The 220898-nt window shown below is 28.8% G+C and overlaps 7 protein-coding genes, 5 non-coding genes and 2 pseudogenes across 12 annotated transcripts; 8 read left to right on the top strand and 6 right to left on the bottom strand.

Moving 5' to 3' along the window:
• Positions 1 to 14697: 14697 nt before the first annotated feature.
• LOC113386315 lies at positions 14698 to 14982 on the bottom strand (annotated as a pseudogene).
• A 4586-nt stretch (positions 14983 to 19568) lies between these two features.
• LOC113375977 (tyrosine-protein phosphatase non-receptor type 4-like) lies at positions 19569 to 37907 on the top strand. The gene is given in 17 exon segments (XM_026615918.1): positions 19569 to 19853; positions 20030 to 20192; positions 20474 to 20578; positions 20642 to 20734; positions 21201 to 21342; positions 21414 to 21622; positions 21917 to 21997; positions 21999 to 22070; positions 22148 to 22328; positions 22573 to 22789; positions 22867 to 22999; positions 26744 to 27026; positions 27287 to 27574; positions 27733 to 28085; positions 28839 to 29462; positions 30391 to 30604; positions 37804 to 37907. Coding segments are annotated over 15 exon segments (3000 nt in total). The 5' UTR covers positions 19569 to 19853; positions 20030 to 20045; the 3' UTR covers positions 30463 to 30604; positions 37804 to 37907.
• Positions 34290 to 40822, bottom strand: LOC113376026 (serine-enriched protein-like). The gene is made up of 7 exons (XM_026615959.1): positions 40653 to 40822; positions 38460 to 38595; positions 37836 to 37874; positions 35602 to 35719; positions 35133 to 35290; positions 34749 to 35063; positions 34290 to 34472 (listed from the first exon to the last, which is right to left on the bottom strand). Exons 1-7 carry the CDS (start codon positions 40817 to 40819, stop codon positions 34290 to 34292), a joined length of 1116 nt encoding a protein of 371 aa, XP_026471744.1. The 5' UTR covers positions 40820 to 40822.
• Positions 40823 to 46965: 6143 nt separating this feature from the next.
• Positions 46966 to 56794, bottom strand: LOC113386304 (putative uncharacterized protein DDB_G0282499). The gene is made up of 4 exons (XM_026624096.1): positions 56583 to 56794; positions 56064 to 56221; positions 48519 to 48600; positions 46966 to 48448 (listed from the first exon to the last, which is right to left on the bottom strand). The coding sequence occupies exons 2-4, from the start codon at positions 56186 to 56188 to the stop codon at positions 47009 to 47011; spliced, it is 1647 nt and encodes a 548-aa protein (XP_026479881.1). The 5' UTR covers positions 56189 to 56221; positions 56583 to 56794; the 3' UTR covers positions 46966 to 47008.
• Positions 56795 to 71740: 14946 nt separating this feature from the next.
• Positions 71741 to 77329, top strand: LOC113386293 (dipeptidase 1-like). The gene is made up of 4 exons (XM_026624085.1): positions 71741 to 71827; positions 72531 to 72828; positions 73510 to 73753; positions 76421 to 77329. Exons 1-4 carry the CDS (start codon positions 71741 to 71743, stop codon positions 77238 to 77240), a joined length of 1449 nt encoding a protein of 482 aa, XP_026479870.1. The 3' UTR covers positions 77241 to 77329.
• Positions 77330 to 77804: 475 nt separating this feature from the next.
• Positions 77805 to 79086, bottom strand: LOC113375995 (annotated as a pseudogene).
• A 1509-nt stretch (positions 79087 to 80595) lies between these two features.
• LOC113376005 (vitamin K epoxide reductase complex subunit 1-like) lies at positions 80596 to 83143 on the bottom strand. The gene is made up of 3 exons (XM_026615940.1): positions 82954 to 83143; positions 80960 to 81069; positions 80596 to 80881 (listed from the first exon to the last, which is right to left on the bottom strand). Exons 1-3 carry the CDS (start codon positions 83124 to 83126, stop codon positions 80658 to 80660), a joined length of 507 nt encoding a protein of 168 aa, XP_026471725.1. The 5' UTR covers positions 83127 to 83143; the 3' UTR covers positions 80596 to 80657.
• Positions 83144 to 92995: 9852 nt separating this feature from the next.
• LOC113386282 (autism susceptibility gene 2 protein-like) lies at positions 92996 to 190035 on the top strand. The gene is made up of 16 exons (XM_026624074.1): positions 92996 to 93583; positions 118839 to 118979; positions 140855 to 140974; positions 144438 to 144473; positions 147168 to 147194; positions 183827 to 184096; positions 184232 to 184580; positions 184655 to 184828; positions 184943 to 185120; positions 185282 to 185449; positions 185529 to 186001; positions 186119 to 186300; positions 186444 to 186611; positions 187976 to 188294; positions 188384 to 188531; positions 188942 to 190035. The coding sequence occupies exons 1-16, from the start codon at positions 93344 to 93346 to the stop codon at positions 189831 to 189833; spliced, it is 3885 nt and encodes a 1294-aa protein (XP_026479859.1). The 5' UTR covers positions 92996 to 93343; the 3' UTR covers positions 189834 to 190035.
• Positions 190036 to 190777: 742 nt separating this feature from the next.
• Positions 190778 to 218409, bottom strand: LOC113386270 (cilia- and flagella-associated protein 61-like). Its single transcript, XM_026624064.1, has 27 exons — positions 218298 to 218409; positions 218077 to 218224; positions 217389 to 217523; positions 217100 to 217260; positions 216837 to 216978; positions 216042 to 216177; positions 214537 to 214736; positions 213858 to 213966; positions 213695 to 213786; positions 213276 to 213421; positions 211801 to 212021; positions 211653 to 211723; positions 209872 to 210093; positions 207628 to 207832; positions 207074 to 207250; positions 206671 to 206857; positions 205502 to 205586; positions 204232 to 204415; positions 200470 to 200652; positions 196427 to 196628; positions 196180 to 196349; positions 191812 to 192018; positions 191635 to 191745; positions 191323 to 191517; positions 191107 to 191172; positions 190896 to 191046; positions 190778 to 190836 (listed from the first exon to the last, which is right to left on the bottom strand). Exons 1-27 carry the CDS (start codon positions 218407 to 218409, stop codon positions 190778 to 190780), a joined length of 4077 nt encoding a protein of 1358 aa, XP_026479849.1.
• On the top strand, positions 193222 to 193345 carry LOC113364345. Its single transcript, XR_003366050.1, has one exon. It is a non-coding gene; the product is annotated as a U5 spliceosomal RNA (small nuclear RNA).
• On the top strand, positions 201888 to 202011 carry LOC113364343. Its single transcript, XR_003366048.1, has one exon. It is a non-coding gene; the product is annotated as a U5 spliceosomal RNA (small nuclear RNA).
• On the top strand, positions 202146 to 202267 carry LOC113364363. The gene has a single exon (XR_003366067.1). It is a non-coding gene; the product is annotated as a U5 spliceosomal RNA (small nuclear RNA).
• LOC113364361 lies at positions 202405 to 202526 on the top strand. Its single transcript, XR_003366065.1, has one exon. It is a non-coding gene; the product is annotated as a U5 spliceosomal RNA (small nuclear RNA).
• Positions 202664 to 202787, top strand: LOC113364349. Its single transcript, XR_003366054.1, has one exon. It is a non-coding gene; the product is annotated as a U5 spliceosomal RNA (small nuclear RNA).
• Positions 218410 to 220898: the final 2489 nt, after the last annotated feature.

Raw genomic sequence — 220898 nt, 5'->3', positions numbered from 1 at the left:
TAATTAATATTTTGAATCAAACATCCGAATATTTTAGTAAGAAAATATTGAATAAAATTCTGCAAATTACTTATTGGTAGTACTAACTCGGTTAAGTTTTAGAGTAAAATATAATAAAATATTCTGAAGTAGACAAGATTCTTTTTTATGAACTTTTTATGAACCGCTTATTGGCATTAGTCAAGAAAATTAGAAAACGTGTTTTTAAGATTCATTATTTTTTTAATAAAAATTATGATAAAAAAATTTAATTTAATATCTAGCAAGTAAGAAATGAATTGCAAATGTTTCTTTTTATTATGAATTATAAATCTTAGAAAATTATAAGTCCCATATCATTGTTCCTGATGTTTGTATAAGGTTTTAGGCGTTTTAAGCAACAATGAAAGTTGCAACAAAATGAAATAAATGATTTTAGATAAATTTATCTTTGAAAATCATCTGATCATTTGACCATATCGTAGAAAAAATGTATGCATTTTTGCAATAATATGTAAGTATTGAGCATATTAATAATTCTGTGGTTTAAAAAAAAACTTTGGATTTCTATTACGCAGTTCCAATTGCTTTCTGTTACACGCCAAATAAGTGAAAATGCTGTTAGTTTCTTAATTAAATTCTAATAAAGATGTCCCAAAAAGAATTGTATGTATTAGACATATAAAACCCAAATAATCCATCCATACAATATCCATTAATCCATCCAATAATTATTCAAATTATCCATCAATTTAATCAATCAATCTTAAAATATATTCAAATTAATTATCTAAACACTTCTGGTTTTTTTTTCTAATAATTGGATCAGAAAATATTAAAATTAGCGATTGATCAGCAAATATATAAAGCAATATATAGTTATAAATATATATATATATATATATATACTATATATATAAACTATATACTATATATATACTATATATATTTATATATATGTATATATATATATATATATATATATATATATATATTAATTTCAATATATATATATATATATATATATATTAATAATTATTTTAATTAATATATTAATTTTTATATATCGTATATAATAATTTCAATATTCGTACACACACAAAATGTGTTTCGACTTTAAACTAATCTAATATTTTAGATGCACGTTCAATTATTTATAAAATTTTACATCGGATTACATTAATCTTTTCCGCAGATTATGAAGACCTACATGTTATATGAAATCTGCTATAATTACTTTCTACTGCATAATTTATGAGCATAATAAATACATAGTTGCTTTAAAGATAAAAAACCTGGGACAATCCGTGACAAAAGATCTAAATACGGGACAAATATTGCTTTTAGAAAAACCCGAGAGACAAGGCAAAAATAAATCCTGAAAATTATGTTTAAAAAATGTTTCAGAATGAAATGTCATGGTTTGTCGAGAAAAAAAGTTTTTATATATGTGTAATTTAAAAAATATTGTTTTCCAGAAATTTTGTCAAAAAAAATATTTTATACATTAATTGATGCAACTAAATTGTCTAATAATGTAATAATGTTATCATGGCCCATATGAAAAAGCATTCTGATATTATCGTGAAAATTAACGTTTTAAAATTTGCATATGTAAAGTGCGCATGTACGATTGAGTTATATATTTCCAGTATTTGTTTACTTAAGAATTTGACAAATCATACCGTGTATCAAAGTTAGACATACAATGGTTTACCGAAAATTTAATTATTGATAATCAGACCTTTCAGAAGGTTGCCAATCTCTGATCTTTATACGATCATTACCACGGTTTCGGCGTAGTATCCGATCTTTTGTTACAAAAGTGAAAATTGCTGATTCCGATTCGCTAAACTGATGACAGCGTTAATTTTAATATGTTGACATCTCCATCGATGTAGTAACTATATTGTCCCATTATTTCCTGTCGATGACACATTACAATATACTCGTAAAGGTGAACAAACTCTCATTCAGATTTAGAGACATTAGCATTTGTGTGCAATGGAAATTGCATAACTTATCCGATGAAATACCTATGCACTACCATACAATTATTATATCGAAATCCTAAACCGTATTTCATTTCATCGACTAACGGATGTTGAGACCATGTGTTATCTATAATTCATAGAAAGCAGACATACAACAAAACTGGATTTTTTTATGATAAAAAAACCAGTGGTGCGCAATCAGGGAAACGGAATCGTATTGGAATCGATGCAATACACGAGGGTCTAGTAAGATTCTCGTAGTAATGTAAAATTGAAATTTCATTAATTTTTCAATAAGTTATAATCTATTATGTATATGGAATTAGCTTCTTGATAATATCAAAATTTTAAATTTCTTTTTTTCTAATTATAATATTTATTACAACTGTTAAGTAATTAACATCTAGCAATAATGATAAATAATAACATAAATTCAAATATAATAGATATAAAATAATAAATAATAATAATATTGTTGGAAAATATTAAGGGGGCGTCCATTAATCACGTGAGGTTTTTAGGGGGAGAGGAGGTTAGACAAAAAATCACGAAATATCACGTGGGGGAGGAATTTATTAAAAAAATTCAAACATTTTCAAAAAAAAAACAAAAATTTTACAGTGTTTTCACGTAATTAAATATGCACGTAATGTTTGGTGGGGTGGTAACTTTGAATATCACCACGTATCACCAAGGGGGAGGGAAGGGTCCAAAAATCCTCAAAAACTTGCTCAGGTAATTAAGTGACACTAAAACTTAAATAAAATCATAATGGAATAAGCGCAAATATTTAAAAAAAATGAATAAAATCTTGTGGCAATAAATAAGAATGATACAGATTTCAGATAAATTTAATTCTGCATTTCTGAGGAATACAGACTCCGGCTTTGACTCGGATGCGTCAAATAAGTCTTTTCTCAAAAAAAAATTGATAAAAATCATTACAAGTACAATTAATAAGTTTATAATAATTGTAATTGTAGTTCATTAATAGGATTAATAAGTATTAATCCATAATTACTGGCTGTTTTAGTATTATTTACTAGTGCCAATCATACACATTTGTTATAATTAGTGTATTCTATAATGCTTATAGAATAATTTGTTCATATCAACTCATAATGACAAAAAAATATATTTCGATATTTATCCATAAATAAAAATTATATTTTATTACCATGAAGGTATGAAAAGTTCTTAGAAATAACTTTAATATGCGAATTCTTGCCTTTATTTATCCAGAGGTTTTACGGCAATAATTTGTATTTTTCCAGAGAAATGTTCGGTCAATAAAATTTAATTGATTAGGCATAGTATTGTTTTATACTTTTCACAGTTTGTCTTTTATTTTATGTAATATCTTTACATTTCATTTTATTAATAAAAAAATAAATATTGTGACAGTGTGCAAATACAGCTGAATTTACTTTGTATAGTTTGCTATGAAATACAAACCACAAAAAAGTGTTTTCCATTCAAAAGTTGGGAAAGGAATTATCCAGATATAAGATGATAAGATTTATAGATAAGATATGAAATTTTTAATTTTAGAGTTAGTAGCAGAACAAGTATTAATTGCAAGTTGCAAATTGTTATAATGTTAAAAAGTCTATTGTGGCAAAAGATACCATCTTTCTGGATAAAATCAAGCATTATTATTATTATATTGTTTAGGGAATATTGAAATGACATACGTTTTCGTATGTCATGACCAATTATTTTAAATTTAATTAATTTTTTTATAATGATGTACGTATAACAAATTATCCTCCATACTTAGGTGGAATATTATTAGTAGTACTTATTTGAAATTATTAAAATCGTAAGTTTTACGTGAGTATAACAAAATAAACCACAATACTAATTAGTGATAAAACTGTAAAATTCAATAGAAAAAAATAATTTTTGTACTTCATTATTTCGAAAATAGTCAATCATTTTGAAAAGCATATAAAATCATTATCAATCATAACATACAAAAATCATAATTACAAAAAAAGCTGATCAACAAACTGATTAAAAATAATATCAAATAACAGAAAGTGAGTTATATAAGCAACATGATTACAAAAATTTCACATATGTGTGATAAAAGTTAATTGATGGCAAATAATAATGAGACGCCGAAATGAGAATTATTTTTAAAAGTTAAAAAAGCAGGGGGTTATATGTATATCAAAATCTTATATTTGATTTAAGACTAAATACCGGAATATGGCTAATGTACTGGTTTATATGAGCTAATAATAAAAAAACGTGTTTTTGACTTTTTATTTAAATCATTATTATACCATATATATTTAAAATATAAAAATATTTACTTCATAAACATTGACGACAAAAAGACAAGAAGAAAATAATTATATAGTATCTCCCATTAACAATTGATCAAATAAGATAAGATTTGGTTGAGTACATATGACGAACAATTGAGTAAATATTATATAATTGACAATAATGAACTCATCAATAAGTTTTAACTGACGCAAATTATATAAAATATTAATTACAAATGAGATATTTGAATACTACGTCAACATCCCTTTTGTAAAATGGTCATACGATTTGATGTGTAAAAGTTAAGAAAAAAGGAGGTATCTCATTGCAGTTATATTAAAGAAATAATATTTATTTTAATTGACTATATAAATATGTATACCAGAAAAACGTTCCTTTTGTAGTCGATACACACATTTTTACGATGAAGGTAAGAAAAGTTTTTAAAAATAACTTTAATATGCGAATTCTTGCCTTTATTTATCCAGTTGTTACGGCAATAATTTGTATTTTTTCCAGAGATTTGTTCGGTCAATAAAATTTAATTGATTAGGCATAGTATTGTTTTTTACTTTTCATAGTTTGTCTTGTATTTTATGTAATATCTTTACTATTTTATTAATGAAAAAATAAATATTGTGGCAGTGTTTTTCATTCAAAAGCTCGGAAGGGATTTGTCTAGATATAAGATGATAAAATTGAGAGATAAGATATGAAATTTTTAGCGTAAGAGTAAGTAGTAGAATAAGTAATTGTTGCAAGTTGCAAATTGTTATAATCTTAAAAAGTCTACTGTGCAAACAGATACCATCTTTCTGGATGAAATAAAGCATTATTATTATATTGTCAAGGAAATAAAGATGACCCTTCGTATTTCATAACAAATTAATTTAAATTTAATTAATTTTTTTTAATAATGAAGTACATATAAAAAATATCCTTCATAATTAGATCCTTATATGTACTTATTTTTGAAATGATTAAAATCGCAAGTTTAACAAAATAAACCACAACACTAATTAATGATACAACTGTAAAATTCAATATAAAAAAAAATTGTACTTCATCATTTTGAAAATACTCAAGCATTTTGAGAAGCTTAATACACAAAATCATTCCTCAATTATAACATACAAAAATCATAATTACAAAATGAGCTGATCAGACAACTGATTAAAAATAATATCAAATAACAGAAAGTGAGCAACATGGTTACAAAAATTTCACATATGTGTGATAAAAGTTAATTGATGACAAATAAAAATTAGATTCCGAAATGAGAATTATTTTTAAAATTGAAAAAACGAAAAAACCTGTACGTTCTCTGTACTTTATAATATCAATCAACATAGATTTATAAATTCAACAAGGTTATGTATAGAAATTTTGTATTTGATTTAAGTCTAAATACCGGATTATGGCTAATGTACTAGTTTATAAAACCAAATAAAAAACGTGTTTTAGACTTTGCATCTAAATCATTATTATGTCATATGTATATATTTGATATATAAAAATATTTCCTTCATAAACATTGGCGACAAAAAGACAAGAAGGAAATAATTATAGTATCTCCCATTAACAATTGATCAAATAAGATAAGATTTGGTTAAGTACATATGACGAGCAATTGAGTAAATATTATATAAATGACAATTATGAACGCATCAATAAGTTTTAAACATGGTGAAAATAGCATATGCATAAAAAATATAGATTAATATTAAAAATTAATATTAAAATTTAATTAAAAAAATAAAAATTATTAATTAATTAATAGTATAGGGCATTCGAGCGATAAATGAATTTAACAGGGCATTAGATTTAGGAATCTCCTATTTCTGGAGAAATATCTGAGGAATATCTGATCATTGTAATGCAACAAAAATACACAAATAAAAGATAAACTACTGGGTTTTAAAAAGTCACTGTTAATTATCAATCTAATTACTCAATGTCTATCTATAGGTAGATTGTAATTTATACGAAAATAATAATAAAAATTATAATTATATAAATAATATAATTATATAGATAATTATAATTAATATACATATTATCGATTACATAATATACAGTGACAATCTTATCGCACAAAACACTTAAGAATGTTTACATTAACAAGTGAAGGCAAATGAGGATATATTTCTTAGAATAACGCATTTAAAATGTATACATTTTTAAAATGAATTGTAAATTTGAAATTTTATGTAAGGATTAAAACTTTGTAAATTTTGAAAAATTTCTGAAAATTTTGAAATTTATTTGGGCAGTCGGGGCTAGTGACCATGGTGGCAAATTTTCTAGGCGCCAAAATTTGGAAAGTGAAAAAAAAATTCTATTCAATATAATTAACACATTCTTCTTAATGATATTTGTATTTCAAGAAATAGAATTTATGCATTATGTATTAAATTCATACTTTGTATAAAATAATTTTGCAAATTTAAATGAAAATTGAAAACTATCAACATAGTTCAATTAATTTATTTTTATTAAAATTTAGAAAAATATTTGATTCTTTTATTTTTGGGATTTTTTAAATTTATGTAATTTTCCTGAATAATAATAATTCTTTTAATATATAAAATCAAAATAGTTCAATTAATTCATTTTTATTAAGATTTAGAAAAATATTTGATTCTTTTATTTTTGGGATATTTTAAATTTATGTAATTTTCCTGAAAAATAAAAATTCTTTTAATATTATTCAAGTCTTTTTCAAAACAGAGTTCATTCTAATTCAATTGATAGGGCGGTAATTTTATCATTGCCATGAGGTGGCATAAATTTAAACCCGGCATAAATTCTGTAATGTAAAAAAATTGTATCACATAGTCAATTGCATATTAGAGCAATTGCTACCATTTATTAAGCTTTTATTCTTTATTCATTTATTGTTCTTTCTTTGTTATTCCTACTTAATTGTGTATGTTTTTTTTTAATTTTTGTCAATTAATTTTTTTATGTTGTTTCTCTCTTCATCCCCTTCTTTGACTATTGTGTAAGTTTAAGTTAGCCTTATAACTTAGAGTTCTGTCAATAACTCAGAATGTTGTGTGATTTCGAATGATTTAGAAAACTTAAATGCTAAGCAAATATTATGAAAATAATCCTACCTGATAAGATAATGTTATAAAGAAAAAAGGAAGTATCTCATTGGAGTTATATTAAAGAAATAATATTTATTCTGATTGACCATATAAATATGTATACCAGAAAAACTTTCCTTTTGTAGTCGATAGGTAAAGTATTGTAAACATCATGCAAAAATGTATTATCATTCTAATGCCTGCCTATATCTACTTAATGCAAAAAATTGTACTGCATTAAGGTACCGCAATAAGAATTGTATTAGTCAATTCTTATTGGAGCAATTACCACCATTTGTTCTTTTTTTATTTTTTATTTGTTATTCATTTTATTTTGTGTTTTTTATTCAAATTTTAATTATTTTTTCTATGTTTTCTCTTTCTTTATCTTCTTCTTTGCTTATGCATTTTTCATGTGTAATTTAGACCTATAACTTATTGAGTTCTATTTCTATCAATAACTATGACGTACAATATTGTATGAATGATAATAAGAATAATTAAATAACAAATAAATATTATAAATACTATAAATCCTACCTGATAAGATAATGTTATAAATAATATTCCTAGCTTTATCACCCAGAATTTATGGCACAAAAATATTTTTCAAACTTAATCAACACACAATCACTAAAACGTTAACAACCAAAAATATATAATTCACACTTGACACATTGACATTTCTTAATTTATGCACACAAGAATATTTTTTTTAAATTTTATTTTAAAAATCAAGAACCACACATGGAGCAATTTATAATTTAGATATAACACGTTCCGGATTCATCGGCAGTATATGATAATGATGCACAAGAAGCCGGTTTTGGCTTGACACAAAGCAGGTATTCTCGTAATATTATAAGACAACACACTACGCGACGTAACGTAAAGAGCACGCGTTCGACACCTGGTTCGTACGTGGGAGCGCACTGCGTCCGCTTGCGACTCCGAAGAGGTACTGACGAGGCTGGCACTCGACGGCGGGCTTGGACTCGCCAGTCGGGAGATACCAGAATCATACGTACACATCGAAACTTGTAGCTAGGGCTTCCAATGCGGGGATGCCGAGGTGCCGAATACAGGGATACCTGGCGATTTTTCTCCGATATTCAATACTGGTATTAATATAATTATACCGGTATTTCGGTATTACCATTGTTTTCATTACTCCTGGCATTCTTTAAAACTATTATATATGAAAGATTTATATTGGCAGAGGAATCTGCGAGTTTTATTTTGCATTAAGCTTTATATGAAAATATACAGTACTGCCCCATCATTGTTTTTTCAATACTATTTATATATTCTATTTAATTCATTTTTTCATTTAATTGATTTTTAACTACCCGTAGGGCAAGTTATAGTAATCGCAAAAAAATCAAAAATGAAAATTTTTATATATCTTTACGTTTCAGAGGTTTCTGAACATTTTGGCATACCTTAGAAAAAATGGATGTATGTGTGTGTGTATGTGTGTGTGTGTGTGTGTGTGTGTGCGTGTATGTATGTAAGTGCGGATACAAATTTTCGTCGACGATTTCGGGAACTCGGATCAACCGATTTGAATAATTCAAAAAACATTCGATTCGTATTGATAAGGAGACGTGCTGATTAGTTTTTGGCAGAGGCAGGTCTAGCCGTTCCTAAGATACGGGGCAAAAAGTGCCGAAAACGGTAACACAGTTTTTAAGAGAACGGAAGATCCGATTTCATTAATTCAAAAAACATTTTATTTGTATTGACTAAATGAAAACCTGTTCAAATTTGGAAAGGCAGGTGCAACGACTTTGGAGATATGGAGAAAAAAGTAAAAAATGAGCCATTTGGCGGTCAAAAATGATCATTAGACATATGCACATCAAATTATCAGATATTTTATAGCGATTTCAACAATAAGTATAAATTTTGTTTGCATTCCTATGGGTTCCGTACCAATGCTTATCCATTAGATGGCGACCCAACGGTTAAAGCAGTACGATTGCTTTGAAAAAAAGTTCAGAATTTCCAAAATATATCTAAATAAAGAAAACATTTTTTTTCCAAAAAAGTAATTTTTTGACAAATTCCTAGTTTGTCAAAAATCTAATTTTTTCGAAGTAACATTTTTTCAAAAATGTTAATCGTTTTTGAAAAAATAATAATATTTGGTACGAGAAGTTCCAGCAATTTGTCTTAAGGCACAATGCCTTAATTGCCTTAAGATAGAATTCCACTTACAGCTAGTTTTAATTACTACTGACATTCTTTAAATCTATTATATATGAAAGATTTATAAATCTGCGAATTTTATTTTGTATTAAGCTTTATATGATAATATATAGTATTGCCCCATCATAATTTTTTCAATACTATTTCTATATTCTATTTTAAACCATTTTTTTATTTAATTGATTTTTAATTTATTGTTTTTTATGCTTACAATATACAATTTTCAGAAACCATTTCTTTCGAAACTAGTGGTGCATTGCACCTTGCCTTAAAGCAAATTGCTGGAACTTTCTGTACCAGAATAAAATATTGGAGGTAAAATATTCGAGGAAAAATATCAATGATCAATAAATATTGATTCATGATTTATGACAATTGTTTTTAATGTTTTTAAATAGATTATTATAATTACTATACATATTATCGTTCATATTATATCTGTGTATTAACAGTGACGATCTTATTGCACAAAACACTCAAGAATGTTTACATCAGTGATTCCCAACATGGGGCGCACGTCCTACCGGTGGGCAATTTGTAAATACAGGGGGGCAATTTGAAAATTTTGGTGATTTGAATATAATTTAGTATAGCATCAGTAAAACATTTAACAAAAAATGCTAGATTGAACTAAGGTCCTAGTTCTTAACCTTGCTTGCCTAGTGCCGGAGTTATATTTTTTCTCCCGGGCTGACCTGACATTTTGAAAAGTTTAGTAATAAAATTAGTTTGAAATTTTCGTTTTTTTGGCTTATTCGAAAATTTGACTTATAATGACTAATCAGAATTTAATAGTGATTTTATCTTAAAAGTTATCATTCGCATTTTTTTCAGGAACAAAAAAAATTGTAAGGGGGTAGCATAACGTTTTTAGAAACTTTATGGTGGGGCGGGACCCAAAAAAGGTTGGGAATCACTGGTTTAATTGACAAGTGATCCAAATTAATCCATTTGAGGATATATATCTTAAAATAACGCATATAAAATATATACATTTTTTAATTGAATTGTAAATTTAATTTTTTTATTTAAAGTACAAAACTTTATATATTTTTAAAAATATTGAAAAAAAAATTCTGAAAATTATGAAATTTGTTTGAACCGTATAAGTAAACTTTAAAAATTAAAAATCTTAAAACGACTATCAAACCTTAATTTCGTCAATACAAGTAATTCATTGAAATTGAAGCATTCAAATCGGGCGCTCCGTTACCTCAAAAACTGAATTACCATTCTTGGCACTTTTTGCCCCGTATCTTTGCCAAAAACTAATCAAGCACGTCTAATAGTCAATACGAATCGAATGTTTTCGAATCATACAATAGTCAAAAACGACTATCAATCCTTCATTTTGTCAATACAAGTAATTCATTGAAATTGAAGCATTCAAATCGGGCGCTCCAAAACCTCAAAAACTAAATTACCATTCTTGGCACTTTTTGCCCCGTATCTTTGCCAGAAACTAATTAGCACGTCTAATAATCAATACGAATCGAATGTTTTCGAATCATACAATAGTCAAAAACGACTATCAATTCTTCATTTCGTCAATACAAGTAATTCATTAAAATTGAAGCATTCAAATCGGGCGCTCCGTTACATAGCAAACTGAATTACCATTCTTGGCACTTTTTGCCCCGTATCTTTGTCAGAAATTAATTAGCACGTCCAATAATCAATACGAATCGAATGTTTTCGATTCACACAATAGTCAAAAACGACTATCAATTCTTCATTTTGTCAATACAAGTAATTCATTGAAATTGAAGCATTCAAATCGGACGCTCCGTTACCTAGCAAACTGAATTACCATTCTTGGCACTTTTTGCCCCGTATCTTTGCTAAAAACTAATTAGCACGTCTAATAGTCAATACGAATCGAAAGTTTTCGAATCATCCAAAAGTAAAAAACGACTATTTACGCTATTAACGAACTAAAATAACCTATAAATAATTTATAAAATTTAACGCAAATCTGAATATTGAACTCAAATGTACTAAATTAATAATTGTTTTTATAATTGTTAGTTTAAGGTAAAAAAGCAGTATAAATATGTCTTTTTTTAAAATAAGAGAAGATTTTTAAAATAAGATGTAAGAATATATATAAGATTTAAAGACTGTTTTGAATTAAGGTGAGATGCAAGCACAAAAATCAACTAAATATTATATACTTATTAAGTTTTTTTTTTAAATTGCGTGCGGACGAAATCAGGTACAGCTAGAAGAGTTAGTGTAAGATAGGATAAGATAATATATGATGAAATAAAATGAATTTTATTTTCTAAAATAAAAGTAATGCAAAAATAAAGTGTATATGGACATCCACAAATGGCTTCATACTTTCCTAAAAACGACGCATAAACTACATTATAAAAAGAAATGCGAATTTCTTTCGCGTCTCATGATGTCTAATCAAGTGTGTATGAACAGCCTAAATAGTTAACAACAATTAATGTCAATAAAAATGAAATAATATTTTTTCATTATTATCGGAATTCCGATATTTAGTTTTTCAAATGTCTAAATAGTTAATTACAATTAATATTAATACAAATAAAACCAGTATTTTTTTATCAATATCGATATTCCGGTATTTAGTTTTTCCTAATGTCGAACATCGATATTCAGTTTTATTCAGGTATTGAAAGCCCTACTTGTAGCCCGCGGCGATCGAACTACGAACGACGGCTACGCGCACCCATGGGCCATGGGGCACCAGTGCGCAGGGTCTGCCGATGTGACGACGACGAACGCTCTGGCCGCGGGTTAAGTCATTCACCACCGGTAATGAATGCTAAGACAACCTGTGCACTTTTATTATACAGAGGCGACTATAACTAATATTCCTGTAACTAATTCACTACGATTATACCAAACCAAAAGACATTAAAACGTTTTCGCCGGACTGTGAAGTTGAAAAAATATTGCTACTAATGGCAATGTGTGGTATTATAATAGTGCCAGATCGTAAATATCGACTTTCGATACTGATTGTGAGTATTTTGGATTTCGATACTTACGCTCGATTCTTTTGGCGGTACCGATTCTAATCAAAAAGTATCGATGGCGTAAGGTAAATTTTACTCATCGCTTCGATTACATAGGCAAGCAATTATTACAAAGAAGCAGGGGCGTAACTACCGCCGTATCAGCCGTATCAAAAATACTTTTGCTTACAATTTTCCCGAAGTAATTTTTGCATACAACTTACCCAGTTGCAACCGTAAATTCTGAAACAGTTTTTCAAAAATAAAACTGGGACCAGCAGTGGCGATATCGGTTAGAGCAAGGATGAGCAACCCGCGGCCCGCCGGGTGTTTTTCTGCGGCCCGTCAAGCATTTCTCAACAACAGATTATTTTTCTAGATATTTTATCAAATACGGCTGTAAAAGCTAATTTTGTCGTCAGTCAAATTCGAAGTTCGAAGAAATAGCACTAGCAGTTTAAAAAGCTTTAAAATTGCAAGAAAAATTGAGAACTTGTCCGAGAACATAGCAACAACGCATTTCTAAATTTAAAATAATTAAATAAGTAAATCTTATAAATTCGCGAGGGTTCGACTCAAATCGCGAATTATTCTTGTTTTTGGATATGAAATAATAATTATAGTACTTTCGTTATTTTGGTAATAAAGAATAATATCTTTTGCAGAATCTTGTGTTTCACTTTTCATATTCAAAAAAAAAGTGAACAAATTTTTATTGTGATTCCAAATGTTCAAAGCTTACAAGACAGCCGTTTTCATGTAACAGTTTTCTTCGCCATTTAACATGCAAAATAATACTGATTTACAAAATGCATTTTTTCAGTAAACATTGAAATTTTTTATAAATCTCATGTCAGACCTGAGAAATTTTTGCTTTTGAAAAAATAACGCAAATCAAATTATTATAAATTCTTTTATTGGAAGTACATATGTGCGCGAACAATTGCACAGGTCCACAAAAGAAAAGTCGCTGGATAATAATTCATCCATTCAGAAAAAAATCTAGATTGAATTTTAGGCCAGTTTTTAAATGTTTTTCAATATTTTGTGCCCCAATTTTGACTATAGATTTATCTTCGATGGTAAAAGGTACATTGGAAAACATAAGTCAGACACCCAGTCAAGACAACTTTTTTCTGTTTATCTGTGTTAATTTCAACCATAAAATTCATAAAAAATTACCACCTATCAAAACTGAGGAAAACATGCTTCTTGCTTCTTTCCGCATTAAAAAAATTAAAATAAAAAACAAAATTAAAAAATAAACGGCTGATATGATCAGCTTATATATAAAAAAGCAGTACTAATTTTTTTATTAAAGTTTTCAAGTAAATTTGTTTTTCTTTTAAATATTATTTGTTTTCATTTTGTATTAGTATTTATAAACAATTATAATAGTCACTCGTAATTATATAAAATATATACTTTGTTCAATTTTATATTTTTGTTCTTTTCTTGTTGTAATTTTGTTGCAATTACATTATTCCCGCGCTCAGTCAATAAATCTTTTGACTTAATTTTAGATCAGACTTTTGAGTTTATGAAAAAGCTTCAATTTTATTAAAAAAAAAAAAACAATTTATTTTTTTGTTCTTTATTTATTATATTTTTGTTCTTTATTTTAAATTTTTTAATGCGGAATGGTAAACTACACACAACTCCAAATTTTCATTATTTTATAATAGTCATTTTGGTAGTCCAATCATTTTTTGTGAACGTTTTAATTGAAATTCGATCAAGATTTTTCTGAGCTTATGAAAAAGCTTAAATTTATCCGCTCTATCCGCTGCAACATTTTAAAAATGGTATAAAACTAACCGATTTGTAGGCTTATTCTATTGTACAAATATGTTTCGATGTGCATTAGATGTACATAGTTTTTGAATGTCTACCAGAAGGAGCTATTTCAGCAAAAAAATCAAACATTTAATTTTAAAATCAGAAGAAAATGTTTTTGAGAGAAAACTCACTCAAATATTGATGATAAATGAATATTTATAAAAAAAGAGAAAATATTTTGCCTGCTATAGGGGCCCCCCGAATGATTTGATATGGGGCTCCGCCAATGCACGCTACGCCCCTGCAAATATGTGTTGCTATAATTTCATTATATTTCAATACAATGACCAAATAATTCTTAAAGAAATATACATTCTATTCATCAATTATCATTGGAGGTGATACAACTATAACACAATCTCCACGCACAAATAACATCGGAATACTTCTTTTAGTGGTCTGGTAGACTTCTTCATAAGTTTCTTCATCAATTTTAAGAGTTGTGACAGTTTCTTCCGCCTCTCCCAGTACCATATTGAGATGTTGATCAAAGGCATGAAGTCTTCCACGTAATTCTCTTTCATTCCGCATTTTAATGTAAATTCTTTCGTCTAAACTTAGTCTGATTAAATCCAGAGGCTCTTTTACAGTCATCGCCATAGCCTATTAAAATAATAAATTCATTACTTATTGCAAAACGGTCATTTATTTATTGACATACCTCAGAAAAAGTGGATGAATGTGTGTACATTTATGTATGTTAGGATACAATTTCTCCTCTACGATTACGGGCGCACGGATCAACCGATTTGAATAATTCAAAAAGCATTCAACTTCTATTGACTAGAAAGACGTGTTAATTAGTTTTTGTTTGGTTTTGAAGATATGGGGCAAAAAATGCAAAAATGACAATTTAGTTTATGAGAAAACGGAGCGACCGATTAGAGTGATTCAAAAAAGGATATTGCTTGTGTCGACAATGTTTGCTCATTTTGTTTTTGTAGAAAAACATATATAAAGTCGTAGACCAGATACAAGCACTTATATTATAAATTTCAAAATATTTAAAACAATTGCCATTACTATTATAGCCCACAGTATAGCTCTTGTCCAAAAGGACTTAAAAACATATAATAAGTTGTTTTAGTGATGTACTCGTATTGTAAATAACCTTTATTGATTGAGTTACAATTACAGGATATTGGATGGTGAATTTAATAGATCATTAGACTTATATAGAACACTTGAAAAATATTTGAGTTTATGAATAGAATCTAAGAAAGTTGAAAGAGAGTGGGTTAAGAACATTGAAAGGCTTGACAATGTTCTTTTCAAGACTGCCATAGTATTTCTGAATACTAACGATAAGAAACAATGTAATAGTTGTAAAATAGTGATATCCTAACATAAAAAAGATGTGTACTGCACATAATTAGCCGGAATATGCAAGATCGAACTTTACAAAAATGTTGCCAAATGTTGATAATTAAACATTTACTTTTCGCTTATTTTATTTTTTTATTGTTATTTTAAAATTATTAATAAATGTATACAAGTAACATGTATTTTTAGTTTAAATATTTATTAATAAACTTTAGTACAGTATGAATTTTATTAAAAAACGATATCGTTCTTCCGGTACTTCCTTTTTGAACAGGAATAGAACGCGTTCCGGAACTAAAGACTTCATATAAGAAAATTTAGCTGACGTATTGAAAAAAAAATTAAAAATGCTGATTTTTTTCTAATTTTTGATGAATTTTTATATGTATTATTATTGGGTTTGTGAAATCCCAAACAGGAACAAACAACTTGTTTTTCCAAACCGTAAACCGGAGTCCAGAGCCTTCTTTCCGATACAAATACGAAAACTGGTTTTTGAACCGGTCTTTCGATTTTAAAGTTCCAGTAAAAAAATATTAGCACAACACTAATATCGAGTAAATAGACGGTTCATGACAACACCGACACAAAAACAGTTTGGGAAACTATGGCTTGAAACATGTGTATCTAAATAAGATCTCGACCCGAAGTTTTTTCAAAACCACTGTTGAAGAAACACAAAATTTTATGTTGCAAATAGGTGAAATTGAAATTGTTGCTCAACAATAACTTGCATAAACTAACATACTTATTTGATTTAGTTAATGTTGAAGCTTAAAAGTTATTTTATTTCGTAGTACATTACTATTTATTGAATATCATATAACTTGTGAAATAACACTAGATAAATCAATAGTAATATTAATTAAAATTAATAGCACTATTTGAATAACAACGTATAAATAACAATGTAAAGCAAGATATTTACTTGAAATTAACTAACTTTAACATTAATTCGCTTTTTCGAATAAGTAATAGTAATACTGATATTAATTAACATATTTCAATTTTTATAATAAAGGAAAATATAGATATAATTAATGGAGAAATAGATACGAGTAAATACTAACATCCTTATCAGGCCTAATTAATATTTATGTCATGTATCTTAACAAACAAAGCATATTTTGAAACCCATAATAAATACAATCGAATACCCAATTCTTTAAGTTTATATAAATAATAAGCGTTTAATATCAAAATAATTTTAACTCATTCAATATCAGATACAATTATAATCAGATGTTATTAGGTCAACTCTGAAAAATAAAACCAGAAAAAATAATTCACTTAATATCAGATATAGCAGAATCAGACTTCTTCAGAAAGAATTGGAAATAGATTTCTTTAGAAATTAGGCCTGAGCCTGTTTTTAAAAATTAAATATTCTGGCATAGTCATATGTATAAAATTAATTTGGCTGAACATTTTAATTGCTTAGTTAGGAGGTTATTAGATGAACTTCAAAAAACAAAAACAAAAAAATTTAGTCACTCAATATATAGCACAATCAGGCTTATTCAGAAAGAGTTGGAAATGGATTTCTTTAGAAATTAAATACTCTGGCATAGTCATATGTATAAATTTAATCTGACTGAACATTTTATTGACCTAGCCAAGATGTTATTAGATTAACTCTAAAAAACAGAACCAAAAAAACCCTAATGATCTTTTTTTTTAACTAATTTTAAGCTTCTCAAAAATTTAAGCTACTCTTTTTGTTCTATCTATTTCGTCAAAAGCTGAATCACATAACAACTTTTTTATATAACTTTATCAATCATGAAATATCAAAGTAATAAATACAAAATTCTACAAAATTCCTACTACAAATTAGGATAACTTTCTAACTTATCCAGAGACATTTTTAAGGCTAATTGTAAAGACTTTTCGTGCTGATCGTCAGATGCAAATTTACTAAATAAATATAGGTGTGTTGAATATAATCATGCTAATGAGTATATAATACTTTGCAGAACCTCATTTAAATGCGTGTAAGTAATGGATTTTGCCAATTTTGTAATTATTATAAATAATAAATTGGATAGAACAGATGATAAAATCCTTATTTAATTATTTTCAATTTTGAAAATTATCTATTTAAGTTGAAAATTGATTCTGCAATTTGTCAATTGGCTGATACTTATGATTGTTATGCCTTTTGTAAAAATCTAATGGCTTATCATCGGATATAGCATTAATACTGTTTGTTTATTAATTACTAATTAATTGATTGATTTTTATTATTAATTTTATTCTGCAATCTGTTTATTTATAAACAATAAGCAGAGACTGCTAATAATAAATATTTTACAATATTAACTAAAAAATAGGTATTTTCTAGGTATTATATAACGCATAATAAGAAAAATAGCAAAGCAAATGAAAAAAGCTAGTGGTGTATCAGACATCGTACCTTAAGGCAAATTGCTGGAACTTCCCGTAACCTAATAAAATGAATATTCAAGGAATATTAAATGCTTTCAAATAGATTATTATAATTACTGTAAGTTCCATCATTCGTATTTTATAGACAAATTATTAGAGATTATAAATTATACAACAGCGTTTATATATGTTTGCATAAAAAGTAAAAAATAAACAAAACTTGATCAAGCGAAGGTAGAAATGAACTTACCTCATACTTCTGAGAATTATATAAACTGAATTGCAAAGTTAAAATCATTCATTTGAAGTATATATGTGAGCTTTAGAATTTGAGCTAGATTAAAATTAAAATCCAAATCACTTTCGATATTTATAAAATATCAATTTTTTTGGAAATTAAAAAAAGCAATAGTTTGAATTTTTTATTTTTGCCAAAACTAATAGTATCTTTAGAAGCTAATTTGAATTTTTAATCATTCCTATCGGATTCTTTGTTCTATCAAAAACTGCCATTTTTACACTTTTAGCTACTTATCTCTGAAACGGCTGGGCCTGCCTTTGTCAAAAACTAATCACTAATGTCTTCTCGTCATTACGGATTAAATGTTTTTGAATCTTCAAATCGGGTACACTGTTCTGTCAAAAACTATTATTTTATTCATTTTTTGCTTCGTATCTTGGAATCGGCTGGACCGACATTTTCCAAAAACTAAACTCTATTATTAATCACCATAAGTAAAAGTCGAATGCTTTTTGAGTCATTTAAATCGGTTGATCCGTGTTCCCAAAAACGTTGACAAAAAATTGTATCCACGCATACATACATGCAAAAACACATAATTTTTTTCTTAGTTATGCCAAAATGTTCAAAAACCTTTGAAGCGTAAAAATAGGCAAAAATTTTCAATTTCAATATTTGAACGATCACAATAACTTACCCTACAAGAAGTTAAAAATTTGCAACACAAATATTATGGTTTCACTCGAAATTAAAACACCATTCATTAAACTTGTAGAAAAAGAAGTTACCTTTAGTTTTTTTTAAATATAGGTATTTATTATAAACTTTTTTAATGAATTATTGCAAAATCAACACTGAAACTGACAGTTTCAAAATTATTCTGTTGTAATACTTTCGAAGTACCATGAACATAACAATAATTTCTTTTATTGTCCACGGTACCAACCATACATTGATAAAAGAAAATTTTTATATTTTAGAGGTACCAACTGTTTCTATTAACTTTAATAAATTATTCTATAAAATTCTTGACCAAATAGCACTAAAACATTCTAATTATTTATTACTCGGGCATTTTATTTGATACTTTTAAATATTATTAATATTTGTTGAGACAATATAAGTGCTGACATCAGTGAGTGCGCCTCTGTTTAAAAATATAAGCGACGTCAGCGCCTTTTGACATTAGCCGGCTGACGTCGGAACTACAATTACAATGTCGGAAAGTGGCATCTATGCGTGGTCGCTGTAGCACTTTTGTATAATTCTTATTTTTATATTCTAATTTATGACAGTTTTTGCAAGTTTAAACAAAAAATAATGAAACTAAAACATTGCGGCTATTATGTAATATTGCAAAGCTTTCGTAAGGAAAATATTATATAAGTTAGATTTGATCAAACAAGTAGTGGTTATAAGGTGAAACATAAATTGCAGCTATAATATTAATTTACATTGTAGTTTGAGTAACATGTAGATGTGCCATAACAGAATATTATAGAAATACGTTATATTGCAAGTGAGTGTTGATTTTAATTATTCATCAGATATAATATAACATTTTGTGTGCTCTTGCTTTTGCTTAGAATATTTGTCATAATTTTTATTTATAATGTTATAATCATGAAGAAACATCATAGACACTTTGTTGCTTTGATAATATAATACTGTAATATATATTTTATTATTTCTTAGATGGCTAGTCCTTACTATGCTTGAAAGTGTGCGTTCCGTCCAAGGTGCTACTTATTCTGTAAGAGGTGCAGAGCTGGCTCAGAGTGGAAAAACGAATTCCAGACGTACCACAAATCTAACTGTGGTACTTTTGGACGAGACGCAAAAATGTTTTACTGTAGAGGTGAAATAAAAATTGATTTCGTATTATGTATATTCATAATATATCATGCATAGCAATAAATAAAACATGTCTTACTTACTCCTAGTAATAAGTTCTTCAATGTAGCTTATTTAATTGCTTTAACTTATTAAAAAATTATAATGTAAAATTGTACGTTGACATTTTTATTGAGAAAGCACGTTTCTTGTATGCAAGAACTTTGTTTCATCTATCTATATTGATTTTTCATGATGGAGTATATGTATTAAATTATTTCTAAAAATGTTTGTTATCATTTTTAGAAAAAATGCAAAGGTTCAGTCTTATTGGAAAAGGTTTACACACATTTGGAATTGACAGAAAAAGAATATTTTGGCTTACAGTTTATAGATCAAAAAGAAATAGTGGTTAGTACAAATGTCTAATATATTTTGTTTTAATTGAATTGTGTTAATAAATATATTTTTTAGAGATGGGTTGATCATCACAAGTCAATCAAAAAGCAATTATTTGAACATACTGATAGAGCTTCTACACCACCTGTTTTATATTTCAAAGTTAAGGTAGGCAAAAGTATCTATTGTTAATATTTGTATGGTTTTTGATGTTATTGGCTGTGAAATAAATTTAAATTAATTAAGTTTATAATATATTTTTAAATTTTTATTAATTTAAATTATTTTAAAATATTTAAATAAAGTATTCTATATTGTAAATAAAGTTAATCATTTCATACATCATTTCATATTTTAGACCATTAGTTGAGAGGAGTGTATATTTCAGGTGAACAGATAGATAACAATAGGTATTTCTTATGATTTATCTGGCAATTCTGTAATAATTTGAATAATATAAAAGTGCATAGTTAAGTTCATACCAATTATTCAGTACTACTGCTTTTTATTTAGCTGTTGTAGAAAATTATGATTTAATTTTAATCATATTTGATTAGAATTTTCAATTCATTTGTATAACTAAAATAATGTTTTGTTAACAAAACATTCTAAGTTTATTTATAATGTTTTTCAGTTTTATGTAACGGATCCCAGTCAATTATTGGACGAATTCACAAGATATCAACTATATCTACAAGTACGAAAAGATATTCTTTCCCAAAAATTACCTGTTTCACATAATATGGCTTGTTTATTAGCCAGTTACACAGTTCAAGGTATATTAATAAAATTAAATTTAAAAAAAAGTTAAGAAATCATATAAATTAATAATTATTTTATATTTCAGCTGAATTAGGAGACTACAATCCGTCGGAACATCAAACAGGTTATTTATCAACATTTCATTTGTTAACGAATCAAACCACAGAGGATGAGAGAAAAATTTGTGAATTACATAAATTACATAGAGGACAACTGCCAATGGAAGCTGAACTTAATTATCTAGAACATGCTAAAAGACTGGATTTGTATGGTGTTGAACTTCATAAGGCAGTGGTAATTTGATTTAATTCTAAATAATTATTTCAGAATATGCATATACAACATTTTTCTGCATAATTAATCCAAAAATATTTCAATTGATTGATCATTATTTACTCAAATGCAACCAATTCATTTCTTAAGCAATTTTTTAATCTTTAAAACATGCATTAGTAAAATTGTTACATTGTCAATGTTTTTATTACTATTTAATTGCTTTTCATTTGTTAATGAAAAATATGTTTAATTTTAGACATGATATAATTCTATGAATTTTTTTTTTATGCATATTTTTTTTTTTTTGCAAAGGATTCATCTGGCAAAGACATAGTTTTAGGAGTGACTGCAATAGGTCTTGTTGTGATACAAAATAATATTAGAGTAAACACATTTTTCATGGTCGAAAATAATGAAAGTCTCATTCAAGAGAAAAAACTTTTTTTTACAACTTCGGAGAGAAGTGGTAAGTTATAATTATCTATACTAATAAACTTGCAACTTGTCTTCCATACACATGTTTATATTATTTTCAATTTTCAGTCGGAGTCTTACGATACTCTGTTGGGTTTCACACTACCGTGTTATAGAAGATCCAAAATATTATGGAAGAGCTGTGTTGAACATCACACTTTCTTCAGACTGCACACACCACAGCACAGGGGGCGGCTTAACTTTGGTTTTGGACTTTCCTTGAGATTTGGAAGTAAATATAACTACTCAGGTGAAATACTAGTTTTATTTTATAATAAAATTTGATAACATTTGAATTGAAACTTTGTGTCAGATAGCAATATTAGATATAAAGCCCAATTTTAATATTTTTTATTTGATTTTATCATTGGTAATGTAATTCTATATTCTAAAGTTATTTATTACTAACAAGCATTATGAATGTGGAGTTCATATAATTTATTCATATAGTAATATACCTTCTATAATTAGTTCAATATTAATTCTTTTTATAGGATGTACTCATCAGAAGCCTGCCCTTGAATCTAAACCTAGTAGGGTCTTTGTGCGCTCTCCAAGTCGAAGAATAATTGCAGAAAAACCCGGTCACATTCTGGATTTGACTACTGCTCCTCCACTTTCTGTGAAGTCACCTAGATCTCACGATAACAAAGTTACGGCAACCACAAAGGCCCAACAGCCGAGAAAGGCTTGGGAAAATTATAGTGATGAGTAAGTATATAACAAGAGAAGAAACTCTTATTTTTTTTAAATATATTCAAAATTGACATTGAATTTTTCTGTTTCAGTGAAGGGGGATTTGTGCCAAAGACTTTAGTGCCCATAGGATATGTAGATGAAGATGTGGACAGTAAAATAAATAGTGATAGTGCAGTTTATGATACTCCGCCTTACAGTGATACTCATTCGCCAATACCTCAGGTACTTAGAAAAGAGTTTTTATTTTTTGTGTACTGTAATGTTTTCTTTATGATCGAAAAAATTGCATTGCTAGAAAACGAGTTGTTCACCAAATAAACTAAAATATTCTTTTTATATATTTTTTTAATTTTATGTTTTATAGATTTTTCAAATGATTCTGAATTGTTTGCCACCAAATTTTACAAAAAGTATGTGTTTGTGTGTGTGTATGTAAGTCAAAATTGAACATTTTGTATAGATTTTATCAAAAATGGTTGAAGTGATTTCAAACATTTAAAAACCATTTGATGAAACTCAATAGGACCCCATGTAACTGCTTTTTATAATATGCAAGTATGTAATATGTAATCCGCGTTTTTGCCCAAAATGCTGAACCGAGTTGGAGAATTCAAAATTTTTAGCCTAAGAGGGTGGTGTATTGTTTCAAAATCTAATAAATCTCTATAATTAAACCGCTTTTTGTAGCCCTATAATATTGTAGGATGTGTGTTAAAACTACAAACTCCATTATCATACAGATTCAGCACAATTTACAACTGATATCTTTGCAACAGTTTCTGGATTCTTCAACTTGATTCAGTATTTTGGCCCAGACTGTGTATGCTCTAAGAGTCTGGGCTCGGTGTTCTTGCAAAATAATGAATACAATAACTGATATTACAAGTCTATTCGTGAGATATCAATGTGAATCGGATTAATTAGATTTCAGTTAAATGCATGAGCTTTATCTTTGAAATAACCTGTTATTTATTTTTTTCATGTTAAAGGTTGCTGAGTCTCAAATCTTACATGATTCAAAAATGATAGGATTAAATAGATTATTCACACATATCGGAAATTTTTTAATATCATTACAAATACATATTGTATAAAATATTTATACTCATTATTTTATTACACATATTACGCATATATTACAAAAATGGATCTATCTGAAAGTAATTTGTAAGTGTTTGTGTGAGTATGTAGTATGTTTGGTTACAGTTTTTCGTCTATGATTTCGAAAGCACAGATCAACTGATTTGAATGATTCATAAAGAATTTGATTCGTATTGACATGGAGACCTGCTTATTAGTTTTTGGCGAAGGCAATTTCAGCCGTTTCGAAGCTATAGGGCAAACGTACCAAAAATGGCAATACAATTAAAAAAATATAATTTGTATTGATAGACTGAAGAATTGATTGAATTTTTGTGAAAGGAGGTCCAGCGGTTTTAGTTTTTATTCAATAAAAGAAAGTTTGAAAAAAGTGCCATTGGCATGATCATTAGACATATGCACATCAAATTATCAGATATTTTATAGAGATTTTAATAATAAGTACACTTTTTGCTTACATTTCTATGGGTTCCATACCAAGATTTATAATGTTTAACCGTTAGACTGTAACGCGGCGCTTATGTGCTATACTATATTTCGTCTCTAAAACAGTTACGAAGCGCTTCGCTTTGAAATAAATTTTTAAAAAAATCTCAAAATTAAATCGCGAAATAAAATAGCCACTAGTTTCGTAATATAATTTATAAAAAAATTGTAAGAAAAAATTAAGGGCATTATGCATCTGCTAAGCGCCGACTATACTAACTATACTAACTAATATGGATTAGAATAAACTATAAATAACTATTACAAATTATCAAAAAAAAACCTTCAGTGCACGAGGCCAGATTCGATCCGATTGTCTTCAGTTGCGTTCAATCGATCGATTAAAAATATTCAAACGATTGCTACATATCGCATTTGAATAGTTGCGTTGTTTTGGCAGTCGTATCACGCGCTGCGTAACAATACTTTTATGGTAGTCGAAAATACAATGTTACAAACTTTGCATATGGACTTTCTTCGAAGCAATGCGATGGACCTGACTAACGAAATTAGAATTGATTGTTATTGAGGTGTTATTCATTTGATAGGTTTCTCATTTGTCTTACCTTATTTAAAGTTAATAATAATTTACAAAAAAAAGCATTAAATATATTTTGTGTGTGAGTCTTGTGCTTTTTTTTAAAATAGTTTCTGTGTTTACTCACTAGGCAAGAGTCAAACTGGGTCTTGAATATTTTTTTAAACATGACTTAGTTTTTCTATTTAATAACATATTTTTGCAAAGGGAATTTTAAAACATGTCAATATACATTTTATTCACAATTAATATTAATTACAATTTTAAACTTATTTCCATTATGTAAGTTAATAAAGCGTGGTTTAAATGAATATATAATCCAAAAAATACTTAAATCAATCATATTTAATAATATATATTATGAAGTTATTAATATTACGATATTAAAAACAAAAAATGCACACAAGAACAGCGAGTTCTGATGCAGGTAAAGGTATTTTGGTGAACAAAAGTCAAAACAACACAAATTTACAAAACCTAAAAAATTACAACTTATTATTCTCAGCATAATTATTCGTATATAATAACTGTGTAGATAAATAGAAATTGGACAAGTGCTCGAAACTTTGAAAGACTCGTTGAAAATTGAATATGGACTCTTAATATATGGAACTTGTTAATTTTTTTATTCCTAACTTCTATAGTTTTTGTTTCAAATCACTAGACACATGTTTTTACTTTTACCTGTTTACGATTTTATTTTTCTGAACTTTAATGAACGTAAATCTATATATAAAATTGTAGAAGTTAGATGAAAAGTGTCCTTATAAAACACACATTATACCCGAAATAAATCTTCATTATTTCTTCTCTACAATTTTACAGACATTATCAATCTTAGTAAAGATAATTATCTTTATAATCACACATAAGATTCATATAACTTCCTTAACACAATAACAACGCATTAACACACAATCTATACACTTTGGTAATCACTTCAGAATTATTAGTCTTTCAATATAAACGTATATCTTTTCAGTGAATATATTACTTTTTAATTAGTGGTTGTTTTTATTTCAAACGTGTTAACATTAAACTGTCTAAGATTAAAAATTGATTCTTTCAACATTTAAGTAATTATTAATTTATAATTGTGTATAAAACAACCATTTTTTAATCATCTATTTTAACAGTTCCTGAAAAAGGTAATATCCCAAAACTCCGAAACGTTCATATAATTACATGTGAAAAATTAAGTTAAAAAACGAGCAATTAATTCATAAACATAAAATCATTAATAATATTAGTTAACTAGATAAACAAACTATTATATATGTATATATACATAATGTAACAGTGTAAATGTAATAGTGTAATACGTGTTGTGTTAACATTTTTGAAATGAGTGGAAAACGTTATAAAATATCTTAGCATACTTTAAATTTAACTGATAAGATAACAAAATAATTTCTAATGTAAAGTGATCCATATACCGTATCAAAATAAACCGTCCGTGACTCATTGGTAAGCGCTTTTGTCTTCCAGCCATATGTTTCAGATTTTTTTCCTTCTCGTTCAGCATGACGATTAATACCAGTTTTCACTTGAAAATATATATCTAAATGTTATTTATGTAAATATAGATCTAAATGTTTTTTATTTATGTAACTGATAACGGTTTGATTTTATATAGAGCTTTGATATATTCGGATTTTTTTTTAACGACGTTTATTTAAACACTAACTTTGTTTTAATTTCTGATTAAAAATATCTGATATAATAAACCTTATAGACCAAATCAAATATGTAGTCTTGTAAATTTTTGTAAAATCTTATAAAAAAATTAAGACTAAAACTGAAGACAGAATTTTATTATTTAAATTATCGTTTTTTTTTAGTCGGATGAAGGAACTGTGTCGATACATTTAACTGCTGACGACCAAGGACGTTTCGGTTTCAATGTAAAAGGTGGATCAGATTTGGGACTGCCAATATTAGTATCTCGAGTTGCTCCAAATACACCAGCTTATAGATGTACACCCAAATTGAACGAAGGTGATCAGGTAATCAAAATTAACGGCCGGGACGTCAGTAAAATCCCTCATGAAGAAGTCGTTAGTCTTATCAGATCTTCCAGAGAATCCAAGACTGGAGAATTGGTTTTAACTGTTAAGCCTAATAGTAAGTTGATAATACTATATTAATTTACCAACACCAATACCATTATTAATTTTTAATTAACTCATTCTGATCTTGAATAAATTGCTAGTACTTTTTTCTTTTTCAAGAAACTTAATGTACAATTCATAATTTAAAATTTTAATTTTTTAAACCAAGTAACCTTAAAATTCCTTTGTTCTACTTTTCAATGACAAATAATTTAATTTAAAATTTAATAATCCTGAGTTTGATGATTAAATGTTGTGCATTTTATCATTTAGTTTTAGTTAATGTTTATGAAGAGGAACCACTGTATCAATATGTGCCAGATAGAATGGCCACGGATATGGATTCTAGTAATCTCACACTGCCATGTGATAATTTGTACGATCCTGATTTTAATGTCAGCCCTCTATGCCAGTCTATGATGCTTTTGTGTGATGGTTTAGCATCAGGAGCGCTTATTTCTCAATATGAACAGTTATATAGAAAGAATCCAGATTTATCTATGGCTGAAGCTAAGAAGGTACAAAATGTTTCGAAGAACAGATACAGGGACATAGCACCATGTAAGTTTAAATATATAATTTCTTATAATGTATTATATCAAGTTTATCGTATTCATAATAATGGTATTACAATTATTTTTTCTATCTATGAAATGTAAATTAAAAATTTGATTTACTATTACTATTGATTTTAACCCAAATGTATATCCCTCTTTTAGATGATTGCACAAGAGTAATTTTAAATAATTATGAAGGTGGAAATTACATAAATGCAAATTATGTAAATATGGAAATATCAGGAACTGGTATTATAAATAGGTATATCGCAACACAAGGGCCACTATCAAATACCGTTGCTGACTTTTGGCATATGGTTTTGCAATCAGAAAGCAGATTGATTGTTATGTTAACAACAGTTACCGAGAGGGGTAGAGTTAAATGTCATCAATATTGGCCAACAAAAGGAGATACTTTAAATGTTTCTGCTAATCTAACCGTTCTATGTGAAAAAGAAAAGGCTGATAATACTGGAAGTTTTGTATTTAGGGAATTATTGCTGATTAATAATAAGGTGAGGTCAATTAAAGTATATGGTGTAGCAGTTCATTATTGCTTCATTATATAAAGTATTTTTAAAAAACTAGCATATAATTGTTTTTGTGCAAATTTTCTATAATTATTATGGTACAAATTGCCACACAAAATAATGTATAACACCTTATTAACTATTAACATAAAGTTGGGTTTGGGTTTATATTTTCAAGTTTTTGTTCTATATTTATTTAAATATATTTATTCAAACAATGAGACCATATGAACATAATGCTCTTGTTAAATAATTTATAATAAATAAATAAAATTTATTTCCTGCTTAATGGAGCCTGTTAGAATATAATGGATAAGATCACAAACTAGTTTCGGGTTCCATCCCAAACCTGGTCAAATCTATATATAATATAAAATAAATATCTCATAATATCAATTTATAAAATAAAGATCTCATATAATCAAGTCCTACCAAAATCACCTTTCCTGAGGATTGTTCCAATTCTTGCAAGTCAATCTACTATATATTGTCTACACAAAAAAAGACTGGTTCACTGCTGGTTTTCCCTCTTGAGAAAAATATTAGGTTTGAATGTCGATAGCAAACCCGGCTCATAAAGACTATGTAATTCTGATCACTGTAATAAAATGTTTCTTAATATATTTCAATGTTGTTGAAATGAAATATTATATTTAAAGTTTAATTATAATATTGATGTAATTTATTTTAATTAAACTTAAAAGATTAATCCATTAACTCTTGGAATATATTTTGCAGACTGGCATTCGACGTGTGATTCAACATTTACAATATTTAGCATGGCCTGATCATGGGGTCCCTTCTGACCCTAACATGTTCCTATGTTTTACCGAACGAGTGCGCTTAGCACGAAGTCTGCACACAGACATCGCGGACGATCTTCCGCTTCGTCCTCGATCTATGATTAGTACTCCTTTCGGATCGAAAGTCAATTCTCCTGCCAAAAGTAACAAGAGCATTTCAAGCAACAAATCTACCATATCCAATGGATCTGTAAGCAAAACGGAAGCTTCAAAAACATTGTTCTCGCCAAAAAGGGCATCTGCCCCACCAACGATGACTGATTGCCCTCAAATTGACCAAGTGATACCAGCGCCCATAGCTAACTTAAGTGAAATTTCTTTAGGCGATACCACTGAAGTGTCATCTGATGAATCTCTTAAACAATCAGATCTAGAAAAAATTATGTCAGGTGAGGACCAGAATCCGATTATTGTGCACTGTTCAGCAGGAATAGGTCGGACTGGTGTGTTGATATTGATGGATACAGCTTTGTGCCTGATGCAAAACGATGAACCTATATATCCTCTGGATATTGTGCAGGCCATGCGTGATCAAAGAGCTATGATGATTCAAAATGCTGTAAGTGTAAAAATTTGCATCAAAAAAGCATTAAACATCTACAAATTATATGTTTCAGTTCAACATATTTTTATAAATTTAATCAATAGATTCTCATATAATAGTAATCATATATTTTACAATTAGATACTTTTTTTAATGTAATTTTAAGTAAATCCTTGAATATTTAGATGTAATTGATTAAAACATCAATTTAAATGATCCATCGTTCATTAAATATTCTGAGCGGCTCGAAATATAATATATAATTAAAAATATATCATTTTATAAAAAAAATTTTTGCTCGAATAATTCGAACCATAAATTTTACCAGAATATTTTGAGTTATTAAAAGTAGTTTTTAACTGAAATTATTCACTATTCAATTTTATTGCTAATAATTTTTCATGCAATTTAGTAAAACAAAAAATAATCGACCAGAATTAAATAACTTTAAAAACAATTAATTATTTGCTGATAATACCTAATTTTTACATATAAGGGTGTAAATACACCTCTAATAATCAAATGAAGGCTATCGATTTGTAAGTGTTTTTATCAGTCTGGTACCTTTAGCTACATTTGTTTTCTTCAATTTTTATGTGTTATTTATACACATAACTACAAAAACGGTTTCTGAATCATATAATTTTCTCCTAAAAAAACAGTTTTTGAAAAAAATAAACCCTATTATCTGTATAAAATATTATTCCCTAAAATTTCTTAAAATTTGTGCCATATAACATGAACAGTTACAAAATATACAAAAAATATATAACCAATATTATCTTTAACATTTTTCAAATATTCTAAGTAGCTCAAAATATGTAGAAAAAATAACTGTTTGATACATAACTTCTTGTTTCCAAAAATTATTCAAAATTTGCCCAATATAACATTTTACAAGATATATGAAATATATATATAATCCTTATCATTTTATTTACAGAGTCAATATCACTTTGTTTGTGAAAGCATTTACACTGCATATCGACAAAGAGTGGCGAGCATAACAAAATAGTTTATAACTTTTATATAAGTTATAATGACTGGCTGAACTATTATGCAATTTTAGGATGGTTCCATCATACATAATGAAATGTAATTAGAATCACACATTCATGTTAATTTGCAGATCAATAAAGTCAGCAATATTTATAAGAGTAAGTATTAGTATTTCTATACTTATTGTAGCATACATTTATATTATAGTGAGCTTGTAGGAAATTAGTACAAAGCTACAATATGATTGGCTGATTTATATAATGTTTTCGATCTGAGATTATCTATAATGATGTTAGATAATGAATTTATCTAATTCGAAACTTGGAACGTTTTTATTAGTATTATGGTTTTAGATTTGTGTATTAAGTTTTCACAATCTAGTAACAATAACGTTATTTTGAATTGTTACTTAGTATGTAATATTCTGATAGTAATACTAACATTGTAACTGGCTTAAACATAAAAACAAGTAGCATTTCATAATATTTTCTATGAAATATTTATTATAATATATACATGTATTATAATAAATTAAGTTTATTATCATAGACGTAGAATACAGTTGCTATCACAGGATTTTTGGTTCTATAGAATATAAAATACGCCGAAACTAGGGACATTTTCACCTTTCAGCAGGATTTTTTTTATTAATAATATCAAGAGTTGCTTACGATGTCAAATATTGGGTGAAAAATATCTATATTTAATTAAATAAACGGTCTGATTATAATAATGCATTTTCATGCTTTTTGTGAATCAATTTTACATCATAATCTAGAATAGCAATTAAATATAACGATTTGTGAATGTCTTAAGTGATTATTACTGTCTACTTCTAATTTGAAGTAGAAATATTTCATACCATTTTAAAGTCTTTCAAACTTTAAAACAAAGTTGCCATGTTCATATATAGTTTATAAAATAGAATGAAAATAGATACTTGAACTGGTACAAAGCATGTTGAGGTAGTCGTTCACTCTATGAATATTTTATTGTAACAAATATCTGGCCATATGTAGCTAAATGTTCAAAAGCGTTTCTAAATGAATTATATAAAGATTGATTGATTCAATGACTGTAATGCCAGTCAATCGCGATTATAATACCTGCATTTTTTTAAGAAGTCTCATTATGATCTTACATTATTAATATAACGATTAGATGATCACAAATATGGTAGTATATTCTCAAAACAATTTCTCCGAGCCTATTTAAATAAATCATGAGATTTATGAAAATGTTAACCCAACCGACCACTAAATGTGCCTGTATTATAAATGAAAGTGGTTTTAAATATATGACGTAAATTTATTAAAAAATTTATACCGTTATATATTTGCTTAATTAGAATAATTTCGCAATTAATTAAAAATTGAATGTTAGATATACATTTCAATTAAAGGCAACTGTTATAATTATTTTGATGTAATTGTAATGATCAACTCTCTTGATCTGCATATACTAAAACCACTGATTTAATTATCTAGTCTTATTTACTTAAAACACTCAGTGTTAAATATTTTATAAAAGTAATTATTAATGAAGATGTTTTATAAAATTATATGAAATCTTTGTAAATGTTTGTATCACAATATAATTGATGTAAATGAGAACTGATATGTTTTATTATTTTCAGTTACTATAACAGCCTCAGCGATTTCCAAAAAATCCAATTTGCTAATTTTATGCATCAATGTTTCAAGTCAAGCCGAACCGTTTCTTTATAATTCGAAAATTAGTGATAAAATCCTGACGGATTTTGTAAGTTTTTATAAATTTTGAAAGATATCAGTTGCTAATCATGCTGACTTGGTAACGATCTGCCGGGTCGTTTAGCTAGTTAAACTTAGCTATTCTATCTAAATAGAGATTAATTAACATTGTAAAATATTATAGACCTATAAAAAATGTTTTTATTATAGAAATTAATTAAACATAATGTTCCGTACTGATCACCGTTGACGTGGACGTTAAATAAAATAGATTTTTAGAACACGAATTAGAATGAAATGTGTTATATAAATTATAAAAATTTATGATTAAATTTATATAGAACAGTTATATAGAACATTGATATAACTAACTAATTAATACATGTGGGTAGGTTTTGATAACAATGTTATATTTCAAGAAAATGATCATACAATTGGAGATTCAATCACACATGTACAATATCAACTGTTGACACAAAGTGCTTTCGGAGATTATTGTGTAAGGCTGGTCATGTAACATTTATTGATTCACAATTACACATCAAAGAGATTGAGTTTAATATTTGCTCAATATTTGTTATCCTATAATTCTTTCTTCTATTATTGCAAAGTTTCTTTGCACACGATACATTTATACATAAATATCAAACAGTTATCACATGCAAGGAAAATCACTTTATACAATCGAGGTTAACAGTAACACATGGTCGGTTTTTATTCATGATATGGAATTCTACAAATATTTAATACTTAGGTGGTGACACTTAATGATTTCAAAAGGCAAGCTACAAGGTACTTTTTTAAAGTAGAGATATAGTAACAGATAAGGGTCAGAGGAAAATACAATATCCATTTTTTACGGCGATATTAAGTCAAATTACAAAATAATTCTTATAAAATTATGTTACTTTTATCAAAAAATAAAAGTTTCATAAAGGAATGCTGGTGACATTTGGATATCATTTATTAGCCCATTTTTGTTTGATGTTACTATATTCTTAATATTTTGATGGCAGTTCTCTTCTTTTTTTGCTCAAAATTATTTCTATACTGATTTTCCAAATCTAAGACTTTTTTTTCTTTTAGTTTTTTTACTTCTCTGTATCTCAGGATTGCTCTCCACTTTTTTAAGCACTATTTTAAAAGTAAACGTGTGCTTCGGCGATGCAGAGGCGGCTCGCCTTCGTTCTGGTGTAAGGTTATCCACATCATCTGAACACCTTCTTAATTTATCAGCCATTATACTCCCAGAACGTAAATTGCTTATAGTTGGAGTAAGAGGTCTATGCTCATATACAGAACTATCGCATTCTTCAGATGATCTACGTGGACGCCAAATATTGGAACCAAGCCTTGGAGTTATCGGTCTGGGTTCAGGTGTCAATGGTTCTACGTCTTCGGAACATCTCCGAGAACTTCCAGTGTATGAACTAGCACGAGATGAGGTCATGTATCTTGGCTCAGGAGTTAGAAGCGCAACTTCATCAGACCCTCTACGCGAATGGCTTATTGTATCCGTTGAAAATTTCCGGAGACTTGACGTAGGTCGTGATTGCACTATGTGTCTCGGCTCTGGCGTCAATAGATCGACGTCTGAATCTCTTCTGCTATGTCCAATAGCTTCGGAGCATTGTTTACCCAATACCGCTTGCCGTCCTGCATCGGAACCAGTCCGCGGCGGGGCGGATGCCAACGTTGATTGCCGTACCAGTGGCGAACACGCAGCAGGTGTAGATCGCGTAAACGCATCAGCAAATTTATCCGTCAACTCTTTACTACTTTCTTCTATGGGCGAATGTCTTGGGGTGTGTCTAGGCGAATGTCGCGGAGAATGCCTGGGTGAATGCCTAGGTGAATGCAAAGATGATCGTCTGCTGGGGACAGTAGTGTCTTCATTAGTGTCTACGGGAAAAGGCAATAAACGCTGAGAACTCGCAGTCGGTATATTACCGTCCGTAGGAGACTTTAATCTTACGAATGGAAACAAAGGCTCAGTAGGTGTGCGTTCGGCAGCGAGCGAGTTCTGCCTGGATTTCATATTGACAAATGGAAAAAGATTCTCGCTGGGACTTTGGTCAATCGGTTGTTGGTTAAGCGGGTGAGGAGATGAGGAAGGGGGGTTAAGCGAATGTTAGTTGGACGAATGCTTTCCGTCGCTGGATGGCAGTTCGCTGGAACCGCTTGAGCTGATGGTGGTGTTGGAACCCAAGGGATCCACGCTGCTCTGCACAGACATGGAGCGGCCTTGAGCTGCACGCTTTATTCGGATGGCGTTCGGGGACAACTTCGCGGGGTCGACACTTGCTGGGTCTGCCTGCAACAATACCAGCGTGCGGTACCACTGTCATCTTATGATACATACATATTTATATTTACAAGCTCACATTGCTCCAAAATTATCGTAAAATCAAGATAAGACAAAAAGAATATTTAAATATTAAAAAAATCAACTGTTTTAAAGTGAGACTTGAAGTGATACTTGTGTGATAGCAAACTTTTTAAATTATAAACAGAGAGGCCATGTCAAAAGTGTAATAAGTATAAAAACTAAAGCAAAATTGAAAGTCGTATAGATCTTTCTGCCACGCACCTGATAAGCCAACGCATTCATGATTATTGAGTAGGGCACCAATCCTAATGGATACACTTCGCGCATCAACACATTAGCCGGAATTTTGTGAAATTGAATATACTCCAAGAAATTACCAATGACATCTTTCAGAGGTGTACTTTGATTAGTATCACAATACTTCTTGCCCCACATCAACGCTGCTTGGAATTTGGTAAACTCATCTGCAGTGTTTTCTTCTCTTGCCAGGATTAGGCGGACCACGTGTTGGGGAAGAAGTGTAAAAGAGCCAAGATTGAGTACATCATTTCCATGTTCATCCACAAACTCTAAAACCTAGTAGAAAACGAATATTGAATAGATAATATGATAAAGTATTAATTAAATCCTATGATATATTAGTACCTTCTGAACAAGTGACTTAGTACATTTATATTGAATGTATCGCTCAGCTGATGCTAAAAGAGCGCAAACAGTGTCTACATTTATACAACATTGCACGAATCCAGCACAGGCCTTGCGCAATTCTTCTAGTCCATAATAATCAGCAGCATTCATTACTCCTATTATAGAAATTATAAATCATGAATCTTTAAATTGTAAATAGTCCATTGTATTAGATAATTGATAAAGTGTTGATAACAAATAATGTGAAGATTTAGAGGAAAAAATCAAAAATTTAAATATTTATTTTACACTTCTGAATATATTCTATATTTCTATTATAGAAATAATTCAGTTTTTGGTTACTACTAAATACTTTTAGAAAATTATTTTTATTTATTGCAAAGTTTGGTATTGGCGTTCAAGCGATGGAGTTTGACTGACTTAATTTATAATAAGTTTTTTTTAATGGACCAAGAGAAGTTTTTACCTAACAATGTCCTGGGCTGCAAGGTGACACACCCTGTATGTATGTACTCAATAAGCTGACGAAACACATCAGGTTCAAATTCTTCGATAATAAGAGTCTGATGCTGTTGGGAAGATGGCTGCAAAAACAAAATCATTTTTGCTATTTCAAGTTCTTATTTCAAATTAAATAGATTTGAAAAGGTGCTTCAAAATAACAAGTTAGTGGTGGTATGATTTTCTGTGGTATCATGCAATTGCATGCGGTGTAGATGGTTACAGAAAGGCTAACAACAATTTCAAGCAAAAGAAAACAAATTTTAATACAAAGACGTCTAATATGTTTAGATTGCAAGAATGTAATACAAACAACGAAAGACGAGACATGTCAACGACATAACTCACAATATCAAACAAATCCAAATTCGATATCATTTTCTAGCATAAACAATTGGAATGGAAACAAAAATATGAACCGAATACGAATCTTTATATCTATTACAGTTGATATTCATTGTATTGGTTTGATTGTTATCGTTTAATTAATTATATCGGATTTTGCTTTAAATTCCACAGTATTAGTAATTGCATATATTTATAAAATATAGATAGAGTGTGGGTAACTGTTAAATCAGACAACAACTAATATAACTACAGTAGAACCTCGTTAATACGATCATTTTTATCACAATTTTGTGCATAATAAGCCAATTTAGGACTCTCCCTGCACATTGGAACATATTGCCTCTATCCCGCATAATACGATCTACCGATTGCGATAAGCTTTTGGTGATTGCACGAATTGTATAGTATTTGCTGTTACAATGTAGTAGATGTAGAATAAGATCACCAGAACTGAGAGTAGACTCCGAAAATTGAATTTTTACCTTTTTTTTGTATAAAGTACGTTTTCGTGTATGCATATTAGAGATGGGCTTATCATATCCGAAGCCGGATCGGATAGGTTTTGACTCCGCTTCAGAGAGGAGTTATATCCACTTAACAACTCCACAACTCCGACAACTTTGAAACATAATATTTGACACAAATGTTTTCTCTAGTGTGTTGTTAACATATCTAAGGATTTATTAAGATTTTCCAAATAGTTTACAAATAGTTCAAACATTTTTGTTCATTTTATTATAATAATTACTATTTTATGCATTTCAATATGCATACAAATTTCAAATTGTCAAAAAACTTGGGAATCAAAATCAATTTTAGAATTCTTTGAATATGTTTATTTTTATATGAAAATAATGCAGTGAACTTTATAATAAAATAAGAACAAATCTATATATTCCAGGTATATAACCTGGAAAGTCCTAAAACTGGCTGTGAGACGAGAAAAAGACCACTTCTTTCGGCCCAAATTTTTGTATTAGTAAAAAAACTTAAGCAAACATCTGAACATGTTAACAGATTTAGTAACAGTTTAGGGAAGTCGGATATGACAAATCCTGTGAGACAACTCCATTCGGATTCACTCCGAGAGAAGAGTTGTATCGGAGTGATAACTCCGCAGCGAGTTACCCATCTCTATTGCATATATATGGCAATTCAACGGTGCCAAAATTTTAAAATCATTTTAAAACAATTTTTTTATATTTCATGTCATGTGAAGCTAACAACTAAAAACAATTTTATATTACATTTAGTTTATAAATATAATTTTTGTTATGTTTTATAAATTAAAGCAACTGCAGCCCACATCTCTTCAATACTATTTTTTTTTTTTTTTTTTGAAAAATTTTGTTTCTAGACAAGCCACTATCAAATTGACGATTTATGCATAGGTACTTTACAATCTCAAATTCTATGCTGCTACCTTTTCAAAGTAAGATTATTTCTACAGATGAACATATGGAAAACATGGTTGTCCATAGTAAATGTTCTACAGTTTTTATGCAAACACTAAAAATACATAAAATAGAGAAGATAACAAAAAAAGGTGTAACGAAAGTTCTGGATTAATTTGATATTAAAATTAAAAATAATAAATGAAATTGTTTTAACGAATTTGCTAAAGAAAGGAAATACATAGATGCCACCTCATTCCAGTTATATGAAAAATTCCAGCATAAAAGTCATTGAATAATCGAAGTATCTCAACCAAATTCATAGCAAAATTAAATTTTCCAATGTTGGTTTTTCCTTTTGTTGGTTCAACTTCGATTGTCCAATTCAAGCGCAATTTGGTGATTGATTAAGCTGTGTTTTTAAGTTTTTGTAGGAGTGAATATCAGGGTGTCTTACCTCGGGTATGGGGGCCAATTGTTGGGTGTACGGTGTGCGCTGCGGACCAGTTACATATAATTACGACAAAAGGATTGCAACAATTACATATCAACATAGCATTAGGGCAAGTACATTGATATTTTAAACATCATTTGTACACAAAGATATTTAAAATATAAATTTATTATTTTTTTATTTTCTGGCTAAATTTTATGAAGTAAGTTACATATAGCTGGAACAAAATCTTATTAAAACAATCAGCAATGTATTGACTATGAGCGAAATTTAAAAAAAGGAATTCATATAATTTTTTTGTAAATTTCCTTGTCTGTTTTATAAAATCACATGTATACCCGCAAGTATACTATATTATGTAGTTATTATCCTGCATTCACTTTTTAAGCTCGAGCACTTTTTAATCACTATAAAATCATTTTATCTATTATGGTTAGCAACTACTTAAGCATATCCATTCTTAAATTGTTCAGGGGCATTTATATACAAAGCAAGCAGGATTTGGAATTTATTTACAAAACAAAGCATTTTTTCATTTCTATATAATTATTATTATTATATATTATCAGTTTATTATATTTTTGTAGGTTTGAATGTTATGCATTTTTTTAACTATTTTGAACTTACTTGTTGTGCAGCATTTTGGAGATTCAACAATGGCTCAGAAGATCTTTTGAGGAACAACCTTAGCTTGTTTTCTTTGGGAGCAGGTTCCTTCTTTCTTTGTGGACTAGGTGCTTGGTATAATAGTTTGTGGAAAACTCTAGTGAAAGAATATGTAGGAAATAATAACAGGCAAGTAATAATATAATTTAGAAGCAATTATCTTAGTTTTTATCTACGTCTCAATATTTGAAATATTGACCGCAATAATTATTGATCTCTGGCGCAATTTGCTAATATTAAAATTAAATAAAATATTAAAACTAATCTAATTTTTTATGGCTTCTCAATCCGGATATTGTATTGTCTAACAAAATTAATTTATTTTAGCATTTATTGCTAAAAGTAGTGCCTAAGTTATGGACGGTTCAACTACGTATTTATCACATTTGAGTAACTTTAAAGCTAAAATCAATCAATAGCCATACTTTTGTGACGATTGGGATGAATAACACAGGCCTACAAAACATTTTGTTTTGTTTGGTGCATCAAATGTTAGAGCTGATTCTTATAGTATTTTTTGCGCTGATTTCAAATCTGCAAACCATTTTTTTGTATCAACTCTAGTCTGGAACTTGGAAAAAAGTTGCCGAAACCAGGTCCATTCTAGGTCGTCACGGAAAAGAACTTTTCACAGTGTCAACTAATGTCCCAACTAAGGCCGAATGGATCTTGTAAGTTTGTATGTACGAGATATCTCATTAAAATAACATTGTGAATTGTATTACTATTTTGTACTTTCATTCCTTATATATCATACATATCATATCTTGAAAACTAAAGCTCATAGAAAAAAACCAATGTCATTTTTGAAATCAGCGCCCCAAATATATTTAAAAACAGCATTAAACTCGTTTGCACCATTTTCTTTGTTGGCCTGTGTTAAACATAAACATAATTTAAACATAACAATTATAATCTTTATGTTTAACTTATGTTTAACACGTTGAAGACCGCGTGTCCACAACGTAACTACATTACAGGACACCACATGGGCCGATTATACAATGATGGACAAGGTTTACACTAAAATTCATCAGTTCATTCGACAATCATCAGACACATTAAATTTGGCACAGCCTTATTTTAAATTAGCATATCACCGATATGTATTAACTGGACCGATTATACAATGATGGACATGGTTTACACTAAAATTCATCAGTTCATTCGACAATCATCAGACACATTAAATTTGGTACAGCCTTATTTTAAATTAGCATAATCTTTCTTTTTTTAACCCATGCAAAATTGACGATTTTTTATGCGGTCCCCATGTGTGAAATGCGATTTGCAATGAAGTCTTTAACGTAATATTAGAAATGTTTCTGGAATTAGAAAAACAAAGTGAATAGCCACTATATTTTGCTTATTATCTTGTTATCTTGATTTATATTTGAGATTTGCCAAGTACGAAAATGGACTGATGAACGTTGCATTACGTTAATAACAATTAGTATTAGTAACAATCAGCAATTATTCATTAATGTTTTGCGTTACTGATCATAGGTTATTAATGCCAAAGTCTCAATCTTGGATTAAATACTCTTTTGTACAAAATATACATTATAGTCTAAAGTCATTTAAGCTAAATTAGGTAAGAATCTCAGAATTCTAGGTACCCAGCTGTAAGTCTGTAAATACTTGTATATTGACATTTAAAAGTTGTCTCAAAACCTACATATGGTACGTACACCATATATCATATTATACTTGTTTATCTATGTATCATATGTTGTTTTTTAGCCAACTTTGAAATGTCAATATACAAGTATTACAGACTTACAGCTGGGCATCTCAAATTCCGAGGTGAACTTACTATAATGACTGAACTATTAATACAAACTTTAAAAGACTATAATTTTATATAGACTTTAGAAAACTATTCTTAGCCGAACACACTTCTATAGTGAATCTACTCAGGATTAACGTTATGTTAGTAAACAATTCAATATATCAATAGCCAAAAATAGATCTGGTTCTTTGTGAGCAACATATTTCGCGATCAAGTGAAAGAAAATCCCGACACATTACAGAGCCCTCAATATTAGGAACCAATCGTTGAAACAAATTTATGCAAATGCCGTCAAAGTCAGTTAATTGCCTGATGGAGTTCCAAAATCGTGTATAAGCTCGAATATATTTCTGCTATCTCACCTGCTTCTGGCAGCTAGTACTGCCTTAACCGCGCACACTGGTTCCCTGGTCTCTCCCACCAGGAAGGTGACGTCGCAAAGTTCGGGCATGGATGCTAGGAACTTCATGTCTTCGGCGAGGCCGCTCTTGTTCTCGAAGGTGCTGAGGTCGGGCTCCGCGTCGGCCATCGTGGCGCCGTGGCCGAGCGCGGGGACGGGTAGGAGCGGGGCGGGGAAGTGCGTCGGGGCCTCTGGCATATGGGCCGCTGAGATAAGCTGATCTCGAGATTTAAATCAGCCGGGTTTCCTTCTTCTGATACTGTAAAAAAATTAAGATGATAAGAACTATGTGCTCTTTGAGCTGTGATTGCTGACTTACATTTCTAATTTATTATTTTTCTATGACAGAGCAACACAGTGCTTCAACACCCTACTTAGCAGAACTATGTACTATATATTCGAGGCATATCGAATAGTGTGCTCTTGTCTGTGATAGTCCAATGCCCAGAAAAGGCGATTTTCATTCGAGATTATATTTGATATCTATAATCTCAAATGGAAATTTAATATCATATGCAGCATGATATCGAGCGAACTTGGAAACCTGGGAGTAGTTTGTGCTGGTCCAGGTCCTTACCGATTACGCCACGACTGGCTCTCTCGCAAATTATAGGATGTGTCAATAAATATCAATGAAAAATCACAAACTTTTCTTTTAAAGACTTAACGAGATGTGAAGATAAAATTCAAGAACGTGTCACTTATATTATTATAATGTTCTTATGTTATAAATTCTGATAGAATATTAGGGGTATGATAAAAACAATCTGTAATTCTAGTAGGAATCCAATCCAAGTTCTTTTGTGAATCCAATTAGATCATCGATCATAACTTATAATCAATGATCTAATTGGCTTTTTAATAGAACTTGGATTGGATTCCTATTAGAATTACAGATTGTTTTTATCATACCCCTAATATTTTATCAGAATAGTGAAAAATATTGAATACAAGCACCGATCGATGAAAGTAGATTTTTGCAAAAAGATGTTTTGAGAACGTGTCAATAATTTTCTTCCAAATGAGAGAACGATCGTTCTAACTGGATTTCTAATAGAACTCATTTCAACCTAATATTCCATCGATAACGATAACAATATTTTTTTCAAAAAATGTATTAATTATAAATAACCACCAATTACTTAAAATAATGCCCAACATAATTTACAAGCTTTTATATATTTTTGAGATCAATTCACAGTTTTTCTCGCTCTCCAAGTTTAGAATAAGAGAAAACACAAACAGATTGAAATTTCCTGCAATTTAAGTTTTAGGCACATTGAATAAATAATTATCTTACGAAATTCAAAAATGCTGGATTAATATCCAGTTTACGTCAACCCTAAATACTATAATAGATTAATAGCGACTAATTATATAAAACGTCTAGTTGACTATAGACATCTTAATATATTAATAATAATAATATTGTTATCTTGATATAATTATCTTAATATATTCTTAATATTTATATATATTTTTGAAAAAAATGTATTAAACCTGTAGGTTGGATATTCATGGATGGTATTAAATTTCCAAAAATGTGTCTGAAATTTTAATTATAAAATTTATCTATCATGATCATTTTTTTCTTAATCTGCGATCATAAGTAAGTAATATAATATTTATAATTTAAAACATTTTGAGAATTAATATATTTTATAAAATACATTTTTTGCTCAAAAAATACTCTCATTATATATACATATATATATGTATATATAAGTATACTTATGATCGCCAATTAAGAAATAATTATCATGATAAATAAATTTTAAAATAATAAAAATCAGAAAGCATGAAATTTTATAATTGAATTTTTAGACACATTAAATAAATTATTATCTTCGGAAAGTTACAAATATAGTAGAAAATATTCAAAAATATTCAGATTCTATTAATTTTATTAAATAGTGTTTCATTATCTACAACGTTGAATTAATTGAAATTTATTGGTGGCGTAATAGGTTCGGACGTGGGCCGGCACCAATTAGTTCGGGGTTTGATGGTTTGACCAAATCCGATATCAGGCAGCATGATTTTAATGATAAATGATAAATACAATTTCTAGTAGAAATCGCCTTTCGAGGCTATAGCTGCATATAAGAAATATATGCGATAAAAATATTAGATATACATAACAATAACATAAATTAACACAAAGAATAAGAGTGGTTGACCACTGGGTTGCACTTTTGAGTGCAATATATCTAGATTAAAATGTACGTCAGAACAACAACTTATAGAACACTTAGTTTAGATTGCTGTTGAAATATAATAAACGAAAAAACTGAAATCCATAGGTTATTATGATAGTTATAACTATATTCAATAGATAATAGTGTAAGGTGACCAATGGTCATTGATCATACGTTTGCCGGATTTGCACCTTGTGTCCCGAGTTTTTTCTAAAAGCAATATTTGGCCCGGATTTAGATCTTTTGTCTCGAATTGTCCCGGATTTTCGACAAGTATAGGTCTAAATTGAATCTTTGCTCTTACTTGATAATAAAATTACAGCTAGCCATTAAATATTTGAAAATGTTATTTACAACTAATATGCTTATATGATAATTTTGATCTATTATTTTCAATATTACGAAAATTAACAAAAATTATGAAAATGAACTTCTTGACTGCCTGGAATAATTGCTAAGTAATTTTATTTCTATATAGTTATGAAGAAAATTGAATAAATTTTTATAATTTCAGTGAAAGTTGAAAAACCATACAGATACAAAAATATAAGATAAAATATAACTTATAATAGAATAATGAAGATCTTATAAGATCTTTTACACCTATAAGATCTATCTATAAGATAGTCAGTAATTCTGATTTAAAAAAAATACTCATTTAAAAAGACAGATTTTTATTGCATTTTTAAATAGTATTTGTTAATTTAAAATCATTTTAATTTTTTTTTGCATTCATGCCCCCCCCCCTCGATTTCAACTTAAAAAAATATGGTCACCTTATAATAGTGCCAACAAGCAAAATAAAGCAATACAATTCATTTCACTGAACTTTTATCGATTGCTGGCAGAGAAATTATTGCAATGCAAAAACATCAACCCTTTGAAATTAATGGTGCAGAAATCCAATAACTTAACACCTAGTGAGCAATGTTTGCTGAGGCATTAAACAAAAACACCCCGAAGGGTGAAAAGCACTCGAATGATAATAAGTTGTGTAACACTAACTTTACAATTGTTTGCCTGAATTATAATTGAAAATATTTAAATAAAAGTAATAAACATTAACATTATAAAATATAAGAAAGTACGATTAGTATATCTTTAATACATACCTTGTTAAAATTATATTACTTAATTTCAATAAATTTTATATACTTTATTTCAAACAGTTTATATGTCTTTAAAATTACACAAATATATTGCGCTGAACACCCTTCAAACTATTGAAGCAACAGATGTCCGCGCACCACCTCAGACAATATTGTAAACAAATTTTTAGCAAATAATGCGTGTCGTTATTTTAGTATAAAAATAAAGCACTTGTGTTATTTTTCAAAATTTCAATACTTTGAAAAGCCAGAATTTCTGTTATGTAAATTTTAGTGTTATAATGATCTAGTTCAGAAATTGCACTACCTCCCGCAGCCATCTTGCGTTTTGTTTTGACCCTTCGGCGGACAACGCCTGCGCATTTATTTAATATGTTAAAATAAATCGATAATATTTCTTGTGTATATTATGCAAATGGCAAATTTTATTTATAGTGGTTGCATTCTGAAATGAACTTGCATCAAATGCATGTTTTTTTCATCCATGCTTTTCTTAAATGCATTTTGTAAACCTCATGCATAACGCTTTTGATGAAAACCTATTCGTGTTAAAAAATAAATTAGTCATTTCCTTATCTATAAAAATAGTATAATAAAGCTGAAAACATTATGATTCATGATGTTTGTTTAATTTTTGAAAATCGCGATCGATCGATTAACTCGAGTTAATGCAATATCGGCAACAATAATTTGCTATCAACGTATTATAATTATAATTATAGTGTATATTTTTAATATAAACATATGAATCTATATAATTATTGCACAAATACGTAACTTACGATTGCAAAATTTCATTTGTGAATTATTTATAAACGCGAACCTTGATTACGATGCCTAAATTTTATGAAATAATACAATTTTTTTTGGATTGGTTATATAAAATATATAAAATATTGCAATTTTCCGTTCAAAATTACTATGCGCTAATGGGCTAACACAATTTCGATTAATTAATTGAAATCATTCGAATGATTTTTTATTTTTATAAAAGTCGGTTCAAAAGTTTTTAAAAAAGCGAAATTCACATCTTGTTTTGAATTTATCTTTGTGATTTAAATTACTTTTAAAATTTAATGTATATAATATAATGTATTATGTAATTAATGTATATAAATTAATTTTTGAGAATTTATTTTGATATCCGTACGTTTCGGCGATACAAAGAAACGGCTGGGCAGATCGCCGCACAAAACTGACATCGAGTTACATCAAATGGCTTTGAAATTTCTGAAATCGGTTCAGACGTTTTTGAGAAAACGTCGATCAAAGGAATAATTTTGGCAAATGCCAAAAAAAGATACAAAATTTTGCAAACTTTAATGAATTGTTAAAGTTAAACGAGAGGTCGTAACATTTCAGCATGATCTATAAGACTATGGTATCTAGCGTTAAAAAAAAATCATCAAAATCGTTGAAAAAAAAATTTTAACTCTTTATTACAAGAAAATGGCCCGGCCGATCTCTACCAAAAACTAATCAGCACGATTCCTAATCAATATCTACCGAACGGTTTTTGAATTTTCAAAATCGATTCAGAATTGCGGGCTAAAACGTAGACAAAAAATTTTTCACTTTTCTGCTATTTACAAAGAAACGGTTCGGCCGATCGTAGCGCAAAAGTCATAAACGAGATATGTCGAATGGGAAAACGTCGATTTACGGCAAAAAATCTGTTCACGCACACACACATACTTTTTCTAAATTTGGTCTCAATCGATTCAGAATGGCTTGAAACACAATTTTAAATTGTGAAAAACACATTTTTTCCAAGAAAATATATGTAACTGGAATATTTTAAAAAAAAAACAAAAGTATCTATATTTTCACAACTCTAGAAATTGTATAAAATGAGTTGAAATGATTAAATATACAAAATTTAAGATTTTCCTGCATAACTTTTTTATAACAATTATATTTTGTTTAAAAATTTAGCTTGTTCCTTACTTATCGCCTTATATTTAATAATCAATAAAACATTTTTAAGGAAATTTTAAGTAAAAAGTACTTAAAAACCTATAAAAAATAAAATATCTTGTTCCGACTAGTTGAAATTTAAATTTAAATTAATATTCAAATATTTTAATATTTCTGGTTCAAGTTTGTGAAAATTCTAAACTAACAGTATTACAATTTAATTAAAAGATATGTGGACTAACTAGATACTTAAGGTTTTTAAAATTTAATAAACATATTTTTTTAAAACACTAGAACATTTCAGAAATTGAAAAAATAGAAAAATGATGAAAAATGTTTGAAGATCAAAGTTCTCACAAAATAAATTTTCTATAATTCTATTTTTGTTAAAAATTTAGCTTGTTCGTTACTTTTCAATCTATATTTAATAATTAACAAATCGTTATATGGGATTTATTGATCTGATTATTTGAAATTTAAATTCAGATTGGGATTCGAATATTTTAAAAATAACTATATTTATAAATGCTTGACAAGAGCCCGAAGTAATATTTATTATTATTTTTTACCGCTTGCTTATGAATAAATGAATAAAATAATATTATAAAACTGTTATAACATTTTGTGGTTTAGGTTTCTGAAAATTATGAACTAAACTCTTTTTTTTTATTTTACATATCCTAATTTAAAAATAATCTTATTTCTCGAAAACAATTTTCAAACACTTATGAAAATTTATTAATTCGCTGTTGTCTTCTTCCAATAAATTAAAAATCGTTGATAAAGATTTCAAAGGCATAGGAACATATCATTCAGTTTTGATAACTAAAAATTCAAATATTTTATACCTAAGTATTTTATTATAACTTGTTTTACAATATATTAGTATAAGAAATATATTTATTTTTTCTTTTAGATCTAGATATCACATGCTTCAACTTCATCATGTTGCATGATTTGCAAATGTATAAACTCTATATTAATAACAAAGACTATAATTACATAAAAGATATAATAAATCTAAATATAGAATATATAAGGCTTTTAGCCTATAACAAAATATCTCTTCATATAAATATCTATTAAAATTATGGTCAATTATTAGTAGAAATTTTAGAACTCTTCGCTGCTACCTCAGCTAATGTAGAAAGGTCCGATAGATAAGTTCTTTCTTGGAAGGCCATATTTTTGTATTTCATATCATAAGAGCTAGGATCACTAAATTCTAAATGTGTTATTCTTTGTTTGACTGCTTTACGTTTTCTACTTCCAACAGCAATCTCCGTCTTGTTGATCTGTGATGTGTCATTAAAAGTATCCCTTGGTATAACATTCGAATTAATAATTTTATTATCACCTTCATCTAATTTTTGTTTAACAATATGCTTCTTTATTTGTTTCCTTGTGTTTTTATTCTCTTTTTTCTTAATTAAAAATTCATCCAAATTCAATAAAGGTAAGGCATTGATCTTGCCATCTAAATCAAAATCAGAAGGGTGAAAAAATTTACCCTTAGATAGTAATGCATTATCTTCTTCGATATAGGCACACATTTTATCATCATCACAATATTTTAATATATCATTTTGGTCATTCGATTTCGATTCATTTCGATCGTTATCTGCATCAACTACTTCATTACTATCGACAAAACTTTTAGCATCATAATATAATTTATCAGCCTCTTCAAAAGTATTCGATAGTGAAATACTGGTTTTGTTCATTGTTGTAGGTTTTGATTTCGTATTAATAAGTCCCTTATTCTTAAATTCTTCATACCTCTTTCCTTTGCATGATCTAGATGACTTTTTGGGAAAATATAAATCACAAGTTTCGTAGCTCAGGTTTCTTTGACTATTTGGAAAAGAATCAAATTTTTGCTTTGGTTTGTAATCTCGTCCTATATTTAAATCTTTCTTTAGTTTAGTTTTATGACTTGGTTCGGAAGCTTTGACACTTATTTCGTTAAAACTAATCTTTGGTCCATTGTATATATAAGAATGATTATTATCCAAAACTTTTTGTTCTTCAAAAACATTCATTATGAATGTGTTTGCTTCTTGTAAAGCGTGTTCTAATTCCTTAACATTATTTTTATGTAAATCACTCTTTTCAGTAAAACTATTATTATTGTTCTGAAATTCTGCATAATCACCCCCAGTTCTTTCCAACACATATTGATTATCATTTTCATTATTGTTATTGCAACTGGTATCAAATAATTTTCTCAAGTTTCCTAACTGGTTTTCATCAGCTAATTTTCCTGGAGAAAATATATTGTTTATGCGGTGTGGATCTTCTAATTTAATGCCGTGAGAAAAATTTTGATCCCATTTATTTTGATCCTGTCTACCCAATGATGGTGTTTCTGATGTAATGGTATTTGATGCATTGTTAATAGTATCCGATGCTTTATTAACAAATAATTCTTCATTCTTCACATTTTCTGGTTGAATTGATATTAAACGAAGTGATGGAGCTGGTAATTTATACCACTTAAAATCTGGATTTGCATTGAAAAAGGCATCTTTATACTGAAACAATTATGACAATTAATATTTAACATTTGTAATCATAATCTGTTAATTCAAAATTGTTAATTACCTGTTTTGCAAGATTTGTGTAAGCAAATTTTTCATTGCTTTCTAATCCAGCCCACCATTCTCCAAGAATTTTAGTGATGCATCTGTAGAGATAAACAAATATCTATATAATATTATATATATATATACATATATATATATATTTTGTAGAGTTTCGAACAAGAATCCAAAAATAATACAAAATAAAAAACAAGAAAAGTTTTTTAAAAAAAAACAATTTCTTTATTTAATTATTTGTTTATTGTCGACGTTTCGGAACTAGGTACGTTCCATCTTCAGGACATCTGTCAAGAAACATGATCTTGATGAGATTTTTGCAAACAATATGTTTAGGAAAAGAAAATAGATTTTTCTTAAATAATGAATTGAATTGTAAAAAATATAATAATGTACAGAAATATGATAATATGTTCAAAATAAAAATGATAAAAATAAATGAGTGGATTATCAAAACAGGATATTAAACATAATAGAAATTTTTTTTTTTTTTTTTTTTTTTTTTTTTTTTTTTTTTTTTTTTTTTTTTTTTTTTTTTTTTTTTTTTTTTTTTTTTTTTTTTTTTTTTTTTTTTTTTTTTGAAAGTTATGGAAATTTTTTAAGAAAAGGTTAATGACAAAGTTGAATTAATTACCTGTATGTTTGAATATTTGTTAGCACTTTTTCACTAAACAAGCTTTTTTAACAAAAATGATTTTGTGAGTTAATTTTCCGCCGAATAATTAGATTTTGTAAATCAAAATTACTAAAAAACTTTGTCTTTTTTAAAATTATTATTTGAAAACACAAATAATATTGTTCTCTGGATGTTGTTCGATTGGTTTACGAAAATTAACTAAATGAAACTGGTGTGCCCTTTGTAACACGTGTAAACACTTGAACGAGAGATGTGAGATTGTATGTGTGTGTTTTTATATGTCAGGGTGTGAATACTTAAATTGTTGGTCTTAAAAGGAAGTCGATATTAATTGTTTGTCAAAAAGTGTAAAAAGTTTAAATATGAATCATGTAATAGGTTGTGATCTGATCTAATGTTGACACTGTTAGAAACGTTTATGAGGATGAGACAACTCTCCGCGAATAACCTTCTAAAGATGCAACTTTCGTGATATAAAATCTTTGGAGTGAAATTAAATGAATGGGCGTTTTCTATAGAGTGTTGTACTAGGGTACTTTTGAAATTTTTTTGTTTATGGTGGACCACACTTAGTTCATGTTGTCTCATTCTCTTGTGTACATATTGGGAGGTTTGTCCAATATATTGAAAAGCACAGTCATTACAAGAAACAGAATATACTACATTAGTATTGAGATTGGATGGGGTGGGGGATTTAATGTTCGTAAAGAATTGGTTGAAGGAGTGTAAGGATGAGCCTGATACTAAAATGTTTTCTTCTAACAAAATTTTGGCAAAATAATAATATAAATCTTCAACGTATGGTATGCTGCAGTAAATAAGATTGGTGTTTTTGATGTTAGTACTGGTATTGGGAGAATTAATTTGTGTTTTTAAGAAAGTTCGTCTTTTTTGAATAACTGAATGAATGAGATTTTTTGGGTAACCATTTTCAATTAGAGTTATTTTTACTAGGGATAAATTTTGTGGATGGAAAGTTTGGTGAGACAACAAAATAGCATGGTCTGTAAGGGAAATAATAGTGTTTATCTTATAGTTTCTGGGACAGTATGAGGAATAGTGTAAGTATCTACCCGACCATGTCGTTTTTCTATACCAATTTGTTCGAATAAAGTTATTAGTGTTGTAAACGGATACATCCAAGAAATTAAGTCTGTTGTTATTTTGTAGTTCATGTGTGAAAATTATATTATTGTTAAAATTATTGAAGAGATCTAGTACTGTGTTTATATGATTTTTGTTAATGATAAAAAAAGTGTCATCTACATATCTAATATAAAAGTTAATTTGAAATTTTAAAGTTGAGAAAACGGAAATTTCTAGTGTTTGTAAAACTAAGTCGATGATTCCGGGAGATAAGGGACATCCCATAGCTGCGCCTTTAATTTGAGAATAAAAGTTGTCTTGCCAATGGAAATAGGAGTAATTTAAAATAGTGTTGATAATATGAGTGAAGACTGTTTTCGGAAAGTCAGTAAAGTTACAAATTGTGTGCCAACGTTTATCGATTGAGTTTAGGATTAATTCATGTGGGACACATGTAAAAAGGTTGACCACATCTAAGCTTAGAAATAAGTGATTTTCAGGGATGTTGCGGTTATTAATTAAATTCACAAATTGGTACGAATTCTTAACATAATAGGGAGAATTGATTGTAACATTTTTTAGGACATCAGAAATGAGTTTCGAAATATTGTAAAAAGGAGAGCCAATGTAGGAGACAATCGGTCTGAAAGAGCATTCAGGTTTGTGTATTTTTGGAAGACAGTACATTTTAGGGGAGATAGGGTGTTGTATTTTTAGGTTAAAAGCAAAATTCTCAGAAATTAGTTTTTTGTTTTTCAGATCATTGATTAATTTAAAAGCTATTCTAGAAAAACGTTGTGTGGGATCTTCTGTTAAAATATTATATGTTGTATCATCTTTAAGTAGGTTAAGGACGGAATTGTTGTAAAATTCTTTGTCAAGAATGACTGTGATATTACCCTTATCGGCTGGGCAAACTATAATATTATTAGATTTAATGAAAGCTTTAGTTTCTAAAATGTCTTTGTGGAGTTTCTTTAAATGAAAGTTTTGAAATTTATTATTACTTTCTTTATATGTTTTACCAGTCTGTCACATAGTTTTGATCTAATGTTATTCTGTTTGTTTGTTTCAATGTTTCTAATGTTGTATTCAATATTACTTAGAATTTTTATGAAATCTGTTTTACTGTATTTCTGAGGAGAGTATGCAAATTTTGGACCTAATGCTAGAATATATTTAATATTTTCTGGAATGTAATATCAGTTTTATTAACTAACCACTTATCTGTACAAGATTTAGAGATTTTGAAGGGATAGTTGTCATCTCTTTTTTGAATTAAAGTTTTAGTTTTTTTAATATGTTTTTCTTTAGTAGTATTAAAATGTTTGTTAAATTTATAGTTTTCAAAAGCTAAAATTGATTTAAGAGGTCTTTGTTCAAAGTATTGGAAAGTGTATTGATTATGTTATCCAGTTGTGATTTCAAGTAATTTATGTAGATAAAAGTATTTTTTATTTCTAGATTCAAAACAGACATTTTCAGGTAATTAATTTGTCGTTCAATTTTATAGATGTTGAAAGTGTTGTATAAGAATTGTTTGTTTATAATATTAGAAATAAAATTCGGTATAATCCATTCATTTTTACATCGAATTAGAAATATTTTTTTGTTAATAACATTAGCATATTTAGAGTTAAGTTTTGAATATTTTTTCATTAAACATATTTGTTTGTAATCTACAGTTCTTGATAAGTTTTGAAAGAAATTTCGTTCCATAATGTTCTTGGAATATATTGAATGGTAGAGTCTTGGATTTGTGTATATTTTGTAGAGTTTCGAACAAGAATCCAAAAATAATACAAAATAAAAAACAAGAAAAGTTTTTTAAAAAAAAAAACAATTTCTTTATTTAATTATTTGTTTATTGTCGACGTTTAACGTCGACAATAAACAAATAATTAAATAAAGAAATTGTTTTTTTTTTAAAAACTTTTCTTGTTTTTTATTTTGTATTATTTTGGATTCTTGTTCGAAACTCTACAAATATACACAAATCCAAGACTCTACCATTCAATATATTCCAAGAACATTATGGAACGAAATTTCTTTCAAAACTTATCAAGAACTGTAGATTACAAACAAATATGTTTAATGAAAAAATATTCAAAACTTAACTCTAAATATGCTAATGTTATTAACAAAAAAATATTTCTAATTCGATGTAAAAATGAATGGATTATACCGAATTTTATTTCTAATATTATAAACAAACAATTCTTATACAACACTTTCAACATCTATAAAATTGAACGACAAATTAATTACCTGAAAATGTCTGTTTTGAATCTAGAAATAAAAAATACTTTTATCTACATAAATTACTTGAAATCACAACTGGATAACATAATCAATACACTTTCCAATACTTTGAACAAAGACCTCTTAAATCAATTTTTAGCTTTTGAAAACTATAAATTTAACAAACATTTTATACTACTAAAGAAAAACATATTAAAAAAACTAAAACTTTAATTCAAAAAAGAGATGACAACTATCCCTTCAAAATCTCTAAATCTTGTACAGATAAGTGGTTAGTTAATAAAACTGATATTTACATTCCAGAAAATATAAATATATTCTAGCATTAGGTCCAAAATTTGCATACTCTCCTCAGAAATACAGTAAAACAGATTTCATAAAAATTCTAAGTAATATTGAATACAACATTAGAAACATTGAAACAAACAAACAGAATAACATTAGATCAAAACTATGTGACAGACTGGTAAAACATATAAAGAAAGTAAATAATAAATTTCAAAACTTTCATTTAAAGAAACTCCACAAAGACATTTTAGAAACTAAAGCTTTCATTAAATCTAATAATATTATAGTTTGCCCAGCCGATAAGGGTAATATCACAGTCATTCTTGACAAAGAATTTTACAACAATTCCGTCCTTAACCTACTTAAAGATGATACAACATATAATATTTTAACAGAAGATCCCACACAACGTTTTTCTAGAATAGCTTTTAAATTAATCAATGATCTGAAAAACAAAAAACTAATTTCTGAGAATTTTGCTTTTAACCTAAAAATACAACACCCTATCTCCCCTAAAATGTACTGTCTTCCAAAAATACACAAACCTGAATGCTCTTTCAGACCGATTGTCTCCTACATTGGCTCTCCTTTTTACAATATTTCGAAACTCATTTCTGATGTCCTAAAAAATGTTACAATCAATTCTCCCTATTATGTTAAGAATTCGTACCAATTTGTGAATTTAATTAATAACCGCAACATCCCTGAAAATCACTTATTTCTAAGCTTAGATGTGGTCAACCTTTTTACATGTGTCCCACATGAATTAATCCTAAACTCAATCGATAAACGTTGGCACACAATTTGTAACTTTACTGACTTTCCGAAAACAGTCTTCACTCATATTATCAACACTATTTTAAATTACTCCTATTTCCATTGCAAGACAACTTTTATTCTCAAATTAAAGGCGCAGCTATGGGATGTCCCTTATCTCCCGGAATCATCGACTTAGTTTTACAAACACTAGAAATTTCCGTTTTCTCAACTTTAAAATTTCAAATTAACTTTTATATTAGATATGTAGATGACACTTTTTTTATCATTAACAAAAATCATATAAACACAGTACTAGATCTCTTCAATAATTTTAACAATAATATAATTTTCACACATGAACTACAAAATAACAACAGACTTAATTTCTTGGATGTATCCGTTTACAACACTAATAACTTTATTCGAACAAATTGGTATAGAAAAACGACATGGTCGGGTAGATACTTACACTATTCCTCATACTGTCCCAGAAACTATAAGATAAACACTATTATTTCCCTTACAGACCATGCTATTTTGTTGTCTCACCAAACTTTCCATCCACAAAATTTATCCCTAGTAAAAATAACTCTAATTGAAAATGGTTACCCAAAAAATCTCATTCATTCAGTTATTCAAAAAAGACGAACTTTCTTAAAAACACAAATTAATTCTCCCAATACCAGTACTAACATCAAAAACACCAATCTTATTTACTGCAGCATACCATACGTTGAAGATTTATATTATTATTTTGCCAAAATTTTGTTAGAAGAAAACATTTTAGTATCAGGCTCATCCTTACACTCCTTCAACCAATTCTTTACGAACATTAAATCCCCCACCCCATCCAATCTCAATACTAATGTAGTATATTCTGTTTCTTGTAATGACTGTGCTTTTCAATATATTGGACAAACCTCCCAATATGTACACAAGAGAATGAGACAACATGAACTAAGTGTGGTCCACCATAAACAAAAAAATTTCAAAAGTACCCTAGTACAACACTCTATAGAAAACGCCCATTCATTTAATTTCACTCCAAAGATTTTATATCACGAAAGTTGCATCTTTAGAAGGTTATTCGCGGAGAGTTGTCTCATCCTCATAAACGTTTCTAACAGTGTCAACATTAGATCAGATCACAACCTATTACATGATTCATATTTAAATTTTTTACACTTTTTGACAAACAATTAATATCGACTTCCTTTTAAGACCAACAATTTAAGTATTCACACCCTGACATATAAAACACACACATACAATCTCACATCTCTCGTTCAAGTGTTTACACGTGTTACAAAGGGCACACCAGTTTCATTTAGTTAATTTTCGTAAACCAATCGAACAACATCCAGAGAACAATATTATTTGTGTTTTCAAATAATAATTTTAAAAAAGACAAAGTTTTTTAGTAATTTTGATTTACAAAATCTAATTATTCGGCGGAAAATTAACTCACAAAATCATTTTTGTTAAAAAAGCTTGTTTAGTGAAAAAGTGCTAACAAATATTCAAACATACAGGTAATTAATTCAACTTTGTCATTAACCTTTTCAAAAAAAAAAAAAAAAAAAAAAAAAAAAAAAAAAAAAAAAAAAAAAAAAAAAAAAAAAAAAAAAATTTTCTATTATGTTTAATATCCTGTTTTGATAATCCACTCATTTATTTTTATCATTTTTATTTTGAACATATTATCATATTTCTGTACATTATTATATTTTTTACAATTCAATTCATTATTTAAGAAAAATCTATTTTCTTTTCCTAAACATATTGTTTGCAAAAATCTCATCAAGATCATGTTTCTTGACAGATGTCCTGAAGATGGAACGTACCTAGTTCCGAAACGTCGACAATAAACAAATAATTAAATAAAGAAATTGTTTTTTTTTTTAAAAACTTTTCTTGTTTTTTATTTTGTATTATTTTGGATTCTTGTTCGAAACTCTACAAAATATACACAAATCCAAGACTCTACCATTCAATATATATATATATATATATATATATATATATATATATATAATACAGATAGTTCTAAATATATAAATATGTAAACATAATTATATACACTTATTAGTTAAATTAAAACAATTATCAGTCATATTCTTAGCATAATTCTAATCTCAGAGACACAATGAAATGTTAAGTTTACTAAAATTTATTAGATTAATAAATATTTGATGATTATGGCCTCGCACATATTTATATATGTCATAAAAGGAATATTTATGCCATTAACAAATACTATATTTTAATTAAGTTTTTCACCTGGTCTAACAAATCAATAAGTCCTGACACTGGCATTACTGACTCTACATTTAACTTATTAATTTATTTACGACAAATGCCAAATGATAAACAACTAAACGAATATTATATTTAACATTATAAGTAATGTTTTATAAAAATATTAAGATAGTGGGGAATATACCTATCTCATTTAGTATGTTATTATATGAAATAATCAAATTAAGTTAAAATTGATTAAGAATTAATTGTTTATACCTGTTTTCCAAATTTGGGTATCGTTCCTTAACAACATTTCTATGCCGTTTGCAAAATATTAAAAAAGCATTCATGGGCCTGCGGGCATGATGAGAAGGAATTGCTGCTTGAGTTTCTGTAGCCATCACATCTTATATTTACAATTGGTTTTAAGAAATCTATATTACAAAAAAAAGTAATTAGTATGACATATGGAAACAGTATCAAATAAAAAGTTGTTAAAAAGCATAAAAAATAAATAATATTGTTAAAGAAAGCTTTAAACACTTTCATTCAATTCAAAATGAATTACTAATTAACTTGCACTAATTATACAACACATGCATTAAAGTTTTATCTCAATTGCACAATGATTAATCACTTTATGATTTAATGTATTTGCATCAAATCACACAACTGAATAACTGTTGACATTTACACATTATTTGTGTGCAAATCCAATATGTATTATATTTTTTTCAACAAGTAATAATTTACTAAACTAAATATTAATTGAAAATGCTAGTGTAAATGACGCACCTCCTTTTTCGCTATAAACTGAATAAAATTCAAGGACATTTGGCAATAACATAACGAATACACCAAGAACGATTACATACAAAACCGCAACACGTAATTATGTAAACATGAATTGTAACTTTGAAAATTGACACTTATTATAAATGGACAGGTAAGCTCTAAAGGTATTTAGTGACTGCGACGATTGTTCTACGATTGTCGCTATTGAAATAATTCAGTTTATGAAAGTTCTTCATGGTTTTGTTTGCTTTTGACATATATCCAGAAGCAATGTTATCAAATCGTAAATATCAATTTACAAACATATGAGACGAACACATGCAAGAATTCGCACGTATGCGTGCATTCGGCATGTAGAAACAGTGCCGAAAAGGAACGAATGTCATCGGCGAACGCCGATGTTTTCAATCATGTTGTGTATACTTGTCAAAAAGCAGGGTTGCCAGGTGAGAAAATACTGATCACAACAGTATGGTGTTGCCGTAATCAAAATGGTTGCCTCGTCGGCGAATACGATGACAATTCAAATGCAAAATGTCGGTTGATAATGTGTAGTGTAGTGTGAATGAATTGATCGCGTACATTCGAATGTGATATTTTTTTAGTGTATTTGAAGTTGCTACAACTAAAGATTTAAGAGATGTATGGGGAAGCAATTAATTGATCAAATTTGAGCAAGCTGAATATTTCTACTTGAATAACTGTAAGTACCTTATGTAAGGCTAGCTGTGTATGACATTTTGTTTATATAAATTCTTAAAATTGATGTTGATGCCTTTATTTTCCGAGTTCCTATATTTTTTATATACAGGTTTATTTAAAATTTTTAATTAAATACTTATTTATCGTTTATATTTATAGTTTATTCACAACAATTGTATATATTTTATGTTTTTTAAATAATTTTTATACTTTAAACAATAATTTCATCTTTTGAATATTATTTTTTTCTTTTTCTTCTCACTATAAATATTTATTTGTTACATAATTATGTGATATTGCAATCCTAAATTAATTCAAGAATTTTATTTATAATTTTAATTGTGCCACCATACTTTACATTTGAAATTCAAAATATTACTTATTGTTGCTGCAATATTAATATCATGGCAAAAATAACCAATAAATTCATTTTTATATCCTTTTAATTTTTGTCAAATTTACCAAAACTGAGCAAAAATAAGCTTAGAATTTTTGTTAAATCTTCATACTATGCAAAATTGCAGATTATTCAAATAATTTAATTTATCATAAATAGTAAAAACTTCAATTAAATTAAATTCGATTTAATTATTAATTCAACTTAACCATCTCATGTTTTGTTATTGAATGCGTTGTTCTATCAATTTTTATTATTGGATTAATTTTTATTATAGATCAATTTTCATTATTATATTTGCATAATATTACAATGTTGTGTGATATTGTGCACGAATTTCAAATTATAAAATATTCAAAAGTATCATTTTTTTTCAACTTACTAGAAACACTTTAAGTTAAGTTTATTGGCGTTGGCCCTTCTTTTAAGTTTCTTCAAATATTGTCTTGCTTTACTTATAATGCCCTATTTTTAGTTTAAACTAGAATTTAAACTGATGTATATAATTTATAAATCAAAAATTGTCCAATTTGCAGTTTAATTCTTAGTTCGATATTTAACTAGACTTGTTTTGAAGATTAAGTTAAATACTTGAAAACTATTTTTTACATTATTCATTCAGCCGAGTAAAGAAATATGTAATGCTAATACTAAACACATCTATTACATATATGATATACAAACATAATATAATATTTAAGAGACACACTAACACTACTGTTCACAACAAAAAAATATATATTTATATTATTCTCTTTATCATATATATCACAATATTAAAGGGACAAACTACCATTATTATTTATAATAAAAGAAAATATAATAACATTCTATTTTGGGTAATATAGGGTAGGGCGGGGCACAAAGGTCCATTTTTGACTTTGCAATTATATTGTGAAAACCAAACCAACTAAATCACAACAAATAACACATATCAAACAAACAACTATCTGACTATGTTGAGTACAACGCTAATTTATCATTGTAGAAATGTATTTTATTGCTGTTTTTCACAAAATTGTCGCCTGGTTCCTTTTACTCCATAGGTAGAGTGAAATAGGACGGCCAGGAGGAAACAGGTCCAATGTCCTATTTTTAACTTTAAAGGTATTTTACTAAATAATAGCTACATTATTCAACCTGAAAAATTTCATGGGTACATTTTTTACAGAGATAACACTGAATATAATATATTCTTGTATCTGGTATTTGGCCACAAATATTTATCAACAGAGTGGGAATAACTATTTCTGACATAATTTATTATTTTTGATTGTTTACACCTGTGCCAGGACTGAGATTTAGTTGGTCTTTTTTACCCACCCACGTGTAAGTTTATATAGAGATTATATAAGCAAAATTGTTGAAACTAGCTAAAAACTAACTATACATCATATGAAACAAATAAATAACTTATATTTAAAAATTATATTAAGGTCTCGTAAACTAAACAATAGTACTCACAACCAAAAAAACTAACAACGAGAAATACTTTTGTTATGGATTTTCAGACATTGCCGTTTATCTCCTGATAGTAACGTCCTACGCATCCAGGTGATGGCTAGTTATACATCTTTTTTTCTCTACTTTTAAATATTGCTGTTAAAAAATTACTTGTTTTTCGGTAGTGCCTTTTTGCTGCGGACCTTTGAGCCCCGCCTAAAGCTGTTTAGGTGTCATGATCCTTGTTATAATATTTTTAATTGATGGTTTGACAATGCTTGACTTGAATACATTACTAAAAAAATAGTGGTGCATGGCATCGTTCTTTAAGGCACATTGCACATTGATGGCTTGACAATGCTTGACTTGAATACATTACTAAAATATAGTGGTTTGCTTAAATTTTCGTACCGTGATTTGGAATGTTTGAAGAACATTTTTTTATAATTATTGATTTTTTGAAAATATGTAATTGTTTTATTTTTTTTATGATCGCGCTACGTGGCTGTTTTAAAGACGAAATATCGATCGAAGCACCGCGTTCTAGTCTTACGGTTAAAGATTATAAATCCAGGTACGGAACCCATAGAAATGAAAACAAAGTTTGTACTTATTATTAAAATTTCTATAAATTATCTGATAATTTGATGTCCAATGATGATTTTTGCCCGAAAATGGCAGCTTTTATTGAATTGTAATTAGATTTATTGGATCTCCAAAACCGCTGGACTTAAGTTCCCAAAAATTTAATCAATTTTTCAGTCTGTCAATACAAGTAAAAAATTTTGAATCATTCAAATCGGACGCTCCGTTCTCTCAAAAACTGAATTGACTTTGATCGATTTTTCGATAGATTTTTTTGCGATTATTATAACTTACACTACGGGAAGTTAATAAACCCTTTATAATACATTCAAAAGCCATCCAGAGGGCTAATCAATGAAATTTCTATTATACTCGTGTCGTGTTGTTTTCGCTCTATCAGAAACATTGACCACATCGTCCACATCAACCCTAATGAAGCCCGCATATCACGAATACGTCGAAAGGACATTTCATGGGTATCATGTTCCGGACATGGGATATCATCGTAATATCTCATATTGCATGAAAAATGTCCCATATGCAACCCCATGTCAGTAATAAGAACGATAGCGCTCGTTAAAGTATATTATGTGTGTAAGATGTGCTTTCGAACACCCCGTGAATAAACAACCGTCGGCGACCCGTAAAAAACGTCATATTTCAATAATAATAATATTACAGACAGTAATGTCTGACATAATTAGAATATGCTAATGCATACAGTTTCAAGTAAATTTAATTTTATTTTCTAATTATCAATGAAATGTTTATTAACTTCCCGTAGGGTAGTTATAGTAATGGGCCGAAAATCGAAAATGAAAATTTTTGCATTTCTCGACATTTTGAAGGTTTCTGAACATTTTGGCATACCTCAGAAAAAATGTATGTGTGTGTGTGTGTGTACGTTAATTTTTTTTTTCTAAATAATATTTGGTACGGAAAGTTCCAGCAATTTGCCTTTGGTACGATGCTGTGTGCCCCACTAGTTAACATTTTGATTGATCATTTTTCCCTTCTATAAAATTATAAATATAAATTATAAAGACTTTGTACATTTTTTCAATAATAAAGATTTTACTAGTTTAAGTTCAGTAATGTATACTTGGCTAACATAATTAGAATATGCTAAAATCGAAAATGAAAATTTTTGCATATCTTTACGATTCAAAGGTTTACGATTCCTTAGAAAAAATAAGGTATTTTGTTTTTTAAAGTGAAGGAATTGCATTTATACATCCCAGACTGGTCTTTTGCCTGGTTATGTCGTATGTATAATACCGACAAAAACTTCCGCTTTTTTCTTGCCTCTGATCTCCCCGGAAACCGCCGTTAGTCATTACTTTGTAGGGGGAGGATCAAGAACTCTATAATGATATGTGTGTAGGTACAAATTTTCGTCGATGTTTTCGGTAGCACCGCTCAACCGATTTTCATTACTCAAACACATTCGATTCCTATCGATGGGAGACGTGCTGATTAGCTTTTGGTTAAGGCAGGTCCAGCCGTTTCGAAAATACAGAGCTAAAAGTGCAAAAAATGGCATTTTAGTTTTTGAGAGAACGGAGCGTTCGATTCAAAAAACATTTCACTTGTATTAACGAAATGACCAATTGATAAAATTTTTGGAAAGGCAAGTTCAGCGGTTTCAAAAAGTTAGAAACAAAAGACATTTGGCAATCAAAACTGATCGTTAGACATATGTATATCATATCAGATATTTCGTAGAGAATTTCATAATGAATATAATATTTGTTTCTATTGTTTTGGGTTCCGTACCAAATTTTTAATGTTTAAATTTCTCATCAGAGATCGAACAAATGTGCTCTACATTTTCGACAGTAATGATCAACCGGCATTAATGCATAGCGAAATTTTCAAGAAATTTTGAAATTATGAAATGAAATTTCGAATGTTTCAAAGATTTAAATAATCTTGAATTACGGTTCAGGAAGTTCTGGCAATTTTCTTCAAGGGGCGATGCCATGCACCCCCATTTAACTTTTTGGTAAGTCAGAATGATTTTTAATAATGATCATATTACTGATAAGATCATTAATGCTAATATATATAAAATTTTCCATGTTTTTAATGTTTTTTATGTTCGTTTGTAAATAATTGATCATAGCATACGTTTCTAGTTTTAACATTCATTCGGTAATTTATATTTTGTAATGTTTTAAAACTTTATTTTGTTATTTTTTATATTTATTTTCTATGTCGCACTGAATATAAGACAATTTAGGTCATGAAACATTTGCTAAACTTATTAAAAGTTAATTAATTAATTAATTAAAGTCATCACTAAATTACCTAATTACATAGTAAATTTTATTATGTTTTTCTTATATCATATTATCTGCCTCATCCTTATCTTATTATGTTCAGTAATAGTAAAGCAACCACTTTCTTAGCAACATTGATCCAAATCAGTTTTCTTTTCATTAGAAATATTCTCATTTTATGCAGTGCTTTTATTATTATATTATATTATTAATGACTTTTCATGTCACTGTAATAAACTGAATTTTGAGAATAGCTGCTTCACTACCCACATACCAAAAGGATATAAAGAAAAACATATTTTTGTTAGCCGTTTATAATAGATATTTCGCTTCCTAATTACGAAAGGTCAGCAAACCAATGTATAACATATGTTTGTGATTTCAACATAAGTATATGAAAAGATTATACAGATCATAGATTATAGATATAACCTTTTGGATATTCATTATATATAACCTTTTTGAAAACTTTGAAAAAAATGAGATTTTTGAGAATTTTTGAAAAAATTAACTTTTTTGAAAAATTTGAATTTTGTTTTGAATTACGATTTTTTTTATATTTCTGATTTTTTTTATACTTTGAATTTTTCTGAAAATTTTTGGCACTTTTTGCCCCGTATCTTCAAAACGGCTAGACCCGCCTTTGCCAAAAACTAATCAGAACGTGTCCTTATCAATATGAATCTAATATTTCTTAAATTATTCGAATCGGTTGATTCGTGTTCCCAAAATCGTCGACGAAAATTTGTATCCGCACACACACATACATACACACATACACACAAACACACATACTACATTTTTTCTAAAAAATGCCAAAATGTTTAGAAACCTCTGAAACGCAACATAAAAAGTCATTTTCGATTTTTTGCGATTGCTATAACTTACCCTAAGGGGGAGTTAATAATATGCAATTCAAAATATAATTGTATAATAAAAACCGAAACGAACGGCTTTAATTGATTAATAGTTATTCGACCTTCGAAAATTTCTTTCAAAATACCAGATCAAGGTTATATACAATGAAATCATTTTAAAAAATGTTTTTATAAAATTTGTATTTCATATTGGTTAAATAATGCAGCTATCATTTCGTATTTTTAAATCTCTTTTAAAATCTAATACGAAAATTTAAAGTGTTGGACACCCTGGCTGTCTCCTCTTGGGACATCTCGATTATGGAGCAAAAAAGGACAAATAACGAATGATAAAGAAACAAATGATGACTTGAAAAAAATTGAAAAGAAAAGTATTTTTATAATTAGGAGTCAACTGTAAATGTAGTTCAGTTAGTTTAAACAGTAGATTACTGAGTGTCAAAATGGACCTTTGTGCCCAGCCCTACACTAAAGTAAAAACCATTTTTTCCTATATAAACAAAATACAAAAGGGCATATCTATTTTTTTAAGTTTTGGGATTGTGTACTTTTCTGTAGTACCATATCCCTATCATCTAATTCTAAACCGTTCCTTCAACGCAAATTATTATTATTACTATGTATGGCTTCTAATTAATAGATGTTGGCTCGGCATGTTGGCATCCCCTTATTCAATACCTAATTAGTCCTTATTGAGTTCATTAATTTGAGTCATTTATGAACTTAGTGCCGTTTCTAAGAAGGGGCTTTATATTTAAGCATTTTGATTAAAAATATTCTGTTTAGATAGAAAATGTTAAAACTCAATATTATGCAAAATAGATGGAACGCCCGACTAAAAACACGAACGCAAACAACATCAATGCATCTCATTTTGACGCTCAAAGGCCCCCCGCCGGCGCCAATGAAAACAAATTCGTTCAATGGAGTATTAATTGGCTTGAGTGTTTCGTGACATTTGGGGATGACTGGGCAGCGAAAGCCTCTACAAAATCGATTGGAAACCCTGCAAAGCCTTATAAATTACTTTCTATCTCTAGTTTAATAATGGTAGTACGGAACCCTCACAGGAGACAGAAATTGTTTCGTTTTATATACTTTATACGTTTTCAGATAGGTTTGAAAAGCACCCTGTTGTTGTCATTTATTCGATTACGTGTCTATCATCTGTCACAGTGTCAACATTATGTTTTGAAATTTTCATGGCATGAAATCGTATGTGAAATTTTGTCGAAAATATTACTGAAAGAACAAATTGTGTAATTTATTCGAATTGGTAATGTAGTTATTTGCGTTTAGGGTAAGCGATTCACGTCCTTCCAAAAATCGGTAAAGTGTTTATTTGTTTTTATTAAGTCACCTAATGGTAATATGGCAATAAAACTCTACATGATGGTGTGAAGGTGCTATATATCAAGGACTTCATAAAAACAAAATTGACTAACGATCGTCAAAAATTAGAAAATCACCCCAATTCACTCGATGCTCCGCTGCTTCATACACCAGAATCGAGAAGACCAAAAAAATTATGGCCAGTTAACATACCCACATGGGTAACTACTATATATAATAATATTTTTTTGTTCGCTGATGACACTTGTCTAACCATCAAAGCTAGAACATACGATGACCTCGTAACGAAATTGAACAGTGTCATGGATTCCGTTTCGAAATGGTTCAATATAAATAATCTTCTTTTAAACAACGACAAAACCCAAATTATTTCTTTCTGTACAGCAACGCGCGTAGCGAATGATATTTCCTCATTTACAATTAATAACTATTCATTTGACTCCTCTTCAGTATCTAAATTTCTTGGAGTTTATATCAATAAGAATCTTAACTGGTCTGAACACGTTTCCAACCATTTATGCTTCAAATTAACGCGTACATGCTTTATCCTGCGAACCCTTAAATCAAAAATTGGAATATCCAGTTTACTTTCTATTTATTACGCAAACTTTTATTCACACATTGCTTACGGTATCCAATTTTGGGGTTTCTCTAATGAACTAATTAAAGTTTTTAAACTTCAAAAGAGAGCAATTCGAATAATTTTTTCACTATCCTCCAAGACATCATGCCGTAATATCTTCAATGAACATAAAATTTTAACAGTACCGAGTATATTTGTTCTAGTCACACTTAATTTCATAAAAAATAATCCAGACTCTTTTAATTTGTCTTCGATGTCAAATACCAAGCACAATACGAGACATAAAATAATTAAAGGTAAGACTTATAAACTACACAGTTCCTTTAATACTATCTGCGGTATGGGTATACAATTTATGAATAAACTGCCGTTACGTGTTCGTACCCTTGATAACAAGAAATTTCATAAAGTACTAAGTAATGCGTTAAAGGATTTAACTTTTTATAGCCCTCTGGAGTTTTTAAATTTCGATTTTTCAAATTACTTTCCCGAAAATCTCAACTAATCATTAACGCGACTTTTCCCGCTCGAAGAAATTTCTCTATTACAGGCAGCAGCAAGATCGATGGATCGACGATGGCAAAAATCCCTACGAACCTACGGCCCAAACTAACTGATGTCACCTACCAGCCATGTCTATGTCTACTATGCTCGTGACAATATAATTCGTTCGTTAAACTAAATACTTCTAAATTACTATTATTATTATTATTTCTTTCTTTGTTTATTTTTTCTTTTTATTTGTTTTATATAACTGTTATTGTTATATTGTTAAATACTTAATAATTAGTTAATTAAACACTTACAATTTAAAAAAACAAAAAATTTGAGAAACATTTTTTTTTTTTTTTTTTTTTTTTTTCTAATTATTATTTTCATAAGACTGTTATTTTTAAAATACTTAATAATTAGTTAACTAAAAACTTATAATTCAAAACACTTTAAAATTGTGAAACAAAATTTTAATTTTTTTATTTCGACTGTTATTGTTAAAATACTTAATAATTAGTTAACCAAAAACTTATATTTAAAAACACTTAAAAATTGTGAAACAAAATATTTCCTTTATCAAAATACCTAAAAATTTGTAAAAGAAAAAAATTGTAAAAATATTTAACAATAATAATAAAAATGATAATGATAATATTAATAATAATAATAATTATAATAATATAAGATACTCAAATTTGTTAAAATATCATAAAATAACCTAAAATTTGTTAATATTGTAAAAGTATGTATTGTAAAGCTTATTAAAATTACTTATTAAATTTTTAAAAAAACACTTGTAACAAACAAACTAGTTATATTAAAAAAAAAAAAAATTATGATTAAGTAAATATAAATAGGTTTATAGTAAATAAATTAAATAATTAAATAGCGAATAATTAATTAAATTATATTAAACCTATAAAATATTGACTTAAGCCTTATTATAATATTAAATATTATACCGACGGCTTGTAAAATTAATAAATAAATAAATAAATAAATTTTATTAATGTCAAACTAAATAGCTCATAGAATACTCACTAATGTTCTGATTGTTATTAAAAAAAAAGAAATAGAACTAGTGGTGTATGGCATCGTGTCTTAAGGGTAAGTACTGGAACTTCCCGTACTGTAATAGAATATTCGAAGAATATTAAATGTTTTCAAATATATAATTACAAATTACTTTCATTATTCGTATTTTATAAACAAAATATAAAAGCTTATATATTATATGATGATGTTCATATAAGTTTACATGGAAAGTAAATAAACTAACTTACTGATCCCCTTCGAAGGGGAGTTAGAATGAAGAATCTTGTCTCTTTATTCTAAGAATTATATAAACTGAATTAGAAAGTTAAAATTATTTATGTCAAGTGTTTTAGCTAAAATTAAAAATAAAATCCGAATTATTTTTGATATTCAAATTAAATTATTTTTTGTAAATGAAAAATATTTTTATATTTTTTTTCAAAAAAACCTTTCTCAAAAACAATTGTTTCATCAACTTAAGCAAAAAGTTTTTTGAATCATTCAAATCGGATGCTTCACACACACACATCCATTTTTTCTGAGGTAGGCCAGAATGTTCAGAAACCTCTGAAACGTGATGATATGCAAAAATTTTTATTTTCGATTTTTGATCAATTACTATAACTCAACCTACGGGGGAAGTTAAAAAAATTGATATGCTGGGTTGTCAAATGTATTTGTGCTGCTATCAATAGAATTTATATAATAATTATCTCTAATCTTGATCTAATTTAAAAGACAAAACAAATTTAATTTTAAAGAACTATCCTTCATACTACGTACCAGTGATAACTTTTTAACTTTTTGAAGGAGAAACCCGATTATCTAATGTTATGTGCTATCGACGGTTCGTGTCGTTCTGAATCGTCTGACACCAATCTAATACGTCTGCACCGATTTTGGAAATTACGAAGCCATTTGATCTTAATTACACTGTTCACATTGAAAATTGAAAACATCGAACAATTTTTATCTAAAAATTGCCAACAATTTTTATCTAGAAATTGCGATTTCTCTGATCTTTGTTAAAAGTTCTTGTCTTGCATTAATGTAATTTTGTTAATTGTTATGATGTCGTCATAATTTATAATATTTATAGATTTGTGTGTTTTTTTTTAATATTAAAAATGTGATAAATTTGTATTGGGACAGTCTGGGTACGGTTGTGCCAGGTCATAACAGCTAAAGTAGATATACTGATTTGGGATAGGGTCCAAAGGGAGAAAGATGAAGTATGTTTGTTTGAAAAAGTTTACATTATTGCTTTCAGTCAGCGCTCTACAATAATATGAGACTGAATTGCTTTTCAAACGAAAGTTTTTTTCTTCGATTGCTTTTAATAATATCTAGTACTTGTATACTTTGTTAGTTATTTTGCTATAAGTGGAACCTTAGAAGTTAATTACCAGGAATTAGTTTTGTTTTATGTGACATGTATATGTTGGGAAATGTATTTTTTGTCCTTTTCGGGTGAAACTTGAGCAGATAAAAAAAATTTAACATAACTAGAACAAAATACGAAATAGAAAGGGAAAGGAAAATTCAGTACGAGGAAACAAAAAATTTCACAATGATTTCTGGTTCAAACAATTATATTTTATTATATATTGTTAGATTATATTTATAAGCATAGTATAAATGATTATGTTGTAAATAATATTTTTCTTCTATAATTTGAGGTACTAAAAATTATTGGTTATTCTAGTGTATAAAGTTGATATTGATTCAATGACCTCAATAAATGTAAATGGGGCGTATTATATATAATATTATAACTTCAAAATTCAAATTATTATAATTTAAAATGCATATATAATGCGCAATGCGAAGAAAATGGAGTTTACACATTGTAGTTTTTACTTGTATTGGCACACCAATGGTTGTAATTTTATAATAAATTAACTATTGTTGATTTATTCTATGAGCATTTTCTTGAAAACTATTATTGATTGAACTTTTTGTTCTTTTTTGCAATTTATTTTATATTGTAATATCAATAAACATCTAGTCCATTTTCTATAAAATAAATAAATTTCTGATTCAAATGAAAAAATATTTTTCTAAGAAACATCCATTAATTTTAAGCTTTAGTCATGCTTTTAATTTTTAACGTTGTTTTTAAGTGTTTAAGCTTGAAGCTCTGATGTTCATTTCTTCTACTCGTTATAAAAGTAATAAAAGTTATATGCTTGGAATTATTCAAATATAAAATGTTCATAATAAATAGAATTTATAATACCGTAATAATCGTGTCAAAGTATGCGGAAAATAATATTAAACACGCCTCAACGTATTTTTTAGAAGGGCGGTGTTTTTAAATGCAGAATGTAGATCGTCGGCATAATAAATTATATTTTAATACACGTAGAGGAACAACAAAAGTTTTATAAATAGAAATGAATCCTTATAATTTGGAGAGAAATGAAAGACTTCTCTTGCAATTATTCAGATATAAAATGAATTATAAAGTATTTGTGCTCACTTTAAGTCATTGTATCCTGTTGTATTCGTTGTAAAATAGGTATCAAAGTAGAATTTGGTACTTTGCACAGTTTTTTATGTTGTTTCATTAAAATTAAGGTGAGAATCAATGATTATAAGTTAATAGAAGTATAGCAATCAAATACATTTCAGAATACATAAAAGTTAACACATGTCTTCCATGAAAAATTTAACAAATTTCCTTCTATTTGATTTTCAATACCCAAAAAAATTTGAAAAACCCTAATGCAAAAGTGAATCGAAAATGGAATTGCAGTGCCTCTGCATTATTTTTATCAATTCATCAATTCAATTAAAAATGTTTAGGAATGGTTTTTATGTTAAAAATTACAAGTATTTTGTTTTCTTTGAATAAAAAACCAAATAAAATAATTATACGTTGATTATTTTAACTTATAGATGTAAATTGTAATGTGATTGTTGAAACAAGCTGTGAACTATAAAAAAAATATTTCAAGATTTTCAAATAATTGCATCATATCACAGATTTTTCTGTTCGCACGAAATACAAGTATTTTCATAAATATATAGAGTAGAGCGGGGCTTAAAGGTTCACGGGTAAAAAGGTTCTCCACTGATATCTCTAAAACAAGTAAAGTTACATTTTTTTAACAACAATATCAGAAAGTAGAGGAAAAAGATATATAACCACCCATCCCCTTGATTCTTGCACGATGCCATACTTATTTTGCATTTGTTAAATAATGTAGCAATTATTTTGTAAACTCCCCTTAAAACTAAAAATAAGGCCCCTAGCCTGTTCTAATTTATACCGCCTATGGGATAAAAAGAATCAGGTGGCAAATTTTTGAAATTCAGTAAAAAAACACGTTTCTACGACGATGAAAGTTTTACTGAACATAATCAGATAAATATTTGTTGTGATATAATTAATTTGGTTTTCACAATATAATTGCTCAAAATAAATTGGGTCTTTGTGTCCCGCCCTATTCTATAGGTAACATATCTTCTTATGATTTCAGTTTTCTAAACTAAAACCCTCCTCTTTCTCAAAAAATTATTTAATTATGTTTACATTTATACATTTGTTTTTTATACATAATTTTTTTTTTATTACAAAGTTACAAGTACTCATAATAGTGAAGAAAACATCTATAACTCGTGATATTTTCAATTATAGTTTTTAGTAGATGTAATAACTTGATTTTTAGTGAGTATTTAATTAAGAAATTTAATGTTCAAAAATAATTAATAAAAGGTTTCTGAAGAAGGAGACATCTGATATCCCCAAAATATAGAAAATATTTATAAATAAAAATTTAAAATAAATATCTGAAAAAGGGAGGCTAATAGTATATAGCTTATATATTTCAGCATAATCAAATCATAAATAATAATAGCTATCCATATTTAAATAATAGTCTATTTATATCAAAATAAGTTAATAAACTATTAAAAGTATTCAGTATAAGTTTGTTGTAATTTAATTTCTAATTAATTACTAATTAATGTATAAACGATTGACTTCTAAAGTTCAATTTGGTTGATCATTTATTTAAACTTTTTTTCTATTTTCTACGGATTATTTTAACAATTAAAAATTATAAAAATCCATCAATCAACTTTATCGTACAAAATATGGGTAATAACTTGGATTTTATAAAAATAAAGCACTTGAAATGGCAACGCCCCCAGACTCTTGGCGCCCCGAATGAATACTAAGTATCTTGTACCATTTCCCAGGGCGCTGAACTTGTTTTTAATATTAATGATTATTTAAATATTTAAAAATATAAAATGAAATGGCATATTTCAAGCTGTATTTGTGCGATAAGAAGTTTTGGAAAACGTTATTTCTTTTCAAAGTTGGTCAAGTTTTGTCATAGTCTTTCTTCGATATGGAACCATAATAGAATGCTAAGGAACATAGGCCAATTTTAATTTGTAATAGTAAAAGTTAATCATAGTCTTTCTTTCATATGAAACCATTAAAGAATGTTTTGAATTTTGAAAATAAACAAAATTTTACTTTCTGATAGTAAAAGTTTGTCATAGTATTTCTTCCATATGGAATCCTAAAAGAATGCCAACAAAATATGCCATAAAAATTATTTTGTGGTAGTAAAAGTTTTTTAAGGCAGGGCTATGCCTTTAATTAATGTTCAAAGGATTAATGCAAATAATGGAACTATTATCTAAATACTATATGCGAATTGAGAACACAAATAAAATAGAAACGCAAAGAAAAACAACTTTTTAATTTACTTGTTTGCGAACCATTCAATTGGGAAACTCGACATGCTCATAGGAGTAGAAGCCTCTAGGATAGAAACACAGTATCCACTGGTGTCATCCTTGTTTCACAAATAGAATTTGTCAATATTTAGAAAAGGACACGAGATACCCGGAAAAGCCACGTTTGCAAGGTTTCAGCGTGAAATACGCAGACGCCAAATAATCGATAATGTAAGTTATTTTGTACACGTCTTTCACAATTACTTGATGTTAATCCATCAATGAACGACCACAATTACTGCGATAACATGAAAAATAAATTTAAATTGAAATAATACTGAAAAAATAAAAATCGTGAAATGTAGAACATTGCTGGGTCGAACGTTGTCGCGTCATGTAGAAGAGTAACAGAACAGTGTCCAAAATAACATCTAAAATAAACTAAATTCATAAACACTTTTTTTAATTTACTACATTTTCAAACTTTATTTAACAAAACTAACTAAAATGTGTGAAAGCAAGTGAATTACCATGATTTTCAGATGTAGCAAGGTAAGCATATGTTTGATCATCCACAACTTGGTTCCAAATATTCTAAGTATTATCCTAAAGATTACAGATTCAAGCAAAGGTCTAAGAAGAAACACATATCATGAACATTGAGAAAATCTACAGAAAATTCGATGGATCAAAAATCCAGAGCTTGGAGCATGGAGTTGGAGGTGATCGAGCATTTACAACAGTGCTCATGCAACTGCAACCATATGGGATACGGAAATGTTATAGATTATCAACAGGTATTTATTTGAATCATTATATTAGCATGTGTGTAATGTACTTATATATTATTGAGTCCCAAACAGCTGAAATTTGATGGTTGATTATTATGTAAATGACTTCTAAAAATGGGTTTGCTTGTTGCTACATGCTTACGTGTCAAAACCTCCAACGTGTGCGCACTCTCTAACTTGTTTTCAATGTACTTTTCCATAATAGATTTTGCATTCGTGGTGAAAGCTCGTCCTCTGAAAGCTCCTCCGAAAATAAATAAAAGTATAAAAAATTTAAATAAATTTTAAATGTTGATAATTATTATTGGAAATAAAAGCTTGTTGTGATTATTAAATATTTTTTGAATTTTTTGGTGATTTTATCCAGTTTTTGTGATACCATATGGTTGATTGGTATCTTGGAGATTACACAATGAAACACTGATAGATACGAGGGTGGTTATCAGTTGTAATATATTAAATTTCAAGTGTTAAATATTATTAACAAATTGAATTTATTAAAAAAAAATTTTTTAATATTTTCTTATTTGCTTCATTTGTGTTTATAGTCAAGGCATTGGAGTTAAATTATAATACTCATGATTTGATTATTTATTTTTAACATTTATGTTATTTTTCATTTTTTTCTTAAAATTGCAAGGAGGTTTAATTATAAACTGGTGTGCATTTTTTTAATTTATTGTTTGGATATTAAATTTGTATATTTCAGACCGTTCTCCAGGACTTACCGGACTTAACTGAAATCCACTGCAATGGCATTCCGGATCGAAATAATCCTGCTGACGTCACCAGGTTATCACCAGATGCCACCGAAGTCCACAGGCCAAAGAAAACCGAAGGCAATTCCAAAAGACGATACATTTGTATCGTCTTTTGTGTCTTAACCGTCCTGGTTGCATCCGGAGTCGGCGTTCCATTTTCCTTAGGCATCGTGCCAGGGCTAAGGAGCAGCTCGCAGAATAGGCTAGAGATTATCTATAAGCTGCTCAAGGATAACCCACTAATTGGTATTTAATGATTTGACTAATTATTTTGATAATATTGTATAACATATGTAGTTGTAGATGATTGCAGCACTATCAAAGCTTTAAGACGCTTTGAATCACTCTTTGAAACACTGCGATGAATATTAATCCAGTCAGAGCGCCTTTTACGTTTTAGAGCACTTATAGCTATTATTGCTTACAATGATAAAAGCCAGTCGGAAGCCTTTTAACACTGTAAGCTCTGATAGCTGTTAGCGCTGACAACGCTGAAAGCTGACATCCTGCATCTTTAGTCTAGTATATGTCTATGATGTTATGTTTTTATCTCCTTTTTATACTTAATAGTTGTTGTTAGAATTAGTACTAGGATTAATTTTGTACTATATTTCATAGATTAATTTGTAGAACCTATATTAGTAGTATTTAAGTCACTTATATACCTGATTTGTATATGTATTTTTGCATTCTCTTACACTTGTATTGCATATTTTCTATATTTGTATTTATATTTGTATCTTACATTTATACCAAAATGTGTTGAAATAAATAAATAAATCTATAACAATAAAATTAGGCAAATATTTAAGCCTAATCTCAACTCTATTTGAATGAGCATACTATATCTGATATCACTTTTCGAAGTATTTTTTTCATAAAATATCTTTGTTTATGAAAAAGTGCAAATAAAATTTCTTTTAACAGATGGTCACAACGATCTTCCATGGAATCTACGTCGGTTCGGACACGGTAGTATTGCAGGGGTCAATTTAAGCTCATCGGTAGCTACAATTGACCCTTGGGCCACGTCACCCTGGTCCCAGACCGATATCCCGCGACTGAGGAAGGGGCAGCTGGGTGCCCAGTTTTGGTCAGCGTATGTTCCTTGTGGGGCGCAAGGTCTGGATGCAGTGCAGATTGTTCTAGAACAAATAGATTTGATTCGCAGGTAATATCATACGATAAAATTTAATATCACTATTAAAACGTAAAATACGAATCGCGAATTGAAGATTTTTCATAAAATGGATTTTTTTATTTCTATGCTTTTTTACTAATAACTGAACATGATGGTTAGTGATTAAACATTTAGTTTTTAACTAACAATTTCTCAGCATCGAGCAATTTCAAAATTGTTTTTGTAATTAACAATAAAGTTCAAATTCATCATGATTTTCCCAAAAATTATGAACTGATTTTCGAAATTCAAAACTTAGTTTCTTTATGTGGGAGTCTATGAGGTTTTTCTATACCAAAAACGGATGTAAATATTTTATAAAATAAAAGCTAATAAAAATATTTAATCATGGAAATGATATTGGATGATTTATTATATTAGATGAGTGCGTGACTACCATTAAGATTGCATAAAATACAATAATTTCAAAATATAGCGGAAATTAATTCATAAATCTGAAAAAACGAAAATGTATCAAACTCACAAAAGTTATTTATTATTGTTAATATTTAATGGAATTGTCTAGGAAAGAAATGAGTATTCGACAAATTTTAAATTTTTACAAACAAAATTATATATAATTCTTTTATTTTGTTGTTACTTAAAGATTTGTTGTTACTTGTATTTTTCTACATAAAAATCAATCCAAAACATTTCTAATTAAATTTAATGATTTGTTAAAAATAATGCAGAGTCTTATCATTTTGTTTCATTCTTAATTATTAACTTTCACATTACGTTTTCTGCAATTCTTTGTATCTTTAATGTAAATTATTACAAAATTAATAAACATTTAATAAAATTAAAAATATCCAAAAGCAAAAAAAGCATTAATGTGTTTATTAATGTTTTTTAAGCTTATACTTTGATAAAATTTTGAAAATTGCAGCTGAAATATATTTATGAATTTAAATGATATTCTGCGTTATAAGTTATAATTATATATAGAATGATCGATTTCTAACTTTAATTTATTATGTGATCGAACCAAAATTTATCAAAAAATTAATTTCTTCTCTAACCTTTCATAATTTCAAAAAATTTACTAAAAAAATTTTTAACTTGCTAATTTACCTTTATTTACTAATAGATTCTAATCATATAAGTAAGCTAGTAATTTCAAGTATGCCATTTCTTAAATATTACAACAAATAAGTAAACATACCACAATTCGAAAAATAGTTCTCATAATACTTATGATAAAATTAATAATAAAGTTAATATATGTTCAACAGAAGTAGCTATATATAGCTTTCGTTGAGATGTAATTTCAAAAAATTTATATTTTTTACATTTGTATGTTTTACATAAATAAACGTTTGCACGAAACCATTAGACAAAGAGAAAAAAAATTCTCTTACATCTTCATATAAAATTTTGTTGGTTTTGATAACATTGTTTTACTGGCCATTTGTCAGAAAATACTCCTTTTCTTCAATATATATCATTATAAACAACTATATGGATCAAGTTTAGTTCATTAATTTTGTTTTATTTAAAAAAATGTCCTTCTATTCTATGAGTACATTATTTCGCGAATCGGTAATTATATATTACAATTGTAATATATAATAATGTTAACATTATTGTACAAATATTATATTTTACAAAATATGCATAGTGTATAAATGTACAAGAAAACATTTTCCTGCTTATTATGAGATATCACCAACTATTTATGCATTAAACATATGATTAATTTATCGTTTTAATATAATATTCAACGAATTAAAGAATTTTATGCTACACTACATATTTTTTCCATCTCGTAAGCTGACTAGCTATTAGTATGGCGAAAAAGCACAAATAAGTAGTTTACTTTTATCTTTTCCACATTTAAAAATGTGTTTTTAATAAATATATATATTCATAAGTTATTAAATAAATATTTTTTGCAAAATCTGCACTGGATTTGTCACAACATATAAATTTATTAACTTTCCGTAGGGTAAGTTATAGTAATCGCAAAAAAATCGAAAATGAAAATTTTTATATTTCTTTACGTTTTAATGGTCTGTAAACATTTTGGCATACGATCGATGAATGTATGTGTGTGTGTTCGGAGGCAAATTGCTTCCCGTATCGAAAATTAAATTTTTAAAAAGCTTTAATTTTTTTTTAAAAAACTTTGAAAAAAAATAGATTTTTATATAAAATAGATTATGGGAAGTTGAAAAACATTTTATTTGTATTGACGAAACGAAAAACTGATTAATTTTTAGGGAAAGCAGGTCCAGCGGTTTCGGAGATCCATTTAAAAAAGTAAAAAATATGCCATTTGGCGATCAACAATGATATGCACATCAAATTATCAGTTATTTTATATAGATTTTATTAATAAGAACAATTTTTATTTATATTTCTATGAGTTCCGCACCAATGTTTAACCGTTGGACAGCGAGGCGGCGCTTACGCGCATCGATATTTCGTCTCTAAAACAACTACCCAGCGCCATTGCATTGAAAAAAAGTTCAACATATAAAAAAATCAAGTTTTATCAAAAATTTTAAAAATTTTCCAAAGTTTTTTCTTTTTTTTAATAGTTCTCGATAAGGGATGTTCCACAAATTTGCCTCAATGCACGATGCCATGCACTACTGGTTAAATTGCCAATACTGTGTTTAACACTCGTTATAATTTTACTATACCATTTTTCAGACTATCTGAGCTACATCCGAGGCACTTGTCACTGGTCACCTCAACCAAAGGCATTTTGGAAGCTTACAAAGCCGGTAAAATAGCTTCCTTAATAGGAGTAGAAGGTGGACATGCCATCGACGGATCTCTCTCCGTTCTAAGAGCCTTGCATATGCTGGGGGCACGATATTTGACAGTAACCCACTCTTGTGACACCAGCTGGGCTGGTGCAGAAGATTCGGAAAGAGGGCTAAGTGATTTTGGCAGAGAAGTGATACGCGAAATGAATCGTCTAGGAATTATGGTAGATTTATCCCATGCCTCGTTGACTACAGTTAGAGATGTATTAAATGTAACCAGGGCTCCAGTAATTTTTTCACATTCTTCTGCCAAAGCTTTGTGTAACGCAACACGTAATGTTCCTGATGATATTTTGACTTTACTTAAAGATAATGGAGGATTGGTAATGATTAGCTTTTATTCTTTTCACATTGCTTGTGGTCGTACAGCAAGCATCGCTGATGTTGTAGAACATATAAAGCATATAAGAAAAATAGCAGGAATAAATCATATTGGTTTAGGTGCAGGATATGATGGCATTGATGTGACCCCAAGAGGTCTTGAAGACGTTTCTCGATACCCACATCTGCTTGCTGAGTTGTTAGAAGATCCTACTTGGACGGAGGAAGATGTTGCTTTGATAGCTGGAGGTAATTTGTTGCGAGTTTTATCACAAAATGAAAAATTAACGGAACAGTGGCGATTAGCGGCGGTTCCGCCAACGGAATATATTGATAACACTATAATTTCACAGTGTTCGAGATCGATGACAAAGTCATGACGATCGAGTCTAACTACTATCGTGAATTGCTAAAATCATTTCAGATAAATCAATTCTTGTTACGATAACTACTATAATATAAAAAATAAAAAATATTAAAATAAACCACCTATTGGAAAAATGTAATATGCATTTTATTACGTAGTGTTTGTGCTATCAGTTTTTAAATTTGCAATTTTTTTTGAGAAAAAATCTAATTCCATTCCAGCAAATTATCAATAAGATATTTTGGCGTGTTTGCTTTCACAGACTTCAGTTTTTCAAAATCTAAATACTATTCTAAAATACAGAAAATCTTTGTAATCATTTTCACAAAACGTTAATCATAATAACTAAATTGATTGTGCTAATGGGCATACAAAAATTAAGCTTATTATAATTGGGTATAATAAGACTTATGATATTTTAATTATATCTTTTGAGAAAAACACTTCTATAATAATAAATATATTTATTAATATTGAATTTAAATATCGTAACATAATAAAAACATATTGACATGTACAATGAGGTCTTTATAAATGTGTTATTACACAAATTTTACATTAGTAACAATTAAATATTTCATTCAAACCAAAATGATACTGAAAAACTAATTGTTCTTGAAGTAACATGGTGCCACCATTTAGGCGGAATATATAACATATCACCAGAGCGCAATGTGCATGTCATTCGTTTAGCTTTCATAAATAATGGAAATCTGTTTAGATCTAAATTATCAAGATCAATTTGTGATGTATTATTTAGCATTTTGGCTTCATGTGGATAAAGATATTCATTATCGTCAGGTGAAAATAATACAACTTGTTTAACACCAACTACTTGTGCCAAAAAGTTATGCTTTGGGTCCGTGTGTAAAGGTGATATTGTGCCTTGAGGGCCAAACCAGGCATTAATTTCAGGCGGTGAGTCTATATCAGAAACACAACAATAATCCGGTACATGTATATCGTTAAGAAGTTCTGGAATTTGGTCGAATAGTCTATATTGAGCTAAATATCCTTTGGTTGTGTTTGGGGCATCCTTGAATATATGCTCAATGATAAATTCACGTAAGGTCATTAATTGTTGACTCCACGACTCATCTGTGTATTTTGATCCTAGTTCTATTGGCACTGTTCTGTTATTTGCAATTTGTTGTATATAGTTCAAATCTCGCCATTTCTCAAGGGCCGGCCAATGGTTTATGCAGCCTTTAAGAAGTAACGGTACACCTTTATCAAAAAATGAATTCTTAAATAATTCTATGCTAGGGCAAGATAATATCTTTATTTTTTTAGTGGTATCTGGTATACTATTTTCATCTTCTCTGCTGATTACAAATGACTTATTTGTTGATGGAAAACATTTATTATATATGTTTACAACAAAAGTGATTGCTTCGTTCATGATGTTTGGGTAATTATCTAGAGGAACCCCTAACATTATAGCCATATCTCCTAATCTAATTATGTCTTGTAAACTAGTGGACAAATCATCAGATTTTTTATCTAATTTTACAGTAAGCAGCAACATATACTGCATTTTGATAAAACAGCTATAGAAATACAATTTTCGTAGATGAATTCGAATTTCGCTCCAATGGCCAGTGTGTAAGGATTCATGTGTCTTATCGATAACCGAATCAATTAAAGTCAAATTATTTTCAATTTCAGATTCAGTTAAAGATTTATACTCTGACAAGTCTGTGGTGCACTTGACTAATAGAAACATTACGCATTTTGAATTTTCTGCTAATTCCTCGAGAATCGTCTGATCCTGTAATACTGGTATTGATTTCTGTACAAATTGGTATATATCATTTGAATCCATAATTATAAATAATATGTATTTATACTTATTTATATTTTAGGTGAGTTGTATATAAAATTTTAGGTTATGTTTATCTGACATTTGCTTAGACACTTTAATGTTTTTTGGTGGTACCATCTATTGAGAAAATTCTATAATAAAAACGCGGGAAGTTTAACATTTGAAATTCTTAAATACATATATTTAATTTAAAATGAAAGAAGTGTATGGCATCGTGCTTTAAGGCAAATTGCTGGAACTTCCCGTACCGTAACGAAATGTTCGAGGAATATTAAACGTAAAACATATAGATTATTATAAATACTGTAACTTTCTTTATTCTTATTAAGAAATATAATGTCTTATTTATTAAACTAAATATTTTTTATAAATTAAAAAAGTTGAAAAAAAATTCTTTCACCAAAAGCAATCGTTTCGTCAACACAAGCAGAAAATTTTCTGAATTATTCAAATCATATGCTTAGTTCTCCTAAAAACTACCATTTTTTGCTTGGTATCTCCAAAACGATTAGACCTGCTTCATCATCATTACAAATGTTTTTTGGATCATTCAAATCGGGTGTTCCGTTCTATCAAAATCTCGAATTCTATTTTCTGCACACTTTGCTTCGATTCTCCGTAACGACTGGACTTGCCTTTGCCAAAAGCTAATAAGCACATTTCCCTATCAATAGAAATCGAATGTTTTTTTTAACTGTTCAAATCGGTTAATCCGTGCGCCTGAAAACGTGGACAAAAAATGCGGACGTACAAAATACACACACACACATCCATTTTTTCTGAGGCATGCCAAAATGTTCAGAAACCTTCAAAACGTGAAGAAATGCAAAAAAAATATTTTTGATTTTCGGTCTATTACTATAACTTACCTTACGGGAAGGTAATGATGCCAATTGAATTGCAAATCCAATAATTAAGGAATCCATTTTATAAATCTATTATTACACTTATGCATGTTGCTAATCCAATTCATTTATTAAAGTTTTTATTTATTAAAGATTTAGAATGATTTGTAAAATTGGTAAATCGGATTTTCTGACAAAAATCTATAACCGAATAACTTCTCGTTTCTATATAAATTATTCCTTCGGGAAGTTGATAAAAATATGACTTAATTTAAATTAAATAAAAGTTTGTACCAGTGGTTTCGAACCTATTCGTATCGCGCTCTCTCTCCAGTTTTTATAAAAAAAAATGTATCTCCTCAGCTTAACTTTCTTACAATCTGTATGAGATATATTATTTAACTGAATATTTATCTATTCATTATTTTATATTTTATATCATTTCAACATTGTTGGTTTATTTTGGAGAATAGTTTCCCTCCCTCCTCGAACAGCCCCATAGTTTGTAAACCGCGGTTTTATATCATTTAAAAGATTTTAAATATTATTATTTACAAAATTTTAAATAATAAAATTAAAATATTATCAATATATTTTATTTTCATATATATACATATATATTAATTAAAAGCAAATTTGTTTGTTATAAACAACAAAAATATGTTCTTAATAGAATATTTGTTGTCAGTCATTTGAATTATAAAATTAAATTTTTGTTATATTTTTACAAAATCTGCATAAAATAAATAATTATGTATATCTACTTTCGTTTCTTCTTGATTTCGTGAGTAGCAGGAGCTAACAAACTGTGTCTTTTATAGGAAAGTATGAAATTAATTAAATTTAAAAAGTAAATGGTAACGCAAACTACACACAAATCGTGAAGAACAAAATATAGAATACATGCCAAATAAATTGAGAGAAGAATCGATATGAAACTTAAAGCTAATTGAATTTTTGCTGTCCAACGTTTCTCTATGAGAGCTGAAACAAATAAATTTCATTAGTAATAATTACAATTTACATATTTTGGTAATAAAATTTCAATTATAATATACCAACCTAAAGTAGAAATGAAGGAGTAGAAGATAATGCCAGTAAATCCGTTGGGTTGGTTGAATTTTGAATTTTCTCCTAATATTAGACCAACAATTCCAAAGCCTTTGCCATACCTGTAAATGATAGAGACTGTGTATTACGAAAGTAATTTATTGCATTTTAATGATGTTTAAAATTATCTATTAAACAACTACATTGTAATTATCTTTAATTACGAAATATATGGCATTTAAGCAATTAATCGTAAAGAGCTAATTATAGATATTATGTAAAAATCTATAGTATATATATGTATATATATATATATACATATATTAACAAAGTCTAATAATCGGGCTTAACATCAATAAAAAACTTTTATTGAAATTTTTATTGATGTTATGCCCGATTATTAGACTTTGTTAATACATATGTCAACATCAAATTCAGAATCACACAATATATATATATATATATATATATATATATATAGATAATATTTTTAGGGACACTTATTACATAGATTGAGAGGCTCATTTGAACCTCAATGCATAAAGGTTGTTAATTTTTTAAAATTATTACTCTAGGTGTACGAATAGTTTTCATAATCTTTTTATTCGTTTCTTTATGTTTGCTAATTTATTAACATTTAACTTTTCCTCTTATGAATAACCTATTTTTTTGGCATCCAGACGATAAATCATATACATTTTTTATTAGACGTAATTTTTCTATTTGTCATGAATTAAAGATATATTTTGAATACATTTGCGGATCTGATACAGATTTGTTTGTTTCATATTCGTGTAGCACATTTTTGTGATTAAAATTCTTTCTTTTAATATCTTTTATTACCCAGACGTCCAATTACTAAATTGGCATTCATTCGTTTTATACATTCTAAGTACATACTACCATAAATTTGCTGATTTTTCATATGGAATAGGTGCAGATATTAAAAAAATATATTATAACTTTTAACAGGATTTTATCCTCAATACATTTTTTCTGCGTTATATATAATAGATATTCGATATACTAAAACCCGATTACCTAAATGTACTCATTTAAAAATTGTCGAGAAGTAGAACTATTTTAACAAATCCAACTATGCAAATCATTTTTGCGTAGAAATTTAACTCAGTACTGATTTTCGTCATCGATTTGTTCGATTTGTCAATATCAATGCCTAAGCCAAAAAATCTTTCCAATTCAATGATCTTGTACTACATCATCTTTTACTAATCTGGTTTAGCCTTACACAATACTACAATGTAATAAATTATTACATTGTAATCGATTAATTGAACCTTACGGGCCGATTCTGCCACACAACAGACTAATGTTATGGCAAGGCCATGTTACGCTCCAACTTCCTTACATTATGCTACTGAATCATAATGAATACTGTCAAAATGTCATATATTTGCTGTGCATTCAGACGTTTTACACATAAACAGCAACGTCACTCGTATGTTATGAAGCTAGGTCAGAAACACCATGTTATCTAAGATCGTTTTTTGACATTTGTGCGGTTTATATGTTAGGTTTTCTATCTTACAATCTGAAAGAACGCCTGACTGCACAACAACCACATGGCTTATATATTGATAAAATATATATTGACAAATGTATTGACAAATGACAATAGTCTTGCCATAGTGTTGTGCGGCAGAGTTGGTTCATTAATCCATCAATCTTTAAAAACTTTCTTGACTAGAGAGTTCATATATAAATTAAATATTATAGACAACATATAATTTTCTTCCTTTAATTGTTTTCCAATTTTTTCATCTTTGGTGTCTCCTTTATCTAGTTTTAACGGGTTTTTTTTAAATACAAATTTAAAAAGTCTCTAATTAGTTGTAGTCATTTTGATCGTATGATACATAGACATAAAGCAATTAAGAACAATGTTAAGAATTGATTGCTAATATCTACTGAAAACTGAGAAACGGGAAGATAATATTTGATCGCTAATTGACTATTACATTAATATTCCACAAATATAATTTTACCTGGATGTCAACACTCTACTGCAACTCATATGTTCACCAATATCGCACATGGCTGGTTGATCAGGATGAAGTTCAGCCGAAAGTTCCACAAGAAGTGCGTACGCCGACAAAATCGAAGCAAACATACAAGTTACACCCAAACATATCGAATAAGTTCTTGCATCAGCAGCCATAGTTGTAAAACTTAGATTTGATCCTAAAAATTAATAAATATAGTTAGTTTTGTGTTGAATATCCTGGTTTAAAGCAGTCGTAATATTAGTTTTGATTTGAAAATATAGACTTGAAATTTGTTATTTCAAGTGAAAGTAGACCTTTGGATTATTGCTGCATAAAAATAAAAATATTATAAGTATTAGAGACATTCTAATAATAAAATGATACCTAAAGAAGGTACAGGGTAGTCTAAAAGGTGATGATTTTAAAAAGCTCAGCTAATTCAAGTTGTTACGCGTATATTGTCATTATTTTGTTTAACTAAATTTATAGTAATTTAAATAATTAACTTCCCGTAGGGCAAGTTATAGTAATCGCAAAAAAATCGAAAATGAAAATTTTTACATATCTTTACGTTTCAAAGGTTTCTGAACATTTTGGCATACCTTAGAAAAAATGGATGTATGTGTGTGTGTGTGTGTGTATGTATGTACGTGTGTGTATGTATGTGCGGATACAAATTTTCGCCGACGATTTCGGGAACACGAATCAACCGATTTGGATAATTCAAAAAACATTCGATTTGTATTGATAAGGAGACGTGCTGATTAGTTTTTGGCAAAGGCAGGTCTAGCCGTTCCGAAGATACGGGGCAAAAAGTGCCGAAAACGGTAACTCAGTTTTTAAAAGAACGGAGCGTCCGATTTGAATAATTCAAAAAACATTTCACTTGTATTGATAAGATGAAGAATCGATAAAATTTTCATGAATCTAGGTCTAGCGGTTTCGGAGATATGGAGGAAAAAGTAAAAAAATGAGCCATTTGGCGGTCAAAAATGATCATTAGACATATGCACGTCAAATTATCAGATATTTTATAGAGATTTTAACAATAAGTATACATTTTGTTAATATTCCTATGGGTTCCGTACCAATGCTTATGCGTTAGACAGCGACGCGGCGCTTACGCGCTTTATATTTTGTCCCTATGCAGTTAAAGCAGTACGATTGCTTTGAAAAAAAGTTCAGATCTTTCACAATATGTCAAAATAAAAAAAAATAAAAATTTCAAAAAAAAACAAAAAAAAAATTTTTTTTTTCAAAGAAAAAGTAATTTTTTGTCCAATTTATAGTTTCTCAAAAATCTTATTTTTTCAAAGTAATTTTTTTTTCAAAAATGTTAATCGTTTTTTAAAAAATAATAATTTTTGGTACGGGAAGTTCCAGCAATTTGCCTTAAGGCACGATGCCTTAATTGCCTTAAGACAGAATTCCACTTACAGCTAGTTTAGTCAATTAATTGGTCTACATAATTAATTTAATCTCACTATACCAAAAAGAAATTACAAATCCTAGTAATGGCTCTTATAGTGCAAGATTAAATAACAGCATAATTAGTTTCTAAACTTTTACGACTATACAAAGTAGTTCCGCGCATCTAAAATTATTTCAATGCATTATTTATAAATTGTTATTTTTTTTAGTAATTGTTAAAATTATGTCCAAAAAATTATATCCCATATTGGATTTGGAGCTTCGACATGGAGGTCCGGCAAAAGCTCTCAAGTATTTTACCCTTATTATATTCAAATACTTTACCATTCAATTCAAAACTCTATCAAGTACTTTACCATTTTACAATCCTGATTAAATATGCCAACTTTTGATAGAACTTGCCAACACATTTTAGTAAAAAAAATTTGAAGGAGCGCCTCTTAGGGTAAAAATAATTTAGAAAATTTTGAATTCATTGTTTTACAAATGTTTTGGAAACTAATAACAAAAATTATGTCATTAGTTTTGACTGTGAATCAAGAAATGTTATTTACAATTACGGATCGGAAGTTTAAATGAATAAAACTGATAAAAATTAACCCCAATAATCAAAAAATGATGTGACAGTATCACCAAAGATTTAGGTTGCACTGAAAAACTCGTAATTTCCAAACTACATTGAACGATTTTTTTTCATTATAACTATCACTATATAACTTAATTGAACATATATAACTTGAACATAATTTCAAATAATGAATACTATTTAAGGAAACACCAAAAATTCGATTTCTTTGAATAAATCAATTTTACTTTATCAGAATTTTATCAGCACCAAAAATTAGATTTTTTTGAATAAATCAATTTTATTTTATCAGAATTACTTTATTAGGTAGGACTTTATTATACAATTATGTGCTATATTATATCTTATATTTTTTGATTTACTGTATGTTTTTTAGCCTTGTATAACACTATGTTCATTTTTCTTTATAAATTAACATAATTTTGGCAAAAAATAGTACAAAAGTGCTAAGCAGTCATGAAGTTCGTTTTCATAATTTTTGTAAAATTGAAAATGAATTCAGATATAAATATGTAGTTGCAAAGATTCTACTTAATTCTATAATTTTAAAAAACTCGGGACAATCCGGGACAAAAGATCTAATTCCGAGACAAATGTTGCTTTTAGAAAGACCAGGACGCAAGGTGGAAATTCGGGACTCGGGACATATGATCACCTTATTAAATTTCCTGTTTTTAATGATAAATATTGATTTATCTTACAAATGCTTTTAATACATTAAATGTAATAATACTATTAAACATTAAGTATTGAAATAGAATTTGAAAACAAAACAGAATATTAAACAGTAAAAAAGTACAGTATTCAAATCAATGTCAAGGTCTGATACCTACGAGACGTGTGTGCAAAAACTCGAACCAGACAATCATCCAAAGCTCAAATTAATTACATCACGATTATTTATCATTTTCGGTGCATATTAATATAAAAAATGTATTCAGTTCGGAAATGTATGTATAATAATTTGCGTAATTAGCTTACAAACAGCGTTGCGATTAACTTTTTTCTCCACTCTGGTGTCCTAATTTGCCTTCGGCGTTGATAAGACAAACTGCTTTTTAATTATATTGACATGCTTTAACACATCGCTCATTATGCAGAAAGTGAATTAATTTGCTTAATCGTCTTGGCATTATATTATGCACACGAAGAGATCATGTGTCGTAAATTTAGGGATCGTTAATATATTATATAACGTCGAGATACACACACAAACATGATTATATCTTATATATAAAAATGGATCGCAAAATGTGTTGGTAAGCGCATAACTCAACAACGCCTGGACCAATTTGGCCAATTCTTTTTTTAAAATGTTCGTTGAAGTCCAAGAATGGTTGTTACGGCGAGAAAAAAACGAATAATTGCCGGGAAAACCCTAAAACAGCCCTTTTCTTCTTTAATCGAGTAGGCAACGCAATTTGTAAAAAAACAATGATCTATGTCATGACATTTTGTGTAGTTTTTGATAAACTAATTTTGAATATATTTATATAAACATAGAAATATATTTCTACTAATCAAGCTATATTGGCAGCCATAAACTTTTAAATGCTTATAGTGTTTTATTTAACTATTTTTAATTCACAGCGAATTATTATTACCAGGGTGACGGCTCTGTTCAGGATAATTTTTTGCAAAGAATAGAAAAAAGGTAGGCTCAAAACACCGCCACATTACAATTTTTTTTGACAGGACAAAGTCTGTCGGGCCGGCTAGTTAATGAATAAATGAATAATAATGTTTGAATATAAATGATTTAATTGTTTGATTTTTGACAGCATTTTTACACTAAGGTCTATTTTTGAGACCAAATCTCAAAAGGTTTAGTATCATTAAACTGTAGCCGAAACGGGGTGTATATTGATCTTAAAAATCATCTCAAATTGTTTGCAAATTATGAGCTTTTAAGTGCAACCTAGAGCTTTAGTGAAATTATGAATATTTTTTGGTTGTTGTGGTTAATTTTTAATAATTTTGTTCATTTTTACTTTGAAATTGAAACCGTGAATAACATTTCTGGGACCACAGTAAAAAATAACACATTTGCCCCAAGTTTTCGAGAATTAAGACTTTTTGTTGAACTATGCAGTTCAACAAAAAGTCTTATGAAAATTTGAAAATCATGATTTTCAAATTTTAAAATCGGTCGATTTTGAGAGGCCCTCGTTTCAAAAAAAATATACTAATGTTACATTAGTAATGTATGGTGGCAAGTTTCAATAATTAATCGCATTTAATCAGGATTGTAAACTGGTATTTTACCACTTGATAATTTTAATATTGAGAAATTTCCAGTAAAAAACTTAAAACTTAATGTACGGGTGTATATCAAAACTCACTTGAATTAGGCATCAAAGAAGTTTCAAAACATTTATAAAAGAATTAATCAACAGATTTATAATTCTTAAAATCCGAATCAATTTAAAGCCATGTTTTCCTGAACATATGAGTAATTTAGAACGCACCTTTAACTTTAATCATCTTATCTTACTTTATAAAAAGTTGTGGAACTTAGAAAATTTTGCTGAATCTTATTTTATTTTTTCAAATTCTTCTATAGTAATAACAGTAGCTTTTCTTTACTTTTGATACATTGATATGTAGCAAAATTTAATTAAAGTTCATAATTCTGATTTAGCACTTATAATTTAATGTAACGTTTTCACTTTCATTTTTATATTCAACGGTTTTTATTTTTTTATATTTAGACGCTTTATGCATTTATTTTCAATTTCATTAAATTACTTGATTTAAGACCTGATGGACCTCGATTTGTTATCATGTTTTTTTTATTCAAACAAAAAAGTGCTATAAATTTATTATGATTGTGTTAATTATTTTTTATGTTTTGAATATTTTCACTCTGTTATACCTAAATTATTTTTATTCAATTTATATATCCCTTTGTTGTTATTGTATTTAATACTTTATATTTTATTTTAGGTAAATGATGACACACATCTGGTATCGAAACTATTCTCGCATAAGTTTTCGGACACAATTAGGTTTTTCTCTCACTGAAGGAAAATCGAAAGAAATGTGGAAAGGTATCCAAAACTAAAAAAACTGAATTTAGTTTTCCTTTTAGATATCGGTTAGATGTATTATGTATTATAAAAACTTGTTTGTTTACTATAATACAATTCCACCATCTAAAACACTATATGTATCTTTTATTTTTATAAATAGCAGATTGTTTTGAATCAGTTAACGATAGAATTTTTCTTTTTTTTAATTCAGATATAATAGTTAATACAAACTAAAAAAAATCTTAGAGAAAATACATGTGTATGTTGTATGTGTTATGTATATTTATAGTCTACAAAATGATTTTCAATTTTCATATGAACAGGGGCAAAGGTTTGCCAAGTGTATAATAAATGGATTACAAGTAACAAACTTCGAAAATTAATGAGCTAAAAAATGAACTAAAAAAGTAGATATATCATTGATGTTTGATATTCAAATTTAAACTGTTGTATAGAAAAATTTAATTTGGTGGACAAAAAGTTTACGTCCGAAATAAGACCTAATCTAAACCGTTTTCTATATCAAAGGTTAAAGAAAAAGGTCAACTTTTTAAAGCTCAAAGAAAGATTATGCTCATAAAAATCATATAAGGTAAATCAAATACCATATTGAATACATTATATTAAGATAAAATTTGGGTAAAGTATCAATGCCTTATTTTTTCTAAGTTTATAAAAAATAAACTAAATTTAAAAAATAGAACAAAGTAATAGTAAATAAGACTAATAATAAATTAAAGCAATAGTTTAAAAATCTAAAAGTTTAATTTTAAAAGAAGAATATATTAGATACTATTAATTAACTTCCCGCAAAAAAATCAAAAATGAAAATTTTTATGCATCTTTACGTTTCAAAGGTTTCTGAACATTTTGGCATACCTTAGAAAAATGGATGTATGTGTGTGTGTGTGTGCGGATACAAATTTCCGTCGACGATTTCGGGAGCACCGATCAACCGATTTAAATAATTCAAAAAACATTCGATTCGTATTGATAAGGAGATGTTTTTGGAAAGGCAGGTCTAGCGGTTTCGAAGATCTGGTAAGAAAATGAAAAACATGTCATTTGGCGGTCAAAATAATCATTAGACATATGCACATATGTCCGTTAAACGGCGACGCAGCGATTACGCGCTTTGATATTTTGTTTCTAAGGTAGCTAAAGCAGTGCGATTGCTTAGAAAAAAAGTTCAAAATTTCCAAAACATTTCAAAATTAAAAAAAAAAATATTTTTTCTAATAACTTTTTTTCCAAAAAAAAATTTTTTTTCAAAATTTTAAATTTGTCAAAAATCGCCATACATCACTAGTTTCTATTTATATTTCTCATAATAAAAGTAAGTAATAGTTTTAAAAAAATATTGAATCAACAACTGCAGTTCTTATATTATAACATCAAGAGTATCAATTTCAAAAATTCTTTCATGCTGCGGCTCTACTATGAGGTCATATAACATGTAACTGGTTTCTCTAGTTATAAAATATGCGTAGGTTTCCATTTCATATATGTTTAACTCACAAATTTTAAGTTTTTAAAATTAAAAATATAATATTAGAATCAAATTAACCAATTAATAATTATACTCTATTTTACTGACTCTATCAAACAAATTACTACACATAAATTCACCAATGATAGAGTAAAAAATAGAATATAGAGTTTTAAATAATTTAAAAAACTATTAAATGAACGTATTTTGTTATAATAATTATAAAAATGTTAAAATCGAAAGTAATTTTCCGGACACCTGTTTGCGGAAACAGATCAATAACACGTGCCTACGTCATAGTAATAATTGTCGTTGTTTACACATGTTTTTATAGTAAAAACAAATATTTGAATTAATATTACATATAAAATAATACATTTGATCTATTTATATAAATTATGATCTACTTAGAATAATTCAACATAACAAATACATTATAACAAGCGGTCAGTTTATAGTTGTTTAAAACTCTATTATTCCAAATATTCAAAAAAATATTGATTATAAAATTGAACACATATAATTAAATATCACTTACGTTATTTTTAATAAATTTAAACACCACTCACATTTAATAAACTACCTTTAAACAAGACGAGATGATATTGTGTGAGGTATATATAGTATTTACGCCTATACTAAATCTTGTATTGGTGAGTCGTTCCACATCATACCCATGCGCGTCAAACTGGAATTGCCGGATTTATACGATTTTTATCTGTTTTTATTTAAGTGATAAATATACAAAAATATGTTTAGATATTATGAATTTAATAATCGCAATGAGATTAATTACTTAATATCAATATTATCAGTATTATTCTATAAATAATATGAATCAATTTGAATTTCCCTCTGCTCAATATATAACATTTTAAATGTTGGTAGTTATGGTACAAGCTAAGCTCGATATGTGGCGCTAAAATCAAATAAAAAATCAAAAGAAAAATGACTTGAATAACGTCCTGTAGTTTTACACTTTAAACAAGGTATGAAAATAAGTTTGTATTGTTTTGATTACTTTAAAAATATAGAATATTAATACCCAATAATTGCATTTCAAAATACCTACAAATATCTGTATAAATGTATATTTTGTAGAGGTAGAGCCATGAACAAAGAATACAATGGTAATAGTTTTTTTTTGTTTTTTTTTTTAAATTAGATTGTTTTAAAAAAGTAGTGAATATTACCAAATTAATAAAATTATGAAAGAGAGGAAATTATATAAAATTATAATAAAAATAAAAATAATAATAAATAAATGGATTAAAATAACTAAATATTAAAATGGAGCTAAAAATTAATGGCAATTAAAAAATACTACCTGCATGATTAACTAAAAAAAATAAGATTTTTATAAAAAAATAGTGAATTTTAACAAAATTAATAAAATTATGAAAGAGTTAAATGATATAAAATATAATAAAAATAAAAATATTAATAAATAAATGGATTATATAACAAAATATTAAAATAATAGCTAATAATTTAAAAAATAGAAATTAAGAAATAAACGAATTATTTACCTGCATGATTGACTATATACGTGGTCTGTTCAAAAAGTACCCGGAATTACTAATAATTAAATTTCGCGGGTCTGGAGTGTCTGATTGTCAAATTTTTTTTTTATTGTGTTGGTATACATGCCCCTAAAGTATGATGAAACTTTCAGCTATATTCATTGTTTACTTTGTCTGTGGTAGTCGCTAAGGTTCGACGTGTTTTTCTGAGCTCGGCGATTTTTACAATGGAAGAATTGAAAAGTCAAAGAATTTGTATTAAATTTTGCGTAAAAAATGAAATAAAGTGTTGCAAAGTGCAAAAATTCACCAGATATGGCTCCGTGTGACTTTTTCCTATTCCCAAAGTTGAAGAGACCCATGAAAGGACGGCGGTTTTCCTCGATTGAAGAAAATCGCTGAGAGTGCTCAAGGACATATCAAAAAGTGAATATCAAGGGTGCTTCGAAAATTGGAAAAAACGCTGGCATAAGTGTATTATATCTGGGGGGGACTACTTTGAAGGGGACCACATTAATGTAGACGAATAAATAAATATTTTATATTTATATACGAAAATTCCGGGTACTTTTTGAACAGACCACGTATATATACCAACACTTTATATATTACTAAAACTTCTGTTTTTTTTAACTTTTTTGAAAAAAATTCAATTTTTCTAATTAGAGTTGTTCTAGCTACAAAAATCTTTTTTTTATTTATAATTTTATATTTAAATTTATTTATATCTTTTATATTTGTATGTTTATGTAGGCCATTTATAACCTACGTCAAAACATTTTGATTTCAGAAATAAATTAATTATACTTATAATCAATTATTATATGAAATATTATTGTTTTTTTACAAGTGATGCGTCATAAGTACAAAAATTATATAAAGAAGTCTCAGAGCCTTTTTTAAATAATTTTAATAAAACTTAAAGATAACAAATCATAAATCATATGTAAATAATTAAAATTGTTCCCTCAAACTATTTTTTTGTTTAAATAGACACAGCACTTTGCTATAGCTAAATTTATAAAGATTTCCAGGAATAATATTAATATTATAACATTTCATAAAATTACTCATATAATGAATTGAATTTATAGAAAATTACTTTAATAAATTTTGAACTATATTAGAACAACTTAGGAATGTATATAGAAATAAATATACGTATGATTGTGTAATTGTAATAATGACATGTAAAAATATATATAAAATGTTATTTTGATATTTTATATATTTTTTTATACCAGACACTTCTGCCTGAATGAAATAAACAAAATGTATTATAATTGATTTTTTTTTAAATTACAATATTTATTACAACAGTTAAATAATTTAACATCTAGTAATAATAATGAGCTATAACACAGATTTAAATAAAAAATAGTACAAAGGATAGAATTCACATTAAAATGATATCCATAGTATAGTATGGTGATTTAATATAAAATAAAAGCAAATAATAATAATAAAATTAATAAATACGTTAAATACAATTTCTTAATAATAAAATAATACTAGAAAAACAATAAAGTGGAATAAAAACAATAATTGACTCATAATAATAAATATAACAAAATAACAATATTAGAAATAATAAGATAATAATAATAGTAATATAATAATAATAATAATAATAATAATAATAATAATAATAATAATAATAATAATATTAATGTAAGCGTTTAAAAATGGCTATTTGTTATTCAAAAAATTAAATATTTATCTTAATTTGCACGCACTTATATTTCTTTTATCACTCAGATACAAAGTTTTAGTATCATTGACATGTCTGTTATTTTGTAACTTGATATTACAGTATATTGTTATAAAGTTGAAATATGTGTTTAAATTTCGCGCCGAATGCGCAACATCGAGCGCCACGATGTTGGCAACGCTCGAATAAATTAAGCAGTTGTCAGAGTGTCCGCGACGCGGCGCTGGTATCGCGGCCGTCTTTCATTGTATTGACTGGTCGTATGTCGCCTTCTTGAGGGTGCAATGACTAAATGTTTTATTGACATATTCAGTGATGTGTGATATTTTTAATGTGTGTCAATTGTTGTGAGTGGTGTATATTAATCTAAGAATAATGTAGAATACAAACAAATACTGGCGGATAAGCTACGCGGCCATTTTACTAGCAATGCGGCAGCCGTGTACATTCCGCCATTGGAAACAATCAGTATCTTTCTCCAGGTGCAAGTTTTCGAATTTCTTAATTTTGCTTAAATTGTACACAAGCTAGGGACTATGTGGTTTTTGGTGTCGATATTACGGACTTTTATATAGTGAATGGTATAGTGTTTAGTGTGCCATAGATAATGTGCGAACGATGGAAAACGAAGTGAAACATAGGAATCAGAGAAACCGCAGAAGGGAACGGGCGCAGCGCATGCAAGCGCAACGGGAGACCAAGGTCCGGGATGGGGACAGCGGAGACGACGAGCCCCTCACGTGGGAGAAGCCCCCGAGGCCCCCCAACAGAAGGAAAAAGTCTAAGGAGCCCATTCTCGAGGAGGACATTATCGACGGATTTGCGATAATGTCATTTCGCACCTACGAAGATCTTGAGGTTTGACACATTTCAAATCGTTTTTCATTCATAGTTTATGTCATTGCAAAAGTCCTACGTCAATTTTATGACGTTTTTTTTATTATTGTTTATGTCACTCGATATGGTTGATATTGATTGTCATATCATGTTTTATTTTGCTTATCAAATTCCCTGTGTTATTTGTTGTGTTTTCACTCATTCCATTCTATATTATGTTTATTAAATGCATCATAATTAAGCATTCTTTATCATTGAGCGCGATGGGCTTTAATTAAATTTATTGTGTACTTTAAGGGGTAGTGGAGTGTAGAAATCCAAAAAAAATTGTTTTTTGCTTTTGTTTCATATTTTCGAAGTTTAACTATTTAAGAATATGTGTGCGAGAGGATTTTTCAAAATTTAATTGTTTTCGGAGATACAGCTGTTTGACCATGGTAATTTCCTTTTGCAAAACTTTTCGCGTTTCTCCCAAACAGACTTTTTCAATACAATGCCCACAAATTATCAACTTCTACTGGACAGATTTACTTGAAATTGTCAAAGAATCTTCTTTATAAACTTCTCTCTGACATATACAAGCTTCATCCCTAAATTTCAATTTTTACTATTTTTAAAATAGTTCGTGAAACTCAAAAAGTTCTCTTTTTTCTTATACAGTCACCATTTTGTCGAAATTTATTTTTTAGTTAGTTGTTTTTAGTTTAGTCAGTTTTAATGTTAGTACATACCATTGCGACATCATTCTGGATTAATCATCTTTTTTTCTTTCTCATTTCGAATTACTAGGAGGGCTGCAATAATGAGCATGATCACGGGTCAATTTTTTGGGACCCCTCACTTCAAAAACTGCTAATTTTTAAAATTAATTACTTTTTCTGTTTTTACTTTCTTCTGTACTTTTGTAACATAGATAAATTTAAAAAAAATGAAACTTTATAAACTTCTCTCTTACATATATAAGCTTCATCCCTAAATTTTAATTTTTACTATGTTTAAAAAATTCGTGTAACTCAGTCATCTTTATTTTTCAAACAGTCATCATTTTGTCAAAAATTTATTTTTGAGTTAGTTGTTTCTAGTTTAGTCAGTTTTGATGTTAGTACATACCATTGCGACATCATTCTGGATTAATAATCTTTTTTTATTTTTTATTTCGGATTACTAGGAGGGTTGCAATAGTGAGCATGATCATGGGTCAATTTTTTGGGACCCCTCCGACTTCAACAACTGCTAATTTTTAAAGTTAATAACCTTTTCTGTTTTTACTTTTTTTGTGTACTCTTGTAACAATGTTAATTGAATTATAGGAAAAATAATAGTAAAACAATTGATTGCCTCTTTAAAAATGACCTAAATTTCGTGCCTCTACACTGGAGTACCCCCTAAAATTCAAGGCATATGTGCTCTTGATAAAATGCAATTTCATCTTATATTGATAAAACTTCATAGTTTTGAATAGCTATGGCATTTCTGCCATTTTCATTTAGTATTTTACTTTAAATTTACATCTGTTTAATAAATCCATTACATTTTCCGTTTAATTTATTACCATTTAATAGCAGACAAATGTTAAAATCTCCTTCCTTCTGGCAGAGGCTACCTTCATCCTAAATCTATTTTCCGAATGATCTGTCAAATGCCCCACGCGTTGATGTGTCGCCAAGATGAAAAAGTAGTGTATACAATATACTACTTATCGTTTTACTGCCAAAGTGTTTATGAGACAGTCAATGTAAATCAAATCATAAATCTAACAACGATATTTTATAGGTTTTCATTGTTCCCCCAAGTATTTATAATACAGACTTCTTTGCTTTTATGATGTTTTGCTAATAATTTATACACACTGCTGTGTTTGTAAACGTTTGTAAAACTTCTTTGCGGCTGTTAAGTGCAATCATTTGATTGTTTTATAGTAATGTTAATTTAATTATACACTTCGATCGATACTCAAATTACTTAATGTTTCTGGTTAATTTTTGTACATATTTTTGAAAGTAAATATCGAAGAATGCTTTCATTTTCACATTAAAATGGGCAAATACAATAATGTACTTCTTCGGAAACTTTATTAATCTAGTCATTACAGTAAGTTCACCTCGCGATTTGAGATACCCAGCTGAAAGTCTGTAAATACTTGTATATTGACACTAAAAAGTTGTCTCAAAACCTACATATGGTAGGATGTACATGAACTATATCTCCAAAAAAATTTAAAAAAATGCCTGTAGACCTCAGAATAGAACTTTACGTACTACACTTTCTGGTTATTGAAACTGTTTGTTTTCAATATATTTTTTAAATAATTATTTTATAGAACAGCTTTTGAGATAAAAGTTTAATGTACTACATAACCAGAAATTTAAAAAAAAGGGCAAGCACAATAATATACTATCGCATCTTCTTCGACATAGTCAGCCTCCAGAAAAAAAGAGTGCTACTAGTATTTAATAAAAATTACTAGCGTTTAATAGAATTTTTAAGTAAATACCATTTTACAGAGCAGCTCACGAGTTGAAATTGTATATTTATTGCTATTCAATATGAAATTTAAAAAGTAATGAAGATCATTGTACTCAAAAAGCAGCAAGCTTATTGTATTATCCGATTTAATTTTTTAAGTTTTTAGGTAAAACATTGTAACTTTTATCTCCGATGCAAGAATAATCAATAAATAAATTATATTTCTATATCAAAATTATTAAAATATTTTTACACACATGCACATACATATATGATATATACATTAGGGTGGTCCTTAATATGGACATTTTCAAATTTTCTTGCTCCCAAGGGCTCAAATGGTTCCAAATTGATAAAAAACAATTCTCTGAAAGTTCTAGCTCTTAATATTGTCTTTTAGATAGAGCGCAATGCAATCAAAGTTTTGTATGGAAATAGCATGAAAAAAATTTCAAAAACTTTAAACATGTTTTTTAGATATAATTGAGCAAACAAACGAATAAGTTTTATTCAAAATTTGTCGCTAAGTTATACCTAAAAAATTTTTTGTTCAATTTTCAAAAAAAAATCATGCTATTTCTATACGAAGATTTAATTGCGCTCAAACTTTCAGAGAATTGTTTTTTATCAATTTAGAACCATTCGAGCCCTTGGGAGCAAGGAAATTCGAAAATGGCCTTATTAAGGACCACCCTAATATACATATATTAATTTTTGTCATCTAAGTAGCCAAACATCAAAAGCAATGTAATTTGTTAAGCTGTCTTCGCAAAACAAATAAATTTAATTCTAAATCTCGCCTGATTGTTTTTTAACTCGATTTAAAAAGCTGTTATCTTAATTTAGTTATTGTTGACTGTTGTTCCGAAATGTTTGTAGTTTTAAATTCCCTTTAAAAGAAGCCTCGATGCATCTCTGGTTACATGTAACAATAAGACAGAATCGCAACGCCGATCGGTTGAATGACCTTGTTTCAACATAGAATAATCTTCACTTACAAGCAGTTGCACATTTTACATAAATCTGTTCTATTTCTTGCTGCAGATTTAATTATTTCTTGCTTTTGCGCATTTGAAAGCATACACCGTTGGTAAAATTTATACAACAAACTTTTATTTTTTGAGCTGAAAATTATATATCCAAAGAATTATTCCAATCCATTCACGAATATATGCAGAAACTGAAAATTGTATTATTGATACAATTGAAATTACAATTATTGCTGCTATAAAACCTTGGTTTATTGCATGCTCTTGTTAAATGATGTGCAGATTTTCCAGATCTTAAATTTAAAGAGCATTGAATGCAATTTTATTATCTTCTTTTACAAGCTTTTATAACCTTTTTCAAAAAATAGAAGAAAACGAGAGTTTTGTATTGTCCAATGCAACAAAAGGGATTCTGAAAGTATCCCTTTTTATAAATGAAAACTAGTGGGGTGTATGGCATCGTGCCTTAAGGCAAATTGGTGGAACTTCCCGTACCAAAAATTATTATTTTTTTAAAAAACGATTAAATTTTTGAAAAAATTAGATTTTTGAGAAACTATAAATTTCACAAAAAATTACTTTCTTATTAAAAAAAAATTATTGAAAAAAAAATGTTTTCTTTATTTTGACATATTTTGGAAATTCTGAACTTTTTTTCAAAGCAATCGTACTGCTTTAATTGCATAGAGACGAAATGCCAAAGCGCGTAAGCGCCGCGTCGCCGTCTAACGGATAAACATTGGTACGGAACCTATAGGAATGTAAACAAAATTTATACTTACTGTTAAAATCTCTATAAAATATCTGATAATTTGATGTGCATATGTCTAATGATCATTTTTGACCGCCAAATGGCATTTTTTTTACTTTTTTCACTAGATCTCCGAAACCGCTAGACCTGCCTTCATGAAAATTTGATCAATTCTTCATCTTGTTAAATACAAGTGAAATGTTTTTTGAATTATTAAAATCGGACGCTCCGTTCTCTTAGTTACCATTTTTGGCACTTTTTGCCCCGTATCTTGGAAATGGCTAGACCTGCCTTCGCCAAAAACTAATCAGCACGTCTCCTTATTAATACGAATCGAATGTTTTTTTTTTGAATTATTCAAATTATTTAATTATTTCCCGAATTCGTCGACGAAAATTTGTATCCGCACACACACACGCACACACACATACATTCATTTTTTCTAAGGTATGCCAAAATGTTCAGAAGGTTTTGAAACGTAATGATATATAAAAATGTTTTGCGATAATTATAACTACGGGAAGTTAATAACATGAAATACAATTATTATTGTTTTGCATTTACATAAATTTTATTATTAATTTTTGCATATAATATAATAGTATTATTACAATTTAAGTCTATGGTTTCAAAGCTTTAGATAATGCGTTCCCACGTTTTTTTTTTTTTAAAATGTTGACTGATAATTAAACAATCTAATTCTATAAATATTGATATTTATTTACCAGACTTTAAATTAATATACAATATAAAAATATATGTAAAAATAATTATCTATTCATTCATTTTTGGTTAATTTTCGGAAATAACATTTTGAAAACAGCAGGCACCCCCTTTGAAATAGCGTTGCGCCCCAGAGCTTGGAAATCACGGATTGAAGTACATTGACCTCTATTTTTTTTGTTAAATATCATGATGAAAGTTCATCTCATAAGCTGTTCTATTAAATAATTAGTTAAACATTTTATTGAAAACGAATGATTTAGACAAAACTCTGCCAGGAAAATGGATACAAAATTGGAAAATATGTTATAGTAATTCTTATGTTTTTTCATAAATTTGCTTATATAAAATTGATAATAATGAGTTAAATAAGAAGCATTTAAATAATTAAATGAACGTGTTTGGCTTAATCATATGCTGTGATTGAGTTACATTATATATCGGTGTCAGATTTCGTTTTTTTATACAACATATCAATTTGCTTTTGTACACGATCTTATTTTTTTTTGTGGTCATTAAATAGCAATTATTGCTGATATTATAATTCTATTACAGTTTGTTAATTGCTATTAGTGCATGTTAATTAATTATTAGTGTTTTAAGCGTGAAATTCGATTTTTCAGTATTCCAGTCGTAGCCTATTTCGTGAGATTAGAATTAAATACTATACTACTCCTAAATTTTGAATGTCGGATTTTCTTTCGTTTTAATTTGTTTTTGTGAAAAGTGAAAATTTTCTTCAGGAGCTCCTCGTAGACTTCGTATAATATCAATTTACTCTGAGAACGAATTGATTATGTTGTGCAAAAATGCAATTTGAATGCATTCTTTTCTGTCATTAAAATGTATCATCAACTGACGTTGCGTTTGATCTTGCACAAATAAAATTGCTACATGGACCACGTTTCTATATTTATATGATTCATGATTGACATATGAATAAAACATAAAGATTTTATTACCCATCGTAATTACAGTAATCATTAACACCGGAAATAAAATTTGGTTGAAGTAGAATTTTATCAAATAACATCATATTTTTTCAATCTTGACTTTATATTTTCCATATTTTTTTCTATTATGCTCATAATGCTCATTGCTATCATGCTCTTTTAGTACCACGTACTTTATATTCTGTTTTTAGACTTACATCATTTACTAAAACAAAGTTTTTTTCAATAGCAATTTAACTACGTGTTCTTTAAGCTATATTTGCTAGCTTTTTTTTTATTATTCAACAATATATTTACAACTGTCGTCCTACATAGACATTAAGTAAATCTTTTGGCAATTATATGTAAAAATGACATCGATATATAAATAGTGAAAAATACACAGTTGAATTTTTCCTTTATAAGAAGTAATATAATGTGACACGTATGAGTAATTACAAGCTAATTATATTTGCTAGCTTGGATTCCTTATCTGTGCAACCCAATGGTTAACCACTCTTCTTTGCAACTTGGCTTGTACCATGTATTGGACCAGTTCATCCAATAGTGCTAACTTGTATATGATGCAGCAATACTTGAGAAAGTCTTGCTTTCTTGCGATTTTCACTTGATATTATATTTGAGATCTATAATCTCAAGTGGAAATTTGATATCGAGCTTGGCCCAGGGTGGAATCGAATCCGGGACGAGTTTGTGTTAGCCTTACAGGTTTCTCCACTACTGGTTAACTCAAAAAAAAGTTATATTATAAACTTTTGGATTCACTTTTTTGTTCACTAGTTTTGCTTTAAAGAATTTTTAATAAGAAATTTTCAACTAAAGTAAATGGATTGAAAGAGTAGTCGCCTATCCTTAGCTGCTTGATTTCATCAATAATCATATGATACTATGAGTCAGAATAGGTATAAATACAATATTTTTTTATGTTTTTTTTTTAAATAAAAATGAGACTTTTACATTCCTAAAACATCAATTTTTGGATTGACCATATGAAAACATTTTTTTGATGGCCGTTTTCTCATTGGATCTCCGAAACCGCTAGACCTGCCTTCCCAAAATTTAAATTTAAACATGAATAAACATTTAGTCTAAAAGAGCTTATATTCTGCCTATAAAATACGAACAATGATACTTACAGTATTTATAATAATCTATTGGAAAGCATTTAAAACAATTTTTATTAATCATTGATCAATTTTTGTTGATTATTGCTTATTTTTAATCATCGACTGTTCAATTTCGGTACGAGAAATTCCAGGAATTTGCCTCAAGACACAACTTTAACTAACTAATTTTGTTTAAAAGAGTAATATACTTTGTAAATATACATAGTGTAGTGGTATAAACTACTATATAACGGTCAGAATATGAACAACGCAGTTAGTGTTACCTATAGCTACAATGTAAGCTTGCAGTAACTCGCAGGAACGGACATTCTTAGTTCAATTTTCAGTCAATATAGTTCATTTGTAGTTCAGTCGTCAATAAGTTGTCATAATGTTCAATCAATGGTGTTATATTTGAATTCAGTTGTTCAAGTTATATGAAAAGTGTACAAGAATCAAAAGTCTTCATCTGTTTTACTGATTCGCCTTCACAGTCTGGTACAGCTTGGTTAGCAGCAGGAAGAACCTACACTTTGTTAGCTCCGTCGCTGGATGTGGCACAACAATAGTTACTTGTACAAATGTCATTTTATTAGTAACTTACACACATAATAAAATGATAAGCCGTTCATTATTTTGTCGGATATTGTATTTGGGCACCCTTCATACCGCATCGATCGCGTAATGGGTACCTCTTAATAATCTCATTAAGACACCAGTTGTTAGATCTAATCGATTGTTTTAATCTGTTGCAATACGCTTTTACCTCTCGAACAGTTTATCACCGATAGCTCCCCGGCTATTATTTATGGATCGTGCAGAATAATTCGATGTGTTGCACAAATTGCAATCGAAGCATATTATTACGAGCTTAATACTTACTAACCGAACTGCTGGTCCGATGCCACTTATCGTGTAGTTGTTCTTAGTAGTAAAGTAATATCGCTGCTTGCACACATATTGTTTTGTGTACGTTATCTGTTACGCGTCATTAGCGTTACTGAAATAGCTCTATTGCGAAGCAAATGTTATTCACAATATTGTTTATGAGCAAGCTTTAATATTATTACAGTAATAAAATATTACTACAGTAATAAATTGCAATATTCCACTATGCATTGGGTAAACTAGACAAATGGGAAATAGTGATCCTTTGATCTTTTTGTTTTTTTAAGCAAATCTCGTTACGGGTTTCTAGGCGAATAAAATAAATATACAAAGTTTATAGTACGAAAACGCGGAAAGATGTTAATAACTCTAGTTGTAAAGTTTTTGCCTTCTTGCGCGTATGTGTATTTAGATTTCGCAGTATTCACCGAATGAACAGACTAGTGATGCATGGCATGGCTTAAGGCAAATTGCTGCAACTTTTTGTACTGAAATTAAAATTTTTAGAACTCAGATTTTTTTTGAGAATCTTGAGATTTTTGATCATATTTGAAAATTTTGATACATGTGAAAAATTTGAATATTGAAAAAAGCTATTAGAAAATACTGATATTTTTAAATACTTTTTTTTTTCTTGAAATTTCTTGAAAGTTTTTCATACACATTCATATCGGTTGATTCAAATTATAAAATAAATTGTTTTTGTCGCCTGCCACCAAAAACTAATCAATAGGAGCGTTTTTTTAATAATTATAAATGATTGAGCGGTGCTCCCGAAAACGTCGACACACATTCATTTTTTCTAAGGCATGCTAAAATGTCATTCGTCTTCTACTAACAATCGTCTTCCAAAGTTACAATTATATGATGTGTGTTAAAATAAATTAGTTTTGTTCATTCCTTTCCTATATTTTAATATGTAACCGATTTCCGAATTAAGCTCATGACGAGTATAATCGTCAATCACAGAGTAAGTTGCGATGGTAAGATATCGGATGAAAAAATATGGGTTTACTTTACGAAATTGTAAAATATTACTACGTTTTACTCCTTTGTTAACATAAGCATATACGTATTAAACTAAAAACTAATTAAATTCAATGAAAATATCATACATACAAATGTAGGAAAGTAAATTTAAAATAAATTTTAATTCTTATCGATTAAGTATGTTATTTTTAAATTTTGGGAAGTCGATGCAACTTACCTTAAGGTGAAATGTCACTGTACTCGTCAATATATAGAAATATACGAATTCTTCTGACGAATATATTAATTAATCACAATTAACTAGTTGAAGTTTTCTAGAAACTATCTAAGAACAATTTTGTATCATTAAAATCATATTCAGATGTAGTTTCTGTGCGCACAACAATTAAAATAATAAATATAAAGGTTGCGCAACGGCTCTAAAATTGAGCTAATTCTTCTAAAGTTTTAATATTATTTATTCCTTTCTGGAGTATCACATTATTATCAGCAGCAGGATTTTTAACTCATATGGCGCGTTCGATCTCAATCTCGGCCTAGCTCTATATCAAGCAGTATGATATCAAATTTCCTCTTGATTTTAAATATCTTAAATATAATCTCTAGTAAAAATTGCCTTTTGCTGGCATTGCGGCCCTACATACACGATAACACATATTTAATAAATAGAAAATAAAGAATTGGTTTACCACTTAAGTTAGTAAGTAAGTTAGCAATTATAGCTCAAGAACGCACAGTTCTGATCTCTGTAGAAAAATTGTAATTATAATTAACAATTTTCAGTTAAAGTTTTCTAATAAAAATAACTTTTTCTTGCCATTGCTGCTTTAAATTAAAAATCATTGCAATTAGATATGGCTAATAATAAATATCGTCAAATGAGCCGACCATTGGGTTGCCTTCTGAAAAGCCAAGTAACTAAAATCAATACACCACCTAGAGCTCTTAAGTTCTGATTGTTGAGTAGAATAGATTAATCGAAAATTATTACTTTGCTTCAAAAATCTGTTATTGATTATAAACTTCTTTTTATCTAGATAGATGTGTTAATTCGAAATCATTATGTTAATTATGTTGTTTAGGTTTTTAACTAAAAAACTAGAATTATTACATAAAAATTAATATTAATTTACACTAGAATAAATTTATTGAATCATTAAGTGTCAAAATAGTGACAATAAACTGAATATGTTACCTGTAAAGTATCTTGCCACCGGAACCAGTTTTTTTAAAGATCATTTTTTATGAATTCGAACAAACTTGACACATGCCTCGAGGCATGCTACTCATTTCCATAAATTGTAAATTCAAATCGTGCTTTGCCGTAGAAACCGAACTAATAACAAATTTTATGTAGTCGAATTGAAATGTGATATGATTTTGACAAATTTCCAGATATCAATAATATTATTAGAAAAAAATATTGTTATTGAGTTCTGTACTATATCTGTATATTTATCATATGCATCTCTATGCTAGTAGTGTTTTGATAAAGTATAGAGTCCTATGGAACACAAATCAATTTAAGTGCACTCTAATTTAAATTTTATTCATCTGAATGCATATATTAAAATTCCATTGAGTTGTCAGAACTTACTATTTTATTTTAACTTATACAAATCAGATTAATTAAATTCTCTAACTTATTTAGATAAGAATAATGTAGATTAAATTATCGGTCACATTTAAACTTTCGTAGAAGTATGTATTCACGAAAAAATCGATTTGCTAATTTCATGTTTTCTTGATGTTTCAAGCTATTCTGAATCGAATGAGACTAAATTAGGAAAAAGTTAGTGTGTGTGGGGGGGGGTTTGAGACGATTTTTGACCTTGTGTCAACGATTTCTCAAAAAAACGCCTGGACGATTTTAAAAAAAAATTAAAAGCCATTTGATGTAACTTGATCAAAACTATCGTTGAGTCAGTTTTGGCGACGATTGGCCAAGTCGTTTCTTTGAAATTTGCAGAAAAGTGTAAAATGTTTCGTTCACGTTTCTGGCCACAATCTTGATTCGATTATGAAAATTGACTGTTCGAAAGATATTTAGGCCGAATACCGAATAAACCTATATAATATGGTAGAAAAATAAATCCAAAGGCAATTCTTTACATTACATTCTTTACAAAACCAATCAAAAATATTATTCGTATTTTTGCGATAAAAAGCCTATGATATGTCTTTATTTATAAATGCTTAGATTGAATATAATGAATGGCTTTATTGAATATATTATAAATAATAATTGATTCGTAACATAAACATATAACAATAACGTATCCTTTGATTTCCAAAAATCGATAAAGTTTAAATTATTATACATACAAAATATTATAATATTATGTAAACTATAGACTTTCAAATATACAGATCCATCGCAAACTTTGTCGCATAAAAGATAAAACGCACACTATATTTTTGCTGAGCGGCGGCGGCTCCTTTGGTTTTAACTATTTGGTATTCGACCGAATATTAAAAATGATGACGAATAAGCCGAGTATTCGTTGCAAGCCTACTATATACACTGTATTAAATAAAAACTAATCAAAAATATTGTTCGTATTTTTTGCGACAAAGAGCCTATGACATGTCTTTAATTATAAATGCTTAGATTGAATATAATGAATGACTTTAAATTAAATAACTAAATTAATAGTAATTAATTCCTAACATAAACATATAACAATAACGTGTTCTTTGAATAATGAGAAATCTATAAAGTTTAAATTTTAAAGTTTATATTATACATACAAAATATAATAATATTATTGTAAACTATAGATTATCTTCCTAATATACAGATTCATTGCAAGCTTTATCGCATAAAAGGTAAATCACACACTATATTTTTGCTGAGCGGCGGCGACTCCTTTGGTTTTAACTACATTGTTGTGCTTCGTATATTTCATTGCCTTAACAATGATTTATTTCAGCCTGTAGTTGCCTTCAGCGGAGATTATATCGAGGATATATAATACTAAATTGAAACTCAAGAAAGTCCTTTTGACTTATAAAATAATTTATTAATACTAACTGAACAACTTTGAGTGAATATTTGATGTAGTTTGTAGTTAATTGAATTTAGTAGTTAGGTATCGCTGCTAGTTCCAAGAGAGAGTGAATCCTAGATGTGCCTCTGAGGTCCCCCTCCTTCGGGTTTCTTCGGGTATCTCCGATATTCTTCGCCATTACTAGCTAGTGGTGTTTATACTGATAGAGTATTCGATATAGAAATATAGTGTTGTGCAGCGGGCACAACAACATATTTGGTATTCGGCCGAATATTAAAAATGATGCCGAATAAGCTGAATATTCGGTGCAAGCCTACTATATACACTGTATTAGATAAAAATTGATAGATCAGAGCAATAATGGGGAAACTTGTTCGAACATTCATACTTAATCTACCCTATCTCAAAATCAATATAATTTAGCTGTTATGACGACTGTCACTAACGTACTCTGGCATATATGTATTATATGCATATTAAACTTTGCTCTTATGTTTGAATTCATTTATTTCTTTACCTTTTGTGATGCTATTATTGTTTTTATCACCGTCGCCAAAGTGAAAGGAAGAGGCAAACTTTCTTTGTTGTACGATAACTCCATTCATATTTCTAATTGTGTAATATAAAATTGTCTTTTTACAAAACCTGACTATCGAGAAATTTAATTATAACCTTGATTCTAAATCTCTGCTATTAATAACACTTAAGTAATTAAATAAAGCCTGAACTTCTTGAATCCGTTATAATTAATATATCTCGCAGAAATGCTTAAGCGAATTATTTACGATTTTGAATGAATCATTTTGTGAACATCGTTTGATTAATGATATATGCTCGTGTGTTGAGTGAAATAATTCTATAAAGAAAAACGGTTTCTATTCTTCTAAAGATTTATAAACATCTAAATACATCTTGGCAAGCACGTAAAAGTTTTGCTCGGGTGTTTAGTTTGGAATCGAGTGGGTGTTAATTATCTTGTCATTCACATATATTACTCAAAGCTTCAACGCGTTTGTCGCAGGTCAGTGCCTGATAAATAATAGAGATATTTCAAATATATCCATGTACATATGTACATTTGATATGTGTATATATATACATATGAATTAATAAATCAATTCTATTGATAGCATATTGTGATTAGAGGTATAGTTGAATGCGCTTATTATATATTTAATATTCTTGCTCAACGAGATAACGTATCTATTAAAATATTATGTAGGTAATTAAGATAACAAAATCACTTCAAATGGAGTTTGAACTTTACGATCCAAATGCAATTAGGAAGATAATCAGTTCAGTGTTTTCGCTGCGTATCGAGCATTAAATATTCCATATTTTATAGAAAATCTAAATATAATCTTCAGATATTGTGAAATTAATACTTTAGAAACTTGTTTGTTTAATATTTTTGTAATTTATCATTTGAAATATTATAAAGTTAAATTAATTAAAAACTAGTGGGGTGCATGGCATTGTGCCTCAAGGCAAATTCATGGAACTTCCCGTACCGTAATTAAAAATCTTGGTACGGAACCCAAAAAAAATTACACAAAATGTGTACACATTATTAAAATCTCTATATCTGATAATTTGATGTACTTATGTCCAATAAACAATTTTGACCGCTAAATGACATTTTTTTTAACTTACTTTTATTGAGAGTCTATAACCGCTGGACCTGCCTTCCCAAATCAGTTTTAATCTTGTCAGTCAGTCAGTGAATTATTAAAATCGGACGCTTCGTTCTCTAGAAAACTGACCGTTTTTGGTACTTTTTGCACCGTATCTTCGGCATGACTAGACCTGCCTTCGCCAAAAACTTATCAGCACGTCTCTTTATCAATACATATCGAATGTTCTTTGAATTATTAAAATCGGTTGATCGGTGTTCCCGAAATCGTCGACGAAAATTTGTATCCGCACACACATACACATACATCAATTTTTTCTGAGGTATCCCAAAATATTCAGAAACCTTTGAAACGTAAAGATACATACAAATTTTCATTTTCATTTTCATTTGTGATTACTATAATATATTATATATTTTCGCCAAAAAATTTGATTAGCTAATTCTATGTTTTCTCGACTTTTAAAGTAATTCTGAATTGAATGAGACACAATTTAGAAAAGGTGTGTGTGCATGTATATGTGCTAAAAAAAAACTTTTGCACCGATTTTAATAAGTCTTTGTTTGGCGATAAAGTACCTAGTCTTAATGAAAATACTAAAATATTATAGTCCTACGAAAAGTGGTTCTATGGAAGGTGGATTATCTAACGCAATTAAAAAATAGTACTCCGTATATGTATTAGGCACGTGTTTATTTTTTAATGAAGTTTAATAAAAAAAAATGCACAAAATTGAATAATCTGTAATGGTTTCTCACATTATGTTGCTCTGCAGCCACTCGGTATATTCACACAGGTATGAACACAGGGTATTCTAATATTGTCTAGGGCTATATTTATAAATTACTCATAAATTTATATATTGAATTCTTATTGATTAATACTAGTAAATTGCCTTAAGGTAAAATGCGACCTACAACTACTTTTATTATTGAATTGCATATATTTTATGTTTGCGAAGTTACTAATTTTTATTACTTCATGGTACATATTTAAATTAGTAAAATTATCACATGTTGAAAATGTATTCGCAATGCCACTACGAGTCTAATGTGCCTTTATGCTTATTAACAAATTTTAATAATGTAAAATTTTTCTCACGAAATTAGTGTTTCAGCAATTTTTTGCGCTCAGAATTCTTCCTAAAATGTGCAAAAAGTAAAATTGTAGTAATTAAAAAAAACTGACTTTAAAAATACTAAATTTTCTATCCATTGTCAGAAATTTGAAAATTGATTGATATTAATGCAATATCAGTTTCCTTTCCAATCTTGCCCTTATAGTGTTGTTGTGAGGTTTTCTGGCAAGTGAGTTTGGGTGATCCTCGAGGCAGCTTTTGTAATTTTCTAAATGTGTTCGTTTTTTATAGCTGACTGTGTTCGTATAGGACTCTTTACGTTTTTAACCAATTTGGTACATACATTGGATCATTCCTCTAATAAATTATTTTGCCATTTTTGGATTTTGAATACGTTTGATTTGAAAGCTGATTCCCAAGGTTTTATGTCGTATGCTTAAATTTGGTTATTAATAGCTTTGAACATGTAAGTTTTTTTGTAAGTCAAGTTTTGATTTCCAGTACTTAATCATTATTTAACATTTCATTTCTTATATAATTAATATTGTTAAAATTTTAGTCTTTTGGTTACAATATATAAATTGAAGCGTATCGCAATATTGTTGCAGTATTATAGTGCAATTATATACTTTGAAATACTTATAATATTCTAAAAGCTTGTTAAACAGAACAGAGCTTTCTCCTTCCGCAAAATTAATGAAATTTTGTTTAAAATGCATTACAATTTTGTTTGCTCGATAAGTTTGCGTATCTGGTGAACAGAGAATTTTCATTATATTCTTTTTTGTAAACAGCATATATTCAACCACAATTTTTAGTTCCAAGATTATGATTTTTCAAGGGTTTACCATATCTAAAAATAGAATTTAGATTTGACGTCTTATACGAGAAAACTGATATCGACAAATTCATAACTCTGGAATTACATTCTAGATATAATTTTCTGAAAAATTATGGTATTACTTTTTTAAATGAATGGTTATTTATTTTCCTCTGAATGCATTTCACTGCACCTTTTATTGAATAAAAAGCTTTGAAGCCAATGCGGATAAAATTGTCGACTTTATCGACAACTAATTACAGCCATGTTGCGTATGTAATTTAAATTAATGAACATGCAGGATTCAATTACATTTTAATAGCAAATATAAAATTAGAGAACAAAATCAGCTGGTTGATTTCTTTCACTTTCTGTAATCCAATCATAAATCTAATAAATTATTTACAAACATTCAAAGGGTTTATGAGGAATGTAGAAGTAGTCTCATTTATTGACTGCTTATTTATTCATTATTGTGTTCAATTATCATTCATTATATACGATGTATATAATTGTATGAAAATCAATGAAATAGAGATAGCACATTGAATACAACATTTTTATGTTATTCTTAAACCTCATAAATTTTTAATTTTTTTATTAATTTTAATTTATTAATATTTAAAATAATGATACATTTGCCCCCAGTTTACAAGAATTGAGACTTTGTTAAGTAATTTCCATAAAAAATTGCGCATTTAATGGGAATTATATAATGGTAAAATACTTGATAGTTTCATAATAAACAAGTGGTTTAGAACTTCCCGTACCTTAATGAATTATTCGAGGAACATTAAAAGTTTTCAAACAGATTATTATAAATAAAGTAAATTTTATTATTCTTATTTTATAAAAATTAAATAAACAAAGCTTAATCAATCGAATTTAAAATGAAGAACATTGTCTAATATTTCTAAGTATTGCAAGTTAAAATTATTTATTTGAAGTGATGTTTAAAACTTTAGCTAGAATTAGAATTAATATATCGATATTTTAAAAAAATGTTTTTGAAAATTAAAAAAAAATCTTTCCCCAAAAGCAACCATTTCGTTAAGAAAAGCAGAAAGTTTTTTAAATCATTCAAATCGGATGCTTAGTTCTCTCAAAAACTGCAATTTTTTGCACCTTTATCTATATATCTCCGAAACGAATGGACCTGCCTTTGAAAAAATCTAATCACCACTTCTCCCCATAATTACGAATTGAATGTTTATTGGATTATTCAAATCGGTTGATCCGTCCTGTTAAAAACCGACATTTTTAAGACTTTTTGCTCCATATCTCCGAAGTCGCTGAACCTGTCTTCGTCAAAAACTAATCGGCACGTCTCCTCATCAATAGAAATCGAATGTTTTTTGAACCATTCAAATCGGTTCATCTGTACGCCCAAAATCGTAGATGAAAAATTGTCTCTACACATACACACACATATACACACATCCATTTTTTTTATTAGTTATGCCAAAATGTTCAGAAACCCTTGAAACGTAAAGATATATAAAAATTTTCATTTTCGATTTTTTTGCGATTACTATAACTTACCCTAAGGATATTTAAAAAGTTCTAGTAAAAAATAAAAAAATAAAAATAACATAATATTTGCTATATAATATTATAATTTACATATCTTTCTCAGCCGTGCCTTATTAACCCTTTTGCTGCGAGTGTCATTCATGGACGACATCAGCATAACTGACGTGCTGCGAGTACGGATGTCTTCCATGGGCAACAAGTTATGCGTCGGTTTTTGCTGCAAGATTTATCGCTACTAATAATTCTAATTTTTACTGTAATTTTTAGTTTATTAGAAGCGTAATTTTTTAGTTCTTCAACACAATCTTATTTATAATGATAGATACCGCTGGGCCTGGTTCGTTTAGCAGGTCTGTATTTTTATTACGTAGTTACAGAATTTCTTAACTCTCCTTCGATAATTCAGGTTGTTGGTTTATAATTTAACCCTTGTAGCTGTGGACTGTATTAAACACTGATTTGTTTGTATATTATGTATTTGTTGCAGTTCTAATTACAATCACTGATTTGTTACTATAAGTTATAATGAAAGAAGATATATTTATTTTTATTGGTAATTTACATGTTGTTAAGCGGACTTTACTTTTAGAAGTGAACCGCTAGTTCCATTAAAACACTCCGCTGGGGTACCAGGGGTAGCAACCATTCCGTGTAAAGCTTAATGCCTTGAAGTTTCTCACCTTCATGGCCAATATAATAAAACGAAAAGACGTCCGAACAAGGTCCCTAAGGACATGCAGAAAATACTCTCTTAGCATTATAAAAAGCTTCGAGTGGTATTGAATGAAACATCTGAATTTCTGGTTTAATATAGTCATTAGCGTGTTCAGAATTTTTTCCATTAACTAGAACAACATCAATACACTGGTTCTGGTTGTATTTCGCGGTGTAATGTTTGTTGCAATATTATATTGAACATGAGCTATGCTTATTAGCCAAGCCAACAAACTACCATGCTTTCGCATGCAGTCAGCTTTTACTTTCACCAAGTAAAATATTTTATCTTTCGTTGAGGCTATTAATGGCAGCACTAAACGCGATGTTTCACAAATTGCAATGTACGTTTTATACATTCTGCTCACTATTTGTTACGTAACGGATAATATATAACTCAGGAATAAATTGATAAATTGATTTCGTTGATAGATATATTGCTTTATAATTATGTTGTTGAATATGAACACAAAATGTAATCAATTACGTATTGTATAATGCACATGTAGAGACGTAAAAAACATACAAATCGGTTTAATAGGATTAAAGGTTTCTTAATTACAATATCAAATTTCAATATTAATTTCCGTGCAGCCTTCAGTATAAATTACTACCATAATTTAAATCATTGTGGTATTGATAAAGAATAATTAGCATTTGTATATATTTCACATATTCATTGCTCTACATTACGAATATAAATAGATTTCTTCGAACAGTTTCATTGAGTCGCTAAATGATGATAATTATGATAGCATATTTATACGGCATGGCGTTTATATAATTCAAACAAGATAATCATTTCAGTTGTATTTTCGTCACGAACTAGAATATTTTTCAGTATTAATTATACAATTCACTACTCTATTAATCTTTTATTGAACTTTAAAATTCAGTTGTAATAATATGAGCTAAACAATCGAATATTTATTAATATGTTCATTTTTGCTCATGGAAGAAAAAAGCTTTAAAGCATGTGAATTTAAGTGCGTCATAAGTAAAAAAATAAAACTTTGTTACAAAAAATTCATATACTTGATTTCTTATACTTGAGTTGTGGAAAACTAACTTGCATTTATTAGAAATATTAAACAATAATTTATTAAAAATTAGCAACTCTAACACATGAATAGAATCCCTTAATCATGGTGAAACTAGAATTTATTGAATTAATAGGCCAATTTTCATATAATTACGGAGTTTTAATAATTGCAATTGTAAAATGCAATTACTGTAATATAAATTAACTATATTTATCATGAAACATGTCGTTATTTATATTTTTTTATTATTCCATCATTATTGCTTTCATTATACTTGTTATTAATTAAACCTTGCAGCCATATTTTTTTTAAATATTTAACAACAATCAACTATAATACATAGAATAGAAAAAAGAACACTTACACATATATATTATAACTTTCAAATGAACCCCGTGGTTTCCAATCTTGGGGCAAAGGGGGGGGGGCACAGCTGTTTGCAAAATACTATTTTTGAAAATAAACTAAAAATAAAATAAAAAATAATGAATAAATTTTTACATAATATATGAATATTATCATATCAATTCGAATTTTGGAAATTAAATTGTTAAAAAAAATTAAGGGCTGCGCAACTATTTTATTTTTATTCGATTGGGGGGGGCTTATATTACATTGCTTAAAATTGTAATGACAAAATCTCACCAATGAGATTTTACAAATATAGAGACCTAATTAAAAATGAAACTGATGCAAATTAAATTAAATCTGTTTGCAAATTTCAAAAAACGTCCTAAATAAGATTAAAAGTATATATATCATCACTATTAAAGAAAACCTAATGATAAAAATATATCAAATATAGTTATATCTCTTAAATCCATGTAAAAGACATATAACAGCTTATAGAGCTTTCTTTTTTTATTGTTTATTTGTTGACTTTGTATACACGTACATTAGTCATCATACATTTTATAATTAATCTTTGCACTTTTATTTTATTGCTTTTATTAACACGTTATTTTTTTTTTTTTTGTTACAATTTATTTTTGTTAATCAAGACTTTAATGTCACGTTATTAGTCACGATAATACCAGAAAAAAATCACATCGACTATATGGTAACTTTATTGACTATGGATAATTTAGTCTGAAATATATCACCGTAACGTAAAATATTTAAAAAATTGTCAAAATTTCTGGAACAACACTATTTGTTACGTCATACATATATGACTGCTATGGCTATTTTAATTATTATTGCTATTTAATTTTTTTCCCTTCTACCAAATCGTGTGTCACGCATGGTTTTGTGTAGAACTTCATACACAACCGAAGGAGATTACAGACAGCACAAAACAAAGCTTTACGTCTAGCACTCAACGAATCAAGGGACCCACTGACGAGATACTATTACTCTACAAAATATATACTTGAACAAACTGATGTGCCGACGATACTTGAACAAATTAAAAATCTCACTTAAAACTTTTACCAAAAATGTAAGGATCATACAAATAACAACATTTAGGCCCTTGACCAATATACTCGCGAAATAGTTTGGTATGGCAAGCACGCCTGATAAATAAAAAGAAAATGATATCAGAAACACATATTACATCAATTAAACTTTTAAAATCCGCAATAAAAAAAACCTGCTCTTTCAGATCACTTTTCACGAAAAAAAACCCGACCGTTAAGTGGTTAAAAACAAAAGTTATTGTATAACATTACAGATTGAGAATTCTTGCTGTAGTTGTTAGGTTTGCATTAGATAATAGCTACTGATAGAAGTTTAATTGCCCAATACATAGCTCGTAAATTCATTCTTTGTTATAATGAAGCTAGTTTGATAGCGTGTTCCTTATACAGCAAAATAGTATTATTGTTTGCATCATAAATTTTCATTTAAACCCTTTCTGTCGCGGACTGCTTTACAATTTACTGTGTGTTTAGCGATTGTGCGCCACGGATCGCGTTTCTCGTTTATACAAACAATTATGTATATAATACACCGTGCCGATATTGTTAGTAAATGTGCGAGATTTTATTCCCGGTCATAAATTTGCGAAAACCACTACACATCGTCAAAAATCAATCGTACTATTTCAATGTATTTACGACTCTTGATTTATTACGTTACTGTATAATAAATATTTATACGCGGCTCTATTATGTTTTCATAACATATGGCTATTATTATTATACTAAGCATATCGAATACATAACGGCAATTGATTATCGATGAATAAAATTTCTAAAGCTGTCATTTTATAGTGCTGGTTAATCATTACTTAGGGGAGACTGGGTACGGTTGTGCCACTTTTTTGACAGCAATGATTTTTTTAATTTACCACTTAGCTTAGAAAAGTAAATTTAATAGTAATTTGAACATTTGCCTACGTGGAAATAGTGATTTATTTTATCCTTAAATACGATAGATCAGTCATAAAATCAAATCATACAAGAAAAGGGCGAGTGTTTCAACCGTCCACATTCGAGACACGGTTGTGAGGGAAGGCAAATTGCTGGAACTTCCCTGGAATATTCAAGGAATATTAAATGTTTTCAAATAGATTATTATGAATACGGTAGTTTTCATTATTCTTATTTTATAGAAAATATATGAGAGATTATGAATTGGATGAGAACGTTTATATATGTTTACAAAAACGTAAATAAAGAAAACTTAATCAATCGGATTTAAAATGAAGGACATTGTCTAATACCTTGAAGAAATATATAAATAAAATAGCAAAATTAAAATTATTTGAAGTATATAGGTGAGCTTTAGAACTTTAGCTAGAATTAGAATTTACTTCCGAATAATTTTCGATATACAAAAAATAAAAAAAATGGATTAAAAAATTTAAATTTAGAAAAAAAAAACCAAAAGAAATTATTTCGTCAACACAAACAGAATTTTTTTTGTCATTCAAATCGCATGCTTATTTCTTTCAAAAACTGCCAATTTTGCACATTTAGCTCCGTATCTCCGAAATGGCTGGACGTGCCTTTGCCTAAAACTAATTAGCACATCTCCCTATCATTAGGAATCGAATGTTTTTTGAACAATTCAAATCGGTTCGAAAACGTGGACAAAAATTGCGGACACACAAAACATACACACACATACACACATAAATTTTTTTCTCTAAGGTATACTAAAATGTTCAAAAACCTTCAAAACGTGAAGATATTCAAAAATATCCAATTTTGATTTTTAGGTGATTACAATAGTTTAAGGGGAAGTTAAAAAACAATAGCTTTAAAAACCAAAATTTTGTAAACGAATAGTGCATTCTTTTGTTTTCTTGTATTGAAGTTTTATTTCGTATTTTGACTTACAATTAAGTTATATTTTTATTTATCTGTTTAAATTTCTCCCAAAAAGGACAAGAAATACATGTCCCATTATATAATGTAATATAAAATAAAACTAATTGCTTATAATTAACTACAAATGTTTAACTTACAGCAAAATGACAAACAAGAAATAGTTATTATTAAAAGAAATCGAACAAGAGAACTTACTTTTGGCTCTTTAAAATCAGTTGGGTCTGCAGATCATGTTAATGTAGGCTATTGATTCATTTCAATAATGGAAACTTGTTCGAACAAACATACGTATTCCATCTTTCTCCTTTGGACCCTATATTATAATAAGTGTAGTTTAGCTATCACTACCATAACCTAGCACCACCGTACCCAGTCTCCCCTACTGGTAATTAAATCAATTATTACATTCCTTGTTTTAATTGTATTAGGCATTCAATTACTATTATAAATTACGTAAAACGAATGATTCTGTCGGTATTTGTGCTTTTTTGATGTTTGGCTCATGAAGCTTTGTGTTTTCATAAAATAGATTCAATGACAACTGTGGGTTATATTATTGAACATGACATGCGTTATTCACGTATAATGAATTTTAATCTTTTAATCTTTTGAATCGTGATTTCATCTATTGACAAATAATTATACGGGATTTATTGGTTCGAAAATGCTGATAGTAGGTATATACGCTTTGTTTAACGAGGCACATTAATTAATTTAATACTAATTAAAGTTAATGGTAAATTATTTAGTAGTTAGTTGTTGTTTGATGTACGTAATAGTCTAATAGTAATTCTGTTATATTTTGTCATAATAATCATTTAATTAATTTTCTACAATATAGATTGTTTGTTAAAATAGATAGAGCTGTACCTCGTTCAAATGATTTTAAAGTTTCTTGAATGTAGCACATAATTTTTATTGATAATCAAAATTACAGTAAGTATTGTCTTGTATTAATGTAATTTGATTGAACTAATAATTTTATATTCCATAATATTTGCTACAATTTTTTTGATATAAATATTTTTTTTAATTTTAACTCTATTTATTAAAACTTGCGGTGGCTGCAGTAGCATGCCAAAGATACTTATGGTTTTTTCGAGCACTGTACAAAAAAAATATTATAACTGAATTGTAATAATGAAAATTGAATGATTATATTGAATAGAAGTGAATTCGTAATATGGAGTAAAAATTTAAATAATAAAAATATGTAAAATTGATAGAATGTACAGCCAAAAAGATCGAAACAATATCTCGTATTTGAATTCTTCCTCTCTATAATATCTGAACCCCAATCTGAATAAAAATAAATTCATAAAAAATATTAAAAAAAATGAAATATTATAATAGTAATGTACTAACTTATCTCACGTATTCCTATTAACTTAATTAATAATAGGATGCAGACTAAAAAAAGTGAAAAAAGCTCTTGTTAAAAGCTCTAAGTAAGCGATGTCAATATAACAGTAAAAATTTGGTTGAATAGTATACCATAAGTTCCGATTTTGGACTCATTGAGTGATTTTTTTTATGAATTTTTGGCTCAATTATTTGTATAAAATGTGTATGAACATTTTCCACCTAACTTTTACATCCTCTTAGACGATGAACTTCTCTGTTCTAAAACTGTTTCAATTTATACTCTCTTTATATCAAATATTAAACATTTACTTATAATAATATTTCACAAAACTTAAATATAATTACACAAAATTAAAAATAATAATTCGAATCTAATCTATCTAAGATTAGATTATTTATATCAATAAAAACTCTATTTCTAGTGCATAGCACAAGAACAAAATTTCTTTAAAAAAATCTAGTGAAGATCACTTTGTTATTTAGATTATTTATGGACTGTGTATTATTTATAGATTATCTATGGACTGTAAGTAAGAATTATCCCATCATCATTAAGAAATGAATAAAAACAATTTAGAATATTTTCTTGCGATTTTGGAACTTTTGGATCTTGGAACCACAAGCTCTTTCTTCCATTCATATTGCTAGACTCTCAAAACTTATATATATATAATATCATATCATATATATATATAAACTATTACACTATTACACAGGTATTTATATGGACAAACATTATTAACCCCTAACCCAACAGAACTAGGGTTGATCTTAAAGGTGTGTTCAAATCTTGACCACAATCAATAAATTAATATATTATTTCTACAAAATAACTCGTATTTGGCTTCTTAGAAAATATCGCAATGTACGTAGTTATATCGTTACTGGCAGTCAACATGTTAAACTTAATCTAACAATTGAATGTAATATAATTTTATTTGACTCTAGAACCTGGAAATACACTATGGTGTTATTAACGAGCTTTAAGAAACAGTTGATAATATTTGCTAGTTGGATATTAATGACCATTTTTGTTCCTTAATAAGGAAAGGAAAGCTTGCTGAGAGTTTCTGTATAATTATTTCGATATAAAGAGCATGATTTATGACTCCAATTTTTCTTTCTTTATGCAAGTAATCGACTATCAAGAAAGATAATTTAATAACTATTATTTAATATGCAAACGCAATAGAATTGAGCATGAACTCATTTAAAGCGAGTAAATAATTCAATTAAATACCTATTACACAGGTATTTATATACATAAACATTATTAACCCCTATCTCAAAGAAACTAGGGTTGATAATAAAAGTACCTCTTCAAATCTTGACCACAATCAATAAATTAATACACTATTTCTACAAAATAACACGTATTTGGTTTCCTAGAAAATATCGCAATCTACGTAGTTATATCGTTATTGGCAGTCAACGTGTTAAACTTAATCTAACAATTGAATGTAATATAATTTTATTTGACTCGCTATCTATAATTCTATATCAATGATTAAACATTTACCAATAACACTGTATAAATAATTTTCTTTAGATAATAATATTTCACATCACTTTATACTTAATCACACAACTAAATATAACAATTTATTTATTTATATACAACTATATTTATTTATATATATCACTTTATATTTAATCACAGAACTGAATATAACAATTTATTTATTTATATACAACTATTTATGTCAATGATTAATTTAACATTAACACAGTATAATTTCATTCGAATAAAAATACTTTACATCACTTTCAACTTATTCTAACAATTTTTTGGAACATAATTTTATTTGACACCATCTCTATCAATGATTATACATTATTATCGCTGTATAATTTTATCTCTGCAAAAATGTTTTACATCACTTCGAACTCAATCTAACAATATAATCTTATATCTATTGAATGCATTTTTCCAGAACGCCGTAAAATTGGCGACGCAGCATGGTACAGATCGACTGAATTCTGTGTCGACGCTACATTCTGCACAAAACGATAATCATATCAGCACCGAACAAAGGACTCCGCTGGACACGGGGCAAGGCCGGAACTGCTCACACGTAAGTCTTCAATTATTTACATCGGTTTCGGTCGTTCCATGATATGGACCAGAGTTTAGCAACTCGACAATTTTTTCGATTTTAGTTTTATGATCTATAAAATCATAGCTGTTTGCAGAATTGCCTGTCCACGCATTCTAATGAAATTTGATCATAGATACAGCTCTTGTGGCTTCTATGTTTGCCCTTAGACGTTCAAATTAATACTTAGCTGCTTGGACAGATTTTTATGAACCGAATAGTTTATAACGTGAATTATATAATAGTAAGTCTTCAATTATTTACATCGGTTTCGGTCGTTCCATGATATGGACCAGAGTTTAGCAACTCGACAAAATTTAGACGATTTTAGTTTTATGATCTATAAAATCGGCTGGTTTCTAGTCCACGCATATTAATGAAATTTGATCATAGATACAGCTCTTGTGGCACCTATGTTTGCCCTTAGACGTTTGACGTTCCAATTAATACTTCGCTGCTTGGACAGATTTTTTTGACCCGAATAGTTTATAACGTGAATTATATAATAGTCCAGTCATTATAGTAAATTCACCTCTTCGTCTCAAAACTTACATATGTTGCGTACAACCTACCATATGTAGGTTTTGAGACAACTTTTAGGTGTCAATATGCAAGTATTTACAGACAAAAAAATAATGTTGAATAAATAAATGTTGTAGGTGGCTAAATGCTCCATGTAAGCGAGGCCAATAAAAAAAAATAAAAAAAAAAACTTTCCTTAGGAAGTTAACAGACAAAATAATTTTGTAAACCAGAAATACTTGTGAAATTGTTTGTTTTCTTGTATTGAATTTTCTTTTCTTTTTCTCTTTCGCATTTTGTTTTAGTTATTTCTATATGTATACAAGTAATTGTTATTATTAAAAGAAATCGAACAAGAAACCTTACTTTTGGCTCTTTAAAAGCAATTCGGTTTACAGTTATATAGTGCGCTGACTTAATTAAATATGGAAACTTGTTCCAATAAACATACTTCATATAATAGTCCAGTCATTATAGTAAATTCACCTCATCAATACTTGTATATTGACACCTAAAAGTTGTCTCAAAACCTACATATGTTGCGTACACCCTACCATATGTAGGTTTTGAGACAACGTTTAGGTGTCAATATGCAAGTATTTACAGACTTACAGCTGGGTATCTCAAATTCCGAGATTCTTACCTAATTTAAGCTTAAATGACTGGACTATAAAGAATTCGTGATCCACCTAATGATGCCGAACTATGTTAAAATAGTACACTTTTTGCAGATAATGCCGAAGGACCAGATATAATTAGTTAGTGGCTACATCAGATCATTAAAAGATGATGTTTAGTTGAAAATGGTGTATATTTAGATAAAATGATACAATGTTAGAGATAGATAAATTTATTTGTTACTTATTTAATTGTTGAGTTGTTACTTCTTTTTTTTTTTTTTTTTTTTTTTTTTTTTTTTTTTTTTTTTATTCATTTATTATTTTACAGCAATCAGAACAGTACTTATATTCTATGAGCTGCATTGCTTATATATATATGAACTAAAAAGAATAAACTAAATAAGAATAAATAAAAATAATAACATAAGAATAGTAACTAATAATAATAGTAATATGTAATAATAGTAAATAATAAAATAATATAATAATACTACAAAAAAAAAATTTAAATTAACTTAACTAACATATTTTGATGATTACTCTAAAAAATATAGAAATTGTTCCATTAAACAATTTGCTAGATCAGGATATTATCCATTGGTGATTTACGCTTGAGCCTCCTGGAATGTGGCATCTCAAGCAGTTGTGCATGAGTTGTTACTTAGACGAAGTTTGAGATATTATTTCTTAACTACACGAAGTTTGAGATATTATTTCTTAACTAGATGAGGTTTGAGATATCACCGATCTTATTTAATTGAAGTTTCGTTTGATACTAATGTACAAAGTTTTGATAATTTTATATTATTTTTTATTGGTTCATTTTTGGCTGCAAGCGACTTCCCATTACATTCTTGTCGAATCAGATTTTATGTACAGGATGCATTATAATATTAGGGATTATTTTCTAGTACGAAATAGTGCAATAAAGGGATTAGGTTTTATTATATTTTATTATATTAAATTTATATAATTTTATTATACCAGGGTTGGGCCTTATGCCTTATCACAGATAATAATTTGACTTCTATTCAAAATCAATGCCACATTGTTTATATAAGTCTTAATGAAATTATTCGACAAATGTTATTAATTCTATAACCAGTTAACTGTGTCGCTCACATCGTATAATGCGCACAATTTTGTTTCCTCCGAATCGAGCTCATGACGAATATATTCGTCTCAATCATAAAGTAAGTTTTTCTGGAAAGATATCGGGCGAAAAACATGGATTTATTTTACAAAATTGAAAAATGTTATTTCTGCATTTTACTTTTTTGTTAGCATAGCACATATTTCACATGTTATAAACTAAAATTGGATTAAATTCATTGAAATATTGTGCATGAAAGAGTAAGGAAGTAAAAGTAGTTCTTGATGAGAAGCAGTTCAAAATAAGCAGTAGAAAATGATATTTCAATACAAAATCTCACTTCTTATTGATGATATATATTATTTCCACATTTCTGGTAGTTCATGCTACTTGCTTTAAGGTGATATGCCACTTGCAACCACTTTTTTGTACAGTCATAACCTCAAAATATTTTCAAAAACTTGACGTTTCAGAATATATTTGGTTTTTTTTTAACTTCCCGTAGGGTTTGTCAATCACACTTAACTGGTCAAATATTGTAGTTTTACTACCCTGATGCGAATATATGAAGAAGGGTTTGATGCTCTGCCATCCCAAACGGAAATAATCCGAATGCCTCTGAATATTTTGCGGTCTACAAAAGCGTATACCAACACTTAATCATGGATATTTTTCGATTTATTATTGTTTTAGTGTCATATATTAATATTTATTATGAGGAATGATATAAACATTAATTAATAAATTTTAATATAAATGAAACTACATTTTTCCGTCGTCATTTTTGCATTTTTTTGCCTACATAACTGCTGATAATTATAATGATTATTTTCATACTATGCATTTTGCTTAATAAATACATCGTTTAAACTAGAATTCGATTCTTATAATATACCTCAATCAATTTTCAATATACGAAAAGTACAACCCGTAACATCTGCAACCCCCAATACTGATTTTCTACGTAAACAGAATATTGAGGCATTAACTAAATCGGAAATATAACTTTTCAAACATCGATAAAAAGTTTTGTGAATCGTTACTAAAAGTTAAGTTGGAAAGTGCCGTTTTATGAATATCTCGATAGCGATCATATTTACAGAAGTTTTTGATCGTTAACACTAGAACCTAGAAATTCACTATGGAGTTATTAACGAGCTTTAAGAAAAAAGTTGATAATATTTGCTAGTTGGATATTAATGACCATTTTTTGCTTCTTAATAAGGAAAGGAAAAGCTTGCTGAGAGTTTCAGTATAATTATTTCGATATAAAGAGCATGATTTATGACCCCAATTTTTCTTTCTTTATGCAAGTAATTGACTATTAAGAAAGATAATTTAATAATAATTATTTAATATGCAAACGTAATAGAATTGAGCATGAACTTATTTAAATCGAGTAAATAATTCATTATATATTTCTATTTATTGCGCGGGACTGTTTTTTATTTACACTTACATACACCAGTATATATAAATAGAAAATTTACTTCTTAACAGCTACAATGTTTCGTAATAACTTTGCTTATTATGGGAGGATAATTAAACTGCTATGAAACAAGTGTTTAATTATAATATATAGATAAATACATTTGTGTTTCAAATTATATTCTATTTACTCTAACTTGTACAATATTTTGTTAACTATATTTTATGATTCGTCGCTTATTAAATATATATAGTTTTGAGGAGACGTAAAACAAATTTTTATTTTTTTATTTATTTATACAATTTATGGTATTAGTGTTATAGGATAAGCACACGCATGGTATTTAATATTGCTTTACAATATTAACAGTGCTTTTTTCTATAAAATAATAAATTGAATGTTTAAGGGCATCATTAATGTTCTCTCAAAAATGGCTGAATCGATATCAACAATTTAAAAGCTATTTATGCCAGGTATGCGGGACAATCGTTCAAGCTCTTTTTCTGGAATTAACAAAAAAGTGCAAAAAACATTGTAAAAAGTTGAAAACTTTGTCTGAATTGCTAAATCTCAATTTCTATCGACTAAGTCTATTAATCCTTAATTCAAATTCCCATTTACACCCTGGTTTAACTTATTTTTCAAGAAATTAATTCTTTTATAATGATGAGTTAAATACCTAAATCCGTCACTCACATTGCAACGCATTAATATTTCATGTCTCAATTTTATGTACAATGTAATAACAATTAATTTCAATCTAAATATTTGGAGTATCTGCTGCCAGATGATTATTAATTAACAATGTTGAATATTAATTGTATGCAAGAGCAGTAATATGAAATTTTATCACATTAGCGAGTTAATATGAAATTGTGTCACGCCGCATCACGAATATTGATATTGATTTTTAGCTTCCAGCAGAATAAGTTATAGTAATCGCAAAAAATCGAAAATGAAAATTTATCATTCGAGCAATATTTGTATATTTATTTTTTTGTATATTTTAACGTTTCAGGAGTTTCTGAGCATTTTGGCAAACCTGAGAAAACAAGGATGTATGTTTTTTTGTATAGCGAAGAAAATTCCTTTATGCATTACATACTGGGTCTTTTGTCTGGGTATGTCGGACTCTAATACTGAATTGTATGTGCGTGTGTGCGTATGGGTGTAGTATTTATGCATGTGCGGATACAATTTTTCGTAGACATTTTCTAGAGCACGGTTAAACCGATTTGAATGATTCAAAAAGTAGTCGGTTTCCTATTGACTAAGAGACGTGTTAGTTGTTAAAACAAGTCTAGCCATTTTGAAGATACCAGACAAAAAGTGCTATTTTTTATTTCCCAAGATTCAATTACAGCCTGTTTTATAAAATACAAAAAATATTTATGAATTACGAATGGCAATATGTTATGTTATGACTAAAATAGTGTTTACCTATTAGTATCCCTTTTTGTGTTGATTGAAAAGATAAATGCTAATACACTGAATACATAACTAGTAGGGCGCATGGCATCGTGCCTTAAGGCAATTTGCTGGAACTTCCCGTACCAAAATCATTTTTAAAATAATTTACTCTGAAAAAATGAGATGAGAATTTTTGACAAAAATCTACTTTTTTTGAAAAAAAAGCCTTTTTGAAGAAAAATTTATTTTGAATTATTTTGGAAAATCTGAACTTTTTTTCAAAGCAATCGTACTGCTTTAACTGCATAGAGACAAAATATCGAAGCGCGTAAGCGCCGCGTTGCCGTCTAACGTATAAGCATTGGTATGGAACCCATAGGAATGTAAACAAAATTTATACTTATTGTTAAAATCTCTATAAAATATCTGATAATTTGATGTGCATATGTCTAATGTTCATTTTTGGGGGCGTCCATTAATCATGTGAGGTTTTTAGGAGGAGGGGGGTTTGACAAAATATCACGAAATATCACGTGTATTTATTTTTTTACGATATAGCAAGATATCACGTGTATTTATTTTTTTACTATTTTTTATAAAAAAGTTTCAACATTTTTAAAAAAAATTAGAAAATGTACAGTTTTTTCACGTAACTAAAAATAGACGTGATGTTTGGTGGGGGAGGGGTGGGTAATTTTGAATATCACCAAATATCACCAAGGGGGAGGGGGGGGTCTAAAAATCCTTAAAAACTCGCTCACGTGATTAATGGACGCCCCCTTTGACTGCCAAATGGCTCATTTTTTTTACTTTTTCCTCCATATTTCCGAAATCGTTTCACCTTCCACTCCAAAAATTTAAACAGTTCTTTATTTAGTCAATACAAATAAAATGTTTTTTGAATTATTTAAATCGGACGCTCCGTTCTCTTAAAAACCGAGTTACCGTTTTTGGCACTTTTTGATCCATATCTTCGTAACGGCTGCACCTGCCTTTGCCAAAAACTAATCAACACGCCTCCTTATCAATACGATTCGAATGTTTTTTGAATTATTCAAAACGCTTCATCCGAAATCATCGACGAAAATTTGTATCCGAATACACACACATACACACACACGCATACATCAATTTTTTCTAAGGTATGTCAAAATGTTCAGAAGGTTTTGAAAGATAAAAATATATAAATATTTTCATTTCGATTTTTTTGCGATGACTATAATTTGCCCTACGGGAAGTTAAAAATAATGACTTATAAATGAAGTAACAATAAAAAAAGAAAAGGAAAAGAAAGTAAAATAAAATTAAATAAAGAATCAAAAACATAAAAATTCGAATGTTGTATCTACGTGTTTCATGCAACCGAAGAGTCTTCTCCTTTTGAGGCGTTCAGAAGTGCTAAAAATGGCATATTATTTTTCAGGGAATGAAGCATTTTATTTGAATGATTCAAGCAACAATTTACTTGTATCGGCATTCGAAGAATTTATTAAATTAAAATTAGATATCCTATAATTTTTTTAATAAAGTTAAAATAGTGATTATTAGATATATGTACATCAGATCTTAAATCACGGTACATTTGCCTTAAGACATGATGCCATACACCACTAGTTTTGATTTTTGTTTAGATAGGTACGCGTGCTGAACCCTTCGTGTAAAGTTTTATCCGAGCAATATTTTTATATTGAATGCTAGTTCATAATTCTACATTTTCCGCACCCCATTGACATCTTGAAGTAAATGTTTTTCCTCGATATCGATCTTCTTGCTCTTCAAACGATTCGCCAAAAGTTTCTGACTTGAACCGCCCCGCGCTCATTAAATATTTATTACTCGCTGCTTTCAGACGAACGTATAAGCTTTCACGTAATTGTATTATTAATTCTGAAATCTGCAGCGTTACCGCCGTTTGCAGAATCGGGAATGCGAATAAATATGCCACCGAGACTGGCTAAGCTCGACTCTCCCTTTGGAAAAAAATAGAAAATACTCGAGGGCGACTGTTAGAGAGAACAATGATAGATTTTATACAAGGGGTGGAATCTGCGTATGCCGAAGTCACAGATGAGCAACCCCAGGGCCGGGGGCGAAAATGAAATTGAATTAAAGGATACTAAGTAAACAAGATCGATCGCTAATTTTTACATGATTTTTTCTTAATATTTTTCTGAAAGCGTTATAAGTCATATGTAGATTTTAAAACACCGGCATTATTATTTGAACATTTTTAACCCTTTGCACTCGTATGCCGCTGCGTTATGATACATATGTAATGTACGAGTGGAGAGAGTAATATACATAAAAAGTGAATGGCTAAATGCATTTTTTTCATTTTTTTTGAAAGTGGAAATAAACAAAAAGTTGTGAACCATGCATTTTCTTCAATTTTTCTTCTATTAATGCCATATTTTAGCATTGAACGTCAATCGAATCGTCACGTAACATCATGTGACGTTAGTTAAGATGATTCCATAGATAATTGACGTATAAGTATTTGATGGTTTATGTGTAATATTTTATTTCATAAATTTATTTATGTAATAAAAATGCAGCGAATCTGAATATATAAGATCTTGGTTTCTTAGAATCAGCTGGATCCAAGAATTTAACCCTTTCAACTCGAATGCCGCCGCTCCGAATTTTTGTTTTTTATCCAAAAAAATTAAACGAAGAAAAATCAATATTTATAAGTCTATATTGATAATAAAAAATAAAAAATTATGTTTAATTTTTTTTTTTTGAATTATGGTACTTTCAGTTACATCAGCCTATAATGTTCGCATATATTTGTATGAAAATGTTATTTCAGGTTGAAAAGTAATTTTAAATATTTATACTGATTATCTTGACAATGTTATAGAGTTAAGATTTATGCGTCATCTAACGAAAAAATAATTGTTTAATAAAAAAAATCGAAAAATTTGGTATGTGACTCGAAATTACGCGGGCTCATAGAGGGTTAATTTATAAAGATATTTAATAAATATCTAAATATTATTTATAATCTAAATATTGAATCATGTCGGTTCAAATAATAAAAATTACTTCGAAGCCAAATATATAAGTAACGTCGTAGATCAGCTGGATTCAAAATTTTAATTTTCCACATGATTTTTGGTTATAGCATTTTAATTTATAGAGATATTTATAAACTTTATCATAGCTTTTTAATTTATAAATATATTTAAAAATTTATTCAATTAATAAAAGTATAACGAAACTAAATTTACCTTCGACGTAGATCAGCAGAAACCTAATATTTACTTTTTTATATGAAGTCATAGCATTTATTAAATTATTTGAATGAAATGGGTATAATTTATAATTAGTCACTTAAAAAAAGAAAATTTCATTTTATTTTATTTTTCATAACATAGATATAAATTCATATCATATTGTTCATTCATATAGAGCTATATTATAAAGTCATTCGATAAACATAATATTTTGTATATATATTATAAAGTTTTTTTTTTTTTATTGACTTTTGATATACATCATAAGGCCAGATGCCATTCTTACAATTGTTTACTATAAATTCTTATTGAATCGTGAACTTATAGATTAATTTTAGTATTATTAATAAAATTAAATATATATTTATAAATTTTTAAATTATTACTAGTTACTAATGATTGTACATTGATTTTGTGTATATATTATAAAGTATATATTATATATTATAAAGTCATTCGATAAACATAATTGCAAATAATTAATAAAAACAAAATTAAAATCAAATACATATATATTTAAAGTCTCTTTATTAAATTAAATTTTATATTTATTAACTTCCCGAAGGATAAGTTACAGTAATCGCAAAAAATCGAAAATGAAAATCTGTACGTTTCAAAGGTTTTTGAACAATTTGGCATGCCTTAGAAAAAATTGATGAATGTACGTGTGTTTGTGTATGTGCAAATACAATTTTTGCCGACGATTTCGAGAGCACGTATCAACCGATTGGAATGATTCAGTAGCAATTTGCCTCAAGGCACTATGCCGTGCACCATTAGTTTCAATTAACTCTAGTAAAAACCAATAATTTTTACAAACTTCATCGTTTATCCAAATTTTTATTGATATTTTAATATTTATATTATTTCTGTGATATCTTCAATATTCTATATATAGAGCAGCCTTTGTCCGCATCTTTCCTTCCTTTGCCCTACGTTAACGTGTTCGCCGTTTGTGAATAAATCACGACCACCGGCCCAAACCCCATGCTAAGCTCGGCACCGGCACCCAGCGGGACGTATCTGTTTTGGGAATACATACACTTTTGTATGGTAGCGATTACTCTGTACTAGATTATAATATGTAGTTTTGTCAGTCCGCACAAAACGATCAACATTCATGACAGCGTTGTAATGAACTGAAGGATTAAAATTATACGTAATGTGAAATAATGTATGTAGTTTAACCATTGTATTTTTTTAATTCATGCATATTGTACAGTTGAGAATTTTACGAATGTAATGTATATTTGCCTTACATGTTTTATATCACTTTTGATTCGATAAGGAAGTAAAATAAAATATTATTCATTATGGAACATTTAGAATAAACTAAAATGTTAAATTATTAAGGAATAGAAAGGAACGCCGTATGATGAAATAATCTTTTCTGAAGACCTTTCTGAAGAAGAATGAGTTCGTTGTAGGTTGTAGATATAAAATATTATATTCATTTATTAAGTACACTTAAATTTCATTGCGTTTTTAATGCGAATATAAATAACTAAAAAAAATTATGTAAATAAATATAAATAATATTAAATATACATTATTTGTTGCACTGTCTATAGTCTCCTCTTATCGATAGTACTCCTTTCTTAACAAAATATGGCTTTAATTTTTTTATATTATTTAAATAGCAATTCAAAACTTAAGGGTTCTTAAGCCTTTGTGCTGATTTGTTTTAATTCTACGTCGGTTTCACAGATGACAACCCAAACAGTTGTCCATCTCAGTGTGATTTTATTAAACCAATTTCTGTAATAGGGCGAAAATTTATTGATGCAGCAATGCCGGATGATGGCTATTTTCACTTGGAAATATATTGCTATCTATATTTCAAAGTAAAAACCGCTTTTACTACTGCTTGACACCAAGTTCTTCGAAGCGGGTATCGAACTCCGGACCTCTGATTCACTTCCCGTCGTTCTAGTCGCTTACCTACAACTGATTTTAAATGACATGATTTTAAGTTTTTACATTCAGTGGATTAGAATTTCATTCATTATTGAGAAAAATTACTTTAACCAAGTTATTGAGTAATATTTTTTTTTAAAAAATTATTTCTTTATTTATATATATATATATATATATATTTATATATATATATATATATATATATATATATATATACATTATTTTTAAATCTCAGACAGACAGAGGTTCCTGGTATGAGAGATTATGAAAACAGTTTATATATTTTATATATACATTTTATTTGACTATTTCATTAATATAATATCTATTATAATTAAAATATCTTTATATAACTCTTCAGACTTTTTTGTCTTCAATTTCCTTATAATATTTCTTTATTTTAATTTTAATTTTTTTTTTAAATATTTGAATTCATTGAATTACTTTACTTACATCAATAATTTTTCCCTCTCTATTAGTGTAAATATGTACTTTTGCACATACGTGTTACCCAAATGTGTACGCAATTTGTTAATATAAAATTTCGTTAATATTTCGTACACATATTATGATCAAATAATAAATAACAATTAACGAAACTAACTAAAATTTTTTGAATGACGTTTAAATGTTTTCATTGGAATTTTTTGAAATATAAAATATTAAGAAAGTTAATCATATCAGCCAATAAATCGGAATCAAAAAAAATATTTTTGGGAATGAAAAAAATCAAAAGTTAATATAACATACTTAATAGAACCCACATTTATCGTACATGTTTCTATAATCACAAACGATAAATACTATTGTTAACATTTGAGAAGATATATAAATAATTTTATGACAAATATAGTCTTAAATTGCTTTGTTGCGCAAGCAGAATTCTATATTTGTAAATAGATGCTTATAAACGATCTTCAATGTTCTTCTTTTTCGATCGATTAAAATGTTAACAAGACTTTACTTTCAGTAAAAATAATAATACTTCAACTTTATATTTTAAATCTTGTCGAGCGTGTACTAACAAAATTAAACGAAATGTTTATAAATGGCATCGGGACTATTACAAGGCTCATTGTTAAGTGAATATAACGTTTCTTGTGGTGGCTAATAATATAAATGAATACAGTATTGAGAATTTAGAATTACCAATGTAGAGCTTTCCAAAAATAAATTCGTTATTGATTTTTTAATTTTCCATAGTTTAAGTTAAAAAAATCAAATAGTATATCAAAAATGTTCTTATATTTATGAGTGTATGTATATTCGGGAACAACTTTTCATTCATGTTTTGAAGAGAAACAATCAAACGACTTGAATAATTCGAAAAACATTCGATTTGTATAGACGGTACGAAGAGTTTTGAAATGAAAGGGAGGTTTATCAAATTCGGAGAAGTTAATGAGATTTTAGTTTTGGAAGTACGTATCAAACAAAATTATAACCTACGATTTAAAATGGATTCAATATGGAAAGTGATTAAAAGTAGATGCATATCCCCCTCTATTCACAATCAAAAATCTCTAGCGTAGCAATAATATCCCCCTAGATCTTATATTATAAGGATTTAAGGCTTTCTTTTCCTTGAAAAAATTCAATTATGGTCTCTAAAAGTTTTTAGATTTTATACTTTTTAAGAATTTTTTATTGATAGTAACGTACACAGTATTTTTAACTTCCCGTAGGGTAAGTTATAGTAATCGCAAAAAAATCGATAATGAAAATGTTCATATATCTTTATGTTTCAAAGGTTTCTGAACATTTTGGCATACCTTAGAAAAAATGGATATGTGTGTGTATATGTGTGCGTGTGTATGTGTGAGTGTGTGCGGATACAAATTTTCGGATGCGGTTGATTTGTATGATTCAAAAAACATTTTATTTGTATTGACGAAATAAAGAAATGATGAAATTTTTGGAAAGACAAGTCTAGCGGTTTAGGAGATTCAATAAAACAAGTGAACAAAATGCGACTTTTCAAAAATTTTAAAAATCTCAAAAATAGTTTTTTTCAGAGTTTTAAAAGAAAATTGAATCTTTTTTAAAAATTTTAATGTTTGGTACGGGAAGTTTCAGTGGTCCCTTTTCTACATATAAATTTTTAGTAAAAATTATCAAATTTTAGTAAAAACTGTCAAAATGCTATGTACTTGCTGTGCGATCAGGCGTTGCTATGGCAACGCTATACTACGGTCTATTTTATCCGAGAATTGGCTCCAAAGTCAAATGGCACTTACCATATTAGTTAAAATTTAGAAAATCTTTATAGACAACGGTTCTGAATATATTTTGCATTACCAATTGGTCGATTGAAAAATTAATTATTATATTATTACCTTGGTTGCTGTGGACGTGGCATTCGTAAGGCAAGACGCGCGTGGTCTTCTGCAGATGTTGTGAAGTGCATGCAACAGTGACTAAGTGCAAATTCTGCAATAATGATGATACTGCAGTATACCGGCTAAATGTACATTTATGCCACGGTCACAAGCCGCCGCATTCGGCACGTAGCAAAAATGGTTTCTGTTTACAAAACGATCGCAATTACTCGTAAAGGCTTGACGTATGTTCATCAGATCATATTAATGAGATGTATGGAATCTGTATAACGATAACATCGTTTTTGAAAGGTTGGAATACCAGAAGCAAGTAGTGAATTAGCACGACCTTAGATGTAGTGAAAAGTCTGTGAGGCTATAAGAAAGTTGAGCTTCGTGGTAAGAACATGGATTGGCAATAGATGGTTCCGGGTGGAATCCTCAGCTTTACTTGATATAAAGAAAGCACTAGTAATACAGCAGATTTATACTTTCGAATATAAATTAGCTCGTCGGGGCATTGCTGCAATATATATTTACATCACTATTAGAAATATATGTAATATAATCTTAACAGAAAGATAATGTTGAACTACTGGTTTTTTCCCTCGAAACACTATTTTAAGGAATGGACAACACATAATTTTGATTATTATAGAACACATAATTCTGATTGCTGTTGAAAAATAAAGAAAATAATAAGAATAAGAAAGTTAATCACCAAATCAGCCAATAAATTGGAATTAGTTTTGCTGTGTGTTCAATACACATAATTAATAAAGTGATTACCGATTAAATAATGTTAAAAGAATCTATAATATGAGACTAGATTACACATAATTAAAACATTATGGTGTCTTCACTTGGTTTAATTTTCATTCTGTCTGTTTGTGTAATATAAATTATGAACACCAATTAATATAGTTGTGGCGATATCAAGCAGGCTGGTTTTGATTTGTAAAAAACAATCGGACATGTCATGTATATTTTTGATATCGAAATATTTTTATAGTTAATAAATTTATATTTTTTTATTATGTTGGGAGTTTCTAATTAAATATATTATCATAATCATTACTACTCCCACATTGGTGACTCACGACGATGGAGATGAAGATAAAGGAGTTTTATTTTTCGAAGATTTAAGAAAAATTGATTTTGACGCAGCACCATAATCACTGGTCTTCAGTGACGACCTATAAGGTATGTCCAGTCCAATCCATCATAGTTAACGCACTTACTATCTGGATCAGACTTCCGAGGTTACTCATTTGGTATACCCTGACCTCAGTGTTTATTGCTGACAGAAAAAATAATTTGGAGCCTGAACTTTTCATTGGAATGCAATTCAACCTCTCTTTCTCTGTTGACTCAACAAATCGTCTTATAATGCTACCTCCCATTATCGGTGACAACGACGAATCAAAACAAAATTTGACGTAATTTATTGGATTCCACAATTCTGGACTCTTATGTCAAAGAAACCAATGATCCTGATTTGGATAAAGAGCCAACTTCTTTCTCTGATCGGAACTCATCAGATACGAATGCAACGCTTGCAGAAATGGAAACTGTACCCATAAATTATGCATTCTAAACATTAAGTTATTCTGATATAACTAATACCCATTAGATCGAGAACATTATGCAGAATATGGAGTTGATGGCAGGTCAAATCACACATACGGTGGATCTGCTGACGAAACATGGAAATTTGTAATTGACCAGTATTACAACACTGGTCTGCTATAATCTGCTTTCCCACCACATTTTTATAACGTGTTTCCCTGTTTTTTTTTTTTAAACTGTGAGATCAACACTGGGCAGGGAGTGTGTGGCGATATCAAGCAGGCTGGTTTGATTTGTAAAAAACAATCGGACATGTCATGTATATTTTTGATATCGAAATATTTTTATAGTTAATAAATTTATATTTTTTATTATGTTGGGAGTTTCTAATTAAATATATTATCATAATCATTACTACTCCCACATAGTGTTTCTATTCAGAACCAGGTAACAGTTTGGCATTCGGATTATGAGCCTAAAGTATGGTGTTTTTTCTTGATGTGGACATGTGTTACGAAGTTTTAGTTGATCCTAAATTTCAGTTTAATATTGATGAAAACAATGATGTTCTTTAGTTTTGGTATTTCAAACAAACTAGCTTTACATGCATAAAATTTAGTTTTGATCATAAAACGGGGAGTTCTCATCTTATCTACAGATTTCCATAATAGACATAAGTAACTGTAGCATACATTATGGAGCCTTTTCAGAGTCGAAATATCAAAGCGCGTTAGCGCTCTTAGTCGTCTAACATGTAAACATTGGTACGGAACCCATATAAATGTACACAAAATATGTACTTATTATTATAATCTCTATAAAATATCTGAAAATATGATATGCATATGTCTGATGATAATTTTTAAATGGCTTAATTCTTTACTTTTTTATTGAATTTCTGAAAACGTTGACTTATCTTCCCAAAAATTGCACCAGTTGTTCATTTCGTCTATTAAAGAGAAATGTTTTTTGAATTATTCAAATCAGACTCTTTGTTCTCTCAAAAACTGAAAATCAGCACTTTCCCTCATCAACAGTAATCGAATGTTCTTTGAATTATTCAAATCGGTTGATCCGTGTTCTCAAAATCGTCGACTAAAAATTGTTTCCGCACATACACACACACGCACACACATCCATTTTTCTAAGATATGCCAAAATGTTCAGAAACTTTTAAAACGTAAGTAAAGATACATAAAAATTTTCAGTTTCGATTTTTTTGCGATTACTATAACTTACTCTAAAGAAAGTTAATAATGAAAATGTTATTGTAGATATAAACAAATTATAGTTTATTATTTATAATTGCGTATAAATGCAAAATTAAACTAGCTGTAAGTGGAATTCTGTCTTGAGGCAATTATGGCATCGTGCCTTAAGGCAAATTGCTGGAACTTCCCGTACCGTAACGAAATGTTCGAGGAATACTGAATGTTTTCAAATAGATTATTATAAATATTGTAACATTGTCTAATATTTATAAGAATTATATAAACTGAATTGCAGAGTTGAAATTATTTATAAAGTATATTAGAACTAATAGTCAGAATTAAAAATAAAATCTGAAATATTTTCGATATACAAAAAACTATAAAAAAAAAAAAAGTTGGAACCAAATTTTTTTTTCCAAAATCAATTATTTTGTTAAGACAAGCAGAAAGTTCTTTGAATCATTTAAATCGGACGCTTAGTTCTCTCAAAAACTGCCATTTTTTACATATTTAGCTCCGTATCTTCAAAATGGCTGGGCCTGTCTTTGCCAAAAACTAATAAACACTTCTCCCAATCATTACTAATTGAATGTTTTTTAGATGATTCAAATCGGATACTCCGTTCTCTCAAAAATTTGATTTCTATTTTCTGCACTCTTTGCTCCGTATCTCCAAAACGGCTGGACCTGCCTTTGCCAAAAACTAATCAGCTCTTTTCCCTATCTATAGGAATCGAATGTTTTTTGAACCATTCAAATCGGTTGATCCGTGCGCCCTAAAACGTGACTGGAAATTTGTATCCATACATACATACACACACACACACACATCCATTTTTTCTGAGGTATGCCAAAACGTTCAGAAACCTTCAAAACGTCGAGAAATGTAAAAAATTTCAATTCCGATTTTCGGCCCATTACAATAACTTACCCTACGGGAAGTTAAAAAAATGGTTAAAAAAAATATATTTTCAATGTCGAAATTTCAAGACCGAAAACGTTTAAAACGAATTTCGCGTAAAATGGAATAGGTGTACTTATATTAAAAAGCCTTAAACAATATTTAAAAAGCTCATTTTCACCCGCAGTTAGATGCGTTTAGCGTTTAAAATAAGTGTTAAAATTGTGCTCCTTTGATAAACACCTCTAAACAGTAAACGGTAGTAAAATATTTAAATATATACACGTTCTCACACACGAAAGAATATGCTAATTATGTGTGTGAGAACAAAAATGAATTAGTTTCTCTTACAAAGCGTTACACGAAATGGCATTTATGAATCGCTGACAGATACAAAACATTCAAGTTACAAGAACCGTGTCTTATCTGCCTCGGTGGTTTACAGTTACAACGTTTGTTTGTACAATTACACAATTTAAAATAATTGCTTGTATAAAATATTGTAAAATAATTTATGGATTATATCTATAAAAATATCAGTGAATCGTAACTTTTATTACGAGCTTTATACCGCAATCATTATTTCATTTATATTATTGCAAATAAGCTTTTAATGATTCGTTGAATAAAAGAATATATTGTTTTTTTATTAGCCATTACTACATGTGTTAGGTTTATGATATAAATTGAATTATTAAAATAAAACAGAGATAAAAATAAATGAACACGACTGACGACATCAAACAACATGAAACGAATATAATCCATATCAAATGAATTTCACAATTCTGATTTAATGAAATCACATTATTTTTCCACAATAGATAGAAAATTCGGAAAAACTTGTTCAACTTTTTATTAAAAACCAAAATAGATCGACTCAACCTAATTAATAATAAATAATAATTATTATTCCAAATTACTTTAAATAAGAAATTTGGATAAAAGTTATTATTTTTTGAAAGAGTCCAAATGTTAATAGATCAGTTTAATTATTTTTAAACTAGTACATATTGCTATAAATCAAATTGCATTAAAGACAAGAATTATTAATATTAGAACTGGTATTTTTAGTATGTCTAATATAAATACATATATAAATAAGACTGATCTAACTATGCCAAAGTAGTCAATCAGTACAATTGGCAAACACAATGATATGTTTAGTAAAGTTTGTTAACTAAAAAAAATTATATATGTAAAATTTTCTTCTGTAATTTGAATAATTAACTTAAGATTTTCATGATGTACGTAGAACGTATGGATTTGAAAATGCAATTATCGATTGTAAAAACTAAAGAACATCATTGTTTTCAAACTTAGTTTTTAATTAGTATTTATATATATTTGATAACGTAAATTTGCTGAATGTGAGCAAATCTCAGGATTTGTTATTGAATTAAATTAATATTCTTGTAGTTTATTAAATGTGTTTGTTATTAAATATATTAACAGTCATTTTTCGTTCAATATATTAGTTATTCATCATATTAAAAACTGACAAAAAGGCCATTTTATAGTGATTTTGGTGTAGCGCGATTTTTCCATATAAGTGAACATAAGTAATATAAGTGAATTTTTCGGTTTTACACGGATTGGTCTATTTATCCAATTTTTGCAATCCATGCAATTTTTTTATCTTTTGCATTTAATTTGTTCTTATCATAAAATAATTTCGATTGTCTTTGTCTGGAATGTTTTTTTTTACCATAACGGGTGGTAATTTTTTATACAGATGAAAGTACTTGTGAGTCGTATCTCAAGTGATATTTTATGACGACCACCAGAAAAAAATGATCTCGTAAAATGCTCGACGAATTGCGTTTAGTGAAAGTTTCCAGATATTATCAGAATGGTATATAGGTTATTAACTGAACTAATAAACATGTAGGGGAAGTACAGACAAAATAACATGGTGGTTTGTCCTATAATTGATGATATTTCTCTAAATTAGTTACAATCGTTTTGATTCTTTGGTTCATTGACTACCAGAAACAGTCTTATAATTAAGAACGAAACTAAAATAACATATTTATTAAAGAAAAATACGACCAATTACAAAAACCATTTTGCCCATAATTTGTCTAAGTTTATATCATCTAATAACCATTTATATGGACATTACTTATGAACTTAGACATTGGGTAGGGATATACTGAGATGCTAAGTTTTAAGAAGTTCATGATGCATAAGCTCAAAAGGAACCAATGCAAGACTCTTTTTTTACCGGTGGATTTTTGGTCAGTTTTAGAAGTAATTTGAGTAGAAGCTATAAGCCAATTACCTTTGACAGGTTTTAATTTACCCTGTAGATCTTACAAAATCGTTTTATGTCATTTTGCCCATTATATTGTATTAGTATGTTTGTTTGAAAGGGAACAAAAATGAATAAATAGTAAAAAATCCATCCTGATAAATGCTATAAAATTGATATGTACCATTTTGTCCATATTTCCCCTACTCAGAAAACATAATAAACTTCTTTTAAAGCACAACAAAATGTATGAAACAATTATATTTATGACCTATTTAAATATTTATGATTAGAAAAAAGAAATACAAACATATGGTAATGTTATCTACATGATGCAGATAACTACGAGTATATAGTGGAGTAAATTTCATTTTCTCTACATTAATAAAAATTAATTACAATATTTGTTGATGTAGTCTATATCAATAAATATTGTAATTAATTTTTATTAATATTTTAGAAGATTAAATTTAGTCTCCTTTAATAAATAGTTAGTTAACTTCATTTCTTTATTCTCATGTTTATATATGGCTCTATTTGAATACATATTTCACATTTCCTAATTCTTGCAAATGCCTTTTTGTACAGGTTTGTAAATATTTAAACTGATCAATTAACATTGGGACTCTTCCAAAACATTGGGACTCTTCCAAAACATTGGACGTGGTCCAAGTTTTTCTTGAATCATCTTTCTGGCCTTTATACAAAGTATCTTTATTTGTATTCTCTATTTTTATGAACCTGTGTTTCAAATATAAAGATCAGAGACAGAAAAATTCGTAGAAATTTATAAAAAAGAATAACTATATATATGAGATTTATGTATTATCATTAACTATAAATATTTGACGTGGTTATAAATGTGCACTTTTAATATTCATACGTATAACAAATTAGTTTTTTACTCGTTTTATTAAGATGCTCGTCTGTTTAAAAGCCTGTTCAGTTTTTTAACAACTAATTAAAATTTACATATCACGGGTTTATTTACCATAAATGATTTATGGCATATTAATTTTAATCATAATTTGTTACGTGTTTTTATGTTTTAAAATCAGTTTTAATGGAAATCAGTTATTAAATGCTACTACTGATCATTACATTTAATTATGGTTTATATAACTATTCAATTAATTTTAATTATATATTTCCGATGTTGGTTTTATAAATGTCAGTTGCAGAGGAGGCAGTTTCAATAGCGTTTTTAGATTAATTTATACCTCCAAAGCATAAATCAAATTCATAGTAATTTGAATAAAATGTTATTTATAACGTCAACATTGAGCTGTTAAACCGCAAAATACATTCGATTGTAATAATATTTTATAAGTAGTAAATTTATAAATAAATCATGTTTGAATTATGGTAATTCAATTACTATTAACTCATGTAATTGTTTGGTCACAGTTTTTAATAGCCAACTAATAAAATTTTAATTTTGAAACATTTTAATTCAACAATTACTTTTTTTAAAGAGAAATTCAGATATGCTCTAGAGATCATAGAAATCTTATCCAAATATTTACTTATCTTTTTATTTAGTAAAATGTGCATTGAAGGAGCATTCTATTCCTGCATTCTATTATTACAGTTATCAGTTTATTCTGTAATAATTTAGTATTTTCTAATTTAGTAGATACATTTAGAAATATAAATTACATCGCACATAATGTGATTTATATTTATTCATTAAGTACAAATTAATTTGACATTTGCAAAACATGCGCAAAAATACCATCTTGCAAAACCTAATCAAATAAGCATCACATATTTAATTATGGTAAATAATACAGGAAATTTAAAATAGAAATGCGTATTTATTGTATTCAACAAAATTTCTTTAATCAACATACAGATTGTCGTAATTGTTTGTAATGTAGATATATAATATTTTTATTAGTGCATATATAGGTTTTTATTTTTTACTCGATTTTTTTTTATTATAAAAAGATCTAGTATTTTACTATCAATTCTGATTAAATGCGCCGACTTGTTTGATGAAAATTTTGTATTTATGGTTCAACGAAAAGTCTCTGTTCTTTAAAACTTGAGGTAATTGTATATTATTATTTTTGATTGTTGTCCTAGAAATATTATTTGCGAGTACAGATCCAAAGCTTAAATGAATAAAATGAAAAAACCATAACCGAAAAATGGTCACATGTTCACCAAAGCTCTAGGTTACACTTAAAAGCTCATATTTTTCAAACTACGTGAGGTATTCTTCTTTAATTTGTTTTCATGAAGGTTATGATCAATACTATCATCACGTTTTGGCTAGGCGTTGAGATCTGGGACACCCCATGCAAAAAGAAAGGATACTAATATAACGTTTTTGCCACTACAATAGAAACTCGATTAATCGGACTAATTGTCGTCGACATACGGATAATCGAAAATCAGGATAATCGAATGTATGAAGAATAATGTTATGTGTTTATTAAAAATAAAGGAAATAAGTTAGTACTTACTTATGTGTGTACATACATATTTTCTTAGATTACATTACATTCATAATAGTAAACTGGAGCATTGATCATGGAATAAAATATTTAGGTACTTATGTACGAATATAATAATTTGTTAGGTACGTATATAATAATTTGTTCACAATATGTATTTGGTAATCATGAAATAATTAGGTAAACAGTTCAATTTGGTTTAAAATATTTGGTAATTGTCATTTGACGTAAGCGACTTTTACTCTTCATTGCTGCTATATCACGAATTGTTCATATAAATTGTTTGGTAGTCCGGATAATCACGAATCCGTATAATTGAGGGCCGGATAAACGAGTTTTTTACTGAATATATTTATGCAACTTTTATTGCAATTTCTTACAAATCTTTGAGGCGTATATGATTATAATGTCTCTTAACCTGCCTGTCTCTTCTTTAACTTGCCTGCAGTTTTCCAAGTAAAGAAAACGCTCTGTAAATATAAGAAATATTATTGAAATGAATAAAACAGTCAATGCGTCGAATGTAGAAAATTTTTTGTAAGTTTCGAGACTAGATGTGTCTCATCATTCAGCAGATGAGGAAAAAACACACTTTATTAACACATTTTACAACACAACAATCACATGATACTACTGTAGGAAAACAAAGATAATTTAAGAAAAGACCGAAAAAGGTAAATGTAAAAATGTATAAAACATATAAAATGTATAAAACATTTAAATTGTCTAAAACATATAAAATGTATAAAACATTTGTTTCTAACGGATAGCATAGCAACACAGTTGGACTTAAATTGAGAAATATTATAAAAATACATCAATAACATTTTTTTGAAATTACCCTATATAACTTTTAGACATTTAGTTGATCCATATGTGCTTTATTACATATTTGTAATTCGATTTCCAGGAATTTGCTCGTTCACTGGATGCAGGCACTTCTGATGACAGCGGAAGAGCTTCGTTGCGTCTGACTGGTTCATCAGTCGCTCCTCGAGATCCAGACAGCTCCAGAGATAGACTTAGTGATGTAAGTACTAATCACAATTATACCACATCCACATCCACATCAATGATTATTATATACGATCGTACATCAAAAGACGTGTAGGCTCAGAAAATCTTATTCATGTAGAAAGCTTACGATGACAGAAATAACAACTCTATTATTTGTAAGGAATAATTATATAATTCTAAATCGCATGATTTTAATTGAATTTGCTGCTCATTTTTATGCGGTATATAATTTTTATTAAAAATCGTTACCGCGCTGATTATTTTAAATTGTAAATATTTAAGCTTACAAATAAGGCACTAAGTTACTAATTAGTAATATATTAAAATGGCAGTTCGATCAATTTAAAGATATTATAGAAACTATGCATATAAAAGAACAGTTGCATTTTCTATTTTTGTAAGAGTGAACTTACTTGAAATTCATACCAAATATTAGATAAATTATCTATTTAAAGATGTTTGATATGATGATATTCATTATATTTGATGATATAATGAACTTACTTGAAATATATACCAAAGATTACATAAGTTATTCATTTAAAGATATAATGACCTTAGATAATGATAAAATTATTGATATAATGAGTTTATAAATAAATTCATTTCTGCGCTAATATTTTCATTTCAATTATTTAAATTTAAAATGACAGTTCAATCAATCAAATCGATAACTATGCATAGAACTGCTTATAGAAACTATGCACATAAAAGAACAGTTGCATTTTTTATTTTTGTGAGAATGAACTTACTTGAAATCCACACCAAATATTAGATAAATTATCTATTTAGAGTTGTTTGATATAATGATATTCATTATATTTGATGATATAATGAACTTACTTGAAATATATGTCAAAGATTAGATAAATTATCTATTTAAAGATATAATGACAAATATTTGATAATGATAAAACTATTGATATAATAATTTTATAAATAAAAACATTTTCGTTCTAATATTTTCATTTCCATTATTTGAAACTACATCAATAGATAAAGAAAGTATAAATAATTTTAAATAGCAAATATTAAAATTTACTAATAGTCATTAAGCTTCTGATTATAGTAATATATTAAAATCACATTTATATAACAAATTGAAAAAAATGCATAAAATGAGTATATAAAAGAAACAGATGAATTTTTCATTATTGTGCAAGTGAACTTACTTGCTTTCTATACAAAAGATTAGATAAATTTTCTATTTAAAGATGTTTGATATAATGACCTTTGATAATCATAAAATTATTACGTGTTGATTCAATTGTGTTAAATCAACTTCTATCACAGCAATTGAAATTTCTTAATTTATCTATAATTTTAAACCATCAATCTATCGAAGATCTATTTGATCTATAAATTATCGTTATTGATCTACTTTCTATGAATTAATTTTAAATAAGGTGTGTTCGGTGTTATTTGGCAATCTAAAAGATATAAATAATTTGTTTCAATTTATCTATTTCTTATTTTATCTAATCTTTGGTGTAGCATTCGAGTAAATTCATAACTTACACAATAATATAACATTTTTTATCTATTATCTTCTTTAACCGATATTTAGGAAAACCGGTTTTTGAATAGTATTTCTCAAAAAAAACGATTATCAGTTTTTATAATAGATTTAATTCAGATTTTATAATAGATACAAGATTTTCTCAAATAATTCGAACAAAAAAAATCTACAGAAAAAGATTATTAGCACTTTTTGACTGATATTATGTATTCTTAAATTCTATTGATAATAATGTTTTTATACAATTAGTAGTTTAGTATTGTGCATTTTGACCAAGCTTAAAAACAATTAATCATCTGTTATTTAAGCATAAATTTCACATATAAGGGTGTAAATATTTTTATAGTAGTGGAAAGGGACGGCAAACGATTTGCACCAGTGTTTTCATCAATATGGTACATTTGGCTACTATTGTCTTCTTTTTATACATTGAAAACTAGTATTTTCTACATTTTTTTCTATAAAACATTTTTAAATGATCCTCGTTTCCGGATAGATTCTATATAAACATTTGCTACATTTTTAGTACAATTTGGTTATTTTAGTAATCTCACATGTGAGTTGCTATTTTAGAATCACATTAATTTCAAAATGCTAAAAATGCATTTCTGAAAGTGATTTTTATTATTATTATAGATATGAATTAAATTCTTTATGTAACACAACTTTTTTGTAACTTTATAATTATTTGCCGGTTGTAATTAAATGTTTATGAGCGTTGAAATAAAAACAAATTTGTAAACGGTTTCATTACAGAATTTGAGTGGTTTCTCGGTTGTTTTATGGTCGAGCAATTTAGTGTTAAATACATGAGAAATTTAACAGTGTTGAAATACAAATTCAAATGGTATGATGAGAGCAAGATTATTTCCTTATTTTATATAGTATGTCAATCTAAATCACTGGCACGTGCACATGTGGGACGTAATAGATCGCTTACTACTACCTAAAGCTTTAAGCTTTATGAGCTTATAAGTTTTTACAATATTGCAAGGGATGAAACTTTTTTTAAATTCTTGTTGTGTTGTCGTATGTAATTTATTCTATAATTTTATTGTGATATTTTATATTTAATATAAATGCAATTATTAACATATATTGTACAAAAAATACAAATATTAGCACTATTTCTCTACCTGTAGCATGTTATCCACTTTATAATCAATTTTTTAAATTGGAACTAATCTAGTTTCATGTGCCGGGAAATGGGAATCCCGTGCACCAAAATCGATATGCGAATTAATTTAATTTTCATTGGTTTTCTATGGTAGTTTTAGAAATACTATATCTAGCTTACACTAGCAATGTATGCTTTAGTCATTTTTAATTTAAATGTAGTAATAAAAGTATATTTTGAATAATCTTTACTTTTGTTGTACTTTTAATTACCTGTCGTACTAGGGTATTCAGTAAATAGGATCGAACCAACGAATCGGGGATATTTTGATCGATAATCGATTTAAAAACTTATCCAATCTTATTACGAATAATTCGAATAGACCTCAATAATGATTCAAATTATTTTCTATTATTTTTACAAATTGCTTTTGAAAACATTACCGTGTAGTTATTTCCACCTATAAATTTGCAATGTTTAAGTTTTGCCGTTAGCATATTGTATATGTAAGCAAGACTATAATACTGGTATAGGTAATAAATCACTCTTATTGCATGCGGTTTTGAAAGCCTTATTGCTGTTGCAAAACACACATGGTTCAAAAAGCCATCGACATTTTCTTCTATAATTACTTATACTGATTATGTTTGTAATTAATATGTCTACAATGATATGGGTACTTAGGTAACACACTCTTTAAATCATACACATATACATTATATATAAACACATATTTATAAACATATATATATATATATATATATATATATATATATATAGATATTAGATATTAGATATCTATGGTTATTGTACTATATTTTCATTTTTCTTCTTCAACAGGCAAGTAGCCGGTGTAGTTCCGGAAAAGGATATATCGTAAGTTACTTGCATTGATTATTATAAATTTAATTAGTTTTGGAAAAGTTTTTTTGATTAAATTTTCTATGACTATTGGTACTGATCTCAATATTAAACTATTCGTTATTCCTCGACTGGACCTGAATCAGAAATCCCATGTTCGATTCCGCCTCGAGCATTCTGTTGCCAAGCATTAGTGACATCAGTTTCCACTTGGAAATATAGATAGCAATGTGTTCTCACGTGAAAATAGATATAATCCGGCATTGCTGCACCAATAAATATTTTTCTTATCATAAAATTTTTAATAATAATTAATCGCTTAGAGTTGGGACAACTGTTTGGGTTGCTTTCTGTAAAATAGACAAGCGCTAAGTCAAATTTGCACAACACTTTACTGGACTCTTAATAAAAATAATATACCCAATTTCTTATTGACGACATAATTTAATAACAATATTCCAAATGTGAGGTTTCATTGCAATTGTTTGTAAATATTTCAAACTGTTTTTCTACATACAAATTCTATTCCAAAACCGAAATGAGTCTACAATTAATACAAAGAAACTTTTAAATGACATCGTTTCTGTCTCGAAAGATCGTGCTTTGCATAAATTAATAGATTTAGATCTTTCGAACAGATATAGGATAAAGTCATGTTTAAATGCAACTTCTTAACGGTCGTGACCTATTATTGGATATGGCAAAGTATTTATAAAGTCTGCAAAAATATGCATAAAACAGTACAAATTAAAGATCCAATTCTCGGATAAATTTTTTTTATGGCAACGCTATGTTACGGACCTATCTTCGTATGAGATGGTAGTAACGAACTGTACCACTTTTGTATGTACTTGCTGTGCGATCAAACGTTTTACACACTGAGCCTAACTTCACGTATATGTTATCAGTGAGACTTCAGAAAGATGTACTTATGATAAAATTGTTCTTTGACGTTTTTGCGTTTTGCAGGTTGGGTTTTATGTGTAAAACACATGATCAAACAGCAAATACATAGTTTTTTGACAGGCTGTTACAACCACCTCATATGGAGATAGGCCCGTAGCATAGCATCACTTATTATATTTTATCCGAGAATTGACCCCCAAATTTTAATATTTGGGTTTGCTTGTTTGTAATGTATATATATGTACATATTAAATCAATACTAAATTATTATTGGCGTATATGCTTCTATTATAATCGAAATATACTTTGTATATTAATGTTTCAGAACTCAACGTCAAGCCAAAAAGGGGTTATAGTATTAATTGTAACCATAATAAAAAAAATAAAAAAACGCATGTAGTTTGAAAATTATAAGATTTTGTGCAACCTAGAGCTTTGGTAAAATTGCATTTTTCGGTTATTGTAGCTAATGTCCATTGATTAAATTCATTTAAAGGGTGGATCCATAATTGTTTACGTTAAGGACCACAGGCAAAAATGAAGGCAATTAAACTATGAATTTAAAATTTTCCAAATTGTTCGACTTTGAAAAATCCTCTCTTAAAAAAGGTGTACTAAAGTGTTTTGGCAAGTTCCGTCAAAAGTTCGCGCATTTTATCAGGATTGTAAATGGTAAAATATTTGAATTTCTGAATAGAAAAATACTATGTTTCCGTTTCGGCTTGACGTTGAGTTCTGGGACACCCTTAATGTATATATTGTTGATAACTATTATGTAATAAGCAGTATCCTAAGTTATCAGTTCCCATATCAAAATAACTTTGTAATAAGTTAAGTACCAACGCTAACAATAATAAAAAACTTTTGTAAATCGACCCTATGACCTTATAATACGGTCTATTATATAAAAAGGGTTATTAAAGCGGGAGAGTTAGTTCTGATTGAACCTCCAATAAGTAAAATATCAGCACTCAACTAAGTAATAATTTAAAATAAAGTCAATAATCCTTTAAAAAAATGTTTGTTTTTACATATCAGAAGAGATCCAATAATTAATATCTCTTCATTTGGTGGCAGCGGTGGGACCAAAATAAGATATTGCCTATTATATAATAGTTCTAAACCATATATATATATATATATATATATATATATATATATATATTATATATATATATATATATATATATATATATATATATATTGTATGATTCTGCATTTGATGTTGGCATATGTATTAATAAAGTCTAGTAATCGGGCACAACATCACTAAAAAAATATGAATTTCTTTAAAAAGTTAATTTTACATCGATACGTTTCGGCTATAATACTAGCCTTCATTCAGTGGGAAATTAGTTAATCTTAGTGTTAAATTAGATTTTACTAATCCATGGTATTGGTAATGCACTACACTATGCTATATAGCAATTAAACTCGTAATTAAACAATATTTCATAAAATACTAATTCACTACATACTAAAAATTACTGGTTGAAGATATAAAATCTTCTAATTCAACACTAAAATTAACTAATTTTCTACTGAATGAAGGCTAGGATTATAGCCGAAACGTATGGATGTAGAATAAATTGTTAAAGAAATTCATGTTTTTATTGATGGTATGCCCGATTACTAGACTTCGTTAATATATTTATATATATATATATATAATATATATATATATATATTTATTTATTTATTTATATATGTTTTCTCATTTATTTATCTATTTATATTACTTTTTACTTATTTATATAACTTTACTTATATTTTACTAATGGAGATATTTTCTCTTTGTTACAGTGTGATAGTGAAGGTGAAGACGACAAGGTAAGCGATATTAAATTTATTGCAATTTATTATCAGAGTAATAAAATTTTAATGCCGTGTGTTACTTTCTGCTGTGTCTTTGGCTTTTAACGGATTGCTCAACGGACCTGAAAATCGTCTGCGCACATTAAATTTACTTAATTTCGCAATCGGTCACTGTAATCACGCCTTACCATATACTTGCGGCTATTAACCCTCATTGAGATATAAGTTGTGTTCTGTTTAATCAACAAAGAGTCAACAAGCGATTCAATAATGTAAATATTAAACAAGCATTGTTTTCCGCGCTGTTAACTGTTTCGCCGCAAACTATTTCGACAACGATAATGATCGTTCTAATCGTAAAAGTAAAGCAATAAACTTAAATATAGTCCCCGAGTGCGGCGGACTCTGCTATTGGAAACGAGCCAACGGCACGATGCACATCGTACGCCAAAAGTAGGTCCTAATACAGCGGTTTCCAACCTTTTCTTCCTTGCGCCCCCCTTTCGAATGAAAAAATATTGCGCCCCCCTTCTTATTTTTCTAACAATTTAATTTAAATATACTTAACATAACTAAAATTATGCCATATAATACACAGTATTATGAAAAATATACATACAAACATAACTATTTATTATAAGAATTTTCTGTTTCACATAAGTAAGATCTCACAAATGGTAATAAAATTTCTAAAGCATTATTTGTCAAAGTAGCAAAATCGTCCTTTACTGGTAACCAAAACTTAACAATATATTTTCGTCCTGAAACATCTGCTTCAATGTGCTATTATTAGATAAATCAATTATCATTTTCTGCTCTGCTTTTGAATGACCAAAATCATCATGTTTCTCAAGGACAAATGGATTTCTAATCCATTCGTATTTGGACGTAATTAGATAAAGTAATGCGAAAATTGGGTTCGTAGACTAGTCATATGACTGATATAATAATAAGATCTTTACTTACTTCTATTTCATCAGTAACACAAGTAATTTTAAAAGTGGGAAACATGTTAAAGTTATAAAGTTATTTGATACTAGCTATACACAGTTCTATTTTTTTCATAAAAGCCGTAATCTTGTCTTTCTGACCAAAAGCACGAATTTGAGATCCTTGCATTGATTTATTTAAATCGCTAAGTCTTTGAAAAATATCAACTAAATACGCAAATTTTGCGAGGAACTTTGTGTCCTAAAACAAGATTGCTCCGTTTCTTTTGTTATGAGCAAGAAACATAGCAATTTCTTTTTTTGAGCTCAAACACTCTTAGAAGTACTTTAAGTATTTTGTTGATTTGTTTTTGACACTTACTCAGCATTTAAAAATAATATTTTTGAAACAGCTTCGCGCCCCCCTTGGAACGGTATGGCGCCCCACAGGTTGGGAATCACTGTCTTAATACATTATTCCTATAACGCCGTAATTCACGGCACGTGCATTATTCATAAGACTCTTGACGAACAACACTTTTTTACCTCCACCATGTATCCTTTTCACTTTGTATTTACATACATCTACATGAACAAATTATATACTGGCTGTGGCGTGATAGAAAACATGCAGCTTTTGAAATCTAATTTATTACATCCGTACGTTCGTTTGCAAATCCAGATCATTCTTATTAATTACTTAGTTAGTCATCGTGTTGTAGTCAAGTTTAAGGATTAATAATTGTCGATGTTTTTCGTTGATATTGATATGTTAATATAAGTAATTATTGAAATGAGGAACTATGTTACATTATCTAACTAGTAATCAAATTGTAATTTACTTCTTACCTTATTTCCATGGTTTTCAATCTGTGGGGCGCGTACTCTGGTTAAGACTGTTGTAATAGGGGTATACAGCAATTTCCAAAATAAATCATAGTATTCCCGAAAATAAAGCAAACATTTTGAAATGATAAAAAAAATGAACAAATAAATAATTATTTTTTATTTATAATTTTATATAATATTACATGTTAATTTGTAGTCTGATAAATAAATTGTAATATCAGTTAAGTATTTAAGAAATACTTATAAATAAGAAAAAAATTAAGGCGAGGGGTTTTATAAGGTTGGAAAACACTGCCTTACTTGGTAAATCAAGTTTTTTTATAAGATTTTTATTACATTTAATATGAAAAAAATATATGCATTCTATAAATTTACAACATGAATATCTATCTTCATTTGAAGATAACAAAACAATTATTTAAACTATAATAAATTCATATAACTATTACTTTAATATAAATAATATTAATTATTTGGCAAAAATATCACAAAAACCACAAACCATATATTTAAGGACTATACAACACTAACAAAACCATAAATGTGTTGGAAAATTTTGGATAAATTAAAACTGAAATATTTATTTTGTCTAAAGATCTTTTATAAAACTAGGTAGCACATAGTTAGAATACCAGAACATATTTTTTGTTACAGAATCTATCAAATTAATTGTTGTGTTATTATTAACTAAACATTTTGAAAAAAAATAATTTTGAGATTTTATTTATTAATTCTCTAATTTCCGGAACTTGCATTGCTTCATGTAGTATTTTGTTTGATATATAGTGTAGATTTACTGGGTTTCTTGATCTTCCAAAAACTAATCTTAAGGCTTTATTCTGAATTTTTTGTAATTTATTTATATTATTCTTGCTTGTCATGCACCAAATTGGTGAAGGCATATATTATAGTTGGTCTTATTAAAGTCAGATACATTTTTCTCTTATTTGATTTGTTCAGGGTGCTTTTGTTTTTTAATAACGGTTATTAATCTAGCATATTAATTTTTTAGCTTGATCAGTTTTAAATTTTAAGAAAATAAAATATATCTGGCCCATAAAAAGAAACATTAGATAGCTTTTTGATATCGAAAATAAAAATATATTCTGAAAATTTGTTTATAAAAATTTATAATATTTTGTATTAAAATATATAATTTATTGTATATGGAGATTTTTATTACTATACTAATAGAATGACGAAAAATATGTTAAAGTACTTCTAAAATCAGACGATAGAGTAAAACTTCATATATGTACTCCTCAATGTTTCAAAAATGTGGAGCACTGAATAGCTAGATAAATTTTGATTTTTTTTTACTAAAAATACGACTTTTTAAAATGAACGTTAAATGCGTTTAAATTAAATTAAAAATTTGCATAATAAGAGTTTTTTCTGCGTTATTTTAACTATAGTTCTATTTATAGAATATTATTATAAATAGATTATAGCTTTGATATCATAGTATCATAAGACTGTAATTTGATTCCATTGATTTGCTTTCATAATTCATGCATCTAATATTATTAAATAAAATTACTAGACATGGCATTTTAATAGAACTTATTTCCTAACTAGGTGTATGTAGTTTCGGCTAGTATATTACCACATTTTATTTGTATGTCAGTCATAACAAGCAATATATATTGTTATCGTCAAAATAACAATATATTTTGTTATTGTTCGTGGCATTATTTATTGTTAAATTTATCAATACTCTTTCATCATAGTTAGTTTGTAAGTTTTTATATGGCTATTAAAACAATAATACTTTTATTTTAATACAATTTGGTACAATAAACATATTGCTATCGCTATTTCTAAAGAACCATCTTTATTTATTTTATTTAGCAAAACGTGTTTGAACAAAGGAATATTTATTGTTTTCACTTCAGAATTAATTGAATATTTAAATTGTCATTGTATGAATATCATTTTTAACTTCATATCAATTTTTTATGGCAGTTTACGCCAATTTACTATTCGATTGTAATTAAATGTAAAACTGATTTTTAAATTGCTTTTATTTACTTTTCACCAACAGAAATTCATTTGATTTCACAAACAGATTTTTTTAAGTGCTTATCGCTCAGATTATAATAACACTAAAAATATTAATAAGTATATATATATATATATATATATATATATATATATATATATATATATATATATATATATATATATATATATTAAAAAACTGTATAACTCGCTTATTGAGTTATAAATTCAGAGTTTACAGGATTAAGTATGTAAATTTTTAATATACTATTTTATTCTATTTTTATTATTATTATTTGTCCATAAAAGCTGTTTTTAGTAACCAGTGGTACTTTTCATATTGAAAATCTCTATATATACATTCTGAAAAGTTTGAAAGATAAAGTTTATTTTTCCATTTCTATTTGTTTCATGATAAAGTTTAATGTTACTTTGGCTATATTAATAATAGACAACATATTTCAAGAAGCCAGCGATTCAATATCAAATATTTTCCACGCTGAGAATTTTCATATAGTTTTTATCGTAGTGAAGAAAATTCATTTAGACAGTTTTGCTTGTTATAAAATATTCATATTTGATATAAAGATATATTCACTTTTGCGTATTACTACAAAAGCTGAGGTCAGAGATAGAGCTAGTAGAATCTAGAATATTTTATATGGTTTTGTAGCTTATAATTGCTAAAAAGTAAAATTATATTATTGAATAACACATATAAGGAAGTTTATGAAAGACGTACGCCAAAATTCCACTTGCACCTTGTTTTTTCTTGATTTGTAATTATATAAAGAAGTATCATAATGTAATCATGAATTTACAAATTTTAGTAATACCCGTTTTACATATTATTTTATTATCTTTTATTTATGGTTACGATTCTCAGTTTATAAACTTAATTTAGCAATCAATATTCTTTTTTAATTGCGGCTGATATCTTGGTATGCAAAAAGTAAATATTATCAGCAGACTTTCCTTATTATTATTAGAGTAGATATAGAGACCGCATTTTTAGCAATGTTTTGTTTCGTAGTATCTGTGGAATTTATGGTTCATAAACACAAATGAGTTATTTACGACAATTCACTTATTTGTAAAATACTATTTATAAAAGATTATTATATTTTTTTTCCATGGCGTTTTTGAAAACCAAATTGTATTCCAAATGTTTTTTTTAAAAAAAACACTAATATACGGTAGAGAACGGGGTACAATTTGACTTTGAGCAATTATATTGTGAACACAAAATCAATTATATCACAACAAATAACACATATCAAACAAACAACTTTCAGACTATGCTCAGTAAAACTCCCAGCTAATTCATCATTGTATGCTGTTTTTTCGAAAATTTGTGACCTGGTACTTTTTAGTACATAGGCGGGTTAAAATGGGACAGCCAAGGGGAACCAGCAGAAAGTCTTATTTTTAATTTCAGAAGATTTTTTTTTTAAATAATAACTACATAATTCAACCAATACAAAATATAAATATCATTGATACATTTTTACAGTGATAACCCTGTTTATAACCTTTATCTGTTACTTTGTCAAAAATAATCAACTTCAAAGTTGAAATAACTATTTATTTAACTTATCTCTTATAAATAGGTTTTTTAATTTGATTTATTTTTTATTCACTATTTTTTATTGCCAGGGTAAACCTTCAGATGGTTCTTTTTTCCCCACCAACATATAAGCTCTTATAGAGGTAATTTTGTAACATAAAAATAACAAAACATAGTATAAAACATTTTAATAAGTAGACTTAAAAATATATTAAGGTTTCCTAAACTAAACAACAGTGCTCACGACCAAAAAAAAACCAACAACGAAAGAAAATACTTTTATTATAGATTTTCAAACGTTGCCGTTTGTCTTCTGATAGCGTCGTCATCAAGAAACAAGTACGGCTGGTGGTACATTTTTCCTCCATACTTTCAAATATTGTTGTTAATAAAGTTCTAAGACTTGTTCTTTATGTTACGTAGTTATAGAATTTATTAAAAATGCCCTTCGATAATTCAGGTTGTTGGGTTATAATTTAACACTTGTGGCTGTGGACTGTATTAAACACTGATTTGTTTGTATATTATGTATTTGTTGCAGTTCGAATTACAATCACTGATTTGTTACTAAGCTATAATGAAAGAAGATATATTTATTTTTATTGTTTTTTTCCGCTACCCCCTCTACCAGGGGTAGCAACCATTCCGTGTAAAGCTTAATGCCTTGAAGTTTGTCACCTTCATGGCCAATGTAATAATACGAAAAGACGTTCGAACAGACTACTTGCTTTTGAGATATCAATTTTGGACCTTTTCACCCACGGAACTTTAACCCCGCTCAAGCCTATAGTTATTTGCACCTATAAATTGATGGTTTACAAGAAATCACTCATTTGTAAAATAGGACTATTTAAAAGATTATGTAAAGTTGGCATTAAGATGTGTAAACCGAATAACAAACAGCATCGAAAAGATAAAAAATAATTGCGCTGATTTATCTTTCGCCGGGCATCGGATTATCGGATTGCGTGACCTGTTAAACAATTTATTGCCGCGTGCCGGAGTACGAACAGATTTATCTTGCAATAATCGGCGTATCTCGTAATCTTATTTGTTAAGAGACTTTGATGGAGTGATTTCCATTCCTTCTATTTGACTTCGAGATTAATTATTAATTTATAATAAGCTTTATCTGTGCGCGTGCTCAACGCTCAATGTATCGAAACAAATGTTTCGCTTCGAAGTTGTTATTAAACATAATTTTGTGTGAAATTGCAAATGTTTCACGAACGTATAATTTACGCATAAATTAGTGTTATTATATAGCAGGTGAAAATATGTGTTCAGTTGTGGGTAACTACTGGTTTTTACATAATTCTTTATCTTTTTAGTTTTAGTTTTTTAATTTGAGGTGTTCTCGGCGGCAACACATTTCACTTTGTAATTATGCTAATTATTACTGCTATATGTAAAAGGTTTTTCTATTATTACGTTAAGTATTATATTAATACTATTTAAATAATGCATCGTAAAATTAATAGTGCGATTAATTTTAATTTAAATAACTTCTACTTTGGATTGCTGGTTTACAAGTACTAAATAAGTCTGGTTTTCAACCTGTAGCCGTCGTTCAAGGCTTCATTTAGCTTAGTAACATTTTACATCGAATAGTTCAATAAAGTACTTACTATTTAAAACTACTTTTAGGATTCAACATTTATTCATTATTTATTCGAATACACATATTATAAGGAACCAATTCTATAGATAGATTAGATATACATAGACTTTAGATAATATAGATAGATAATGTTAAGTTACGGGTCTATAATCGTATGATTTGGTAGTCATGAACTATCAAAAACCTATGTCTTTGTTGTTTGATCGAGCGTTTTACACATAAAACCTAACCTGAAAAAGGAGCAAAAGTGCAATTATTAACTTTGGCTAGACCTTCCCTAAGTAACGACAGAAAGTTGCACTTATGCTAGCATTGTCATTTGACAATTATACCTTTTGGAGGTTAGATTTGAGTTTTAATTGATCGCACAGCAAAGACATAGCTTTTTGATAGTTCGTGACAGACCAACTCATACGAATATAGATCCGTAACATAACATTTTTGTTTTATGCGAGAATTGGCTCCCGTTTCTATGGTTTTGAATTAATAATAATGATATCATAGATGCTTGATTATTAGATCATTTACACAAAATCTCATTATATAATCTTATTGTTATGTTATATCTATAACAGTAAATATTGGTTTATTGACAATTTTGGAAAGATTATGTTGAAGATAAATTAAGAGTTGCATCTTTTTCATATGCATTTATGATCAATTGATTCTTTATTCAGCTTTGTTTCTCGAAGAAGTTTTAAAACAACTTTGGTTTCGATATTTAAAGCTTATTTTAAGCTTTTATATGATTTTTTTTCTATACCTGTTGAATCCTAAACTCGTTAGCTTGACACATATCTAATTATCGAGATGAAAAAATGAAATTGTTGATACCTCATTTAATAACAAACCTATACTTTATTAAGAGATTATTAAGCCTATAATTTATTAAGAGTTATTAATAAATTGATCTTTTCTGATATCTATAAACAAACACTTTTTAACTTAAAGTTTTTTTTAATGCATACTTGTTGGCGGTTAAATCATTATTAACTCTACTTTTCAATATTTTACCCTTTCTTACCTAGTTTACTCTTATTGTCTGAAAAATGGTCGATTTATAGAAAGTTTTATGTTAATGCGAGTTTTTATATTAAACTTATTACTAACTTACTTCAATACATAATCTGATATACTTAACATATTGCTTATTATATAATAGTTCTCAACATAATACTATAAAGTATAATAAACTAACTTTGTGTTTATTAGACTTTTACTCAAGTATAAATTAGTATTAGAAATGTGTACCTTGCCACAGCATGTTAGTAATTAAATATGTAATTACATTGTAAAATTTTATAGTTCAATATTATTGTGCCATCTATTGTTTTTGAATTATGTGCGTAATATTTCGACAGAACCTTGTTAATATTGTTGCCAAATCCATAAATACGTACTCAATTTTATTTGCATAGTGTTATATAAATTTTACTGACATACAGCGATATTTTATTAAGTTGTGCGTTTAATTGGATCGTAAGAATTTGTTTGTTGATGAGTTTAGTATTTAGAAAGTATAGAAAAAATAAAATTTATGCTTTAAAATATTTATATTTATTGAAAATGTAATAAACTTTATATATCAATACCAGAATTGTATTGAAACGTCTTCGAGAAACAAAAATAGATATGGATTCGGTTGATCATAAATAATCTTACTTAATCACATTAAATTTCTTTAATTCACATAATCTTTTCATAATTGTCAATAAAAATACTATCAATATTTGTTATTGTTGTATATTTTATCTCGGCTACATACAAACTCTGATATCAAACAGTAAAATATTCATATTGATTCAGAAAGTATAATACACTTTATATACATCAAAACCAAAATTGAATTAAATCGTCTTCGAGAAACAAAACTGGATATATATTCGGTTGATCATAAATAATCTTTTTCAATCACATTAATTTCTCTTAATTCACATAATCTTTCCCTAATTGCCAATAAAAATACTATCAGTATTTGTTCATCAATGTATATTTTATCTCGGCTACATACAAACCCTGGTATCAAGCAGTCAAATATATCGATTCTAAAAGTATAATTACATTTATATATTAATATTAAAATTGTATTAAAGGTTCGGTTTATCATACATAATCTTTCCGTAATTGTCAGTAAAAATACTACCAGTATTCGTTTATTAACACTAGAAAGACGGACGCAGTCATTTTGACTGTTTTCCATTTTCAAACATAAAAATAACTATGTATTTGAAGTCGCAGCTTCATGAAATTTTGTGACTTTTTATACAACATATAAATGCGTGGATAAATCGTATTATTTGCCTTATCTCACTTTTATTTTCAATATTCTTACATGTTATGCCTGCATGGACGGAACACAGTCATTTTGACTGCTATAGAAATTTTACATAAACAAACGGCTTTGTTATTGTATTGCAAATTGTTATCTCGCGTTCATTCATCTCGAATGAAAAATAATGCATTTGTTACATAAAAATAACCGAATTATGGTAAGTATTGACATTAGACCGGTCTTTTTACGTAGTAACTTTCAGTATAACGCGTTGTTCAGTTGATTTTTTAGAACTTATAAATAAAATGTCGAAGAGAAGTGAATTATTGCAAAAGCTAACAAACATAAGTGAAGAGTGTTCCGACATAGAATCAAATCCAGAAAATTGCGCACAATCATCTGAAGATGAATCGGATTATATTCCACGTGAATCATCTGATTCTGAGGGTAGCGATGAAGGTGATCACTATTGATGAAAATGAAAGTGCCATCAGTGTATGCAGGAGGGAGTTAAGTGGCTCAGAAACTGATAAAATAACTCAAGAAACGGAAACAGATGTCGATGCTCCTCCTGTATGGACAAAAATTGCCGAAGGTGGTACTCCAGGAAGGTCATCATCTAATTGTGTTTTCAAGGGTGTGAAAGGGCCAACAAGCTATGCAAAAAAGAATATTATTACAGGTGATCTTGTCAATGCATTATCTTCTATATATATAAAAATAAGTCGGGTTTTCCTTCCTGACGAAATAACTCCAGAACGCACGAACCGATTTCGACAATTTTGCATTCGTTGGAAATGTCTCCGGCTCCGCAAGGTTTATAGCTAAGAAAATTAGTTGTGCATGGCATCGTGCCTTAATGCAAGCTGCTGGAACTTCACGCACCGTAATTAAAAATTCGTGTAATAAAAATGATCAATAACTGTTTTAAATAATTTTAAATAGATTATCTTCTATATATATAAAAATAAGTCGGGTTTTCCTTCCTGACGAAATAACTCCAGAACGCACGAACCGATTTCGACAATTTTGCATTCGTGGGAAAGGTCTCGGGCTCCGCAAGGTTTATAGCTAAGAAAATTAGTTGTGCATGGCATCGTGCTTTAATGCAAGCTGCTGGAACTTCACGCACCGTAATTAAAAATTCGAGTATAAAAATAATCAATAACTGTTTTAAATAATTTCAGAAAGATTATCTTCTACATATATAAAAATAAGTCGGGTTTTCCTTCCTGTCGAAATAACTCCAGAACGCACGAACCGATTTCGACAATTTAGTATTCGTTGGAAAGGTAACAGGCTCCGCAAGGTTTATAGCTAAGAAAATTAGTTGTGCATGGCATCGTGCTTTAATGCAAGCTGCTGGAACTCCCGCACCGTAATTAAAAATTCGAGTAATAAAAATAATCAATAACTGTTTTAAATAATTTCAAATAGATTATCTTCTTCTTCTATATATATAAAAATAAGTCGGGTTTTCTTTCCTGATGAAATAACTCCAGAACGCACGAACCGATTTCGACAATTTAGTATTCGTTGGAAAGGTAACAGGCTCTGCAAGGTTTATAGCTAAGAAAATTAGTTGTGCATGGCATCGTGCCTTAATGCAATCTGCTGGAACTGCACGCACCGTAATTAAAAATTCGAGTAATAAAAATAATCAATAACTGTTTTAAATAATTTCAAATAGATTATCTTCTATCTTTTATATATATAAAAATAAGTTGGGGTTTTCTTCCTGACGAAATAACTCCAGAACGCACGAACCGATTTCGACAATTTTGCATTCGTTGGAAATGTCTCGGGCTCCGTAAGGTTTATAGCTAAGAAAATTAGTTGTGCATGGCATTGTGCCTTAATGCAAGCTGCTGGAACTTCACGCACCGTAATTGAAAATTCGAGAAATAAAAATAATCAGTAACTGTTTTAAATAATTTCAGAAAGATTATCTTCTACATATATAAAAATAAATCGGGTTTTCCTTCCTGACGAAATAACTCCAGAACGCACGAACCGATTTCGACAATTTTGTATTCGTTGGAAAGGTCTCGGGCTCCGCAAGGTTTATAGCTAAGAAAATTAGTTGTGCATGGCATCGTGCTTTATGCAAGCTGCTGGAACTCCCGCACCGTAATTAAAATTCGAGTAATAAAATAATCAATAACTGTTTTAAATAATTTCAAATAGATTATCTTCTATATATATAAAAATAAGTCGGGTTTTCCTTCCTGACGATATAACTCCAGAACGCATAAAACGATTTCGTTTCGTTTATAGCTAAGAAAATTAGTTGAAAATTTGCGAATTAATTATGGATTCACTTCATTTACTTAGAGAAGTTCAACTAAAAATACTTCATTTTTGTAATCGAAATAAATTCATTACTGTTGTATAATAAAATTAAATTTTTCCTTTTCAAATTTAAAACAAACAAAAAATTTCTTCATCTTTCTCACGAAACCATCTGGTGGCGAAACGGAGTTCGTCGGGTTTGCTAGTCGTTGATAATAGATGATTATATTGTCAAACACAAAACAGTGCACAGAAGAAGTGGGCAGTCGAATTTTGGAGTACGATTGGACAACATCGTAACCGGAAATAGTGCATTTATTGGAATTTTATATGCTCGTGGTGCCTAGGAGGCAAAAAATTTGAAATTGACTTATTTATGGTCAGCAAAGAAGACATGACAGATCAAACGTAAAGAAAATATACCGTAAAATCCAGTTCACGTAGATGACCCCTGCAAATATTTTTCAATATTTTGGATTTGGCTGCGATAAATGCCTGGATTCTTTACAAGGAAGCGACAGGAATAAAAATCCAGAGAAAACAAATCCTTAGAGAACAGTTTTTGTTTGAATTGGCAGAACAGCTTTCCGCGAACTACACGACATCAACACAAAAAAAAATCAAAGGAAAATGATGACCCACGGACATCATGCAAATACCAATAGTAATAAAAGAAAATTTTGCCAAATAATACTCTGTAGTAATAATAAAACAAATAATACTTGTCAAAGTTGCAACAAATATGTTTGCGGAAAATGTACTCATAAAATGATCTCAAATTATATTTACATGAATTGTAAAAATAATTAACTATTTTTTTATATTTAGCACTTATAGATAATTTGTATAAATGTAAATAGTACATGAAATAATAAAAATTAATTTTAAACAAATTTCTAAACGCATTATTTATTATTTTCACGACGCAGTCATTTTGACTGTTTTCAGGCCATGTAGGTATATACAATTCGTCCGTCTTTCTAGTGTTAATATATATTTTATCTGAGCTACATACACTCTGATATCAAGCGATAGTGATTTCAGTTTTTCACTTGAAAATTATAAAAAATATGTTGAAAAAAATTTAGTGAAGGCAACCAGGTGCTATAAATAGTTATATGATAAAATTTTAATGAAAAACATTTTGTATTGTAATGAAAGTATTTTGAAAGAATGCAAAATAAATTGAATGTAGAACTATATATATTTTATCTCGGCTACATACACCCTGGTATATAAAGCGGTAGTGATGTCAGTTTTCACTTGAAATTGATAAAAAATGTGTTGAAAAATTCAAGTGAATGTAACTAACAGTAAGCGAAAGAGACTGATATGATAAAATTTCAATTAAAATATTTTATATTATAATAAAAGTATTTTTATTATCTTAGCTATGAAAGAATAGTTTATAAATATATGAAAAGAATACAATGTAAATTGAATCTACAAAGATATATATTTTATCTTGGCTACATGCACCCAGGTATTAAAATTTAGTTTTTATATTGTTATCAAATGTTTTTTGTAACTATTGTAGTAGCGGTTTTGATAAAGTATTCCATTATTATCTGAAGTGCATAAATGTAATAATACTACATTACACTTTTGTCATATCAGTTGCAGCTCGACGAAATGCAAATGACTTCGCAAAAGTTAGTTTGAATTTGAAGAGAAACGCATTTGTCTGTGAGGCTGTTCGTTGCATCGGTTTTATTTGCGGACGTTTCGCCTTTTCTACGAACGTTGACACCCTCCGACAGCGGCTTAAAAATCTTTATAAAAGCACCAAGGTCGTCTATATCTACATCTTGCTATCCTACGGTTTATAGATTGCAAACTGCGCGTATAATAAAGAGCAGGAGCAGGAGCAGGAGCTTAGTACTGCGTTCTTTTTCGTTTCTCTTCTGAAAGTCATGGAAGAACCACATCAGGTCTAGGATTTTTTTCACAATTTTCTAAAAACTTTTACAATTCATTAATAGGTTTGAATACAATGCATGTTCGGTAATAACGTGTAATTGTATAATTAAATCTAATCAAATCTAACTAAAACGGCAACGGAAATTAACGGCAACACTATGGTACGGGTCTATCTTCTTACGAATTGGTAGTAACAAAAGGCTATGTAAAATTACTATCTGAATAGCCAATCGTCAAAGATTTATAAGCTTGGCGAGTATATTCGTCAATCCCAGTTACCTGGTTAAACGAGGAATAATTAAACAAAGAAAAGAAAACAACTTAGTTTAAGGAGTTTTCATACTTAACAATTTGTGTTCTAATCTTGTTGGAGTCTAGAAGAATTTATCATATAAATACTATCTAACAAATATCGAAATTTGTGATTATGCTAAAAATAAAAAAATTGTAGTTTTTCGTAGTAATCCGCCTCGTTGGTGGAGCAACTATTTCAACATTTTGCTAAGAAATGCCAACGTTAGCAAAATATTTATAATAATATATTATTTTTTATAATTACAACAAGTAAAAATGTAATTTTACAAATATGTAAGTTGGGCTAAAACAATCTAGAAAACAGTAAACCACATTCTAAATATTTACATATTTGGATTATGAGTTTTTTTTGTACAAAATATAGTTTTGTATCAACGTACCATATTTGCTCACTTTTATGCAAATTCAAAGCGGAATATATTTCAAATTTGAAGTAAAAAATGAATTTTAGAACAATTTGGCTTTATAACTAACACATGTAATTTATATAGAATAATATTTATCATTTAATATACAGTCAAATTTATCACTTAACTTGTTAACTCTGACGAATATACTCGTCATGGAGAAGTGGCAGAATTCAAACAGCTATTTAAATTAAAATTGTTGAAGAAAACTCAATATGTTCTTAAATGTCAAGTTGTTTAAAATATTTTGAGGCTACGACTGTATAAGATGAGTAGTTGTAACTGGCATTTTACCTTAAAACACCTTGCATGAATTTACTAAAATATGGAAATATACTTAATGAATAAGAATTATAATTGGGTTATTTAAATAACATTTTCTACTGTTCACTTTGAAAATAGTTTTTGCTGTGCATCAAAAACTATTCTTACTTTCTTAAATTTACACGTGTTAATATTTCATGGAATTCAATCTGTTTTTAATACGTTTACAATATATGCTTACGTTGTTATAGAAGTAAAATATAGCAATAACATTTTCCTTTTTTAAATAAACATTTTTATGTACAATTTTTTCACACAATATCTTAGCAGCGCTAAGAAACCATAGAACCTTTAAAATTTATATAAAACCTTTAAAATTTAATACATAAAACCTTTAAAATTTAATATTTAATATGAAGAACCAATATGAAGTGCAAAAAAAAACGGTTTATATATGATTAAGGGAATTTAAAAGTTAGCTAAAATAAAAGGTATATAATTATTAAAAGCTTTGAAAATAAATATCGTGAAAATAATTAAATAGTATAAGTGGAATATAAACACATTTAGGGACTGATTCTGCCGCATAACAGAAAAATGTTATGGTAAGGCCATGTTATGAAGAACTTTCTATACTAAATATTCACAAAAGCCAATGATGGTAGGTTGTCATATAAAAAACCTAACCTAGAAACCGCACAAATGTCAAAAAAACGATCTTAGATAACAGAGTCTTTCTGACTCTGCTTCATAACATACTAGTGACGTTGCAGTCTATGTGTAAAACGTCTGAATGCACAGCAAATACATGACATTTTGACAGTATTCAGTATGATTCAGTAGCATAATGTATGGAAGTTGGAGCGTAACATGGCTTTGCCATAACATTTTTCTTGTATGCGGCCGAATCGGTCTCTAAATGTATTTATATTCCATTTCTCGTATTTTATTATTTCTATGTTATTTAATTCCAACGCATTTAATAATTATATACCTTTTATTTTACCTAACTTTTAAATTGGTTTATAATTATCGCATTCAAACTCAATAAAGTTTTAATTAAATCATGTTATGAAAGCCCGACATCTGTAAAACATTTTCTATCGCTGTTACAAGAGTATTATATGTATGTATATACCGCGGATATGTTTTTGAAAACGGGAGGGCTTCCGCCGCCGCGACGCTCGTTGAGAACAGATATACGTCCGCACGAACTAAGGAAGAATGCAATGAATTTATTCGTCTTTATTTGAATTTTACTGCAGATATAAGGAAAGCTTTTTAATAATAGTGAGAGAATCTCAACAAGTAATAAAATTGCATTTAAGTTTATGAAATATTTTGCGTTTATTGCAAATTATAAAAATGTTTTCTACACTTATGTAATAGATATGTATGATATATACTATGTGGATATAATATATAGTATCTTCTGTACGTGTGTTGTTACTAAACGAAACGGCTATTCAAATTTTGATAATTTTTTTTAGAGTTTGTTAAGGGAAATAAATAGTGGCAATGAACTAAAACAATATAATAATCATGGAGATAAAAGTGGAAAAATTGAAAAAAAACTGGTATATGGCATCGTTCCTTAAAGCAAATTGCTGGATCTTCCCGCACCGTAACAAAATATTCGAGAAATAATAAAGTTTTTAAAGATATTATTATAAATACTGTAACTTTCATTATTCGTATTTTATAGACAAAATATAAGAGCTTATGAATTGGTTGATGACGTTTATATAAGTTTACATGAAAACTAATAAAATGATCTGATTCTGATGATCTCCTTCGAAGGGGAGTTAGAATAAAGTATCTTGTTTCTTTTAAGAATTATATAAACTGAATTGCAAACTTAAAATTATTTATTTTAAGTATTTTATCTAGAATTAAAATTTAAATCCGAATTACTTTCGTTATTAAAAAAATTTTTTTTTGTAAATTAAAAAAAAAACTAATCACCACCTCTACCCAACATTACGAATTGAGTGTTTTTCGAATCATTTAAATCGGATGCCCGGTTCTCGCAAAAACCGAGTTTCCATTTTCTGCACTCTTTGCATCGGATCATGAAAACTGCTGGACCGACCTTTGAAATAAAGTTAAATGTAAGAAAAATTTAATTTAAAAATTATTACTAAAAGAATTTGCTTTTTATGACATTACAGAAGTTTCTCAATTTGATTTTAAGAACTATTTCCTTGCATAATCCTTATCGTTTTTCTATGTAATCTGATTATTTGATCTCCTGTATGACCATGTTTTTCGTTTTTTTTTGTATTATTTTGTATTATTTTGTATTATTTTGTATGATAATTTCCAAATTTTTATTTATTTAATTTCGCTAGTTTCTCATTGCTATTTTAATAATCATTACTATTTTTACGGTTATAAATCAGTAAAACTTTTAACTTTGCGCATGAATTTTTTTCTTTAATATGATGAACTTGATGACGAACATTGTATTTAATGTTATGCAGCTACTATGAATATTATAAAATTACTTTACCTTAAGTATTAATTATGAATAAGCCAAATAAGAGCCTGAAATAATATTACTATTGATTACGGCTTGCTTATAAATAAATAAATTAAATAATCAAAATAAATAGAAAACAAACTAAGATATGCCAGACATTGAAGTTTATAAATAAATAATAATTTACATTCTCTTTAACAGTTGACAATTTAAACAATATCAATTCTGATGAAATATGTACTTAAATGCCAAACTTGTTCAAAATCCTAAGCAAGGAAAGTGTGAATGTCGACATGAGTATTGCAAAACTTGACAAGAGCCTGAAATAATATCTATTATTATTGATTACGGCTTGCTTATGAATAAATAAATAAATAAATAAAATAAATAAATAAAAATGCAACTAATATATGGCAGAGATCCAAATATTCAAAATAAATGAATTAAATAATATCAATTTACTTATTTTATGCAAAAATTTGCTAATTTAAAATTGCATAAATAAAATATGTATTATACAAAATGATAGAACTTAGGTAACTTGGTGTCATTTTACTCCATGCTGTATAAATTACAATATAAAAGTTATAACCAGGTATTTATAAAATAGATCAATACGAATTTTTTATTTCTACATTGAAACTACATCCCCCAACAAATTTTTGTGTGAAATCTACTCGTTTTTAGCAGTTAGTTAACACAAGCAAACATCTGATAATATCAGTGCGGTACATTATCCTCGAGAACTTTTTCCGTGCATCGAGCACGGAACTTCCAGTTCGCTAGTTCTAACGTTATAATTATTCTTATCAGAGTTTAATGAGTTTGATCAAACTTATATCATTTGGATCTTTTAGTCTTTCTTTTCTCAAAGAAACTTTTCAATTCATAATTGCTATTATTTCGAGTCAATGATATTACCATTTCATAACATTTTTGTAATTCGATTTATATCAGAATTAAATAATTAATTCATTATTTCATTATCATAATCATAACAATATTCAATTATACAAAAATTCAATTATATCAAAGAAGTTATAAAATGGTATAGGGTACGTTTGTTTCACTTTTTTTTGTTCAGCAATAATTTTATTAATTCACCAGCTGAGAAGCTGGTGAATTAATTTTTACCAGCTTCTCTGCTTTTCACCATATTTTCATAATATTAATTTTCACCAGCTTTTCACCATATTTTCATAACATTTTTGTAATTCGATTTATATTAGAATTAAATAATTAATTAATTATTTCATTATCATAATCATAACAATATTCAATCATACAAAAATTCAATTATATAATATCAAAGAAGTTATAAAATGGTATAGGGTACGTTTGTTTCACTTTTTTTTGTTCAGCAATAATTTTATTAATTCACCAGCTGATTCACTAGCTGAGAGAAAAGTAAATTAAATGGTAGTTTGAACATTTAGCTACGTAAAAGTACTAATACTGCCCTTAAATACGATGAATTAGTAATAAAAACGAATAATACAAGAAAAATGCGAGTGATAAAGCCGTCCACACCCCCAGGACGGTTGTGACAGGCATAAAATAAGTTAAAAAACAATAATTATAAATATGAAAATGGTTTATAACGTCTTTTATTGACATTTAAAAAATACTTTTGAATATAATATAACAAAATATAATTTTTTAAACAAAAAATCTTCGTGAAGTCTTTTGTTCTCTTGAATTATCCTTTCCCTTTCTCTTTTGTATTTTGTCTTGCAATTAGTTAAGTTATATTTCCATTGTCAGTTTAAATATCCGCCTGAAAAGGATTAGAAATATATGTCACAACATATACATATACATAAAACAAAACTAATTGCTGGTAATTAACTACTAATGCTCAACTAACAAACAAATTGATGTATATGTATACGAGTAACGGTTATTAAAAAGAAATCGAACAAAGAAACTTACTTTTGACTCTATAAAAGCAGCGCCGTCTATAGAGTTAATGTAGGGCGCTGACTCAATGCAATAACGGAAACTTGTTCGAACAAACATACTTCATACTTCTCTCTTGGATCTTATCTCAAAATCAGTATAATTTGGCTGTTATGACGACAGTCACTACTGTACCCACTCTCCCCTACTTTTCAAAGGAACTAGTTGATTTGTATTTATACTACTTTGTAATCTTTATGGCTCGAGCGAGAATAACTGTATGTTTTATTTAATGGGATCTAAAATAGTACGATTAAAAACATCATAACCGTTTGCGTGTAAAAGTGTAATAATATGTATTAAATCCCAAGCGACAAATTCCGTTTTATACTCCCTTCAGCGACAATAGCCAGAATGGGGGAGTGTTTCTATTGTGCGGAGGCACGTACTATAGGTCATATAATACGGCGAGGACTTGATTTCGTTCAGCATTCGGTTAATCGATAATCTATTTATGGGGATATCACTTAAGTGTAATAAATATGGTGTCGATTATGAATTAAATTTATTGCTCTCTTCATTATTCGTTTCATCTTGGATAAATCTTTGTAAGAAATCTTTTTTAATAGAATTATAAGATCAGATAGGAACACAATTCTATCAAAGCAGTACATCTTATAAAATTGCATCCATTAAATGCATTACATCTTAATAAATTAAAAAGGGTATTATTGGAATTGAAAATGTAAAGAATATTATGTTTTAAGGGGCTGTTTCTGCCCTAAAATAGACCAATGTTATGGCAAGGCTATGTTACGTAGCGTTTCTCATACAAAATGACACTAAAAACTGTCAAAGAGTCATGTCGTTTCTATGCAGTCGGTAGTTTTAGAAAGAAAATCTACCTAAAACTCTTTTGGCACAAACGCCAAAAAAGAATCTAATCATAAGTACTTCTTTATGATACACTATTATTTAGTACATCAGAAGTTAAGATTTAGATCGGTACTTGTCAGGTTTAGTCTTCAGTTATTTAAAAAAATTCAGTTTTTGCATATCGATAACCAAAGGGTTATCAAATGAATTATACATTTGTAAAAATAGTCATTAATAAAAATATCAACATCAATCTAGAACCAGTGTTTCTATCTTATCAACCGCTCTGGTCAAGCCACCCAAAGATATTCCATTGTCACATTGGTGGCAAAAACAACCATCAATTACATTGCATGGTGGCAGCAGTGGGATGGTGAGCTTGATAACATACGAGTGAAGTTGCATTTTATGTGTAAAAAACCTGATCTCACAGCAAATTCATGGGATTTTATAGCATTTGGTATCATTTTGTATGAGAAGCACTACATAACATAGTCTTGCCATAAGATTGGTCTATTTTACTGCAAATCCTCTGAGATTCAATGCATTAAAAGAACCTATGGTATTATTTATTAAATACAGAGTTTTTATAGAGAAATTTATAGTGATATAAAAAAATTGTTTGACAATTCTGCAAAGAAAAGACCACATTTCAATAATTAAGAAAATGTTTACAGTTTATAATTATCATCTTAAAAAGAAGTATTACAAAACTATGTTATTTTTTTATAAACTATGTTGATTTCACAGTTATATTAATCTAATTATTTAAAACATTTCAATTATAAATACATGCTAAAAATATCTATTGCAAAATTATATTTTAATATAAAACAATTACATTTACCTTTTGTATAAAGGCTTGTACTAAATACTACATCGTGAACAGAAAATGTTTATGAACCGCATGATCATAAAATAATGAACAATTTACAATTGCTTTTTAAATCGGATTTTAATTGATTTTATAAGTACATAAACAAGAACTTTATATCTTTTTGTAATTGATTATTTGGCGCCGTGTTTTTGTTCGGTACAAAAGAAATTGAAAATAGCATGTTAATTATATTAGTCTGTTTGTTATATTATCATGTTTTGTTTTTTAATATTTATATGTATATACATAAATATTATATGTATTTCTTGCTCAACAGGTCAGAACGAATTCTATATCTTGAGTTTTGCAATATAAGTGAATGGTTCTATTTTGAAAATTTCATTTGCAAACATGACAGTAATATGAATAAAAATATAGCTCTATAAATATAAAAATATAAGTTCAAAGCTTGAAGAAGCTCGCTTCAGGATATTATTATCTTTTGTATTATAATGCAGTGATTCATAAACATATATGTACACGTATTTTATATCTTATATTTTCTAGCGTAAAATAAGGCTATTCAACATTGTTATCACGTCTTCAGCATTGTTAAGCTGTAATTTAATATTTACACACTTCATTATCTTTTATAATATTAAATATTAACATTAGTGGATTCAAAATACTTTTTATCGAATTCTAATATATGTTTTATTTTTCAAATTTAAGTCATAAATTAATTAATTTTGTGAAAAAGCCTATTTAAAAGCAAAGGTAAAAGATTTGACGCTTATTTTGTATTTGCTAGACATTCACCTTTTAACGAAAAGTTGGTTCTTTCACAATATCAACTATAATATGATGATTTTGCAATATGAATATTTTGATGATTCTGATCCAATTAGCGAATTGCTTTGTTCCTTTTACACCATTTTAACCCTTTCGGTACGAGTGTCGTCTATAGACGACATCCATAGGACTATCTGTGTATAAGATTGTCGTCTATAGTCGACATGCAAGTTTCAACTATTGAGAAATTTCATTAAATTTTTTTAGTTCGTTAGTTATTTCTAATTTTAAATTAGCGTTCAATAGCGTCGCTGAACGGCACGTTGTCCCGTATAGCAGGGTCACCCCGACGGAAATCATAATTATTCATGACATTATAATTACATTAAGTATTACTTTCCGCACGATCTGGATTATGGCTATCTTCATAGTCCTATTAATCCAATTATTTAAATCATTTCAATTATAAATACATACTCTCAAAGATCCTAAAATATTCCACTTCTTTATTGAGTTTCTGTGTTTATCTTTCCGTCATTTTAATTACCCCTTAAATGAACTTAATCATGATTAAGTCGAGTAGATATAGCTTTTTGTTAACTTCCCGAAGGAGTTGTTGATGTTTTTGCAAGAAAATCCGAATTGCTAATTTTGTTTTCTTGATGTTTCAAGTTATTCTGAATCGAATGAGACCAAAAAATGGAAAAAGTTTGTGTGTGTGTATAAGATCCGATGTTTGATCTTTCTCAAAAACTGCTGGACTGATTTCAAAAATTTAAAAGCTATTTGACGCACGTCGATAAAAAAAAGAGCGTTGATTCTTATCAATCAACGACGATCCGTTTCCTTCTAATTAGCATAAATGTGTAAAATTTTTTGTTCACGGTTTAGTCTGCAATTTTGAATTGATTGAAACGTTAAAAATCTGTTCGAAAGATGTTAGTTGGTAATCGCGTTGATTAGTTTTCGGTAAAGATTGGCCAGACCCTAATTAAATATTGAAAAATTTGTTTTGATGATTTTCATAAAATTTTGTTTGACATTAGATTATATATTATACTAAAATATTATAAGCTGATAAATTGTGAAAAAAATATCAAAGTTTGGAATGGCGTCGCGCGCTTGAGCAATTTATTATCAGAATCAGTGCCGAAGAATATGCACGATCAATGTTTCGTATCTAGCTACTGATTACAGTTGACGTCCACACTATTAAATAAAATACATTTTTAGAACAAAGAATGTATGAATCGAAATGTGTTAATTAAATTAAAATTATTAATACAATTACAGATACTCTAAGTATGTTTGAAAGGAATCAATTGGGAAACGTTCTGAGTATTTTTTAATGAAAGCGAAAATGTAGCTTTGAAATAAACTGTTGAACATTTACTCGTATCGGCAACTTTAAGCAACTTGCCTTAAGCCTAAATGCTATTTACAACTAGAAAACTTCCCCCAGGGTCGGAATCGAAAATGAAAATTTTTATATATCTTTACTTTTCAAAAGTTTCTGAATATTTTGGCATACCTTAGAATATTTTTTTTGGGTTCCGTACCAAGATTTTTAATTACGGTACGGGAAGTTCCAGCAATTTGCCTTAAGGCACGAGGCCATGCACCCCACTAGTTTCGAAATATTTTGCTCAATCAGAATTAAAATTCACGAAAAGTCGTATGTCCCGACAGTACCCACCGTACCGACGCCGATATTACTCTATGTGCACAATCGCGGAGAAGCGCGCATTCTCTGTATTTGTGCATGGGTGCATGTCGCGTCGGGCCGCGCGGTTGGAAGGGAGCACAGCGACGTACGACGCGAGTACATTAACCGTCTACGTACGCAGTCAGTAGCTTGTATATAACATGATGTCATGTTGGAGGTATGATAGCCAGATATACCGTGTAAAGTTCAAAATCGATATTACGATCATTTGATTAAATTTGCTATCGACACATACGATGAATCAGTTGTGAAACTGATTCTAATATCACTGATAATAGGATCAGAGATTTGATAGCGATTATTGACACTAATAAGAAGAAAATATTTATATGACGTCGATTGAACGTATATCGTGTTCTTTGAGTCATTGACAATATTTATTTCAAAGGCATTTCAATATTTTTTTTATTTTTTTTTTATTTTTAACAGCAATCAGAACCTTACGTCCTATGAGCTGTTGAGCTTAAACTTCTCCTTACTTCGTATTTTTAGATGGTAACCCAATGGTTAATCCATCCATATTTGATGATTTTTGTTATTAGAATTAATCTAATAGGGCTGACTTTTTATTGGTGCAGCAATGCCGGGCACGGGCTATTTTCATTTGGAAACATATTGCTATCTATATTTCCAAGTGAACAGTAAATTTAAAAACTATTTTCATAATATTATAATCGTCGTCAGGATGTTAATAATAATTAAATGCTTCCTTGCTTATTATTATTATTATTATTATTATTATTATTATTATTATTGTTTCTATTGACCTCGTTACTTTCGATAAGAGCATTTAATCTTACCTGAAACTTTCTTTTTTATATTTTATATTATCTTTATATTATCATATGCTATCTTTTATATATCTTATACTATCCAGTTTTTTTAACTAACTTCTTCATTCTTCTTTTTCTTCTAACCTTGCTTCCTCTAACTTCCAATTATATTCTATCTTAAATCAGCAATTCTACTTATTAGCCACTTCTTCATTGTTCTTAATCCAGTTTTATCTTCTAACTTCTAATTCTATTCAACTCCTATCTTCCTTTATTTCTTCATTCTTCTTTCCATCTTTGCTTGTTCTAATCCATTTTTCTTTCTACTCAATTCGACGCATTACTCGAATTCTGTAATTTTAATCTTAACAATACAAATTTTGTGCCAATGCTAGGACTCGAACCGAGTATTCCTAGTCGGATATGAATCATACAAATTGTTTAATCATTCTGTCGAGCAATTGAAAAATATTTACTATTGTCGTTTCCAGTTTATAAAACAGAAATTAAGATTTTGATACACAAATAGAAAAGTTTACATAACGCCATTCTATTCACACTGCTTGTTTGATGTCATTGATAATTTGGTTTCATTCTTATTGACTATGGTTAGTAAAAGCTAATTAATGATTGATTGAGATATCAAATTTTAATGAAATTTGTTTTTGTATTCGTGTCTTTAGATTCTAATCAAATAGTGTTATTATTTTATATGTTATAAATAAATATAAACACTTCGTATTCGCGTATTTAATACTTAGTTAATGGATACTCATAACTTTTTTCTGTCAATAATTTCTGGAAATAGTAAAATCAATTTTTAAACAATATTTGACTTGTATTGACGGTATCAGAGTGTCTTCCAAATACGTGTGTCATCCATATATATGAATGTCATTTTCTAAAAAAAATTTTAAAACTATTTTAGAACTTTATATTTATAATTTTTGCATATTTTGATAGATTTTTTTAACTGCCCAAGTTTTAGTAATAGAAATTGGAAATTTTTGCATATTTTTACATACATTTACAACATTTTGACATACCTTAGAAAAAAATTATGTATATGTGTGTGTGCGTCTGCGCGGATACAATTTTTGTCGACGATTTCGAAAGCACGAATCAACCGATTTAAATGATTTAAAAGCAATCGATTTCTATTGGAACGTAGACGTGCTGATTATTTTTTGGCAATGGCAGGTCCAGCCATTTCGAAGATACGGAGGACAAAGGGCACAAGATGCCAATTCAATTATTTTTAATGATTCAATAAGCATTTCACTTTTATTGCCGGAGAGAAGCATTGTTTAAATTTTTAGGAAGGCAGGTCAATAAAAAATGTTAGAAAAATGTCAAAAATGGTCATTAGACATATATATATATATATATATATATATATATATATATGTCTAATGACCATTTTTTACATTTTTTTAACATTTTTATTGATCTGCCTTCCTAAAAATTTAAACAATGCATCAACGTATCAGATATGTCATTGAGATTTTAATAAGTACAAAATTTCCACAAAAATCTATTTTTTTAATATAAAAAAAATTAAATTACAGCAATTTGCCTTTAGACACGACGTCAGGCACCACTAGTTAGTTTATTAGCCCCCATTTAAGGATTAGTTTATTCCCTATGGGTTTAAATGATGTATTTTGACGCAACATACGGAAGCTTTATTGATTTGACTTTAATATACCTCTTCAGTATTAAGTAAGCAATTTGCGATGAAATATTTTTTATCATTTATACTTGAAAAGTAAGCAATTTGCGGTGAAATGTTTTTTATCGTTCGTTCTTTCAAAAGCGTAAACGATTTACAAACGCACAATCAATACATGTGTAGTATGTTCTCGTGTGTTGAATACATCAGCAATCAATTCAATACATACTTTTACACTTAAAACAGTGTTTCAAGTTTTTGTAAAGAACATTGTTAGCAAGATAAACTTGATACGAGTTTCAAGATATGCTAAATGATGTCGATTCGTACATCGTACCGCAGCAGCTAAATGCAAGCGTTCGCGGCTTCGGGGCTTCGGGGCTTCGGTGCTTCGCGGGCAATGGCCGTACGCGTAACAAGGACGCCCAGTCGCGCTATTCATCTCAGTTTGGCACGGCACTCGTGTGCGGTTGCGTTCTCTATTCTTTCGGATTTTGCACTTCAGACAGACGAGTTTCGATCGCTGCGAAGAACGGTAGTGTTTTGTAAATATCTGGTTTTTATAGTATTAATGTTTTTATAGTTTCAACATCAGATTTTGTAATGTTTTCAATGCCGAGTGAATAGTGCACAGTGAAAATAATTTTTTTCTTTGTGTTATCTAAGATTATCTGTTCGGTGGAAAGTGTGCGTTTCGCTTTGTTAAGGAGTAATCGATATTCCTTCGCGGGTTATTCTGCTTTTACAAGAGTTCCGTACAAAAAAGGGTTTAAACACATATGATATGATTTTCTCTCTTATTCGGATTTTGAAAGTTGTATTTTCACAACGCAATTACTAATTTTCTCATTGTTAGCATCTCATTTGGCTTATTTTTGAAAACTGTACTTCCACAAGTTAATAATTAATTTCCTCATTGTTAGCAATTTTGTTTATTTATATTTATCATTGTTTAAAGCAGGATAGGATTCGTAGGAACATTACCCGCCTACAACATTATTTTTTACATTCTATACAATCTCTTTATATATGTTCTATACTATAAATTTGTTTCTCTTTTCAACTATTATATTCTTTTCTCTCTTCTAAACATGTTTTAACATTTCTATTTCTATTCAACACTTATCTTCCCCTATTTCTTCATTCTTCTTTTTATCTTCGCGTTCTCTATTTGATTTTCTTCTGACCTCTAAGTGAACTAAACTATTAACTCCCATTTGACTTATTTTTGAAAGTTGTATTTCTACAAGACAATTACTAATTTCTTCATTAGTTATTAGCTTATTTACTTATTATTGACTTTGCTTATTCGGAGTGTTAGCCACCTCCAACATTATTTTTTCTTTTATATCATATACGATCTCTATATTTAAATTATTTTATGCTTCACTTATTTCTTCATTCTTCTTTTTCTTCTTACTCCTAAATCAACTAAACTATTGACTCTCTTTTGACTTATTTTTGAAAGTTGTATTTCCACAAGTCAATTACTAATTTCCTCATTGTGAGCAATATTATTTATTTACTTATTTACTAATTTTGCTTTGCTTATTCGGAGCATTAGTCACCTACAATATTTTTTTACATTCTATACTATCTTTTATGTCATATGTTTATCTCTATATGTATGTCCTATACTATACAATTTTTTTTCTTAACTATTTCATTCTTCATTTTTCTACATTTTTCCCTCTCTCTCTCTCTTCTAAATTTGTTTTGTATTTTTTAATTCTATTCAACACTCACCTTCCCTTATTTCTTCATTCTTCTTCTTATCTTCGGGCGTTCTATTCTTTTTCTTCTTACTCCTAATTCAATTCGACAATTCGAATTCTGCTGATTTTAACTAATTTGATTTTAACAATACAAATTTTATGTCAATGTTAGGACTCGAACTGAATATCCTAGCGTTTGAGTTGTGACCATAGATAATATGGACATATAAGTATAATATGGACATATATCTAAGCAAGTAGTATTGATAAAAAATCGACAATAATGTCTCCTAAAAATTATTCTTCTTCCATTTTTAAGAAAATGACTAAGTAATCCTTTTCATACATCAACGTAAACTATAATTAATACAGATAAAATGTCTCCTGTAATATTTTTTTACATAAATCAACATAAACTATAATTAATTTAATAATGCAAATAAAAGATGTAAAAATAAATTTACAGGTGCCCACATATTATACAATATACATTCCATCCAATATTTATATAATTCTTGTATGTTACAACTAGCTCCAAAATATTGTTCCAACTAACCCCAGGTGCGATCTTTTACACTTATCAAGTAACAATTTATACAATTTAGCAATCACAAAAGTTGTTACACATTATCAAAGTTTAATAAATTTGATTCAAAATAAGATATATAAAATTTACGTAGTCGATAATAACTCAAACTGAATTTTTATGACAGATCAATTTTATATTATCTGTCAAAAATGACGCACCTGCACAGTTCTGTTTATTGCGTCGGCCAGAAGGAACAATAGCTATGACAATATTATGCAGGGCGGTTTTTACGTTCAATCTTGACAAAATAAATATTTTAATATCGTTTAAGATCCTGTTGAAAAACGCCTGTTACTAGCTACCCCTGCGCTACAGACAGCCCCTCACCATAACAATATATTGCCATTTCTTAATGTTAAAATACCTATTTATATTACCTACTTTATTATAAAAATATTTATAGGGATATTAGACTTGTTTGTCTATGATAACTAGTTAAATTAATTAAACCTTCTCTTAGTATATAATTTTTTACTAAGATCTTGTAATTGCAACGTTTCATGCTACCTATTTTTACAACAAACACAAATATTCTACTATATTTCTCATTTGTTACTTCAGCATACTTGGCATTGCAATACTGAAATTGTAATATGTTTTGCGTTAACCTGTTGAAACAGATATTACTATTACATTAGTTTTAGTAATAATGTTTAATAATAACATTAACAAAGAGTTATAAGAGTCTTTTAAACTAATTTGACGTAGATTCCATCAGTCACCGTACCTTTTATACCTGTCTCGAAATTGACAAGTAAAAAATGATTTCAAAACTACAAAATCTTCTTACCATTGTCAGAGTTAGATTACAACATGCAAACATTGCAATCTTTGTAGATGATAAGTATTTTGTACGGAACTCAAAATAATTTGCATATTTTCTTTTCATTCTGTGTATCTTCGCTCATCAAAAAAGTTTCATTTAGTTTCAGTGAACCGTATATTAGTTTTATAATACTTCAGATCAGTTGATAACTGTTTGGAAAGTTTAGAACTCCAGTGCTTTTCATGACTGTGCTTTTCCCAGTGGATGAGTTTTATGTTTGTGACGTTGGGTGATTTTTGCACATGTTATGTGTTCTGATAAAATGTAGTGTCAAAGTATTTGGTTTATGTGGTAACCATTGCGATCATAGCGAGGGTGCCTGGTTCGCCGGGCAATGGGGAACAATCAGGCGATTCATCGACGGCCTGCCGATCAGATAGTCCTGTCAAAACAGCTGATAGGGCGCAGGTAAATTACCACCGAGAGGAATTATGTGATAATGGAATCTTATGAGATAGAGAAATATACTGTTTCCAACATTTATTTCAACGCCATCCAAATTCTTCAATACATAATTGCAGTGGATCTTATTATTGTAGTTTTTGAAGTTCAATTTCATATATTTTGGATAAAGGATTAAAATACCTCATTACAAGAAACAAATTATTTTAATGAAATTAATTACAGTGCAAAACAAAGCTAAAACGATGTCCACTAACATTAACCCTTACACTAATATTATGTAATGCAATAATAACTGAAAAACTAGTGATGTATGGCATCGTGCCTTAAAACAAATTGCTGAAACTTCCCGTGCCTTAATGAAATATTCGAGTAATATTAAATGTTTTCAAATATATTATTATAATTATTTGAAGTTCTATATATATATATATAAGTGATGTTTAGAACTTTCGCTAGAATTAGAATTAAAAACCGAATAATTTTTCGATATTTAGAAAATTTTTTTTTTTGAAAATTAAAAAAAAAATTAAAAGACTTTGTTTCCCCTAAAAGTATTCGTTTCCCCAAAAGCAGAAAGTTTTTTAAATCATTCAAATCGGATGCTTAGTTATCTCAAAAACTGTCATTTTTGCACATTTAGCTCTGAATCCCCGAAACGGCTGGACCTGCCTTTGCCAAAATCTAATCACCACTTCTCCCTACCATTACGAAATGTTTTTACATCATTCAAATCGGTTGAACCGTTCTCTTAAAAACTGACATTTTTAGCACTTTTTGCTCCGTATCTCCGAAACGACTGGACCTGCCTTTGCCAAAAACTAATCAGCACATTTCCCTATCAATAGAAATCGATCGCTTTTAAAATTTTTCAAATCGGTTTATTTATGCGCCCTAAATCGTCGACGAAAAATTGTTTCTACACATCCATCCATTTTTTCTGAGGTATGCCAAAATGTTCAGAAAACTCTAGAACGTGAAGGTATGCAAAAATTTTCATTTTTGATTTTTTGACCATTACTATAACTTCCCCTACGGGAAGTTAAAAAATGCTAATGATAATGTGATAGTTTGTTTAAGGTATGGAAATAAAATTTTCAGTATTCAAAATAGGTAGATGTCTCGAAATTCTGACGATAAAAATCATTTAAATATCCGTTGCATATTTTTTCTAAGTCCCAAATCTGGAAAATGATAAATAAGGGCAGTACTAAGAACAGAATAGGGTATGAAAATAATAAGATAAAAAGGATGAAAAACTTAGCAAGGGCATGTTAAAATAATTTTGAATAGAAAAAATAATTGGAACTGTCGAGAAAAATGTTATAGTAGATATTATTTGTATAGGCATTTTATTAGTCAAATATTATTTGATACCGAAATTAGCATCTTCATGAATATTGTAGAAACTTTAGTCTTAAAGATGGTGCTGTGAAATTGACGATCACTCGGTTTTCTAACTTGTAGTGGGAGTAAATTAAAAAGCTGTAAGTTTAAAAATTGGTTCTTTTATAAGCAAATTTCTTGTTTTACATATTTATTTATTTAATTTTACAAGCCGTCGGTATAATAATATTATAATAAGGCTCAAGTCAATATTTTACATGTTTAATATGATTTAATTAACTATTAGCTATTTTATTACTTATAGGAACTTATAGGAATTCGGCATGGAAGATAAGTTGAAACGTTGAGCATTATCATTATATATCAGTATCCAATTTTTACTAGGTCACAGGTGGACGATTAATTTTTGAACTTCAGCCAAATACTCATGTGCCCAAATGTGTATTGACTAAATTAGAAAAGTTTTTTTTTTAACTTATTGTAATTGCTGTAATAAGATGCTATATTTTTATCACAGTTGGTTTAATTAATAATGTGACAACGACTCAATAATATAATGATCATTAATTGCTGTACTAAATACAGCAATTAATGTTTTATAATTAGTAATTATGATGCTAATCGAATCGTCACGCAAGTAGCTTGGGATGACCTAATTTATTTTAGACGACGACGATATTTTGTTCTCAATATAATTAATGATTCAAATGTTTTAAAAAGTGGTTTTCAACAAATTTATAAAAAAAACAGAATATTAAAATCAATTTTATTATTTTATAAAATTATTTATAACTCTTAAATATTACTTGAAGAATAATTATGAATCATATAATAATTTTTAACATAATTTTATTTCATTTACTGCTATATTCATTATAATCAAATTACTTTATCATCGAAAGTGGAAACTAAATTATTTAATGTTTTTAAGATGTATCAGAATACTGAAAAATTTAAAAATAATTATTAACTTTTTAAAGTTTAAATAATTTTATATTGTTTTTTTATTATATTTGTGCGTTAAATATGATATTTTAGATATAATTCATTAAGTCTATTTTTAATTAGGTTGAATAGTCTAATTTTTTGTAATACATTTCTAATAAATATTTGAAATAGTTATTAACAATTTTAATCGAAAAAATCAACTATTAGTAAACTTCGTTAAAAGATAATCATTGATTTAATGAATGAAGTTATGGAATAAAAATATCTTGATGAAAACTTTATTATTTCTATGATATTTAAGTCTACTACTAATTAATGGAATGCCCTAATTTCTTGTAATAAATTTTCAATAAATATTTGAAATAATAATTATTAATTTTAATTAATGGAATCAACTATTAATCAACTGAGTTAATATATAAACTAGTGGGGCGCATGGCATCGTGCCTTAAGGCAAATTGCTGGAACTTTTCGTACCAAATATTATTGTTTTTTTTAAAAACGATTAACATTTTTGAAAAAAATTTACTTCGAAAAAATTAGATTTTTGAGAAACTATAAATTTGACAAAAAATTACTTTTTTTTAAAAAAATCTCTAAAATATCTGATAATTTGATGTGCATATGACTAATGATTTTTGACCGCTAAATGGCATTTTTTTTACTTTTTTTATTAGATCTCCGAAACCGCTAGACCTGCCTTCTTGACGAATTCTTTATCTTGTCAATACAAGTAAAATGTTTTTTGAATTATTAAAATCGGACGCTCCGTTCTCTTAAAAACTGAGATATCATTTTCAATACTTTTTGCTTTGTATCTTTGGTACCGCTAGACCTGCCTTCGCCAAAAACTAATCAGCACGTCTCCTTATCAGTACAAATCGAATGTTTTTTGAATTATTTAAATCGGTTGATCGGTGTTCCCGAAATCGTCGACGAAAATTTGTATCCGCACACACACACATACACACACATACATCCATTTTTTCTAAGGTTTGCCAAAATGTTCAGAAACCTTTGAAACGTAAAGATATATTAAAATTTTCATTTTCGATTTTTTGCGATTACTATAACTTACCCTAAGGGTAGTTAAAAAATTGTGTTTTGTTTATAAATGAATTTATAAAGCTAAATGAAATTCAATATCAAGATGAACCCCCTACAATTCGTCTATATGATGTTCTACTACTAATTAAGCAATACCTTAATTTGTTGTAAATAATTTAGAGCAATTGGTTGGAATAATTAATACGAATTTCAGTCAATGCAATCAATTATTAGTAAATACATGTATTTTCTTGTATAGCGAAGAAACTGCGTTTACGACAGACTAGGTCTTTTGTCTGGGTATGTCGGGCTCAATACCGCCTGGGTATAATACCGAATAAAACCTCCGTGTGTTTGTGTATGTTTTATGTATGCATATACAACTGATAGCGGAAACATGGAAATTACATTTTAATATAGACATTCGCCATAATTAGTCAAGTACATGAATCAAGTGTTCAGATTGTTTTAAATTCCCAATCACGATTTAATAACAGGACGTCAAAGTGATTGCTTGCGAATTTTATATCTGTTATATGATGTACTGAAATCGATTTTTATTGCAGTCGGCTAAAGTTGTTTGCTCTTTGGAATGCTATTTATGTTTTTAGCTCGCCAGCCATTAAAACATCAGGCAGGTTGTAAAATCTGAGCGCGAGCAGAATCATTACCGACTCATAAAACGAACTTGAGATTTCATTACTCGTTGAAATTTTACGTCACCGTTTATGCTACATTAATCTAAGGCCATAATTCATCCTGGATTAATAGCGTATTTGACATGCTATTAAGTGAATAAATAGCATATCTGGACTTTTAAATAGGAAGATTTACAATCGTCTAGTCCATTGCCGTATTATTGAATGCTAATGTTTCTCTTTAATATGCGTTGTTAAAAGGTTAATGTATAGTATTTAATTATAATGATACGAATGTACGATTCGCAAGTCTTGCATAGAGCATAGTTGTTCTGTGTATTGACCTCGTATACATACCGTTATATCTGCATTATTATTTTATTTCCCACCGAAAGGTTTGTTTGTCGTAAATCTATAACTTTACTTAATTAATTCTAATGGAATTACCTCAATTATCGTTGTTTATTGCACGGCGCTAAACATGATGTGAAAAAGATCTAAGATAAGTGGTATCTTGCCTTCAGGCAATTTACATGAACCTCCTGATATCCGAAATTAATCGAGTTGATTAACAAGATCTGAAACCTTCAAAATTAATTTTTTTAACTGTTGATTACAAACTAGATCGACTGTTCTCAAAAAATATCAACACAGTTTCCAACTGAAAATTGACTGTTTTATCTCATTTTAGAAACATAGTTTTATTATATATGCATATAGGACAGTGAATTACATATTAGACAGGAATATATATCATAAAAAACAACAGATAATCAAGTAGATATAACTAGGCTGATCTTTGCTAGAATTCCCAACTTTTCAGATTCCCAACTCATATTTTTCAAAGCGTTTTTGATGATAACCACTGTTGATTGTAAAGAAAACGATTAGACTGATTATTACGCAAACCAATTCTGAGTTTTTTTAAATTGGCTTTAAAATATTCGAAATTGGTGCACCCGTTTTGAAGACAAATGATTTAGAATTCATTGAAAAATCGAGAAGACTTAAAATTATCTTACTGTTAAATTTTTAAATCTTCTTGCTCCTCCTTCGGAAATTTAAATATATTTATGTATTAATAACATATATAATGTATCGAAAAGTTAAATAATGTACGTACGATTTTTTAAGGCATAACAGATGTTTATTCATTTGTTGTTGATTTGGGTATACATATTATGATGAAGTAGATGATTTTTAATTGCTAATGTAATAATATTCTTTATGGATTAACGTAAAAAAATGTATTACTAGAGTTTGCTTTTTCTCATATATTCTATATATAATATGTATGTATGCAGACGTACATATATCTCATTATAGTTTCCATTAGTCTTATTTTAATTTTTGCTAGATGTGAGAAATGCTGGTTTACGAGATGTCTGATTAATTCCAGCTATATATAGTCTAAGAGCCAGTGAACTATTTGACTAACCTGTTTTCACAAAGCCAGAAATTTTTTTAATGATATTTTATTATCGGCCCATTAAGAAAATACCATTCTGGCAGTCATTCCGCGGTTGCGTCATCATCCCTTCAATTTGTGAAAATGTAAAAAAAAACTGTTTTTATAACTTGCTCGCACAAGGCTCAAATTTTGAGAGTGTCTTCTTTTAACTGTTCAGAAAGCATATGTAAAAAGCCAGCCCATTCTGACGGTTGCAAGGGTCTGCCAGACGAGTACATAATAGTCACGACGCGCAAGGGTGTGGGCGCATTGCCATACATGATCGACTAATACCCTTGTATTTGAATAATTAATACGTCATTTTAAAGGTCATTTTGAAAACATCCGTTATACCAAACTTCAACTTTGTATCTCACCTTATGGCCGAGATATCATTGAAAATATGCCAAAGTGGCCCCTTTTTCAAACTCAATTTTTGGCGTAACCATAAAAGATATCGAAAAAAAAATTACATGATTCTACTCATATTGGCTTAAATCACATAATGTATAGTAATATATGCTAAATAATCCTTTATTATTAGCTAAAAAGGATAAAATAATTTTTCAATTAATGTTTTCGGATAGTGTGTTTTGTTTAATTACTTTATTATTAGTGTTATTTAAAAGCTTATTGTTTTCTCTTTTAGTACTGCAAATATGGTTTAAATCAAATTTGTGGAACACATTGAAAAATTGAAGAAACCAGAACCAGTACACCCGCGCGTAACGCTAATAGTGGCCCGCATAGAATTCGTTCGGTCGGATGTGCGATGCGTTACGCGCGGGTGTACTGGTTCTGGTTTCTTCAATTTTTCAATGTGTTCCACAAATTTGATTTAAACCATATTTGCAGTACTAAAAGAGAAAACAATAAGCTTTTAAATAACACTAATAATAAAGTAATTAAACAAAACACACTATCCGAAAACATTAATTGAAAAATTATTTTATCCTTTTTAGCTAATAATAAAGGATTATTTAGCATATATTACTATACATTATGTGATTTAAGCCAATATGAGTAGAAGCACGTAATTTTTTTTCGATATCTTTTATGGTTACGCCAAAAATTGAGTTTGAAAAAGGGGCCACTTTGGCATATTTTCAATGATATCTCGGCCATAAGGTGAGATACAAAGTTGAAGTTTGGTATAACGGATGTTTTCAAAATGACCTTTAAAATGGCGTATTAATTATTCAAATACAAGGGTATTAGTCGATCATGTATGGCAATGCGCCCACACCCTTGCGCGTCGTGACTATTATGTACTCGTCTGGCAGACCCTTGCAACCGTCAGAATGGGCTGGCTTTTTACATATGCTTTCTGAACAGTTAAAAGAAGACACCCTCAAAATTTGAGCCTTGTGCGAGCAAGTTATAAAAACAGTTTTTTTTACATTTTCACAAATTGAAGGGATGATGACGCAACCGCGGAATGACTGCCAGAATGGTATTTTCTTAATGGGCCGATAATAAAATATCATTAAAAAAATTTCTGGCTTTGTGAAAACAGGTTAGTCAAATAGTTCACTGGCTCTTAGACTAATACACAACTGATAAAAAATAGATTAAATTATCTTATAGAGTATTCCGACGCAAATTAAAGTGATTTTCTTTGATGCATCATAATTGCGGTTGCGTGATGCAATTGATAGCACGAATATAATTGCATGTGAGAGATATATTCCATGGGCAAGTAAAACTCACATATTATCGAGATAGATATAAAGGTGTCATTAACTTTTAATAAACTTTGCATTTTGATTAAACGCCTCTCATAATTGGCTTTTCTTTCATCAGCTTTTGTGTAATGTAATTAAAGTCGTAAAAACTCTTACAAAACAATAACTTTCTGTGTTATTTTATATCTCGGAACAATAAGAAAACTGGATTTTTCTGACTAGAGATTTATCATCGGGTGTAGTGTACGAGTACAGACATATAGTACATACGATGGATGTGTTGTATTGTTCATATTTTTCTTTCAAAATCAAAATATAATAATATAACGCTTTAACACCAAAGTTTATTGTTGAACTTTATTCTAAGCATATTTTCAACCGTTTTAATTGATACACATTCTCAACTAATAAATAGAACAAAATATATATTATTTTTCAAGTTTCGATTATCCACTTTTATTTACATGATGTAGTAAAATTTTTTGTAATGATTTAAAGTATTAACCAATACTTTTCTTTCCACTAGGGATCCGATGGCGGTGGTTCCATGTTTGCATCTGTTCCGACCCCCTCTCCAGTGGCCCCAGCGGCGATTGTGCCGGCGGCAGCAGCGATTAGCAACAAGACGCCTTCTGCTCCGGATCAATCGCAACCGCCTCCGCAACAACAACAACCGCAGCAGCCGCAGTTTACTAACAATGTTACGGTGGCCGTCACGCCGGCGCCGACAGTCACCGCACCTTCGCCTGCGCCCGCCGCTTTGCCGCCACCACCTTATCGAGTACCGTCGATGCAGGTAAGAAGAATTATTGAACTAATTGGGCTGATCGATTATAGATTAGCATTGATCGATTACTAGTTCTGCTGAAGTTGTCTATTTAACGAAGCGTATGTATCACTCATGTTTCTAAATTCAAATCTTATATTGTAGCAGATGACAGATCTGCGGCCGAGACATCAGTTCCCTACGCAACAGCAGCAGCAACAACAACAAATTAACATTAATGGAGCGCTTAGTACGCAGATGCCGCTACTAAATCATAGCGCTGCAGGTATGTTGCGGCCTGCCTGCCCAAAACCAAACACCAAATTACCTGTTTGTACACCGTCTGGTGGTCAGGCACCTCAACAGCAACACGTCCAGATGCAGCAGCAAACCTGCTCCCAACCACTCCAAAGCTCTCCTTCCCTTGCTGCGGTGGTGACGTCGCCTGCTTTACCTAATGGCATTATGCACACACCGGGTCCAATGTTGCCAAGTGCTTCCAGTCAGTTGCCAGGTAAAATTGAATTTAATTTGTGTTAGTATGACAATATTCTCGTATAACATTAATTTGATATTGTGTATTTGAAGGTTTACCAATAGCAGCGACACAGCCCGCATCTCTTCCCGTGACTTTGCAGCAGCCGCAAGTTGCGACGCCAGCCGCGCCACCGCCGCCGGCAAGACCGCCAGGACTTGACGGATCTGCCCAGCAACCTCGAACTAATAGCCCCGCCGTCGCCACTAGTGCTGTACCCGCAGCAGGTACATTATAAGATCAATGTCTTAATATTTGCAAGCTTCATATTTTTTCAATTTCGATTTATTTTTGCAGACGTTTATGTTTTTAATTTGTAATTAAACTTTAATAAATTTCAGGACCAACAGCCTATCCAGGATATCTGCACCCGCCGTTGTATGCACCATACGCGGCATCATTGCACAGTCCTTACCTTCCGGCGATACCTTCACCAGGAAAGTCTGCCGCGCCAGTCGCTCCTACGACCGTCGCACCTGCACCTAGTCCTATTCGGGAAAGAGACTGCTTTAGTAACAGGCAAGGATTTTTGAATAAATTTGCCTTCAATTCTCTTTTTCAGATCTAACTTATTATTTACGTTATTTAGATGTTAGTTTTTATACAGTTTTATAGGTGTATAATAACTTCATATTTTATTCAAATATTAAATATGTAACGAGTTTGCATTATATATTTAGGTCTGCGAGTACTACACCACTATCTTCTAATTATGGTCCAGGATCGATATCTGGACCACAAGGGCCTTCCCCTGCGTTGCCTTACAGTAAAGCAGCTTCACCAATTACTGCACCCGTTGCTGTTACCACTTCTAGTCATACTTTCAATAACAAACCTCTCTGGTCCACGTACGTATTTTTGTATATTTTTCTCAAATACTTATATCATAGTGTTGAAATAAGTTATAAATTTAATTTTGATTTTTAGTGTGAACAGTACGGGTCCTATGGTACACCACTTATCGCCAGTTCCGGTGCAGTCTTTAACGCGGCCAACGCCTCCGCCCCAACAGCAGCAGCAGACGCAACCGCAGCTTCAACCACAAATTGTTCCACCGCTCCTATCGCAGCAACCGCAATCGGCTTCACAGCCAATAGTACCTGCAGCAGCTGCAGTTCAAACGCAAGCTGTGGCTCCTCCCGGACCTCTGGCTATGCCTGCGATACCGCCGACAAGTGTTTCCACTGCGTCTGCCTACAGTTCACCAATGTTTATCGCACCATTGCCGCCGCCCGCTCCAGTGCCTTCCCAAGTGACGCCCGTACCGCCTGCAGTCTCGGTGGCCGCGCCACCGGTCACCACGCCTGTTTCTACGCCGACGGCGCCTCTGCCATTTTCAGCGGAATCACTTTTCCAGTCAAGCAAACGCACAAGGGACGATCCATTCCAGATACCATTAAGTGAGTATCATTTTCTATATTCGTTCAAATTATTATAATTTATTTTGATACTACGAAAATAGGTATGTGCTTTTTTTCCTTTGTGTACATATTTTAACTAAATGTTATATTTTCTAGATCAAGCAGATATGTTGCGAAGGGAATTAGACAATCGCTTTCTGGCTTCTCAAGATCGTGCTGGAATTGGTGGCGTTGTTGGAGCACCATATTTGCGAACAGAAATGCATCATCATCAACATCAGCATACACATGTTCATCAGCACCAACAAGCGCCACCCTCCATCTTTCCTCCTCCTTTGGTAAGAATTATCTAAACTTAATTAAAGAATATATTCGTAATATGAGTATTTTAGATTGACTGTTTGTCATAATATTACATTAGCAGATTCAGTGTTTGCCAAATTATTAGCTTTTAGATTGACTGTTTATAATTTTATTATAGTTTAAAGACATTCCGAAGCTAAGTGCAGTCGAGTCGCCGTTCTATCGTTCCAGTTTAGGAATGGGTGTTGGATCTTATCCCAGTTATAGTTCTGGATTACTTCATCCCGGACTTGGGGGTCCCACGCCTTTTGTACCCCCAAGTCATCTTCCTGCATTTACAACGAAGGTACAATATTCAATAACTCATAAACAAAATAATAAACAACAACAAAGGTTCAACTTTAATTCTTTTACATCATTATCTTTCTTGTACTTTTTACTGTCATTATTATTCACTAATGTTAAATAATTTGATAAAGAGTAAGAATCCTAAAACTTGAGTTGCCATTGAATTACTAAATAGTGTAATTTTTTTAATATACTGTAGCGAAAATTTTTATTTTTTTTTATTAAGAAGGTGAGAATTAATTAAAGATTCTAGAAGCAATATTTTAACATCATAATAATCAATACATATATCTGGAAATCTATGATATATTAAGCAGATTTTTAAATTATTTTCATCATATTTAATATCACGCACTTATTCATATGCATGCTATACTATAACAAATATTAACTTCATCAGCTGACTTATGAATGCTATATTAATTCATTCCACTTTTTCCTTAAATGTTTGTTAACGAATACCCTACATGCTCGTTCCATCAATGTGAATGCTTAATTTTTTTTAAAATATGCTATGCTTTGCTAGATATATTTTGTTTGTTCATAACACTTATTTTTTCCGCAGCATCCTTCCTCACATTTAAACCTGCCAGCAGATCCCTCAAAACCTAAACAAATGGTATGTTGATATATAATGTTATTGTGGAACTGTATAGCAATTAAATTAATAATTACTTTTATTGATAATTTTTTTCTTGTTGACATTAATCAACAATTTATAATGTATACTATATAATTTATAATATTAATCATTATTAAATATTTTAATGTAATATATATGCTATACAGTTCTTACATTAGAATGCATTTGAATTAAAACAAACACTTTTCAGTATAATATATCATTGTGATAACTGTTTTGAAATTTTAAATTTGTAATTTGTACTATTTAAAATGTGATAACTTTTTAAAATTTTAAAAGAAACCCAAATTTGCCATGCCTGAAGTAAGGGCAGAAAAGTTTGAAAGCTATTTTCCTGACCTGTTGCTGCCTCACGATGGTTCTAAATATTAATTCTTTGTTTAAGAATGTTATAAAATCATGTGCTTGACTACTAAAATACACTTTTGCTTCTCACAAAACCGAAGTTATACATTAATATTATAAGAGATTTTCATCAAACTTTATAAAAATATAAAGTTATCACTTAATTAATATACTAATGAAACAATGCAAATTAACCTTATGCTTAGCTTATGATTTGTTCACAATAAGCATGCTGATTAATCTGCTTCTCATCTCACTATTAGTGTATGTTGAGCATCGTCACATATAGCCTGTACCTTTTAAATATAAATTTAATTATTATTTATTATAATCAGTATTGAATAGATTTACATTGATTAAATATCTTCATACAGAAATCTGGAAAATGGAATGCAATGCATGTCCGCATAGCATGGGAGATCTATCACCACCAACAGAAAACACCAGTTGATGGAAGTAAAGTTGCTCCTAGTCTTACTCCTGGGACCATCAAAAGCGAACTGTTGCGACCACCTTCTCATCTATTTCCTCCTACGGCTTCTCCTGCAAACGGCCCGCCTCCACCACCTTCTGTGGCTGGTTTAGTGCGCCCCCATGACTTGCCATCAGTGACATATCCTGGTCGCAGTCCTTTTGATCAAGGACCTCCTACTTTATCCGGAGCGTATTTGGGGGCGCCCACATCACATTTAGGTAATATACTTGATATTTGTTAAAATATAATCGTACTATTATAGATTCAATTTAGTACATTGTTATTTAATCGTTATATTTTATTGCAGGTGCTGGAATATCACCTTTTAGTAGGTTTGGACCAACATTTGGTCCAAATCCAAATTCTCCATATGCTGGATTGTCACCGTTTGGACCAAGTAGAGAACTTTCTCAGCTCGGAGGCCCTCTTAATTCAGTTCATGACCCTTGGGGGAGGTAAGTGGATTCCTATGATTTTGATAATGAACCGATGGCATTGTTATCAATACTGTATTTGAATTCAATCATGCTATAGAATTATATCAGAATCATAATTGAGAATAAAATAAATATATTTGGAAATATTCAGTGCCACAAATTATATGTTAGAAACAACAAAATACTTGTAGAATTTAATGTTAGTTTTATTATTAATAGGTCCAATAAAAATATATTGCTTATCGAACATAAAATTCTTAAATAAATAGAATCAATGAAAATATTTTACTTATATAATGGATAATAATTAAAGAAAATATAAGAAAAAATATCTGATTTGTATCAAATATAACATTTGTATTGATGATAAATGCGAGATATTTTCTTGGACGCTATTAAATGTTTCCACAATGTATACTCATGAGCAGGCCTCACATTCGCAGCTCACTACCGAGGGTTATGCCGGGCTACCCGGCTCCACCCGCTGCAAGTCCATGGACTCTAAAACCAGATCCTGGTCTATTGGAACGACGGGAACAGGAAGAGCAGAGAGAGCGAGAGATTCGCGAGCGAGAAATTCGAGAACGTGAGCGATCAAGAAGAGAAAGGGAAGAGAGAGAAAGAAGAGAACGTGAAAGGGAAAGAGAACGAGAGAGAGAACGAGAAAGGGAAGAAAAGCAGCGAAAGGAGCAACAGGAACGTGAAAGGGAGAAGGAACGACGGGAGAAAGAAAGGAGAGACTTGGAAAGGAGAGAAGCGGAACGAGAGCGACTTATGCAGCAGCAGCACAGGCTTGCTGTCAGTTCAGACAAGATGGTGAGAGACCGGTCACCTTTAAGAAACGGTTTAACGGACGCATCTGGTGTAGCCGATGTCCGAATAAAAGACGAACCCCGTAAGGACGACGACCCAGTTCTTGCGGCTCGTTACCATCCACACGCCCACCCTCTGCCCGCGCATCATAATCATCCCGCATATTTATCGCAGCGGCTGATGACCGCACCGCCGCCGCCGCAGCCTACGCATCGGCTGCTCCCGCCGCCTCATCTTCCGCACCATTTTGCGCCTCCTTGGCCCGCGACTGATCCCTTCCGTGACCATTACCGAATAATGGACCCTCTGCAGCTGCGCTATAATCCTATAATGGAGGCCGCGTATCGGGCCGAACACGAAGCCAAGATGTACAGCGCGTACGCGGCCCAGGCGCATAATAGGGCCAAGGACCCGAGTCCTGTACCACCGCACAGCGCACATGCAGTGCATCGTCTGGTCCCTCCGTCGCTTGCGCACAAGAAGGAAGATGCGCAGCCGCCGCGATGACCGATGCCCCCCGATCATCAGATGTGATAATGGACTTTTTGATAACTGCCGAATATATATATGTAAATATTAGTTAAGCTCCGAAGTGTAAATGTTATTTATTTATTTTAGCTACGCCCAGAACGAGGTATGTGAGTCTCTTGAGTGATCATCCTTATTTTTTTCTAAGATCGATGACCGTATGATATTATAATTATTTGTAGAGAACAAAAATGCAATGTCAATTTTTAATATAAGACAAATATGGATAAGATTATTTCCATAGACTCCATAGATTGTATTTATATAATATAAATGATAAAAAGCATTGTAAAATATAATGTATTTTTTGTAAAAGGATTTTGTATATATTTTTTTTATTTAATATATCTATTAGGATGAATGTGTCAAACAAATCTTTTAACTGAAACTCGTGACTTATTCTGAAAGCAATTATCCAAAGATAAGATAAGCCAAAATAGAAAGCATTTATTGAAACCAGTGTTAATTCTTGTCAATACTTTCATGTGTAATTCTTGTAAGAAATGGGGATGATCTCTCTTTGTGTGCAGTGATTTGATTCTTGAATAGTCTGAGAGTGCTTTCAATGTCAGTACAATTAATAAATTTGTTGTTAACTGAAAATTAGGTCAAATGTAAATAAATTCATATAATTTTGATTGCTTTAAGAATAAGGGACTAATTAAGTAATTTGAAAATAGTATATGTGCTATATGACAAAATATTAAAAAAATCAATACTAATGCTAGATTTTATATTATAAATTCTAATGCAATCAAAGTTTCAGAATGCAAGCGAATTATAGTGATTGGTTTTCGGAGACCATATTTATAAATATCATTCTTGTATTTATATCAATAACAAATAAAACCTATTTGTAGAGAAAAATGAAAATATCTTTGTTTTAATTTTTATTCAAGTTAATTTCAATAGAACTCTGAGAATTATTTTGTACTTGTAGGTGGATGTTTTACTTTTTGCTCAGGACATGATTCAAAGTTACCTGAAAATTTATAATCATTATATAAATATATTATAAAATTCAAATATATTTTTTATTACCCAAAATTGTGCGAAGAGTATCAGGATGGGCATACATTGGCAATTCAGATCTATTTGTAAAAATAAAATCAAGCATTCCCTGTTCAACTTTTCGTTGATATTCAGAGCCAATATATTGTTTCAAAATTTGATATTGCTCTTGTTCTGATACCTAAGAAAAAATAATTGGAATATATTAACTTTATTTTATAATATATTTCTCATGTAATACCTTCTCATATTTATGTGTTTCAATGAAGTTAACAGTATCTTCTAGTATGGATTTTCCATGCTCCACCTATAATATATTTATATAATGATGAAAAGGAATGCAATATATAAAATATATTTTAAAAAGTGTGTTATAAATTAAAAAAATTTTAGTTTCATTAATGAAAAGAAATGCGATATATAATATATTTGAAAAGTAAGAAATGTAAAGAATTACAGTAAGCTTTTGAAGTATTTCCATATTTGCAGCATGTAAATTTTTGAATTGATCATGATACAATGCATAGGCCCAAGGTTCACGAAAGAATTCATAAAGATTTAATATCATAGCTCTATCAAATCTGAGTAACAGATTATTCAACAGACGTTCATGTTTGCCCCATATGCTGACTAAGTTGTCTACATCGATTTTCTAATAAAGAAAAAATAATTAGAAATTATAATAATATATAAATGCATTTATATAGATATATAGCATTAGATATATATAACTCAAACATTTCTTCTTTTAAGAAAATAATGTGTTTACATATTTTGTGAGGCAAGTCATATCTGCAACGATATTGTATTGATCCAAATGTAGACGAAAATATCCTTGGTCAGTATAATCAGATTGATCTCCTGTAACTAAACTCTGGCCCTAAAATATATTGCAAACTTTGATGCATGACCTTTTAAATTATATATGTGCAGTAACGTCTCTTACATATGTGTCCTGACTCATTTTCGCATCAAGTGGGACCACTTTTCCTGGTTTTGTCACTGAAAGATAATTCAGTGGTCCTGGAAGAATGCAGTATACTACTAAAGGTTCTTCGTAAATCGTCACAGTTAATTCCATCCCTGGAATCTTTGTTTCAGTGTTATTGAATGGAATACTTGGGTCGAGCATTCGGACCACACGTTGTGCCAGCTAAATAAACAAGGGTAAAGAATAATTTATAATAAAATGAATTATATCTATAATATAGTCACTCAATAGTGATTTTATGAAATTATTTGATTGAACTTGTAATAAGAAACTCAATTTGAAGTGCAAGTATTTGGCCAACTTAAATGCTTATGAAAAATTGTTCTTTAGGAACCCTGACAATTTAACACTAAACTAATAATTTAAATTATTTAAAATCGCATACATATTATTTATTAATATCATTATATATTTTCTTTAAATGTAAACAGTAATATTTCCTGTTTTGATTTTCGCGCTCGGATTATCAGGAATACCAACCGTATCACAAAAAGTATTGTTGTGATTTAATATTATCATAACTCATTTCGCCAGTGTCAAGCCGCCGCGTTACTTGTAGATTTTATATACTATAAATTAATAATTATGTGATGTCATAATATATTTAATAAACCGGGAAATTATATAGTGTGTAAAGTGTATGATCTAATAAATGGAAAGTGTTGTATTATAACAAAGTTTAAGAACTCAGTTGCTTTGTCAACAATTACAATGCAAAGTTAAGATCATATTTTTTGACAATTGTGAAATAAATAGAGAACGAACTAAGGTGTATACTGAACTAAATTACAATTTATAGTGAGTAGTTATATAATGACATTAGTGTTGTGTTGTGCAAATGTCATCAAGTTGATTTGGTGCTAAATTTTAATTGAGGCTATGAATTGGATTGAGTTGTCAATGTGCCGGGATTTGATCATTAATATTGTTAATCGTAAACAAACTAACCTACAAACTGAACTAAATTGCAAATTACAGTTAGTTATGTTATTTATATAGTTATTTTATAGTCGTGTTGTGTTTTGGACATGTCGTTCCATTGGATTGATGGATTGTTTGCAAATTATTTGAAGATTACTATCGGTGTGCCGGTAAGTGATATTTCATTATATGATGTTTTCAATATTATATATGTTATTGCTATTCGTCATATTATTTTTTGATATACATTTATACTTTATTATCTTCGGTATAAAATCTTCTTACATTAGCAAAAGATTTGTTCTTGCATTAGCTATGGTTTTGTTCTTAAGAGGTTTGGTTGATCGGGCGACTCATAGATGGCGCGAATGTGCTACATAACAAAAGCGCTTACGCTAAAGTTTAGCGCTGATGGGGATAAAATAAAACTGATTTGTCAGCTCGTCACTCTGGTTTCCCTTCAGAGCGAATAAATCTTTCGCCTTTTACTAAAGATTTCCGTGGAGGGGAGCACTCAAATGAGTATATAACACAATTTTTTGTGTGCCCGGCATTTATTTGCTGGGCCAATAATCAAACTAGACACTTACATATTATAGATATATGTATAACAATAGTAATAATACACATATTAATATAATATATCATTATTATGTTATGTAACATGATATTATATTACATAATACATTATGTATATAATATTAAATTATATATTACTAATAATAATTGTTTAATATGAACAAAACAGCACTCAGATTTGTGTAACACAACTTTATTTTATGATTACAGACGTTTCGAGACCATGGTGTGTCTCATCTTCAGTGTAATTTCAAAAACAGTTACTTATATACTACACATTCTTTAATAATTTATTTAAATTTCATTTAATTTTTGATATACAATAGTTTATATAAACATCATTAATAATTAATAAATTTTTTCATTTATCTTACTCTTTTCAATAAATTAATTTGTTTTTTCATTTTTATCGATTTTTTGTATGCGATAGCACTCCTTTTGTTTACATTCTGTCTCCATCTAGATAAGTACTTCAAATTTGTTTAGAATATTTCTGTAAGTGTTATATGTTTCTTTAGTACTGTGTCAAGCATTGCAAGGAATAGTTGGTGTTTTTTGTATATCAAAAATTAAATGAAATTTAAATAAATTATTAAAGAATGTGTAGTATATAAGTAACTGTTTTTGAAATTACACTGAAGATGAGACACACCATGGTCTCGAAACGTCTGTAATCATAAAATAAAGTTGTGTTAAACAAATCTGAGTGCTGTTTTGTTCATATTAAACAATTAATATTCGTTCCACTCATATCATAAAATTCTATATTACTAATAATGTTATATTATGTATTATAATACTACATCATAATTGAAAACCTGAAGAATATTTCTAATCGTCGAACAAAGAAATATAAATTCCATGATAACATATTATATATCATTATTATAATATTAATATTGTATTACATAATATATTATATATTACTCATATGTTCGACGTTCAAAAATATTCTTGAAGTGTTTATTTGCAGCCAAACAGTCGAAATTCAAAGCAATGAACAATTTAACAATTTATTATGTATGTTTTTACATTATATGTGTTAACAGATTCTGAAAAAATATTGTACAAATTTACAAAATTACTGGATGATATAACAAATTACAAATAACATTAATAAATACCAGAAAAAAACACAATATTTAATGAAAAGTACCAAAACTTTGAATAAAATAAAATAATGAACTAAAATTTAAATAATAAAATACCGTGATCATGTAACTAACTACATAATTTTATTTTTACCTTTTAGTTTATTATATTGTTCTATTTAAGGTTTTATGCTTTTCATTAAAAATTATGTTTGAATTTGTATTTTTCTGGTTTGATATGTAAAGATATTATTTAAATTTTGGTATATCTTCTAGTACCTAATTAGTAACTTTGTGAAATATTATTTAGAATTCGTTAACTTACATTGTTGAAATCATATATAATCAGTAGGTAAAATATTTATTGATTTTATTTCGACTTTTATTCGGATGTAAAAATAAATATTTCAAGAATATAATGTTATAATCGTTCATCAATATATTTTAGTGAACAGCGTTCCTAGCTGTTTGTTTATCTTGCAATTCAGCTCAATTTTAACCGTATTTTAGAAAATTTGTGGGACCCTTTGCTTCAACTTTTTTTTGACTCAAATTATTCGTGACAGAAACTGAAATAAGTAATTTTTTGTATTCTTCTCCTTTCTGAGAATAAAATTTGATGAAATTTTTTTGACTATTTCAAGATCTCTAATTGTTTGTCTTGTGAAGATAAATAGAATTCCTTTTTTTGCACTCCGAAAACTCGCAATTTTGTTTCAAGTAATTCTAAATCGAATGGGACCGAATTCGGCAAAAGTATATGTGTGTATGTGAGCCCGATTGTTGACCTTTTGTCGTTTTTTTCAAAAAAGGCTGGGCCGATTTCAAACATTTAAAAGCCATTCGATGAATCTCGATGAGGACTAGCGTTTTTCATTGTAATCGTTTTTATAAATCCAAAAACTGCTCGAAAGATATTGATTGGGAATCGCGTTTATTAGTTCTCTGTAAAGATCGACCGGCAATGTAATTAGTTTCATAATTAAATGTACAAATTTTGTATAACAATAAACTTAATAATGTGAAATATCATACTAAAATATTATAGGTCTACGATAAGTAGTTGAATTATAAAAATTCATCGCTGATAGCTTGAGCGATTCTAATAATAAGAATCTATGCCGAAGCATAAGTAGTAGGTAGCTATTGATTACAGTTGGCGTTCACACTTCGGACTTCATACTTAAACAAGTTCATTTAATTTATACAATTACAGATATTATAAGTATGTTTATAAGAATTGAAAATCATATTGATTACTTTTTAGTAAAAACGAAAATGTTATTTTCGAAATAAACAGTTAAATATTTTATGTAAATAGCTGAAGCTCAATTTTGCCCTAAAGCAAAAAGCTACAGTAATAGTACCCCTTTTAACGCCCTATCGTTTAGCGCTGTTTCGGTTTAGCGCTCTTTTATTTCAACACAGGTTTTGAAGGGATAAATGAGGAAGATGTCAAAGAAATAATTCAAGAAGCAGCGCAATATTGCAATAAATAATAATGTGGTATTAATTTGGGCTTTAAGAAATAAATGTTGGGTTATATTTTTAGTATCATACTTTTTAAATTTAATACCGAACGAATTTCCTAGCCCCAATATTTCCATGTAAAGTTAGCCTCGTTTAGCGCCGTTTTGCATTGCGCCCTACTTTGATGGAACGTATCCCCCGCGTTAAACGGGGTATTCCTGTACTTACAAATAGTTATTAATATAAAAAATGTTGTTATTACTTTTCCGCCAATCTCCATGGAGTTATAATGCTCGTGATTGTGCGAATCTGCATAATATTTCCTTGCATACTTTGTCATTCTCCCAGCCGCCCAGATATTCGGATCATTCGTCTTGCAATCATTATCTATCACCAAACGACCATCGTACACCAGACCAGCTCGGTTTATAGCTACAACACATTTTAATTTGTCAAAAAATATATTAAGTAATTATATAAAATAAATTACCTAATATTGTATTATTTACCTGTAAAAGTTTTCGTGCTGACCAGTCGCGTGCCGTAGTAAAACATTGCAGCGCAAGGTATATCAGCCATTTTAAATCGCGACTCGAACTTCGCTGAAATAATCATGTTAGTTTCTCTATCCAGCACCCAGGACATGTAATAATGATTAGGGAAAAACTGGATGCCTGTGTACTCTATTGATTTTTGCACCAATTCGTCTACCTAAAAGTAATGTTCATTTAGTTTGCGGAACAATTTTATAATTTGTTCTCTTGGTAACGCTGTAACGGATTTAGAGAATTAATTGTAATCACTATAGATATAAATTAATGAAGGGCGGTGTTAATGTTATTTTTAAGGAAATTTCTCGAAGGGCAAAAAATAGAAATTTTTAACTTCCCGTAGGGCAAGTTATAGTATTCGCAAAAAAATCGAAAATGAAAATTTTTATATATCTTTACGTTTCAAAACCTTCTGAACATTTTGGCATATCTTAGAAAAAATAGGTGTGTGCATGTATGTGTGTGTGCGGATACAAATTTTCGTCAACGATTTCGGGAACACGGATAAAGCGATTTGAATAATTCGAAAAAAGCATTCGATTCGCATTGCTAAGGAGACGTGCTGATTAATTTTTGGCGAAGGCAGGTCTAGCCGTTCCGAAGATATGGGGTAAAAAGTGCCAAAAACGGTAAATCAGTTTTTGAGAGAACGGAGCGTCCAACTTGATTAATTCAAAAAAAAATTACTTGTATTCAAATAACTGATCAAATTTTCATAAAAGCAGGTCTAGCGGTTTCAGAGATCTAGTAAAAAAAGTAAAAAAAAGCCATTTGGCGGTCAAAAATGATCATTAGACATATGCACATCAAATTATCAGATATTTTATTGAGATTTTAATAATAAGTATAAATTTTGTTTACATTCCTATGAGTTCCGTACCAATGTTTATCCGTTAGACGGTGACACGGCGCTTACGCGCTTCGATATTTCGTCTCTATGTAGTTAAAGCAGTACGATTTAAAAAATGTTCAGAATTTCCAAAATATTTCAAAATAAATTTTTCTTTAAAAAGTCTTTTTTTTTTCAAAAAAAAGTAAATTTTTGTCAAAAATTTATAGTTGCTCAAAAATTTAATTTTTTCAGAGTAAATTTTTTTCAAAAATGTTAATCTTTTAAAAAAAAATAATTTTTGGTACGGGAAGTTCCAGCAATTTTCCTTAAGGCACGATGCCACGCGCCACACTAGTTTTTTTTTATATATTTTTACATTTCAAAGGTTTCTGAACAATTTGGAATACCTTAGATAAAATTCATGTTTATGTATGGATGTATGTGCGGATATAAATTTTTGTCGACAATTTCGGCTGTGTCTTTGAAACAGCTGTATATGCCTTGGCGAAAAACTAATCAACACGTCTCCCCATTAATAGGAATCGAATGTCTTTTTAATTATTATTAACAATCTATTTAGATATAGATTGCAACGCAGAGCGCAGTTCAATATTTTCAAAAAACTTCAAAATATATATAAATCATTTTTTTTAAAATGTCATTTTTTTCAAAAATCTCAAAATTCTCAATAATCTATTTCTTTCGAAGTTTTCAAAAAAAGTATTTTAAAAATTTAAATTTTCGATAAAGCAATTTGCCTTAAGACACGATGCCATGCACCACTAGTTGCTCTCAAAATTAAGAACTGCTTCCAACTAAAAATTGTCCACAACGTTTTCTGGAAACGTGTAGATATTTTCATAATGTATGGAAGTAAAATTGATATTAAATGGAAAGTATTAATTTGTTATGCTAATCATCCCTTTAATTAAGACTTCTCGAATCTACCATTTTTATGTCGATTTTTCAGTCATTTTTTGTTCAAAATTTTAATCTTTTTAATACTTTTGAATAGTTGTCTTTACATTTTTCATTCTCGAAATCTAGTTTCGATGATTTAAATTATTCAAAATACAAAAATTACAACTACAAGATTGCAACTACATTATTATATTATAATAAATATATTTTAGAAAAATATTTAGGGTAGGGCGGAGCACAAAGGTCCAACTTTCAGTAATTTTACGGTCTAAAGTTTTAAACTCTAAAACTAGACTTCTCTACAAATGAGAAAACAAACAACTATCAAACTATGTTCAGTAAAACTCCCAGTTCACTTCTACTCATAATTATAGAAACAGGTATGCTATTTTACTATTTTTCTAAAATTTGTCACCTGTTCCTTTTTGTCAAATAGCCATTTATCGGGTAAGAAGAGACAGCCCGGGAGCAAAGCGATCCAAAATATTTTTTATAATTTTGAAGGAATTTCACAAAATGATAACTACATTATTTAACCGATGTGAAATACAAATTTTATGGTAACATTTTTACAAAGACTACATTGTATACAACCTTGATCTGGTATTTCGTCAGAAATATTCATCAGCAGAGGCCAAATAGCTATTGATTTAATTTATCTTATGTAAAATAGCATTTTTAACTTAATTTACTTTTCTTCATCATTTTTTATTTTTTATACTTTTGTCAATGTAAAGGTTTTAATTAGTACTTTTTTGCCCCACCTTTTCTTTTCTTGAGGTTATCTAAAAGACTTTTGAATTTGACTTAAAAATTATAATACTTCTTACTAAACAATTAAAGAGCGTATACCTGAAAATTATATTCAGGTATCATAAACTGAATACAAGAGCTGACTAAACTACCAACGAAAAAACACTTTTGGTACGAATATTGATAAATATTTGTTTATTTTCTGATAGCGTCCTTGTAGGAATTAAGGTGACGACTGGTTACACTTCTTTTGCCTTCTACTTTAAAATAGTATATATTACTATAAAATTCTATACTTTACTTGTTTCTGATATAATCATAGTGGACTTTTAAAACCCACTCCACCTTAAATATTTTTTATAATATATAGATAGCAATATGTTTCCAAGTGAAAATAGCCCTTGCCCGGCATTGCACCAATAAAAATGTCAGCCCTATTAGATTAATTCTAATAACAAAAAAATCATCAAATATGGATGGATTAATCATTGGGTTACCATCTAAAAAATCCAAAGTAAGGCGAAGTTTCAGCCCAACAGCTCATAGGACGTAAGGTTCTGATTGCTGTTCAAAAATAATAATAATAATAAAAAAAAATAATAAGTAGTCCCTTAAGATTCTCAAAATCAAAATTGTGAGCTGGGTTTCGAGAACCGTGAGATACTAATCTATGAAAAAAATTTAAACAGACCTAGTATAAAGGAATCGTTACTTATAATTAGCACATACACAAATACAGTAAATTTAAGTAGACCTTCAGGTACTAATATTTTGCTTGATTCTAACTTAGATCTCATGAATACGGTGTTATAGGTAACATATTTGATTGTACCAATAACTAAAATGTAGTTGTGGTCCACAAGTTGTGGACAGTTTTAATCTGTGTAGGAACTTTTTGACCTAGTATAAAGGAATCGTTACTTATAATAGCACATACACAATACAGTAAATTTAAGTAGACTTCAGGTACTAATATTTTGCTTGATTCTAACTTAGATCTCATGAATACGGTGTTATAGGTAACATATTTGATTGTACCAATAACTAAAATGTAGTTGTGGTCCACAAGTTGTGGACAGTTTTAATCTGTGTAGGAACTTTTTGCCCTATTTTGCATAACTAGGGGTGAACTGAGATTTTTACTGAACATAGTTCGATAGTTGTTTGTTTGATATATTGTTTTTTTTTAATTTTATTTTCATTAGCAATCGGAATACATTTAGTTCATTTAGTTTAGAGACAGTATAATTACTGAAAGACACATTGGATCGTGAGGTGCCTCGCCCTCTCCTACCTGCTATGTTTCTGAATTGATAAGTAATTTTGCTTAATTTTCAACATAGTTGGAGAACTAGTAAAAGTTTATATTCACAGAACTCTTTACATCGATGTGACAAAAAATCATATTAAAAAAACTCTATATTAAAAAAATGTGTTACACCCGATTTCATGATGAGAAAATATTTTATTAACCACTTCTTCTCCTTTGACTTACTTCATTATCATTAAATATTGAAACCATACATTCGCTATCACGTTTTGGAAAGCATTCTACAAAATATAAATTTTCTGGATTTATTCCAAATTCTAGAAGTGCGTTCAAGCAGCAGTAGGCTTCTAAAGAGTCGCCGTAGACTATTACATTTTGACATTGTATGTCATCATCTTCAAACATTTCCTGAAACAGTCATAGTGAATTAGTCCTAAAAATAGTAAAAGATGCATTTTTAGTAGTAAAAAATGCAGTAAATGCTGAAAGGTGTAATTCAATTTAATTCAATGTAAAAATGTATCCTTGACCAAATTAAAAAGCTCACTGGAAACTTCTTCCCAAAATTTAAGGGTCACTCAAATAACAACATCCAGGCTCTTGCCCAATAAGAAATGTTTGGTATGGCAAGCACGCTATGCCAAACTATTGCCCGATCGACCCATATCGGAAAAATTTATTTTGAATATAATCAACCAAGTATTGTCTATGACAATGTATTGTCCTGCATTTTTTCCTTTCTTATACGTTGTAGATTATTTTATTATGCCTTATTTTAAAAAAAACACTGTGATGTAGTTTTTATTTCTGGAAAACTGCCAACAATTTTTCTTTTTTGTTACATATAGATCTCACTATTTTAATTATATTCACTCGCTGAAATTAGAAACATTTTGAAATGTAAAATACCCTTATGGTAGAAAAACATGTACATAATTATATATATTGTATCATATTCCAGATAATGCAATAAAAATTTCAAAACTAAGAAAAAAATTAAATAAATTGTAAAAATGAGTTTATTTTTAAATAACCAATTCCAATGCTGTATTAATTATTTTAAGTATTATTCACACACACTTTTTCCAATTTTCGTGTTGAGCGATTTTATACATGAGCTTTTCAAATAAAACAGTTATATCTGTCGAAAATTTCTGCAATATTTAAGTTTTTCTTCTCCAGGAAGTTAATTAAAAATATGTCTTACTAGCTTCAAGCGGCATTTTGTCCTAAGATAAGTTGCATAAACACTCCAATATTTGTAAATAATCAGCGTTATCGATAAGTATTTAGATTTAGCAACTTTTAAAATTGTGACAACAAAAGTTTGTAATTTTATCATGGTCTATTATTCCAAACATCAATGAATTTTAATTATTGAACCACATTTCGTAGGTCTATAATATTTTAAGATTTTTTAAATGGCCATGAACTTTATCAACACACTAATTATAAGTTTTATCAAAATCTTCAAGAAATTTCATCAAGTTCGTTAAGAAACTGTCCTGTGGTTATTTAATAAAAACTATCTGAGACAATTATTACTAAAGATGTTCATAGAAGGCGCACATGTGCTTCTAACTAATAGCGTCCGGTGGCATACTTCTCTTAAGGGGATAAAATAAATCCAAGCTGTCGGCTCGTCACTCTGGTTTCCCTTCAAAGCGAATAAATCTTTCGCCTTTTACTAAAGATTTCCGTGGAGGGAAGCACTCAAATGAGTATATGACTCAATTTTTTGTGAGCCCGGCATTTATTTGCTGGGCCTATAATATTGTAAATTTCTAACTCAAGTTTGAAGTTATGACATGGAGCACTAGATGGCCCTAACGTACTTCTTTTGCACACTGCCTATGAAATACAGACCCTAAATTGTTAGGCAACATCTGTCTACCTGTTCGTCACTCTGGTTTCCCTTCAGAGCGAATAAATCTTTCGCCTTTTACTAAAGATTTCCGTGGAGGGGAGCACTCAAATGAGTATATGAATCATTTTTTTGTGAGCCCGGCATTTATTTGCTGGTCCTATAATATTGTAAATTTCTAACTCAAGTTAGAAGTTATGACATGGAGCACTAGATGGCCCTAACGTACTTCTTCTGCACACTGCCTATGAAATACAGACCCTAAATTGTTAGGCAACATCTGGTCTACCTGTTCGTCACTCTGGTTTCCCTTCAGAGCGAATAAATCTTTCGCCTTTTACTAAAGATTTCCGTGGAGGGGAGCACTCAAATGAGTATATGAATCATTTTTTTGTGAGCCCGGCATTTATTTGCTGGTCCTATAATATTGTAAATTTCTAACTCAAGTTAGAAGTTATGACATGGAGCACTAGATGGCCCTAACGTACTTCTTCTGCACACTGCCTATGAAATACAGACCCTAAATTGTTAGGCAACATCTGGTCTACCTGCTCTTCACTCTGGTTTCCCTTCAGAGCGAATAAATCTTTCGCCTTTTACTAAAGATTTCCGTGGAGGGGAGCACTCAAATGAGTATGTAACTCAATTTTTTGTGAGCCCAGCGATTTACTTCGCTGGGCCGATAATAATGATAATAAACCTTCTTTGTAAAATCTATTAAGTATTCTGTGTGTTATGTTCACGACCCCGTTGAAAAATACAAAGTAAAGGCCCATTAGCTCAGTTGGTTAGAGCGTCGTGCTAATAACGCGTAGGTTTTTTTAAAATACAAAGTAATTAAAAGATCTTTATTTTATCCGAACAGGCGATTATTTGTTATAATATATTTTTACTTGCAGATTATTTGAATTTGATTAATAATAATAAATACTTTTCTTAAGAATAATAACATTCAAAGTTTTACGGAAACCGTACAGATAAATGTACATGTAAGAGAAATGTCCGGCTTTAGCAATACGTAAATTTTGTTAATTTCAAAATTACATTATTATAAAATTCAGTCTCTATCTCTGGTTGATTCTAAGTTAACTGAATTCATGCTATACTAATAGTTAGTTTTTTTTTTTTTTTAGTTTTTATTTCTGTTTTATTACAATATATTACAATATAATATACAATAACCATGATTTATGAGTTTACTACTAAAAGTATTTTACTCTTATTTATCCACTATCCACTATCCACTTTAAATTATACATTTTGTTTTAAAAATAAAATAATGGTTTGTGATCTAAAAAAAAGAAAGTTCAAACATTCTTCAAAAAAAAAAATCACAATCTTTAAATATATATTTAATTTACATTCTTTAAATTATTAGATACTCTTATTTGTGTTGTCCAGAATGTAGTTTGGCATTGGATATTTGCCGTACCATATGATATCAGGCGTGTACTGTCCGAGGGTATACTAATAGTTAGGGTCTATGCCTAGAGTTATGCTGCCTAACCAGTTATATTTTTTTTAGATAAAATAAAACCAACCCAATAGTGAATTTTAGAGAAGTAATTGAAAAAACTTCGAAAATCACGTTAGTTATAATATAGTCAAGTCAATGAGAATTACTGCTGGTTAAGAATAAACATGAAAATTTGAGTGTTAATAAGAATAAACATGTGTTTATTGTCATCATGTTGACACGTGCAGAATAAGATAATCTTTAGTTTCAATGTTCAGATAGATGAATTTTTTTTTTCCTTTTTAGTTCAGATATTTAAATACCTAGTCATTTCAATCTTTAATTTCAATGTTTAGATATATAAAAACCTTGTCAACATTCTTATATATACCATCATACATAGACATAATATTTTCCCATTGGGTAACACTAAACATGAATGGCGTTGGAGTTCTCAACAGCCCCCAAATTACGACAGCACCCAACTTACGACAGCCCTTAAATAGACACAGTAACGAGTCATTTGCCTCAAGGTCTATTGTTATTATTACATAAATATTAAAGTACGCACTTTATGTAACCAACACTCCTCAAGACTGAGTTCGATTACTATTTTAATACAACAAATTAAATTTTTTTAACTAAATATCTGTATCCTCAAACATACCTCTAGAGTTCGTAAAGCAATTGCTGCATCAGTTTCGGTATTTATATAAAATACATTTCTCGGTTGCAACTCCATGGGGGCATTTTTCAATGCTGGAGTTCTTGGATATTGAGCTCCACAAAACAAAAATAGCATGTCATAGTTTACAGCAGTTCCGTCGTCCAAAATTATTCGTTTATTATATCTGGAAAAGACATATACATACCAGATATATTATTTATAATTTTATTTTCTACAGCAATCAGAATGAACAACATTCTAAGAGCTATTTACTTTAATTCACTCACTTACATACATAAACACACATGAAATTATTGTGGTATTTTTGTTCAGCTTTTGTTCAGGTATCCAAAAATGTTGTAAAGTTAAATGCTTTAAATATTATCTTTTGGGATCTTCTTCATCAACCTTCTAAAAACTGGTGTTTTAAGAAGTTAAGCGACTATAGAATTAGGAGGATGATCAAGTTTTAGGAAATAGTTTAGGAAATGCAAGGTCTTATTAAGGGTTACATAGGTTTCACGGTTTCAAAAAATATATATTTTTATCTTATTAAATTCCATTACATCTCTACAATGTTGTCCTAAATTTTCAAGTTGATTCGACTAATAGTTTCGGAGATACAGCCATGAAAAGGTGGACTCTCGCGTTTTTCTCAAAACTATGTTTTCAAAAGCGGTTGTCAAGATTTCTCACAAACTACTCAACCGATCTTAATGAAATTTTACACAGGGTTTTTGAAATATCATTTACAAAGTCTTGAACAAAGGATTTTTTTGTTTTTAATTATAACTATTTTAAAACAAAAAAAGTCGAGAAAATTTTCATTGAAATTTGCATTTTTTTATAAAAACGTCTGCCCAGAATCCAATTTTCATTTTTTTCTTTTTCCTTCCTTTAATACCTAGTTTATTGTCTTTACTAAAACACGTAATTTTTATTTTTATTTCGGATGATCCTGAAAGAAGTTCTGCTGGCAACGCGGAAGCATCTTTTTTCCGAGAGACTGCCGGAAATGGCGTCGTAATGACCGCCATTTTGATATATTTTTTTGAAAATTTTACAAAATGTTGATTAAATATGTATCTTTTAAATAAAAAAAAAATCATTAAAATATTTCATTTTTTATATGTAAAAAAAATTATTGAAAAAAGGTCGTTTTTTGCCCGAGGAAACTCATGTAACTCCTTAATGACGATCCAAGGATCAACGATGATCTGTCTTAAAAGCACACTGGGCTTAATTTAAAGTTGATTACATTTTATTATACCTGTCTATGGCGTTCATTGCGGCCATGATTACATTCGTGTAAGTTCGGAGAGATATACTTCTGGAATAATTCAAGTCATAACGTCCTGAAAATAAATTAGGAGATACTTTTTTAACAGTATTTATTACCAGAAAATTTACAGATTATTAAATATTTATCGATAACATTAGAAAAAGTTTTAAATATTTAATAAAAAAATTAAAATTTTAAAATTTATGTAAAGTTTACTACTTTTCTACATAAGACTATAATGAAACATTTTTGAAAATTCTAAAAATTTTCTCTTAATTAACTTTCCGTAGGGTGAATTATAGTACATAATCGCAAAAAAATTGAAAATGAGAATGCTTATATATCTCTGCGTTTCAAAGGTTTCTGGACATTTTAGCATATCTTAGAAAAAATGCGCGTGTGTTTATGCATGTGCAGATACAATTTTTCGTCGACGAATTCGAGAACTCGGATCAATCGATTTGAATGAATCAAAAAGCATTCGATTCCTATTGATAAGGACACGTGCTGATTAGTTCGAAAGATACGGGGCAAAAAGTGACAAAAATGGTAATTCAATTTTTGAGAGAACGGAGCGTCCGATTTGAATGATTTAAAAAACATTTTAGTTTTTTAGACGTAATGAACATCTAGTGAAATTTTTGAAAAGGCAGGTCTAGCGCTTTTGGAGATCCAATATAAAGTAAAAAAAATGTAATTTGGCGGACAAAAATGATATTTTATATATATTTTATTAATAAGTACAAATTATGTTAATATTTCTATGTGTTCTGTACTAATGTTGATCCATTAGACTGCGACAAGGCGCTCACGCGCTTTGATATTTCGTTTCTAAGCAGTAAACATACCGCGATTGCTTTGAAAAAAAGTTGAATTTTTTTCAAAATTTTCGAAATTTAAAAAAAAATTTTTTTTTTCAAGTCAATTTTGGAAAAAAAAAAATTATCAGAAATCTAATTTTTTCATAGCTTTCAAAATATTTTAAAGTTTTTTTTAAAAAATTTTAGTTTTTGGTATGGAAAGTTTCAGCAATTTGCTTTAAGGCACGATGCCACGCACCACTATATAGCGCGATTGTGCATGAGTGTAAAATTAAAGTAAGAATCATTTGCTTATGTAAAGTATAAATGTTACTTCTAATTTTCATTTTATCTTACCTGTAAATGGAAACATGTGGTCACGAGCAGCATATTCGTTTTTAGAATGTGGGAATCCATGTGGCGACACCACAGTCACATTATCAAATTGGATCCGTTGGGAAGACGGCGAAAAAAATAGTCCTTCTAAAAATGCCATTGCTGTATCTCCAGCACCGACTATCACTATTTGAGTATTTATCAACAACTAAAAAATCAATCATTATTGATAAAATAGAATGCATAAAAGCTGCAATCGTGTAAATACTCCTGCATATTATTTCTGGTGAATTGTATATGAAAATAATAAAAAAATGAAGAAAATTCAAGAGAACGCGGAATCTAAATTTGGATCTTTTGATTTATTATCTAGATAAAATTATAACAGTATATTTTATGTTTATTACGGGTTTTATTTAATTACCTTAGTAGAAGCCACGGTTTTATTATCCGCATAATATAAGGCAAATGGTTTTTCAATTCTCGTGATAGCATCTGAAGGCATTAATTTACCCAAAGCCACTTTATCGTAATGGATTTTCTTTCTGGGTTTAATTGGAATCATATTGGAAATGCAGGTGATTAGACTGCACTCTGGTTCCTAAATTGGTAGATTTATGAACACGATAATGGGCGAGGAAAAACTTTAAAAAAACAAAAACGTTCAGCCAATGAATTTACTTACTGAAGTTAGTATTTTTACATATACAATTGTTAATTTCATTTTTCATATTAGCTGCTTCGTAGATTTTGTGAATTTGTTAACATATTCAGTTTATTATAATCATATAAATCATAATATAATTTAAACCATTTGATTCATTTATCTATTTCATGTGCTTTATAATGATATGTACATTACACCAATATCTCCTTCACGAATTTCCAAATAAAATTAACTGGCTTTAATTGTTTTTTTAAGCCTAGTTTGTTTATTAAAATTTAAAAAATTAGATTGTTATAATTTTTATTACTTACCTCGACTTCAGGAGGATACAAACAATAATAAAGCAACGAAACGTCGCTCAATCTTATAATTTCCTTCAGGAAAAATTTCGAATGCGGTTGAAATATTGCTCCTAGTACCATATGTCTGAGAATAGCTTGATCTTTGTGATAGGCATAACTTATATGATGATCCAAATTGTAGTGAGCCTTTAAATATTCTGCATCATTTTCAGGCCTAGAAATATATAATGAAAATGATAATATAATGAAGCTGAACTATTGAAGACACTTAGTACATTTTTTCACTGTTGTTATATTATGGTTGCAAACGAATTTAATCAATTTGAACCAATTATAGTTGCAATGGAATTTTTCAGCAACTCTGAACAAGAATTGTTAGTTTTTTCGATAATCTGATTTATACTAAGCGATAGGGGCTGGCCACCCCGATGCTCTTTTTAACATTATTTTATTTTTTTCGATCAATTCTTATTCTTTAATTTCTTTATAACGCGTATATAAGAAACATAAATAACCCTAAATTTTCAACTTACTACCACAAACCAATATTCTGTAACAATTATTAGAGAAATTGTATCTTTTTTCATAAACCATACGTTTAATCGCCATGAAATTTTGGGAAAATGTTAGCTAATTCTCTGAACAGGTTTGTGGACATTTTGATTGAAGGTAAGTGGTAAGGGTCGGCCGCCACAAAAACTTTTTTTTTTTGGTCAATTTTAATTTTTTTAATTTTTTGTATAATGCGTACGTAAAAACATATATTATCCTGAATTTTTAACCTCCTTACCGCTATTTTGTAAGAATTATTATAGTAATTACATCTTTTTTAATTAATTGGTTATTAGTAGACTGGTAGAAAGGTAAACAGGTGAACAGGTAAATAGTTGAACATGTAGATAGATACATAAGTAGAGAGATGAACAGGTAGACAGGTAAATTGCTAGATAGGTATACTGGTAGACAGGTAAATTGAAGGATATATAAAATGATAGACTGAACAACTGGTAGATATACGATTATGTATACAGAAAAACATGTTGACAGGTTAATTGGTAGGCATGTACAACTAAGGTGACCATAATTTTTTAATCCAAAACCGGGACAACTTTTAGTAAGAACTTTATTATTCGATTGTATGTAATACTTTTTATCTATATTATATTATATCATATATTTTTCGGTCCATATGTTCTTTTTTTACTTTTGAGTCTTGTATAAAATTATATTCAATATTTTTCATAATTAATTTGAAAAAAAAAATAGTTTGGTCGTTTGTTTTCATAATTTTTGTAAGTTTACCTATTAATTTTCGAAAAACCGGGACAATCCGGGACAAATATTGTTTTTAGAAAGATCCGGGACACAAGGTGGATTTCCGGGAGTGTCCCGGCCAAATCGGGACGTATGGTTACTTTAGTACAACGGGATGATAGGTAAAATAGTTGGTTTATATACAGGTTGACAGGTAAATTGATAGACAGGTAAATAGTTCAATAGGTGAATTGTTGGACAGCTGAATTGGTAGACTGGTAAACAGGTTGACAAGTATGTTGGTGGACAGGTATATTGATGTATAGGTATACTGGTGGACAGGTAAATTGGTCGACCGGTAAATTGGTTGACTGACAAACACGACTTGTTATAAAAGTTTATTCCGAAGTTATTATATCTTGAGATCAGACAAATAAAGACAGATAGATGCTGTAACTATTTCCCTACCAAATCAAATAAAATAAATTCATAACTATTGTTTATTATTTCACAATTAATTATTTTTTTATAAAAAGTGCGGTGTTACAACTCATCTAGTGTTTGATGCTAGTTGCAACATGGAGACAAGTAGTAGCGAAAAAAACGGAAATAATACTTTGATAATTCATTCTTTGCTTACTTTTCAGAAAATTAACTTATTTCTAAAGTATGTAATTTTTCTCATAAATCAACGCAAGCTATAATTAGTACAATTGAAATGAATAGTGTCTCCTGTAACACAATTAATATGTGTCCTCATCTGAATGAATCTCATCCAATCTTCTTCTCTTAAATCTGCATACGCTTCACTACATAGCAGATAATATCATTATTGATGTTGCTTGTTACAAATAGCCCCAAGGATTTAATTCAACATTTTAAATTCAATTCAATTTTTCATTTCAGTTCAATTTTTCAACATTTTATGTGGTTTTAAAATAATTCGAATGAAATGTGTTATCTAAATGAATGATAATAAAATATGAAAGGTATATTTACGTTATTATAGCGACACCGACTAAAGTCCCATTACTGTGGGCGACGAAAGCCCTCAAGGGGCACTGGAATGGTTGCACTTCTTCGAGGTCATCGCAACCCTTTTCCGAGAACGATACCGCCGCCTCGAATTCATCGAGTATGTCCTCTCTTCTCCGGACTGATGATAGTAAGCTTATAAGTCCATTCATGTCACTCATTTCGGCCTCACGCACAATTAATGGACTTAAAAAAAAATACATTTCATTATTTGTACAGATTAATATTGATCAAGCAAGTTCTTGAAATAATAATAAATGAATAATTAATAGGGTAGGGCGGGGCACAAAGGTTAAATTTGATTTTGAGCAATTATATTGTGAAAACCAAACGAATTACAGCACAACAATTACATTTCAAATAAATAACTATTTGACTAATTTTATAACAATATTGACAAAAATAATATATGGTGCGCCATATAATTATGTACAATCTAATAAAATAAAATTGTAAAGTTAATTTATAAAATGTTCATGACTAATGTACGTGTATACAAAGTCGAAACATAAACAATATAAACAAACTATTTGACTCTGTTCAGTAAAACTCCCAGCTAAGTCATTATTTTAGATTTTTTTCTATTTTTCAAAAAATTTCCATCTGTTCCTTTTTATCACAAAACGGTGGTAATCCAATGTCTTATTTTAAATTTTAAAGGAATTTTACGAAATAGTGGTAGCAATATTCAACCAATGGAAAATATAAATTTGATGGATGCATTTTTTATAGAGATAACACTGTATATAACCTTGAACTAGTATTTTGTCAGAAATATGCATCAGCAGAGTTGGAATAACCATTCTTTTAAAATATCCTTTGTGAAATTGCTTTTTTATTTGGTATTATAAATTTTTTATTTGCTATTTTTCATCTTTTACACTTTTGCCAGGGTAAAGTTTTAGTTGGTCCATTTTACCCCACCCAAGTGTACGCTTTAATAGAGATTATATAAGATAAACTGTTGAATATAACTTAAAATTAACTACACATCTTATAAAACAATTAAATAACGTATACTTGAAAATTATATTGAGGCCTCAAACTAAACAACAGTCCTCACATCCAAAAAAACTAACAATAAAAAAAATACTTGTTATGAATTTTTATTTATTTCATTATTTCTATTAAATTATTCCTATAAAATTATTTCTTTTATTATTCCTATTTATTATTCCTTGTAAAATAGCTTTTTTACCTCAAATTACTTTTTAATTTGCAATTGTTCGTTTTTTCCACCTTTGTCGGGATAAAGTTTCAGTTAATCTTTTTTACCCCATCCAGGTGCAAGCTTTAATAAAGGTTATATAAAAAAACTGTTGAATCTAACTTACAATTAACTATACATCTTATAAAACAATTGAATAACGTATACACTTAAAAAATATATTAGGGTCTCGCAAACTAAACAACAGTGCTCACAACCAAAAAAACTAACAATGAAAAAAATACTTGTTATGAATTTTTAAACATTCCAGTTTATCTCCCAATAACAAGATTCGTAAGAATCAACCAAAGAAGGGTTGTTACATCTTTTTCCCTCTACTTTCAAATATCGCTGTTAAATTTTTTTTAAATCAATTCTATTTGTTTTTAAGATATTGGTGATAAAACTTTTGACGCGCGGACTTTTAAACCCCGCTCTACCCCATGTATTCAAATTTAGTGGAAAATAATAGGCTATAGCTCAATAATGATATAAATCGTCTTTTAATGTTTTCTGTTACTATCACATTTCAACTCACCAAAGAATAGTATTCTTATGTGTAATATATAGTTCGTGATCAAAAGTTTTCACAGTTCGTGGAGTAGCTTTCTGAAAAAGTAAACAATGTTTTAGTAATTTCGTTGAAGTAAATATTGTATATAATATGATTTATAGTTATGGATTACCGTAAAATGATCTAGAAATGGAAACGGAGGATATTCCGAAGGCACTGTTAGTATCCCAAATTCAAGTTCGGGAAATACTTCAAAAGCTGCTAATAGAAAATCAAATCCCAATCGTGGATCCATGTCGTCTCGCAAAGCAAATAATTCTATGACAAATGCGTTCGGTTTTCCAGCAAAACGGGGCAATCGGGTAGAAGATGGTCGTCGGGTGTAAAGTACAGCTGTAGAACGAGGAAATTTTAAAATAATATAATTAATAAATCTATAAATATAATGAAACTTAAGAATATTTTCGGCAATAACCAAGAAAATCCAGATTACGCATTGTTTTTATTAGGCAGGGAAGCTAAGGCTTCTTTTAACCGCTTTATTTTTAATTCTTGTATCTTGAAATCCACTGATTATATTTTTATGAAAATGGATAGATTTTGTAACTATTCCTCTACTGAATGAAGTAAAAATAGTTTTATAACTATTGTTCATTTTTTTCACAATTAATTATTTTCTAAAAATGTGCGGTGTTAGAACTATTGGCTAGCGGTACCTATTGTTCGAGCAACTCGGAGTTTTTGATTATGATTAATAACTCAATTTTGATTATGAATCATAACTTGGTGAGTATTGTAACATATTACAACTAGCTCCTTGATATTGTTACAACTAATTCCAGGTGCGTTTTTTACATGAATTAAAGTAACAATTTATACAATTTACCAATCACAAAAATTGTTACACATTATCAAAAATCTTTATATTTAAAGTAAATTAAGATATATAATGTTCAAGACTAATAATGTCAAAAATGATGGACATGCACAGTTCTATATATAGCTTAGATCTGCTGGTTAGTTGTAGACGGCCCATACGGACCACTGTCCTATTGGTATTATCAGAAAAATTATATATCTGAAGACGATCTTTTTGGACCATTGTCCTATTTTGTATCATTAGAAAATTTATATATCTGGAGACGATTCATCTGGATTATGGTCTTGTTTGTGTCATCAGAACAGTAATATATCTGGAGACGATTCATCTGGTTCATTGTCCCATTTGTGCCATCAGAAAAGTTATATATCAGAAGACGGTCTATCTGGACCATTGTCCTATTTGTACCATCAAAAATGTTATATATCTGAAGACGATCCATCTGGACCATTGTTCCATTTGTGCCATCAGAAAAGTTATATATTTGTAGACGGTCCATCTGGACCACTGTTCTATTTGTATTATTAGAAAAATTATATATCTGGAGACGATTCACCTGGCTCATTGTACTATTTGTGCCATCAGAAAAGTTACATATTTCTGGAGACGATTCATCCGGACCATTGCCCTATTTGTACCATTAGAAAAATTATATATCTGGAGACGATCTACCTGGACTATCATCCTATTTATACCATTAGAACTTTTAGTCTAATGCTTTATTACAGATTGCCGAATAAAATTATAAGTTAAAAGTAAAAATATACCATCACTATCGACGTCCATTCCAGAGAAGAATTTACGTAAAGATGGGGCTACTGATGTTGGTGTTCTGGGCACACGCGAAAGCATATTAATACTATAACCATGGTAGTCCTCGGGGGTCATAAATGATAAGCTATCAAAACTTGGACTGAAAACAAGACATAGACTCTGTCACTACTTAAAATAGAATAATAAATAAATTTACACAGAATGAAATCAAAAGTAACTTTAACAAATAATATGGTTTGCCGGGAACAAGAATGAACAATTTTGGTAAATAATTTGTCTTCAACATGTTGAAACGTGAACAAATGTAAACAAAAATTTGTAACAAAATTGACTTTATTAAATAGTACTTTTACAACGGTGATACTAATTAATTATATAAAATATTAATTATATCAATCTGTTACATAATTACCCGCTAGTAGTTTGCTCTTCGCCAAATTCTGCCACAAACTCATCGCATACCATTTCTTCTCCAAGGCAATGTTTTCTATATCGATTCCTAATCTATTTTCACATCAATGAACTAAAATTAGTTAATAATCTTTTTACACTATTTTGTGAATTATTTCACTTACCGGTTTAGATTCATTTTTGCCACTGGTTATGGATTTATTTGACTGTGTATTGCTGGATTTTCTTGAAGGTGGTGCACTATCCATAGAAGTCGTCATCAAAGTAGCGCTACTACAAAATTAGTATGAGGAAAAAGTAAATATATAATTTCTCCAGTGCATAGACTACATATTCAATATTTCAACATTAATTTTTTCATATTTTACCATATATTTTATATTTTCATATATATTTTTGGTGAATTTGTTTTAATAGACCGAATTGGACCAGTCACAACATTCAAAAACTAGTCTGATCAACATGTAAAAATAATAAATATTATCTATGAATGTAAAAACTTTATATGTCATATGTTTACCATCTATATGAGATGAATGGAGTGTGGGAGCGTTCATTAATCACGTGGGGCTTTTAGTGGGAAGGGGGGGGGGGTGGTTTGATAAAAAATCACGAAACTTCACGTAAAAGAGGGAGGAGGGGTCTAGTAAGATATCATGTGTATTTATTTTTTGACTGATTTAAAAAAAATTTTAAACATTTTCCAAAAATCCCTAAAAAATCGATTACATGATTAATGGACGCCTCTTGTCTATCTTTTATATCGCTTTCTATATTAAAACTGATGTCCTAATTGAATTACAATCTGAGACAACTGATTTCTTATAATTTTATGTAACTTACTTATCTTCTGAAGGTGTTTTAGTCATATTACTTCCATGTAGTTCTTCATCTCCTGACACATAATCATTGGTATCATTTTCATCTGAGCTTCTTGGCAATTTACGGAGACCATTGAATGGAACCAACTCGAAACTTTCATTTAAATTATCGTAATCTAATTCTGGGTTGAGACAGATTACTCCTACGGCACGATCATTTTTCTGGGTTAAAAATATTAAAAATTGAAATAAAATGTTTATACTTATTTATATATTTCGTAACGAAATTTTTGTTATGGGGCATCTCCTTTTAGAATAGGAGTCAGCAACGTTTTCAAAATAAAAACTTTAGGCAAGCTGAGTTTTTGGTATGTGGTCCATGGTATATTAAATATAAAAAATTATAATGGTCCGTACTCTCGGTTAGAGAAATGATTTCAAAATTTTGAAAGTATTTTCGTCAGTCCAATTTTCATTTTTATTTTTTTGCTTTAAATAGGTTCACCAGACCGACATTTTTTGTTGCCATAAATTTTGGGCGCTGATAAATATTTGCCAGACGCCAATTTATATATTCATTTTTTTAAAAATTTAAATCATTTTAGTCTGTCTGTAATTTTAATTTTATGTTCACTAATGTGGGAAAAAACATAAAATTAATTTGCCAGAGGTTTCTGTAGGCAATAGCTTGTTGTTCTAAATTTTTTGATTGTGAATGAATTTATATTTCATAAGTTAAGTTTGTCTTTTTAGTTATTTGCTATTTTTTATTTATAATCATGCGTAATAAACGTGTAGGCGTCAATATTGGCAATCAAGATTGATCCAAGAAAGATTCCAAAGAGATATTCTGGGATTTTTTTCTAGAATTTTTGTATTATTTTTATGTTGGTTTTATGCACCTATCCTAGGTTTTTTATCAACTCAATTGTATAATACCAAAAGCCAAAGTAGTCCATTATACAAAAGTATCTTATTATTGAGATTCTATGCTTGGATTTAGTTGCTAGTTTTTTTGTTGAAGCTATTTTTTATCAAGGGATATGGCAAGATAATTTTCACAATCTTCTTGTGGTAATCGGTATATAAAGCTAAGGTGACCATACGTCATGGTTTGGCGCGGATTTGAATCTTGTGTCCCGGGTTTTTCAAAAAGCAATATTTTTCCGGTTTCATATTGTACCGGTTTTTCGAAAATTTATTAATATTATTAATAACCCTCCATCTCTCACGTGATATTTTGTGATTTTTGTTAAACCTTCCTCCCTCTAAAAACCTCACGTGATTTATGGTCGCCCCAAATGGCATTTTAAAGACCATTCCCCCGTCCTGGATTTTCATAACTAAAAATTGCCATCCCCGTTTTGACTTGAAAAAATGGCCATCTCAATAAAGAGCAAATTACAAAATTAATGTAAAGGCACAGTTTAAATTCGAAAGCCTCTATTCCAATATTGGCCAATATATCAATACAACTATTTGCATTTTACATTTATTTTTTTAAAATTTTATGTGATCATATTTTACCTCTGCTACGATTAGTCTCCTGGATATCTGATCAGCTGCCGCAACCAACTCAGCTATGTAATAATCTCCATAAGTTTCTCGAAGAAGTGGACATTGTGCATCTAATATCGGTACTATATCATCATTATCTTCTTCCCTTGATAAAAGAATCATTTGAAAATGTATATTACAATTTTCATAAATTTGAGCGAAAAGAAATGATTTACTTGTACGTCGAATGTTATTACAAACAAAATATTAACTTTGCAAAAGAACGTCTTTCAAGACATCCGCATACTTTGCTTTGAAAGGGTGGACTATTAAAATCGTCATTGTTTTAATTTCTTATAACCAATCTGAATCTTTGGTTCAATGAGGTAATAATTTTCTGTGGGGTACATGGCGTTTAGAAATTCCTCCATTTCCTCCATTCCTTCTTATATAAATATATTGTTTGTGAATTTATTAGATCTTGCAGCCACGTTCTTTTCTTTTCAGTCTTGTGATGGGAATTTGCAATTGCCAAATTTAAGGTAATTTTGTTTATAGTTGTTTCAACATTTTCAATTTCAACTCACTGATAATTATAGTTGTGATCGCCGACCTATGAGTGCTTCTGTTGATGTCTATAATTTTATCGAGAGTTACCATGCCTAAATTTGTGCAAATAATGTAAAAATAAATAAACGCATACAATGCAAGAAAAAAATAAAACCAAGAGGCTTTTGTTATACAGGGAAAAGTGGATTAACCGACATCCACCAAAAAAGTATAGAATTTGTAAAAATGTCTTCAATCAGTTAAATTAGTTCTTACATTCCTCTCCTGATTTTCAATCTGGGCACATGTGATTCTCTCAAACAAATATAAATTGTTTGCACTTTGTCGAAATCAGTATATCCTTCAGGCAGCAATCGGGTGAAGTATTCGTCCAGGAGTGTGTCACCAGGGAAAAAACCTGATCGACAATAGTTAATTTAATCTATTAATACACAGGTTATATTACTAGTAATTGTATTTTCTATTTCATATTTATTTTAATTTTTTCCTGTATATTCAAAATTTAGTTTTTGTCTTACTTGAACAGTTTCCTGGTGGTGATACAATGATTATGTGATTGGTAGTTAAGTTATGAAGAAATATGGATTCGATCAAAAACTTCATAAAATCATTATTGTATCTTGAATCCCATACTAAATAGTTAATAAATAAGGTATTCCACACAGTAACTTCATGCAACCTTAAAATTATTAAATTAGGAAAACTTAAGCAAAAAGTTATGGCAAAATTATCTAGAAATAAATCAGTAGATATTTATTTATTTCTAATATGCTTTTGAACAAAATTTTAATTATTTTATATATTTACTGATATTTTGATTTCATCCAATCTTCCCACCAACATTTGGATAAAGCAGGAATATTTGGAAAATCGTACAATGCTAAACTTGCAATAATTTCTTGTTCTTCGTTGAATAAGCTTATGCAACTATAGGCCTTTTCTCTGCGAAACAAACTTGTATTAAAATATTAAAATATTTTAAAGACATATATTTAACTATTTAGAAAGAACGACAATTGGGTTCAGAATTGCATTCAGAACATAAGTATAAGTTAGTAAGGACATATATTGAGATGTCTTCTAATAGTGTACAGAAATAATAAAACTAAAAGTATAGTTTACATCAGCTTATAAAACACATTACTATTGAATTTGCTGTTGAATTAATTAAAAAAAAAATATATTGACTGCATTCAAAGAATAATACAATTACTAAATAAAATGTTCTACAAAAATATTCGAACTTGGAATTTATTGTATTTTATTCAAAATTACTGTGTTGAAAATAAAGACAAATATATACAATAAATTTTCATATGCTGCTGATTTATTTTGGAATTTATCAAAATTAGAACCTAGCATCAAGAATTTTATTGGCGTTAGATCAATATGAATGATCTTTTCCAATATGAATGATCTTTTCCTATTTATTCGCAAACTTCGTTTATTATCTTAAATATTTAAATACTATTTTGAAATGAAAAAGAAATCTAACATATGAATATGTACATCTTCAGCACCAAACATTGCAAATGTACCAGGAACTTCCAAAGCCTTGATCCTTGGAGCATCCTGGTGTTCAGATTGTCTCCATTTAGATACTGGTGGCAATTCCAGTACGCCAAGATCCAAATGCATAGGAGCTTTAAAAAACAATTACATTCAATAATCTAATTTTTTTTGCACATTTTTAAATTAGGTATTTTAATTTTCAACCTGCTGCACTTTTCACTCGGCAAGCTTCTTTTATAATTAATTCAGATTTTCTTACTGGCAATGGTGAATTTCGAATGCACAGCCCAAAGTTATCAAAAGTGCAGCGCATCATTTTGAAAGATATTAAATTTCTAAGATATTAAATTGGAGTTTTATTATAATTGTTTGAATAATAGTACTATTCAAAACTCAGTTGTCATAAAAAATAATTTATAAAAATAAGTATTTATATTAAAATAATAATTGACATTATTTTCATTTGTTTATGTATTCATTTAATAACTTGGCGCAGGTTTTTTCACCGTCAGTAATATACAGGAAAATTGAATAATTATTTAGATTTATCTAGAAATGATGCATTATTTTGGACAGATTAATATACTTCTTATTTTTCTTCTTTTATGAAGAGCAATCAGATCTTAGTCATATATGACCTGTTCTTCTATTATATTCTTCCTAAATGTATGGCTTTTTAGAAGGCCACCCTATGGTTATCCCATTGAGTATCACCACTGTTTGATATCAGGTTGTCGGAGATGTAAATTTAGCTTTAAAATCATTTTCTAACCCAACTTTGATTTGTACAAACTTATAAAAAAATTAAGTTTTAATAGTAAACAATTAATGATTTTAAATTGCACCTTACTAAAAATATTTGCACAAACAGGTAAAAATATTTATTTATATTTCTTTGTCTGTTTTTGTATTTAAAGATGGATGCTTTGAACTGAAATATTTTTATTAGAATACCTCTCTTGAATTAAACGATTTTTTATATTTATTAAGCTTCAAAATATTAATCTCATTAGCAAAGTCAGATACAAAAACTGTCCAAAAGATTTCAGTTGCAAATTGTCCTATAATGGTAAATATGTAATTAATTTGTTGAATTTTTTTTAACTTCCCGTAGGGTAAGTTATTTTAATCGTCAAAAAATCGAAATTGAAAATTAGTGCATATCTTCACCTTTTGAAGGTTTCTAAACATTTTGGCATACATTAGTAAAAATGTGTGTGTGTGTGTCTTTGTGTGTCCGCAATTTTTGTCCACGTTTTCGGGCGCACGGATCAACCGATTTGAATGGCTCGAAAAACATTCGTTTTTTATTGATAGGGAGGTGTGCTGATTAGTTTTTGGCAGAGGTAGGACCAGTGATTTCGAAGATACGGAGCAAAGAGTGCAGAAAATAGAAATCGAGTTTTTGAGAAAACGGAGCATCCGGTCGAATGATCCAAAAATCATTCAATTCATAATGATGGGAAGAAGTCGTGATTAATTTTTGGCAAAGCTAGGTCCAGCCATTTCGGAGATACGGAGCTAAATATGCAAAAAATAGCTGTTTGAGAAAGCTAATCATCCGATTTGAAAGATTCAAAAAAATGTGTTGAAGAAACAATTGCTTTTTATTTCAAAATTTGAATTTTTGTTCAAGAAAAAAATGAATATCGGAAATAATTTGGATTTTAATTTTAGGGGGAAGTCTCCAAGTGGCGGACACCTAAGGTTATTTATAAATAAATCAAAAAATATTTTGCGAAAACAAAGTTAGAAATTAAACTAAATTAACAAAATCGAAATCTTTCACTTGTATTTTGAAATGGAAAAATTTATACTCGCTTAAATAATACGTGTTAAATAGAGTGTGCGGTGCTTGCTGCCGTCCGGCGTTACGGAACTTTTCCCTAATTCTGGCTAAAGTTCTAGAGCTCACTTAAATACTTTAAATAAATAATTTCAACTTTGCAATTCAGTTTATAAATAATTACAATAAATTCTGTAATACAATATTACAGAATTTATAATAATCTATTTGAAAACATTTAAAATTTCTCAAATATTACGCTACGGAAGTTCCAGAAAATTTTTCTTAAGCACAATGCCATACACCACTAGTTATTTTGATGATTTTCATGAAACTTTGTACAGCTCTAGAATTCTTGATCAAATGTTGAGATCTACGAAAAGTTTATTTTTCAATATTGTAATAGATAGGATAAAATCACATATACTCAGGTAACATTTAAAAGAAGAAATCGTATATTTATGTAATAGGTTTAATTTCTAACAAGATATTTTATAACATTATATTTACAATAGCATTATGCGTAATATAATATTTCACAATCAAGATTTTTTTAAACCTTATATGATTTGAGCAAATTAAAAGTATTCACAATACAATTGATAATTCATTTGATATTCATAAGAACTCTTGCTCAAAACACGAACATACAAGAAGACCATTTTGTTGTAAGATGCAATTTTATAAATTCGGTATTTATCTAATTCATAATGTATCAGCTTACACATTTATCATAAAATTTCAAAAGTTCATAACTAGATATGTAATGTTTTTGTAGCACAACAATATGATATATATATAATGAAGGAAACGCATTTTCCTGGAAAGATAACCAACTGGTCTAGTATTCAATATAATATTCTACACATTATTCCAATATATGTAGCTTAAGAGCACTTAGAACATCAAATTAAAAATGGAATGTTAGAAATTTTGTGAACATTTTCAAAAATATCATACGGCGTGGGCAAATTTTTCAATTCGAATTAGATACCAGTTTCAATGTTCTACCTACTAGT

The sequence above is a fragment of the Ctenocephalides felis genome, unplaced genomic scaffold (genome assembly GCF_003426905.1).
Source record: "Ctenocephalides felis isolate EL2017-DRISC unplaced genomic scaffold, ASM342690v1 CF-g0.4_SCAFFOLD_00845, whole genome shotgun sequence".
In the NCBI taxonomy this organism is placed as follows: domain Eukaryota; kingdom Metazoa; phylum Arthropoda; class Insecta; order Siphonaptera; family Pulicidae; genus Ctenocephalides; species Ctenocephalides felis.
Note: the sequence above shows the minus strand (reverse complement) of the source record. Positions and strands in the feature narration are given on the sequence as shown.

What these genes read in the sequence shown, in the direction of transcription:
- LOC113376026 (XM_026615959.1), bottom strand. Translation starts at nt 40,819, where the DNA reads ATGGCCGACGCGGAGCCCGACCTCAGCACCTTCGAGAACAAGAGCGGC. An exon ending in GTACTAGCTGCCAGAAGCAG is followed by an intron (nt 38,596 to 40,652) that starts GTGAGATAGCAG and finishes TTCTTTCACTAG; the next exon opens with AGTTTTCCACAAACTATTAT. An exon ending in TGAATGCGTTGGCTTATCAG is followed by an intron (nt 34,473 to 34,748) that starts GTGCGTGGCAGA and finishes GTATTGTTGCAG; the next exon opens with GCAGACCCAGCAAGTGTCGA.
- LOC113386304 (XM_026624096.1), bottom strand. Translation starts at nt 56,188, where the DNA reads ATGGCTACAGAAACTCAAGCAGCAATTCCTTCTCATCATGCCCGCAGG. An exon ending in TACCCAAATTTGGAAAACAG is followed by an intron (nt 48,601 to 56,063) that starts GTATAAACAATT and finishes TTATCTCTACAG; the next exon opens with ATGCATCACTAAAATTCTTG. An exon ending in ACACAAATCTTGCAAAACAG is followed by an intron (nt 48,449 to 48,518) that starts GTAATTAACAAT and finishes TAATTGTTTCAG; the next exon opens with TATAAAGATGCCTTTTTCAA.
- LOC113386293 (XM_026624085.1), top strand. Translation starts at nt 71,741, where the DNA reads ATGGAGTTGGAGGTGATCGAGCATTTACAACAGTGCTCATGCAACTGC. An exon ending in CAAGGATAACCCACTAATTG is followed by an intron (nt 72,829 to 73,509) that starts GTATTTAATGAT and finishes TTCTTTTAACAG; the next exon opens with ATGGTCACAACGATCTTCCA. An exon ending in CAAATAGATTTGATTCGCAG is followed by an intron (nt 73,754 to 76,420) that starts GTAATATCATAC and finishes ACCATTTTTCAG; the next exon opens with ACTATCTGAGCTACATCCGA.
- LOC113376005 (XM_026615940.1), bottom strand. Translation starts at nt 83,126, where the DNA reads ATGGCTGCTGATGCAAGAACTTATTCGATATGTTTGGGTGTAACTTGT. An exon ending in AGTAGAGTGTTGACATCCAG is followed by an intron (nt 81,070 to 82,953) that starts GTAAAATTATAT and finishes TATCATTTACAG; the next exon opens with GTATGGCAAAGGCTTTGGAA. An exon ending in CTCCTTCATTTCTACTTTAG is followed by an intron (nt 80,882 to 80,959) that starts GTTGGTATATTA and finishes TATTTGTTTCAG; the next exon opens with CTCTCATAGAGAAACGTTGG.
- LOC113386282 (XM_026624074.1), top strand. Translation starts at nt 93,344, where the DNA reads ATGGAAAACGAAGTGAAACATAGGAATCAGAGAAACCGCAGAAGGGAA. An exon ending in TAGTGCTGTACCCGCAGCAG is followed by an intron (nt 184,829 to 184,942) that starts GTACATTATAAG and finishes AATAAATTTCAG; the next exon opens with GACCAACAGCCTATCCAGGA. An exon ending in GGCGCCCACATCACATTTAG is followed by an intron (nt 188,295 to 188,383) that starts GTAATATACTTG and finishes ATTTTATTGCAG; the next exon opens with GTGCTGGAATATCACCTTTT.
- LOC113386270 (XM_026624064.1), bottom strand. Translation starts at nt 218,409, where the DNA reads ATGATGCGCTGCACTTTTGATAACTTTGGGCTGTGCATTCGAAATTCA. An exon ending in TTGAAAATCAGGAGAGGAAT is followed by an intron (nt 216,178 to 216,836) that starts GTAAGAACTAAT and finishes TCTTTTATCAAG; the next exon opens with GGAAGAAGATAATGATGATA. An exon ending in CATAAGAATACTATTCTTTG is followed by an intron (nt 210,094 to 211,652) that starts GTGAGTTGAAAT and finishes TTTTTTTTTAAG; the next exon opens with TCCATTAATTGTGCGTGAGG.